The 222809-nt window shown below is 39.6% G+C and overlaps 3 protein-coding genes, 1 long non-coding RNA gene and 1 pseudogene across 8 annotated transcripts; 1 reads left to right on the top strand and 4 right to left on the bottom strand.

Annotated features, from left to right (window-relative positions):
• Positions 1-78220: 78220 nt before the first annotated feature.
• On the bottom strand, positions 78221-131141 carry Cep135 (centrosomal protein 135). Of its 3 annotated transcripts, none has more exons than XM_042678176.1 (26): positions 130993-131141; positions 126991-127147; positions 125778-125968; positions 124779-124946; positions 123669-123810; positions 120379-120463; positions 116451-116579; positions 114822-115037; positions 110779-110844; positions 109780-109918; positions 108455-108678; positions 105231-105383; positions 104261-104413; positions 100300-100377; positions 95827-95978; positions 94065-94180; positions 93837-93991; positions 93340-93395; positions 92450-92618; positions 91076-91186; positions 90179-90364; positions 87483-87692; positions 86484-86686; positions 85361-85465; positions 82701-82818; positions 78221-78586 (listed from the first exon to the last, which is right to left on the bottom strand). In XM_042678176.1, exons 2-25 carry the CDS (start codon positions 127101-127103, stop codon positions 82716-82718), a joined length of 3423 nt encoding a protein of 1140 aa, XP_042534110.1. In that variant the 5' UTR covers positions 127104-127147; positions 130993-131141; the 3' UTR covers positions 78221-78586; positions 82701-82715. The 3 variants fall into 3 exon arrangements, with proteins under 3 accessions (XP_042534110.1, XP_042534109.1, XP_042534111.1); XM_042678175.1 differs by lacking the exon at positions 130993-131141 and adding an exon at positions 130680-130816; XM_042678177.1 differs by lacking the exons at positions 78221-78586; positions 82701-82818; positions 86484-86686; positions 130993-131141 and adding an exon at positions 130680-130819 and having other exon boundaries at positions 85385-85465.
• Positions 127720-142397, top strand: LOC122106698. Its single transcript, XR_006147233.1, has 3 exons — positions 127720-127730; positions 140918-140921; positions 142309-142397. It is a non-coding gene; the product is annotated as an uncharacterized LOC122106698 (long non-coding RNA).
• Positions 142398-142400: 3 nt separating this feature from the next.
• Positions 142401-143855, bottom strand: LOC122106697 (annotated as a pseudogene). Its single transcript, XR_006147232.1, has one exon. The product of XR_006147232.1 is annotated as a tubulin alpha-1B chain-like (transcript).
• A 2639-nt stretch (positions 143856-146494) lies between these two features.
• Positions 146495-188238, bottom strand: Exoc1 (exocyst complex component 1). 2 transcript variants are annotated; one of them, XM_042678084.1, is made up of 19 exons: positions 188091-188238; positions 185295-185428; positions 184041-184171; positions 179570-179729; positions 175176-175363; positions 173295-173522; positions 172941-173073; positions 171967-172076; positions 167220-167369; positions 162423-162528; positions 158351-158395; positions 156955-157118; positions 155152-155259; positions 154104-154180; positions 153424-153652; positions 152376-152559; positions 150148-150347; positions 149100-149294; positions 146495-147126 (listed from the first exon to the last, which is right to left on the bottom strand). In XM_042678084.1, exons 2-19 carry the CDS (start codon positions 185416-185418, stop codon positions 146974-146976), a joined length of 2685 nt encoding a protein of 894 aa, XP_042534018.1. In that variant the 5' UTR covers positions 185419-185428; positions 188091-188238; the 3' UTR covers positions 146495-146973. The 2 variants fall into 2 exon arrangements, with proteins under 2 accessions (XP_042534018.1, XP_042534019.1); XM_042678085.1 differs by lacking the exon at positions 158351-158395.
• A 5435-nt stretch (positions 188239-193673) lies between these two features.
• Exoc1l (exocyst complex component 1 like) lies at positions 193674-209709 on the bottom strand. The gene is made up of 3 exons (XM_042678004.1): positions 209589-209709; positions 198223-198353; positions 193674-193940 (listed from the first exon to the last, which is right to left on the bottom strand). The coding sequence occupies exons 1-3, from the start codon at positions 209707-209709 to the stop codon at positions 193674-193676; spliced, it is 519 nt and encodes a 172-aa protein (XP_042533938.1).
• Between the last annotated feature and the right edge of the window lie 13100 nt (positions 209710-222809).

Genomic DNA, 222809 nt, shown 5'->3' with positions numbered 1-222809 from the left:
TCTGGTTTTGCCAAGAGTCTGGGAATTTCTGCCCACAGTGCTGACACTTTCCCATCACTCCTATTTCCTTCTTCCCCCAAGGGAAAGAAGCCATCTGTTTAGGGGAAAGTCAGTCAGTGCTCATGCATGACCCAGCTCTCGCAGACAGTGGTCTGGAGGTCTGCAGGCAGTGCACATCTTCAGAAGCTTGGCATGCAGCTCTCCAGCCAGCCTGCCTTCCACAGGGTAAACATGAAATTGAGGAGGAGGGGGCAGGAATGCTGGAGGCCCCAGGTTAACCTGTAACCAAGCTACATTCCTCAGTCTAGCTGGATCAGCAATAAGCTAATAATGCATATTTTTTAAGTGCTGGGGATTGAATCCTAATAATCGATTTCACTTTCTGCATCAATAGGAGTTGCTAAGGATAAGGGCTAGGATTCATTGGTGCCAGCAACATCCAGAATGCCTGACTTTTCTTAACTACGGAAATGTCTACCCTTCTAGGCTGATGGCTTACCTGCGAAGTCTTTCATAGTTCCTGAGATCCTCATTAGTCATGTTCTAATTATTGCCCCAAGTACTATTTTTTTTCAGTCATGGGGCTTGAACTCAAGACCTGGGTACTGTCCCTGAGCTTTTTCACTCAAGACTAGAGCTCTACCACTTGGAGCCACAGCACCACTTCCTGTTTTCTGGTGGTTAGTTGGAGATTAGAAACTCACTGATTTTCCTGCTGGGGCTGGCTTTGACCTTCAGTCCACAGATCTCAGCCTCCTAAGTAGCTAGAACTACAGGCATGAGCCATGGGCACCCAGCCCAACATACTGTTCTATCACTTATATAGTATTTATTTTACTTGGCATTTTAATAAATTATATATAATTCTTCCAACATCAACTGTAAACTGCTTAATGGCAGGGACTATGTTATATTTATCTTCATTTCCACAAATTTGGCTTAAGTTTCATATGCATTTAATCTGGATTGCCTTTGTCAGTGCTTGTTTACTTTTTATTATGTAATTTTTAAGTCTGGGGAAACAGTAGCTCTTGTTAACTAATAAATTTCTCACTGGCCCAAAGCTTAACACAGAATAAATGCTCTGCAAATATCTGTGGGGTTGTACTGTATTTTTAATATATCATACCCATGTTTATTAAACATTTCTTGACTGATAACTGATTGACTAATGGAGGAGAGAGAGGTGTGTCAGATAAACTTAAAGGAAGGTGCGAACTTATTCTATCCCAGAATAGTTAAAACCAGAAGGTCAACAACAGTCAATATGTATATCCTTTGAAGATAATGCCAAAACACTAGAATTGATCCTTCATACTATACATTATCTTTGGAGTTTTGATTACCTATAAATTACCAAAAAGAGTACCCAAATCAAAGGGTACATTAGGATTTGCATCATCACTAATTACTCTTGTTTCTAAAGCCATGGGTAATGAACAATAGAATTGCATATTGCAGATGTAAGGAAAGCTCGGGAATGAAATCCAGCCGGTCAGAGAGCGTTCTGAAATCAAGACTCAGCTCTGATCCCAAATTACTCAAGCTGATTCAAAACTTTGGCAAAGTAGCAGGTTATAAAATTAACCCCCCAAAATCAATGGCTTTTCTGTATGCCAACAATGAGAAAAGTGTGGCTGAAATTAGGAAAGCAACTCCATTTGTAATAGCCCCACAAAAAATAAAATACCTAGGAATTAACTTAACTAAAGAAGTGAAGGACCTCTATGATGAAAACTTTAAAATCTTGAAAAAGGAAATCAACACAGAACTTAAAAAATGGCAAAACCTCCCATGCTCCTGGATTGGAAAGATTAACATCGTGAAAATGGCAATACTTCCCAAGGCTATCTACAAATTCAACGCAATACCTATCAAAATTCCACCCTCATTCTTCAAGGAAATAGAAGAGGCAATCCAAAAATTCATATGGAACAATAAAAGACCCCGAATAGCAAAAACGCTCCTCAACGGAAAGAACACTGCTGGAGGAATATCAATACCAAATTTCAAACTCTACTATAAAGCCATAGTAATCAAAACAGCTTGGTATTGGCATAAGAACAGACCTCAGGACCAATGGAATAGAATTGAAAACCCAGAAATGAACCTACAGACCTATAGCCATCTAATCTTCGATAAGGGAGCTAAAACAATAGAATGGAAGACAGACAGCCTCTTCAGTAAATGGTGCTGGCAAAACTGGTCAACTACATGTAGAAAACTAAAGCTAGATCCTTATATATCACCCTGCACCAGAATCAACTCCAAATGGATCAAAGACCTTGAACTCAAAGCAGACACTCTGAAAACATTACAGGATGGAATAGGAGAAACCCTGGGTCTCCTTGGCTCAGGCCGAAATTTTCTGAATAGCGACCCGGAAACACAACAAATCAAAGAAAGGTTGGACAAATGGGATTGCATAAGGTTGCAGAGCTTCTGCAGGGCAAATGACATAGCTAGCAAGATCAATAGAAAGCCCACGGATTGGGAGAAGATCTTTACTAGCCATACAACGGACAAGGGTCTCATATCTAAAATATACTTGGAACTCAAAAAATTAAACCACCCAACAACAAATCCTCAAAGAAACAACTGCCCAATAAGTAAGTGGGCTAAAGACTTAAAGAGAAGCTTCTCTGAAGAAGAAAGAAGGATGGCCAATAGACACATGAAGAAATGTTCAACATCCCTAGCCATAAAAGAAATGCAAATCAAAACAACATTGAGATATCACCTCACTCCAGTTAGAACAGCAAAAATCAAGAACTCTAACAACAACAGATGCTGGAGGGGATGTGGACAGAAAGGAACCTTACTTCATTGTTGGTGGGAATGTAAACTTGTTCAACCACTTTGGAAAGCAGTATGGAGGTTCCTCAAAAGACTTCACATAGAATTCCCCTATGACCCAGCAATCCCACTTTTGGGCATTTACCCTAATGTTTACAAAAAAGACCACACTAAAGCTACCAGCACAACTATGTTTATTGCAGCATTATTTACCATAGCTAAGATATGGAACCAACCCAGATGCCCCTCAGTAGATGAATGGATCAAGAAAATGTGGTATATATACACAGTGGAATTCTATGCCTCCATCAGAAAAAACGACATTTCCCCATTTGTTAGGAAATGGAAAGGCTTGGAAAAAATTATATTAAGTGAAGTAAGCCAGGCCCAAAGAAACATAGGTCCCATGGTTTCCCTTATTTGCAATATCTAGTATAGGTATGAGTCAAGCGGAAAAAGTCAGATAATGTGATGTTAGGAAAACGAACCCTCAAATATGTATTTTAATGTTTTTGTTTCTTTCATGCATGTGTTTCTAATGAATTCATAAGATTATTTCTTTGTTGCTTTGTATGTCCCTCCCCCACAGTGTAACCCCCGCTTTCACTATATTTGATGTCAGTATAACATGTGGAGGAGACGGGGACAAACAAGTCGTTTAAGGATTCAGGTGAACCTGTTGCAACAATGAGAAGTACAAAATGTCATGTCAAAACCAGCTTTACAATGTCGGTGTGGGGGGGGGGGTATGATTGGGTGGGGGGGAGGGTGGGAAGGGAGGTGAAGGGTAAACAAAGGAGGAGGCTGCAATGCTTGGTAAGAAATGTATGCATTTTCCTGCCCATGTAATTGTAACCCCTCTGTACAGTATGTTCTCAAATAAAATAAAATAAAATTAAAAAAAAAAAAAGAATTAAAAGGAAAAAAAAAAAAAAGACTCAGCTCTGAGGGCAGAGACCTCCCTCAGCTCTGCAGTGCTGTTCCCTCTTGCAGAGTAGATCAGATAGGGGAGCTCTCTACTGTCCACAGCCAACAACAACAGAAGCCTTTCAGTCTCAGAAGTCCTTAACTTATCTTCCATAGAGCAGTAACATTACAGCATACACTAAGTTTAGATGAGCAAATTTAAATGTATTGGCTAAGTGATGAGAGTGATGGGGAGAAAAAGAAACTGAGGAACATGCCTAGTAACTCAAAGAAATAATTCCGTAAGTGACTACTAAGTTTGTCCAGTCTTACTCAGAGCCCTTTGGAAGGAAGGTATCTGCCTTCCAGAAGCCTCTAGTATGGTTGATTTACACTAAGATTATTTCAGGATAACATAAAGTGGAATACAATAAAGCATATGAGTTTATGATATAGCCAACCAGAGGAGAGAAAATGGGGTAAGGGCAATGTTCCATGAATAAACAGACATAGCATTTAAACTGGTAGAGATGAACAGGAAAGCCCAGGAAAGAGGAGAAAAGTCAAGAGTTACAATCTATTTGTAACTTGAATCCTTTCAAAGCCCAGGTTGAATCCAATTCCTCAAGTGTAGACAGTAACCCAAACCTGGACTGTAAAATTAAAACCAATAGATTCTTCAAATGGTCTCTTTTCTAGTTTTAGAAAAATGCAAGGTGTAGTGGTATACACCTATAATTCTAGCACTCAGGAGGCTGAAGAAGGATCAAGAGTTTGAGGTTAATCTGGGCTAAATAGTAATGTCCTAGGTTAAAAAAAAAAAAAAAAAAGCAAAAGAAAAGTCCCTGCAATTCTTGTGGAAGACCCTAAAAGCCAGAACCAGCATCTCACAGTGGGCTTCTACCAACAAAGCATTGACAAAGGCTGTCCTGTGACTGCTATTCCACAGTTCCTTTTCTGAGAGATGTGAGCTACTACAAGACTGGGTACCATCAGGGACTGATCAGCACAGAATGTCCATTATCAAGCTAGTTCTCAAGTGCAGTAGTTTCTAACCAATGGGCAACAAGGAGCTGTGTCAAAGATCCCAGGAAACTTATACTCACACCACATCACCTGGCCAACAAATCAATGTGCATCCCCACTTTGCAGCAGTTATGGAAAGTCAGTCTTAAAAGCCCAGGTCTGTAAAGGCAAGACTACCTGCACTGAATGTATACATCTGCTTAACAAAAAGCTCAGTCCATACAAAGTCCGAGCACTATCAATGTTGTTTTCTCAGACTGAATTCCATCAGTACTTGATGAAAATCACAAGAAAGATCTATAACTCTGCAAAACAAATCAGCAATCCTCTTAAAGAGTTTTCTAAAACAAATACAAGGCTATTAAAGAATAAATACTAGATCAAGACATTTCCAAAATATTTCTTTTCTTGTTGAACAATGAGTCAGTATAGGCAAGTTTATTTTTTAAGTTATTTTTAGTGTTTTTCTGAATATTAATATTATTACTTTGTAGCAGTACTGGGGTTTGATGTCAGGGGCTAAATGCTGTCCCTTAGGATTTTTTTTCCTCAAGAGTGGCACTCTACCACTTAAGCCACGCTCCACTTCCAGGTTTTTGGTGGTTTATTGGAGAGAAGAGTCTCATAGACTTTCCTGCCTGGGCTGGCTTTGAACCGCAACCCTCATATCTCACCCTCCTGAACAGCTAGGATTATAGATATGAGCCACCAGCACCTATTTTTCTATTTTTTAAAACAAAAATAAGGAGAATACTTTATTGAAAGGTTCCAATCCCTTTTATGGAATATCTTTATATGTTACTTCAGGCTTTATTTATCTGTAGATTTCATAAAAATCCAAATGCAAACATCTTCCTAATTACCTTTCTAGCTTATTTGTATTTTAGAACACAATTAAATGATCCAATCACTATGTCAACAGCACCAACAGTGACAGAATGAAGTCTGATGCACAAATAAATGCTAAAACATTTCACAATAAAGCGATGTGATTGCTTTACATACATTGAGAGAGAGACAGACAGACAGATACACACACAGACAGAGAGCCAGGAACTTTACTTCAAGGTGGTCCAGCCCTTCTCTCACCCTCTCAAAGAGCTCCTGAAGAGTCTAGGGAAAGCATAAATTTACATCCTTTACTATTTTATACACTCTCAATCCACATAGTATATACAGGTTAAAATTGGTGCCTGGCCCACTTACATTTTAATAGGCCTGGATCTTTCCAGAATTACTTTACTCCTTGCCTCCTCCACAACACACACACACACACACACACACACACACACACACACACACACGGAACACAGTGACAGTCCCCATTTTTTGCTCCAATTCTAGACAAATGGAGCTAGCCTGTGCTTCAATCTTCTTCCACTAAAAGAAAACACTGAAGTGAAGGAAGCATTTCCCTCCACCACCCACTGTGATACCAGGACAATGTAACAGAAGTGTCCCTTTGTACAAACAATGCCCAGAGACAGCTCCAGTAATGCTGCCCTGGAACTGACTTTTGCTCTCTGGAGCAGAACAGAGATTGAAGGAGTCTTTCCAGAATGTAGGACACAGTGGTGTGCTGACCACAGGGTCTCTGCAGAGAACCACCATAATCCCAAGAGCAGCCTAGGGCTCAGTGACATCTAAGGGAAAGGCTAAGATGACCTAGGATATGTTTTGAAAAGCCAGACACACACACACACACACACACACACACACACACACAGATAACAATTGTATGAGATGACAGGGAAACCCACAGGCAGAAACTTCTGTAGCTTCTTTCCCAAAGTGTTGACTTCTGCCTCTGCTTTTCAGAGTACTAGCCACTCCCATGTTAAATTAGAGCAGAAGAAAAGGGAAAAGAGATTTTCTAGATCAAATTTCAATGACAAAGAATTTTGCTCTTTTAACTGGAAATCTCAGGTGCTATGTTCCTAGAGACTTCCCTTACATATGAATAAATGAATGAATAAAAATACAATGAATGAATGAATGCATTTGTCTTGTCCTCTATCCACAGCTGTTTATTTCCTTACTACGTTCCAGAACTTGCTGGGGCTGGGGTGGGGGGAAGGGAAATGGGGATAAGATGACAAGAAACAAATCCATCCTATGGCTGGGGGCTGTGGGGGGAAATGGGAAGGGATGGGAAGGGGAAACAAAGGAGGAGGCAACAAGGCTTAATAAGAAATGTACTCGTTATCTTGCCCATGTAATTGTAACCCCTCTGTACAGTATTTTCACAATAAAAAGAAAGAAAGAAAGAAAGAAATCCTAGGATCTAGTATTGGTTCTAAAAACCTTTAAGTACAAAACAATGAGAAAAGAGAATCATCAGAAAGCAAATAAAGAAAGGAGAAAAAGAAGAAAAACTTTCCATTACAGAATAATGCCAACTAATTTAAATGTAGAAGAAAAATAAGGAAGCAGACTTGTGGTTCAAGTGGTAAAAGGTCAGCCTGAACGAAACACTAAGGGACAGCTGTGCCCAGGCCCTGAGTTCCAACCCCAGGATTGGCACCAAGAAAGAAAGAAAGAGAAAAAGGAAGGAAGGGAGGAAGGAAGGAAGGAAAGAAAGAAAGAAAGAAAGAAAGAAAGAAAGAAAGAAAGAAAGAAAGAAAGAAAGAAAGAAAGAAAGAAAGAAAGAAAGAAAGAAAAGAAAAAAAAGAAAGAAAGAAAGAAAGGAAGCTACAATTTAAAAAATTAGGCATGAAATAAATACCTGCTGTTTAAGTCACTCAGTCTATGCTATTTTGCAACAATAGCCAAACAGATTCATACACTCCGGCAGCAGATCCAGGTGAAAAACTTGGAACAGTGCTGTATACGTTGTGAACACTCAACACACGTTAGGTGCTAGCATTTGTGTTTATCAACCGATCACAGCAAAAGGAAAAATTCACATAAAGTAGTATATTACTTTGATGGTTCTTAAATATTTTAGTGCCGTTCCAGATTTCCTAAAATTTGCTGGCTATGGCATTTGGCCAGAGTTGTCACAGTCTGAGGAAACACGATGTTCCTTCATATTAATTAACAGAAGCAATATCAAGCTGCATCAAGAAAGCACTCCAGCTGCCCTTTTGTGAGTCAGTTTATTTGAAAATGCATCTTGTCCTCAAGCAATGATGTACCCTTGCTAATCTTCTGTGGGTGTAAGGGCACTTGTAAACAGGCCTGGGAAATGCAAATCCAATGATTTACTGGTTACTGTTCCTACGGTTGAAATTTTGAAATACAATAACATTAAGGCATAGAGACAGAGGAGCCCTTCTGCCTGTTTGCAAGGGAGGGTATAGAGGGTATAGTGAAATTATTGATGGTACTGAAAACTGGATCATGAAAATGGAAGTAGATACTAAATCTACAAACAAATGAACAGCCACCTCAGGGCCATACATAGCACATCATCAATGTCGCTTACCATACGTTGAAACATGGAGGAGAAACTCGGGTCTCTAATCACTGGCATACCTTATGAAAGCCAAGAGGAACACTACCCAACACCCTAGACCCCCAGAAGGGGACATCTCAGGTCTACAGAAAATTTTAAAACAAATAAATGGACTAAAAGCTCAGTCTACTTTTTCCTATCACCATGCAATGCTAACTCAAAATAACATCAGTAAAAAATTTCTCAAGAATTTCTTGTTGATCTAAGTTCTAATAATTACTCATACTCTCCAGTTTTAATACTGTATCTGTAAGCCTCAAATGGAAGCACAAAATTGAACACAAAAAAAATGATCCATTAGATACGCTAGCTGTGATGCATTGCTGTTCTAAAATTAATCACTTACAGTATTAAAATCCAAACCTTGATGCTCACTCTCAGAACTATAAGTGCTGAGTGGTCCTGCATACTGGCTGTGAAAATCAATAGCTGACTAATCTCTGTGCTCTTTTTTTATATCACACATGCATAGATCAAACATGGTTTTTGTTTGGGTGTGAGTGTGTGAGTGTGTGTGTGTGTGTGTATGTGTGTGTGTGTGTGTGTTCCAGTACTTCAATTTTTATGCTCTACAATTTGAGCCATGCCTCCCTATCCAGCATTTCACTGGTTAATTAGAAATAGCATCTCTTAGACTTTTCTGCTCCAGCTGGCTTTGAATTGTTTGAATTTTATTTTGAGGATTAGAGGAAAGGATGAAGCAAAAAAGTGTTCAGTACAGTACCTGGCACAGAGAAAGTGCTCAATAAAAGGAAGCTACTAGGCTGATGACAACGATGACTCCTCACAGACTTACAATAATTCTGCCTACATGCCAGGAACTGAACGAGTACTGGTTGTACTGTTGTGTGTATGTGTGTGTTTTGTTATTATCTTTAAGGAGTTGTCATTCAAAAAGCCAGTTTATGAATACAATGTGTCTTGATCAATGTGATCCTTTGATCAATTCTCATCCATCCCTCAAAGCCCACCTTTCTTAATTTTATAGGATATACATTGTTGTTGTTGTTTTATTTGTTGTTGTTATATTATTCATTTTTCCTTCTCCATTTCATTTCTCCCTTTTTCCTCGACCCCACCCCATCTCTTTCCAGTACCTACTTCCTGGTGTTCATTTAGTTAAACTTTGACTTTGCCTTTCTAAGGAGTGACAATATCTGAGTTCTCCTTTGAATATACCATATTTCAATGAATACATCTATATATACTTGCATACCACCCAATATACTTACCTATATCTGTTGTATGCTTTAAAAATCAATTTTCATCTCTCAATAGGTGGCCCATATCAATATTAATTTTCTTGACATGAGTAAAATGTAATTCACTGTATAATAAATATACACTGGCCATTTGCTCTTCACTATGCACACAGCTGTTACTATACAAAAAACCTTGATGGAGAAATTCTTGCTAAAGGATAATTGCCCTCTTGTGTTATTCTGTCATTGACATTACATCCACAGCCTGCTGCCCCTGGTCTTTTTCCTACTTTAAACATTCAAAGAATCCACAAAACCCTAAGCTCCCCAATAGTCAGCTACTGAAAGGATGAAGGCGTGTAGGCAGAATTAACAATGCGTCCTCAAAGCTCTGCTAGTTAATGGCCTATTGTTCCATTTATTAAGTTTTATTATGGTTGGCAGATGTGAATGTGTTCCTTCCCACACGTTTACAGGCACCAGGAAGTCAAAGACAGTCCTCAGGATCCAAGCTTATACTTAGCACAGGTGAGTATTCAATATATGTTCCTGAATAATTAGACGGAAAAAAGAATGGATAAAGGAATGAGTGAAAAACTCTGGGTCAGGTGGGTCAGGCTGGACATCTGGACTGTTCAGAATAAGGGGAGTGGGTCTGATGATCTCTGAGGTCCCCTTTTTGCTCACTTGATGGTTAGCCTGTGGCTGATGTATCTTATTTGAAAGGCACTGTACATGTCCCCACTACCATTTGGTGATGAGTATCTATGAGCTGAATAGAAATACATGACAGAGGACAGGCTAGGTCTTCTCAGTGCCAGCATTTAGACAATACCTATAACACAAATTGTGCCATCATAACCACTTGTAAGTGAATGCTTCTATGGTATAAATACATGGAGTGTGACCACCACTGCCACCCATCCCATTAGCCTTTTCTCTGTAAAACTGAAACTTTGCACCCACTATACAAGACCTTTGAATTTACCTTTGGCTGCCACCATGCCCCCACTTTTTGTTGGTTGTGGGGCTTGAACTCAGGGCCTAGGTATGGTCCCTGAGCATTTTATGCTCATAGCTAGTGTTCTACCACTTTGAGGTACAGATCCACTTCTGGTTTTCTGGTGGTTAACTGGACATTGGAGTCTTACGGACTTTCTTGCCTGTGCTGGCTTTGAACCACAATCTTCAGATCTCAGTCTCCTAAGATTATAGGCATGAGCCACCAGCACCAAGCTACCATGCTCTTTCTTCTTCTGTGAGCTCCACTGCTCTGAGTACCTCATGTAAAAGGAATCACACAGCATTTGTCTCCTTAGATTTTACTTGGCATAATATCCTCAAGGTTCATTTTGGAAATCCTCTAAAAAGTAAGTCACTTGGGGGGGAAAAAAAGAAGACAGTATGTCACACATTTTTAAATTGCATAAATTTACTTATAATAAAGAGGCTAGGAAAGAGAAAAGACAGGTTTGACAAACGACTTGTTGAAGAGAACTGAAATGGCTCCACAAAGCCTGCCCACGTTGGGCCTTTTATGAAATCTACCGTGCACACATCCCTTCAGCATGTCCTCCAGGCTACCTGTGGGCAGCACATAGTGGAAGAGAAGAATCAGGGTTGGGTAGCAGCTTCTGGGCAAATAAAGACGATATTTATTGTCCAGACAGGGAGACAGTAATGCCTACATGACTGGATATTAGAATTGATCTAGCCATGGCTAGCACCCAGATAAAATAGGTTCTTTTTTTCTTTTCTTTTCTTTCTTACACAGGCTCCTTTTCCCCTGTGTCCTGATGAAACTGGACCATCCATGCTACCGTCACTGAGGCAAAGAACAGCAGCCATACCCCTCTTAGAACTGGATAAAACACACACACACACACACACACACACACACACACACACACACACACACACACACACAGAGATAATCAGCGAACTCTTATAGCACAGGACTGCTAGAACTTATCACCACCTTCCACACCACTTGGAGAAGATGACTGAGCTTGTTAGTGAAAGCAATTATTCAAGAGTGCAGGCAGAGGAAGCCAAGGAATGGCAAACACCTAACACAGCCTGGCAAGGAGACAGTGGTTGATCTTTTTTGATGCTGAAAATAGGTCACTGTAGCCTGGGCAGTAACTCGGAATTCTAATGACTACAAAACCCAGTCCATGAAAGCACAGAAACCCTGCACAGAAGACTGAGCAGAAGGGACAGGAATACCAGCAGTGGTAGGTCTAAACTCAGCAGGAAATAAACCACAATAAGTGGAATCATTTGTTTCTAGTGAGACAGGAAGATCCGGAGACAGTCCTCTCTCAGGTGCACACTTCCTCTCCCCTGAAACTCACAGCATGGGCCAACAGAAAGTTGACCCAAGTTGGGCTCTTTTTGGTCTATACCTCATGACTGCAACATATGCAAAGATCATTTCTCAGTATAAATTAAGTGAGGTTGGATCGTGTGACTCTGAAGCATCCTCCAACACTATGATGCTATGAAGCAAGGAGCACTGATTTTTTTCAGTGAAGTCATTCTGTTTTATTGACAATGCCAAGCTTCTAATTCTATGAGAGCTGTGATTTAGGAGCACATATATGGCTACATTTTGCTGGTAAGACAAAGGAAACAATTACTACCTCCTGTCCAAGAGGTAAAGATGATTTGTCCAAAAGCCACCTTGTGGCTTTGACATTGTGGGATTTAGAAAATGCAGCTTTTTTTTAAAGGCAAAATGAATGGCTCCAGACTAAAATAAAGCTGTCCTTCAATTTGTATAGCTCTTTCTACAATAGTTTTGTTGAGGCGATGAGGTGGGCACACCAAAATGAATGACAGACTGTGATGGTAGGCAGAAGAGAAATCTCTGTCTTTGCAGTCTTGACCCAAATATCACCCCTTTCAAAGACCTTTCTGCGCCTTTCCTGTGCCTACTTCATGGAATGACTGCAGATCACACTCCACCTTCTTCCACAACCATGCCACTGTCTTTGCTGGAACGTACAGCTTTCATTCTGATCATAAATGATTTTACATTACATTTCCTCCACATTCTCTGCATATTTCTTAAATTGCTTATAATAAAAAGTCCTAGCAAACTCAATATTCTGCAGAACAATAGCTTTCCAAGTTTTTTTTGCAATCATGCACAGTTAAGAAAAGGTATATATATATATATATATATATATATATATATATATACATGTATATATATATATACACATATATATACACACACACACACACACATATATATATGTTTCATGTAAATATATGTATTTAAATGAAACGAGTGAAACGAGTATTATACAAAATACATGCCCTAACCAAATGAGATAAAGTTGATAGACTCTTACTAGTGATTGAACCCAGGGAACTATTCATGCTAGGAAAATGTCCACCATAAAGTTACACCTCCATCCCTACTCAATGATTTCCTATTTCTCCATACTTCACTCTTTTAATAGTAAGGAAGGACAAATGATTAGGTTGACTTTTGCACACCTCTAGTGAGTCTTACCCAACAGGTTGAAAGAGTACTCCAAAAGAGTTAATTTAAAAGATAAAATAATGAAATGTCATTTTCTGAATTTTATTTTGTACTTTGCCTATCCAACAGCCATCTGCAACCTCCTTAGTCTATGATTTTCTATTGCTGAAGAACTACTTAACTGTCTGGACTACCGTGCAGCTATGCATGGCCATGATCCATCCATCTCTGGAAAATGGAATGTAAAGAGAAGTCAGTAAGTATCTCCTAAGGAAGATTTTTTTTTAATTGACAGGGCGGGGGGGGGGGGCAGGGGAAGGGGGTCAAAACTAGAGTTTGAACTAAGGACCTTGCACTTGTATCAAGCAAGGCAAGCACTGCATTACTGGAGCCATGGCTCCAGTTATTGGGTGTTTTTTTTTTTTGGTTTGTTTTTTGTTTTTTTTTTGCCAGTCCTGGGGCTTGAACACTGGGCCTGGGTGCTGTCCCTGAGCTTTTGTGCTCAAGGCTACTGCTCTACTACTTGGGCCACAGCTCCACTTATGGCTTTTTGTGGTTAACTGGAGATACGAGTCTCACAGACTATTCTGCCCAGGCTGGCTTTGAACTGTAATCCTCAGATCTCAGCCTTATGAATAGCTAGGATTACAGGTATGAGCCACTGGTATCTGACTAGCACCAGCAATTTTTACTCTAGTTACTTTTCAGACAGGTGCTCACATTTTTTTTAAACTGGGGCTGGCCTTGGACTATGATCCTCCCACCTAGGTCTCTCATGTAGATGGGATTACAGGCATGGACCACCACACAACTTTATTAGTTGAAATGGGTATCTCTTAAACTTTTAGCCCAGGCTGGCTTTGAATTGCAGTCCTGATCTTAGTGGTGTTCATTAAACAGCCTCTCATTCTCTGAATGAGATCTGGCTATTGAGGATCAAACTATCACAGAGAAACCAAGAAAACAACATTAGCATAACTAATAATAGCCAGCCCTGAACATAGAGCTTATTACGTAGGACACAAGTTCTACACCCATAAGCTCGCTCATAAAACCTTATGGAATCTGCACCACCATGATAGGTCCTTGAATGACACATTAGCACACTTCACTAAACATGAAAGCAGAGATGGATTTGTGACCTGAAGATCGTACAGCCCAGGCTCGCTGCATCTCCATCACTTTCTGCTCAAAAATCGAAATAAGTACATGTTCTTTACCAAAGAGTCATTTGAAAGAACAACACTATGCTACAGGAAAATATCTTCTATTTTAGAGCTGAAGAATTAGACTTCTGTGGAGACAGGTGGCTTTGTTTAATTAGCTTTAATGTTCCTGCTTGGCATTCTTGCCACACCAGAGTCCTGGTGCAGTCACACCCACTGGGAACCTGCAGTTCCCCAGGCTGAGAACAAGCTGAAGTCCAGAACTTCCTGCCCAGGAATAGATGCCAGCACTAAACAGAACACATGCCAGTTCACTACTGTCCATCTTGAAAAATGTGAATTTGCCATCTACTGCTACACAAGCAAAGATAATTAATTTCTTTGGGTGGCGGATTAAGATTAATGTAGAACTATAGCTCTTCCATGCTGTTAATAATCAGGGACATGCTCACAGAAGATAGCAATGTCTCCCCTTCCCTCCTTGATAATACTGGGGTTGCTTAAGATCCAAAGGAAACTCAACAACAAAAGCAAAATGTCAAGCTAGAGATGTGGCTCCATAGTAGAGTGCTTGCCTCAGCATTCTTGAGGCCCTGGGTGGAATCCCTAACACCATATACATTTTTTAAAAAGTCAGATAAATCTTTGGATAGTGTTTAGATTTATGCTGAGGATTCCATTATTCTTAAGGATCAGTAGAACAAATGATAAGTCTTAGAAGTCAAATTTGCCTTATGCAAGTAAAAGAATCAATCAAGGGGGGAAACCCAAACTGTTTCTTACCCAACTCATGTTGGGTTCTTCAAAGCAGAAGGAAAGGAAATCACAGGATCACAGAATCACAGAAGGAAAGGCTCAGGTGAGAGCTGTGATCTGTTCCGAGGGCTGCCCCCTCTAACTTAATGCAACCTGCTTCCAGAAGAGTATTGACTCATGCTGCTGTGGCCCAAAATGTCGTGGATGTGCAGTTGATGACACAGCTGGCCGCACTTGAGGGGAGTTTAATGGCTCAATCTCAGAGCTGTTTATTAGGAAGGTATTTATCTAGCCCCCACCTCCTCACAATGTCTAATCTTCTCTCTCCCTCTCTCTCCCTCTCTCTCCCTCTCCCTCCCTCTCCCTCTCTCTCTCTCTTTCTCTCTCTCTCTCTCACTCTCTCGCTCTTTCTCTCCCCCCCTTTTTTGTTAATTCCTTTGCCATGTGCTGGGAGCCATGAGTTCCTGAAGAACACAATGCAGGGTTTGGCTACCAAGGAAATGAGCTGGTCTGATGACATTTTCTTCTCCAGAGAATCAGGCAAGTAGAGCATGGGAGAGTCTGATCATTTATTCATTCACTCATCCCACAAATATTTACCAAGTTCCAGTCATGTGTCTTGCACAATGTTAAGATGGGAAGGTGAGCCAAGCCATACACAGTCCTCAATTTCCTGGTACTTAATAAATAATCAGGAGTGTACGCTTGTGACCATCATGAGTCTTGTGAACATGAGATGAGGTGAGGCCTACTAGGGAGGGTGGGAACAAGTTCCTGGGGAAAGGACCACTGGAGCTGAGAACCCAACAATGAGCAAGGCAAGTCCTGCAGGTAGAGAAAACAGCTGAGGCCTGTTGAGGAAGCAGGGGGGTGTGGGGGGTGTTGATCAAATGGATGGCAAAAGTAAAGCTGAGTGTGGTGGCTCATGCCTGTAATCTTACCTACTTGGGAAGTAGAGGCCGAGATAATCATGGTTCACGGCCAGCTCATGGAAAACGTGCACACAACCCTATCTCAACCGAAAAGCTGGGTGTGGTGGTACACATATGCCATCTCAGCTATGCAGGAAGTGTATATGGGAGGCTTGTAGTCCAAGCCTGCAGGAGTATCAATGCAAGACCCTGTTTAAAAAACAACTAAAGCTAAAAGGGGTAAAATGCCTGCCTATCAAATACAAAGCCTTGAGTTCAAATGAAGTACTCTCTCCCTCACAGAAAGAGCAAAAGAAAACCAGGATAGTTGCAGATTAAGAAAGAGGGACAGAGAGAGGTCTGAAGAGTTAGAAAGAAGCCAGGTGTTGGTGGCTTACACCTGTAATCCTAGCTACTCCAGAGGCGGCGACCTGAGGATCACAGTTCAAAACCAGACAGGAAAGTCCAGGAGACTCTTATCTCCAATTAACCTCCTGAAAACCAGAAGGTTAGCCTTGAGTGAAAAAGATCGGGGACAGCACCCAGGTCCTGAATTCAAGCCCCATGACCAACAAAAATAAATAAATAAATTGATTAATTTAATTAAATTTAAAAAAAGAGAAGGGAGAAAAGTCAGGAGACCAAGTTAGCAGTTTCTACTTTCTGGAAACTCTAGAGGGTTATAAACAAGGAGAGGATGATTAGGGTTCAAAAAGTTGGGAACAAGCCATTTTATACAGTGACACACACAGGAAAGCAAAACTCTCCTGCTTGGTCAGTCTAGCCCTGAACCCTGAGCTAAGGAACACCAAAGATCATGCATTCAAATGGTGATCTGATTGATAGAAAGACATGAAGGAATGAGAATCAGGATGCCTGGTCTGGGTCAGTTGGGGGACCTTGAGCTAGCCCTACAGTTTTGTACCCCTTTTCTTTATTTACGACATTAGAGAGGTAGACTCTAGGATCATTATGTCTATTCTGGCTCTGAGAAGAAGAAAATAAAAAGATACACATGTAAAATACCAAGCAGCCAATAAACATGAGGGAGATGCCAATATTCATTCATAATCAGAGAAATTAAAATGCATTCAATTAGTCGAAAATCACTGCTGCCAGAGATATGCCACACCAGGAGCTCATGCTGCTAAATAGGAGTGTAAACTGGTCCAACCACCTGCTAGGAACACTTGATGGTTTCTAGAAAGACTGAAAATGGACACACTCTGAGATAGCAATTCCACCCACGAATACACACCCTGAATAGACTTTCTCACATACACATGAGGAAATACGCATAAGAATATTCATAGGAGCTTCAGGAGCAACCTAAATAAACACCAGCAAGAGAACAAAGAAGTATGTCTTGGTCAGCCCTCTGTATTCATAGGTTCCACATCTATAATTCAACCAACTGCAGATCTGTCTTTAGTCCCTAAACAAAACACTATCACAACTATATGAATAGTACTTATATTGTATAAGGTATTATAAGAAATTTAGAGATGATTGAAATTTAGAGATACATGTGACATATCTTCCCTCCCCCGCCCCAAGTCCTAGGGCTTGAACTCAGGGCCTGGGCACTGTCTCTGAGCTTCTTTGCTCAAAGCTAGCATTCTACCACTTGAGCCACTGTGCTACTCCCGGCTTTGTTGTTGTTGTTGTTTATGTGGTACTGAGGAATCAAACCCAGGGCTTCACGTATGCTACACAAGCACTCTCCCACTAAGCCACATTCCCAGCCCAACATATTTTTTATATAGCATTTAACATATGAACTATGATAGTGTACATTGTTTAGTAACACCTACTTTTAATTTTTAAATTTACTTTGTCTTTAGATAGTTGTTTCAACTAAATTCATTTACTTTTTAACTGATACATTAAAACTGCCCAAATCAATGAGTTGACGTGATGTTTAGATATGTGCAAACACTATGTAACATCAGATTGAACTTCTCACAAACCCTTTTCACTTCTTTACAGTGAAATCCTTAATTCTTTTCTTTGAGCTTCTGGAAGTATGCAGTACACAATTGATACTTCTTGTCATTCAAGTGTATAATAGCACACTGGGCCTTTACTCTCATCTAACTGTAAATCAGTAGCCACTGATCAGCCTCTATGGTTTCAATACAAGTCCAGAGATAAACATGGGGTATGCACACAGACACATGCCAAATTCAAGGTAGCAGTCACCTCCAGAAGAATGAGATCCAGGGGAGGGGCTTAACTCAACTTGATTTTAATAGCTTAAAGTAAGTGGCAACCAATTGTTACACAGTAATCAATTTTCTGTTATACTTTATGGCCTTCTATATGTGGAAAACATAACAACAACCAAACAACAAACCTAACAACAGATCAGGAAAAGAAGAAAGAAGAGGTTGCCAAAGTCCACTTTGTCAAAACAGTAGAACCCAGACAGACAGACAGAAGACAGACAGACAGAGACACAGACAGACAGACAGATAGACAGATAGATAGAGCAAGCCAGCCTTGGGACACGGGAGAACTGGGCTCTGCCTTATACCAGAAACAAGAGACCTATATTCCAATTATGGATGAAACCAGAACTAACTTTGGGGCTTTGGACTTGTAACACAGCAGAAGCTGCTGGGAGATAGCAGTACAATGCTGAAAGGATCCTTCTAGAGCTCAGCCTCAAGTGTCCCTGGTATTCCCCCTCTCCTCAGCCAGAGCTCTGGCAATGGAGACAGGGACTTAGCCTTGGTTTTCCCCATCATACTATATTTAATCCCAACTGAGGTTTTAAAACTTTTACTTGCTTAGGTATAAAACCTTCTGCTCTATTTTCTTGATCACACACAATATGCATACATTTGCTAGGGCTGCCATAGCCAAGTACAACGACCTAGGGGCTTTTTCAAAGCAAATCGCGTCCTCTGAGTGCTGAGATCGAAGCTGGCAAGTTGGTTTCTTCTGTGGTTGCTCTCCTTGGCTGGTAGAAGGCCACCTTCTCGCTGTGGCTTTTTCTTCTCTTTCTAAGGGTATCTGTAGTAGATTGGGATCCATCCTAATGACCATATGTTAATTTGATGAGTCTGTAGAGGATCTGTGTAGAGATCCTGTCTCCAAATGAAGTCACACTCTGAGGCACTGGGGGTTAGAATTTTGATGGGGATACAATTCAGCTCTTAACAGGGACAGTCTAGGTCTTCCTACCGACTTGCTTATCTATTTGTACTAATTTAAATTTGTTAGCCATGCTAACCTGTAACTGATGTGAAAATGGAAATAGGAAACTTGGGGGTAATAAGTGGGGTTTGGATAGGTGCAGGGGACAAGGATTAGTGACAAATGTATTGCCCGTTGCTGGTGGCTCAGATCTGTAATTCTAGCTACTTAGGAGGCTGAGATCTGAAGCTCCCAGTCAGAAGCTAGCCCAAGCAGAAAAGCTTGTAAGAGCCTTAATTCCAATAAAACACTAAAAGTGAAGGTATAGCTCATTTCAGAGGGCCCGCCTTGAGTGACAAAGCTACACAATAGCGCTTAGACCTTGTACCCCTACACCTCGACACACACAGATGCATTGTACTCATAAATCGACATGTTGAATTGGAACCTGTTTGTATAGCTATTTAAAAATACAAGGGTGTTGCTATTAATGTATTATGTGAAGTATTTCTTAACTTTCTTTCATTTTTTTCCTTTTTTTTCCCTCTATATACAATTGTCACTGTATTTGATTTTGGTATCCTGTGTATTGTATACATGTTTATCTGAATTAGGGAAGGGGAAGAACAAAATGATGAGACAAAGGACAAAGAGTATGAACCAATGCAACAGCAATACACACAACAGAATATGTTGGAAATGAACTTTACAATTTGAGGGAGGGTATTGAGGGGAGGGAAAGTAGGAGAAAAACATGGAGGGGGTTAACAATGTTTGACAAGAAATGTACTCACTCCCTTACATGTGTAACTGTAACCCCTCTGTACATCACCTTGACAATAAAATTAAATTAAATATATAAATAAATACTTTAAAAATAAAATAATAAATTCTGACTACTTCTTGTCACAGAATTGTCAAACTTTTGGAAGCTTAAGTGAGGGATAATTAATACATGGGGTCATTTAAAAATGGTATAAATGTTGAAATTAAATGTCTTTTGTTAAATAAAAATTAAGATTTTCTAGAATTAATCTAGTTAGAAAAATACTACGTAACTAGTTTGAAGGACTAAAATCTGGTAGCCAAAACAATACACGTATGCTTTTTCCAAACTACAATTTCAATGTTTCTTCTCCTGTAGAGACAAGGCAGCGCTGGAGAATGTCCACAGACACACACGGGCTCTGCGCCATGTCCACTTGGCCAGTCTGCCCCACTTCCAGCCTGCTGCTTAATTAATTTAGCCTGGCGAGTGACAAACTGAACTCTGTTCGCTGTCTCAAGGAAGTCTCCATGTGTGCTCTCCACACAGAGCCTCCTTTCTTCAGCCTGTAAGTGAGAAAAGAGAGCCAGGTCTCTGGGCAGAACCATCAAAGGCCACTGGGCATCATGGAAACTGGCCATTTTGGAACAGTCCAAAGGCTAAGATGCCCCAGTGTGAGTTGCAGAAAGACACTGTCCCTGAAGGCACATACTTGTCTATTTTTAACTTGAGGAAACTGTGGTTTTGGCCAAGTCAGATCTCATAGCAAAGACAGGTGAGCACACCATCAAGATCCCAAAAGAACAGATATTTATAAGGTCCCATTTCACTCTGAGACAGAGGAAAGAGAATTGCAAAAACTAATGTCAGATTCTGTTCTTAAAACAGAACTCAAGGTAGTGTGTGTGTGTGTGTGTGTGTGCGTGTGTGGTGTGCGTGTGCGCCCATGTGTGCATGCACACACGCACTCATCCTGGGGCTTGAACTCAAGAGCCTGGAATGAAGACAGGTATAGCTACTGGGCATTGTTTGTGAGATTTTATACCTCCAGGATAGAACCCTATTCTTGAGCCACAGCTCTACTTATGGCTTTTTTGGTGGTTAAAGTGGTTAATGAATGGCTTCAAACCTGGGTCCTCATATCTTAGCCTCTTGAGTGACTAGGATTATAAGCATGAGCCACTGGTGCCTAGCTGAATAAGGTAATTTTAAGATCATTACAAGTCTAGCTCATTCCAAGCCTTCTAGAGTGTGACCCTAAAGGTACCAACAAAACTCTGGGAAGACGAAGTCTCAGCTATACAGGCAGACTTTGATAATTTGGACAGAGATCCACAATGATCTAGACCTTCAAGGAAAGCTTAAGCAGGTACTCCTCTGCAATGGATGGTCACAGAAAACTACACAGGTCAGTTTTCTAATGTAATTAGCAGAGCAGGAATTCAGCAAGGAGATCATGCTGTTTACCTTGGTGAAGAATAGACACTAGAGACTGTCAAGTTTAAATGTAGGTGTCCCCTGGGAAACAAATCTTTGGCCCCTAGGAATTTCCCTGTTGATCCCTTAAGTTCTTGTTATTAGTAAGTAGAAAAAAGTAGTAACTACATGGACTATTAAAAATGAAGCATTAGTTCTTTAAATCTGTGACAACTAAAATTGTTCTTACAGAATAGCAAGGCAAACATCAGTAATGAATTTGTTGTTTTATGTAGATCACATAAGACTTATAATACTATATTTGTACCAACGTAGCATATGCAGTTAACATTAACTTCTCTGCCATCACATATGAAAATGACAAACTTCCAACATTTTATCATAGATGCAATATTTTTTTAAAAAATCAGTGCAGATTTTCAGTGCAGGTTTTCAGAAACCATCACTCTGCTGTAACAGAAAAACCTCAATCTTTCCTGTTTCCCACAGTATGCTTTAGGTGCTAGCTACTCTGACTTCAATTTCAAAGTAACTTAACTAAGTCCCTTATTTATCCTATAGTATAACAGCTGTTTAATCAATGCGTTCCAAGCACCAGAGCTTCAAACAGGAAAGTCTTAGTCTCCTGACTTCACCAAGGGGCCTTTAAAAATAATATAAAGAGCCAGCAAGAACCATCAAAACATTTATGATTTTTAAAGTAAATTTCTTTTCGAGAAAATGAGATATGCATACAAAAAGTTTGCATTTTATGATCCCTTTACAGTAATTTCAGTATTGATTTGTAAAATATTAATAACTGAGAGAGGGATAGACAAGAAAGATAACTCTTTAAAACAATGGCCAATGAAAGACCAGATCAAAAAGAAAAAAGCCACTTCTCCAAAATTACCAGTCACAGCACTCTGCCAAGAATGGCATTCTGTTCCCCTTCTATGAATTTCCAGCTAGCGATCCTTGATCTCACTAGCTCTATATGACAGTTAACCGTTGCTCACTACGATCTGGCCTGCAAATTTCTCCTCAGCTCCTCTTCTCACTTCATTCTGTTCATTTATCACTAAGCCTAGCCAAGCCCAATCCATATCTCTTATACAACTGTAACTAGAACTAGAAACACTCAACTAGACTGACTGGTCGCATCTTCTCAAGAACTAACCCCATCACACCTCAACTGGATGAGTGCCAGAGCCTCCGGCCAAGTCTCTTCTCTGTCCAGCATCACACTCCATGCAGATGGCAGAGGGCCCTTCTCAGGATGCCATGACCCCTCTCTCAGAATTCCCAGTAACTTCCCATCCCTCTAAGATAGAAAGCAAGCTCTTTGCAACAGTCAATAAGGCCTTGCTCAGGGACCTGGTCATCCAGTTCATCTGCCATTGCTACTCTTCCCTCAACTTACTGCACCCCATCTACACAGAGTCTCACCATTTATTGAACTAGCCAGGGACACCCCAAACCCAGCTCAGAGCATTTTTACATGTTACGTTCTCAGCTAGGTTCTCTGCTTCCTTATGTAGCCACATGATGCTACCTAGATTTCATCAGGTCTTTGCTGAAGTGTCTCTCAGGAGTGAGGCTACTAACAACTCCATTTATGATTGCCAGCCTCCCACTCCTTGATCATGTCTCCTCTCTGCTGCAGACGCTGACATTTCTCCATTGCAATACCAACCCAACACTTATAAAGCACATGTTCTTAGCTTGACATTATCACTTCTCCCACCACTGTGTGGGATGTTTGTTCACGGATAGAATCTTAGAGCCCAGAAGAATCCCTGGCAGAGGACAGGCAGTCAACATTTGTGGATTAGACTCAACATAGTATGATTTAAATACATACCATGCTACTACATTCCTGACAGGGATTCAGACTGTCTGCACAGGAAAGTCCTTTGGCTTTCTGCCACATTAAGGGTATCAGCATTCTCTTCCAACCAATCACTATTTAAAATGGCTGGCAGGGAAGGGGGAGTATGGAAATCACAAATGGAGTTGAGCGTCAAAAGGCCTTCAGGATTCTGGCATTCTGGCATTGTTACTTGCAGCTTATCGCTTTGGTAGAACTAGTGTATCAAAAGCATTCCGAACATAAGCCTTTTCCAGAGAAGATCTCAGATGGTGCTGGCACCAGAGTTGTTCTAGCTTCCTGAGGAAGGACTTGTCTACCACTGAGGAGAATGAAGGTGGCGCTAAGAGAGGGCAGACTCCCCAGGCCAGGCTCCATGTATGTGGGATCACATGAGCCATCCTGAGTCTCTTTATTTGTAAATGGGAATCCTTACTTTCCTCATCTAATAAGGACCTCAGAGACTTCAAGTGCAAAGAACAAATCAGAAACGCAAATTAATAGTGTGATGAACCTGCCTAGCAATTCCCAATGCAGCGGCTCCCTACATTCCCAAGTACTCATGGTGGTACCACCAACCAATAACATGTCAGGAACTGGGAAAGGAAATGAGCTATTGCTCATTACAGGTGTGCAGAACATATTTCCCAGAGCCTAGCACACAGCAGACACACTACCAAAGACACATTCCTCAGCACAACCCCACAGGGTAGTTCTCATTGAGCCCATTTGATAGATAAGGAAAACCTAGAGAACCAAATGACCTGCCCAAAGGAAAACAGACCCAGAACTGCAACAAAGCTCCTTTCAGTGCTGGTCCTAGCCAAACCATCTCAGTCTTGAGTCCAAGCGCCAGTTTCCTCTTGTCTCCACCAATGCTCTCTGACAGATATATATAACAAGCCACAGACAGCATTTTTAACTAGTCATCACATTCAAGAAGTAAAAAGAAACTGTTGTAGGCTAATTTTAAAAAGTTCTTTGAAAAAAAAACCTAGGAGAACTTATTTTAATAAGCTTACATAACCAATATATTTGAAATATTATCAATTCATTGTGCAATCAGCATATAACTGACTGGAAAATTCTGCTTTAGTTTTTAAAAAATCAGTTGCCTGGCACCAGTGGTTCACACCTATAAATCTAGCTACTCAGGAGGCTGGGATCTGAGGACTGTAGCTCAAAGCCAGCCCAGGCAAGCAATTCTGAGACTCTTATCTCCAATTAATCACCAAAATGCCAGATGTGCAGCTATGGCTCAAGTGTTAGAGTACCCAATCTGTCTTAAGCATAATAATAATAATAATAATAATAATAAGCTAAAGGACAGCACCAAGGCCCTGAGTTCAAGCCCCACTACTAAAACAACAACAACAAAAGAAGTCTTCAAAACCAGATACGTATTTCCTTACAGAGCATTTCAATTTGGACTAACCACATTAATGCTCAGTGGTTCGTGAGGCTCAAAGCCACTATGATGGAAAAGTATAGAGATATATCATAAGAGAAGTGGCTATTCCTCATGGCCCCAGCCCCACAGAGCTCTGCACCTGGTCAAGTGGTAGAGAGAAGCTTGTTCTTCTTTGCCTGGGCCAGTGTGTAGGGGCTGACAAGTCCCCTCTCAGTGACACCTTCCTTCTCCTCTCCCCACAGCTACCTTCCTTTCCCGCATCCTCCTTTATTTCCACTAACTAAATGATCTTATTCATTTGTTCCCTGGCATAGTGCCCAGCAACCAGCCACTAAAATTTAAGCAATTTTTTTTGTATCTTTCCTCCATTTCGTTCCAAAGCTTAGAAGAGTGTAGGACACAGAAAATATCCCATCCACATTAGATACACAAATAACTGATCTAGCCAAAAAGGCACAAAATCTCCTCCTCACAAAACAGGAAATGTGTTTACCATAGAGCAATGTCATAGGGAAATTCATTTCCTAGATTAACTCACCAGACTACTTAGGCCATAATGTAACCAAAACCTAGGAGGAAAGAGCAAAACATAAAAGGAGGAGCAAAAGTTCCTCAAAGGGCCCAGTATGTGATCACTCCTTTGCTTTGGTGGTACAAAAGAAAGCAATTTCATCATCTTCTTCCTACGTAGCCTGTATCGGGTATTTTATTACAGTGATGCAACATCAACTAATCCACTGTTCCATTTGCAGAGTCTCTGGGGAAACCCAGCCACTGGCCCAGATCAGCAGGTACTCAGACTTGGCTCCCGACCAAATAGCACCAATAATAACCATGTGGGTGAGGAGGTGCGAAATGATTTCTAAGAAGGGGTCTGCAAGCGGCATAACTCCACTGCATTTCATTGTGGCCTCTATGAGCCCTGCCTCTCCCTGACATTTCCCCCATCCCATGTGAGCCTAACTTTCTGCTTAAAGTTTACCTTTAAGATGAAGCCAGGTGATTAAGGGAGGCAGACAATATACTTCTCCAGGTCTATCCCCTCACTGGGAGAAGTTTTTGGAACACAGATAAACAAATAAAATTATTTTAAATGACTTTCTAAGGTGGAATCACAGAGTAAATGCAAGAGTCCTCACTAAGAACTTTTTATTCAGACTAATAACAAGTTAAAAGTCTTATCAATCCACAAGATAAAAGCCTCCAGCTTTCTAGATGGGTACCTGGAGCGTTGTAGTTGGAAACCTTGTATTTAGAATACAAAACTGAGTAGCGGCTGATACAAGCTACCCTGTCCAATGCAGCTGCCTGGACTCACCAGGGCTCCTTCCCGCAGGAAGCAAAACCTGGGCGACAATGTGACAGCAGATATTCAATCAAGAAAAGTGATAGGGCTCAGAACAAACTCTGCCAAGTGAACCCTTCGGGTAACCACAGCAGCCAGGCCACAGGGAGGGAGGAGGAGAGCCTGTGCTTCACAGGGCTAGGGAGCCAGTGTCCACAGCAATGCAAGCTCCTCTCACTTACAGAGAGACCTGGCTGAGCAGCCACGTGAAACCCGGCTTCTGGTTAGGGGCTGACCCTCATTAAGACATGGAAATCCACACTCCAACTTTAGACAACATTCAACATGTTGCATTTTTCCTGGGGACAGCAAATATTAATTCATTTACTTTTACATGTAAAATATCTCTAAGTTGTTCATGAAGTTCAGGCAGAAGGAAACGGAAATAATTCGCCAGAACCTGGTCTGTGATGTATATCTCCAAAGGAAAACCAAGTCAGGAGTCCCATTTATATGGACCTTAAAAAACACTTCCATTCATGACAGGATATAGCTTGTTTTATTATTATTACTCTTCATTTGTGTGTGCCAATGTTGGGGTTAACTCAGAGCTTTGTACTCTGGCTTAGTCTTCTTTTTCACAGATGGTGCTTTACCATATGAGCCATGCTTCCAGCTGAACATTTTACTAGGAAATTTGATATAGGCTCTCATAGAATTTTCTTCCATGGCTTCAAATCACGATTCTTAGATCTCAACCTTCTGAATAGCTAGCACCTCCCTTATTATTACCATAACTTATATTATGATGATGATTATTAGTGTTGTTGTTATTATTATTATTGCAATTTTAAAGATGAGGAAAGGCTCAAAGGCAGTAAGAAGCCTGGTACAAATTAGGTAGAAGTGGTTAGCACAATATTTTAAATCAGGTCTGAGAAGTTAAAATTCAGTTCTTTCTACTGTCTCAGAAAGTATAAGACAATTTTGACAAAAGTGAGTGTTGCTTAAGTTCATACTTATTCCAAGTTATTGTTTTGATATAGATTCATAACTAGTATGCATTATAAAGATAAAATCCAAACTCTGCTATGACAGTTGCCAAACAATATTGATTGACAATATCTGAATATCTGTTCAGCTTGTTTAAGTTCTTGCTTCTTTGTCCATAATGAAGATGGTGTAATAAATAACATCAACTATACAGGGTTGTCTTAAGGGTTCAATGGAAGGAAGGCACTGTTCAGTGAGGAATAAATAAGATTCCTTTGTCTTCAAGGAACATACAGTTCATGAGACAGACATAGATAAAAACAGGGCAGGTTCCAATGGGTCATACCTGTCATTTCATGAAAGGGGCTTAACTCTAGAAGATCAAGATTTCAAGCCATACCACCCAACAGCTGGGCACGGTGGTTGCATACCTATCATACCAGCTATGGAGCTATGCAGGAAGATCATGGTTCCACGCCAATGAGGTCAAAAATTTCGTGAGCTTGCCATCTCAACAGAGAAGGCTGAGTGTGGTGGTGCATGCCTGTCATCCTAGCAAAGGCAGGAAGCATCCATAGGAGGATCTTAGTCTACGTTGGCCAAGGAAAAGATAAGACCATATCTCAAAAGGTACCAGAAAAAAAGATCTGGAGATGTGGCTCAGGTAGTAGAGTACCTCCTGGCTGGCTCAAAGCTGAGTTCAAACCCTAGTATTACCCCCTCCAGAAAAAGTATCAACAAGGACAAAAATGAAACATGATAAGAGGAGTCAATCAGAACCGAGTCTTCAAGTATCCAAGGTGAACGCTGGCACTTTCAGAATGCATGAAGCCAGAAAGGAGAGGATGTGGCAGGAGAAGCTCTGGAAAGAACTCAGAGAGTCAGCAAGAGCAGTGGACAGAGGGAACGTGGAGAAGCCACCACAGAAGGGCAGAGAGAACCAAGCACCGCAGGGACTCGGCATCTCAAGGCATCAATGACCCTGTGCGCAACAGCCGCTCAGTGAGCAAAGGCCTGACCACCCCACCCCTGCATTTGTCAAGGATAAAATCAGCAGCATTCCTTCACAAGGAAAAAGAGAGCGTGCACTCGTGTGGTGTGTGGGGCAGGGAGGGATGGAAGGGGGCATGGGAGAGATCCGGGACTGAGCAGAGAAGCTCCTGCAAGGTGGAAAGCTGGAGCAGTGAAAGTAGGTTTCTTTTCCAAAAACACGTGACTGAGAATAAAGGGAAAGAAGCACCGTGGAATCAGCGTCATCGACTTTGACAACACGTGGTAATAATGAGGGTTAGACTACGTTGAAAACCAACTTTACAACTTGGGGGTGGGGTGGGGAGGGAGGATCTGGGGAGGTGTGGAGGGAAGGGATGGTAGGGAAAAACAGAGGAGGGGGAAACAATGCTTGATAGGAAATGTACTCATTACCTTGCTCATGTCACTGAAACCTCTCTGTACAGTATCTTAACAATAAAAACATATAAAAAATAAAAAAAAAGAAATAAGGAGAGTCAGGCTGAATCTCTGACTGCAGCAGCCAATGGCCAGAATGAAGAACAGGTGACAAGAGGGAATGTGATGTGGCTGGATGGTTCCTGCCTGCCTTGGAAATGGGTAGCAGGGGCAGCGAAGGGAGAGAACCAGGAGGGCTGAGCCTCGGCCTTGTGTGCACTGGTAGAGACAGAGAGGAAGCGGGGGGGGGGGGGGGGGGGGAGAGGCAGGAGATGCTTGGTCCATTGTGCTCAGTTCTGAGCTTTGTCCTCCAAGGAACCAAAATGTCAGCTCTACTCCATGATGAGCTGAGAACTTGAAATACACCTTTCAACTCTTGGCTAAGCATGAGGAACAGGAGTCAACATTTCAGAGAGGAAGATGGTTCTCATTGATTTTCATCTTGTCTCCTCCAGCCATTCCCCTCCTCCTAGCACTCAATTGCTGAGGTACCCCTGCTCAACACCCATGTCTTTGCTTAAGTCTCCAGGGACAGAAACAGCTGCTTCCCTTCTGGAAGTGAAAGGCTACCACATCTGTCAGCAGAGCCAGCCTTCTCTCTAACTCTGTTTGTTTCTCTGGGCAATATGTAGGCAATTAAAAAAAAAAAGATTGTGAAGTGTTATAAATACTAGGTAGTTGTGCTTGGAATGTTGAAGATAAGGATTAGAAGTGAAAGAGAAATTTTATCATGGGTAAACATATAATATAAAAAAATTTAGGGCTGGAAAGGTAGCTCAGAGGTAGAATGCTTGCCTAGCATGCATGCCTACCCTGGGCTCAATTCCTCAGTACCACATACACAGAAAAGCCAGAAGTGGCGCTATGGTTCAAGAGGTAGAGTGCTAGCCTTGAGCAAAAGAAGCTCAGGGACAGTGCCCAAGTCCTGAGTTCAAGCCCCAGGATTGGCAAAAAATTAATTAATTAATCAACTACATATCCTTACCTGATTGCCAGAATTTACTTCTTAACCTATTTTTTTCATCAGAGACTATATTAGAGTCTGACATCTAAATACTTAGTGCCAATTCCTTCTTTTCACTCATCCTCTCTTCTTTTCTATTGAAAACCATGGCCCCATCTAGCCTACAACCTACCTATTCACGGCACAGGAGTTCAAATGGTTTTGACAATTTTTAAAGGGATGTAGTAACCACGAAACCAGAATACCCAACAGACAGCATGTGTGGTTTGGGAAGCCTATAATGTATTGTTCTGGCCTGTGCTGGGGAAGCAGGGATATTTTTCAAGCCAAGCTATCCACAGGGTGCTGAGACAAGACTCCTCTTCTCTGGTGCTGAAGCCCAGTGGTTCCCCACCACTACACCGCTGAGCTGACAGGACTGTTTACAGCCAGACGCAGGAGAGAAATGACTTCCACTTGAAAGCAAAAAGGCTGTTCTTGAGGGTTTCTGTCAGAGTCACATAAATCAGTCTTAAAAATCAAACAAACCATTCTACTAATACTTTTTAAAGATTCCCAACTGAGTAATGTCAAATGGGAAGGAAATAGTTATGTGCACAGCACACCTCTCCGACTGTCTTTTTCTGTGCTCACCTGAGCCCTCAGAGGCCTCTCTGTCACCTGAAAGAGAATGTAGGCGGGAGGGGGGCAGGAACTGAGGTCCCAAAGTAGATTTTGTTCACAAATGGGAACTGTCCATCACTCTCCCATCCACCCTCACAAATCTGAAGCCAAACCTCAGAGCCACAGAGCAACACACAGCAATGTCAGCCACACTGCCAGAAGTGAAGACTGTGCCCCAAAGACATGTCCACGTGCTTTAAATGGTAATCCAGGTCAATATTTGTCAATACTTAAAACAGGCTCAGGCACAGTCATTCAGCTATCCCTTGAGTAGAATCCTCAAACTCAACCTTAAACTTCCAAAACAAATTCAAGTAAGAATAACCTTGCATTAAAAAAAAGTTCTATACTGGGTGCTGGGAATGTGGCTTAGTGGTAGAGGGCTTGCCTAGCATGCACCAAGCCCTGGGTTCAATTCCTCAGCACCACATAAACAGAAAAAAAAAGCTAGAAGTGGTGCTGTGGCTCAAGTGGTAGAGTGCTAGCCTTGAGCAAAAAGAAGCTCAGGGACAGTGCCCTGACCCTGAGGTCAAGGACTGGCAACAATCAAACAACAACAACAAAACTATACTGGCCAAGCACTGTGACCCAGGCCTGTAATACTAGTTAGTTGAGAGGAATTGTGGTTTGAGCAAGCCCAGCCAAAAAAATAAAAGTTCACAGGATTCCATCGGTACAGTGGCGCATGCTTACCATCCCAGGTACGGCAGGAAGCACAAATAAACCAAGATCCTATCTCAAAAATAACTAGTGCACAAAGAGCTGGCCGAGTGGCTCAAATGACAGATCATTTGTGTAGTTAGTGTAAGACTCTGAGTTCAAATACCAGTACTGAAAAAAAAATTCCGTAATAACTAGACCAGCCTCCATTTCTGCTCTCTACTCAGTGACAGGCACCGAGCACTTTTAACTAAGGAAGGGCAGTCTTTGTAAAGCCCAGAACATCCCAGGCCATTGATCAGACATCTCAGAGGCCCCTGGCCTCATGCTGTCTTCTCGATGGCTGGAGCTGACCTCAGCTACCAACAACATCAAGAGTAATATCACAAATACTCCAAATGGCAAGTACCTAAGACAAAAAGGATAAATGCAAGTTTAATGTTCTGTATTACTTTATTTATTTTATTTATTTTTTTTTTCCGGTCGTGGGGCCTGAACTCTGGGCCTGGGTGCTATCCCTCAGCTCTTTAGCTCAAGGTTAGCGCTCTACCACTTGAGCCACAGCGCCACTTCCGGTTTTTTTCTTTTTGCTTATGTGGTGCTGAGGAATCGAATCCAGGACCTCAGGCATGCAAAGCAAGCGCTCTACCACTGAGCCACCTTCCCAGCCATCTGTATTACTTTAGAATGTTAAAATAGATGACAGAAATACTAGGACCTAAATTAGATAACAGAATGCCATTAGGATAATGTGTTCATTGAGCAGTCTCTCTCTGTCTCATTAAGGAAGGGTGCCAGAACATTTTTTTAATGAAATGAAAGAGCCAGGTATGGTTGTGAACACCTGTAATTCCAGCACTCAGGAAGCTGAGGCAGGAAGATCAAAAGTTCAAGACTAGCTTGTGCTAAGTAGTATCTTATTTCAAAAAAAAAAGAAAAGAAGAGAGTGAGAGAGAGAGAAGGAAAGAGGAGGAAGAAATGGGCTAGAATAAAAAGGAAAGGGGCTGGGAAGGTGGCTCAGTGGTAGCTTGCCTTGCATGCATGAGGCCCTGGGTTCGATTCCTCAGCACCACATAAGCAGAAAAGCTGGAAGTGGCGCTGTGATTCACGTGGTAGAGCACTAGCCTTGAGTTGAAGAGCTGAGGGACAGCGCCCAGGCCCAAAGTACAGGCCCCACGACTGGCAAAAAAAAAAAAAAAAAAAAAAGGAAAGTCCTCAGCCCGACATAATTTCACAGCTTTGGAACTCTCCTCATTATTTGTATTATATGTGAGAGTGGAGCTTTGCTGGCTGGGAGGGGAAGGGAGGCGGAGGGAAGCAAAGGGCTTCCTCTTAGACCTGGCATGCTCTTGCTCTTCCAACAACACACATAAATATTGGTTCTTGGATTTCACTACTGAATCAACTCATTTCTAAGTTCTCGCGGATTTCGAGTAAATGTATTTTTAACCAACCACCAATTTTTAATACCACCACCAGTGCATCTAAAATGTCTGTAGATATTATTTTACACAAGTCAAACAACAACAACCCCTTAAGATGTTTCTCTTTTCCCAAGTGGGGACTATAAGACTGCAATGATCAGTCAACCTGCTGCTTAACTAGACTGTTTTCATGCAGGAAACATTTTGAGTAGAAGATACTCTCTAAACGGGGTGTCAGTGGCTCACACTTGTAATCCTCAGGAGGCTGAGATCTGAGGATTGTGAGTCAAAGCTAGCCTGGGCAGTAAAGTCTATGAGACTCTAATCTCCAATTAAGCACCATGGAAGCTGGAAGTGGAGTATGGCTCAAACACTAGAGCGCTAACCTTGAGCAAAAGAGCTCAGAGACAGCATCCAGGCCCTGAGTTCAAGCCCCAGGACCAGTGCGCGCATGCGCATACACACACACACACACACACACACACACACACACACACACACACACACACACATTGTCTCATAACAATGAGTGGAATAAAAGCAACTGTCTTACTTCTGAAAACGTTAATTACAATAAAGGGAGAAGTTGTGATCCTACATCTGCTTCTAGCATCCCTCTTTGATGGAAGATGAAGGGTCTGTGTTGGTGTTTTTACATACACCTAGTGAGCATCTATCTAGAGATTGAACACAGGGCCTTACGCTTGCTAGCCGGCCACTGTACTTCCTGAATCACACACCTAGCCTTTTTCTTGCTTTCGTTTATTTTTCAGATAGTATCTTGTGCTTTTTGTCCAATATTGTCTTAGTCCATGATCCTCCTACTCATACCTCCATTGTAACTCAGATACAGGCAGGGACCACCATGCCTGGCAAATTTTTAAGAACTTCTCCATAAACCATGTCTATTCCCACCCTCTAAACTTCTTGGCTCTTTCCCTCCCAAATTCTATCCTTTCCCTGAAGTTCCTCATCATTCACCAAGTTGCTTGATCTAGAAACCTAGAGGTCACCTTTGGTTTGTTTCCTTCACATCTTCTTCAAATCCACGCTTGTAGGGTACATAGCTCAAACACCTCCCAAATCTATCCACTTCGCCTCTTCCACACACACCCCATCCCCAAGACATCAGTATCTCTTCTCATACTTCTGCAGTGGTCTCCTCACTAGTGTGTCTACCTCTGCTTTTCCTTCCTCAAGTCCATTTTTTTTTGTCGGTTGTGGGGCTTGAACTCTGGGCTTGGGCACTGTCCTTGCACTCTTCGGCTCAATCGAACACTCTACCGCTTGAGCCACCGCACCACTTCCGGTTTTCTAGTGGTTTATTGGAGATAAGAGTCTCACGGACTTTCCTGCTTGGGCTGGCTTTGAACTGTGATTCTCATATCTCAGCCTCCTGAGTAGCTAGGATTACAGGTGTGAGCCACCAGCACCCAGCCTCAAATCCATTCTTTATACACTACCTAGAATAAAATCTAAAAACACAAACTAGGGTATTATTTTCCTTGGTTTACCTAACCGGGAGTTACCATTATAACTGCAATTAATCCAAATTTCTATTCAGATATTGACTAGTCCTAACCTGGTCCTCACCAATCTTTCTGGCTTCATCTTTTCCATTTTCCAAACCATGTTGAATTTTGGTTTCTGCCGAAAGGCCTGGCCACTGTTTGTCCAGCTGCCTGGGCTATCGGATGGCTGCATGTTGGGTTCATTTAGGTGTCAGTTTAAACATCACCTTCTATACTGACTGACAATCTCAGTATCATCTCTGCACCCTACCATGACACTCTCCATCAATGTAGAATAAGAGGGGAGGAGGAAGAAAAAGAGGAGGGGCTAAAAGGGGAAGAGAAGGAAGAGGAGGAGTGAAAGGAACAAAAGGTAATCATTCTTTTATCTGAATGTTTTATCTCAATGAGATCTTTGTATTTCTGGATGTCATGCTATACAACTTTTCAGATAATTTAAAATAAAATTATCTGGGATCCCTTCTCCACAGGACATCAGGTGGGTCTTAGACACAGTAGCTCTAAGTACAAGTACTACAAATGTTAATAGGAAAGAATTTGATAAAAAAAAATAAAAGACAGCCATGCAAAAGTTTAATTTGTTCTGAAGAAATAGATAATTGGGGAAACTAGTATATGTCTGAGTCAAGCAGAAAAGGTCAGATAAGTTGATGTTAGGGGAATGAACCCCAAGATAAGTATTTAAATGTTTTTTTCTTTCATGCAATTGTTTCTAACATATTTATAAGGTGATTTCTATGTTGCTTTGTATGTCCCTCCCCCACGGTATAACCCATGTTTTCACTGTATGTGATGTTGGTATAATTTGTGGAGGGAAAGGGAAAAAAACAAATTGTTTAACTAGGGATACAGGTGGACCCATTGCAACAATGAGATGTACAAGTCATTATGTCGAAAAACGAACTTTACAACTTTGGTGGGGGGGGGGGGGAGGATGGGGGGAGGGGGAAGTATGGGAAGGGATGGGAAGGGGAAACAAAGAGGAAGCAATAATTCTTTTTTTTTTTTTAATTTAATTTTATTTTATTTGAGAACATACTGTACAGAGGGGTTACAATTACATGGGCAGGATAATGTATACATTTCTTACCAAGCATTGCAGCCTCCTCCTTTGTTTACCCTTCACCTCCCTTCCCAGCCTCTCCCCTCCCCCCCACCCAATCCTCCTCCCCTCCCCCCCCCCCACACCGACATTGTAAAGCTCGTTTTTGACATGACATTTTGTACTTCTCATTGTTGCAACAGGTCCACCTGAATCCTTAAACGACTTGTTTGTTCCCGTCTCCTCCATATGTTATACTGACATCAAATATAGTGAAAGCGGGGGTTACACTGTGGGGGAGGGACATACAAAGCAACAAAGAAAAAATCTTATAAATGCGTTAGAAACACATGCATGAAAGAAACAAAAACATTAAAATACATATTTGAGGGTTCGTTTTCCTAACATCACATTCTCTGACTTTTTCCGCTTGACTCATACCTATACTAGATATTGCAAATAAGGGAAACCATGGGACCTATGTTTCTTTGGGCCTGGCTTAGGAAGCAATAATTCTTGATAAGAAATGTACTCATTACCTTGCCCATGTAATTGTAACTCCTCTGTACGGTATTCTCACAATAAAAAATAAAAGAACATAAGTAAGCCAGGCATGTTGCCCCATCTGTAACCTCAATGTTCAGAAGAGAGTCAGGAGGGGCACAAATTCCAGGCCAGTCTGGGCTACATAGCCAAGTCCTGTCTCTAAATAAATAAATAAAGGGGGAAAATAGATAATTGGGGAAAGAGGAGATGGATTAGGGCAATCAGATACATCTTGAGAAATATACATTTTAGGAGTGTTGTTTAAAAAACAACCACAACAACAACATTGAGATTCCATCTCACCCACGTTAGAATGGCTATAATCAAGATCTCTAATAACAGATGCTGGAGGGGATGTGGACAGAAGGGAACCCTACTGCATTGTTGGTGGGAGTGTAAACTTGTTCAACCACTTTGGAAAGCAGTATGGAGGTTCCTCAAAAGATACTACATAGAGCTCCCCTATGACCCAGCAATCCCAGTTTTGGGCATTTACCCAAATGATCACAAACAAGACCATACTAAAGCTACCAGCACAACTATGTTTATTGCAGCCTTATTTACCATAGCTAAGATATAGAACCAACCCAGATGCCCCTCAGTAGATGAAAGGATCAAGACAATATGGTATATATATATATATATATATATATATATATATATATATATATATATATATATGAGTTCTATTCCTCCATCAGAAAGTGACATCGCCCCATTTGTTAGGAAATGGAAAGACTTGGAAAAGACTATATTAAGTGAAGAAAGCCAGGCCCAAAGAAACATAGGTCCTATGGTTTCCCTTATTTGCAATAACTAGTATATGTCTGGGACAAGAAGAAAAAGTCAAAAGCTATGTGCATATGACTTAACTTCATATATGCATATGAAGTTAAGTGAAATGAACCCCAAGATAGGGACACAAGTGGTTTTTTTTCTTTCTTGCTATTGTTTCTAATGTATTTCTAAGGTACCATGTGATTTTTTTGTTGCTTTGTATGTCCCTCCCCCACAATATAACCCCTGTTTTCACTGTATTTGATATCAGTATAATTTGGGGAGGGGAAGGGAAAAAACAAAATGTTTACATAGGGATACAGGTTGACTCATTGTAACAATGAGATGTGCAAGACACTATGTTGAAAAACGAACTTTACAATTTAGAGGGGGGAGTATAGTTGTGGAGGTGGGAGGGAAGGAATGGTAGGGGAAAAACAAAGGAGGAGGCAACAATGCTTGATAAGAAATACTCATTACCTTGCTCATGTAACTGTAACCCCTCTGTACAGTATTTTCACAATAAAAAACTTGTTAAAAAAAACTGGCATTACTATTCACACCATGTTATAAACCTATCAGCCTCCATTGGTAATAAGGGTCTGGTATCTTGGTTACTAGTGACTGAACAATGGTGTCTTTGAAAGTAATACATATTTTAAATCTTGTCACCTTGACTTTGCCACTGAAGCCACCTGCTGATGAGAAGGGGATGTTTATTTTGTAACTCTATCTTCTAGAAAGCTGACCTTCCTAGGAGCTGGCAAACTCCCACCTCTTACCACAGCCATGTTCAAGGTAGGCTCCAAAAGAGCAGGGCCTCCTCGTGCGTTAGCTTATAGACAGATTATCTAGCAAACAAAAGAAAAGTTCTCAATCACTCATGTGATAGCATGTTACATATGTGCATTGAAAAAAAATTCTAAATTATGTAAACTCCTTGGGCAACAGTGACACCTGACCTTTTTGGACTTACGCTACATACACTCTTAAGTAAAAATCTGGTACAATTTAATATCTGATCACATGTCCTTGGATTTAAATCCCATAGGCTGATTTATGGACATTATATTTAGACTTGTTTATAGCATCTCTGGAGAAAAGTAGCATTTTTCTGGGCAAGAATGTACAGTCGCATTTCCAGAAGAAAGCAAATGTGATCACTTTGAGATCATTCCTTCTACTTTTCAATCATTTCTTTTCATGAGGTTGTGAAAACTAGCTTAATAGATAAAATACTCAGCTAATACTTCAAGTCATAACCTACTAAGAAGTATGATTCCTAAATTCATTTTCCCTACCCTCATGCTCCAGTTATTCAACTTATTCAACTGGCCAGATGGAAAACAACACCGCTTTCTGTCGTTAGGAGAAAGATAAACCTGTTCTTGTAGTTTACACTCTGGTTTTCATAATTTTTAAGGAAGGGAAAAGAGATTAAAAGGAAAAATAAATGAGGGGATGTCATCTGGGGTTTGAGCCATTTGAAACAATTGTTGGACTAAAAGGGAAAGAGACAAATATCCTTTGGAGGGGGAAAAAGCCACAGGGTAATGATTTTAATCTGGTGTGTTTCAAAATATTTGTAATCTTTTCTCTACAAATAAAATCAGAAAGGAGATGTGTGGACATAGATGCCTTCAGAGTTAGTGCAATTCAGGATCTGAACTGAAAGGCCATTGAGCCTCTCTCTGAAGCTGGTTTGGGAAAACCTCCAGAGCCTGTGTGTGGCACCCAGCGTGGTGCTTCTAAATAACCTCCTCTGCCCGGGCAACATATGCTGGACTCTGCAGGAAAGGAACCTTCCAGCCCCAGCCAAGTGTCTGCAGATGTCATTTCCTGAATGGCCTGACTTCACCTGCTCTGCTGTCTAGACCTCTTTGAGTCCCATTAGTGGAATCTTCCTTTGTAACTTTGGCTTGATAAATAATCCAGTCTCTCCAGCTCCTTCCCAGACACCCTTTTGTGTTGCCTCCTTGGTTGAATGCACTCCACTAATTGCATCTAGGATCCGCTCAACCAAGCTAAAAGACCTCCTTTCCCCTTTACTTTAGTCAAGGGCTGAAGCCCATCAAGCCCAGCCTGGCCTTCCAGATGATACCCAGGCAATGGAGACTTAAGGGAAAAGAAAACCTGGAATCCTCTTATCAAAAAAAGAGACCAAATAGTCTGCACGCTCTCCTATAATCCAAATAGTAATGTGGTAAATAATGCAAAACGAGAATCTGGATTGAGCCCGTTAAGGTAAATGCAAATGTAGACGATTCAAAGTAAATAAATTCAGGTTAACGTTCTGCTGCTGCAGCTGTAGACTTTTATTTCACTCCCTTGAAGTGAAGCCAATAAGGCAACAATATTAAGGAAATTCTAAACAAGAAACAAGGTACCTTATGGACAATTGCACAGCCATCAAAACCAACTACTGCTTGGAGGCAGTCCTTTTCAGAGCATCAGCTCATCCATGTTCATTGTGAGACCAGGTCACTCCACAGCTTGGTGCCTTCCTATATTTCTTTCCCAGTATCTACATGGCAAAATTACTGCTCTTCTTTCAAAGCCCAGCTTACAAAGGATGCCTTCCTTCCCAAACTACATGCTCAGCCATGTTGAGCCTTCTTAAGGTCTCTTCCCAACTCTATTGCCACCCTAACCATCAGGTTAGATAGGATTTATCTGTGTTGGTGACAATTCTCACTCAGGACAGCAAAAGCATTTCTTGTTCACCTTTATTCCCAACACCCAACATACTTAACTCCAGATTCCATGTGAAGAAAGAGAAGAAAACAATGATAATCATGGCAAACATAGAACCTGGATGCAGCTTTAAATTGATGCAATATCATGAACATTGTCCAACACACATTAATAACAACTGCTAGAGGGGAGAAAAAGTTTGTTTGCATCACAGTGGCCAATAAGAAGTTACGGAAAGTATAAAAGTATTTTGAGGAGGGTTTTACAACACAATAGGTGGCATTAAGTCATGAAATCACAAAACCAAGTGTGAGTCCAATACACACATACACTCCACACTGTCAGCATGTGAAGAGGGTCCTATAGCCTAATATAGGACCTTTTGTACTCAGAAATAAAACCATGCTCACTATGACACATCATTGGACTGATGATTCATTGGAAATAAAACTGAATTTTGATGCTAAAAAAAAAATCCAACTTTACTCAGGAGGCTGAGATCTGAGGATCATGGTTTGAAGCCCAGGCAGTAAAGGCTTTGAGACTCTTATCTCCAATAAACCACCAGAAAACCAGAAGTGACATGGTAGCTCAAGTGGTACAGCACTAAACTTGAGCAAAAGAGCTTAGGGACAGAGCTCAGAGCCCAGAGTTCAAACCCCATGACTAACCAAAAAAAAAAATCTGTGTTTAAATTACTAGCTATATGATATTATCCACCTATCAACATCCTGGCATTATGATGGAGGCGGACCATTCATGAAGAAGACCAGCCTCTCCCACATAAGGCTGCCAGTGAAGCAGGGGAAACAATCACCCTATTAGACGGATCAGGGACAGCCTCCCAGAGGAAGCCAAGTCCTCAAAAAGCTGAGAGGGTAAAAAAATAGAATGACATAGTTGGGGGAGTAAAGGAATGACATGAAGGTGGCATCTATAAATAATCTTAATATCTAACCCCCTTACACAGCCATGTTCAGGTTCCAAAGGGAAGGACAGATGCCTTTACAAATGGTATGTATTGGTAAGATCATGACATTGAAAACCAGCTTTGAAATTCTTCAACATCAGAAAGAAATAGGCCTGAAACAAAAAGAACATAGAGAAAACTATCCGAAAGCATTACTTCTGGCCTCTTCCCCTTGTTTAATCCTGTTCTCTAGGGGTGTTAGAACAAAGTACAGAACACTGGGGCATGCACAACAAATCTTCTTTCCACACAGTTCTGGGGGCTGAGAGTCTCTGGTGAGTCCTGGCAGGCTGGTTCTCTCCTTGCCTTGCAGATGGCATCTACACCCCATGTCCTCACAGTCTTCCCTCCAGTGTGTCTGCTGGTTATGTGGATGAGCTCCTTAGGCCATATTTTACCTTCATGACCTCTTTAAAGAGCCTCTCCAAGGGCACCTAATATCTGAGGGTTAAAGAGCTTCTCCAAGGGCACCTACATCTGAGGGGCTGAGTGTCAGAATTCAACATAGGGACAACTTAATAAAAAAAACAAAAGCAAAAACCACCAGGCTTTTTTCCTAATCAGCGCCCTCTCCCATGATAGTGCAGTGTCTGGGATTATAGTAAGACCTATTACAGGCAAAAATGATCATACAGAAACTCAGCAAAGAGTGCTGGGGTAAGAGGGATCTAAAAAGAAAGGAGGAAAAATGAAGATAGGAAAAAAGAGAAAGAATAAAGAGAAGGGAGAGCGTAAATGAGAGAGAAGAAGCTGGAGGGAAAAGTAATGTCAGGAGATGAAGAAAAGAGAGTAGAGGAATAGAGGATTAGGGAGAAGGGAAAAGAGAAATGAAAAATGTAAGTGACTCTGTCAGCATCCAGGCATGCATGCAGTGAGGGTTTGTGAAAAGAAATGTGAGTTTGCTTTGAACCCAAGGTCTCTGTTCACTGAGATTCTAGAGATGGAAGGTAAGTATCTTCGTACAGCATGGCCCCTCAATAGCAGCCAGTCCCTTCAGCTAATGCTCAACTAAAGACATGAGTAAGTCAAACAGCCTTATAGCTGGGTGTGGTGGTACACACTTGTAAATCCTAGCACTCAGGAGGCTGAGGCAGGAGGGTAATTTCATCTGTTTGTGGGGTGTCTTTTTCATGACTTTATAACCTACCCTAACCTATGCATGCTTGAAATGCCCTGCTTTGTAGTATGAATATTGAAAGTGGTCAACAAAACCAACTTCAACAAGACACAGTGGTACTGGCAGATAAACATACACAGTAATGGGTCAGAATTGAACACTCACATTTATGACACATTTTCAAAAACATATCCAATTAATTCAGCAGGTAAGAATCAGTCTTATCAACAAATGGCACAAAAACAACTGCATGTTCACATGAAGAATGGAGCTGAAGCCCCTCCTCACACCATAGACAGAAACCAACTCAAGATGGATCTGATGAGTAAACCTAAGAGCTAAAGCATACAGAAGAGAGAGTGGGCATAAATCGTCATGACTGTGGATTAGGCAATGGTTTCTTAATTGTGACACAAAAGCACAGAGGACAAGACAGAAGCTCTACAGACTAGACATGACAACTTAAAACTTCCATGCTTTTAAAATTCACCTTCAGCTGGGTATCTGTAATCCTAGCTCCTCAGGAGGCTGAGTCTGAGGATCAATGATTCAAAGCCAGCCCAGACAGAAAAGTCAGTGAGACTCTTATCTCCAATAAACCACCAGAAAACTGGAAGTGGCATTGTGGCTCAAGTGACAGAGCACTCACCTTGAGCTGAAGAGCTCAGGGACAGCGCCCAGGCCCAGAGTTCAAGGCCCACGACTGACAAAAAAAAAAATCATCAAAGCCAGACTGAAAGAAACATAGGTCCCATGGTTTCTCTTATTTGCAATAACTAGTATATGTCTAGGATAATCTCACCAGACAAACAGAAAAGGTCAAAAGCTATGCACATATGGCCATATAAGATAATGTTAAATGAAATAAACCCCAAGATAGGAACACAAGAAGTCTTTGTCACTGTTGTTTTTAATGTGCTATGTGATTTTTTGTTTCTTTTGAATGTTCTTCCACCATGGTGTAACCCCTGTTTTCACTGTATTTGATTCTGGTGCCTGGAATCTTATATATACATTTTTCTAATTTGGGGAGGGGAAGAGAAATAACAAAATGCTGAAACAAGGATACAGGTCGACCCATTGTAACAATGAGATATACAAGACACGATGTTGAAAACGAACTTTACAACTTGTGGGGGTGGGCAGGGTGAGGAGGAGTTGGGGAGGTGTGGAGGGAAGGGTTAGTAGGGGAAAAACAAAGGAGGGGTAACAATGCTCCATAGGAAATGTACTCATTACCTTACTCATATAACTATAACCCCTCTGTACAGTGTCTTTACAATACAAAATATATTTTTAAAATTTACCTTCAAGGAAGTGAGAAGACAATACAACGAAAGATTTGCAAATCATATATCTGCTAAGACTTGTATTTATAATATATAAAGAGCTCTTACCTTTTAAAAGTTAAGACAGTCCAACTTAAAAAGGGGCAAAGGAGTCTGATGCTGGTGGCTCATGTCTATAATCCTAGCTTCTTAGGAGGCTGAGATCTAAGGATCATGGTTAGAAACTGTACTGGTCAGGAAACTCTGTGAGACTGTTATCTCCAATTAACCACCAAAAAGCCAAAAGCGGAGCTGTGGCCCAAGTGGTAGAGCTCTAGCTTTGAGCAAAAAGCTCAGGGACAGCACCCAGGCGTACAAGTATCAGTACCAGCACATAAAGGTGTGGGGGCAAATGATCTGAATACACACTTCTCAGAGGATATACAGAGGGCTAATAAACACACCAAAAGATGCTCAATATCCAATACCATTGGCCTTCAGAGAAATGCAAATCAAAGTCACAATGACATACTGCTTCCCGCCCAGTAGAACAGTTATAAGCAAAAAGACTGATAATAACAAGTAATGTCAGGATGTGGAGAAATTGAAACTCTGGTGCTTTGTGGATAAGCACATAAAATAGTGCAGCTGCTTTGGAAAATAGCGCCTCAAGACTTTCCACAGACCCAGAAATTTCAATCTTAAGCTCTAAACTCAAGAGAGTGAAAAATATGTCCACAGGAAAACCTGTTCACAGATGTTCCCAACAGCATAAAAGTGGAAACCATCCAAGTGCACATGAAGTGGTGGAACAGATAAATATGATATGAAATATCCATTATGCTAAACCATTATTCTGCATTGAAGAGTAATGAAAACTGATACGTACTATAATATCAATGACACGTCACAGCATTATGCTAAGTGAAAGAAACTGTGCAATTTCATTCACATGAAATATTCAGAAATTCCAGATTCATGGAGACAGAAATAATTGCCCGGAGGTAGGGAAAGGGATTAATAGGAGCAATAGGTTATGGTTCTTCTGTGGGGTATAACAAAAATGTCCTGAAATTAGACAATCCTATGAACATGCAAAAGAAAAAGAAAAAATGTGCACTTTAGGCCAGAAGCTGGTGGCTCACGCCTACAATCCCAGCCACTCAGGAGGCTGAGATTTGAGGATCATAGTTCAAAGCCAGCCTGGGCAGAAAGTCTGTGAGACTTTTATCTCCAATTAACCACCAGAAAACTGAAAGTAAATATGTGGCTCAAAGTGGTAGTGTGCTATCCTTGAGCAAAAATCTCAGCGACAGCACTCAGGCCCTTAGTTCAAGACCTAGAACAGATGCCAAAAAGCCCAAATTGTGCACGTTAAATGAATGAGTTTTAGAATGTGAAGTATAACTCAAGGAAGCTGCTTGTTCAAGGAGAAAAGTATGCCAGATGGAACAGAAATGAAATTTCTTCATTACCAAATATGGAGCAACACTGACATTAAAGTGAATAAATCTCAATTTCCATAAACTGTCTCTCACTAACATTAACAACTTCAAATAAATTCCCTTCATTTTTAAAGCAATGATGGAACAGAATTGTGGGATGTTATAAAACCTAATACAAAGACCCACTCATTTACTGTTTTATGAACACCTTTATGGCATATAAGATAGAAAGCCTCACATAAAAAATAAAATATGACAGTCTAAGTATAAACAGAAGCACAGCTTATATTTCTCATACTGTGAAACTTAGCCAGAATTCAGACTTTATCTAGACCCAAATATCCCAATTCTGTAAATATAAAAAATAAATATACAGGTTGGGAATGGTGTTTCACACCTGTAATCTCAACACTGGGGAAGCAAAGGCAGAAGAATCAGGAGTTTGAAGCCAGGCCTGGCTATAGAACAAGAAATTCAATCTACACTAAGAGTAATTGTTAGCATCCCAGTATTTTAGGTAAAGAAAAATAACCTAGGTCTTCCCTTGACAAGGCAAACACAGCTTTATTTTAATTTGTTAAATTATATTTCATTGTCTTCAAGGGGTACCATTCAATGTATCAGTTTATAAGTATATCATGATCACTATTACCCTCTCTTCCCTCCCTAACCCCTCCTTCAATCTCCTAGTTTCACAGGATATATATTGAATACGATGACTGCATTTTCTAGCTCCCACTCCTGCTCTTATACGCCTGCCTAGCAAATACAAGCTTTAGAAAGGAGATCCATAAAAGAAGACAAGAGGGTGGACCATCCACTACTGTTGTCATAGAAACCAGTGCTTTTCTGCCCTTGAAACACAAAGCATCTCTCTGAAAAGTTCCCCATTATCATAGGCGCTCGCTGTAACCAGCACCTTCCTTGCCAGCATTTTCTCTTCCCTGGATCAGCAAAGGCTTGTCCTTGAGATGCTTTACTTAAGAGAATAAGGGGTTTACCAAAAATAGTAAGTTCTCCAGTTCTTAGAAGTTGTCTGAGTAAATTCAAATCATTTATGAGAAGTGTTCATCTTTAATGGCTTTTTTACAACAAAGTGATACATGACAGGAAAGGTTACACAGGCCACTGGTGAGCAGGGCTTTCCTCCAGGAGCACCCGGATAAAAAAGAGTCCTCTTCACCTGTCTGTAAGGGGACACACACACACACACACACACACACACACACACACACACACACACACAGCCCAGGGTCATTGCTGGCCTTCACACTTATCCAACATCTCCTTCTTTCATCTTTTCACACTAGTGCAGGGAGAAAAGGGGCCTGGAAGCTTCTAGCATTTTTCTCCCCATCCCTACTACAGGCAGCACCTAGAATGAGTCCTAGGAATGAAGCCAGAGAACTGTGAGGAGGAAGAGAGACAGAGTAGTACAGCCATCAAAGTCCAGCAAGAATTCACAAGTGGCGGCTGAGCTGGGAAAATGAGCAAGGACATGAAAAGAGAGAAAGAGAGAAGCAGAAGGAGCTGGAAGCAAAGCATAATGTAAGAAAGGCAAAGACCTAAGAGAGCCCAGGGATATGAGAGAGGGGACAGGACACCTGGTATGAGGCCACCCAGGAGCCCTGGGTGAGGAGACAAGGAACAGAAATGCAGTTGGAAATCAGGAAGTAGAGGACCTCGGGCTCAACCTAAGACTTATTACTGGTATTTCTTCTTCATAGCTTAAGGAAATCATTACTAAACATGCCTAACCATCTGACTCTCAATTTCATTATCTAGTAAAGGAAAGAGTTTTGATTTAAAAAATTAGTTATGAATAGTAACTAAGTTGTTTCCCATAAACAACTAAGCTTGCATTCACATCACCACATGAAGCCTCTTCTAGTTCCAATGTGTTTTGACTACTTGATTCTAAATTCTCTGATTCTAGTTCCTCCTTTGATGTGATTTTCGTATGTGTGTGCCAGAGCTTGAATTCAGGGCCTGAGCACTGTCCCTGATTTTTTTTTGCTCAAGGATAATGTTCTACCACTTGAGTCACTGCTCACTTCTGGCTTTTTGGTGGTTAATTGGAAATAAAGTGTCTCAAAGACTTTCCTGACCAGAGATGGTTTTGAGCTGCGGTACTCAGATCTCAGGCTACTGAGTAGCTTGGATTACTGGTGTGAGCCACTGACATCTAGCCTATTGTCTCTTTTGAAATAGGAGTAAAATTACTCCATCTTCTTGACCATTTATATATGGTGTATATATATATGCATGCAACGGAGGGAAGCCAGGAGGAGGATGCAGAATAAGTGGGAAAGAAAAGTGAGAGCAGGGATGGGTTAGGAGCGATGTTGTATTCATATAACGTTTTGTAGAATGGGAACTTCTTTGTTCAACTACTTGGCGATAATAATAGTAAAAATGTTAATAAAAAATAAAAAAGAATTAGGAGTAAAATAAGAACCAAAGACATCTATTATTCTGGAACTTTTCTATGTCCCAAACTGAAGAGGGTAAAGGGGCCTCCCTGTCCTTTCTTTTTTCCCTAATATAAAATGTTCCTGGGTGGAAGTCCTCTGAGGTTGTTATTAGTAAGTTTGACCTAAATCTGTTTCTGTACTTGGGTGATAAAATTTGGCCCAAGGCAGTTTCCATGCATAGAGAAGTGTACTCTATCTTGACATATAAACAATTTATAGCCCAACCTAAATGTATACATTGTAACTAAGCAACTCAGACTCAGCCAATCAAAACCGCTGAATCTCCAGCCAACCGGAGGCTAAAAGCCACCAAATTATGACCAAATAAGGCAAATTGCCCCATGCAGTTGATGAGATTGTTTCTGTATGTCACTTCCTTTTCTCTGGCTATAAATATAGCCTGCACATGTGCTAGGAAGAGATATTCTGAACCAACTTGAGTCTGGAATGCTTCCCAGTTGTAGAATCTTTTCTTATTCAAATACAGTTTGTTAAATTCTTTACAGATTTTTTTTACATGAAGAAACCAAAAAACAAACAAACAAAGTCCTTTAAAGTAGGAGGCATCTAACTCAATAATTATTCCTCTTGATGCTCACAAAGGGAGAGAGATTCAGTACTTCCTCCCAGGACTTGTACCAGAATGAGTTGACTAGTTCCTCCTTACTTGCTCAATCTCAGCACACATTGGAACCTAGGATTGGATCCATGAGCCTGGTCTAGTCTGTAGACATCTCTCCAAAGAGTTCATCCATTTCACCTTGCTTTAAATACCATCTTTATAGGAATAACTCAACTTTCTACCTCCAGCCCTGATCATGTACCAAAAACCCAAACTTGCTTATTTCTACATTTACAGGTTAATGTCTACTAATCCCCTAGGACTGCCATAACAACTGACTACAACCAGTAATTCAGAGCACAAATTTATTCCTCAGAGTTCTGGAGGCCAGAGTTCAAAACCAAGGAGCTATATTTCTTCCAAAGTTTCTAACAGAAGATCCTTCCTTGCTTCTTTCAGCTTGTAGTAGCTTCTGGCCTTCCTTGGCTTGTGGCAACATCATTCCAACCCCATCATCAGGGGCCCTCTGGCCTCTCCCTTGTGTGACTCTCTCTGTCCTCATGAGAGCACCAGCCACTGGATTTAGGACCCAAGCTAAATCCAAGATAATCTCAAGATCCTTAATTAATGACATCTGTCAAGTAATTATGTCTCTGCTTGCAAATAAAGCCATATTCTAAATCCCAGGTGGCTCTGAGTTTTGGAGGGTCACAACTCAGCCCACCACCATTTCTTGATTTCCCTTGATTTCCTCCACCCCAAATCATCTCCCCTTTAGCCTTACTTGAGTCAGGGCAAGACCTATGGTGTCATCCAAGTTTCCTCGTTCTCACACTACAGCCACCCCTAGCCAGACTGTAAGTAAATCCTACCATCTCTGTCTTAAAAGATATCCACCCTCCTCTCACTTCGGTCCAATAACCTAATTACCTGCTGTTACCCTTATTCTTAATTCTAGTGAAAATATTAGTCAGACCATGCCACTGGGATGCTGAAGACCCTTCTATAGCTTCCTAATACATCTGGAGGAGAAAAGCCAAAGTCATTCCAATGACAGAGCTCTACACAGTCAGACTGCAGTGACTTCCTGTTGCTGCTTAGTCATGGCACTTAGCCTGTGCTTGCTACTGCCTCCACTGGAAGTGCTTTTCCTCTAGATAAGCACATGGCTTCTTGTTCCCCCACTTTGCCCATTTCAGTGTCCATGCTATCCCAAGTCAGCATTGTCATCATCTACTCACCCTCAGCTGCCCTAGCCTTCCTTCTGCCCTTCTTTTCCCTAATACCTAAACTGTGGCCTTAAAAACTTCCTGTTTCCCTGTATTCATTTGTTGGTTGTCTACACACATGCACACATGCACACATGCACACACACACACACACACACACACACACACACACATACATACACATTTTCAAATGTGAATTCTGTGAGGGCAAAATGTTGTATGTTTTGTTCAGTATGGTTCCTCCAGGATTCAAAATTATCTCAAGCAATCAGTTACTACTGACTATAATACAACCATCTCATCAGAAACAAATGGGGTAAAGAACCAACCTTGTCACACAATGTGTGGTAGAACCAAGACCCATTTTCTTGCTCAGGTGATCAATCTAATCAAACACATCAGTCAGCCATTCTTTAACAGGTTAGCCTCCCATGCCAAGAAAAACTCTTTTAAGAGGAGCCCTTCTGACAAATACCCAGGTCCCAACAATGGGCACTTCGGCTATTCTGAGGCTTCTGTGGGGACAGTCTAGCTCCTTTAAGCAAAAGTCCATCCCAGAGCCCCAGTGCAGCCCTGAGGCAGGGATGCCCACCCTCTTTCAGCTTGCCCACTGCAAATACTCTGCTCTTGCTTCTGACCTTTCTCTGCTTCTGACCTTTGTCTGTGTTCACAAGCCAGGTACAGTGATGCACACATATAGTCTTTGCAACAGGAAGGCTCCCTTCAGCCCAAGAGTTCAAAACCAGACTAATCATAACAAGATACTGTTTACCAAAAAAAAGAGACACTTTTACCATTTTTTTTTTTTTTTGCTTATGTGGTGCTGAGGAATCGAACCCAGGGCCTCAGGCATGCAAGGCAAGTGCTCTACCACTGAGCCACCTTCCCAACCCCACTTTTACCATTCTTAGGTGAGCAAATGCAGTGGTGGTTTTCTGTAAATTCTATGTGCAAAATGAACTATGCCATTTGTGGGAAGGAACAGGAGGGGAAACTAGGAGAAAGCACAGGAAGGGGTGTCATTGTCCATAAAAAAGGGGGAAAGAAAGAAAGGAAGGAAGGAAGGAAGGAAGGAAGGAAGGGAGGGAGGGAGGGAGGGAGGGAGGGTAGAAGGGAGGGAGGGTAGAAGGGAGGGAGGAAGAAAGGAACTCATTATCTGACTTACAAAATGGTAACCTCTGCTATACAACACTTTAATAATAACAACAAAATTACATTTAAAAGATTTTTTCCTCTTCTAGATTGCCATTTGTACTCGCAAGATCCTATGAGAAATCAAGGCCCTGGGGCTATAAGTTAGTACAGCTCTTGACTAACAGGTGCCAGGCTGACCCAGCTTCACCAGGAGCACAGGCTATTATCTGTTCCTCGTCCCTACACCTGAGGGAAGGAAAATTCCTACTGTTCCCAACCGCGATGGGAAATCCCTTATGCAGAACCTCACATCTTTGATATAAATTTAGCAGTGCTCTGAAGAACACTTAACGAGACAAGTAAGAAGAGTACCAACTGAAGTAGCTACTAGGGGTGCTGGGGAACCACAGCCCCTGTGCTGCACTGTGCAGTACCCTAGAAGCGCCTGCAAATCTATCTGCCAAGCATTATTCACAACAGCCAAAAGGCAGAGACAACTCAAATGTCTATCAACAGATGACTGGCTAAACAAATTGTGGTATATCCATACAATGGAATATTATTCGTCCATGAAAAGCAATAAAGTTAAAATGCAGGCTACAACACGAATGAACCTTGAAAAACTTATGCTAAATGAAGTGAGTCAGACACAAAAGGACACATCTGATTCTACTAGTATGAGGTATGAGAACAAATTCTTAGGTTAGCTAGGCTAGCAGGGATGCGGAGAGGGAAAAGGATAATGGATAAAGAGATCTGATTTAGGAGGATGGAAAACTATGGAAGTGGCATGTGGTAATAGGTAGACAACATGATGATTGATGTCATTGGTTTTTGTCGGTCATAGAGCTTGAACTCGGGGCCTGGAGCTCTTCCATGTTGAGCCACACCTCAGTTTTCTGGTAGTTAATGAGAGAGAAGAGTCTCACAGACTTTCCTGCCCAGTCTATCTTTGAATCGTGATTCTCAGATCTCAGCCTCCTGAGTAGCTAGGATTACAGGCTCGAGCCACCACACCCAAAGCCATTTTTAATATGTATAAAATGCTAAATTTTATGCAACCCATATTTTGTCACAACTAACAAAAAACAAAAACAAAATATAATACTAACCGTCACTGGCCACATGTCCAGCAGTGAGGCAGACCAGCACAGAGTCTGTCATGAGGCATTGGCTTGTGCTATACCTCACAAGGTGGCAGACAATGTTCATGGGCTGGGTCTTCACCTGTCCAAGCACAAAGAAAGACAAGGGCACCTCCTGTGGCCTCACCCCACAAGCCAGGGACTACAGGAGGAAGGCAACGTGTTCCTTCCCGCACATCGAGCACATCAACAGCTTCCAGAAACCTGAATGTTCTTCTCATGGTCACAGAGTTCTCATTCTTACTTTACTCCTTACTCTTACTTTACTGTCTCCCTTCCCACAGCCCAGAAGCCACGGCTGACCTCGAGGACCCATAGTGCCCAACCTCAGACGACTTCACTCATCTGCCAGGGTGAAGACTCACGTCTGCCCCCAGTAACCAGCCTATGTCCACACTCACACTGCTAAAGGGGCATTTGGAGGCTGTGGTGGACATTTGTTGTGAAGCTGTAAAAGCCAGTTCAGTTCAAGATGAGAACAAGCAGTCGGAATGCCAGTGAGGAGGAACCATTGGGAAATGTCAAGGTGAAAGCAGGGTCTTGTGGATACACTTGAGAAAAGCAGGCAAGCGAATGGGCGGAAGAGACAAGATAGAAGAACACTTCAAGAGGGAGCAAGGTGTGGGAGCATTCTTATTACTACATAAGGATATTTAGATAAAGGAAGGGAGGTGTGAGCAGATTGCTAAAGACCCAAGTTCCTTCGGAGGGAGGAAGGAAAAAGGAGAAGAAGAAACAGAATGGTGGGTTTAGAAGAAGGCAGCTTTCTGAAAAACCAGCAAAGAAGGCTTGGATGGCTCTCGGGGAAGCACGTAGAAAGCTGGGCAGGCCACCTTGTGTCACTCATCACTAGGCAGCACTGCCCACATGTCAACAGGACAGGCATGCAAGAAAAAAAAATGCCTGTCACAGTAACAAAGCACCAGAGAAAGCCAAGCAAGTTAAGGGAAGTATGTGAATAGAGATAGGAAAAGAAGCTAGTTCCTGCTGGCTTTCTGAGAAAACCAAGAGGTCAGATCATTGACACATGAAGACTGAGTGAAATGTATGGAAATTTCTGAAATAACTGTTAAGAGAAGTAATGAGAGTGATGAACTTGGTCAAATTATGCTGTATGTATCTATGAGACCTCCTTATACTACCACTGTATTTAAAAACTGGCAAGCATCCAGGAGTAATAAAATAAGTGATTGCCATTGGTTTTGGTGTATTTTTGAGCCAGTATGATACCAGCTAGTTAAAACTAGCGCTCTGAACAGAGCTCTAGACAGTTCAAGCCCTACAACTGACAAAAATGCAGGGGGAGTAGAGCTGTGGCTCAAGTGGTAGACTCCTAGCTTTGACCAAAAAAAGCTCAGGGACCATGCCCAGGTTCTGAGTTCAAGCCCTAGGAACAGCACACCAAAAAGGGGGTAGCCTTCATAAAAGCCAAAAGGCAAGACCATCACTATGAGTAAGTGGTAGTGTTGAAAGCAAAAAGATTAGTGAGAGAAGTAAGCTACAGTCTGTGGGCTGGATGCATCAAGTTCACCGCGTGTCAACAGGTAATTATTAAGTTTTGCATTCATGGCTCAATGCCAAATCCTGATTGTCTAAATACACCATCCCTCCTCTTTAAAATATTCAGAGATGTTGGATGAAATAAGATCAGCAAAGGCAAAGGTTGGAAAGTTTTGATCTATTCAAAGAGGAAGTCAGTATTTATTTCTTATTGTAAGGATGGACAGTGGTATGAAATTTATATTGAGCTCTGGGACATATGGTAACACATTCAGAGTAACTAAGGGAAGAAGGCCAGAAAATGCTGCAAGACTCTTTGACCTGAGGCAAGGTACAGAAATGGCTCTGTTCTTTTACACTGAAATGTTATTGGGTGCAGTAAAACTGAAATACCCTTGGAGAAAATACTTGTTTCCTTATTACCTTTTTAAAGGTACTAGTGCTTTCTAACCAATCAAATACAAACATTATATTTTGGGAAACTACCTATAAATAAGGCTAGATAAAAAACAAAGTCACATAGGGGCTAGGGTATAGCTCAGTGTTGAAGTGTTTGCTTAGCATAGAAAGGACCTAGGTGCAACCACCAAATAAAAAGTTACTCTCTTCTCTCTCTCATACACGCTACATTGTTTTAATTCAGTAATCATGATATTATTCCATCAAGGCAGTTTATGACATTTCACTAACAGAAAATGAAGGTTTACCGAATCCAAGAACAACTCTTGTTTACTTAAAGAAAAAACAAAACAAACAAACAAAAACCCTACTACTGGCGGCTCTGAACAATAATAGAGCTATGCAAAGAATCCAGGCTTGGGGCGTGAGATGGAGCTAGGGCCACGGTGCATACAAACATGATGCAACTCATGACTTCGTGACTCTAATGTTATTTCTGTCGATGCTAATTGTATAGGCCACTACGCATGTAGGTATCACACAACAATCCAGTGAATTCTTCCTCATCACTTCAAGATATAAACCAGAGACAGCTTTCCATTACCTATTTGTTTGCCTTTTCAAAGGCAAGTCAGGAATCAACACTACTTCTAAACTTTTTTTTTTTTTTTGCATGTCTGGGGCTTGAACTCAGGGCATAGGTACTGCCCATAAGCACTCTACTACTTGAGCCACAGCACCACTTCTGGTTTTTCTGAGTAGTTAACTGAGGATAAGAATGTCACAGATTTTTCTGCCCGGACTGGCTTTGAACTGGGATTCTCAGATCTCAGCCTTCTGAGTAGTTAGAATTACAGGGAGGAATCACTGCTACCCAGCTATTTCTAAACTTCTTAATGACCTTCATTCACCTAGATAATTTTTTTCTGCACTTTTTGGAGCTTACAAAAGTCATAAAGATCATTTAGTTAAAAATTAATGCTTTTTATTGTGCCAGTCTTGGAACTCAAACTCATGGCCTAGGCACTGTCCCTGAGCTTTTTTGCTCAAGGCTAGCTCTCTACCACTTGCTTTTCTTTTACACATTTTCTCTTCATCTATCACTTTAGAAAGGCCAGTTCCTGAAAAATCTACACGATTAGATTTTTGCTTGCTTACTCAGATTCCCACATTACCACAAAATAGTCTTGATCAGAAGTTTTCTTTCTGTTGTCCTAAGTACAGCCTTGAGGATAGTCAAAAAGGCAATTTTCTTCATTTTGACAAAGAAAATAATAAGAATGGCACTGCAACTTCAGGTTGTGATCAAACACTGACCATTGCAATCAGAAAGGGAAACTTCTTGAGAAACTTGGATACAGTGGTTGTAAACAGATTTTATAATGACAAACACCTTGTGGATAGAATTACAGCACATAATCCTGAACCTAGAGGAAAGAACCAGAGTAAACCAAAGTAAACCAGAGCTGGTTGCTCATGGAAGCAGTAGGTAACTTTTTTGTCTCTACCATGATCTAAGGGACAAGATTCTACCCCAGGCAAATGTAAAATTAAAACAGAAGGAGACTATGACAAGGAAAAGAAGAACATCAGTATTAAATCAAAGCAAGCCAAGTAAGAAAGAAACTTGGTGGGGGGCAAGTGAGGGAAGAGGTTATTGGTAAAGTTTTGGGCAGAGAAAAGAAAATTGTTGGGTGACCCATCACAGCTCCACTCAATATCAGATGCTATGACTGCAGAAGGCCAATGTCCCCCAGGCCTCAGCATGGCCTTGCCCCACTGCTGGGGGAGAAACACTTGTAAAGTCTCCAGAGAACCTGAGTCCAGACTGGGATTCATATACTTGACTCATCTTGTCACTCCTAGGAGCTTCTTTCATGCAGAAGCAATCTTACAATCCCCTGGAAACACGTAAGCTCATGTCTACTGCTTAATTTTTATATTATTCTATTTTCGTATTCATGTATAACTAAGACATTAACAAAGGAAACATGTGGAAACTCTGAGAATGTATATATGTATATATCACATGTATCCAGAATGCATAGAGCTCTTACAACTCATTAAAAAAAATTCAGTTCAAAAGTGAGCAAACAGCTGGAAATGTGGCTTAGTGGTAGCATGCTTGCTTAGCATGCATGAAGCCCTGGGTTTAATTCCTCAGTACCACATACACAGAAAAATCCAGAAGTGGAGCTATGGCAAAAGAGGTACAACACTAGCCTTGAGCACAGAGAGACTTAAGGGACAGATCCCAGGCCTATGTTCAAGCCCTATGACCAGCAAAAAAATAAAAGCGAGCAAAGAACTTAAACATTTCTCTGAAGAAAAGAAGAAATACAATTGGCAAATAAGCACACAGGGGGAAAAAAAGATGTTCAACATCATTAAAAGTTGAGGAAATGCAAATCAAAACCACCACGAGCTGCCATTTCACAATCACTTAGGATGATTAGTAATAAAAGATAAAAAAAAATTAGCAGTATTATGAAGATGGGGAGACATCAGAATCCTGTGCCTTGCATGAGGCAATGTAAAGCAATGTGGTCACTAAGGGAAAGTTTGACAGGTACCCTTCCTCTTTTGTTTTCATCCTTCTTATGCTCTTAAAGCTCTATACAAAATAACTACATACTCCGTGGAAGACAAATGCATGCAAATACTGTGAGGAGAATTTGATTTTAACAAGATAAATTTCATTACAACAGGAACTGGTAGACATAGGCAATATGGGGATTGTAAGCAACAGCAGGTAGACCAAAGACCCAGGAAACATTTCTATGTGCCATGGAAGAGAAAAGGAGAAAAGAGTACAAATTCATTTACAAGACCCCAACTTTATAAATCATTCAGGATTTTTTATTGTTGTTGTTGCTGTTTTTGTCAGTTATGGAGGTTAAACTCAGGGCCTGGGCACTGTCCCTGAGCTTTTGTGCTTAAGACTAGAGTTCTGCTACTTTGAGCTCCACTTCTGGTTTTCTGGTGGTTAGTTGGAGATAAGAGTCTCATGGATTTTTCTGGCCAGGCTGGCTTTTAACCCAGCTCCTCAGATCTCAGCCTCCTAAGTAGCTAGGAATACAGGCAAGAGCCATGAGCATCTAGCCAAACCATCAGTTTCATTGCAACTCCTGTAGCTATCTTTAAGGATGAGAGGAATTAAATAATTCACACTGGTCTGGTGCACTGGCTGTGAAGTACCATCCATAGAAATTCAACAGCACAGCCTGGATTCCATGCCAGCAAAGGTCAGGAGTCATTATCTCCACATGACTATCGCTTCGGGTAGCCTGTTGCCGGAGATTCCTGTCACTCCAGACAGGAGGTGAAGGAAATCAATTTAAAGTTACAGGGATGATTCGCAATGAATGATAAGGACATTTCACACAACCCAATATCTCACACAGATAACAAGCTACATGTGTGCACTAGGGACTGAGCCCAGGGCCTTGCATATGCTAAGCACATACACTCTACCAAGTCCAGAACAAGCTACCCTTACACATACTCTTCTACCGCTGATTACTGCTCAGCTCTTTCACATCACCAAGGAAAACAGTTTAGAGCCAAAGACAAAAATGTTTGTGATTTTCAGTCTTTCACTTGATTTGAAAAGAAATCATTTGTAATCCAAACTCTACGACCTAAGGCAAGACCTAACTTATTCATGATTCTTTTAGAAAAAATAATTATAATGACACCTATGATTCTAATAGGCAGAACTGGTCTCCAAAGACACATTCCAATTGTAATTAAAACAGGGCTGTCCCAGAGCTCCCACTTCATTTGAATTTATATTAAAATAATGTTGATGAGCTCTCAGATCTATGGGAAAACTGCTTTGGATCCAGTGAGGGAAATGGCAGAATCTCCCACTTCTATAAGCCACTTCTATAAGGTTTCTTATGAGCAGTGTCCTGGGGAAACAGACAGAATGCAGATTACCAATCCCAGTGGTATTTTTCCATAACCCTTAAGAAACTGCTTCCTAAGATGAGACGATGCTATATGTATCAAGCTAGTTAAAAGATGGAGTGATAAATAGACTGGGCCCATCCAGAGCCACTCTAGTGGAACCACCAAACAACACTGTGAGAACTACAGCCTTCTAGAAACCCATTTAAATTGAGGTTAAAACTTGAACCCCCATAGATTTTCACTGAATTAGATTTAAGGATTTTCAATCTAGAAGATTCCAGATATCCCGTGGCTTCTTCTCTGTCATTCAAACCTCTCTTGGCCTCTCTAGAACTAGTTCCGCCTTGTTATCCATTCATTCAGCTAACTTTCCTGCGGGGCTCCTCGCTACCTGACACTATGTTACAGACCTGATAAATATGTAATTTATTGCTGTTTATTGTAAATATCTCCCACCAGAATATCATCTCCAAAAAAATCTTCTACATTGATTTTATCCCATGTTTGACACTACAACAAAAGTTATAAGCTGAAATCTACCACCGTTGTCACATTCAAGGAACTGGCCTCCTCTGACTTGTTTTCATGCTACAGCCACGGCAGCCAGCACATGGTGTGTAAGTATGTGCTTGTTCGTGTGAGATACAGCGGAGAGTTGAGCTGAGGATAGACATGAAGTCTCTCATTAAACTTCAGACCACAGGATAGATACTTCATTTCCCTACTCAAAGGTGACCAGAGACTGCCGCCTTGTTTTATTTCTCTGTACTTAGGATCAACAAGGGTTTTTTGTTTGTTTGGTGTGTGTGTGTGTGTGTGTGCATGTATGTGTATGTGTGTGTGTGTGTGTGTGTGTGTGCACTAGGACTTGAATTAATGACCTGGCGACACTGTCCAAAGGCTAGCCCTCTATCACCTAACACACAGCTCCATTTCCAGCTTTTTTTGCTGGTTAATTGGAGATAAGAGTCTCACAGGTTTTCCTGCCCAGGCTAGCTTTGAACTATGATCTCAGCCTCCTGAGTAGCTAGGATTACAGGTGTGAGCCATGGGTTCTTAACTTAATCTGAATTGTTTGTAACAAACAAAAGCATCGTAAAGTGATATGTAATGTCTACACATCTTTTCCTCTACACTGCCTCTTCTATGTGGATAAATACATGAGCTCACCTAAACTGTAAAGTCAATTGAAGAGTCCAAGCCCACTGACAAAACTGCTGTCTGCTAGTTGTCACTGGACAGCTGACAGCAAACTCACAGCTATGTAGAACTCTGCATGGGCCCAAAAGATCTGAAGCTGCATACAGTAGGAATCTATTTTATATATATATATATATATATATATATATATATATATATATATATATATATATATATATATATAATATTGGGAATCAAACCTAGGGCCTTGTACATTCTAGGCAAGTACTCTGCCACTGCCTCTGCTACCTTACAGTAGACATCTGTAAGACATTAATCAGTACAGTCCCACAGAGCTGCTTACATCTCACAGCACTACGCCTTGGTCCACCAAAGTTCCTTCACACTATCCACAATTATTTTTGTTCTAAGAAAAAAACATATTACAGTGCTCACTTGAACGAACATCCTATCTATTTAGCCCAGAGTTACAACTGCTAATGTCAATACTAGAAACTGCTTTTCTCACAACTAACTAAAAGTTACAGAGCCTCCGACCTATTCAGGAAAGCAAAACATCCTCAACAGCAACATTATGAAGAAAACAAAGCTCATCACCAAAGTGAACGTGAGACAACTAACATGACATATGAACACTCACTGAAACACACACACACACACACACACACACACACACACACACACACACACCTGACCTTACCACCAATGTGCAATGACTTGGGCAGACATCTTGCAACATACAATGGCTGCACACATCAGACGGTCCTCTAGGGGATGCAGTTCCTGTTGTCCTATTCACAATGTGAGTTACAGGCAATGGAAAACTCAGCTCAGTTATTTGACCTCTGAACTTCAGCCTTCTCACCAGACCTCACTTGGTCTAGATCATGCTGTCCAACAGCAATGCAATGACAGCCATACGTGCAATTATCCCTGGCTAACAAAGAAACAGGGAAAATCAATGATCATAGTATTTTTATTCAACCCATCATGGTCAAAAGGTTATCATTCCCATATGCAATGAATACTTAAAAATCATTAATGATATATGTTGCAGTCTTTCTCATCTCAAGCATATGAAATCTGGCATGTTGTTTAAGTGGACAGATCATGTCAGTTTGGAGTGACCTGCGGGGGACCAATGGGGTGAAATGAGACAGACAGACAGGGCTAGATGATCTCTGATATTCCTGGTAATCCTAGAAATTATTTCAATCAAACAACAGTTTTGCAAACCAAGGTTTACTTAGAGAAACTAGAAACTGTTTCCTGGGAAAGTTTCAGTAAAAAATGCTGTTTTCTTTTTTCTTTCTCTTTCTTTAACCTTGCATTTTTTTAAGTCCGTGGAACTGGATCTGTAAACCAGGAAGGGCTTTGATCTGTTCCTGTCAGGCTGCCCTGCTTTTCCCTGCCCAGGTCCCTGTGCTACAACGCTCAAGGCAGTTAAAAACACTGCAGATAATGTGTAACTCCTGAATCAATGAGACATCTGAAGACAGCGTAAAGGAGAAGACAACGCGTAACCTGAGAATTCACTGGGAACGACCAAGAAAAACATTTGCTAACTGTGTTATCGCCCGAAGATGAAGATAATGCTAGGAAACACAAATTTGCCCAGGACTGCAATGATTTCTCTAATTCCTCCAGGTCTACTGGGGGAAGACTCCTGCCCTTCCTTCCAACCGTGCTGGCTCATTAGTCCCTTTATGAACAATGATCTGCCTCCGCCAGATGGCTGGCCTGGGTTAAGAGCACAAGACAGAGCCCAGAACAAAGTAAAGCTAACTGGCCTGCCCAGGGACTGAACCTGTGACCTTGACCTCATTAATGCTAGCAACCCTAACCCATCACAGACATGCATGGACAGCTGCAGCATACATAAAGCCACTACATCTGCCACTACCATCCCCTGGAGAGAAAAACTAAAGTCATGTGAGAAATAGTAAGGACTTTGCGGAAATTCAATGTATACCCTACAAAGTGGAGTGAGGAAAGGGGTGGGGAGAGGGATGAATGGGAATATTGAAAGAGGTGACATTCATCAAAATACACCATATTCAAAACTGCATTGTTAAAGGCAATCCTCTATATACACCTCTCTCTCCCTCTCCCCCTCTCTCTCTATATACGTATATACATATATATATATACGTATATATAATATATATGTACATATATCTACGTATATATATATGTACATATATATATATATGTACGCTAATATGTACTTTTTTTTTCTTTTTGCCAATCCTGGGGCTTGAACTCAGGACCTAGGTTCTGTCCCTGAGCCTCTCTATGCTCAAGGTAGAGCTCTACCACTTGAGTCACAGGCCACTTTTGGCTTTTTCTGAGTAGTTTGTTGGAGATGAGTCTCACGGATTTTCCTGCCTGGGTTGGCTTCAAACTGTGATCCTCAGATCTCAGCCTCCTGAGTAGCTAGGATTACAGGCATGAGCCACTAGCACCCAGCAATTTTTGTTGTTTATCTATCAGTTAAAAATAGTTTAAAAATTTTTAAGTTGCAAATAAGTATATTAAAAAAAACTTTTTGAAAATGAAGGTAATTCTGAAGCCGTGATGTGGGGCGGCCTGGGATTCCGCAGCAATGTGTCCACCACCCTGCTGCCTGTCTCCTGCTTTCACCAGGATTCTACCTGTGACCCTACTAGAGCCTGAAATGGCTTTGGAAATGGTGGTTGGATCTGTGATCTTTCCTTTTTGCTTCTTCCAAGTGAGGAAACCATGGGTTAACAATTATGTACAAGAATTTCCCAGATTATTCATTGAATTTGGCTTCTCCTAGACATAAATAATAACCAAGTGTTCCGGTAACCCTGTTTCACTCCTTCCTTGTCCCCAGATCTCCCTTACCGCCAGCAGATCCCTAATCCTGGGTGGGGGAGGAGGGGTGTCAGTGAGGGCAATGGGCCAGCAGGTGGGATTATTAGTACCTTCCCCAGCCCAATATCTTCTTAACAAGCTACCCTTCTTTTCTGGTACCTTCAAATAAACCCTTTTAGCAGTTGCTACCTGATCCTAAATTCTAGTCTAACAACCTGTCTCTAGTGACCTAAGTACTTCTGATTTATCTATTTCCCAAAGTGAGGACAGGTGCAGTGGCTCACACCTGTAATCCCAACTAATCAGGAGGTAGAGATTCAGAGAATGGAGCAAGGCCCCATCACAATCAACAAGCCAGGCCTGAGGGTATGTGCCTGTCATTTCAGTTACACAGAAGGCCCAGAAGTTGAACCTTCTAAGTCAAAGGCCTCTTAGTCAAAGGCTGGTGGAGGCAAAAAATGCAAGACCCTACCTGAAGAAAAAAAAAACTAAAACAAAAAAAAAGTTAGAGGGCGCAGTTTCTGTGTCTTTTCCTCAAACACTTACTATTTCATGTAGCACAGGTTTCACAAGCAAGTTTTCCGAGATTTCCTCAAAAGCCCTAAGGCCTAGCATTGGATAAAATACAAATATATAAAAAAGGCTGCTAAAGATTTTAAAACCTGTTTGAAAATATTCATAGTTTTTATTTTCGACATAGTAAATGGCCTCATCTTTTCACACAGAGACACATAAGTCAGAATACAAAGGCCTGTAAATACAGAGGCTCTACTGACTTCTTAAATGCATCATATGACTATAATGCTGATATCAGGACTATAAAAAACATCTCTTCCATTTTCCCATTCACACAGTTCCTTCAAATAACTTTTTGCTTGTAGATGAGAAATATGTAATCTTGGACATCTCACGTGTGGAAATCACACATGGAGAACATTCATGAGCATCTACCTCAAAGCCACTACTACAACTCAATATGCAAATTAATTTACTTAATTTAATTAATTTACTTAATTTATGTCTAAGTATTTCCACATCAAGAATTAAAAGGGTAAGTCAGGGGCTGGCTGTCTCATACCTGTAATCCTAGCTACTACTCTTCTAAGGCTAAGATCTAGGGGATTGTAGTTCAAAGCCAGCCCAGGTAGAAAAATCCAGGAGACTCCATCTCCACTTAACCAGCAAAAAGCAGGCTGGAGGCATGGATTATGTAGCATAGCACCAGCCAAGCAAGCAAATCTAACAAATGTGAGGTTCTGACTTTCAATCACTGTACCGCCAAAAAAAAATAAAAGGGGCGCTAAGTGGAATGGTAACTAAGTTTTCAAACTGACTGAACATACAAATTACGGTGATGGTGACCATACAATAGTTCTAACACTTCACAGTGTTTAATCCATTAAGGGCAAAAAGACAAAAGAAATAAATTAATAAGCAAAAATCAAATCACTACAGTAATATACAAATCTATTAACTGAACTGCTTTCTTTGGGGGGAGGTTTATTATGTTCTGTTTTTGAGATAGGGTCTTATTATATAGCATAGTCTAGCCTCAAACTTACCCACAATCCTCCTGCCTCAGCCTCTTGTGTGCTGAGATTACAGGCATATGCTGCTATTCCTCCAACTTGCAAAAATCATTTTCTGAGGGCAAATGGGCCTGGGCACTGTCCCTCAGCTCTTCAGCTCAATGTTAGTGCTCTACCACTTGAGCCACAGCACCACTTCCAACTTTTTCTGCTTATATGGTGCTGAGGAATCGAACCCAGGGCCTCATGCATGCAAGGCAAGCACTCTACCACTGAGCCACCTTCCCAGCCCCTGATCTTAAAATTATATGCTTTGGAAATGACTAACCTTTGCTCAGCAAATTAACTGTTTAAATAATTTGGCTAAGGGTTGAAAGCCCCCTACATGCAGAAATATGGAAAGCTACAACACAAAAGCAAACTGAAATACCTTTAAGTACCCGAGTGCAAATGAGATGCAACAAGAATTTGAATAACAGATGTGTAGGAAAAGTAGTGAAATTCTCCCTTTCATTGTCCATTAAATTATCTGTGCATACTAAGTAATGCGATAAAAATATGCTTACTTAAAGGCTATTTCATTCTTTCAAATAATATTTTTAAGAGAATAGAATCCCAGAAAATACGAAACAATACTGCAGCCATAGCAAACACCTGTAAAGAACTGGCCTGTGAATATATAGAGGTTTCATTGGTGGTAATAGCTTATGAGTACTTGTACAATTAGTGCTTTTACTGCCTTGGAATTTTGGGATCAATCAATATACTATAACGTGCTCTCTGCAGTTCTTACATCTTCATTTTGTACCTTAATAATTTGTGACATCCATTCATTATGAAGTCTTCTTAGAGCTACACAGCTGTTTTGTGTCTCTTTTAAAGAAGTATTAAACCTTTTAGTGCACCAATAAAATGTCCAATTAATTGAATCTTTCACAAAAACCTGAGAAGCCACTCCAAAATATTTATATCAAATGACCAGCCAGTCAGGCACTGGTGGTTCACATCTATAATCTTAGCTACTCAGGAGGCAGAGATCTGAGGATCACAGTTCAAAGCCAGCCGAGGCAGGAAAGTCTGTGAGACTCTTATCTCCAATTAATCACCAAAAAAGCCAGAAGTAGAGCTGTGGCACAAGTGGTACAGCACTAGCCTTGAACGAAATGATGAAGCTCAGGGATAGTACCCAGGCCCTGAGTTCAAGCCTCAGGATCAACACACACACACACACACACACACACACACACACACCACAACACACACACACACACACACACACACACACACCACAAGACCAGCCAAAGAAGACTGAATTACTGGTCTCCTATGTATACTGCTTTACAAGGTTGAAAAATTAACTTCCTTTAAAAGGAAACTATAAGCCAGGCACTGGTGACTCATGCCTGTAATCTTAGCTTCTCTTGAGGCTGAGATCTAAGGATCAGGGTTCAAAGCTAGCAAGGCAAGAAAGTCTGTGAGACTTTAGCCACCAGAAAACAAGAAGTGGCACTTTGGCTCAAAGTGGTAGGGTGCTAGCCTTGAAAAAAGCTCAGAGAGCTCTCAGGTCCTGAGTTCAAGCCCTGCAACCAACAACAACAACAACAACAAAGAAACTACAAAAAGTTGTACCATGATGAGTAAATTCTCAATGTTGCCATTTCAAGTTGTGTTAAAGGAGGGTGAAATATCTTTTAGCAGACACAGTGAGAGGACTGTGTCTTATAGAACTATTTGAATCCCTGAAATCATCCCTTGGTAACATTAGGAACTCACCTCTGTTGAGTCTTAGTTTCAATTATCAGTTGAAATGAATTATTTCTTGGTGGAAACACAAGACCCTATGCCTGGCTGTTGTAAGAACTAAATTGGATAGCAGGTGTACAGGGAATGCTTAGCATGAGAACTTAGCCATATCAAATAAGCACTAAATGATCACTACATGTTTAAGTGGTTTTTAATTTCTTTTGCAGTGATGAGATCAAACCCAGCCTCCTAGATGATAGGCTAGAGCTCTACCACTAAGCCATGACATTTTAGGCTAGAGATTTAACATCAGATTCTTTTGAGTGTACATCTCCTGATAATCTTGTAGATGAGGGCTTTTCAAACTAGCAGTTTTGATCCAAGAAACAGAATGGGAGGTCACCATGTGCCTCTAAAGGGGGATTTTACAAATAAGATAGAATAAAAATATAAGACTGCGCTGACCTTAAGAAATCTAAGTATTATTTTATAATGCTTAGTGGTGGCAAACACCTATAAATCCCAAGACTCAGGAGGCTGAGGCAAGAGGATGGAGGGTTCAAGGCCAGCGTGGGCAACATAGGGAGTTTGCCGCCAGCCTGAGCTATATGGTAAGACTTTGTCTGTAAATACTAAGAGCAGAGGATGTTCCTCAGTGACATGTTTGCTTATATATATACATATGTATACATCCATATATAGTTTATATCTGTATATGCACACATATTTACAATGTGTCTGTTTCCAAAACAGCATTGTAAACTGCATCTCTTACTCTTACTGTGCCCCCTCCAATTTAAAGCCACACTTTTATCTAATAATAATGAAAATAAAACTCAATTGATACTGATACTCATATTATTCCATTTGATTTTCACAACATTCCTTAGAAACAGAGTGCAGTGACTCACACCTGTAATCCCAGATACTGAGGTGGCCAAAATCAGAATTGTAGTTTGAAGCTAGCCTGGGCAAAAAGTTAACGAGATCTCACTGAGTATGTTGGTATGTGCTTGTTTTACCAGCTGTATGGAAAGCATAAATAGAAGGATTGAAGGCCAGGCTAGCCAGAGATAAATTCAAGACCCAACTGGAACATCACAAGCCAGGATACGGTAAAGACACTAGCACATCCATGGTCATTACTGCACTACTCATAATAGCCAAGTTATGGAAACAGCCCAGATGTCCTACAATAGATGAGTGGATCCAAAAAATGTGGTACTTACACACAATGGAATAGTATATCTCTCAGCTAAGCTGAGAGAGACAAATGGCACGTGTTTTCTCTCATAAACAGAAGACAGATCTAATACACACTGGAACGTGGTAAATTATACAGGACTCCAGGCAGTCACACACAGTGAGACCTAAGGATACTCTTAGGGGGCAATAATATAGGCACAATGCCTATGTGCATCTGATCCTATAAAATAATATTTATCCAAACAAACTCAAGGAAATGGAAATGAGAAGTATTTTTCTTTGTTGTTGTTTTTCCTTTTGTGCCTCATTTTTTTCCTTTATCTGTCTTTGGGAGGTTAATGGGGGCACAGAAATAAAGGGATAAAGGGTGAACAAATGCAGCAGTGATACTCACTAGACACTATGTTGAAAATGAACTATACAACTTATGGGCAGGGATGGGAGAGAAAAACTGGGAGAGAGTGAGGGAATGAGTGACAGTGTCCAAAGAGAAATGTACTTATTATCGGACTTATGACATTGTGACTAACCCCTCTTTCATCACCTTTATAATAACAATAAAAAAGCTAAAAAAAATTTTTTTAAAGAACCTACTGGTAAAAGAACAAAAGCAAAGAAATTTCAGGGTATGGCTCAAGGAGTAGAGCTCCAGCCTAGTAAGCATAAAGCCCTGAGCTCAAGTCCCAGTATCATAAAAAAAAAAAAAAAAAAAGAATCATAAAGGGAAGACCCATTACCTCTTCATTGTACAGATGAAGAAACTTGTAAGCACAAAAGGAGGGACATGTGAAAAGCCACACTCAGACTCAGTCTCCTGCATCTAGAACCTGCACACTTACCCACAGCAGTAAGGACTGGGTGGTAAGATGCACTTTGTCCTTATTTAAAGGTTATCCAAAAGCTCAACTTTTGAGGTCTAATCTGAGTGGCATTGTCTGGGGTGCGGCACCAGCTTCTGCCCGCCCCCTCCGCATGGTCATTTGGTGGCATGGAGTTAGCAAGCCATTTAATCCCTGTGAGTCTGCATTTCCCCTCACCTACAAAGCAGGGATGATAATATCTACCCTGCTTCCCTGGGCTGTTGGGACGAAGTATAAACACACCTAACAAGTGAACTGTTCTTTTGTTCTCTTCAGTTACAGGAGAAACACATGAGAACCACCCAGGAGGCCCCCACTTCTAGGAAGCACATGGAAGGGGGGGGTTGTCTTGGCTTTCATGCACTGCAGGGGAAATGCTTTTCCAAAGCACCTGTCCCCAGAAAGCCTCCAGTAAACATTGGTTAAACTAAAGGAAGTAAGACAGTTTCACCTTTTGCACTTTTGTTCATTTTGATTTGATTTTCATTAGTTCATTCTTTCAAGTATGCTATTTACTGAGCACCTACTATGGGCCAGGTTAGAAATACAAACTATTTTTTTAATGGGCCACAAGACTATGCCCTGAAGCTATTTCCACTAATTGCTCTGAAATTGTGCAAGGAATCAATGTAAAAATACAGCTTCCACCTCTAGCGATAACAGTAACATTGTCAGCATGTTTTATAGCTGATGGAGAACTCTCCAATAGCTTTTCTCATACCAATGCCCTAAGTGTGTCAAGTGGGTGTTCCTTCAGTGTTCCATATCTACCGCTATGTCTTGAGATTGAAAGTTTCTCATCTTGTTAGAGGAGTCTGAGCAGAAGTCTTTGACTAGAAAACATTGTAAGTAATTCATAGTATCAAGTGATCTAATAGTGTAACAGTTAACTGCGTATTTTAGAATTAATCCATACTACAATCACATAACCTCTAGGAGGTTCGTCATCAAAATGTTTACGAAATTGTTTTACTTCCAGATAATCTGGTCTTGATTATGCCAAAGTAGGTAGGATTCTGTTCTCAAAGAATAAAGGCCATGGAGAAGATGCCTTCCTTTCGCCGACTTCTTCAAAATTATTCAAAACTGATGGTTCCGTTCAGGTTCCCCTGTCACACACAATACCACATAACTGTTGGCCATTTTATGTATCATTCAACTACTGCAGGCAGTTTGTCCAGGGTATTGTCGATTTAACGGACAACTTAATGAATTCAAGGTATTTGCTAAGATTCTCCCACTAAATTCCCTTATTCTTTGTATTCGAACCACTCCCTCACCACCTCCCCTACACACACACACACACACACACACACACACACACCCCTAAACCACACACACACACACACACACACACACACACACACACACACACACACACACACACACACCCCTAAACCAGATCAGTTTCCAGGCCATTATTCATAGAGCCATATTAAAATTTCACAACACATGGTGGTAGTTTCTAGGTTTCCTTCCTCCCTTCCCCTACACCTAAGCAATGTGTCTCTAAATACGTAGTCTCCCTGTCAAAGCACAATTCAGAAAATGATTCTGATGCTGCTATTTCGAAAACATCGAGCACAAATTTTAAACATCTGCTCGTCTGACTGATAACCGTTTTCTTAAAGGCGACCCCACCCACCTCCACCTCCACCCCCGCCCCACCCCCCACCGGTCCTCGGGGTTGAGAGGTCGGATCTCCCCACCTGGGAGCCGGCCCAGCCTGGGCGGCAGCGGTATCGGGGACACCCGCCTCGGTCGGCCTGGGGGGCGATCAGCGGAAATGGCCCACCCTGGCCGCGCGCTCCCCGGCTCAGCCCTCGCCCACGGAGGGGAAAACCTTTGTCTCCCCTCGGCCACCGAACGGGTGGCTCATCAGAATTGGGGCAGCAAGAGTTTGTGCGCGACGGTTTGCGGAGGTTAAACAAAGCGATGCGGCTGCGGGCAGCAGGGCTGAGCCGTCGGCGTCCCGGCTGGGATGGCGAGGACTGGCCCCGCGCGGGGACGCCCGGGATGGGACGCCGGGGCGCGGGAAGGGGCGCGGGGACCGCTAGGTCCCACGCTCTCGGCAAGTTCCCGGGGCGCAGCCCGGAGGCAGGTTCCCCGGCGGGGACCCCAGGCGCGCTCGCCGCGCAGCGCGCAGGTTCCTCGGGCAGGGTCCGCGCCCCGCACGGGGACGACGCCCCAAGTTCGAGGCCGGTTACCCCGAACGTGCACTCGGGGGTCAAGATCGAGAGTCCCGGGGTGCCACGGGCCCGGCCCGGAGGGAGCGCGCGCGGTGGGGAGTCGCCGGGCCGGGGTCCCCATTGTCTCCATCTGGTTAGCGGCGGGAGGAGAAGGCGCTCACCTGCGGTCCCCCGGACGCCCGGGCTGGCGGAGCGAAGGCCGGCGACCCGAGCGAGCTGGCGAGAGGGCGGGCGGCACCCGCGGAGCCTCCCCGGCGGCGGCAGCAGCGGCAGCAGCGGCAGCGGCACCCGGCAGCGCTCCCGCCTCTCAGGCGCCCGCGGCCTCCATTGCTCTCCCCGCAGTCGCCACCGCGCGGCACTGCGCACCCGGCCCCGCGCGGCGTGGTCACATGCTCCGCCACCGCCGCCGCCGGCCTCGGACCCGCGCCGCCGCCCCGCCCGCCGCCGCCCGCGGCCCCCGCCGCCACCCCGCGCCCCGCCGCCGCTCTGCGCCCTGAGGATGCCCCGGGAAAGCGCGCGCGGGCCGGACTCGTGGGGGGCTGGGAGTGGGGGCGCTGTCCGAGGTCTCGTGGGCGCACCGCGGCGCACCTGGCCTGAGGGACAAGGACACCAGGGCCCACCCCATGCGATGCCAGGACAGGCCCCTCGTGCGGAAGTCAGAATCTAAAGCAAGCCACCCGATCTTCAGCGGAAGGACTGTCACCCCGCGTGGTCCCCACAGGCAGAATGGATCTGGGGCCTGGGAGAATGACCCGAGCGCAAAGTTACTCAGTACAGCAGGAGAAAGGCTGGAAATGGCGTTGTGGACTCCCCGAACGTCTGAACTGAACGTCCAGAACGGAATTAAATATTGACCTTGATGTTTGAAGGAAAATAGCCCTTTGTGGGTGAACCACACTGACTTTCCTCCGAGTGTGTGTGTGTGTGTGTGTGTGTGTGTGTGTGTGTGTGTGTGTGTGTGTGTGTGTGTGCCAGAACTGGGAATCAAGGCTAGGCTAGCACTCTACCACTTAATCCACAGCGCCACTTCCCCAGCTTTTTGCTGGTTAATTGAAGATAAGAGTCTCATGGACTTTCCAGCCCAGGCTGGCTTTGAGTTGCACAGATCTCAACCTCCTGAGTAGCTAGGATTACAGGCCTGAGTCACCAGGACCCAGCAGTTTCCGAACATTTTGCAATGATTATTTCCATGAACTACTTACTAGAGATCACCTCTAGTGCCTTGGCGTTTTGTTTTGTTTTGTTTAAACCAATGTAAAGATGTTTAAGGTAATTCTGTACCGTTATTAAATAGGACACTGAAAAACACAAATCTCTGACAAAAGATACAGAATCGGAAAAGCTTTGCTTCCACATGGAAGAAAATGTCACACGGGTGGCACTTGGGAGGAGATGCATTGAACCTACTACATAGTGCCTGATCCACCTATTAAGGTAGGGGGCTTTCTTTCTTTCTTTCTTTCTTTCTTTCTTTCTTTCTTTCTTTCTTTCTTTCTTTCTTTCTTTCTTTCTTTCTTTCTTTCTTTCTTTCTTTCTTCCTTCCTTCCTTCCTTCCTTTCTTCCTTTCTTTCTTTCCTCTTTTCTTTTTTTTTTGCCAAGAGTCATTTAGACATTTATAACATCAGTAGGAGGGAAAGAGCATACAAAATTATCAATAGAAGCCAAGGGAAACTCATAAGAGGCACATATTTGTCTCATGTAACCAAATTACATCCAGGGCCTCATGGAGCCCTGGTCTCTGCAAGTTTAATTAGTACATTTAGTTAAGTATCAGCACAAAGTACAGTAGTGTATTTTTGTGACTATAAGTGTCATTTGTAGTTCTGTGCTTACATATCCTAAACCATGCGTGCTTTAATCCAAATAAGAATAAGGAAGTTTTAGAAGAGTTGAGCAAGTTCCTATGATCTGATTTAGTAACACAAGATGTTTTTGCTCAGTTGCCAGTCTTCATGCTTGTACCTCCCACATAGCTGAGATTACAGGTGTAACCCAGTGCACCTTGGCCAGCATCACACTTAAGAAACAGCCTATTGACAGCCAAGTAGGCTGAGATCCTGGATTGGTTTGAAGCCATCCTGGACAGGAAAGTCCATGAAACTCCCCCCCCCTTTTTTCCTGATAAAAATACATTTATTCAAAACCTGTGTTAATAAGCTATTTTTGAGCAGTGATGACAAAGAAGAATATGTAACTGTATTTTTTTTTTTTTTTTGGTCAGTCATGGGGCCTCAACTCTGGGTCTGGGCGCTGTCCCTCAGCTCTTCAGCTCAAGGCTAGCGCTCTGCCACTTGAGCCACAGTGCCACTTCTGGCTTTTTCTGCTTATGTGGTGCTGAGGTATTGAACCCAGGGCCTCATGCATGCAAGGCAAGCACTCTTCCACTCAGCCACCTTCCCAGCCCACATAGTTATTTTTTTTTAAATCTCTATTTTTTAAAATTTTTGTTATTGTAAAGGTGATGTACAGAGAGGTTATAGTTGCATAAGTCAGGTAAAGAGTACATTACCTCTTCCCTCATTTTCTCCCAGTTTTTCCCTCCCACTCCCTCCAAAACAAGTTGCAAAGGTCATTTTCAACATGGCATCTAGTGAGTATCATGACTGCATTTGTTCACTCTTCATCCCATCAAAAGGACAAAAAGTAAAATAACAAAAAATGTCTTGTTTCCATTTCTTGGAGTTCATTTCCATAAACATCATTTTATATGATCACATTCATATAGCTATTGAGCTTTTGTGGTCCTCTCCTAAGAATATCCTCTTCTTGTCTCATTGTGTGAATATTTGGAGTCCCATATAATTTAGCATATCCAAGTGTATTTTTTGTCTCTAGTCATTCAGTATGTTTACTTATAGATTTATAGGCACATTCTAGTTACAACATGAAGGAAACCATGCAACCTATGTTTCTTTGGGTCTGGCTTATTTTGCTTAATATAATTTTTCCAAGTATTTCCATTTACTTATGAATGGTACAATATCATTCTTTCTGATAGATGAATATAATTCCATTGTGTATAATACATTTTCTTGATCTATTAGTCCACTGAGGGGCATCTGGGCTGATTACATATATTGGCTATGGTAGACAATACAGCAATGAATATGACTGTCCTATTAGATAAATGCCAAGGAGTAGAGTTGCTGGGTTGTAGAGTAACTCTACATTTAGTCAAAAGACTTTCTAGAATGCAACACCAGAGTGCTTGAACATGTTTACATTCCCACAAAAGTGTAGTTCCCTTTTGGCCACATGGCCACCAGCATCTGTTATTGGAAGTTTTCTTGATAATGGCCATTCTAACTGGGGTGAGGCAGAATCTCAATGTTGTTTTGCTTTGCGTTCCTTTTATGGCCAGACATGTTGAACATTTCTTCATATGTCCACTGGCCATTCTTAATTCTTCTGAGAAATCTCTCTTAAGTCTTTAGCTCATTTATTAATGTGGTTGTTGTATCTTTGAGTGATTTAATTATTTGAGCTCTAAGTATATTTTAGCTATGAAACCCTTGTCTGATGCATAACTAGTAACCATCTTCTTCCACTTTATGGGCTTTCTATTTATCTTGCTAGCTTATCCTTTGCCACACAGAAACTCTTCAGTTTGATGCAATCTGATCTATCCAGTCTTTGTTTAATTTGTTGTGATTCTGGATCTTAGAATATTTCAACTCATGCCTAGGACCCCTAGTGTTTCCCCTACCCCTTCCTGTACTATTTTCATAGTATCTGGCCTTACATTGAAGTCTTTGATCCATTTGGAATTTATTCTGGTGCAGGGTGATATACAAGGATCTAGCTTCAGTTTTCTGCATGTGTATAGCCAATTCTGCTGGCACCATTTGTGTTTTTTGCTCCCTTATCAAATATTAGGTGGATATTGGGTCTGTGGGTTTATTTCTGGGTCTTCTGTTCCCTTGATCCTATGAGACTCTCATCTCCAATTAACTACTAAAAATCTAGAAGTAGTGCTGCTGTAGTTCAAATGGTAGAGTGTAGCCTTGAGCAACAAAAACTAAGGGACAGCAACCAGTCACTGACTTCAAGGCTCAGGACAGGCATGTGCATATGCACACATGCATACACACAATAGCCTATTAACTTTCATTGAGACAGATTTATTTTTGAGACAAGAACTTACAATTCTGTCTCAGCCTCCCAAGTGCTGGAATTACTGGTTGAAGCTCCCATAGCTGACCAGCTGACCAGCAAGTTTTTTTAAGGACTCCAGTAAAACACAAAAGAAAGATAAAGAACACCTGGGAAATTTTACAGCATTTAATTATTTAACTGCTGCATGAGGTGTTGTTTAAAGTATGTGGTAAATTTAAATACCAGTAGTTTCTAGTCATGAGTGGGGAACATTTTTGGTTGGACATCCAGTGGTGATAGGTGCTACTAGTGGGTAGAAACGAGATGACACAAGACATATCACAGTACTCAGGTCAGCCTCAAACACCAAGAACGATCTCTCCAGCCCCAAACATTAGTATCAAAGTTGAGAAACTCAGTTAGATCAAGAGCTTCCAAAGTTCCTGATTCTATAATTCAGCATATGCCTGCAACTCATCCCTCCCTCATCCCTTGTGTCTTCACTTAAGAGACTTAAACAATTGAGAAAAGGAGCAAGACAAAAAAGATAAAGAGGAAGCCAGATGCCAGTAGCTCAAGCCTGTAAACCTAGCTACTCAAGAGGCTACTCAGGAGACTCACATCCAAAGGTGGGTCAAAAAGGGCTGGAGACATGGCTCAAATAGTAGAGCACCAGCCAAGCAAGCAAAATGAGCAAATGTGAGACTCTGAGTTCAAGCTCGCTAATGTTGAGAGAAGTCTTTTAATGATCTCTTGGAACTTCTTCAGAACTTTTGATTTCTGTACCTCATTGACCTCAAAGTTTGAACACTGACTGAAGTGTATCAGCATTGTAAACATTTCCATTAGTCAGCAGCAGCTCTCAGGATGATGTGGAAATCTGGAACTCCTGTGGTTTCTGTAGCACGAGTGTTCTATTCCAAGCATGGGCCAAGGTCCCTTCACTTGGAGTATTTCTTCATGTCTGTAAAATGGGGATAATTGCTCTTTTTTTTTTTTTAACACATCTTACTTGTAAATTGTGAAGTTATGATTGCACCTGAAGATAAAGTGGGTTGGGGTACAGCTCGGTTAGTGTTAGAGTACATGTGTAAACAACCAAATATTGGATGATATTTTTTTATTGTAGATGAAATTGAAGGTTAAAAAATGCCCAATTTAAGAAGGGGTGAGAAATGATTTGTAAAAGAAATAGAAGCTGGGAGCTAATGGCTCAGGCCTGTAATCCTACATAGGAGGTTGAGATTGGAGGATTGTGGCTCAAAACCAGCCAAGGCAAGAAAGTCCATGAGACTCTCATCTCCAATTAACTACCAGAAAACCAGAAGTGGAGCTGTGGTTTAAAATGGTAGAGTGCTAGCCTTGATCAAAGAGTTCAGAGACAGTACCCAGGTCCTGAGTTCAAGCCTCATGACTGAAAAAAAAAGATAACAAAGAGAAAAGAAAAAGAAATTGAAAAGATAGCAAGATGTTTTTCTTTAAAAAAAATAGACACTTGGACAGGTGACTTTGAGTCAGTTCCAACAAAGTTAAAAGGAGTCAGCAATTTCCACGTAATGCAACATACTCCAAAACACAGGAAAAGAGAAACTGAGCAACTCCTAATAATCCAGGCTACCATGACAACCAACATCATTGCTGCTTCTACACAGAAGGCAGCTATGGGCCAGAGCCACTGATAAGCATAAGCAACATGACTAAAGCCAACACCAGTAATGCATTACAAACATAATTCAAGTGATGGACAGTGGTGGTGCTTTTATAACATCACTTAATGCCACTGAATTATGCACTAAAAATGTTTCCAAGGTAAATTTTATATATACTTTGGCATAATAAAAAAAGGTACAAGTGTTGGGAGACAATGATCCTCACATCTCTTGGTTCTGCATGTTTCTTCTCCATCTTGAACCCCAAAGAATTTTCCCAGGGAAAAGCTGAAAGTAGAGATAAACCAGTGGGAGAAAGGCATGACATTGATCAAGATGCATTGTACTCACAAATGCACATGCTGAATTGAAACCCCTTTGTACAACTACTTAAAGATAATAATAATAATAATAATAATAAAGAATTTGGCATGAGGGCCTCTTCCCTCTGACTTCAGCTTTTTATCATGAGATGAAATCCCGTAGCAAATTAGAAGCTGGAGGAGTCTCAGGGCCTCTGTTGGCGGTGTTTCCATTCATCCACCAGCAACATCAAGAAGACTGCTGTCTAAAGGACTTTCTTGAGATTGTGTGGGCAGATTCATAGCAACCCAAGAACTCAAGCCATCAAAACAAAGGCTCAGCTCCCTATTGTGTCTTTTTGGTAGTGAAGACAGAAGGTGCCTCCTTTGGGCCTTCTGATTGGTCCTTTCTATCCACAAACCCACAAATCAGCAGTTCTTGGAGCAGGGCCCAAACCAATAGCAATGAATACTTTCTTTGTTCCCTAGACACTATATTACAGCTTGGCAGATCATCATGTCTGCCTGAGTCAAGCAGAGGCTTAGAACCCTTATCTAGGTTCTAGAAAAAGTCTCCTGTGAGCATGGCTGCTCCGGAATCACTTTGCTCCACAAACATGGGCTCTACCTTGCACGTGTTACACACACAGAGACTGGCAATCTTCCAATACAGCTGATTCAGATTTATTGGTTTCTCCTGACTTTTGGGCACCGTGCCCTGGCCAATAATACTTTTTAATACAAATCATCACTTGACAGAACTGAGATTTTTATATGCTTAAGAATATTTTTATTACACCTCCAGATTTGAAGGAGGGCGTGGCTAGCTATAAAACAAGATTCAAAATTCTTCTCAGGATTCTGAAAATGTTGTGTTGCTTTAGTTTCCAGGGTAGCTCTTGAGAGAAGCCTGTCTGTTAGATTCTTGTTCCTTTTTAGGCCATCTGCTTTCTCTCTGGGAACCTTTTTTTTTTTTTAATATAATTTCCCTCATCTTTGGTATTTACATTTTCATTATGTCTAAATGTGGCTTTTTCCTACTCTCCTACTTGGCTTTCTCTGAGCCCTTTTATTTTTATTTATTTTGGTACTTGGGATGAATCCAAGGCCTTTAATATGTCAAACACGCACTCGTCTACCACTATGCTAGTCTCTGAATGCGTGTGTGTGTGTGTGTGTGTGTGTGTGTTTTCTTGGTCTCACATTAGGAAAGTACTCCACCAGTGAGCAACATTCCAAGTTCCCTCTAAGATTGTTAATACACACTAGAATTATGATTGCCTCCATTTTTCTTATTTTCTGCTGTCTTTTCTAATACTCCTTACCTCTCTCTGGCCTTTTGCTAGTTAAGCGGAGATAAGGATCTCCTTGAATTGTCTGCCTCAGCTGGCTTTGACCCAAGATCCTGAGCTCTCAGCCTGCTGGGTAGTTAGAATTATAGCTATGAACAACCAGCACCCATTTTAGTAGTTCTCTTTTATGGGTTCCTTACTGCCAGGATGCTGGCATTCCTACTCTGACCTTCCATGGTGCTTTTCTCCTTTTGTGATGCCTTCTTAGGTCTTCAATCTTATTTCCACCCATAATAGACAGCTTTTTTTTTTTTTAAATCACTACTGTAACCAAATACATGAGAGAAACAATCCTGAGTTCAAACACCAGTACCATCACCACCAAAAAAAAAGGGGGAGGGGAAGTAAAGCTGGGCATGACAGAGCATCTCTCTAAACCCTAGAACTCAGGAGGTTGAGGTAGGATGAGTTAATGGCCTGCATAGGACACTGAAAGCCAGCCTAGGCTACACAATAAGACCTCATCTCAAAAACAACCTAGAATAAAACAAAAACAAGCAAAAAGTTTGGAAGTTATTTCACCACAATGTGGAAGTACTTAATATTAGTGTGTGCCTAAATATGGTAAAAGTGATCAACTCTGTTTTAAAATTAAAAAAAAACAAACAAACAAACCCTCATCACCTTCTAAACAGCAGCAATGACAATCAGAAAATAGAAAAGTTTGAAAATATAATAAAAGAGACTGAAAAGCAGCTAGGCTAAAATTTTTTTGTCTGTCAGCCATGGGGTTTGATTTCAGGGCCTGGGTGCTGGCCCTGAGCTTCTTTTGCTCAAAGCTAGTTAGTTCTACTGCTTTTCTGGTAGTTTATTGGAGATAAGAGTATCATGGGGTCCGGCGTTGGATTATAGGCTCATGCCTATAATCCTAGCTACACAGGAAGCTGAGATCTGAGGATCGAGGTTCAAAGCCAGCCAGAGCAGGAAAGTCCATGAGACTCCTATCTCCAAATAACCACCAGAAAACCAGAAGTGGTGCTGTGGCTCAAGTGGTAGAGCTGCTAGCCTTGAGCTGAAGAGCTCAGAGACAGCATCCAGGCCCACAGTTCAAGGCCCACAACAACAACAATAACAAAAATCTCATGGACTTTCGTCCCTGGGCTGGCTTCTAAACAGATCCTCAGATCTCAGCCTCCTGAGTAGCTAAGATTTCAGGTGTGAACCACCAGTGCCTAGCCAAAAAAAAAAAAATTGAAACTTGAAAGGATCAAAAAGTCAATCTATCAAATGCTGCTGAGAGCAAGCACCAGTGGAAGGAAGACTGATTATAAGCCCTTGAACTTTCTTCTGACACAAATGGCTCACCCCAGTAATGGGAGTTCAGTCAAGAGTGGAGTAGGTCGGAGCTCTGGGAGGGGTGGTGATGTCAGTGTAGAGAAGGAAGTTTTGCTCAAGTACAAAAGTGGGAAGGTTTTATTGGCATGGGAGATTAAAAATCCATGGTAAGTATGCAAGTGGGAAAACTCAACAGCAAAAATTACTCAAGAATGTGCAGCTGACTACAGGCATCTTTTCCAAGGGACAGACACTGGCCATAACTAGATGAAATGACTAGGAGGGTGGTAATTCATGTTCTAACATAAACAAAGCAATTATGTGGGTACAGGTAGGTGTTATTAATGAATATGTTGATACTCTTGTGATTTCCACTTTCTCAGTGATAAAAGTCTGAGAGGAGGGAGGATAAAGATTTCAATAGAGATCCATTGCTGGGAGAGCTGAGTGGAGACTGAGAAGGAAACTGTCAAGGACCGTCACATGGTGGTAAGGGGCAGGCCCATGAGTGTAAAGTGGATGTTTCTCCAGCCACTTCCAGATGTTCAGGGACAGATGCGCAGTTCAGATATAGATGCTGCAGTAGTTGGAGATAAACAAGATTCAAATTTTCAGTTTATATGGACAGAGAAATTTAGGTTACGTACCAGGACCTATCTGTCTGTCTATGGCAAATAAAGAAGCCAGACAAGGTGGCCAAAACCTGTAATCCTAACTACTTCAGAGATGATCAAGAGATCATGGTTCAAGACCAGCTTGGGCATTTTGTTGATAGTTTGTCAATAAAAACTCTGAACTCATTTCTTAAATCTGTAACTAACTGAATATAAAGGGGTCAGTTAACAAAAAGTGTCTGGAACATAAATGCAGCGACTTCCCAAAAATTGATTTGAATAAATTTTATTAGAATTTAGTTATTTTATTAGCATTTGTTAGAATTTAGAATTAAGAATGCAAATATAAAATCACAGAAAACATATGTAAGAAAGAAAATAAGTTGACTAGCATGTTTATTGACAAATTTGTCAAACTCCATAATTTAAAATTACTTACAACAAAATTTAAAATACCCCACCCAACTTTCAGTACTTTAAGTTAAAACTAATTTGAAATTGTAGTGTCATGGTTATGAAAAGAATAATTATGGAAAGTTTATGTTTCTGATTATAGTAAATATTAAAAGTGATACAATTAACAACATGTTTTGCTCTTGCTTTGGGGGATGGGTGGAACAAATACACAAATTTATTAAAACATTTTCCATACTATACTACAAAGCCCCAGTTTTCTTGTATTTTGCTAGAATATGTAAATTCACTCAGAAAATAGAGAAGGGATAAGTAAAATCAGAGATGGTAGAAAAGCAAGCTACTCTGTACCCAAAGCCATGCTGAGTGCTGGCAGAGGGCATGGGACACAGCACCTTATACACAACAGCACCTCCCTCCCCCAAGCACACACACACCCCAACCACACCTCATTATACACAGAAACACATTGTATCGCACACAGGTGTGGTCCTTCCCTTTCCCAGTGTGCCTGTACAATCACAGCATCCACTGGACTCAACTGGGCTTTCTGCACATATGTGTCATTTAAACACCACTAGTTTTTCTACCTGACATTCTGTTGTGTACTTCTGCTCATTGATTAATATATGTATACACTGAGATCCTTTAAAATTACAACCTGGAAAGTCAGTTGTGAGAGGCTGATTTCAATGTATATGACCTGTTGTGTCAGCATTTACACATCACCCTAAAAGACTGGTCAGTTACAATACATAGGTTAGAAGCAAAAAGGAGGTATCACTGAATGTACACCAAAATGTTAACATGTTTTACTCTATTTATTCCATATACCCTTAAGTCTTAACACACTGAAGAATTTACTGGAAAAAATGCCCCAAATTTGTGTTCTGTTGTTTTGCAAAACTGAATATAGCTTTTAGCTTGGTTATAAATTTGTATTCTACGAGTGTGTCAGCCAAAATACTATAATGCATATAATATGTAAATGTATCTTTCCCACCATTTATTCTATTAGTAATTACACATGGTAATTATTTTATCAAGACTTCTGCTATTGAGCCTAGACATGAACATATTTTTCCGGTGATGGTAGAGCAGATCTGTGATGAACACTGCATTTTTGCAAGAAACACGCGTGAGACTCACCCTCAAAGTGATCCTTCTTCATGACTACACTGAGGTGTGGGGATAAACAGGGTGGCTCACGCCTGTAATCCTAGCTACTCACTCAGGGGGTTGAGATCTGAGGATCTCAGTTCAAAGCCAGACCAGGCAGACAAGAAAGTACCTGAGACTTTTTATCTCCATTTATTAACCACCAGAAAACCAGAAGTGGCGCTGTGGCCCAAAGTGGTAGAGTGCTAGTCTTGAACAAAAGAGCTCAGGGACAATACCCAGGCCCCAAGTTCAAGCTCCAGAACTGAGAAAATTAAATAAATAAATAAAATAAAAAATCAAAGCACACTCAAAACCAGGACTATACGAACATTTCCATGCATGTATTATGTCTTATTAAGAAACATTACTAAAGCGTAATGTGAACACTACATTATATTAATTCACAGTATAAGTACATTTTAAAGAGTAATTAAGTCAGGAATAATACAAAAATAGACCTTGCATCACTTAAGCACTATTAATATATGTATTTTTGTCATACATATGAAAATATACAGAGTTCTTTTCAACCAAATTTCTTACATAAATATTCACTGATTTAAATAAAAGTTGACAGAGGTAGAATTTGTGTCAATGTTCATGATTTGCAGGAACAAGTACTTCATATATTTCATTACTGTTGTGTTCTTTTAAAAAATCCCCACAGGGTCTCTTGAAAACCATTATTCTGAAAAGTAGAAAAAGGAAAGATGGATTAAGAAAAAAAAATGATAAACAAGGTTACATGACATAGTCATAACAAACAAATTAAATTCTGTTCTAAATTGTAGTCTCTAGTAAAACAAATATTATGCTCTAAACCCAGTTCTACCACTTGAGAAAGGGACTGTGTTATAGTTTAAAGGCTTAATTTGGGTTTCCATATTCATGTTTTTCTCAGTGAGCAGGTATGGTAACACAATATAAGTACATATTCCACGTGTGCCTCTGATTCCTGGCGCACATGCCTCAGAATCTCCTGGTTGGTAAGTGCCTTTGTATGCTAACAGATGACTAGCGGCGGGGGCCCTTAGCTTTAGGGTGGGACTGGTCCACCAGAGATCAATGCCTGAGCAGTGGGGAGGGGAGAGGGGGTGACCACTAATGACTTCACGAAACTTCCATAAAAACTCCAAAGAGATGCATTTGGGTTGCTCCAGGCAGCAGGACAGTTGGAAGTGAGAGGCCTCGGCAGGTGCAGAGGGTGTGGGAGGAATCCCGAGGGCATGGAGGCTCTGCGCACCTCCTCCACTGGTGTCCTTCCCCTGGCCGCTCATCTGGATCTTTGTAATAATGGATACAATATAAAGTGCTTGCCTGAATTGGAGTCACTTTAGCAAATGAATGATACCTGAGGCAGGGCAGGGCTTGTGGGCAGCTGGACTTAGAGCAAGTGAGAAGCAGAGGTCACTACCTGGGCTTCCAACGGGCATCTGAAGTGGGTGGAGCCCCTTACCTGTAGGACCTGACGTTATCTCCCTTTAAGAATCTAACTATAAGATATCTAACTGGTGTGTGATGGAGAATCTGGTGTTAGAAGTGTGCAGAGGGCGTGGGAGAGGGAGAAAAACTACTTAGGTTCTTTTCAAGTATTGCATATTGGATATAACAGTGAAAAAATAGAACAAAAATTAGATCTTTCTTATGTATGTGCATATGTGTATACACCACTGCCCCCCGCCCCTCCCTCCCCCACAACCCATATGGGACTCACACCAAGGCCTCAGCTTGCTAGGTACTTACTCTATCCCTAGCTAGCCCTGCTATCCTTTAGTTATTTTTTAGATATGATTTTGTGTGTTTCCATCCAGGCCTGGAGATCCTCCTACCCATACCTCTTGCGTACCGTGTCAGCTTATCTGTTGAGATGGGATCTCACTAAGTTTTTGCCTGCATTGGCTTCACCTCCATCCTCCAGACATCCACCTTCCAAGCAGCTGGGATTATAGGCTTAAGTGCCTGGCGATATTTATTTTTAACTATTGAGCCAGTAATCTGAGAAACTATTCCACAAACAAGCCATTTGTTTCTAAATGCTTTTGGGAGGAAATCTTTTTAAAAGTTTTAGTGACACTATTAAGAAAATACAAATGAAAATGGCTTACTACTTAACAATCTCACATTAGGATATGAGGAAAATTCATGATTCCAAAATTAAAAATTACGTATTTGTTTCGAATCCCCATGTAGTGGGATGGTGACAGCTTTAAAATGGTAAATATCAAGTAGGACAGGCGGTAGAGAACCAGAGCCCTTGCTCAGTGCTGATGGGAATACAAACCAGGGCATCCCAAAAGTGAACTGAGTGACCCAGGACCTGGCAGGTATAGTCCACGGTGAATACCGACGGACCCAAAACAAGGACTAGGACCCAGTGTACACCAATGCTCACAGCGCCAACATTTATAGCAGACACATGGTGGAAACAACTGATGAGAAAGATTTTTTTTTTTAATGTAGACTATCCCACAACACTGTTCTAAGCAAAACAAGCCACACACAAAAGGGCAAATGTGTGATACCATTTACAGGAAACCCTAGACTCAGCAAATGCAATGCTACAGAGAAGAGGTTAGCTGGAGGAGAGGAAGGTGTGGGGAGACAGGAGTAGAGAACTATAGTTTCATGTGTGTGTAATGTTGAGGTGATGAAAAGGTTTTAGAAACAGTCCTGACAGCTCACAGCCCCAAGAAGCATCAGGATCACTGAGTGGTACACTTCAAAAGCAACTAACGTGACCAAGTTTGTATTACATATACACATACATGCAATTAGAAGGCTTATTTATCACAGACTTAGAGACTGAAGTTCTTTTACACCTATAAACACTTTAATAGATAAGATGTATATATATGCATGAATGTGGAGGCTTATGATTTTTGATTTGATTTGCAGCTGCTTGGTACAAACTCAAACTCAGCAGAAGCCCTACCGTTGTGCTACAACTCCAGCTCTGGTATTGGTGGCTCTTAAATGTAGTCTGGGGACCCCTGGCACCCTACCCGCCCAAGATTTTTTACAGAGTTTACAAGGTGAAGCCAGCTTTCATAAAATCAAGAAATTATCTGCCTTTCCACTCTTGTTTTCTCACAGATTTCAGTTGAGTTTTCCAGAGGCTACACGGATGCTGTTAAGAGCCAAGAAATAAGAATTTTAGATATGCAGGCCACAAGGTCGGTTACAATTACTTGACCCTGTGCAAAAATCCACTTCAGAAGGTGTGCAAACTGTAGCTCTACTCCAGGAAAGCTTAAGTTATAAAAAGAGCCAATGGGGTGGGCTTGGACCACGGACTATAACTGGTCAACCCCCCGCCTAAACTGCATCTGTGAATCAAGTGTGAAACAATGTCATCACACTATGTTAAGGCTTCATGACAAGAGGGTCAGCCATCTAACCACACTCGAAATAACTCAGCAGCTCAGAAGTGAGGGCACAGGGGTTGCAGAGCATGGAAGTAGTCCTCAAAGTGAAAAAGGAAAAGAAAAGTTTTAAACAAACCTGTAAGGCAAAAGCATAACAATCAGGAAGCACTTAAACATAGGTCTTATAAACAAGGGACAGCAGTGTGTTCAAGCCCATAAGGAGTATTCATAATGAGGTTCTGAGTCATTGAGGAAATGTGCGTTACCCTTTATGCTCAGTATTTTGAGGAAAAGAGGCAAAGAAATGCATTAATCTAAAGAAAGACTGACTCAACAACAGTTTCTGTCAGTGTGTCTGCAGTTCTCAGAGTTCTGGTTAACTTCTTTCCATTCTTTTTGATCTCCAGTGACTAAGCACATTCTTTTGACTCCTCCTTGGTCAAATACACCCTCTTTGAGACTACTTGGGCAAACAGTTTTGCTTATCAACTTAAACATATGTAGATTCAGTGCCTATGTCAGTGACAGCAATTCATTCCTAAGTCTACACTCAGAGCACTCCTTGTAATAGCCCACATGCCTGTCCATAGTACGGTAACTAAATGGATTTGCTTTGTTTGCATTTGTATTCCATTATGCAGCAACAAGACTAAATCACCTGAAGTCCACACAATATGGATGTATTTCCTAAATGTATGGTAGAGGAAGAGAAGCTAGAAATATACAATTGATCTCATATGCACATTTATTTGCTTTAGTCAAGGCTTTGTGCTGGGTTAAAATGTCCAAAACAAAGCAAAAAATAAAAAATCTGTGCTTTCCACAGTGAGGACAGCTTCTTTGAGAGCAGGGCTTATTATTACAATGGAGGCAAATGGAGGTAATGTTTTGCTTCTTGATCTGGTATACATTAGGGAGCTATGTTCAGCATGAAAGTCCATTAACTATGCATCTATTTTTGCCACTTTTTTGTAAATATAATTTACATGAGGGATGAGTACGTAGCTCAGTAGCAGTGTCCAAGGCTTTGGACCCCAGCACTGCCAAAAAAAGAAGAGACTATAATTTACTTTACAAAATCTGCTCTGTGTTCAATATTATTACATTACTTTCTAAAATAATGGGGTTTGTGTATGCGTGTGTGTGCCGGTAATGAGACTTGAACTCCAAGCCTTGTGCTCTCAACTGGCTTTATTTATTTACTCACAGCTCTCCACCAACTTGTGCTACATTTCCACTTCCTTTCTTGCTTTTTGTTTTTTAACTGGTTAATTGGAGATAAGAGTCTTAAAGGATTTCTCCACCCAGGATGGCTCCAAACTGTGATCCTCAGATCTCAGCCTCCTGAGTAGCTAGGATTATAGGAATGAACCACCAGCCCCTGTCTTTACTACGTTATTTTCTGAATTAGTTTTGCCTCTCCTTAGTGTTACTTACATTCATTTCTGGTTACTATACATCTACATGTTCAGCAGTCTGTAAAGGAGACTTCAGAGTGGAACTGAGGGGCGGTGTAGGAAGGCCATGGCGACGCATCTCTTGGATTGCTCGTTCTCTGTTGGTAAAAATCAAATGAGAGATTAAATGTAACTACCATGGAAAATCCAAGAGCAATATAGGACTGTTGGTATTATGTCAATTAAGTAATGCCTGCTAAATTAATCAATATTTCTACTAAATGTGTTTTTATTTAAAAAAGCACAAAGAGTAAATCAAAAGCACAAAACTATTTGAGACATGGTCTTGTTATTGTGTACCCAGGCTTATCTTGAACTCATGAGCACAAGCAATCCTCCTACCTCAGCCTCCCAAGTATCTGGAACTACAAGCACATACCACACCCTGGTCCAGCCTTAGTACTTTTACTAAATACAAAGCCTACGTGTTATAGGATTCTTAAGTAGTGGGAAGAGATTTCAGTTATAAAAATATACATTTCGGGGCTGGGAAGGCGGCTCAGTGGTAGAGTGATTGCCTTGCATGCATGAGGCCCTGGGTTCGATTCCTCAGCACCACATAAGCAAAAAGAAAAAAGCCAGAAGTGGCGCTGTAGCTCAAGTGGTAGAGTGCTAACTGTAACCCCTCGGTACAGCATTACAATAAAATAAAACTCAAAAAAGAATATACATTGTAAGAGACTACTCAAGGTAATTATGTTATAATCATGTTGGAACACTAGGATATCATTAAAAGAGTAATTTAGAAGCAAAATATGATCATAACATATTTCAGTAAAAAAAAAAAAGTTTACCAGGTTGACAAATTTCAGCCTCGAATACAGATGACAGGAGCATGCCACTGCTCCTAGCTAAGAACAAGAGGAGGATCAACTTTTCTGCCTAGATAGCCTTGAATCAAGTTCCTCCCACATTTAGCCTTCCATGTAGCTAAGATTACAGGTGTGAGCCACCAGTCCGCTATGATAGCTAAGTCTTTTTGCTACCTCTTCCCCTTGTTCACAAGCACCATTTTGTCTCTTGAGAATGGAGGGATGATGGCAATGCCATATGAGAATACAAAACTTGGCTAGATGTTAAGGAGCAAGAAAGACATCGTTTTTTGGGGGGACAAGGACAACAAAAAGGGAGGACTCAAAGGTGAGGAGGTCTTTAATTCTGGCTATGCAAATCTTGGCTCAGGATCCTCGATGAAGAGAATTTATCATTAACAAATAGAAATCATTATATATGTATAGTCTGGCACATTCAGAAAACAACTTCTAAATTAGAAGAAATTAACATCACTGCTGCAACCTAAAGTTTTCTATTTCTTTGAAATCAAAAACACAGCAAATTCCTTCTATTCTGCAAATAGTCCCTTACTTAAAAGGTTTTTTTTTTATATAAATGGATGAGAATGTGAGAACTAAAAATCTGACCTAACAGGTAATTTTACCACTATTTGAGAATGATACAGTATTTGAGGATAGATACAGTATTAATTAGAGAGTGATGAAATTACAATGTAGACTTTGATTTTAATTCTTTTTTACTCTTATTATCACCAAGTAGTTGAATAATGGGGTTTCAGTTCGATGTGTGGTTTTAATTTTTTTTTTTTGGCAGCTTGTGGGGCTTGAACTCTGGGCTTGGGCGGTGTCCCTGTGCTCTTCAGCTCAAGGCGAGTGCTCTACCGCTTGAGCCACAACGCACTTCTGGTTTTCTAGTAGTTTATTGGAGATAAGAGACTCACGGACTTTCCTGCCCAGGCTGGCTTTGAACCACAATCCTCAGATCTCAGCCTCCTGAGTAGCTAGGATTACAGGCGTAAGCCACTGGCATCTGGCTCTGGTTTTAATTTTTTTTTTTGTTTTGTTTTTGGGTCCGGTTGTGGGGCCTGAACTCTGCGCCTGGGCACTGTCCCTCAGCTCTTCAGCTCAAGGCTAGCACTCTACCACTTGAGCCACAGCGCCACTTCCGGCTTTTTTCTTTTTGCTTATGTGGTGCTGAGGAATCGAACCCAGGGCCTCAGGCATGCAAGGCCAGCACTCTACCACTGAGCTACCATCCCAGCCCTCTGGTTTTAATTTTTAAAGCAGGTCTCATCTCTTCTATTTGGGGATTAAATTTTTCAACACAAAGCAAATGACTTGAAATATAAGCATGAAAGCAAATATAGAGGTGGACAGAACTGGACACATGTGCCTGGACTGCCATTTATGACCTTCAGCTTCCTATAATATACTATAGCAGGAGACTGTTTGCAAGATTAATGGGACAGATACCTGGTGCTTGGTACATATTTTGTAATCACTACTACAACAATAATCATCATCACCTTTATGATTATTTGTATTTCAGCTTCCAACTTGGACCAAATTTTGGAGGTCCCTTGTAGACATTGTTCTTAATTATCTGTCAAAACCCACTGAAATGATGCCCTAATTTTATACAGTGGAACATTATATTTATGCAATACTTTGATTTCATTTATTTATTTAGGCACATTATCTTCCACAATATTTTTTGAAAGAATTACCAAAGATACTTAATTCCCAAATGAATGCTAAAAGAAAGCTTGACATTTGTAAGCCCTATTAATCCTTCCCAGAATAGGACAGAGAACATAAGAAAACACTGCTAAAATATTTTTCTTACCGTTCATATCTTTCATTTGAAATCTGCCTTTTCAGAGTATCATAATCTGTTTGCAATTGTGCCATTTTAGCTCGAAGCATGGTGTTTTCTCGGAGCTGACTAGTTCTTAAAAACAAATTTAAAAATCACAGTAATAATTAAAACATGTTCTATATCACAGAGTCAAGTGCAAATACAAATAGAGGTGATACTTAAGGACAGAAAAAGAAGATATCAAATAGAGTGCTCTAAACTTCTGGGGAATGAGTCCATCAGGAAGTTTTCTTTCTAGTTTACCTGGGTTACTATTTATGCTGAGGCTTTATGTGCCAGGAGTGGTATCAGGGTTAGGGATACAAATATGAACAACATATGAATTGTAACACCAAGATGGAGCATATTTTCATTAGCTCTTCTTTCATTTGTTTTTAACAATTGTTTTTTAACTTCCTTTATGTATTTATTAATTTTTTTCAGTAATAAGGATTGAACCCAAGGCCTATCTATCTCATGGTAGGCAAATGCTCTACCACTTGAGCCATGGCCCCTAGCCTTTTCATGTTTTTTTGTTTGTTTTTTTGTTTGTTTTTTTGAGATACAATCCTGATACCTTTACCTGGGCTGGCCTTGAACTTGAGATCCTCTTGCTGGAGATTCCCAAGTTGCTAAGATTACAAGGGAATACTACCATGTACAGCTTGAAAAGCTCATTCTTCCACTTCTACCATCTACTCTACGTTTCCAACCCACTTCCATATACATGCCCCCCCAAACTCTCTCCATTATGAAATAACACCACCATCATCTCCCCAAAGGCAGCGATACACTTTTGAAGGTCAAATCTTAGCCTTTCTCAGCCTTTTTCCTCATCTGCATCATAAGATACAGGTAACTCTTCCACTCTCAAATGTGGGCAATCCCTAACATGCACTCCATGACACCATCTCAATGGCAAAGGTAGACGTCTACAGCTCCAAACACCAGGACTCTCCTAAGCTATTCCTCCACGTTTCCAATAGTGGCAGATATAGAAGTCAGATACTTTGATTTTATACGAATCTTTATAACCACAAACGTCCTCCCCCAAACTGAAAATACACTTTGACATGTACTTTCCTCATATCAGTTGACTTATAACACTTACAATTTGCTTTCTGAAAGGGTTAACTTCTCCTTAAGCAGCTGAATTTCTGTATCCTTCTCATGGACACTTAAATGCGAATGAAATTCTTTATCTCTGTTTGTAGCCAACAATGATTCAAGGTTTTTAATTGTAAGTCTCTCACTTGATAGTTGTTTTTTTAACAGCTCTGATTCTGATTTTACATTTTCTAATTCTACCATAGTCTACAGGAAAAACAAAGATTAATTCAGTAGAGTTTTAGGCTTAATCTGGAAAATTATTACTCTGACAACAGAGCTCTGCAGAGCCATTTAGCCATTGACTGCTTCATTCTGGGTATTGGCTAAAGATTTCAAGCCATTTCTTGATAAGAAAAACATTTCATTAAAAAATATGAAGTAACTCCTACGGAGCCTTACTTGGCTATAAGATATACTCTAATTCTCTAATAGTTTTTACTTGTGCTACTTTGTCAAAAGAGGGTCACCAACAAAAAATCTTAAACTGCAGAACCGGGAAATTCTCTGGTCCACTAAACACACTATCTGATGACTGAGCCAAGCCAATACCATACCTACTCAGTGCCTGAAAACATACTACTAGAAGAGTGAAAACTGAAAAATACCATGTCTGAAAATATATACTAGCTTGTTTGAAGTAAGCTTCAATCTGGGAGTGAGAAGTTGTAGTGAAGAAGCTTGCTTAATTAAGTTAATACTTTAAGATTTTCATCAGGAAGAACATTCCACTGAGTAAGCACTGAACAATCTTTCCTTCCATCTTATCTTTAAACAGAGAAAGGATGTATGGTGTATACTCCAAATCAATCATCTTTTCAAGACTCATCTAATCCAAAATAGAAAACACCTAATTTCATTGCCACATCAGACAGGCAAAGAATCTGTTGTCAAAGTAACTACTCAAAAGGGACGATATAAACTGGAAGGTGCGTGGAACAGTGAAACACATAGGGAAGGCTCAATGGAACAACGTGCCAAGATAATTTCTCATTATCCTTACCCTCTCCAACTCAAGGTTTTTGGTGTTCAGTTGCTGTGTCATGACATCCTTGCCTGAATCAAGCTTAATGCAAAGTTCTCTAAGTGACGACAAATCATTCAGTATTGTTGTTTTCTCGTTTTCTTGCTGTCTCAGTTCCTCTTCTAATCTAGACATGGCCTTTGCCATTGATGAGATCTGAGATTCATAAGCATGATGTGCATTTAAGTGCTGAAAAAAAACATCAAAATAAGTTAAAAATTTAAAGTATTCAATAATTTTAAGGGCTGTGCAACCATTATTTCACTGTAGAAAAGAATGAAAGTCAATTTTTGCACATTTTCTAACACTCAGGAAGTAGCTTGCTACTTAAAATGACTACTGAATGTACAAGTGATACACGATTAATCATGGTAACTAAAGTAGCTCATATATATGAGATATATATATATATATATATATATATATATCTCATATATATGAGCTACTTTAGTTACCATGATTTATATATATATATCTCATATATATGAGATGCAAAAGTGAAAGATGCAAAAAAGTGAAAATTGTGTCTCAGTGGTTTGAATATAAGGAATCCTTGAAGCTATATAAAAATTTTTCCTTTTATAATTTCTCTTTATTGTAATGATGTCTTTTCTATGAGAAACACATTAGCCAATTATCTCAATTAAAATTCTAAATTTTCAAAACTGGGGTTCATTTTTAAATTAAAAACATGAAGTCATATTAAAGTCTATTCTAATAACATATAACTTTATATGATTTCAGTAACTTTGAAACAGCAAAATTTAAAATATTAATAAAAAATTTTTCCTAGAAGAATCCACATTTCAAATTTCTCACAATTATAAAATTTGAGTGAAAATTTTAAACTTATTAAATTGTACTTCTACAGTTTGAGAAGAACTCTACACTTACAAAGATATTATTTTAGATGGACATTGGTGGCTTATGCCTGTAAACCCAGATAGTCTGGACACTGAGATGTGAGGATCTGGTTCAAAGCCAGCCTGGGCAGGAAAGTCCATGAGACTCTTATCTCCAATTAAACACCAGAAAACTGAAGTGTTGTTGTGTCTCAAAGTGGAGAGAGCCACGGGCTGGGAAGTTAGCTCAACACTAGAGTGCTTGCCTCGCATGCATGAAGCTGTGGGTTGGATTCCTCAGCACCACATGAGCAGAAAAAGCTGGAAGTGGCACTGTGGCTCAAGTGGTAGAGCTGAAGAGCTGAAGAGCTGAGGGACAGCGCCCAGGCCCAGAATTCATGCCCACAACAGGCAAAAAAAAAAAAGTGGAGAGAGCTAGCCTTGAGCAAAAGAGCTGAGGAACAGCACTCAGGCCAAGTTCAATACCCATGATGACCAAAACAGAAAAATAAAAATGATTATTTTAACAGACTTCAAATATAATAAACAAAATTAAGTTCATATATCACATAAGAATGTGAACAATTAAAAAAGGCATGGCTTCTGAGGAACTCTTGATGGTTAAGAAGCATTTCCAGCTGTTAGTTTTCTAACCAAGAAAAAAATTATACAGATAGTATGTTTTCTAACATTTAGTAAAGCATTTATCTCTAGACTATGTAAAGAACTCCTATAACAACAAAAACCTGATTTTAAAATGGAAAATAATTTGAGTAGACATTTCTCCAAAGAAGACTTAATAAGCAAAATATGTTCAACAATACCAATCATTATGAAAAGAAAAGCCAAAACTCCAGTGAAATATTACTTCACTTCTATTAGGAAAGGAAAGGAGGAGGGAAAGAAGAAAGGGAGGGAAGAAGGAAGGATCTGAACAGGTACTTGCATAGCCCTATGTATTCATAGTAACATTATTTTCAATAGTCAAAAGGTGGCTATTTAAACAAACTAAATGCTTGTCAAAAGATAAATGGATAAACGAAATGTAGTATATACTTATAATGGACTACTACTAAGCTTTAAGAAGGAATGAAACATGCCAAAATATGGATGAATCTTGAGGTAAAATGAATCTTAAGGCTAAGTGGAAAAAGCCAGCCACTAAAGGACAAATAGGAGGGACACTTATAGGAGGAACACAGAGGAGTCAAATTCAGCAGAAAGCAAGTGGAATTGTGGTCGCTAGGAGCTGAAGCTAGGGAAGAACAGGGAGTAGAGTTTAATATGCAGAAGTTTAGCTGGGATAGATGGAAACTCCTGGAGACAGCAGTGATTACTCACACCACTCTGAATGCATTTAATGCCACAGGATTGTACACTTGAAAACAGTTAAAATGGTTACCTATCCTTAACTACAGTAAAAATACAGTAACAGGGCTTCAAAACGGATGACAAAGCACTGCCACTGAACATGACTTATGAAGGCTTACATATAAGCTGGGAATTGGTGGCTCATACCTATAATCAGAAGACTAAAATGTGGAGGACTATCATTTGAAGCCAGCCCAGGCAGAAAACACTCCATTTTCCAATCTGCCAGAAAAACGTGGGCTGGAGGAATGGCTCACGTTATAGAATACCAGCCGTGAGAAAGAAATCAGCAAGAGCATTGGGTCCGACATCCAGCATGAGCACGGACGCACACGTGCACACAAGTGCATGTGCACTCATACACACATACACCCCACAATATGCTTGCATATATATACACACACTTACTTCAGTAAAATATCTTTAAATGCTCTTTGGGTTACCAAATGAATAAAGCCTCACCTCCTGTATTTCTTTCTCTAGGAGCTCCACCCGTTCTCGAAGATGTCTCCTCTCTGTGTCAATAGAAAGGAGCTCCAGGCGCACGGAGCTGCTTTCTCCTTCAGCCTGATGGGCTTTCACCTCCCAGTCCTCAGCACGGCTATGGAGCATCTGAAATCTGTTTAGCAAATCTTGATTTTCTTTTTCCTAGGTTAACATAATTCAGTAATTTCAGAATTAATAACTATTAGTGGAACATTAATGTTAAAACACACACACACACATACTAGGAAATCTGTCAGTGGATATCTGTCACAGTAACTACACTAAGGTCTCTGGGGAAACATGTAGCTAATGGACAATATCTCTACTCTCAAATATTTAATATCTAATAGTGGAGGCAAAATAAACAAACATGAGAACGATAATAACAAGTTTAACAGGCCAGTGTTAGCTGGGTACTGGTATAGCAGCCAATTAATTCAAGGAAGTGCTGTCTAAGCTGGGCACTGGTGGTTCACACCTGTAATCTTAGCTACTCAGGAGGCCAACCTGGACAGGAAAATCTGTGAGATGGACTAGGAATGTGGCTTAGTGTTTGCCTAGCATGCATGAAGCCCTGGGTTGGATTCCTCAGTACCACATAAACAGAAAAAGCTGGAAGTGGCGTGGTGTCTCAGGTGGTAGAATGCTAACCTTGAGGAAAGAAGTTTAGGGACAGTGCCCAGGCCCTGAGTTCAAGCCCCAGAACTGGCAAAAAAAAAAAAAAGGCTGTAAGACTCTTATCTACTATCAATCACACCAAAAAGATGGAAGTGACTTGGTGCTCAGGTGGTAGAGCACCAGCTTTAAGCAAAAAAGCTGAGACAGTACCCAGATCTAAGTCAGCCTTAAATGCAAGTTCAACAGTGTTGTCACCTTCGAGGCCATTAAGCTCTCCCATCGCGACACCTCAGTTATGTAGTTATGAACTCTACTCTTCATTTCTTCTTTCTCTTGCACCGCTGCTTCCAATTCCAATGAGATTTCCTGCAGTTAGAAGTTGCAGACAAACCAGACACAGTGAGCACAGTATCCAAGGAAGTTTTCTTAAATTCAAGTGGCTCCTTTGGAACTGGGGAATAAGAGGGAAAGGGAAAAGAAAAACTCCCAAAATACTATTTTCATACAGTTTTTCTGGTCTGCGCTTGACTTTTTCACCAAACTTGACCATACCTCTCGTGAAATAATCCTGACCATGTATCTCACTTCTATACTAAAAGCTTAGTTATGGTTATGGCTAGGGGTTGACTTCTTTTGTTAATCTTTTATTTTTTTCCCAAAATTCACATATCAGCAATATGCTTTACAATAATACTACAAACTTTTTTTTAAGAGCCTCATGGATATTCATGGCCTCAGATCCTCAGATATCAGCCTCCTAAGTAACGAGGATTACAGGCATGAGCCACCAGCACCTGGCTGTCTAGTATAGTAGGATATACCACTATTATTAGGTCTCTATTATTATGTCTCAAAGTTACATTAAAAAGTACTTAAACAGGAAAAGCACTTAGTTTTCCTTACATAATTCTATAATAAATCAGCATAAATGATGCCTTTCAATAGTTGGCATTCTAAAATATTCACTAATTTAATTCCAGGTTTATCTCTAAGCCAATGGAAGCTAGCACTAATGATTAAAATTGATCAGGAATCTTTTTTGTTGTTGTTGGACATGGGGGTTGAACTCAGGGCCTGGATACTGTCCCAGAGCTTTTATTACTCAAGGCTAGCGCTCTACCACTTGGAGCCATAGTGCTACTTCTGGTTTTCTGGTGGTTATTTGGAAGTAAGAGTCTCACGGATTTCCTGCATAGGCTGGCTTCAAACTATGATACTCAGATCTCAGCCTCCTGAGTGGCTAGGATTACAGGTATGAGCCACTGGCACCCAGCAGGAATCTTGAATACACAGACCATTGCTCTGGGGCAATGCTGAGGCCTCAATATCACAATATTGTGATAATGACCTCTGCTTGGTGGAGTTCTGAGCTCTCAGTTTTAGGTCTTTTGCAACAAAAATCAAAATGGTGGGATCACAGTTGTGCCTAGTAGACAATCTGTAACAGAACATTCTAGACTACAAGGCTTTAGCAGTATGACAAACACAACAGAACATTCTAGACTACAAGGCTTTAGCAGTATGACAAACAGTTCTTCTTAAAGAATAATTTTTTTGTTTATATCATTACATTTAGAAGAAAATACTTAGATTTTATAAACTTTAAGTTTATGCACATGGTGTTCGTACCTGGTTCTCTCTTGCCACTGTAGCCAGATCATCTTGTAATCTTCTGTTTTCCTTAAAAGCCACCTCTCTCGATTTCCCCACTTCATCCAGTTCTTTCTGAACTGTATCAAGCTGGCGTCGGAGGCAGCATATCTCCCGGTCTCGATTACCCAATGTTTCCTTTAGCTGGCTTTTAAATGAATAATGTGGTAATAATAAAGAGAGCTTTTTGAAAATCTGTCATTTGTTTAACAAAAATACTTGTATCCTGAATTAAGTATAGTAAGAGTACAAGAATTATAACTGCTCCATTTAGATCCTGATTAATTAGGGAAATCAGCCATTGCAGATCTGTATCAATCAGCATATGTAAATGAAAAACATATTATTCCAAAAGCTAAGTAGACCCTTACGAGTAAAGCATAATATGTTCAACTGGTAAATATTTGTTAAATATTTATATCCCCACTATTAAGATGTGAAGGAATACAGAATATACAATTAGTGACCTGTTTTTAATAAAGCAGCTTATGGTCTCTCTGGAAAGACTAGATATAACACTTAAAATTTTGTGACAGTACTGAAGATAGGATTAGGTGCAGAATAAAATCCCAAATTGCTTTTTCACAGCCATCTGAGTTTTAAGATCTGAACAGGATAATTATATTCAAAATAAACAGCAAGTACAAGCTTAAGAGAAAAGCTACTGAGTAATCAGTATCAAGTAATCAGATAGAGATGATGGAAGAGGAGTTAAAAAGAACATTATTTTTAAGGAGAATGAGAAAAATGTTGCTGCTGGGAAAAAAATGGGGAAATATTCCTATTACTAGATAGTTTCCAAATAGATAAAGCTGTATTCATTGAGTATTTCCTTAAAAAAAATAGATGCCATCTCATTAATTACTTACTTCATAGATAATTCATATTCTGAGATAGTTTTCTTCATCTGAGCAATAACTTTTTCCTATGGAAATATAAAACATTCTAAGCCATTCAAACAGAAATATCTTTAGCTAAATTTGTATGATCTATCATATTTACACAGTGGTTAAGTATAATAGTTCAATTACATAAAATTTGCATGAAGAGAACTTTAAGTGAAATGGGTTCTCCTATCCCATTCATTTGTTTCCCATATCAGCATATTTTCACCCTTCCTGAGAACTTCAGTGATTTATTTATAGCTTGTTTTAATGAGATCTCATAAAATCATAAAATGAGACCTTATAAAATTCTAGAAACAGATTAAGATCCCATTTTGAAAATTCAAATGATGAGGATAAAAAGAAATGTAAACATGTCACACAGTCCTGCTCTTAGGAACTCTAACAACTTCATATTGGAAATGAGGGATAAAATTATTTTCTGTCCACATGCTAGAAAATAGTAGCGAACAATCACAAACCTTATTAGCTAGGTTTTCTTGAAAGTTCGCAATCTTTTCAGTCTTCTCATCTACTGTCTCCTGGAGAATGTCTTTCTCTTTATCAATAACACCAATGGTCTTCTTCATGACATGAACTTCCTCATTCTGGGATGTCATCTGCAGGGTTAGGTTATCTATACATGAAGAGAAATGCTTGTTAGATAGAGTAAACTAGGATTAGCCAAGGTGAGACTTAGGAACACTTACCTATTTTTTCCTCTAGTATTTTAATTTTCTCTTGGGCGGATTCGAGTTCACTTCTTTTTATGGAGAGTCGGTGCTGATACTCATCAATTGACCGCTGTAGCTGCTCATTGACTATCCTAGAGAATCAGTGGACAAAAACAAATGGTATTCTTTATCTCTCATAGTAATGATTTCTCAAATGAGAGGTCTTAAAATATTTTCATTTCTTATTTAAGATTCTTTTATTTTAAATCTCTTCCAGTATAATCAATGTCATTATATTACATAATATTTCTTGCTGTTCACCATTCTTCTCCAAAATGGTTCCATCTTCCTAAAAATAATATAGTATAAAAATCAAAAATTAATTGTATACTCTTAGGAGCTCCTTGGTAGTTTTAAGTTCTTCTCAGTTTCCTAGCTGCAATCCCTTTCCCAGTGTCTTAACCAAGAATCCAATATTCTAAGGTTACAATCTAGACTATTGCTTCTTTGTCCTCACATCAGCTAAACCCTTGGATTTTATGTAAGACCTCTCTTCATTTTCTAAGTTCACTTCCAATGTTTCAGTTCTGACCTTTGGTCTCTATCGTTTGCCTAAAAGACTTCTAGTCCAAGTTCCACATTGCTAGCAATTAGCTTTCTAAAAGTGATGTTTACACTCATGTCCCTCTTATTTCCCCTGGGTTAAAAAAAGTATGTTTCTGGGCTGGAGGTATGGCTTAAGCAGCAGAGTGTCAGCTAAGCAAGCAAGCAAGCAAGCAAGCGAGTTCCAACCTCACCAACTCAAAAGCAACACAACATTTTCTAGCTGGCTAAAAGTGTTTCATGTCTATAATCTTAGCTATTCAGGAGACTGAGACCTCTGAGATCTCTGTAGAAAAGTTAGCCAGACTCTATCACCAATTCACTAGGCAAAGACTGGGTTGGGGGGATGACTCAAGCATCAGCATAAGCAAAGAAGCCACATGAGAACATAAGGTCTGAAGTTCAAGTCCTGGTACTGGTGCCCACACATACACATGTTTCTAAATCAGAAAGAGTTACAAAGAAAAAAAAAAAAAAAAGGAAATCAAGAAGATACAGGTAGCAAGAGTCTGAAATTTTCAATAATCCTATACTATAAAGCACAAGTAATTTGGAGTATTTTTTTTGTTCTGTTTGTTTTTGTGCCAGTCTTGGGGCTTGAACTCAAGGCCTGGACATTATCCCTGAGCTACTGTACTCAAGGCTTATCCCTGAGCTTTTGTACTCAAGGCCACTGCTCTACCACTTGAGCTACAACTCCACTTTCTGCTTTTTTGGTGGTTAACTGGAGATAAGAGTCTAATAAACTTTCCTTCCCAGGCTGGCTTCCAACTGCAATCCTCAGATCTCAGCCTCTTGAGTAGCAAGGATTATAGATGTGAGTCACCAGTGCCTGGCTTGTTTTCACTGATTTATTTATTTTTAACATGAGGAAAAAAATACCTATAATTGGATTGTGTAATAATTACTTTTGACATAAAATGAAAATTTTGGCAAATTTACAAAGTAAATATAATCTATGATTACAAAGGAAATGAAGTTTCTGTTAATGGGGTTTTAAAAAGGTGAAGGTACCAAACATGCCTATAATTATACTGATTGGTGAAAGTTTGGGGGGAAAAAAAAAACACCTAATTAGATTTCCTTAGCAAAAGAGAACCCTGGAGAACATGCTTTTCAGAAGCTCTTGGCTGATTCTGCTCCAAGGCTTGAAGCCTGTCCCTGATGTGAAATACTACAAGTTTCAATGACTTACCTAAGGGAATTCATCTCTGTTTTCTGATGAGATGAGTCACCGGCCACATGGTTAAGTTTTTGAGCTTGAAGATTTGATTTGTTCTCTAATGAGTCTATTGTTTCTTTCATTATTAACATTTTAGTTTGTAATTCATATTTCTCATCTTCAAGCTATAATTTAAATGAAAAAATAATAGGCATATATGTTAACATCTAATTTCATCTTTCATAGGCATACTAATATTCTGGAAGAAAATTAAGGAAATAACTTAGATTTGCAAAAAATTAAAAGATGTCAGGATGGGAATATGTTCCTTTCTTCTATTACTGAAATGAAAGAGAGGAGAATAAATCTATAACAACAATGAAAGAAAGGAGACCATAGTAAAGAACAAAAGTGGAGGAATCTCTGAAGAAAAAACATAAGTAGAAAAGAATTGAAGAAGAACCAAAGCAGAAAACATATTAACCCAAACATAAAATGAGTGTGATTCATGGGAGGAAATGAAAATTCTCCTGAAGGACATAAAATATAATTCTTCTGAAGGGCATATACTATAATTAAACTTAATGCCCCACAGGTTCAGCTGTGGTAGGTGTGGTCTCCAGGCAATAGTGCTGTGGGAGGAGGTGACACTTCAGGAGCCTAGGCAGAGGAAGTGAGTCTGCAGGACCTCTGAAGGAAGTATCTTGTCACCTGTTCCTTTCTTTCATTCCCTGTGTTCTCTGTCATGAGGGGAGCATTCTGCTCCATCAGCAAACCCTCTCAGCTCACCCTCTCTGCCTCACCTCAGGTCCAAAGCAATGGAGCCAGACAACTAGGGTCGAAAACCTCTGAAATTGAGAGTCAAAATAAGCCTTTTCTCCTTTACGTTGTTTTTCTCAGGTTACTGTCACACTGACAATAGGCTGACTAATACAAGGCTACATTATTCTGCAAGAAGTGTTTGTTTACATTCTCAGGAGCCACATAAATCTATGTGCAAATATTTTTTTTTTTGGTCAGTTGTAGGGCTTGAACTGTGGGCTTGAGCGCTGTCCCTGTGTTCTTCAGCTCAAGGAGAGCACTATAACGCTTGAGCCACAGCACCACTTCCAGTTTTCTTGTGGTTTATTGGAGATAAGATTCTCATGGACTTTCCTGTCCCATGGTGGCTTTGAACCATGATCCTCAGATCTCAGCCTCCTGAGTAGTTAGGATTACACCAGCTTGTGCTAGTACTTTTTACAGGTTGCCAATTTCTGGTGATCTGATGTGTGTGGAAAATGATTTTACTGTGGTTTAACTTTGTATTACTGAGGTAGAACATCTTTTTGTTGTTGTTCATCTTCTGGTCCTAGGGCTAGAACTCAGGGCCTAGGCACTGTCTCTGAGCTTTTATACTCAAGGCTACTGCTATACCACTTGAGCCACAGCTCCAGTTGTAGCTTTTGGGTGGTTAACTGGAGATAAGAATCTTACAAACTTTCCTGTCTGGGCTGGCTTCAAGTTGTGATCCTCAGATCTCAGCCTACTGAGTAGCTAGGATTATAGGCATGAGCCACTGGTGCCCAGTAGAGTAAAACATCTTTTTTTTTTTCTTGCTGGTTGTGGGTCTGAACTCTGGGCCTGAGCACTGTCCCTCAGCTCTTCAGCTCAAGGCTAGCGCCCTACCACTTGAGCCACAGCGCCACTTCCAGCTTTTTCTGCTTATGTGGTGCTGAGGAATCGAACCCAGGGCCTCATGCATGCAAGGCAAGTACTCTACCACCTAGCTACCTTCCCAGCCGTAAAACATCTTTTTAGATTTATTAGTTATTGTAATTTCCTCCACCATGAAATGTTGTGTTTAGCCACACCTCTTGAACTTTTTTGAGATGTAGGTAGAGGTGAGAGGGTGTTAAATGTATAGCAAGTTCTTTTCCCACTAATGGTTTGTCTTTTCAATGCATCATAATTAGATTAATAGAGGTATCTTTATTATGGGTCCTATTTATCTATTTCCTTTCACAAATCAACTCATTCATGTTCTGGCACTAGTCACATGGTCTTAGACATATTTCCTTTGGCCTCAGTTTACTTTCTGAGAAAAGGATAATGTTAGTATTACTCTACATAGTTGTTATGAAAATTAAATAATACATATAAAATGTTGAGACAGGGGCTGGGAAGGTGGCTCAGTGGTAGAGTGCTTGCCTTGCATGCCTGAGGCCCTGAGTTCGATTCCCCAGCACCACATAAGCAAAAAGAAAAAAGCCGGAAGTGGTGCTGTGGCTCAAGTGGTAGAGCACTAGCCTTGAGCTGAAGAGCTGAGGGACAGCGCCCAGGCCCAGAGTTCAGGCCCTACAACTGGACCCCCCCCCAAAAAAAAAACGTTGAGACAAGGGCCTGACATACAGTAAATACTATATAAATACTTCTCTTATTAATTCTTCAAGATTATGATGTCTCAAGATTTTCTCCTGCATTTCTTTACAAAATGTAATATGCTTTGAAAAATGGTATTTATAATGTAGCAAATTGGGCTTAGTGGTAGAGTGCTTGCCTAACATGCATGAAGCCCTGGGATCAATTCCTCAGTACCACATAAACAGAAAAGGCTGAAGTGGAGCTGCGGCTCAAGTGATAGAGCCTTGAGCACAAAATGGCTCAGGGATAGAGTCCAGGCCCTGAGTTCAAACCTAGGACCAGAAAAAAAAATGCAGTATGTTTTGAACATTCATGAAATAAATCTTGAAATGATGTGGAGGTATGATATATTTGAGGGAAGAGAAAACTTTTTCCTCTTTCAATGTAAATAGCCACCTGTCCCAGAAGCCATTAGTTGGTAACCACTCTTTTTCTGAGTTCTCTGGTGTGTTGGGATTCTGTGTTTACCCTCAAGGGATTCTTATAGGCCCAATCCAATCCTTTTCTTTCTTTTCTTTTCTCCCTTCCTTCCTTCCTTCTTTCCTTCCTTCCTTTCTTCCTTCCCTTCCTCGCTCCCTCCCTTCCTCCCTCCCTTCCTTCCTTCCTTCTCTTTTTGCCAGTCCAGGGGCATGAACTCAGAACCTGAGCACTGTCCCTAAACTTTCTTTTTGCTCACGGCTAGCACTCTTACCTCTTGAGCCACAGCACCACTTCTGGCTTTTTCTGTTTATGAGGTACTGAGAAATCGAACCCAGGGCTTCATGCATGCTAGGCAAGCACTCTACCACTAAGTCACATTCCTAGCCTTCCACTCCTATCTTAATTACAACGACTCTACAGCCTTCATACCTGGTAGGGCAAACCTACCATCATGGTCTTTAAAATGTTGGATTCTTTTGTTTCCATGTGTATTTTAGAAGCTATTGACAATTTCCATAACATATACACACACACACTACTTGAGATTTTAGCTGGAACTATACCAACTCCACAGAGCAACTTGGGGAGAATTTATATTGCTTTAAATAACATATGTCAAGTTTTTCATATACATTCCTTCACTTATATAGTCCTTTTTTCAATAAGGCTGAACAATCTTTTCTATAAAGGGCCTAGAAATTTATCCATAGGCATATTGTATTTCTCACTATTAAAAAGCATGTATTTTTATTTATCTTTATATTTTTTGATGCTTCTGGAACTCAGTATACATTCTCAAAGCATGTATGTTCATAGTATCTAGATTTGGCTAAGTGGGTTCTATGCGATGTACTTAGTCTTGTGATGGATGCATCTGTATTGAGAGCATATACATGTTATCATTCCCTAATCTATATATTGTAACATTATGTACATAGCACTGATTTTGCATAAGGTATCATAAGTGATCTAAATGTGATTTAAAAGTAAATGGGAAGTTACCAGGCATTGTTGCCTCATACCTGTTATTCTAGTTACTTAGGAGGTTAAGATTTACGGACTGTGGTTCAAAGCTAGGCCCAGGCAAGATCTAAATTAACCATCAAAAAGCCAAAGTAAAGCTGTGACTCAAGTGGCAGAGTGACAGCCTTGAGGGTAAAAGCTAAGGGAGATTACTCTGACTCTGAGTTCAAGCCCCAGTACTGACACAAAAAAATGCATATGGGAAGATATGCATAGGATATGCAAATACTATTTGTTTTATATAAGGGACTTGAGCCCCTGAGAGGACACTTCCTATTTTATGCTGTGTTATGTAATTATTTTTACAAGACCAAAACCACAATAATCATCAATAGCAACTGAGCCCTTCAATATGCACTTTTCTAAGTTCTTTACTTGTATTACTAATCCATTTAATTTTCACAAAACGACTGAAAAGCAATAGCCCTAATACTTTATAAATAAGGGAACTGAGGCACAGAAAGGTCAGGCAGTTTTCCTATAGGTTCAGCAGACAGAAGTGGACTGGAACCCATTTCAGCCTTTGGCACACACAGTACCAACTGTGTAGCTGTGTAGCAGCTTTGCCAGCAATATTATGTTACATAGTCCACCCGGAGTTTATCAGCCACAGCCATTCATAAAAACACAATGTGTCCCAAAACTAGTTTAACAAATTACCTGATGATTAACATGTGTCAAATGTTCAACAGTCTTCTCTAATTCTGCTTTTCCAAAAACATTCATTTCTTGGATGTTCTGAAAGAGAATTTTGTAGAAAATTGCTCGTTTATATCTGATAATAAAACAAAGTGACCAAAGTAAGTAAGAAAGTCTATAGGGCTATGTTTTCTTTTCATAAACCATAGATCTGTTTTAGAAAGATCATTATTTTAAAAAAATTGCTTCTGGATTTAGGAAAGCACAACAGGCTATCATCTACAATCTCTACCTCCAGGTGTGTCTATAAAAGACATGGCATGGCAGATTCATTTATAAAGACTTACACACAAATCGTTTAAATAGGGATACAGGTGGACCCATTGCAACAATGAGATGTACAAGTCTTTATGTCGAAAATGAACTTTACAACTTTAGTGCGGGGGTAAGGGAGGGTAGGGGGTGGGGGGGAAGGATGGGAAGGGATGGGAAGGGGAAACAAAGGAAGAGGCTACAATGCTTGATAAGAAATGTACTCATTATCTTGCCCATCTAATTGTAACCTCTCTGTACAGTATTTTCACAATTAAAAAAAAAGACTTACACATTTTAATCCATATTAGCACAAGTATAAAAAAACCAAAAGCTTAGCAGAGTAAGTAAGGACTGTTGCCCCATAAGAGATCTAAGAAAAACAGGGCACAAAAAGGCATCTAGGGCTAGCATTTATTTGCCATCTGATATTTAAGCTGAATTTAAAGATGAATAAGAATGCACTAGAGAAGGGAATTAGGAGAAGTGAATGAATGAATCTTTCAATTGTTTACAGAGAAGACAAAAGGCAAGAAAAAGGCCAGTAAGGTTGGAATTTTATGAAAAACAGGAGTAAGGAACAGCAAAGGTGAGTTTAGGGAAAAAGACACTAGACCTAGAAGTAGGCAAGGAGCAATCACTACAGTGTTTGTAAAACAGTTTGTGGATTTTAATTAAATAGAAAGTGACACAGACATTTCTGAAAGATAATTCTGAGTGTTAAATAGGGATAAAAATGAAGTCTAACAATGCAGATGAAAACTTAATAAGTAGGCTGGAAGGTGGCTCAGTGGTAGAGCGCTTGCCTTGCATGTCTGAGGCCCTGGGTTCGATTCCTCAGCACCACATAAGCAAAAAGAAAAAAGCTGGAAATGGTGCTGTGGCTCAAGTGGTAGAGTGCTTGCCTTGAGCTGAAGAGCTGAGGGACAGCGCCCAGGCCCAGAATTCAGGCCCCACGACAGGACCCCCCCCCAAAAAAATTAATAACCAGAACAGGCTGGGAGCAGACACAAAGAAGGAAGTACAGAGTAGAAGAAAGTAACAAGTACACAGGAGTCAGACTCCTTGTAACGCACAATGGGGGAGGCTAGGCAAATTACTTAAAGATCACTGTAATTCAGAGACATCATCTGTAAGCAGCACCAATGAGAAAAGACTTTTATAATTTCCAAGACAGAGCACGTACAGAAGGCACTTGGGACAGATCCTCCCCCATGGTTAAAGCTTACTTTTGTTCAATATTGGAAATGAAGTAGCACTGCTGGAATCCAGTTAATATTTAGAAGACAGGAGCTTTCAGGGACACTTTAGCCCTAACACCTAGACTTGACAACTGGGTTAGGAGCAGAGTAGCTTTCTCACTAGGAGACTGAGGGATTCAGTTGTTAAGTAAAAGTTCATTGAAAACTCATAAAATCCTGTCTTCCACAACCCAAAAGGATTCTAGTAGTTTGAATGTTACTCGTCCCAAGTTTTCAGTACTACTGTTTAAATATTTAAAGAGCTATTTTTACATTTTTGGTCACTTCAACACACATGGAAAAGAAAAATGAGTAGCCTGTGCTAAAAGTTACCATATTACACACAAGTTTTGTGTTTGGTCTTTTTTTTTTTTTTCTTTTTTGCCAGTCCTGAGTCTGGAACTCAGAGTCTGGGCACTGTCCCTGAGCTTCTTTTGCTCAAGGCTAGCACTCTACCACTTAAGCCACAGTGCCACTTCTGTGTATAAGGTACTGAGGAATCGAATCCAGGGCTTCATGCATGTAAGGCAAGCACTCTACCACCAAGCCACATTCCCAGACCTCGTGTTGGTCATTTTAACACTGAATTTTATAGGAAAAAACTTTTTGGAAGGCATTTTATCAAAGATTCCAATTGAAAACATTTGCAAACTGCATTATGGGGGGTCAAATTTGTAACATAAAGACTACCATTAAAATGCCTATTTTTTCCCCTAAGTTTAGCTGTTACTTTCAAAGCATTAATTTTATAACATAAACTGCATGGAAAGAACAGATTTCATAATAATAATACTCATAATGTGCTGAACATTGTTAAGTACTTCACAAATACTAACATATTTATTTGGGGGGAGATTACAAAAGGAATTTTAAAATACTTCCTGTAGATATGACTCTAAAACACAAGCAACTAAGGAAACAGGATAAATTGGACTTCAAAGACCCACAGAAGCATCTGCAAGGCAGTACTGACAAGGAAGGGGCTGTTTCAAAAATATATGAAAACACTTTCAGTCAATAATAATGAGGAAAACTACCTAATGTTAAAATGGCAAAAAATCTCAACAGATTTTTTTTTTTTAAATGATCAAATTAAATTAAACTGGCCAATAGGCACCTGAAAAGATGCTTAACATCATTAAGCACTGAGGAAATGCAAATCAAAACCATAATGAAAGAGTATAATAAAAATGGCAGGTAAGAGTAGCACTGAAGTGGATGTAGAGAAGCTAGAGCCCTTCTTCACGATAGTGGGGGTGTAACATGGTAAGCCAACTCTGGAAAATAGTTTGGCCTTGGTGATTATGGAAATTCAGCAGATGACCTAGAGAGCTACCGTATAAGCAGGATATGCCCAAGAAACATGAACACATGACCACGCTAAAAACTTACAAACAAATGTTCAAGGATTGTTTGTAGATGAACCTCAAAGTACATGCTAATGCCAGATATAAAAATATGACATATTTCAACTGGGGATATAGTTCACTCCATGGTAGATTGCTTGCTTTATATGTTCAAAGGCCTATTGCTCAATTCCTGGCACTGTAACACAACAAAACAAAACCCACATATTCAATGATTCAATATATACGAAATGCCCAGAATAGACAAATCCAGAGACAGAAAGTATGTCACAGGTTGCCTGTGTCTGAGGAGACCCATGAGGAAAGAAACTGACAGTAAATGGATACAAAGTTTCCTAGTGTGTCCAAAGTTGACTGTGGTAAAGATTGTACATTATGAATATACTAAAAACCACTGAATTATACTTTTTTTAAATGGGTCAACTGTATGGCATTCTTTTATTTATTTTTTTAAAAAGTGTCATTCTTCACATGAAAAACTTCCCTTTGAGTTCAGGGGTCAACAAATATTTTCTGTAAAAAACCAGACAGCACATATTGTAGAATGAATGTCTCTACTGCATGTCTTAACTGGCACACACACACAAAAAAACTACAGGCTGTAAACATATTCCAGTAACACTTTCTCACAATGAAATAGTCTTCTCTTGTTTTTGTTTTTTTTTTTTTGCTTTTAATTTTTTTGTTTTATTTTGTTTTTTGAAAGCAATGTAGAAAGTGAAAGCACTCTTAGCTACAGGCTGAGCCTAATAGGGCAAGCTGGGTCTGCCAGCTTGGGCCACTTGCCCATACCATGTAGATGTGCATCATTAGCAGTGTCATAGGAAAATACACGTTAATATGTGAATTGTATTAATTTTTTTTTTGTCAGTCCTGGGGCTTGAACCCAGGGCCTGGGCTCTGTCCCTGAGCCTCTCAAGGCTTGTATTCTACCATTTGAGCCACAGTGCCACTTCCGGCTTTTTCTGTTGATGTGGTATTGGGGAATCGAACCCAGGGGCTTCATGCATGCTAGGCAAATACTCTATCACTAAGCAACATTCCCAGCCCCGGACTACTTACTTTTAACTTTTCTTTTAAGGCTTCCCTTTCTGACATAAGTCTTCTTAAGTCAGACATTGCAAGTTCCTTTTCCTTTTCCATAAGACTAACGAGATTACTAGGGACTGTGGTTTGGGAGGATTCTTGTCTTAATGTAGATAGTTCTTCTTGAGCCTTAGAGAATTAAAGACATAAATAAACACTTTGAATGCATCCACTATTTTGAAAAGATAAACTAAATACATGCTATTTCCACTGTCTTCCCAAATTCCAACAAAGTAATGGGGAAAGGATTCAAATCAAATGATAAAACCAAAAAGGATATTTGAAAGATGTAGTAACTACAAAATGCTGGAGACTAGACAGACAAACAGAAATTAGCTAGGCAGACCCAAGAGAGCTGAAATTTAAGTACTGTCAAGAAACTCCAAAAGTGGATTAATTTGTATGCCAAACCCTAAAATAAGCAAAAATTTCACCTCCTGTCAAAACAGCAAGAAGACTGACAGGACAAAATCTGATGACAGACACCAGGCTTTGCTTAGACTCACTTTGCCCTTAGGACAAGTGAGGCATGGGAAAGGGGCCATATTATATTGATTTCCTCTTCCATAGCAGAGCCTTTTTCACTAGTGTTTACACCTTTAATAGCCAATAGTCCAAACAGCAAGTGAGCTACCTAAGTTTATTCTGGCATTCAGACATATGGTACATATCTAAATCCCAGAATAAATTAGGCTCAGAGTGAGGCCTGTTCAGGTAGTTTTGATCTGTCACATGCACAAGCTAGAAGGGAGAATAGATGTAAAAAAGTGAAATATGTGCTTTGAGAACAAGATGAGAATATACTACTAATTAAAATTCTAATTATGAAGGAATATCACAAGGTCCATATGTTAAAAGAACTTTGATGAATACATATTGGCTTCACCATGGTTAACCGGTTCTATCATTTAGAAAACAGTTGGGTTAATTATAATACATTTCTTACTTCAGTATATAAGGTACTCAGTTTATCTCTTTCTGCTGTCAATAATTTAACATTGGACTGTATATCTTCCATGTATTTTTCAAATCTTTCTAGCATACGCTGAAGTTCATCTCTTTCTTTTGTGATCACATGAATTTCTGAATTGTAATCATCCTGAAACATAATTGAAAGACAGAAGTTACCATTTGTTATAATTATCACCACATGGTTGTCACAAAGATGCCAGTGATGAGGATGACTGAGCAAGGCTAATAGACAAAAGGCACAGAATTCTTTTAATGTAATAAAGGAAAACATTTTTAACAGAAAAAAATCTATCGGAGTAAATGATAACACTGGCAGTACTGAGGGGAATTCTCTGGGGACCCAGCTGTCAACATTCAATCAGGTCCTATCAGATCCTTCCACAGCTCTCCTGGACCTGATAAGCCCCACCAGAAACAGCAGTAACGCCCAGGAACTTGCAACACATACAAATTTGGGGCTTATTCCAGACTTAGAAACTTAAGACGGTAGGGTTCCTTAACTTTGTTTTTTAAGGCTTAAAAGTGATTTTGAGTCCTGGAAATTTTTAAGCACCATTACTTTAAATCCTCTCCAGGGAAGGGATCAGGTGGGTATCCGTGTATTTGTTCACCCAGTGCAAGTAACTCTAACAGTGTCACTTATTTTTCAGTGATCAATAAGACTGAATATTAAGATCAATTTTCCAACCAGGCCTAACCCCAACCATCCTCAAATGACACCTATACAAGGTCTATTTTTACAATCAGATCAATGCAAATACTTCTACCAAGTAGTATAAGCTTATCAGTGAGTCAATGTACCACCTTAACATACCTTGCTTTCAATATTTCTAAAACAAGAATATACCTACTATTCCAGTTCAATTCAAAAGTTCCAGTGTTAACTGTGAAAAATAAAGATGGCACATTTATAGCATTTTATTGTTAAAGTACTAAATGTAGGCATCTCAAATTGGGATTATCTGATAATTCAGTACAGACATGAAATTATAAAATGAGATCCATAACCCAATGATATCTAAATTTTAAAAATTACAGAAAGGAAGTGATCTGTACAGATTCTAGAAAAGGACTCAATGAATAAAGATTTAAGTCTATTTTCATTACTGTTTAGAACTCAGTTCAATGTCACTTTCCATAATGAATTCCTCTAGATTCTCCAGTTAATTTATATCTTTTATGGACTAATTTCAAGCTTTCATATCTATTCTACTCTTCATTAACATTTATTATAAATGAGATTAAATTAAGGGTTGCAGAAATAGCTCAGTGGTAGTATGTGCAAAAACAAACATGAGTTTGTTTTTAATGTATGTCTACTAAAATTTAAGTTCCATGAGGGACATAGTAGATATCCAGGCTTTTTCACTACACATTCAGTTCCCAATATGGCACCTAGGAAAGCATACATTCCTGAACATGTGTTGGCTGAACTCATCTCTAAATGTATCTTGCATGTAGGTAAGAATACATTAGTATTAATATATAATAATTAACTCCTTTTCATCACTCCTTACTACACAGTCACACAAGATCAGGAACTTGTCTGTCTTCCATGCCTCCTCATTCATACCCACTTTACTCATGTATTACCCATTACTTTGGTTTATTTTGGGGGCTTTAAAATATTCCAATACAGTCCAATTTCTGAATTCTAGAAAAGGGGTGGTCTGTGCCACTAAACAACATTTCAAGAAAATAAGCAAATTGAAGGGGGAAAGGTATCTCATTGTACTAATACCTTATCATTACCACTCCCATTTGTCCTTTAATTATGAATCTGTTCAAAGCAACTGAATCAAATATTCAGGCTAACAGCTTTGAAGCCAGGCATGGTAGTGTTCACTGATAACAGCCGCACAAGGGACACTAAGATAGGAAGATCATGAGTTTGAGGCCAGTTAGCTACACAATGAGTTTGAGGACAACCTGAGCTACATAGTGATACTATAGTTAGGATTGTAGGTGTGAGCCACCACACCCAGCTTGCTAGCTTTCATCTTTTTTTTTTTTTTTTTTGAGATAGGATCTTGTTTTATTGGCCAGTCTGGCTTTAAACTTTTCATCCATCTGACTTAACTTCCCAAGTAGCTGAAACTATAGGCTATGATTACCACCATGTCAAGCTTTCAAAGTGAACACTTTTAAACTGTCAACTTGCAAATGTATAGAGTGGACACATGTGTTCAGAACTCACTTCCAATTTCTAGCCATTTCCCACAGCAAAGAAGATGCTCAATCGACAAAATGTAATGCTCCATCCTGATTGGTCCAACCAACGCTGCAAACAAATGAAGCCTGCCCGCTATGTGGTCAAAGAGACTCTGCTACCAGGAGGAACAGAGGTGATCCAGGAAGTAAATCATTAGAGAGAAGAGTCCATAAGCAGAGTCCCTGGGCTCTAGTTCCTAAGCCGATGCTTTGCACTTTTCTCCATGACACAGCTAATCCACCTTTCCTTAATCTAGCAATCAGCATTTCTACCTTGTTAAGGGGTCATTTTCCTACTTAATCCATGAAACAGCATTTCTACCTTGTGGAAAAGGAGGAGAAGAGAGGAATGTCATTTCCCTACTTAATGCCAGTGCCTACAGAATAGGTTGCAGCAGAAAACAAAGATCAAAATAATGACTTTTAAAAAGCAAACGTGAAGTTGGGCATCAGTATAATCCTAGCTACTCAGGAGGCTGAGATCAGAGGATCATGGTTCAAAGCCAGCATGGGCAGAAAGGTCCATGAAACTTTTATTTTTGTTTGTTTAGTCGCCATTGTGCCTCGACTCTTGGCCTAGGCACTGTCCCTCAGCTCTTCAGCTTAAGACTAGTGCTCTACCACTTGAGCCAGAGGGCCACTTCCAACTTTTTCTGCTTATGTGGTGCTGAAGAATTGAATCCAGGGCCTCATGCATGCAAGACAAGCACTCTACCACTGAGCCACATTCCCAGCCCCCATGAGACTCATCTTCAGTTAACCACTCAGAAAACCAGAAGTGGCACTGTGGCTCAAGTGGTAGAGTGCTTGCCTTGAGCTAAGAGCTCATGGACAGCGGCCAGGCCCAGAGTTCAAACCCCACAATCGACCAAAAAAAAAAAAAAAAAAAAAACAAAGTGAATAAAGTTATATGTAATATAATAATAAAACAGAAGTTTCATAACAGTATTCTCCACCTTACTGATTACTCTTTTACAGAGGTATTACCTTTTCTAATGTTTTAAGTATTGGAAGTTTTTCACGTGCACAATAATTCATAGAGGAAGATCTTCGTTGTATTATATGTTGGAGTCGTTCTAGTTCTCTTTTATAATAATCTCGTTCTTCTTCTATACCTTTCAGAAATGTATCTAAACGAGAGGGTGACTTGTCTCGACGTTTTATTCCATGTTCCAGCCTCATCCTCTCAACTTCCAGAGTAAGTTTTCTTTCTGCAAATTAAAGTGTAATGTCAATTTCTTTTTAAAATGAAAGCAACAAGAAATCGTGAATTATTTTGTGTATCACTCACAAGTGTCAAGGAGATAAATATTAAAAGAGGAAAATGGAAAAAAGTGAAACATTAAAAGTTTAAATAAAAATCCACTGAGTCAAATCCCCCTGTTTTTTTTTTCTAATCACAGGGTATTATCTAGTACCTTCAAAATAAAGCAATACATTTCCACATGGTACTTTCTAGATATCTGAAAACGCAGTGAAACACAAATACATTTGCAAACAAACAGGACATGAGCAAATCAAACACTAAGCTTGAATTTCATGCATATACAAAGAGATCAAAACAAGTCTTTTTCAAGTAAGTACAATGATCAGTTTTTCATTTTTTATTTGGCTTACACGGATCTCAAAGTTCTGGGCTCAAGCAATCTTCCTGCCTCAGTGTTTAAAGTGGCTGGGACTACAAGCCCATACCATTGTACCCTGCTCACAGTTACTAGTTTTACCACAGAAATTAACTCTTCATAAATGAAAGTACCTGAATACTGGCAATTTCTTATTGTTCTTATAGTATGACCTAATTTAGATAATACTTGTTAAAACTGTGAGGCACTGAATATTTTCATGATATATTCTGATTTGTTACCATCTCTTCTTCCATTTATTCAGCAGATACACAGTGAGCATTTACCATATGCAGCTGTCAAATTCATGAGTTGACATTCATTCCAAGAAACAATGAAGGAATGCTCTTTGGTTTTCATTCTATTACCAGTCTGTCTCAAAAAAATAGATACTGTAAAATGTTCAAGCAGGGTTTCTTGGACTAACCAATCAAACATATTACAATACTGAAAGTTCCTAGAGATGAGGGGTTTCTCCCCTATCTACAATGCCTAATGTGGATTCTGGTTCATGTCAAGCTCTCTACAAACATCTATTAAATGAATGTAGATGATCTACTAAGAAAAATAATAAACTACAGGTTGAAACAAAACCCCTTTGTATAACAACTTAAATAATCAAAAATAAAAAGGAATATATTAAGAACAAATCTCAATTACTTTTCAAGTTGCTAACATTGTATATCTTACCTGTACTTGTAAAACTTTCCAACTTTTTGTTAAGTCTTTGCTTTTCTTGTTCAAGCTGATAAACAACAGTTTCCAGGTCTGATTTCAGAAGGAGTTCATCACTCAGTCTTTCCTTTTCTTTATGGCATGCATTTAATTCCTATAAGTTTTTAATACTATAAACACAATTTCTAATAACATTGTAAAACATTATAGCACTTGAAAGTTTAAATAGATGTTTATAAGCACTTAGAGAACTGCAATCCACACATATGTATTCATAAACACACTTTTAATTATTCATGCATACAGTTTCAATTAAAGTCAATTAACAATGGTAGCTAAAAGCAGCACCAGAGAACTTAAAGATTAACAATGCTTCTTTGTGGATGGAAGAACTGTTACATTATATTTTTCTACTTGATTCTAAATGAATATGTACTTATGCATGAAAAATTATAAAAGCTTATGTTTAAAAGGTGGGGAGTAGTTAGTGCCCAGCATTTCCACTATGGTTAAGTACTTAATAAATATTAACTACTAATACTATCATTAATTGTATTAATACAAACAACAAAGCACTAGAAGATAAAAGAAAGACCAGAAAGTAGTAACAGAGGCATTAATGTCAGCCCCCACTACTGAAACTTGGTCACAGGCCTGAGACCAGCATAATGAGTCATTCAACATTTATACATACAACATTTGCATACATACAAATAGTGAGCACCATGCTGAATGAAAGAAGTTCAGTACATTTGGACTACCATATGGAATAGTTACAATATAGTATCTACAGCATCTAAAGTAGATGCTGGTTGTCAGGGAGTGAGTGCTAAAGAGTAAAAGTCTTATTGTTACGGGGCAAAAATGCTTTGATTAAACAATAGTGACAGTTGCATAAAACAGACAACACTTGAATGAGTGAATATTGTATGTAAATTATATCTCAATTTAAAATATATGTTCAGTAAAGCATTTCCCACTTAAAATGCTGGCAATTTAGTATGACTAACTTACCAGTTTAAGTTCTGCCATTGTTTCTTCAAGATTCCGCATTTCACTGAGGTTTCTTTTAATCTCTTTCTAGGAATAAAAAGCCTATTAGGTAAAGATCTAAAGGCCTATGAATATCTATCATTAAGGCAGAGCACAGTAAGACTGAGTAATTTTTCAAGTAGTTCACATTCCCCTCACTAGTAGGACTTGAAGCCTTAGCCCTAGTAGTCTCAATGAAGAGGAAGCAGAGTTGAGGTTCTCTTTATTCTTTTGGTATCCTCAATGCTTACAGAACATATATATAATATCTGAAAGGGCCACTTCAAAATGTTTTTTACCTACTGTGTACTTGTAGGACTTTCCTTGGGCCTTAATTTTTTAGAGTGTCTTATGGTACTATTATATCCTAATCTTCCCCACTTGCTTTTACCAACTTGGATCCCCTATACTGCAACCCAGAGGTCAAGAGGCCATTAAAATATTATGACTCAATAGTAGTCTTTTGTTAGCCAAGTTGTCATTTCTGAGACTTGTAGACAGGCCATGAGAAGCCATGTTAAGTACCTAGTGTACAGAGCACAGAGGATGCAGAAGGAGGAACAAAAAAGGGATGAGACAAAGAGTATCAGTGAACTAAAACCACAAAAGCAGAATCAAAGCTCCATGAATTACATCTTCCTAAGACTATTGGCTTTCCAAGGTCTCTTGAGATTCTGTATGAATTTTAGGATTTTATCTATTTCTGAAAAACCTGTTACTAGGATTTTGATAACAGACTGCTGAATCTGTAGATGATTTTGGATAATTTAGTAATGGTTAAGTATTCCAACTTATGAATACAGTATGTCTTTGTATTTATCTGTATCTTCATTAACTTTTAGCAATGTTTCATAGTTTTTTACCATGTTGGTAAGGTACTTAATCTCATTTTTAGATTTTTTGCTTATAGAATTGCACCTAATTTTTGTATTTTATCAAATGTAACTTTATTAAATCCATTAATTCGATTTTCTTCTCCTGGTACTAGGGCTTGGACTCAAAGGCCTCATGACTGCCTAGCCAGCTCTACCACTTGAGCTACTCCTCCAGCTCTACATTTTGTTGATTAATTGGACACGTAGTCTTTTTTTTGCTGGTCATGGAGCTTCAACTCAGGGCTGGGGCCCTGTCCCTAAGCCTTTGTGCTCAAGGCTGTGCTCTACCATTTGAGCCACAGCGCCACTTTTGGCTTTTTCTAAGTAGTTTATTGGAGATAAGAATCTCATGAAATTTTCTGCCCAGTCTAGCTTTGAACTGTGATCCTCAGATCTCAGCCTCCTGAGTAGTTAGGATTGCAGGTATGAGCCACCAGCACTTGGCTGGAAATGTCATCTTAACAGACTTTTATGCCAGGGCTGGCTTCAAACTGAGATCCTCCAGGTCCAAGCCTCCTAAGTAACTATGTTTTCAGGTGTGAGTACTAGTGCCTGGTTTAATTCTATTATTTGGTGTGGAATTTTTAGGGCTCATGACACCTGAAGTCACATCCTGTGTATAGAGGTAAGTTTACTTTCAGTTACAATCTGCATGCTTTTCCTTTTTCTTTTTCTTTTTTTTTTTTTTTTGGGTGTCTGGTCATGGGCCTGAACTCTGGGCCTGGGCGCTGTCTCTCAGCTCTTCAGCTCAAGGCTAGCGCTCTACCACTTGAGCCACAACACCACATCCGGCTTTGTTTTTGCTAATGTGGTGCTGGGGAATCGAACTCAGGGCCTCAGTCATGCAAGGCAAGCGCTCTACTACTGAGCCACTTTCCCAGCCCCGCTTTTTCTTTTTCTTGTCTAACTGCTCTTGGTAGGATTTTCAGCACTATAGTTTTTGTTGGGGTTTTTTTTTGGATAAGCTCTGGTAATATAGACCAAGAATGATATCAAGCTCATGAGATGCCTGTATTGGCCTCTCAAATGCTAGGATTATGGGCATCTATTACTTTGCCATTAATGAGCCAAGCTCAGTGTTAAAGTGATGAGAGTATGTCTCCTATACTTGTTCCTGGCTTTAGAGGAAGGACTTTTTGTTTTTCAACACTGAGTTGCTGTGGGCTTTTTATTAGTGGTGTTCTATTCCACTGATTAGTGATATGACAATGTATAAATTCAACTCGGGCTAGGGGCAGTGGCTCACATCTATAATTCCAACTACTCAAGAGGCAGAGATCATGAGAATCACAGTCCAAGGCCAGCTGAGGCAAACAACAATGATAAAAAACAAACACACAAAAATCCATGAGAATCTATGTAAAAATAACAAACAAAAAGAAAATAATTATTATAAAGAAGGAAAGGAGGGAGAGAGAAGGGAAGAAGGGATGAAGAAGGAAGGCCTTCCTTAGGAAGGAGGGAGCAAGGGAAGGAAGGAAAGAAGGGAGGGAGGGAGGGAGGGTCTGTCAGTTTCTCCTGGCTTTCCAAGTACTATCTGAAACTATGGTATGAATAGTTTCTTTTCCTTTGTATTTTGGTGGTGCTAGTGACCAAACAAAGGGTAGGGTGTCACTCATACTACACAGGTGCTTTGTCACTGAGCTACATGCCCAGCCCTTGCACAATTTTAAGGAATCAAAATCTAAATTTTTAGTTTATATATAGAGTGCTTCTTAAAAGTGATTCACCCAGCCAGGCGTCAGTGGCTCATGTCTGCAATCCTAGCTACTCAGGAGGCTGAGATCTGAGAATCACACTTCAAAGCCAGCCCAGGCAGGAAAGTCCATGAGACTTTTATCTCCAATAAACCGGTAGCACTGTGGCTCAAGTGGTAGAGCGCTAGCCTTGAACTGAAGAGCTCAGGGACAGCGCCCAGGCCCAGAGTTCAAGTCCCAAGACTGACCAAAAAAAAAAAAAAGTGATTCTCCTAAGAACTTGCTTATGATCTGGATATAATGTGAGTCTCAACTCCTATTCTTCCACTACAGCCACCTTTCTCACACTGCTTGGAAGAAAGGCTTACATCTCATAACATAGCAGCATACCGGTTCAAGATTTAAAAATTTATGGCACACCAGATAAAGATATCTGAAATGTTGGAGCTTGCTGAAGGCTGTAAAAGATACTACTTTCTCTCATTAAGTTTTGCTAAAAAATGTAGTTCTACAAAACTGTTTAGTTTTTAAATATTTATCAACATTTCTGGTATATCTGTCCCACTGATAACTAATAATTACTCTGTTCAGAGAAAAAAACACTTAATTTTGTTGGCATAAGAAATTTCTAAAACCAAAAAGTTTTAATGCATGTACTGTTTAATCTAGACTGGTACAGTGATATTAAAAAGACATTCAGGTATAAAATGGTAAAATAGGATAAAACTTTGTGAATATTCCAAGGAGAAAAGGTCATTTAGATTTTACTGGCTACATTTAAAAGAAAAATGAGATAGTTTCATTTAGGACTGAGTATTATGGTACATTGGAAATTTTACTGCTTGCACCTATTTAAACTAAACGATGAAAAATGTGAGCTACTAACTTCAAAGTTAGCAAAGACATACAATTTTAAAAACACCTTTAGGTGTGCTTGAGCAAAAAAGTCAGAGGATAAACTTCAGAGGCTCTCTCAGAAGGCAAAGATATAGACAGAAATCTCAAAGAAAATCAAGATGGGTTAGAAATTTATCAAAGGGCTAGGAAGGTGGCTCAGTGGTAGAGTGCTTGCCATGTATTTATGAGGCCCTAGGTTTGATTCCTCAGCACCACATGAGCAAAAAAAGCCAAAGTGGTGCTGTGGCTCAAGTGGTGGAGCGCTAGCCTTGAACTGAAAAGCTCAGGGACAGAGCCCAAGCCCAGAGTTCAGGCTCCACGACCAACCAAATAAAAAAGAAATTTCTCATATGTACTATAGAAAAACATTTAAACAACTAGAAAAAAAATGCAATCATTTACAAGGTAGAAAAAAACTTAAGAACTAAACTAACAAAAGCAAAAAATGAAAACACCAGATAAAGATACCTCTATCCTGAATAGGAAGTCAGAAGGGCTCAAAGCTCACTGCCACCCAGCAGTTAGTGAACCTTCCCACAACCAAACATGGCATTACCTTTGCTTCCCCAAGCTCTTTATTAGCAGACTCCAACACTTCTTCTTTATGTCTTTCCAATTGCTGCGCTAACTGGTCTATTTCACTTAATTCTTGGCAGAGTTTTTCATTTCTGTTACTTAAACTAACAACTTCGCTTGTCACTGTTTCCTTGGTTTCCAAAAGCTCTTGAATGTGCTTCTCCAACTCTTTATTAGCTTGCTGAAGAAAGTCAACCTAAATTAAATTTTCAAGTCATGAAGTATATGAACTGGAAAATTATCCTAAATACTGAGCCTTCCAACTAATAGTTTTTAAAACTACATTTTAAAAGATACAAAAATTACAACAGCTACTTTATATTTTTACACTGCAATACTGATTTTGAGAAACTGACAATGAGTTATTTAATCCAACTATGTATCTATTAGCTTTGGTTTTCTAGCACAGAAGGAAAAAATAACTAAGAAATTTGCATTAACTTTTTACCCAGAGATCTAAAATTATCAGCAGAATTATCACAATGATATGTTAAATGGTGCTGTCCAATTGAATAGCCACTCACATCTAGATGTACCTACTAAGCGCTTGAACTATGGAAGGTTCAATCTCAGATGTGCTATAAATGTAAAATGTATACAGGATTACATTATTACAATTAATCCCACTTTTTTTTTACTTTGTAAAATCTGGAAACTAGTAAATTTCATATTTAGCTCACATTGCAATTCTATTGGATAGCACTCTCCTAGAGCTACTGCTGATATTTCTTACTACTAAATACAGCAATGTGTTTTACATTATGGAACTCTCTTGCTCCCCCTATCCCCTACCAAATGCAGGTTTTACTAGTGATGCTGAGAATCAAACTCAAGGCCTTGTGCACGCAAGGCAAGTACTCTACCACTGAATTATACCATATATATACACACATATGTGTATACTATATATAAACATATATACAATAGTATAAAAGAAATATATGTATACTTATATATTTGTTAATATTTATATATTTACATGTTGTTTTTATACTATAAAAATGCATAGCTAATTTTTTTTTTTTTTTGGTCATTCGTGGGCCAGAACTCTGGGCTTGGGCACTGTCCCTCGGCTCTTCAGCTCAAGGCTAACACCCTACCACTTGAGCCACAGAGCCACTTCCAACTTTTTTCTGCTTATGTGGTGCTGAGGAATCGAACCCAGGGCCTCATGCATGCAAGGCAAGCGCTCTACCACTGAGCCACCTTCCCAGTCCTACTAAAAAAATTTTTAAATAAAGTAAGCCAAAAAGAAGGATATATCCCATCATCATACAAAGACAACCATCATACAAAGACAAGCTTTGTTAATACATTTTGGAATTTCTCTTTCAGTAAGTTTTCTTACCAAGTACATTTTCACATTTAAAAAAAAGCAAATTGAAGATCACAATATGTCCATATTTTATTCTCTTCTTTTGAATTTTAAACTCTATGACGTGTCATAATTCTTGATTCATTGAATATCCTTTAAGAACAATGTTTTTCAATAGCTGTGCTCTATTTCTAGACACTTTGTCTCTATCAAATAAATAATAGCTTAGTGGGCAATCTTGTCCCATGTACAAATCTATAGACCATTATCAACAATTATTCTAAGAGATTTTACCTGAACGTTCAGATGAGCAATTAGCTTTTCGTTGGTTTTATTTTTGGTCTTCAGAGACAGGATATCAGGGGACCGCCCACCATCCAGAGCAACTGACAGGCGCTCTATCTCTCGTTCTCTCAGCTCAATCTGGAGATACAAAATGGGGCAATCAGTTTCTAAGATCTGGAACGAGCAAGATCTTGGAATGTACTTTTTTATTATCTCCCAGAGTCTGTGCAAAAATTAACATTCACATTTTCCCACAGATAGAATGCATATATGCAGAACAAAATAAGTAGCACAGAAAATGCCAACTGGATTGTCACAGTTTTCATAGTAAATATTTTCACTGAATTGATTCCAACTTAATTTTACAATAATTGTTTTCTAGTTTAATTTTTAATTAAATAGGTTCTAATGAAAAATTATACCACAAATTATACCAACATCAAATACAGTGAAAGCAGGGGTCATACTGTGGGGGAGGGACATACAAAGCAACAAAGAAATCATCTTATAAATCTTATAAATGTGTTAGAAACAACAGCAAGAAAGAAAAAAATTTGAATCCTATCTTGGGGTTCATTTCGCCTAACATCAACTTATTTGACCTTTTCTGCTTGTCTCAGACATATACTAGCTATTGCAAATAAGGGAAACCATGGGACCTATGTTTCTTTGGGCCTGGCTTACTTCACTTAACATTTTTTCCAAGTCTTTCCATTTCCTAACAAATGGGGCAATGCCATTCTTTCTGATGGAGGCATAGAATCCCATTGTGTATGTATACCACATTTTCTTGATCCATTCGTCTACTGAGGGGCATCTGGGTTGGTTCCATATCTTAGCTATGGTAAATAATGCTGCAATAAACATAGTTGTGCTGGTAGCTTTAGTATGGTCTTGTTTGTGATCATTTGGGTAAATGCCCAAAAGTGGGATTTCTGGGTCATATGTGGAGTCTTTTGATGAACCTCCATACTGCTTTCCAAAGTGGTTGAACAAGTTTACACTCCCACCAACAATGCAGTAAGGTTCCCTTCTGTTCACATTCCCTCCAGCATCTTTGGGCCCAGAGGGGGGAGGGGAGAAGGTTGGGAAGGGAAACAAAGGAGGAGACAACAATGCTTGATAAGAAATGTACTCATTACCTTGCCCATGTAATTGTAACCCCTCTGTATGGTATTTTCACAATAAAAAAAATTTTAAATTTAAAAAATTTCCCTCTCCTACGATTAGGCAATTTTCTAATACAAAAAGCAAGTTGCTAGCAAACAAATACATTCAAATACCAAACCTGAGTCTGAGCGACTTCAGCGCCTGCTGAAGAGAATGAGTAAATGCAAAACACTAAGGAAACCGAGTTGTACTCAACCGCAACATTAAAAATAAAAAGCCGGAGCAGATTTAATTACTGATTATTCAGAAAGCAGTTAATCAAAAAGATCACTATTAACCATAAATTGGTATTACTAAGTCACATGCAAGAATTTGGAATGAAAAACATACTTGCAGGCTTTTTCTTTTCCAAAATAAATAAGTAAATACACATTTTAAAAGAAAAAGGAAATGAAGATCAAACATTCACCAATTATTGTGCATAGAACTGGTGTAGAATGACTAAAGCATTGACTATAACTTTCAGGAAGATTCACCTTCATAGAAAAAGCTCAAGTAAGCAAACCAAAAATTTGCTGGTTTCATGGCAGAACAAAGGAAACAGTACATGGCATCAAAGTAGTTAAGGGAATGAAGTGGCTTACTTATTCTGTATGGTATGTTTGTGCCTGTGGAAAGCAGCATAGGCCTTATCAAATACATCCAAAAAGGATATAAACCACACTAGGTAGTAACACAAAACGTAACACAATGTAGTACTTTTGAGGTAGTAGAAATGGCTCACTATGATTAGATTGTAATAAAAGGCAACTTGTGGGTGATTACACATGTGTGAAGAATTAGGTCTTAATAGCAAGAATAATCCTCTACCCATTAAATTTTAAGCCTGAGTACATATAAGAACTGCTTTGTAGTAGCAGTACTGGGGTTTGAACTCAGGGATACTATGCTCTAGGCAGGTGCTCTACTGCTTGAGACACGTCTCTGACCCTTTTTGCTCTGGTTCTTTTTTGAGAAGAGTCTCATTTCTGCCTGGGTCAGCCTGGACTGCAATACACATACTCACACCTCAAGCTAGCACTGACAGATGTGTGCCACCACGCGCAGCTTTTTCTGATGAGATAGTGTGTCACGAACTTTTTGCCTGGGAAGGTCTCAAACCATAATCCCTCCAGTCTCTACCTCCCAAGAACCTTGGATTATACGTGTGTGCCACTGGAACCTGACTTTAAAGTTGTTTTTTTAAAGATTAAGAAGTTGAGCCATGGTAAATCCTGAGAAGGTATGCTAAGTCTGGAAATGAGCTTGAAAACAGCAAAAGTTACAGTAGTGTTTTTGTTATTGTGTTTGTCACTGTCTTATTATTATTGTTGAGACCCCCACCCTCACAATGTGAAATACATGCTGAAGAAAACAAAATAAACTCAGCAAAAAGAAGAGCAGTGATATCTGACAAAGGGCAGAGTGAGCTCAAGTAGACGGATAGCCACAGTTTGTTGGAAGTTTTGGTCATGGGGACCAACATTACAGACATTGCAGAGGATGGCAAAGGCTGGCTGGGGTATGTTCATAAAGTACTTAGAAAAATGTCACAGAAGTGTGAATAGGAACGGGAAAATAACATCCAACTCAAATATGTTTGATATTTTTAAGCATCTCTTTGTAATGCTTGCTTGACATGATTTCCTTTCTGCCAAAGTACTTTACAGAGTTATACCAACACATAGTTACAGCACTATAGAATATGCAGCTATGAGCAGAACGGGAGGAACATGTCACCCAGGTTAAGCTTCAGGAAGCACACTGAGAAAGCAAGCTTGCAATTTAACTAAGACATCAGCAGAAAGCACAAAAGGACAAGAGCTCACTATGCCTGATTTAACTCTGCCTTCAATAATCCCTTGCTGCTTCATAAAACCGATTGTGCAAAATACACACCAAAATACAAACACTCAAAAGAGTAATTTTCAGACATGTATGTTCAAACGACAAACACATACAATTATAAAACAGCATACTTAAGTGAGAAAAGCCAAACTCAAAAAAATACGTTTTCATTCATATGTAGAATCTAGACATATAAAATATTAACATGACAGGAGACTGTCAGGAGGAAGAGGAAGGAATGGGGGGAAGAAGAAGAATAGAGGATAGAGGGGAATATTCTGGAAGTTCATTTTTTTGTGTGTGTGCCAGATCTGGGGCTTGAACTCAAGACCTGGGCACTGTCCCTTAGATCTTTTGTTCAAGGCTAACACTTTACCACTTGAATTCTACTTCCAGCTTTTGGTAGTTTATTGGAGATAAGAATCTCATGGACTTTCTTGTCTGTAGTGTCTTCAAATCACAATTCTCAGATCTCAGCCTCCTGAATAGCTAAGATTACAGGTATAAGCCACCAGTGCCTGGGCTCTAGGAGTACATTTTTATAACACACACACACACACACACACACACACACACACACACACACACACACACACACACACACACACACACACACCCTAAGAATCAAATCAAAACAAAAAACAGTACACATCAATAAAATCCCTCCTCAGATGGAAAGAACAGTGTGTTTATTAAATTTTATTTGGGGATATAGATGTGTCACCTAAAAGAAAACTAAAACTACACAAAAAAATGCTATTCGCCTCAATGAATAATGAAGGGAGCCCAGTGCTGTCAGGCCATTCAAGGCATTAATTCTACCAAAAAACTGATAAAGATAAAAGCTGCATAAAAACTCAGTGATATCAGGTACAAGACAATTGTAGTTATGACCACAGAATCCTTACAGCTATAGGGATATGCAGTAATGATGACCTACCTGCTTGCCGTAGTCTTTCACTCCGCTTTCCATCACTGCTAGCTTGTTCTGTAGCTGCTGGACCTCCTGCTGAAGTTCCTGAATCCTGAAACACATTTGTAATGAATGATATGAAAGTAGATGGTTGTTTGACAAATTCCACACTTCCTGCTTCTTAATGAGTGATGAAGTGCCGTGCCAGAGTCCCAAAGCCGCAACATTAATAGACTTATGTCATGTTGGAGAGAGAACTGCATGAGAACAGGTAGAAATCTCAGTGGTAAATAACTTGAAACTTGGGCACATTATGCAATGTACCCAATGTACCAATGCACTCATCACACTACTCTGTATGTGTGTATGTGTGTGTGTGTGTGTGTGTGTGTGTGTGTATCCATGCACAAGCGTGGATACCAGTCTTAGGGCTTGAACTCAAGTCTTGGGCACTGTCCTAAGCTTTTTTGCTCAAGCTTAGCATTCTACCACTTGAGCCACAGCTCTACTTCTGGATTTTTGGTGGTTAATTAAGTAAAGGAGTCTCATAGACTTTCCTGCCAAAGCTGACTTCAAACCATACTTCTTAGATCTCAGCCTCCTGAGTATCTAGGACTATAGTGAAGCACCATTGCCAAGCTCTCTATTCTATTTTGATACTTAGAACAACTCTTTGAGGTCCTACTACCAATTCTTAGGTCCAAAAAGTTGAAGGTCTAGTTCAAACTTCAGAGCATCACAATGTGAAATAAGGGACTAAAGCAAGTTTTCTAAGTCTAATTAGCTTTGGATTATTTAATAAACTACTATGCAATCCTTGAAAGAAAATATTAAGAGAACAATTTTCCAAGTGACTAAGGTAAAAACACCAACTTGTTCTATAACCTGTAAATTTTAAAAGAACATATTTTGTGCAAACTATCTGAATTCTACAAGTACTCAAATGGATTTGTAATATCTCAATAGGTTCTTACAGGAAAGATAAAGACTTAAAGGCAGACCTGGTTTTATTTTGGTTTGTGAATTTTGAAATTTCTCATTAATATGCATTGGTAACACAAGGGTTCATTTTGATGATCCATAGATACAGTGTACTCTCCACAAATTCCTACCTCTATTAAACAAGACAGTCAAAAGGAACTAATGTCAGCCAGGTCTGTGGCTCAAGCCTATAATCCCAGCACTTGAGAGACTGTCAACATGAGACTTATGGCTCAGGAAAATTATGATTCAAGACTAGCCTAGGTAAAAAACCTTGTGAGACCTCTTCTCAACCCATAGCTGGGCACAGTGGCATGCACATGTCATCCCAAACGACATGGAGGCTGAGACTGGGAGGATCGTGGAGTCAGGACAGCACAAGCAGAAAAATCTAGAAGACTGTCTTCTCAGAAGGGAAGCTGGATGAATGTCTGTGATCTTAGTGATGACAGGAAGGCTTAAAGTCAGTGGATCACTGCCCAGGTATGTGCCTGGGTAAAAGTGAGACCCTATCCTAAAGAAGCCGGTAAGAAACAGGGCTGGAGGCATGGCTCAGTGGTGTCACACCAGCCTAGCAAGTGTGAGGCTCTGAGGACTGCCAAAAAATGAATTAATTGATTAACAAGACAAAACAAAACAAAAAACAGGCTGCCAACTCTGCAGCCCAAATCAATTTTTAAATAATACTAACATTTTACCTAAGGGATCCCAGGCTGTAACATTTTTTAAAACTGGCAGTACTGGAGTTTAAACTCAGGGCTACACACTTGCTAGACAAGCACTCTACCGCTTGAGCCACATTCCCAGCCCTTGTTGCGTTAGTTTATTTTCCAGGTAGGGTCTTACTTAGGCTTTTATCCTGGATATTCTAGAACTATTATATGCCTGCCTCCATTTCCTGAGTAGTTTGGATTACAGGTGTATTCTAACATGCCCAACTAGATGTTGAGTCAGGGGTCTCATTAACAGTTTTGTCTAGATGGCCTTGAATCACTATCCTACTATCCCTGCCTCCCAAGTAGCTGGGATTATAATAAGAATGTAACACTATATTGTCTGACTGTTAGTTTATAACTTTAACAGAAGAGCAAGGCACAAAATACTGCATGCCTAAGTAAGTATGTACATTTTGGTACATATACTGACTAAGCAAAATTAGTGAAGAAATCATCAGTTCTTCAACCAATTTTTTTTAAGATTATACTAAGATAATTAAATGCAAAGAATTCCTCCATATTTTCTGCACCATCTACAAAGCACTATGTGCAATATTCCCTCAATGGATCCAGGGTGAGTGCTTCCCATAGATGCCCTTGTTTTGGTAGTACTTACTCGTTTGTTTTGCTGAACCTCTTATAATTTTCTTACTGGCATCTCATGTATTTCTCGTTCATCTCTACCACTGACTACAGACTTCTAAAGAACAGCAATACCATCTTATTCCTCCCTCTTCATATCTCAGAACACGTGCACAGTGCCTTGCCCAAGAGGTCTAATGAATTTTTAATTAAGTAGAATTTATATCTGATTCCAGTTTAAGGAAATATAAATACAGAGTTAGAGAAATCATGAGAGAAGACTTTCAAATCCACTTATACATCTATTCATGTCCAACTGGCATTTGAAATAAATCTGAAGAGATGCCTAAAAAAGATGAAACTAAATGTCTAAGCAATGCTCCTGAAATAGGTTCTTGATGTCACTAAACTACTTTAAAGCAAAAATTTCACATACATAACCCATTTGAAATCAAAGTTTCACAGCAATATTCCACAGAATTCAGAAGGCAATATTTGAGTACCTGTACACAAATTTTGTGCTAGGAACAAAGGGCACAACGGTTACCAAGACAAAAGCATTCCTTACCAAGAGATTTACAGCAACCAATGGTCAACTAAACCAGTATGATTATAGCTGGGTGCTATGGCTCATGCCTGTATTCTGAAGTACTAAGGTGGTGGAGATCATAGGATCATGGGTTCAAGATCAGCTTGGGTAAAAAAGTAAGACTTCATTTCAATAAATAGTGGCACACACCTGTGGTCCTAGTCACACAGGTGGCCACAGGTAGGAAAATTTTAGTCTGAGATCAACTAGGTGCAAAAATTTAAAACCTCACTGAAAAATAGCCAAAGCAAAAACAATTGGAGGTGTGGTTCAAATAGTAGAATCCTGCCTAACAAGTGCTGAGTTCAAACCACAGAACCACCACAACCACCACCACAAAACAAAACAAAAAAACACATTATTTTTATTTTGATGCTAAGGACCGAACTCAGCATGCTGAGCATTGATTACCCTGGGTTACAACCCCAGTTGTAAATGATTTAACGTACCTGTTATCAGCCACTTCCAGAAGGTCTGCAATGTAAGGGTCATCAGGCTGAGGAACTGGGTAAGAACTGATTTCAGAGGGGGGGACTGGCTCATCAATTTGCATCCGCTGGCGCCTGAAAGCAATGCTTCTTTTCTTGCCACCTTAAAAAAAAAAAATCAGGAGAAATAAAACAAATTTGACTTTCTGAATTTGGCTTATTTGACTTAACAAAATCACATTTTCATTATCCACTCATTTGGTCATGACTATAAAATGTTTATGTGCCTTCATTTGTGACATATGACTCAGATTTAATCTGACACTCTACTATACTATACAGACATTAGGTTTTAGTAAGACTAAAAGCTGAGTGTGTCTTGTAGTTCACTATTATGAGCTCAAGACATTATTACTAACAAAAAACTGGCAAAGTATACATCCTCATTAAACAATGTCAAAGAGCCAGATAACTGAAAATTGAAACAGCAAAACCAAACTAAATAGATGTCACCTGTAACGTAAGTATGCTATAACCTCAAATAGTAAGGAATATTTTCTTAATTATGTTTAAAACTAGCAGGACTTAACTTTTTCTAATGGATAGAATGATCAAACTTGTCCTGGTCTAAAATGCATAGATAAATTATCTTTTTTTTTTTTGCTTGAACTCAGGCCTAGATGCTGTCACTGAGCTGCTTTATGCTAAAGGCTAGCGCTATACCACTTGAGCCAAAGCTCTACTTCTGGTTTTTTGATAATATATTGGCAATAAGAGTCTCATGGACTTTCCTGCTCGGGCTGGCTTTGAACTGTGGTCCTGAGATCTCAGCCTCCTGAGTAGCTAGGATTACAGGCATGAACCACTGGCACCTGGCAACAGTTTATCATTTTTTAGCATCTGGCCAAGATTTGAGTTGTACATTAAAAGTTAACAGGTCTGGGCTGGGAATGTGGCTCAAGTGGTAGGATGCTAGCCTTAAGCAAAAGAAGCTCAGGTTCAGTACCCAGACTCTGAGTTCAAGTCCCAGGACTAGCAAAAACAAGAAAAGAAAACAGTTCCTCAGGAATAAATAACCCACCATTTTGTCTTTATTATAATCCTAACAAATTTAAGAATGAATAGACTTACCTGGAGTTTGTACTACAGCATGCAAATTCTTTTCTTGAAGTTGTTGAATTTTTTCATTCTTAGCTTTACTCTCTTTCTCCAAAAGTCTGAGTTTATGAACATATTGGTTATTTAGAAATTTCAGATCAGCTGTTTCATGTGTACTCTTCTTCAATGCTGTTTTCAATTCTTACGATGAAAAAGAGTCAAAGACTAAAGATCAAGAAATCTATGAAGTTCTTCCCTTTCACAAAATACAAAAGGTCAAATCAAGAAAGGCTCCACCTGATTCTTCTTATGCATGCTTTGTCTCAAGCCCATTATTCTACCATTATTAACAAAACTGCAAATATCTCACTAAACACAAAGGGGAAATACTGTTTTATATTGCTATAGTGCTTAATATATAATATGGCTTTTGATCCAGTAAACTGGATCATGAATTCATGCCAGGCATAAAGTACAAATTTACAGTAAGATAACCAAGGACTGGAGGTGTGGCTAAAGTGGTAGAGTACCAACCAGGAGCAAGCAAGCTGAGCAAGAGTCTGAGACTTTGAGTTCAAACCCTGATACTGGCAAATAATAATAATAATAGTAATAATAATTTTTTAAAGAATAATCATATAACTATCTTAGGCCTGGTATCTTTGAAATCATCCTATACTATCTACTTCCTAGGTCAGAAACTTGGTTAAACGTGGCTTTCCTTTACTTTACCACTTTCATTTTCAATGAAAAACAAAAGCTATTTTAAGAACTTTTCCTCATTGCTAACATTCTAGCAATTTTAACTCTAAATTTTAATCCACATATATTGAGGTCTGACCTAGCTATAGAATGCATATTTATTTATTAATATCAGCAATTCCTTATCTCTACTTCCATTCACATCTGGTGGTATTCAGGGAGCTATCGTTTTTTATAATCAGCAATTTCAAAATTAGACTTTAGCCTTATCTACATGCAAAGCCAAAAAAGCAAAGATGTTGTACATACAAATTACCGACTTTCCTTTACCTCTAATGTTTTGTTCTGAGCACTCTCTCAGTCTCATTAGCTCCAGGTATAATTCATTATTTTCCTTACTCAATCTTGCATTTTCAAGCTTATAGGGCTCCAAGACAAAATCAAAATTTGCACTTTCTTTTTCAGCTTTCACAGAAGATAGTTTTAATTGTCTAAGGCTTTCTGTAGTATGAACTAAATCACTGAAATTAAAAAATAGAAAATATAAATACAAGAAAACATTCCATTAATTATTTTAGTAAACTTAAAACATACTTCCAAATACATTTCTAACCTTAAAATATATCTTAAGTGATACCAAATTTTCAGGCTCTTTCAAAGTATCAGGTCCCCTAAAATTTCTCAAAACAAGATCGCTCTGAAGTACATACACATTGAATCACTCAGAATCGCCTGCCTACACATGCTCCAGGCTAAGCAAGTAAGACTCACACAAGTAAGGATGTAAGGATCTTAGGATCTAAGGATCTAAGAATGTAGGCTAGAAGGACATTTATTCAGTACATACTTAGTGAAGATGAAGCAAAAGGAAGCCAAGTAAAAACTTGAGACCTACAGCTCAAGCCCAGCATTGCACCAAGAAAGAAGGAAAGAAAGGAGGGAGGGAAGAGTCAGGCTGGGAGTCCAACTCAGTGGTAGAGAATTAACCTGAGGGTTCAATCTCCAGCTCTTCTTTTTTTTTTGGGGGGGGGGTCCGGTCGTGGGGCCTGAACTTTGGGCCTGGGCGCTGTCCCTCAGCTCTTCAGCTCAAGGCTAGCCCTCTACCACTTGAGCCACAGCGCCACTTCTGGCTTTTTTCTTTTTGCTTATGTGGTGCTGAGGAATCGAACCCAGGGCCTCATGCATGCAAGGCAAGCGCTCTACCACTGAGACACCTTCCCAGCCCCTCCAGCTCTTCTTAACAACAAAAAAAGGAAAAGTATTTCTCGACTGTATCAGCACTTCCTCAGCTCTAGTTCCATTCACAGAGAAACCCTCCTAAATGTCTGCTCAGAAAAGCAGTGTGAACAGTGAGTGAGCCCTGCAGGAAGGGCTGGGAGAGCAGGACTGGAAGAAAAACAGATAAGGACCCTGTCACTTAAATGACTTAATAACTCAAAGGACTTAAATGTCTACCCACTTCTTTACCGAAGAAGGAAGTGCAACCACAAACTACACCAATGGACTGGATTAGCTATATTTAGGTCTGTATTTCTCACTTTACCTGAAAATTCTCTCTACCAAAGGCAAACACTCCACTGTCAGAGTCTGTCGGTATCCCAGCTGATCTAATCTTCTTCTGACGTTAATAAACTTCCTCTCTGCAGCTGTGGTCATCTCGCCTTCCAGAACCAGGTCTATTCACTTCAAAATTTAAAGTCCTAAAAAAGAAGAATGAAACACGGTTATTAGAGCTGCTATTGGTGTTTCTCAATAACCTAACATTATTTTCATATGAAACAATTATTTTCGTTCCTTTTTAAGATAAATTAATTAACTGCTTATAAAGCTAACATTTATGATCTGTGATGCTGTACTATAAAGTACATATCTCTTCCTAAATCTTAAATATAAAGTTAAACCAATAAAGATTGTAGAAGAAAACAAAAAATTCCCAGAGGTAAATAGATAATTCTTTTTAACTGTTTCAGATTTTTAAATTAGCATACAGAGGGGAATTTCACGGTTACATCTCTGCATATGTATAGTATATTACAATCAGTCTTGCCTCCTCGTACACTCCTTCCCCAGCCCGAAATAATTTCAACAGTTTTCCTTGTTTTATTTTCATAGTTGCATACAATCTATTTTGACCAAACTTAGAACTCTTTTGATAGCATTAAACATAAAAGAAAAATTACTTGTAAACTGTCATCAAAATTAAAAATATCTCCTCAAACTACTCCATCACAAAAATAAAAAAGGCAAGGGATAGACGCGTGGCTGAGAACACCAGCTTAGCAAGTGCAAGGCCCTGACCTCAAACCTCAGTACTTCCCTTCCTTCAAGAAAGAAAATGAATGGGGCTAGGAAGTTGGCTCAGTGGTAGAGCGCTTGCCTTGCATGCCTGAGGCCCTGCGTTCGATTCCTCAGCACCACATAAGCAAAAAGAAAGAAGCCAGAAGTGGCGCTGTGGCTCAAGTGGTAGAGCGCTAGCCTTGAGCTGAAGAGCTGAGGGACAGCGCTCAGGCCCAGAGTTCAGGCCCCACAACCGGGCCAAAAAAAAAAGAAAATGAAAGAGGGCCAGAAAGTACTCACAATATCTGAGGAAGGATTTATGTATAAAATATAAAAGGAAGCCTTGTGCTGGTGGCTCACACCTGTAATCCTAGCTATTCAAGAGGCTGATATCTGAGGATCAGAGTTAAAAGCCAGCTCAGGTAGAACAGTGTGTGAGAGACACTTATCTCCAATTAACTACCAAAATGCCAGAAGTGGAGCTGTGGTTCAAGAGCTAGAGTGCTAGCTTTGAGCAAAAGAAGCTCAGGGACAGCACCTAGGCCCTGAGTTCAAGCCCCAGGACCAGCATTAATTAAATTAATTAATTAAATGGAACATATAACTGAATAATAAATAAATGGTTAAGCTAAAACTAAAATTTAGTTGTGTTAAAAGACCTGAACAGGTTAGGGGCCAGTGGCTCACATCCATTTTCCTACCTACCCAGGAGGCTGAGCTAGGATTATGGCAGTTCCAGCCCAGCCCAGCCCAAGCAGAAAAAAATCCCAAAGATTCTATCTCAAATGCCAGCAAAATGCCAGACTGGAGAGTGGTTCAAGTGTTAGAGCACCAGCTCTAAGCAAAAAAGCCAAGTGAAAGCACAAGGCCCTAAGATCAAGGCTCCAATACACACACACACACACACACACACACACACACACACACACACACACACACACACGAACAAGTACCTTGCAAAAGATTATTTTGGAGGAATAATTTATGAAAATATGCTCAACATTAGTCACCAGGGAAATACCAATTCAAACCACAATGAGGGATACTTTTGCCCATACTAGAATGGCTATAATTAAAAAAACTGACCACACTCCATTTTAGCAAAGATTAAGAGCAAATGAAATGCTCACACATTGGGGGACAGGATGGTAAAAATCAGCAGGGGAAAAGCTAGGCTAATAACACCATCATTTTATGTCTAGGCATTTATACTAGAAAATGAAAGCAAACATTCACAAAAAGATGACAGAATATTCACAGCAAATTTATTCAAAATGAGCCCAAACTGGAAACATCCTAAAAACACATGAACAGCGAAAGGATAAGCAAACTCATATTGATAAAATGCACTATTACTCAGGGATAAAAGGGAAGGAACTACTGATACGTATTAGCAAACGTGCATGAATCTCAAAAGTATTATTTGAGCAGAAGAGGCCAGACACTGCACAGGCAGCATATTGCTTCACCACTATAACCTCGGTTGCTTGGGAGGCAGAGAGCCTCCCAAAACTTAATCTTAGCAAAACTTAATCTCCACAAACAAATCAGGCATAGTGGATTGATTATTCCTGTAATCCCAATGAAGTGGGAGGCACAGGAGGAAGGATCATGGTCTGAGGCCACTCCTGGACAAAAATGTGAGTCTCCAAGCTGGGTGCTGGTGGCTCACACTTGTGATCTTAGCTACTTAGGAGGCTCAACTGCTAGCCTTGAGAGAAAAAACTAAATGGACAGTGCCTGGGTTCTGAGTTCAAGCTCCAGGACAGGAAAGAAAAGAAAAGAAAGTTGATCATGTTTCTAAAGTCTTAAACAGAAAGCAAAACGCAAAATGTTTATTTCTAAGACATACCTGTCTTCCTCAAATAATGCAAATATTAAAACTAAAATTGACCATTGGTGAGAAAACATTTTCAGACTAATCTCAATTGCTAACCTGGCTAACAAAGGTCTAATAATACAAGAATACTGCCAGGAGCTGTTGGCTCACGTCTGTAATCCTAGCTCTCTGGAGACTAGATCTGAAGATTGTGGTTCCCAGTCAGCGGGGGCAGGAAAGTCCGTAAGACTCTCCAATTAACCACACACACACACAAAAGCGGGATGTGGAGCTGCGGCTCAAGTGTCAGAGCACACTAGCCTTGAGCCAAACAGCTCAGGGGCAGCACCCAGGCCCTGAGTGCAGGCCCTAGGACTGGTGCGCGCGCGCGCACACACCAAGTTGTTATGAGAAGTTCATTTCTTTAGAAACTTTGCCCTTTTCCCATAAACCAGCTCATCCTCGGGCTCCTATTTCTGCACCAACTACCGACGGTTTGGCAACCCTGTTGTTCTCCACGGCTGATCGCACGGGAGTGCCTGTGAATAAGTCACACAAGTCCGATCCTTACAAGCGCCCTGTGGGGGTGAAGGACCACGGCTATCGCCCTTCCTAAAACACCACGAAGGCTGCCCAGTGGCGCGGCACCGGGTCTCCCGGGTCCGGTCCAGCCCTGCCCGGCCCGGGGCCACTTGTCAATCAGCGCCTGTTCCTGGTACTCCTTTCCCAAACCTCCCTCTGGGTCCTGCCTGGGCCTTTCCAGCGAGGGAGGCTTCACCTTCCAGGAATAAGAGCGATTTGCGAGATGGGGGGGGGGGGGGGGGCTGAGGAAAACCTACCTGACAGACCCGGGCTGGGGGGGGGTCACCCACCAACTCTTCCTGCCGGGGCGTGGGGGGAGGGGGCAGGGATGGAGAGGGAAAGCGACAAAAAACGGAACCCAGGAGCATCAACACGAATCCAAGCCAAGGCCGAGGCCCCCCCCCCCAGGCGCGGGTGGCTCACGCCTGTCATCCCAGCTACCCAGAAGGCTGAGATCTGAGGATCGCGGGTTCGAAGCCATCCTGGGCAGGAAATACTCAGTCTGGGACCCCCTCCCTCGCCCTTCCCCGTCCCATCGGACCCATCCACGTCACCTCGGAGGGTCTGAACTCTGGCACCGCTCATCTCCGCTGCCCTCTCCGCAGTGGGCACCAGGGCGGGGAGCCGAACCCCGGCCAGTCCTCGGGTCCCCGGGTCTCCCCGGGTCTCCCGGGCCTGAGCGGGGAAGGGTCGCGGGGTTTGTACGCGGCGCACTTGAACTTTAAATCAACCCCTGCGTCCGGGGCGCGCGCGCGGCTTCCGGGGGGGGGGGGTCCGGGGTCCCCGCGCCCTTCCGCGGCCCCCCCCCCAGCACCCCGCAGCGTCCCGGAAGACCAGGCCCAGGCGCCGCCCCCAGGCCGGACTCACCCGCAGCCCCGGCCGCCGCTTCGCCCCCCGCACTCGCCGCCCTCCGGCTCCCCGAGCTCCCGGTTACCCGCCCCGAACTACGGCAGTTTGAAAATGGCGCGGAGAGACCGGCAGGGCTCACCCCGAGGAGGCGCCGCGGTTGCCCCGGTAACGGGAGCGGCGGACGGCGATGGCGGCGCTGGGCCGCGGTGCCCGGAAACGATGGAGCCCCGGACGGAGCGAGAGCTGGGCGCCCCTGGTGGCCGGAGGCCGCAGCGCGCAGCCGCGAACCGGCCCCGGGTGCCCGAGTGGAGGCGTCCTGGAATCCGCAGGTGCTGAGCACCTCGTCTGGTCTCCGGGCTAATTAGGCTTCGCGGGCACTGGTGAATGGTCCGCCGGCTTCTCTGACTGCCATCCAATGCAATTCACGATCGACCCCCAACTGGCTCCCCTTCTGGTACCTGTGGACTCGACACCCATCGTCGTACTTGGGTTTGGAGCCAGAGCCTGGAACTCAGGGGCCTGTTCGTTATTCCTTGAGCCACACCTCCAGTCTGCATTTTGGCTGGTTACTTTGGAGATACTTTTCTGCCCGGGGTTAACCTGACATCGTTATCCGTCAAATCTTTAGCATTGCAGGCGTGAACCACCAGCACCCGGCTCATTATACTCAGCTATGGTTTTTGTTTTCGTCGGTCATGGGACTTGAACTCTGGGCCTGGGCGCTGTCCCTCAGCTTTTCAGCTCAAGGCGAGCGCTCTACCACTTGAACCACAGTGCCACTTCCGTTTTTCTGGTGTTTTATTGGAGATAGAGTTTTACAGCTTTTCCTGCCCGGGCTGGCTTTGAACCGTGATCTCAGATCTCAGCCTTCTGAGTAGCTGGGATTACAGGCATGAGCCACCGGCACCCGGCTCAACTGTTTTTGTAGCATCTACCACAATAAACATTTGTGGGTTCAATTGAATCAAAACTGCTCACAGCTAGAAAACACATAATCAGGTCCTAAAGGTCTATTTTTCACCTAAAATCTTTCTGGATGGCCAGAGTGTATGATCAGAGAGGAGCTGATGGTTTTCTGCTGCCTCTTTTTACCTTTTCAATTAGGCTTTAGCTCTGCAAATGGAGTTTCTGATGTGTCTCATGTAACTGTGCTGTGGTGGTACATAACTTTGTACCCATTCACATACATCCATTTTGTGTGCCTTGTCTGTTTTTATACAGTTTCTAAGAAGCAATGAATTGAGTTCTGTAGATGGCTTTTGTATAATGTCATGGATATGTACAATTAAGCAGATTTGTGGAGTGGGGGGGGGGGGTAAGGGGGGCAGATGTCTTTTGAAAAGAGGTAGCCACTAAGAAATAAGTATAGCTGGTCCTGGTGGCTCATGCCTGTACTCAGGATGGCAATTTGAGGCCAGCCTGGGTTAAAAAAAAAAAAGTCCTCCAGACTCTAAAATAACCAGCAAAAAACAGGACTGGAGGCATGGCTCAACTGGTAGAGTATCAGCTGAGCAAGGCTGATCAAATCTCAGTACTGCAAAAAAGGAAGGAAGGAAAGAATATACTGTGAACTAACAGCTAGAGTAGGAAGAATAAAAGAGATGTCCACATCTTAATCTGTGGAACTCTGTGAACATGTTATATGGCCAGAGGAACTTGGACTGTTTAGTGAATATTAAAGACTTTAAGACACAAAAATTGTCCCGGACTATGTAGGAGCCCTAATATGTTTACAAGAATCCTTAGAAGCTGAGGAACAGGAGAAAGACTGATTTGCTGACCTGAAAATAGAAGGGCCAATGCGTTGGGAGACCCTTAGTTACAGGTCAGCCATGGTTAGCTGAACTGCATCGCTACAACTATGAGAATTAAGGCCATTTTGTTGAATTTATGCCAATAGGGATGCATGCTCTAAAACTCAATTCTATATTGTTATGGGTTGAGTCTTCTTCAGAATTCACATTTTGGGTTTCTAATTCCCAGTGTCTAAAATATAGCTTTATTTGAAAATGGGGTCACTGCAGATTTATTTAGTTAACATGAGGTCATACTGAAGTAGTTTGGTGCCATAATCCAATATGACTGCCGTCCTTACAAAATGAACATCATGTAAAGAAAAGAAATCCAGTACAGAGGGAAGATGGTCTGAATAAGCCAGACTGAGTTAGGGATGCTGAGATTTGAAAACAAAAGTTCAAATCCAAGAGATGAAAAGATATCAAAATGAGCTAAAAATTAACATTATTGATATGGAATTTGAAGTCTCTCACCCCACCTTCTCAAATTAGAATTTTTTAGAAGCTAACCTGTATTTTAATCTTGCATTGACTATTTCTAGATATGCGTATCCTGAATAAATATTTCAAGAAAAGCATCTGATGGAGTTCATTCTTGGGCTGAAAGGAGATCCATTTACAAGAGAATAAATATCTCCTAATGATGGGTTTTTATGCTCTAAGATCTAGAAGAAGTATCTGGCAGCTGCTCATGGTCAATTGAGGAGACTGGGTGTTTGGCAATCTCCAATTAATTAGTTCCAAAACATAAGATACAATGAAAGGAGGACTATGAAGGCTGCAAAATTAAACATTGTAAATAAAGGGAGCACATCTTTTTTCCCTTAGCTCGCCCCAATTCCCAAGGAGGTGGGAAAAGTGATAGACACCATTACTCTGCCCTCACTCCAAATGAGCAACGTACACAACACTTAGAGATTCTTTTTAATTGAGACAATGGCAATTACAGTTACAAGAAGCAGGTACCCATGCCATACAAAAACCCTTGGTAAGATCACCTCAGATTTGCTGTCTCCATGCTTTGCTGTATTAGAATTTTCCAACAGCAAAATGAGGGTGCCAGGCAAAAAAATGCTTATTTGAAGGGAACTTAAACTTCTCCTATAACTATTCCTTGAGTCTTACAAATATAAATATTACACAAAGGACTTGGTGCCTTCCTGTGCCCACATCAGGTATATGCTCGGCTTCCTGTTAAATAAAGTTCTATTGACTTGCCACCTAACTAGACTAGTCCTTATATTCTTTATTCTGACAATGTCACAAATTTAGCCAGTATGGGGGTTATGAATACGGCACCCTGTATCACAAGCTTGGCATCCCTGGTTGAGGTTCATGCCCTCTAGGAACCTTTCTGGGTTTGAACCATCCTGGTTCCCATAACATGAGAGCACAGGGAAAATGCCATATATAAGGAATGCCAGAGGCCTTCAAGCAGCCCACTAGACAGTAGCAGAGACAAACTGTCTTATTACAGGCCTCACAAGAACCAATACTATCAGTGTCTTGACTTCAGATTTCTAGCTTCTAGAACTGTAATACAGTTCAATGCTTATTGGTTAAGACATGTGCCCCAACCCTTCACAGACACCGAGACTGGAGACAAAGTATTAATGAAGACTAGAAATGGAATTGAGATTTGGGGTACCAGGGCACATACAGCCTTTCACCAGCTTCAGATCCCAAGGTTCTATCCACCAAGTTTTTTTTTTTTTTTTTGCATTTTGTATAGGGAAGTCTGTGCAGAAAGTATTGTCAACAGGTAACAATATTTTGTATACAAGTGGTAGATGAATTCCTCATTTTGGAAACTAGAGTTAAAACAGTAAAGAGCTTATCATTTAAGTCTGCTGCCAGGCTCCCAAGCAGTTTAGGGTCAAATTAGCTCTCACCCAGGATAGATCTAAATTCATGTTAAACCAGAACTGATTGACCTCTCCATGGATCCCTGGGCATTCTCTGCTGGAAGAAGAACGGCCTTCCAGATTCCCAATCCTTTTGGGTCTCTAAGCTTGGCTTTTTGAGTTCTCACATTCATTTTGGTTCTACTTCATTAAGTAGTCCCATCAAACCAACATACATGTTGAAATTCCAGTTGATGAAATAGAATAAACATCACATGAATTTAGAAAAATTTAGAAAAAGAACTGGGCTCACACCTGTAATCCTAGCTCCCCAGGAGGCTGAGATCTGAGGATCATGGTTCAAAGCCAGACTGGACAGATAGGTCCATGAGATTCTTATCTCCAGTTAATCACAGAAAAGGCTGGATGTGGCTCTGTGGTTCCAGTGGTAGAGCACCAGCCTTGACCAAAAAAGGAGCTCAGGGACAATGTGCAAGCCCAGAGTTTGAGCCCCAGGACTAGCAAAAGAAAGAAAAGAAAGAAAGAAAGAAAGAAAAGAAAGAAAGAAAGAAAGAAAAAGAAGGAGGGAGGGAGGAAGGAAGGAAGGAAGGAAGAAAGGAAGGAAGGAAGGAAGGAAGGAAGGAAGGAAGGAAGGAAGGGAGAGAATCCTGCAAAAACTAGACTAACTTCAAGATGCATTTGGCTGCAAGTGTAAGAATGCCTAATACTTGGTTAAGTCACAAAGGCATTTCACGGTACCACTTGACAAAATACCTGGCAGGAGTGAGTGTTGGTTTGGTTTGTGGTTCAGTGGTGCCATCTAGGACCTGGGCATTTACATCTTTCTCTCCTCAGTGGGTGGCCCTCACTATACTCAGACCTTTTGGGTCATGGTCACAAGATGGTTGTAAGAGCAGAAAAAGAACCTGGCTAGGCAATCAGGGCAATGGCGCCCTCCTGTAGAGGTTCTGCACCCCTCATCATGGCCTTGAGCAACCCCATATTTGGGCTCCTGGGCATCACATCACCATGGCCTTGACCAGTCCCATATGCCAGCTCCTGGGTATCATATTGTGGCAATTGCCTTGGGAACACTTGTATATGAACAAAGACTGATCCGATCCCAGAGACAGATATATGCCAGAATGACCACCCAGACAGAAGGGCTAAACAAGAATGGAGCTCATGCAGGCTGTGTGAAGCTTCTGATTGGGTCTGGGAATTGATATGGTCCAATAATCCCGAGAGTCATGTCGTTGTCTTAGAGGAACCTTATTAACAACTGCAAATGCACTTACACAGTGCTTTCCTTTGGGAGCCAGAGCTAGAGCCAGAGCTCTGCTTAACTTTCTTTTTTTTCCCGGTGGTCCTGGGTCTTGAACTCTGGGTCTGGGTGCTGTCCATAAGCTCCTTTTGCTCAAGGCTAGCACTGAACCTCTTGAGTCACAATGCCACTTCTGGTTTTTAATTAATTGGAAATAAGAATGTCACAGGGACTTTCCTGGCCTGGCTGGCTTGGAACCACGCTCCTCAGATCTCAGCCTCTTGAGTAGCTAGGATGACAGGCATGAGCCACCAATGCCTGGCTTCTGCTTATCTTTTTCTTCAATAAATACTTACCATTTTACTTCTCTGTTTCCATGGATTCATTCTTCCATACCATAGAGTAAAAGGATCTGATCCAGGTATACCGTGTTTCAGTAGTAGTTGTCAAAAACCTAAAACAAGAAGTGAGAAAAGGAGCTGGAGACTGCCTGAGCAGGACAAAAAAAAATGCCTCCAGTTCTTCCCCCATAAAGAAAGATGTCTCCTAGCCTCTGGCTGGCCATGGTTGGGCACCTAGCCCATGTCCATCCTACAGCTGTCACTGGCTAAGAAGCCAGAATCAGTTATTACTCGCTCCCAATACCAAGGTAGAGCAAGGACTTTAGAAAGAACTAATTTCATTCAAGATAGAGGTACCATGGGAGGGGTTAAAGGAGACCACTTGGTGCATATTCTCTGACTGGAGGAGAGAGCCCTGATTTGGAGATAACCTTCCTGAGTTTGTTGCGGGTGAAATGTATCTTTGCATGTCACAGCAGAGATCTCTGTGAGGGAGATATCAAGAGCATCCTGTAGCATTGGTTGAAGTGGTTTTGCCCTCCTCAGAGAGGAATCCTAGTTTCTATAAATTTTACCACCAGAATTGTTTCCAATAATTTTACAAGCCTCCTACAGTCTTTTTGCAAGTCCTTGCCACTTAAATGGTCTAGAGGGCTTGTTATCCGCAACGAAATCCTAAGAGGCTCCAGTCCTATAGAGGGAGGTCCCCAGGGAAGACAACCTCCACAAATAGGGTTCCCCTCCGCCCAGAGTTGAGATGCACCGCTCCAAAGGCTGAGAATCAGTGTAGATGAATGGGGGCCTATAGGCATTTCCTCTTAGGACGTGAAGGACAAGGGAGAGACCCTTAGGGAGGAGAGGGTTTCCAAGGAACCCAGAAGACAGAAAGACAAAAGTCAAGTTGAAACATCTGGCAGCCCCAGAGAGCAGTCTCTCTGTCATGGTTATGTAAGGTCTCTCTTGCCGCTTCTCTCCATCAGCAATTGGAGGACAGGGAGAGGCTATGAGTAAAGCAAAGGTATACTTCCCTTACTCCTAGGTCTTGAACTCAGGGCCTGGGTGCTGATATTGAGCTTTTTGTGCTCAAGGCTAGCGCTTTACCACTTTGAGCCACAGTGCTATTTCCAGTTTTCTGGTTAGAGATAAGAGTCTCCTGGACTTTGATGCATGGGCTGGCTTTGAGTTGTGATCCTCAGATCTGAGCCTCCAGAGTGGCTAGGATTGCAGGTGTGAGCCACTGATGCCCGTTTTCTCCCACTACACCACGAGCTCTCCCAAGTAAGTAATCTTATCTCTGTAATCCCACAGGCCATCAATACAAGTTCAGTGAATAAATGGTTAATGAGTGATTCAATATAATTAACTAATGGTGATTTAGGGAAAATGTACGATTGGAAAAACTTAAGATGCATAGGGATTTGTTGAAACTTTCTTGATCACATTATATCTGATCAAAATGATCAAAGATGAAATGATGAGGATTTATTTACAGTTTTCTTTTTTTTCCTTTCTTTCCTGTTAGTTATGGGGCTTGAACTCTGGACCTGGGCTATGCTCCTCAGCAAAAGGCGAGTGCTCTACCACTTGAGCCACAGCGCCACTTCCAGTATTCTGGTGGTTCATTGAAGACAAGAGTCTCATGGACTTTCCTGCCTGGGTTGGCTTTGAACTAAGATCCTCAGATCTCAGCCTCCTGAGTAGCTGGGATTATAGGTATGCACCACCAGTGCCTGGCTCTATAGTTTTCTTTTAAATGCTTCCTGTTTAAGCACTTCCTGTACGAAGGATTGCATGCCTAATAATAGAAAGAAGTGATTAGATTGTGACAGAACATTTCATCAGGGCTCTGGGGTTTTTATATGATGGATGCTATAGCTATAATAGCCAAAGATTTCATGGCTTATTTTGATGTCTCATAAAGTGTAGTCAATATGGCCTTGGCTATCTAATGTGCCAGAGGAAAGTAGAAAGCACTAGTGATTGATCAGTTGGATTTGTCAATGTCAAATGGTGGTAATATGATTCTGCTTTAAAGACAAAGCCTTGACATTCTGAAAAGAATGGGCATGAGATAAGTCAATTTTTTTTTGGGGGGGGGGGTCCGGTCATGGGGCCTGAATTCTGGGCCTGGGTGCTGTCCCTCAGCTCTTCAGCTCAAGGCTAGCGCTCTGCTACTTGAGCCACAGTGCCACTTCTGGCTTTTTTCTTTTTGCTTATGTGGTGCTGAGGAATTGAACCCAGGGCCTCAGGCACGCAAGGCAAGCCCTCTACCACTGAGATCCTTCCCAGCCCTGATATGTCAATTTCTTGAATAGATTTTGGCATATGAATAAGCAGCAGGATCAGATTATATTTGTTTTCTAGCATTGGTGAACAGTAGTCATCCCTGGGTCATTTTGGAAGATTGTACACTCACTTCATGGAGGGATGGTTGAGGATGGAAGCCCTTCTTTGCTTTGTCTCAAGTTGGCAGGTAATCACCACCTTTGACTGGTGACATGACCATGAGGCACACTTGAAGTCAGGCAGCCTGGGTTTGAATTGTGGCTCCAGGGCTTTGTGGCAGTGTACCCACAAAATCATTTAGGCCTCTTCCATAGGTGTGTGGGGAAAAGTCAATTGCAGAAATGGACATGTGCTTGGCACATGACACTCAACTATTCATTTAGATATAAAAAGTCTGTTTGTAACCAGCACATGTCTGGTACCCAAAGGAGCAAGCTCCACTTCCTGTTTTGTAGAAGTCATCTCAATCCCCACCCATCTCCTCCTCCATCATAGTATCAGACAAGTAGTAGGGATGTATGCTGATGCTGCAGTGTATAGCAGTGTATAGCAGTGTTGAAGCTGAAAATTTAGTGGTAGTGCTGTGACTCTTGCCTGTCCAGCTCTTCCACTAATTTTGTAAGCACATCATGCTCATAAATTCTTTCTAAAATACCTAGAATACTTTTCATTACCTTCATTGAACCTGGGGTCCTGGGAGTTTGAATTTAGAATCTCACTCTTGCTCAGCTCTCTACTCTTTCTCTTCCTTCCTCTCCCCACTCTCAACTTTCTCTTGGAATTTAGTCACCATGTTATAACAAAGCCAAAACTAATCTTAAAGAGACTATCCTTGGTGAAGAGTACTGAAGCCCCTCAACAGAGCCAGCATCAATTAGTCAAGACAAGATTCACAGAGACTTCAGATGACTCCAGCCCCCACCCTCAGTTCCACCCACGAAGATCATGCAATAAGGATAAGCCTTCTCTGCTGGACTTGAATTCTGACCCAGGAATGGACAAAATGTTTCTCCCTGGCACATCAACAGTAACTGGGATCAGAAGGTTTAAATAAAGATGTTAGATCTGTTCCCATTTTAAAGTATCATTCTGTGTCCTGCAAGAAAATGGATCAGAGCTCAGTGGTAATACATTTGTCTAGTACTTAAAAGCTCTAGGTTTAGTCTCTGGTATCCTAAGAAAACAAAGCAAAACAACAGAAAGTTTATTTTTTTGGTCCTGGATACTATCCTTGAGCTTTTTTGCTCAAGGGTAGTAGTTTTCCACTTTCAGCCACAGCGCCACTTCTGTTTTTCTGGTGATTAATTGGAGATGAGTCTCACAGATTTTTCTGTTGGGCCTGGCTTTGAACTGTGATCCTTAGATCTCAGCCTCCTGGGTAGCTAGCACTCTAGGCATGAGTCACTGGCTTCCGGCTAATAGAAACTTTTTGTCTGAGAATGGATTACATAGAGAAGGAGAAATGACCTTTACCAAGACTCCCTAATATCTCCTGCTATAGTCAATCATGCCATCTCAAACACGCTTCTACCAATCACCTGTAAAATGAGCAATCCTTATCAGCCTTCACCTCCTTCAAGGAGCTTTGGATTTTAAGGGTATTATTTTCCCTCTCCAGCTGGCTTAAGAAACTCTGAAAGACTGAAATTGTTGCCTTCTTAGTCATGCTTGGCCGCTGATAAAAGGAAAGGAGTTTTATGCATCAGGAAAGGCATTAAATTATTGAAAGTATATTTCTTAGTCCTTACTATGCCAGTCCATGTGTATGACAGTCATGCCTACCTCACAGAGTCTCTACAGGCTAAGAACAATAGCTAGTTATTAGAGGTTGTGGGGAATTCATATAAAGAACTTCACGAGACTATTCTGGCAGAAGTATGGGAGGGTGGGGTGAGGTGGGATAGCATGAAGTGTGGATGCCATTCTGGTGGATCTAATGACATCACACCATTCCATCCATTCACTCTGGGGACAGTTGAGTTTGCATTGTCTGCTATTGCCAAGAAATACATGACTGATTTATGTCTGTTTAAAATCAAGTATATGTTAGCATTGTGCATTTTATCAACTTTATCATATATTTAAGGTACTTATGGATAGTGTCTTTTGGTGTGATGTTTGGAAGGATTTTAGCTTCAACTATACTCAGAACAATTCCGCTCAAGACTCTGGTCCCCAGTAGAGAGGCAGAGTTTGTCTGGTTTGGCTAATTAAGTCATGTTTCCAGTCTTAGTAGAGTGGGTCCTGGAATGGATATTCCCATCAAGATCCAGAATGATCCACAAGACACATTTCAACTCATTTCTGCAGTAATTCAATTCCTTTCATCCTCCCTCGTGAGGACCAATAATACTTTTCATACAGAAACAGAAACTACACATACACATCAACTAAAAGCACATAAAAGGTAAGAGACGTTGAGAAAGAAGCAGAAAAAAAGACTAGTTCTTAAGGGACGCTCTGGAGACAGGCAGGCAAAATCAAGTATCATTCACTATACTTATTAACTCTCTCACCTAGCTTCTACTTAGGGCCGTCATTTTTGTGATTTGGTTTAGGGTTTGGTCAATCTCACAACCAATTACTCCTCCAAAGAAAAAAATATGGATATGAAATTTTATGAGCATGAATTAGAAGTACAATTGTGGCTGTAGTTAATATTAAGTCACTTTGGTTTGTTGTAAATTCTAAGGAAAGTTATCATAAATAGGTTTTACTACATCTTAAGACTAATCACATAAAATGTTAGAGCCTACAAGCCTTTTCTTTTTTCTTTTCAATTTTTTTTATTGTGATTAAGTGATTATATAATTTCCCAAATTTCACAGTATTGTGGGATAATGATGCTCAGTTAAAGTCACAAACACATTCTAACTTTCCTGGAGCAAATTGTCTATCACGGTCTGTAACATTTATGAGTTCTATGGGCTTTGCAATACAGTTATTTCTTCCACATTGGGTGATATGTACATTTGTTTTGCATAGCATCAGCTGTTCCCTCTTTCCCACTTGTTCCCTCTTTCCCATCGCTGCCATTGACTTGCTTAGTTCATTTTGGTCAATGTCCAGTGCAGCTGATGGGTTCTGTTGTTATACGTTTTTCCCTGATTCCCTCTAGTTCTGTGTCGTCTTCCTGGTTCCCCTCCGGGGTACACATATATACCATACATGTGATCAGCAGCATGGGGTTATTTAGTAGTGATTTGACCAGATGAGTGGAAGTCCTTTGTTTCTTAAGTCCTGTTAATTTTGTCGTATCACCTAACATTTTGGGTTTAACATCCACTTATCAGGGAGAGCATGTACCGTTTGTCTCTTTGCTCTTGGCTTATCTCGCTCAACATGATTTCTTCTAGCTCCATCCATTTCCCTGCAAATGCCATTATTTTGTCATTTCTAATGGCTGCATAATATTCCATTGTGTATAGATACCACAATTTTTGGATCCATTCATCTGTGGTGGGACATCTGGGTTGTTTCCATATCCTGGCTATTGTGAACATGGAAGTGCATATGTCCTTGTATATTGGTTCCTGTTGTTTAGGATAGATGCCTAGAAGTGGTATGACTGGGTCATAAGGGAGGTCAATATTTAGCTTTCTGAGGACCCTCCAGACTGCTTTCCAAAGTATAAGTATACATTCCCACCAGCAGTATAATAGGGTTCCTCTTTCTCTGCATCCCCTCCAGCATTCCTACAAGCCTTCTTTTTTTAAAAATTTCTTAAAGCCTTTACTTTTGAGACATAATGGATTAAAACCTTTCACACATGGAAAAAGACAGACATGATCACAGTTGAACAGAATCTAGTCAGAAACATTTTAGTGACTGCCAGCTAATGGTGGAGCTGAAGTTCTGGGAGCATGACATGCTACAGGGTCACAGGAATGAGTGATTAGTACTCCTCTCCTTCTTCCTCACCCTCTCCTTCAACAGAATCCACACCAACCTCCTCATAATCCTTCTCTAGGGCAGCCATGTCCTCATGGGCCTCAGAAAACTCTCCTTCCTCCATCTCCTCACCCACATACCAGTGGACAAAGGCACGCTTGGCATACATCAGGTCAAACTTGTGGTCCAGGCCAGCCCAGGCCTCAGCAATGGCTGTGGTGTTGCTCAGCATGCACACAGTGCGCTGCACCTTGGCCAGGTCTCCACCAGGAACCACAGTGGGAGGCTGGTAATTGATGCCAACCTTGAAACCAGTGGGACACCAATCCACAAACTGGATGGTACGCTTGGTCTTGATGGTGGCGATGGCAGCATTAACATCTTTGGGAACCACATCACCATGGTACAACAGGCAGCAGGCCATGTATTTACCATGGCGAGGGTCACATTTCACCATCTGGTTGGCTGGCTCTAAGCAAGCATTGGTGATCTCTGCCACAGAAAGCTGTTCATGGTAGGCTTTTTCAGCAGAGATGACAGGGGCATATGTGGCTAAGGGGAAGTGAATGCGGGGATAGGGCACCAGAATTCTGTCTGGAATTCTGTCAGGTCAACATTCAGGGCCCCATCAAACCTCAGGGAAGCTGTGATGGAAGACACAATCTGGCTAATAAGGCGGTTCAGGTTAGTGTAGGTTGGGCGCTCAATATTGAGGTTTCTACGACAGATGTCATAGATGGCCTCATTGTCCACCATGAAGGCACAATCAGAATGCTCCAGGGTGGTGTGGGTGCTGAGGATAGAGTTGTAGGGCTCAACTACAGCTGTGGACACCTGGGGGGCGGGGTAAATGGAGAACTCCAGCTTGGACTTCTTGCCATAGTCCACAGAGAGACGCTCCATCAGCAGGGAAGTGAAGCCAGAGCCAGTTCCCCCACCAAAGCTGTGGAAGACCAGGAAGCCCTGAAGACCTGTGCACTGGTCAGCCAGCTTTCTGATCCAGTCCAAGACGAGGTCAATGATCTCCTTGCCAATGGTGTAGTGCCCACGGGCATAGTTATTGGCAGCATCTTCCTTGACTGTGATGAGCTGCTCAGGGTGGAAAAGTTGACGGTAGGTGCCAGTTCGAACTTCATCAATGACTATGGGTTCCAGGTCTACAAGCACTGCCCTGGGCACATGCTTGCCAGTGCCTGTCTCACTGAAGAAGGTGTTGAAGAAGTCATCTACCCCAATGGTCTTGTCACTTGGCATCTGGCCATCAGGCTGGATGCTGTGTTCCAGGCAGTAGAGCTCCCAGAAGGCATCGTCAATCTGGACACCAGCCTGGCCAACGTGGATGGAGATACACTCACGCATGATGACTGTGGATTTGATGGCAAAGGCGACAGGAGCAGGAGCAGGCACCCCGAGTCCCGGTTACCGTCCCCGACAAGCTAAGAGTCGAGGTAAGTAACGCACTCCCTACAAGCCTTCTTATAGAAGCATTAGATGTTTTGAATGAAATGTGAACTTGTTCCATAACTTTAAATTTTTTTTAGAAAGTTCTTTTTTTCCCTCTCAGTGCTATACTATTTACGGGTCAATGCTGACCTCGAAGTAGTTGTAGAGTGATCAATATTGGCTTAGTTTCAGTTTGGCAAATTCTAGTGATAAACTAGAAAGAACTTTTGGTTCATCCAGGGATCCAAATCTCTTAAAACATAGCAAATGCCAGATACGTTAAAATTCTCATAGAATTTCTTCCACACTTCTCAAAGCTTTCTAGACCTATTAAAACATTTATAAAACCCAAAAAGATAATGATTGTGCTTTCTAAAATGTTAATCACTTGCCTAAGGTTTTCCAGTAAATAAGCACAAAGTTTGGAGAAGATATTCTTATACTCTAGCACACAAAGTTAAAATAACCCCCCTAAAAATTTAAATAACTGCACTTTTCCTTTACTATTTTGATTTTTACTATTTTTAATAATGTACTCATGTCATTTGAGGATCTACATTTTTTAAATATCTCTCCATATACTTTTTTTGTCTGTTCTCACTGGACACAAGTAACCAGGCAAACTAACAGTTTTCTCTTCAGAATGCTCACAAAGACACTTGTCAATTAACCCAGTCAGATTTTTAGTCTTTTTCTGGTATATCTTCTATGCTCTACTTAACTCTAAAATGCTAATGGCAGATGATTATAAAACTAACCTTGCTGGTGCACTTAATGCAAAACAATAACTTGTTATATTCTTTGTGTGTATGTGTGCTAATCCTGGGGACTGAACTTAGGACCTGGCACTGACCCTGAGTTTTTGTGCTCAAGGATAGTGCTCTACCACATGAACCACAGCTCCACTTCCTGCTTTTTGTGGTTAATTAGAGATGAGAGCCTTGTGAACTTTTCTGCCTGGGCTGGCTTTGAACTGCAATTCTCAGATCTCAGCCTCCTATAGAATAGTTAGGATCACAGGCATGAGCCACCAGAGCCTGGCATTACTATTCTTGAGAAGCAATATTAGTTCTACAAAACCATGAACAAAAAAAAAGTACTGCTCTTCTAATTCACAATGATGTCTGCCGCTCCATTTCCACCTTCTGATTTTAATTCCAAGTGGCTGGAGCCAGCCTAGTAATGATTGAATATGCTTGTTCATTTATAATACTCTAGGAAAAAAGTGATCATATGGTATGATATATGAATTATCTAAAGTATAAGCTGTGAGTAATAAGATTTAACTATGCTTGGGGAAATCCTGAGGTAGTATTTAATCATCAAATGCAAAACTAAATATTCAGAAAATGTAGCCACCCTTCCTTTTGTTCATCCCTTGGAACAGGAGAAAGCTCTTGGTACAGAGCAATGTAATAATGATGGTTATCATGGAATGAAAACAGTGTCAGGCACTGTGTTAATTTTTGCATGTTATTTTATTTAGTTTTCATGATAGTTATAAGGTAGGCAAGCCTGTTTCTGTAGAAGAGGGAACAAAGCTTAGAGAGGTATGGACTAGTATTGGGTAAGGCTGGTCTCAAACCTAGGGCTGTCCGATTGCAAAGCACATCCTCTTTTCTACTGTGCCATCTATTTGGAGAAATGAATTGATGAGTGGAAGAATGAGTGAAGATTAAACTGTAAATAGGAAAAGGAGCTATGTGCAGACCATAGAATAATGACAGCGGCTTAGGCAATGAAGACACTGGGTCATCTCATAAACATGAAGGCTAGGCTGGGCAGACTTTGGTGTTAATCAAATCCTACATTTTTGCTTTGCCAGCCCAGTCTCCTAGTCTTTCCTAGTCTTTTCCTAATCAGAGCTTCCAGAGCTCTAACTAGTACTATCATTATATCCCAAGAAGAAAGAAAAGAGGAGGGCAAAAGGCCTTGTATAAACTGTACTTTTATCAGGCTGATACATTTTTTCTACGATTTCTTGGCAGCTCTTATGCATTTCACTGACTCACACAGATGCACACTCCTAAACCAAACACAGGCAAAGGGAGAACTAGATTGTGAAGGATGGCTCAGATCAGTGCAATCCTGGATGCCTTTAGAAGCATCTCAGAGGGGCCAAGTACATCTTAGCTACTTTGGAGGAGCTTAGGGATTCAATGTAAGTATTTGTGAGTACAAAATCTTTTATTAGATAAATACTTAGTATCTTTGATGTTATTATTTTCTTATTGTCATTGTTTTTTTCTTGTCTTATTACCTTTTTTTTTATTATACTTTTAAGTGTTTTGTGCTTTCAAATTTGCTAGCTAGGTACTGGGCGCTCACGCCTGTTATCCTAGCTACTCAGGAGGCTGAGATCTGACGATTGCAGTTTGAAACTAACTTGGGCAGGAAAATCCGTGAGACTCTTATCACCAATTAACCACAAAAAAACTAGAAGTGGAGCTATGGCTCAAGTGGTAGAGCACTAGGCTTGAGCACAAAAGCTCAACAAAAAAGCCCAGACCCTGAGTTAAAGCCCAGGTTGGGCACACCCACAGGAAAAAAAAAACTGCACATTAATTTTGTATACTGATTCTGTATTTGCTTTTGTATAGGAGGAAATAGCACATAAAAACCTACAAAATGTCATCAAGTACCAACTTTTTTGAAAATGCTTTTATTTCAGATTCACTACAGGGTAAGTCACATAATACTCAAAAATCAAAGTTCATAACTGCTCTGCACACCTGTTAGATAAAACATTCTGTACAGTAGTTTAGTAGGTCCATGATTTCCCAAGCAACAGGTAAATAGTGAATGCCAAAGGTCCCAGTGCATTACACTTTGGAAAACCACATTCAAACAGACACGAGGCAATCCAGGGAAATCTCCTGTTCCCTCACTTGAAAGTGCTAACGGCATTTTATAATGACATAAATGCTTTAAGTTAGCACACAACCTATGAGGCAAATAAGGCTGCTACACAGGTAGGTACTTTTACACTTAAATGTTTCCATTATAGTACCACCTATTTAATTGCCATTTTTTAATAGAGAAAAATTAGAAAAGTCTATGTTCTCAAAGCAGTTGCCTGATTTTTGTATGCAGTGAGAAAGCTTACTCATTCATCTTTTCTTCTTTCATGATGTTTAGTGTGACTGAGCAATGCTGGAACAATAATCCAAAATGTCCTGAATAGTAAATTCCATTGTAACACCAGACCCAGGGTAACAGCGAGCTATCAAACCTTCAAAGTGCTTGTACTGGCGTATAAATTCATCTTGCATGGAGTGCCAAACCACCTATTATTAAAAAGAAAATAAAAGCCACTGAACTGAATGGAAAGAATTCTTAATCAAGTATGTTCAATTAATGACAAGACATAGGCGAAAAATCTAGTATAGTGTGGGAGTTAAGAAATGCATACCAGAGCCATAATTCTAGGCCTTCTACTTAATTCTGAAGGTCTATTTAATACATCACTGCTTAGCCATTCATCCCAAGTTCTTCAACTATAAACCAAGCTATTAAGAATACTTTCTCTTCCTATTTTCTTTTTTTTTGTCGGTCCTGGGGCTTGAATTCTGGGCCTGGGCCGCTCTTCAGCTCAAGGCAAGCTCTCTACCATTTGAGCCACAGCAACACTTCTGTTTTCTGAGTAGATTATTAGAGATAAGAATCTCACAGAGTTTCTGCCCAGGATGGCTTTGAATTTCAATCCTCAGATTTCAGCCTCCAGAGTAGCTAGGATTACAGGCATGAGCCACTGACGCCCAGCCTCTCCTCCTATTTCCTTATGAGGGTTAAATGAGTGAATATATGCGAACTGTTTAGGACAGTGTTTGACATGTGTAAGCATTCACTATGTTTTAGCTAGTACTATACATTTATACATACTCCAATATCAACAATAGATAAGACAAACACATAATGTATGGAACTAACCAGTTATTACATGATATCCAAATTAATGCTTCAATTCCAGTATAGCTGGTTTTAATTTTCCTTCATCTATAATTAATGATGCAAAACACTGCTTAATACTGTGGAGGACACCAAGTGAGCCAGACTCACACCCTGAATCACATACTTTATAACCTAACAGTACAGACTAATATATAGACAAATATGAAGACCAAATTTGGTACACACATTGACATGACAGCTCACATTTATTGAAGCAGAATCTATCAGCACAGTGCAAAGTGTTGTATGCATGTATTTAAATTCATGAAGACAGGGTGATAGTGAGCACTCCTATAATCCTTTCTTGGCAGGTAAACAAATGCCCTCTTTAGGACTTTCTCTTGTTTCTTCTCTGCACAAATCCTAAGTTCTTGTCAATTTAAGACTAACCAATATTCCCTAAACAGTATTATATCTTTTGCTTTTCAGTTTTTAGCTAATGTTATTTCTTCTGCCTGGAAGCCTCTAGCTTGCCTTTGCTTATTAAAATATTATGAATTTCAGAAGTTAACACAAGTTTCATGTCCCTTATGAAGCCTTCTATAATGTTGACATAGGAATTATTCTCATTCACCTTTGGGTTTTTCATCACAGTTTATAACAAACAGTGGTATAATTCAGCGTTTAACTATGGTCTCATTATCTTTGTCCAATCACTCCAGCTCTCTAAGCTTTGGCCTTCTTATGTATAAAATGGCAATGACAAGTAGCAACAGAGCCCATGAGAGGCAGTCTTTCTACTCTGAGATGTGAAGTGCCTTGCCTTAAATCATGCAGCTCTTGGCAGATCTAAATTTGAATCTACTTCTAACTCTAGTCCCCATACTCAGAAGCACTTCACCCTGCAACTTAATGCCTCACTCAATAAAATGCACATAAAATAAGCAGGAGAATGCCAACAATGATGAAAATATTATTGCTTACTTATTCACAACTCTTTTTTTCCCTTTTTTTGGTAGGGCTTGACCTCTGGGCCTCAGCGCTGTCCCTCAGCTCTTCAGCTCAAGGCTAGCACTCTACCTCTTGAGCCACAACACCTCTTCCAGTTTTTTAGCAATTTATTGGAGATAAAGAGTTTCACAGCCTTTCCTGCCCAGGCTGGCTTCGAACCATGATCCTCAGATCTCAGCTTCCTGAGTAGCTAGGATTACAGACGTGAGCTGCCAGTGCCTGGCCTCACAACTCTTTAATTTGGTCTTTGTTGATTTCCTCTACACAAAAATGAAAAAGTGGGTAACATTTGTAGAGGACTATTTTGAAGAAAAGTGTTATATCTTCCAGATAGGAAGGTGAAAAGATCAAGGCTCACCTGAAGTAAGTTCTCTTCTTCACACAAATGCTTGTCAACCTTCTTGTACAGGTTATCCAGACCTTTCTTCACCTCCTTCCCAGGATATTCTTTAATGACTTTACGAAGTTCTTGTTTGTTAAATGCAAGCTGGTAGCTCACCTCCTCCTCTCTTATTCCCTGTGCTACTCGAGCTTCAACGCCTTCAAAGAAATGCTTCAAGGACATAAAAAGAAGTAACAGCTAAAAACTACCTTGTCACTTAAATTATTTAAAAACTAGGATTACAGAATAGCATATATTCTCTGGATAAAAACCAAATAATGTATAAAAGTATAAAGTAGTAAGCACCTATTATGTTATCAATGATGATCAGTTAATTCTAATCTTTTAATGTGCATACATAAATGAAATTGCAATTTCATGTTACATTTTTATTTATTTTTTGTTTTGTAATTTTCTAGTGCTGAGAATTAAAAACAGGTCTAGTACACGCTAATCCTCCTGAACAGCTAGGATTACAGGAGTGAACCACTGTGACCAGCTATATCAGTATTTGTAAGAATTAAAAGAGGCCAGGCACCAGTGCTCATCCCTGTCATCCTAGCTACTCAGGAGACTGAAAAATGAAGTTCAAAGCCAGTCAGACTGGAAAATCCACCAGACTCTTATCACTAATTAACCACAAGAAAAAAAAAACCTAAGTGGAACTGTGACTGAAGTGGTAGAGCTCCAGCCTTGAGCAAAAAACTAAGGGACAGCACCTAGGCCACGAGCCAAAGCCCAAGTAGCAGTACAACAACAATAACAACAACGGCAGTAGCAGCAACAAAAATAAAATAAAGTAAGTAAAAGAAATAAATTACATAGACTATCTGCCAGTATCTGGCAACTGGAAGCTATAAGACCTGAGTTCCTCCTGCCTCAACCCCCTGTGTAAGTACATCAGCAAATTTAAGATAAATGTGTATGCTACTCACAAGCAAACAGTGCATGCAGGGTAAAAGCTAGGGCAAACAGTGCATGCAGGGTAAAAGCTAGGAACTATATATAATGAAAATATACTTACATTTAGTTTTTCAAGAGGTTGTCCTAAAGAGTAAATGACATAAGACTGAAGGTGATCAGTGTATTTTTGCTTAGCTTCCTTTTTTTCAGCTTCTAGACAGGAGATTTTCAAACGAGAAAGAGTTGCAAAAATATGGTGAAAGTTTTCCATCATAACCACATCCCTGGGGGTCTTCTGGCTTTCATTTGCAACTTTCTCGACTAAAATCAAAGCAGAGAATAAGAACATCTCTGTGTGAGTATGACTACAGTTTTAACCATGTGATTAGTTTTTTTTTTTTCATTTGTAAGGTTAAGAATTAAGCACATTTCTGAATAAAACACCATATTGCAAGGTCTTCATAGCCACCTTATTAAGAATTCATCCTAGCCAGGCACTGGTGGCTCAGGGCTGTAATACTAGCTACTTAGAAGGCTGAGATCTCAGGACTGCAATTCAAAGCCAGCCCAGGCAGGAAAGTCTGTGAGACTCTTATCTCCAATAAACCACCAGAAAACTGGAAGTGGTGCTGTGGCTCAAGTAGTAGAGTTTTAGCCTTGAGCTGAAGAGCTGAAGGACAGCACCCAGGCCCAGAGTTCAAGCACCATGACCGACAAAAAAGGAATTCATCCTGACCTAGTACTATACACACCCACCCACACACACTCTGCCTTCTCAAATCAGCAAGAAAATAATGTTATGATAACCACTGATTCTTCTGAATACATTACATTTAGATTCCCATTTTACATCTTTCCACAAAATCTAAATTTTTCAAGTACTTAAAATGTAAAAAAAAAACCAAAAACCATGAACACTAAAGAAAACACAGCTGATTTCAAACAGCAATGCGACACTGTGACTTACAAAGAATGGTCTCAAGTGAGAAGAGAAAGATGAAAAGATGTGACTTAAAATGTGCAAACTACATAGCAAGACACCAAAGACGGGGTTAAAAAGTGCAAATAAAATAATGAGATAATCTATAGCCTGGCAAGGAATAAAGACTGGCACAGAGTAGTAATATATAGCATTGGTACAGCACACATAGCAAGGAAAACTTCACCAGCTGCTCAGAGCATTAAACCACTAGAAGCCTTCTGTACTGGAATTTGGCAAAAACTATGAAATACAAGGAATTTTTTTTTGATCTAGTAATTTCATTTCCAGTAATTTATTCTAAGGTAATTAGTGTACTAAGTTGTATTATACTAAGATAAATTATATATTATGATATATTAACTAAGTATACTGAAACATATTAACTGGAAACTAATACATACTATTTTAATGATACATGGAATACTATGTTGTCATTAAATGCTTCTGGTTATATTACCTAATAAGAAAAGTCAATTGGATTACAGAGTCCAGAAGCTTCCAAAACTGTATCTACAAGGTATGACAAAAATTTTAGTTTAAAGAAACACATACATACAATACACACACACACACACACACACACACACACACACATTTATGAGAAAGAGACATTGAAAAGTCTGAAAACATGCAAATTAAAATCAGATAAAGTAAAGCTACTTTATTTTTTTGGTGCTGGTCCTGGAGCTTGAACTCAAGAGCCTGGGCTGTCTCTAAGCTTTTGTGCTCAAGGATAGTGCTTTACCAGTTGAGCCACAGCTCCCTGTGAGTTTTCTTATGGTTAATTGGAGATAGACTTTCCTATCCAGGCTAATTTCAAACCACAATCCTGAGATCTCATCCTCCTGGGTAGCCTAGGTGTACAGGTGTATGCCATCAGCTTTTCTTTAAGTTTTAAAAGGAAAAAGAAAGAAAAAAAAATCATGAAATCTGTCCATCATTTCTCTAGGCTTATTTCCTCTTTGAATTACAGTATTATACAACTTGTGTCTATCCTGAGACAGATAAGAAAACTGAGGCCTGAGAAGTAAATCTACTTGTAAGGACCATGCAGATCACTGCCCATTGTCTTCAGAAGACCACTGTTAACATGCAACCTGGGAGTTCATTTCTTGCATGAAGACTAAAATATGAGTGGTCGCTGATAAATATGAATAGGTTGTATGTACCTCTTATTTTTCAAATCTAAAAAAATCTTTGATATCTGAAAACCCCAAAAAGACTATGTGGAAAATAAGGAACATATATCAGCTCTCCAGTTCTGAGTTATAAAAAGCCATCGGCCTCTCAGTTTCCCAAATTCTGAGAATACAGGTGTGCATCACACTTGGTTTACAAAAATTCTTTAGAATGTAACAGAAGCTTACCATTAACAAATACTCCTCTGATAAGTTTGGTATATGCTTTATCCAGATCTCCACGACGCTCAGCATTTTTAAAGATTGATTCTGCGAGTCCAGCAAATTCCTCAAATTCAGCAACAAATGGTAGAATTCCTACTTTACTCTTCTTTGAGATCTTAACTTCTTCCATTTGCCTTATTTGGTTACTCTAAAGTTAGGCAGAAAACATGGGAGAACCAGCCAAGTAATTTAGAAAATACATGAATGCATCATGGAAGCAGGATATGCATACCGGGAACATTTCTGATGCTTCCTTACAATTTGAACTATTGAAAATGAACCAAAACAGGGTAACTAAGAAAGATAAATCCTATTAATTAAAAACCAAACCAAATAGAAACTCAAACATTTTTCTACTGGTTTACTTAAGAAAATAAAATCAAGGGAAAAAGAAATCAAACTTTTTTTTTTTTTTTGCCAGTCCTGGGGCTTGAACTCAGGGCCTGGCACTGTCCCTGAGCTTCTTTTGCTTAAGGCTAACACTCTACCATTTGAGCCACAGCACCACTTCTGGCTTTTTCTATGTATTTGGTACTGAGGAATCGAACCCAGGGCTTCATGCAGGCTAGGCCACATTCCAGCCCTCAAACTTTTTAAAAAACAAGATATAATCAAGGATTATGAACTTCAAGTCTATAATAACTACAAATGATGCTTATGTATATCATTTATGAAAGACAAGGACAAGGTGAATGAATACCCATTTTGAGCAGATAGCAGAGCTTATGGGATCTTGGTTGGTGGCCATGTGGGTAAGTTTGAGAACACTGGCCATTCTCAATTCTTATCAGTCTAAACATTAGGGCCTGGGCACTGCCCCTTAGCATTTTCTCAAGGCTGGTACTCTACAACTTGAGCTATAGCTCCACTTCCAGCTTTTTGTGGTTAATTGGAGATAAGAGCCCAATGGACAGATTTTCTGGCTTAAATGGCTTAGAACTGGGATCCTCAGAACACCAGCACCTGGCTTATAATTCTTAAGTTATTATTACTTTTTAAAAAAATAACTTACAATGCATTTGTCAAAGTTCCTTTTGACAGTCACCAGAACATTTCCCAATGTAGTACTTAGAAAAGAAGCAGGGTCCACATTTTGTGCAGTCCACACATGATGACTCATTTTGACTAGCATGTAAAGGGAATTAAAGCTATCAATCTTGTCTCCTAAAGCAATTAGGTTGTTCAGTTCTGGTTCAATGCAACGAAATATTTTAGTCATCATTTGGCGAATCATATCTTTCCTGTTCAGGAAACATATAAAATATAGAAAGTCAGAATTCAGATGAAGGCACCTTTAATCCACTATCTGATTAAAATTTAATATTTCAATTAAAATGTCAAACTATGATGAACTAATTGTTATTCTATAGCAGTTTTCAATATAAAATATTTTATTGAAGTTAAATTTCACTACTCAAATTAGCTTTATGTCATTTGTAAAGCTGATCCTGAAATGTGCTTTATTGATTTCTAAAAAATATAGTATAATTCAAAGGCTACTTCTTGCCAGCCAACACCAGAACTGACTGGATCATCTGTATTACTGAAGACTTGAAGAGCCATACAACAGGACCAGTAGAATGTTCTTAGTAAGACAATAGGCATACATGCCCATACTGGGTGCTCTCAGGTTACTGAAAATCATCTAGACTCTTCAGCTTGAAGTTTATTTCCGAGGTTAATAGTACATACTCAGATGAAGCAGACAGAGATGTGCCAGAATTAGATTGTCGTGATACTGTTCCTCCATCCATGTCCTCTGCTTCAGTCTGCAAAAAATTATTCAAGTGCTTTATATAATAAAAGATCAACAACTTGACTAATTTATATAGCAAAAGCCTGCTCAGTCTTAAAATGCCCAGGAGAAAATATATTATAAAAAAAGTTTTTTTAAATAGCAGTACTACCAATAAAACTATGTAACTTAGAATGCTCTTTAAGAATATTCAAGAAATTGTTCTTAGATTTCATCTGAGAATTATCATGGGGTTAGAACTTGTGTTTACGTGTGTACATATGAGGTATGAGGAGGGGCCACAAAATGTGTGGCTCAAGTGGTAGAGTACTAGCCTTGAACAAAAAAGCTCAGGTGCAGTACCCAGCTCCTGAGTTCAAGCCCAGAGGCCCGCACCAAATTAAAAAAAAAAAAAAAGCTGTCAAAAATTCTTACATAAGTCAGCAAGTAAGCAAATTTATCGCCTAGGTAATCAACAATGAACTCTCAACCATCTCACTCATTTTATAACTTCTTTATATATATATATATATATATATATATATACACACATATATATATATAAACTTTATATATATATATATAACTTCTTTATATATATATAAAAGTTATCTGAGATATAATCTTTTGAGATAATTTAAAAAAATCACTCTATTGTATTATATTGTGGTTTTAAGTTTTCCAAAGTATTTTACAAAAAAAAATCTTTTATTTCATTCTCTTACATTATTGTCACCTGAACAGCATGCTTTATTATGAAAGCATTATTGTTTTATCCAAGAAGAAAGCTGAAGATCAAATAATAGTTTTAAAGTCTCTTAAGTAGTTACAAAGTCATAAAACAGATTCAGACTCAGATCTAAGACCTTACTTGCAGTATGACCAAAAAAATTAAAAATTTTTCATCACAAATGCTTTCTTTTTCTGTTTACATATTGAAATTGTAATCACATATTAATTAGGTTACAGAGCATAACTAGGAGGCAAAAGAAATGACAGTCATACCATTGTTCCAGGCATACTTGGATGTTGCTGCAGTTTGAAAAATTTACTTATGAAGTCCTGTTCTGCTAGACACAGGGGCTCCAGTTCACTCAGTACCTGTTCAAAGATCTAAAGAAAACCAAAATGATTCTATAATTAAAGAACTGCACCAAATGATTAAAATAGTACTCCACATGTTGTAGGAACCATAGAGCTGTAATATCAATAATCTGTATCTATGAGTTTGTAATCCCAACAGAATCCCAAAGAAAAACTCAAGATTGTGTGTATGTGTGTGTGCTGGTCCTGGGGCTTGAAGTCAGGGTTTAGGTGCTGTCCCTGAGCTTTATTGTTCAAGAGTAGTGCTCTATTACTTGTGCCGAGGCTCCATTTTTTGGCTTTTTGGAGGTTAATTGGAGATAGGAGTCTTATGGACTTTCTTCCACAAGCTGTCTTTGAACCATGATCCTCATATCTCAGCCTCCTGTGAGTAGCTAGGATTACAGGCGTAAGCCACCAGTGCCTGGTTCAAGATTGGCAGGATAATGTTATACTACCAAAGACCAGACAATATTCCGTAATGAATACTCACAACTTATTTGAGGCTGTGCAGCCAACAGTTAGGCTGCTATTCTTTTTTTTTGGGTCTGGTCCTGGGGCCTGAACTCTGGGCCTGGGCGCTGTCCCTCAGCTCTTCAGCTCAAGGCTAGCGCTCTACCACTTGAGCCACAGCGCCACTTCCAGCTTTTTTTCTTTTTGCTTATGTGGTGCTGGGGAATTGAACCCAGGGCCTCAGGCATGCAAGGCAAGCGCTCTACCACTGAGCCACCTTCCCAGCCCCCCGGCCTTTTTTTTTTTTTGCCAGTCCTGGGACTTGAAATTAGGGCCTGGGCACTATGCCTGAGCTTCATTTGCTCAAGGCTGGCACTCTACCACTTGAGCCATAGTGCCAATTTCAGCTTTTTCTGTTTATTTGGTACTGAGGAATCGAACCCTGGAGTTAATGTATGCTAAGCAAGCTCTCTACTACTAAGCTACCTTCCCAGCCCTGTTATTCTTCTTTATTTTGAAGTTATTCAAACAATTTAGAAGTAATACAAGCACTTTATAATTTGTAAGACATAAACTCTAATAAAACTTTAATTAATTAATTGGTAATTCACACATTAGTTGCCATTTGACTATTTTTAATGTTTTTTGCCTTTTTGTTTTTTGGTCTGTCGTGGGGCTTGAATTCTGGGCCTGGGTGCTGTCCCTGAACTCTTCAGCTCAAGGAGAGTGCTCTACCACTTGAGCCACAGTGCCACTTCCGGTTTTCTGGTGGTTAATTGGAGATAAGAGTCTCACCGAGCCGGGCGCTGGTGGCTCACGCCTGTAATCCTAGCTACTCAGGAGGCTGAGATCTGAGGATCGCGGTTCAAAGCCAGCCCGGACAGGAGAGACCGTGAGACTCCTATCTCCAATAAACCACCACAAAACCGGAAGTGGCGCTGTAGCTCAAGTGGTAGAGCGCTCGCCTTGAGCTGAAGAGCTGAGGGACAGCGCCCAGGCCCAGAGTTCAAGCCCAACGACCGACAAAAAAAAAAAAAAAAAAAGAGTCTCACCGACTTTCCTGCCTGGGCTGACTTCTCACCTTGATCCTCAGATCTCAGCCTCCTTAGTAGCTAGGATTACAGGTATGAGCCACCGGCGCCTGGCATATTTTTAATGTTTTAAAGAGGAAACAACAGCCTAAAGTTTAGAGTTTAACACTCTTAAAGTAAGCACCAACAGCCACTGAAAAGAAAACTAATGTTAATGTTCAAGAACTACTCATTATTTTACCTTATCAAATTTTGTTCTGTCAGCAACATCAAGATCAGAGGTTGACATATTTCCCATATCCAACAGGGAAGATGACTGGGATCTGCGATTCCCTGAACTCTGAACACTGAGTTTATTTAGACTAGATGTAGATCCAGTGAGTTTCCCAGAACTTCCATGGAGACCTAAGAAATAATAAGTCTTTGAAAGTTGGGATCTTTTTGAATGTAAGATCAATGAATGAAGTATCAATCAGGGCTATCTTCTTGGTTCGTCAGAATGTTAGTTGATGGACAAGTCCATCACATAGTACAGGTTGCACTGTGTCATAATCTTTCATTAAGATTCAAGTACTATTCCAGAGTATACTGTAAAAAGAAGCAAGACCATACAGATTCTTGAATGGGACTGAAAGGATCTTAAAGATCACATAGTTTATCCTCTGCCATGACTCATCCTAGTCCCATTCTAAAAACAAACTTGTCTGGTGCTATCTCTAGACTAAAGTAGATGAGGGTTTTTTCCCCCATTCAAAAGACAGAAATATGGATAAAACTGAGTACTATTTTAGCTAGCACACTAGCATGACTATTTAATATTTCTGAAGAAAACTGCCCAATTCCAAAATTATTAATTTCCACCTTTGGTCAATATATTAGGTTAACTCTTATCATTCTATCCTAAAAAAATAGTCAATCACATATGATTCAACTTAATATGCTCCTGAAACTGGAAATTCTGCTTTTCTAAGCAAGTAAACTGATTAACTGCAGTTCTTTAAAAACTAAGAGGAAAAGAAAATCCTGAAAACTTGTTACATTTAAATTACAACTAAAATGTAAATACATCTCTTACTAGCCACACTAAGATCCATTTACTTTTAGGTAGAATTTAGGTATCCATCATAGCCATAAAGCAAAATAAGAACATATGGCTGGACGATAGCACACATATATCAAAGAATTAAAAGATTTAATTTTTTAGAAGAGAGTATTTTGATTCAGAATTAAATATAAACAATGAAAGTATTTAAAAATATTATTCTTGAATATTTCTCGGTCAAACTGTGCTACTTGCTATGAAGGGACAAGTCAAGACAAACTTGGGCTTCCTTATGTAAAATACAACCATACCTATAAGAATATTTATATACATAGCCTGGAAAGAGAAACATAATGGTTAAGGCTTTTCATAAATTTTAGACACAAAGTTCTACTCAATGTTTCATTTTAGCTACATTACTTATTTTTTCAATGTAGCCAGACCACTACCATCATGCTGGCTTTCTCTCTCCAACACCTGGCAATTCAGTGCAATTGATATTCCTGGAATTAATGTTTTCAAGGCAAATAACTAATTGCTACACACTAAACAAACATGCATTGAGAATACCTACTGGTACACTAAGCATACTCACTCTCTGTTTCCTGTTTGACAGCACTTTCTTTTCGAGGCAGTGTAGCTGTGATGGATTAGGTTGCAAGCATCAAAGACAAAGACAAGTTAATAAACTGCAATTCGCACAAACCATGCACAAGAGGAAGTTAAAGCTCTAGTTTAAAAGACACATGCAAAGAACCATGAGCATCAAGTAACAAGAGGCGTAAACACATATTTAGTTGGTCAGCTACTGTTTTGAAAGATTATGAGAAAAAATTTTGGTTGTCTTTTAATGAACTTTTTTTACTCAAATATTCAGGGAAAAATGTATCTGTAACCCCCTAAACACATACTTTTAAGTAATTTCTTTTTTTTGGAAGCTGGCATACTTAAATTAAATAGAATGATTTTGCAAGCTTCTGTTTCTTGAGAAAATGTAGCTCAATAATTTAATAAAGTGGAAACTTATTAAAATAAGTTGGTAGATTTAGGTATAAACAATTCTATAATCTCTTAAAACTGAAAAGAATTTCTAGTGTGCTTAATAATTTTATACTATATATAATAAAAATTATCTAAGTAGGATTTTAAGACAATTTTTAAATGCAAACCAAATACCAAGCTGGATTATTTAGTAACTTGCTGAATACCTAGAAAGGTGTATATCACAGAGCTAACAATAGAAGATGTTTGTATGGAAGGTAAAGTTGAAGAACAGATAACAGGGGAATCAGAACTCTCTTAGGTCATTAGCTACCTAGTTTATTCTAAAACTTTAAATACTTATGGATCAATTTTAGAGCTTATCTTGTAAAACATTCAAAACTCAAAAGTAGAAGTTAATGCAAAAGGCAAAGACATCACAGAATGAAACTAAAGCAGTATAACTGAAATACACCTTAAAAACAGACAGTGTCAACTGACACTATCTTTTCAACACTTTCAAGGCAAAAGTCCAAGTATAAGCTCCCAAATCGTCACACTATTGTCACTCTATTTTCCTACCCGTGGCTACCTGAGGCTCAAGGGAATAGGAAACAAGAAGCCTGGATGTTCAAGTGGCCAACAGGGATTAGAGTATATTAGCTGACTATGGCTTTATATGTCATTTTGCTTTGCTCACCAGTTTCAGAGTGGAGCCTACTTTAGAACACAATTTCCTATATTTTATAGCCAACCATGAATGTAGTTACTAGGAGTGGCTGTTGGTTAAAATTTGGAACTCATAAAAACAGCATGGTTTTTTTTTATCAGTAAGTGACAATAGATATGTATGATAATTTGAAGTACCATTAAAGAATCCACAGTAGGGGCAAGGTCTCTGTTCAGTGCTGCATTTCCACTATCAAGTATAGTGCTTGTTATATAGTAGATGATAAATCGTTGTTTACTAAATTACTCATTCAACCAGCTCTGAATTTAGCTTTGTATTCAACCACTTTCAGAATCAACATAGGGGAGAAACAATGATTAAATGATTATTACCTGCCAATTTGAAGGTTTCAAAATATTAAACAGAAGGGTAATTCTTATGTAATGTATATGGGAGTAAAATCTCCAATCTTAAAACTTCTTCTCTCCCCTACATTGACATATATCCCTGCCATACTTCAGGCAAAAGTAGAAGCTACTCATTTGTCACACTATTGAGTCAAGAAAAGAAGAAAATGGATAATCCATGGCAACTCCTTTGTACAACTGTTTAAAAATAAAAGAATCATAATTACTAAATTGTTTGCCAACTCTCTAAATAGAACATAAAGAAAAACACACCAAAACAATATTTTATGCCTTTGAATAAAGGCTATTATTAGGGGCTGGGAAGGTGGCTCAGTGGTAGAGCGCTTGCCTTGCATGCCTGAGGCCCTGGGTTTGATTCCTCAGAAAAAAAGCCGAAGTGGCGCTGTGGCTCAAGTGGTAGCGTGCTAGCCTTGAGCTGAAGAGCTGAGGGACAGCGCCCAGGCCCAGAGTTCAGGCCCACGACTGGACCCCCCCTAAAAAAAGGCTATTATTAAAAAGCTATTAATCAAAATGGAAAATGATCTCTATAAAGACCTTGCCACAAAGCATGATACTTCCCTGGCATCTTTAACTTTATTTTGAATAAGATGACTTTAAAAGAGCTGAATGAACTAAGTATTGTTCAAAGAGAGTTATTTATCTACATGACTGTAGTACATGCCTTCTGTTAGATAAATCAAATCTCACACGAAACATTCAATTCTTCTCAGACTGTTTCTTGTATGCATGTGATCCAGAATATTTAAAGAAAGTTGAATTTCATTTATAATTAGTTAATTGTGGCTCACTGAAATGTTCTCTTTCCAAATTTTCACATTTCTATTTTAATTATAATTTCTATTAAAAATTCATTTATACAAAATTTGAGTCATTGAAAAATACATTGAGAAAAATTTACATTCTACTAGATTCAGAACTTCTTAAGTCATCTATATTTAACTTGAAATTTATACTGCCAATGCAACTAACAAGTCGGATATTTGAAGATGGACCAAACTACATTTTATCCTCTGAAGTTCTAGTTTCTCTTGTATTTGGTGGCAAAATAATTTTCTACACCTCAGTTGTTATAAATTACTTTCCTCTTCTTTGTTATTTAATAGACATATACAATATAGGAATTTTGTTGTAACATTTAAAAATTATAAAAGTCCTTTCTAAATGTGTTTTATGCAAATTTAATATCTATATGGTCCTGGGTTTTGAGTGCAGGGCCTTATAAAGCTACTACTTGAGTCACATTTCTATCTTAAATTAAAAATATTTTTAAGCGAGGTAATTTAAGAACATCTCAAGGGCAAGAAAAGAAAAACTTTAGGTTTTAATGCAATGATAACACTAAGATATGATTATACTTCATTTAAGTTGTATTTTAATTATTTTATTTAACAATGTGATCTGACTTGTTTTCATAAACTGAAAAGAAGAGAGATCTCAATATAACATGGTTCACTAACAAGTGATGACAAATATACTTAATGAAAACATTAAACATGTAACTGAATTAATAATATGCTCTTTGTTCAAAAAAGGCATAACATATCCACAGTGAAACATTAACAAGGATATAACCACAATGCTGTTTAAGAACAATTAACCTTTAGGATGAGTTAGCATTTGTTTCCAAAAGCCTTCTGTCCCAAGATTACCAAAGTATAGCATACTTACAGACAAACTCAAAGCCATTTCAAATGTCTGGACTAGTTTAATTAATACATTGGTATTGGAGTTTTAAAAAACACTGAATTGCAGAATAATTACCTAGTAAAGAAAAGAATGGAAATATGTTCTAGCAATTTTCAATCCTCTTTTCTGATTACTGCAGTTGCTTAGGACATAGGCTCTTTCAACAAGCAAATGCTCAACTCATTATTCTAAAGGGGCGTTACATAGACACACTGAGGAATACACAATGCAGCCCTTTAAGGCCAGGTTTGGACGCCACCCAGGGAACTCCAGAGATGGGACATGCAAGAGCAGAACATAGCCTCGGCACATCGCCTGCCTTAATTTTTACTGGCTATTCTTTCAAAGAATGTTTTTATCCAATAAAAATATTTAGAAGCAGCATGAAAACCACATTGCTATATAAAAATAAGGTACCAGTGAAGGAGAAATTTTGGTAGTATTTTTAAATAGCTTATTGACAGGGGAGAAAAATAACTTTATATTTTAAAATTCAAAATAGCCAGTGAGAAGAAGCCAGGAATTACTTTCATCTCTCTATAGAGAACAATGACTTGCTCCCAACTGTTAAAAAAGGTGTTTTAGGGAATTGGAAACTGAATTCTCAACATGGGTCACTTATCTAACACTTTGTCTACAAGAAAGCATTTCATTTTCTTACTAATTGTCTTCCCTATACATTCATATATTTTAATTATAGAAGCAATATACAATTACTGCAGAATTTCAATTAGTAATATATTTACAGATATACTTTCTTTCTTTGAAATATTGATAAACCAGACTTTTTGATTTCCTCTTTCATTAGTCCTATTGTGTCTTCTACCTTGTTGTGAGAATTATTTGTAATAAATAAATCTACTCTTAATAGGAAAACAGTGAATCAAAATGCCTAAGCTTACCAAACTTCTTGCTTTCTTTAGTTGTGCCAGTCATCTTGATCTTCGCAACTTCAAAGAAATCTTTGATTTCTCTTTCATATAGTCGGGATAAATAATCCATGTAATTCTTAAAATGAGCATAATATATACTTATTAATAAAACATAAACAATAACTTCCATTTATAAAATATCCCTTCACATTTTTTGCACTTGGTGTAAATTTTCTATTTTGTGGTCCAAATTTTTCATTTCCTACAATATGAAAAGTAGGGAATTTTCTATCTTAAAAAAAACAATGGACAGCAATGGCTCAAGTCTGTAATCCTAGCTACCTGGGAGGCTGAGATCTGAGGACTAATGTTCAAAGCCAGCCCAGGCAGGAAAGTCCTTGAGACTCGTATCTCCAATTAACCATGAAAACCAGAAGTGGTGCTTGTTGCTCTCAAAGTAGTAGAGCACTAAAAAGTCCTGGGACAGTGCAAGCCCCCAAACCACCACCACCAACAACAAAAAACTGAACAGAAGCTTTGTCCTGGTGGCTCATATCTGTAATCCTAGCTACTTAAGAGGCTATAATCAGGAAGATCATAGTTCAAAGCCAGCACTTATACACATATGTACATGCTCGCTCTCTCTCGCTCTCTCTCTCTCTCTCTCTCACACACACACAGACTCCATCTCAACCAATAGTTAGGCATCGTGGAGTATGTCTTGTCTTTTCAGTTACTTTGGGAGGGTGCAAGTGGGAGGATCACAGTTCAAGGCTAGCCTTAGGCAGAAAACCATAAGCCTCCATCTCAATAGAAGAAGCTGTCTGGTGGCACTAGTCCATCAACCCAGCCACAAAATGAAACGTGCCTAGATAAAGGTGCAGGTTAAACGCAAGACCCTATCTCAAAATAACCAGTGCAAAAAATGATTGGAGATATGGCTACCTGTCTAGCAAGTGTGAGACACTGAGTTCAAATCCTAGTACCACAGAAACACCCAAAAATTGAATACGCATGGTAATATTAAGAATTTACAAAAATATCAAGTCAAATATAATCACACTTACGCATTTACTTTCATGTATCACCAAAATAATCATATTTCTATATCTATTGCTGAATGCCATTATTTAGTAAGCCAATTCCTCAACAAAGAGCACTGAAGTGGTTCATTGTTTTGCAGTTACAGATAAGCTAAATACATTCTTCATCTCTAACAAATTGTTTTCATGGGATGACTGCTCAAGGGTGAAATTACAGAGCCAAAGAGTATGGGGATCTTTATTATATTCCTTCATACTACGTGTTGCTTAGCAGTAATAATGGAAATGGAGAATATTTAGTTGCAGTAAACCTTTGTAAGACAGGAATGTTGACCCAAATGGGTTATTTTCAGTCAGAATTTAATAAACCTCAGTCTTCATACTTGCTTTCCTAAAACAGATTCGACTAGTTGAACTTCAATGAAAACATGTTTTATTAAACATACAAACTCATTTAAAAAAAATCACATCTGCTTATCACTATGCACAAAAATCCCACAGGAGACCATGTCTTTTTCCAAGTTCCAAGTTAAATGTACTTACTGAGTTTGAGTTTTAATGTCTACAGCAAAAAATAAAATAAAAAATTGTCCCTTGCTATTTCTTCTATTATGAAATCTAAACTTCACCTTCCTTTGCCATCTTAAACTGATAAATATAGCTTCAAGTAATGGTTACTGTATATATCCAATTGAGTGCAAACAGCTATTAGAATTAAGGCAATATTTCTTAGTAAAGAATCATTGGTTTGTTACCGTCTTTCGTTTCTTTTTTCCTTCTTCCTTTTTAAATAAACTTGTTTTTGACAATACTTAAGCAACCAAATGAGATTATGAAAAAACAAATACATAATCTAGCAAAAGCTCAAACCACAAGTAATATTCTTGGGAAATAAGTTAATTTCATTAAAAAAGCTCATTAATACTGCCACTCAAAAATACTCTCTGAGCAGAGAATAATTGCAAAAATCATTACTAGGTTGGCTGGAGTCTTGCCTTTTTACTTTAAGTTACACTCATGAATACTGCATTATGTATAAAGACAGAGTAATAGTACTCACTGAGAACATAATTAGGCAAAAAGCTTATTGATTACTTATTTGAATATTCACTAGGGGACAAAGTACTTGTCACAAAACTCTTAGGGAGATATAAGTTATGTTGAATTATTCAAAGTGTTAAACCCTTCCTAAAACTTCAAAAGGCAAAGAATTCCAGAATTGTAAATGTTTTTCCTTAAAATATCTCCAAGTCAGAATTCTGTTGAATGAAAACAAAACAATTATAACACAACACTAGGGTTGAATAACACTTACTAAGCTAATTCTAAGAAAGAAAAAATAATTTCATCTAGCTACATAAGATATATATAAACACCTCAGGAGATTAAATTCTTTTTGAAAAGCATGTCTAAACTACAGTTTTAAAGTACTTTGCATTTTCACCAGGTTTTATGTACCCTTTCTTATATCAGTTTAGAAGTAAAGGAGTCAGATTTTACTCTAAATGGGCAAAGCTGCACTCAAGAGAAAATAAAAAATAAGACTGATATATAAAAGAATGTCTCACTACTTTAATGTATTGATCCCAGGACATTCATAGAAATATACAATCTGCCTCTTTCTTAGTAACATACTTCTTCTAAGTCCTTCTCATAAACAGAATATACAATACTAAGTATTCCTTTTTTTTTTGGTCGGTTGTGGGGCTCTCTGGGCCTGGGCACTGTCCCTCAGCTCTTCAGTGTAAGGCCAGTGCTCTACCACTTGAGCCACAGTGCCATTTCCGGTTTTTGAATGGTTTATTGGAGATAAGAGTCTCACAGACTTTTCTGCCTGGGCTGGCTTTGAACCTCGATCCTCAGATCTCAGCCTCCTGAGTAGCTAGGATTACAGGCGTGAGCCACCGGGTGCCTGGCAAAGCTTTTAATCAACAACTTCAACAGTCTCACTACACAAAAGAAAACCTATCATTCTCTCCAACTCCAAAATATCTTTTAGAGTTATCATTGTCCATATAATTCTGATTAGACTACTAGAACAGCTTGAAATTTTTATTTTTAAACTCTTAAGTCCACAAAATTGTAAAGATAAAAATCAAAATGTTTTTCAGAATTTTAATGAAGCTGTTTTTTCAGCCAGGCCTATCGAGAGAATAATTACCCATTTGGGTATTTGAATTAGATAGGTGGCAATTTTTGGCCACAAAATCCTAAAAAGCAAACATTTTAAATGTTTCTCAGAATTTTAATGAAGCTGTTCTTTCAGCCAGGATTAATTAGATCATTATTTGTAATTTGTATATTTGAGCTAGATAGGTGGCAATTTTTAGCTCTATTTCTTTTTTTAAAAGGACACTGATGTTCGTTCAACTTCCAAACTACAGATTACTGTATAAATGTCAGAAAAGTACTGTGCCTATGGTTTCCTGCTGCAATGGTTTCCTGCTGCAATGGCGATTATCAAAGCTAAGTCAGACCATGTCATTCTACCACCCCACTCTCATTGTCATGCACGGAAAGCCAGGATTCCCAGCGATCTGCCTAGCCCCTCTCAGGCTTCGCTCAAATCCCTTCACAGTGTCCCCCTATGTTGGCCCCCTTAGGCACCCTCAGCCCAGTGAGCTACAAAAAAACTTGCAAGAGCGCTAAGAGAGCTCTTTATCAGAGCTCTCATTGCTCACCCCTCATTTACATATAAATCTGTGCTCAAGTGCCACCTTCTCTAAAACTCTTCAAAGGTGGAATTTGCTAACTTGTTAAGCTGCAGATACCTGGCATAAAAGTGCAATGCTTGCTTAAGAACACTTTGTTGGGCTGGGAATGTAGCTTAGTGGTAGAGTGCTTGCCTAGCATGCATGAAGCCCTGGGTTCGGTTCCTCAGTACCATATAAACAAAAAAGGCCGAAAGTGGCACTGTGGCTCAAGTGGTAAAGCGCTAGCCTTGAGCACGGAGAGGCTCAGCAACAGTGCCTAGGTCCTGAGTTCAAGCCCCAGGACTGGCAAAAAAAAAAGACCACTTTGTTCTTTCCTTTCTTTCTTTCTTTTTTTTTTTATTGGTCATGGGGCTTGAACTCTGGGCCTGGGCGCTGTCCCTCAGCTCTTCAGCTCAATGCTAGCACTCTACCACTTGAGCCACAGTGCCACTTCCAGTTTTCTGAGTTGTTTATTGGAGATAAGAATGCCCAGGCTGGCTCTGGACCTCAATTCTCAGATCTCAGCCTCCTGAGTAGCTAGACTACAGGTATAAGCCACCGGTACCGGGCTTGTCTGTTTTTGAAAAAGACAAACAACAACAACAACAAAACAGGAAAGACTACAAATTCCTAGAAGACACATACCTCCTACAATTAATACCCATGTAAATACAATAAACATTATCCCTGATTAATGGGCCCTTAAAAATCCTATTATTTTCTGATTGGCTAAAAATGTACATCCCTATTTCAAGCTGTGTGTCTGTTGAACTCAGGGCCTGGGTACTGTCCCTGAGCTTTGTGCTCAAGGCTAGCACTGTACCACTTGTGAGACAGCTCCACTTCTGGCACTGTGCTCAAGACTAACACTGAACTATTTGAGCACAACTCCACTTCCAGCTTTTTGGTGATTAAATGGAGATAAGAGGCTTACTAGTATTCCTGCCTTGGCTGGCTTTGAATTGTAATCCTCAGATTTCTGTTTCCTGAGTATCCAGGATAATAGGCATGAGCCACTAATGCCTGGCAACAACCTTTTAATTCTAAATGGGTATGCTCTATTCAGGGAATAAGTGACATTAAATCCGTACCTTTGTTAGTCCCTCATATTTTCCATAATCTGTACTCTTTAGCCACTCCATCAACTTGGCATACCGGAGCAAGTCTCTATGAAATGGATGATGATTGGGTAAAGTGAGTTCAACAGAGTGCTGAGCAAGAGTTGAACTCTGATCATGACCCTAGAGTAAAACAAGTAAATAAATGATTAATAGTGCAAAGAAACATTATTACATTAGAAAATTCTAAACAACTGTCAGATGTGGCCAAGCTAAACTAATAAAACCCAGAAAAATAAAGCAGTACTTACCTTTCTACTTATGATATCCTGTATCAAGTGAACACCACTGCTATAAAAATAATCATAGTCATGCAGGAATGGCACTGTATTAAATCTACTCATTCCACCTTTTAAGGAGTTGAGAATAACACCATAGTATTGTATAATTTGTTAAGCAAGTAAACTATACCAACTGCATCAAAGACTCTAGATAGGGAAGTCATTCAATAACAGATAAAAACGTAAAAGAAAGAATTTTAGACTTGGAAGGACTATAAATGACTATATCCTGGGGCTTCCAGGGTAATCCCTAGTAACATTCGTTAAGGTAATTTGCTAGATAAGTGACACAAGTCTGTTTTTAAACTTGGACAAGACTTTTATGTAAATTAAGTTAAAAACCAGCCTTAGTCCAACCATGTATCTTGATACTTGCTTTGAAAAATACAAATTATATAATCTGTTTCTGAAAAAAAAAAAAAAAGAAACTAAATCTCTAGGGATTATGTGATTTGCTCAGGTCACGTAGGAAGAAAGCTAGAATTGAATCCTTGGTCAATAGTCTCATTTCTGTTGTCTTTTATAAACAAGTCAAACAAAAGCCCTTAAAGCCTTTAAACTAGACTCAAAAACTGCAAGTGCTAATAAATATATCTATCTATCTATCACTTGATAATCTTCCTGACTCTTTGAACTATCTAGGTCTCCTCTGCTACTTATCAACATTTGTCATGGAACTTGAAGCTGGTATTCAAGAAACGAAGAGGTGAAAGCTTAGAAGAGCAGATGGTGAGATTAATTTAAAGTGATTTTTATCCAATCTGCTTTGCCTAGACAGTCAAAAGGTTATTTGTTGGCAACTATATTAAAGGAACAAACCTGTTAATTTTGGAGTCTAGTTAATTAATTTCCTGGCAAAGTTATATAAAGTGATTATAAATGTGTAAATACTAGTTGATATGCAATAGTTTAGTAACTACTCTGAACTTGAAAGGCTTAAATTTGTTTAAGAGATTTCTGTCATCTGAAACACAACTAGTGAAGTTAGTGATGCACATGCAAAATAAAAACTTACTGGTATGCCTTTTTATTTTAAGAAGAGAGTCTTTTAAATAGAATTTTCAGAAAGAAAAAATCCTAACCTAGAAGAATGAGTTTGCTAGTGACATGGCCAAGTACCTTTAAGTAAGGTGGAAGCATAAAATGTTAAGACATTCCAGCTGGGAAGATAGCTCAGTGTTAAGAGTGCTTGCTTTGTATGCATGAGGCCCTGGGTTCGATTCCTCAGCACCACATAAGCAGAAAAAGCCAGAAGTGGTGCTGTGGCTCAAATGGTAGAGTGCTAGCCTTGAACTGAAGAGTTGAGGGACAGTGCCCAGGCCCAGAGTTCAGGCCCCACAACTGGCAAAAAAAAAAAAAAAAAGACATTCCAACCACTAAAACCACCCTCATTACTGAGTCCTTTATTATAATTTTTAAGTCAGCTTGTGGGAAAATTGCTCCAATTCAAAAAGAAAATAAAGTGGAGCTGTGGCTTAAAGTGGTAGAGTACTAGCCTTGAGCAAAAGAGCTCAGGGACAGCACCCAGACCCTGAGTTCAAGCCCTATGACCGACAAAATAAAGGAAGGAAGGAAGTTAAGAAGTATCTAACATACAGAATTAAACATAAAGAGGATAAGATCAAAGTTCAGTACCTGCATGTATACAAATATCATAATGAAACCCCTAACTTCATATAATTAATATATACCAATAAAAAGTTGAAAAAAGGAGATCGTGAAAGCAGATGACAGTTTTCATATAATGAAAATTTAGTGACTGAGAAAGAGATATAAGATCATGACATATTAATCAAATCTTCCTGGCTAGTCTCTCAACAAGGAATAGAAATCTCCATGTTCTTTTCTTAGGTGATTTGATACACAAAATCTCTCTCTCTCTCTCCCTCTCTCTCTCTCTCTTTCACACACACACACACACACACACACACACACACACTTGGAAATCCTCTTCAGACTTCTGCAGCATATCACAAATTGGAACATTCGGGTTTTAAACATGCATCACTCACGTGGAACAGTACGTATTAAACTTAGAAATTGGAAGCATTCAGTTAAAGCCAATTAGTTGAGAAGACACAGAAGCAAAACAGCAATTGCATGTCAAGGAAGAGTTAAGGATACAAAAAGGACTGCTGCTTATTAACTAGCATTTCTGACACCATCTCCTAATGTTAACAGCAGTTAAAAACTAAAGGATCATGTAGAAACAGAAGTTACTAAGGAAACATGTAAGAAAAATGTGAGTTAGTTCTCGCTGAACTGTCAGTCATGGGGCATGAACTCTGGGTCTGGCCACTGTCTCTGAGCTCTTCAGTTCAAGGTGAGCGCTCTACCACTTGAGCCACAGCACCACTTCCAGTTTTCTGGTGGTTAATTGGAGATAAGAATCTCATACTTTCCTGTATGAGCTGGTTTTGAACTGTGATCCGAAGCTAGTACTATAGGCATGAGCCACTGGTGCCTGGCCCTGTGACTGACTTTAAAATGTGCTTTCCTTTTTTTTTTTTTTTAAATCTATTTTTATTGTAAGGATGATGTACAGAGAGGGTTTTTTTCATTTTGTTTTGTTTTTTCCAGTCCTAGGGCTTGAAATCAGGGTCTGGGCACTGTTCCTGAGCTTCTTTTGCTCTACCACTTGAACCAAAGTGCCACTTCCCTTTTTCTGTGTATGTACTGAGGAATCGAACCCAGGGTCTCATGCATGCTAGGCAAGTACTCTACCACTGAGCCACATTCTCAGCCCTACAGTACATTTCTTTTTGAGCAGTATCACCTTTTTCCTCATTTTCTCCCAGGTTTTTCTCTCCAGCCACTGCCCTCTCACACATTGTGTAGCTTATTTTCAACATAGGGTCTAGTGAGTATCACTGCTGATTTAGTTCACCCTCTGTCATGCTTCTGGTCGGAGGTGGTCTGCTGTGATCCCCTTCCCATGCTCAGTTAGGTGGTGCTCCCTTCTGCTCTCACAGCTCTTCTCACTTCTACCCTTTCTGAGAACATCTGTCTTCCTACCCTACTTTGTGAGCTACAGGAGGGCAGGATCAGACTCTCACTATCCTCAGTCAATGTCTGGTTTACATTTTGACTGCCTGATAAATAATCACTACAGGAATGAAGAAGAAATTGAGTAAAGGAAAGAATAAAAAAGAGAAAGGCAAGCAGAATGAGATTAAAATGCCTCTTCTGGCCAAACAGGACATTTAAAGACTGTTACTGTTCACTGTTAATGTGAAGCTTAATCAGAAAGTTAATTAGTAAGCTGTAAAGATTCTGCTGCTAAGTTGAGCAAACTTTACAGAGGGGGGAAAAAATCAGAGAAGCTTATGCCAAATCTGATGTACTCACAGGAACCGAAAGAAAGTAGGACCTGTTATAGAGTTGAAGGAGGGCCTGAGTAAACTAATTGGAAATAAAATATATAAAGACAATTGTTTTAGAATATTGCAAAGTGAAAACCAGGCAAGAATCCAATGTTTTCAGACAACATTATTGATAAATAAAGATTTTTCTTTTGTTTCCCACTCAATAGCCCAAATATAATAAGAGGAATTAAAGAGACACAAACATCAGAAACATAATTGTTTACAGTAGGTATTAAAATGCCATTAAAATGGCCTTTTATTAAAATCACTCTAAGGTACTTGTGGGTGTGTGTGTGAATGCTGGCACAGGGGCTTGAACTCAGGGCCTGGGCTTAGCTTTTTTGTTCCTTAGCTTTTTTGTTCATGGATGGTGCTCTACCACTTGAGCCACAGCTCTCTACTTCCAACTTTTTGGTGGTTAATTAGTGATGTCTCATGGACCTTCCTGCCCAGGCTGACTTTGAAACATGATCTCAGATCTCAGCCTGAGTGGCCAGGATTACAGGTATTAGCCACCTTCATCTAGCTTCTAAGGTACTCTTAAAGTTACTAATATATCATTATCATATTCTTAATTATAACATCTCTTTCCATCCAAATATAATGTCAAATTGTACATGTGAAGATTATCAATGTGCTGCTAGTCATAATCCTGAAAGTATATTAAATAGGCACATAGTAGAGACTACGAAATATTTAAAATATTCAGTCTAGTCCTGTTTCTCACATCAAAATACTGAAAAATAAAACAAGACCAACAGTCAACATATACCAAGTTTAGACTTTTATATGAATGTCTAAATGGTATATGCAATCAATAATTATATTTATAGCTATTTTATTTCTAGAATCAGATGGTTTCAGCTCAAAGGAACTAGACTCTTGGCAGCTGAAGACCATAGGACCTCAATGGTTAAATATGCATGTATTTAAAAATCCTAAAACCAAATAAATGTTTGAAAGAATATATTCCAATCCTAGTTGTCACATTACATTTTTATGGGAATTTAAGGTTAATGTAATATACAAATAAGTTACAGAAACATGCCAGTTTTAATAATAAATTAAAATTACCTGCTGAACAAAAACATTGTTGAGGTGACTGGCCAGTCTCCGAGCAAAATGCTCTCGCAAATCACTGAAACGCTGCTGCTGCTGCTTGACTGCCAGCAGTTTGTCATGGCCTGAAAGCAGAATAACATTCCTTGACAGATTTAATAAGGGAAAAGAAGATGCCTTCAATGTTTAACATTTTCTTCCCTGCTTTCAGTGTTTACAATTTTCTTCCCTGCTCCATTTCCCTTCCTAAACTCAGTGTTTTGTGCATGCTAGGTAAGCACACTAAAATACTGAGCTACACCTGCACTCCTAAAGAATACATTCTAACATTCTAACCATGAGTTTATTCATCTGCTTTATAAAATGTAAGCAGGAGGAAAACCAGACTACAATAGTGGCTTTGCTTCAGCATAATATGGCAATTGTAGGAAACGTGGATTCTAGGACCCTAGCCCAGACTCACTGAGTCTGGGGATGGGGTTTGGTCATTTGTTTTTAACAATGTACACTAAGATTTAGAATCTCAGCCTATACATACATACTTTTTGGCCTAACCAAAGAATTGACTTTGTGCTAGATTTTACTAAAGGTAATGGTGAGAGCTACCTGGGTTGATACATACCTGCAAACTCAGCAATCATAAAGCTGAGGTGAGAGAACTGAAAGTCTGGGGTTGCCTGGGCTACATACCAAGTTTATATACCAGGCAAACCTGTGGTATGTAATAGAACCTTGTCTTTAAACAAACAAAACATCATCTTGAAGTTAGCTAGAATCATTGGTGGTCAATCAAAAGGAACTGAAAAAATTCTTATAGATATGTGTTGGGAAATAGGTATATGTTGGGAAATAAGTGAGACTTGTTTGCATAGCTAATAATGTAATCCTAATCCACTTGGCCCATGTTGTTTCTTTTAAAAGATTTTTACATCAAGTTACAGTCCTACTCTTAAATCTTGGTTAGGTATTATCAATTCCAAAGAACATACCTGGCCGGAGAGCGACATTCATGCACTGCAGAAGAGCATCAGCAGCATTGGTGCAGGCTTCAATGCCTCGGGAAGAGGCAAGATCTCCTTCCTGAAGGGCCTTTATATGACCTTTGGCCAAGTCCATGTGGTTCTGGAATACAAACCACTTTCACATAGAACTTTTGGAAATATATAGGCTAGATGTTGCTCAATTGTATCACTAGAGCTTTGGAATTATTTGTTCTTATAAGGAAATTAGAAAATGTTAGAAATAAATTTTATATACTGTTAGAAAATGTTACAGTTAAATTTTATATACTGTCCCTAATATTTTTATTTTTGCTTTTATTAGTAATTTATAAAAATACTTACCACAAGGAACTCTATCTCGGACAAGAGTTTCACATTATTAGTGTTACTAAGGTGAATTAGATGGTTGCTTTCAGAGATCTGATCCATTTGTTCTTTCACACTTTGGAGCATTTCTTCATAACTGCTGAGCTTCAATTCAATCTGATCTACCTCCTTTAGGGCCTCATCCAGCAATTTCATCAAGGTGTTTACTTGTTTTTCAGAGGCCATGATTGACTGAATGTTGGCCTATATAGTCAAAGACAAAAATAAAATTTCACATTGTTTCAATGTGTAAAAGAAACATAAAGATATGTTGACAAAATCTGTTTTAAAATGTAGTAAAAATGGATACACACCTACATCTACTTTAGTTTATTACTTTGTGTTTCACATTTTGCACAGTGTTTCAAGGGGGCATACTCCTTCTACATAAAAGTTAGGGACCATACCTCAGTATTCTGTTTGTCCACAGACTGTGTAAGTAGCTATATCATCAAAAGGACATGGTCTCATTTCTGTATATTTAGGGGCATGAGACCATGTCATCTCTAACACTTCTTCTGCCTGGTAGTCTGTTACTTAACATTTATAGGAAATTGTAAATAAAAGCATAATCTTTTATATAGTTTTTAGCTGAGAGAATAGCAGTACAATACCAGTCGATGAAGGATAATATGTAGAAATAATTTATAACTAAAGTGTGACTGGAACTAATAGGCTTAGGAAGACCACATGCAAAAGGCAGCTTCTATCATCTTTATTCTTCATTTTCATCTATGATTTTTTTTCCCCATGAAAAGCAGTTATGAACTGCCATTCTCTGATTACTGTTTTCTAAATGTTCTATGTATTGATTTTAAATTCTCTGAAAAAAGAAGCTGCCAAATCTCATATTGAGCTGCAAAGTAATGTGATGACTTAGAATATATATGCAATATTAATTAGAATAGAGAATATAAATTGCCAAGCCAGGTTAAGGAGAGTAACATAGGTATGATGAAAAATCTGGACAAGGAGTTAAGAATATCATTCTGGTTTGATGCTGTGATTTCACAGATGATGTTTTCTATACCGTTCTCTGTTGGAATGCTGATATCTCTTTAGTAACAGAACTGGGTTTGGATCTTCCCAGGACATTTTCTACCTTAACACCTTGAAATCTCTTCTGAGCTATGTTTGCAATGAGTAATACAAGCCTACAAGCCTATGTGCTTGCATCACTCATACACTCCGTCTGGATCTGGTAAGACTCCAGAACTTTGGAACCTTTCATGTATAAACGCACGAGGTCTTTCCTTGGGAGTTATAGAAGTCCATCTTTTCCTAAAAACAGAACAAAAATTCCAACTGGTTTGTTTTAAACTATTCTCACATAAGTGCCCTTGTACATTTAGCTTAGACTCAGAAACTATTAATATAAATTAAAAGGCTCTACATTATTTTAGTAGCCACATCCAAGGTTGTTTCTAACTGGCTGCTTTTACTACACTTACTCTGTTCCCTTTTGGTACATCATTTACTGATGTCAACCTCATTTCTCTCATCCAAATTTGTACTTTCTTTGTATTTTACTCTATTTTCAGATAGGTCTTAATGACTAAGGGAAATCAACCCCAAAGATGGTGGTCTCTGCTTGGCTACCTTTTCTCTTCTGTCATTTCATATCAAGGGTATTTTAAATGCTAGAAAGTAGCCAACTGCTTTCACTAGCCTAATGGGAATGGCTTTATCTCTTGAACAAGAAGGGTGAAGGATGGAAGGCAGCTGTTAATGTGCTTATACATAAGAGGGTAACTGTCACACTAGAAGGCCAAAGTGCCAACGCAGCAAAATATGAACATTACCAGCCTTGAGAATTTGCTACACATCACATACTCACACATGACAAGGAAGTCTTACCCCATCTAGCACCTGCAACTCCCGGGACAACTTTTCTGCAAAGGCTTCTGCATTAGAGATTGCATATTCACAGCCCTCCATCATTATCTCAATATCCTGCTCTTCTCTGGCATTTAACTCTTGGTACTCGTCCACTGATTCTTCATCCCCACCTGTCACACTCTGATTCTCTCCACTTGGAACAGATTCTTAAAGAATGTAAAATTCAAAATAAAATAGTCAAGAAGTGGGAAGGATTATAATATAGTAATCACAAGCTAGGTAAGATCAGTTATAAGCAGGGGTCACATTTAGTGGCTGAAAAATAGGAAGTATGATTCAAAACATTAAAAAGAATACCCTCAAATTTTATTTTTATAAAGAGCCACATATGTTAATGAAAAGCATGCAATCTAATACACTGATTTATATAAAGTAGACTTTAGTCACAATTTCTCCAAACAAGCTAAAATACAGAAACAAAAACACAAGGAAATGAACCTAATCTTTTTTTCCTACCTGAGGAGGCAGTTGCTCTAACAAAGTAATGACTATGAATTCAGAACACTTGGAAGAAATTTGCTTTCCTTCTTTCTCCAGGTAACATTTTTTCTTTCATTATTTTGTTCTTTTCATCTCTGTTATGCCTTTTTCTTTCAAGTAACTTTTAATTGAAATGACAAATGTAGCTATCATACATAATTTATTCTGAGATTAAAGATGAACTAAAGTGTAAAACTTGAATTTAAAATTAAAACATTAATTGAACTTGAACACTGAATTTCACATGCATAGATAAAATAGCTAGCGATGAGCTAGGAAGTTTTCCTATTAAATCTAATCTGAGAAAAACAATGTGAAGTTTGAAATTACAAAAACATTAAGTGGTCTTCATGCTGTGTTCACAGTAAATGACCAAGTAACTCTTGAGACACATGTCTCAGTTCATTCTTTTGAAATAATATACTAACATGTGGGCACATCTTATAAGGAGGTATGAAAGTAAAATGAAAGAAATAATGTTTAACCCCTAAGAGGATATTTTACAACTATAAACAAAGTTAACAATTTTCTAGAATGGGATATGATTTAAACAAAAAAACTAGATGCTTTAGGTATTTATTATTTTATATGAATATTTATATTTAATGCAACTTGAAATACATTCATTTGTCCCAGAACAAAAGCTGGCTAATTCAAAGTAATAAAGGATTTACTCTGAAGGAGGATAATATATTAGGTAGGTAGAGATACGAAAAAAAAAAAATGGAGAGGATTAAAAATTTTGGTTGCAATTACATATAAATTCCAGTATGTAAATCTGTCCTATGTAAATCTGTCTTCTTTAAGACTATTTTGTTTGGTTATGGAAATGGTAAACTGTTGAATGTGTCCGATTATTATTGGCCACTAGAGGGCAGAGACTTCCCTAACCATTCTGTGCAGCTTCTTACATAATAAACATGCCAAATAAACATATATTTTAAGTGATCATAACTGCTTTATAGAAGAATTTTATCACCCTTCAAACAACCCTCCTGAAGCCAATAATACATACTACATGAATTTTATTACTATATAGATTTTGTAATAAATTTATCCTTGTATGCAACTTCATAAAATATACAACCAATGGTACATAACAATGGCAAGTAATAAAAACATGGAATAGAATAAGAAGAAAAGGTGTTACGCACCTTCTGTAACTTTAGGCAGTTCTGGAGAGTAAAAAGGTTTGAAAAAAGCAGAGGAAAGTAAGCAAAGAATATTAGCTGGGTAGAACAGTACACAGGTTTAAAACTTTTAAATACTACCCGTTTTTCATTTGAACATCATGTTAGAGTAAGTTTCCAGAGACAACATCAAAATCAACTACAAAGGGGAAAGATTCATAAGAAGTCAGGTTTCCAGCGTTCATTTTTTAAATTCATTTTCTAATAGCGATTAAAAGTATATTTATTTTTCTATTTTCTCTTAGTCTTTCAAGAAACAGTACTGACTAGTCCTTGAAGTAGGAAACAAGATCATTTCCTGGTGATTATTTTTAGGTTAATTGTGACTCATGCATTTAGTGCAGTTATTTTCACTCAAGGCCCAAGGCTTTACCCAGACACTCCCTTACAAAGAATTAGTCACAAAACACTGTGGGGAAGGACCAAGATTGAGGCAAACAAACATTATGAGAGCAGTTGAAGCAAGCACTGAAGGATTCCAAAGACTGTTTAATAAAGGTTTGGCTGCAAGTAAAAGAATGAAAAAGTAAAAAATTACCAGTTACTACCAGAGACAGCATTAACAATTAGAACAATTGTAACTTACATGGATGATTATTTAGCTCTCCAAAGGAGATAGTAATTATTATTTTTTTTAATATCATCCAAAACCTAGACACATTTATTTTTCTTAAAAAAGTGAGTAAATAAATTTTTTAAAAGGGAGTAAATAGCTATGACTTCAAAGACTATTAAAACAAATCTTTAGACATTAATAAAGCTATTCCCTGAACATTAAACCAAAACAATTGCTATTGATCTACAGAAAGTGATTTTCAAAATGAGATCCTTAAGGATGTTCTAAGGATTCTTTAAACTGATCTCAATTAATGTTTATAAACATGAAAAATTGTTTACATTTGTACTTTATGCCCTAAAAATTAAATACATTAAAAAAATTAGGTATCACGCTCAAAGCAGCAATATTCTTCTCGTTTTTATTTAGTAATACTAAATAAATACTAGGTCAGGTAGAATATGTATTTTTCTATCTAGTTGTCCTAATGGTTTGAAGTACACACTGGGCAAGAAATAACATCTTAGAAATACATGAATACTTGAAAACAAGACAGCAAGGTTGTCAATGAATTACTGACTCACAAGAATGTTCTTCTCTGAAAATGGCAAAAAACAAATAAATAAAAAGGCATTTGAAGCAAATTAATCCACAATTAAAGGCAGAAAAAAAATCACTATAAATGAGCTGGGCACCGGTGGCTCACGCCTGTAATTCTAGCTACTCAGGAGGCTGAGATCTGAGGATCACCGTGAGAAGCCAGCCCAGGCAGGAAAGTCCCTGAGACTCTTATCTCCAATAAACCACTAGAAAACCGGAAGTGGCACTGTGGCTCAAGTGGTAAAGAGCTCACTTTGAGCTGAAGAGGTGAGGGACAGTGCCCAAGCCCAGACTGATCAAAAAATTTCCCAATTAAGTTCATGTCTAAGAATTTTATGTTGGTAATAGCAAACATCTGAGTATTATACAACTGGCACTTTTCTCATCACATTATATACTGAGATGTTTAGTCCACAGCTTATGACATAGACACTATTATATCTGGTTCTGACACAAGAGAAGATGAAACACAGCAAGTAACTATTTGAGGTAATAATTTTGGTAAAGCCAAAAATATGAACCCAGGTAGTCTGACTCCAGAGTTGTGTTTTTAAGTTACTCACAATCTGCATAAAAATATTGCTCTAAGAGGAAGTGGCGCTGTAGCTCAAGTGGTAGAGCGCTCGCCTTGAGTTGAAGAGCTGAGGGACAACGCCCAGGCCCAGAGTTCAAGCCCCACGACCGACAAAAAAAAAAAAAAAAAACTATATAGAGCACTCAGAACCTCGGCGATTTAAAACGGGCTGGGAAGGTGGCTCAGTGGCAGAGCGCTTGCCTTGCAACGCATGAGGCCCTGGGTTCGATTCCTTAGCACCACATAAGAAAAAAGCCGGAAGTGGCGCTGTGGCTCAAGTGGTAGAGCGCTAGCCTTGAGCTGAAGAGCTGAGGGACAGTGCCCAGGCCCAGAGTTCAGGCCCCACAACCGGACCCCAAAAAAAAAAAAAAAATATTGCTCTAAGGATAGTCATCCCAGGACTGTTTAAAAGAAGAAAGACTGAAAACTTCATTTAACTAAATGAATTATGGCATATATATATATATATATATATATATATATATATATATATGAATGAATTACAAATTATGGTATATTGTTAAATGAATCATGGTATGTATACACACACAATGGGATACTGTGATGCTTTAAAAATAATGTTGGGGTAAATATACAACAATATGAAAAATGTTCATGATATATGAAAGAGAATGTTAGAAAACAACATAAACAAAAAAAAAAAAAAACAACATAAACTTCCTATTCTCAAAATCTATTTAAATATGCACAGAAAAAAAAGCCTAAAGCACCAAAATGTGATCAGTATTTATTTCTCTGGGGTAGGTTTATAGGTGGGTTTATTTTATGTAATGTTATCAGTATTCTATAATGAATAACATCATTTCTGCAATACAAAATTCCTTTATGATGTACAGTAATTCAATATTCTACTTACATTGAGTAATGCCAAATTATATATTCATTTAAAAGATACACTTGATTTTACATATACCTTTCTATTTAATTTTACCTTCCAAAAGTTGTGAGCTGACATTGACGAAATCGATTTTCTTCCGGAGATATCGCTGATTCAGTTTCCAAATACAGGAGATAAATGCATTCTTTTCAGCAGTGCTGCTGGCAACCCACTTATACACTTTTTCAAAATGTAAATCAAATTCAGGATTTTCCTACATACAAACAAAGATACCGTTTTGATCACATTATTATTAGTGCAAAATCTTTATTAAAGACAGCTGCCTGTGGATCTTGCCTGTAATCCTAGCTATTCAGAAGGCTGAGATCTGGGGCTGGGAAGGTGGCTCAGTGGTAGAGCGCTTGCCTTGCATGCCTGAGGCCCTGGGTTCGATTCCTCAGCACCACATAAGCAGAAAAGAAAAGCCGGAAGTGGGGCTGTGGCTCAAGTGGTAGAGCGCTAGCCTTGAGCTGAAGAGCTGAGGGACAGAGCTCAGGCCCAGAGTTCAGGCCCCACGACCGGACCCCCCCCCCCCCAAAAAAAAAAAAAACAAAACAGAAGGCTGAGATCTGAGGATTGCAGTTCAAAGCTACCCTCGGCAGGAAAGTCCATGAGACACTTATATCCAGTTAACTACCAAAAGGCTGGAAGTGGAGGTGTGGCTCAAGTGGTAGAGAGCAGGCCTTGAGCAAAAAAGTTCAGGGACAGTGCCCAAGCCCTGAGTTCAAGCCCTTGTACCAATACACATGTAAGTAAATTTTTATTTTAAAAAAGAAAGAATTGGAGCCATTCTTTGAAGAGGGTATCACTAAAAATAAGCTCAAGGGAAGGCTTTAGAGAACATTGCTTATAGCAAAAACTGTCATTCAAAAGAAGCTGAATGAAAAACATGTAGTCGAGGTCATTTTCTTCCTATGCCTGTGAGTGGAATGTCAGTTGCATACTTGGGACTTTGTGGCTCAGCTTCGCCATTAACAGGGTAACAATGGCCTCTAGTCTATATATTTGACAGTACTGGAATTTGGACAATGCCTTGCACTACCAAGGTATAGTCTCTAGTTTTCTTTTCTTTCTTTCTTTTTAAAAATTTCTTTTCTTGGAGCCGGTCCTGAGGTTTGAACTCAAGCCTTTTTGCTCAGGATGTTTTGGTAGTTAATTAAGAGATAAGGGTCTCATGGACTTTCTTGCTGGGGCTAGCTTTGATTCATGATCCTCAGGTCTCAGCCTCTTGAGAAGCTAAGATTACAGACATTAGCCACTGGACCTTCATTTTGATGAGAGCCTAATTTTTTTTTTTAAATTGCCTATTAAGTTTGATACTGTATTTTCTTTGGTAAGGTATTATGCACAAATGATAAGGATATATGTTCTAATTATAATATATGGAAAAATGACAATGTTTATCTGAATGTACTTTTCAAAAACAAATGAAGTAAAAAGCAGAGACAGAATAATTACTACAGTGGTCTCAAAAGATAAAAATGTCATGGGGCTTCAGGTTATTTCAAGAGACAAAGAAATTGAAAGTCTGAGAGATTTGCACCATGCTTTCTACATGTCTCTTAAGTCAAACAAGAGCAACTCTAGGCTAGTATTTGTTAACTACACAACTGCTTGAGAATTATGTTAAAACAGAAAACATATGAATGTATATTTTCCTTCACTTTCAAAGAACTAAAAAATAGGTCTGAATGCTCTGTAGAGTTGAAAGATAATAACGTATTTCATTCATTTGAAGCATTATTTAAACAGACCTTAAAGATCAGAGAAGAAATTACTTGGTACTTTTACTTCAAAGAGTTGGGATATTTAGGGATCAGGAGTTGACCTTTGGTACAATAGCAATGGTATAACACTCTATTAATTAGTTTTGCTTAGAGCTTAATAAGCAGAATTTAAGTGTCAATGCCTCTCCCCCACCTGAAAAAAAATCAACATTTACAATAAGAAGGTAATCAGCTCATCACTTATAAAACTATCTAAGGGTATTGGCACTAACATGAAACTTGATGGGAAATGATCTCTTCCCTGGGAATACTTCCCATAATGCCATAAAAGAGGCTGAGTGCTCCAGTGGCAACATTCACACAAATCAATGTGTGATACTAAATGGCTAATGTTAGACTATGTATAAAAATTTCATATTTTATGTCCGTATATAGTATACACACACCAAGGTGGTTATATAAAATGAAAAAAAAAAATCCATTAAGTAAGTCAGCAAATAGGCGTCAGCTTTGAGAAAGCATTCAAATAAGCATTCAGCAATGGTAGTGAATTATGCAAGTCAACAGGGTCATGAAGTGAAAACTAGGGAAGAGAAAAATAGTTTTAAAATCAAATGCATTTCTAAGAAGTCCTTAATGTATCTTCTCTTAAACAGAAATCTACTAAAAACTCTCTACTCTTCATTGCTACCCATAGTAACAAATTACCTACTGAAGGTTTTTGAAAAAAAGAAATCTAACTTTCTTCCCAAACATGTTCTCCTTCACATCATCTCCCTCCCTTCTTCCTTCCTGTTTCTCTTTCTACCTGTCAAACTATTTGCATATTTTTCTAAAAACTGGTTGCTCCTCAGGTATTAAAGCAAGGGCCAAGTTTATCTAAAATTATGCTTTCCCTCCCTCCCTCCTTTCTTCCTTCCCTCCCTCCCTCCCTCCCTCCCATTTTTTTCTAGTCCTAGGGTTTAAATTCAGGGTCTGAGAGCAGTCGGTGAGCTTTTTTGCTAAATGCACTCTACCACTTGAGCCACAGCTCCACTTCCAGCTTTTTGGCAGTTAATTGGAGATAACAGTGTCATAGACATTTTTCCTGGGTTGGCTTTGAACCTTGATCCTCAGATCTCAGTCTTCTGAGTAGTTAGGAGTACAGGTATAAGCCTGCACCTGGCATACCTGAAATTCTTGAAGAAAAGGCATCTACATTTTGAAGAAATCTGAATGGTGCAGATAGGCAGAGCTTGCCTAAAACTGTTTTGCCTTTTCACCATTGTTCAGCATTTTGATCTTCAAAGGTTTATACCAAAGTAAGAGTAAAACCAAGAAATCTTACTAGATTGTTTCACAAATACTGTTTTTACTTCGTTGTGCCTTTTTATTTGTTTGTATTGATTCTGGGAAATGAACTCAAGCCCCAGGTCCTGCCCCTTAGCTTTTTAACTCAAGGCCATTTGAGCCATACGTCTACTTTGGGCATTTTCCTGGTTTATTGGAGATTCTTTGTTAAAATGTTTTATTTATTATTCCTGGAGATTCTTATCTCCAATAAAGTGTAACAAACTTTTCTTCCCAGGCTGGTTAACTGTAACCCACAGATATCAGCCTCCAGAATAACTAGGATTACAGCCATGAGCCATGAGTGTTCAGCCTTCTTTGTGGCTTTTTAATAAACATATGGGACTTAGCGAGTTAAGGTACACCTTACTCATTAGTGTAAGTCTGGCTATTAGTCCCATCAACAGTATGAGTGGATGTGGTACAAAAAATTCCCTAGTGTTCTGGAGGTGCCTTTAGGCTGCAGAGAAAGATAGGGCAGGGCTACAGATAACTGAATCAGAGGAGCTCCGCTTGATTTCTTTAAAACAGGATATTACTGCTAAAAGCCTTGAACTGCCAGAACTATAGACAAGTCTTTTTTTTCTTTTGGTTGTTTGTGGGGCTTGAACTCTGGGCCTGGGCGCTGTCCCTGAGCTCTTCAGCTCAAGGCTAGTGCTCTACCACTTGAGCCATAGCTCCACTTCCAATTTTCTGGTGGTTATCTGGAGATAAGTGTCTCACAGACTTTCTTGCCTGGGCTGGCTTTGAACCATGATGCTCAGATGTCAGCCTCCTGAGTAGCTAGGATTATAGGCGTGAGTCGCAGAGCCCAGCATAGGCAAGTCTTTAAAGGTAATTATCATAATATTTAAAATCTTTGCCATTTAAGTGTGATATCCTTATTTACATCTTTATTATCCTGATTATTTAATTCTTCAAAATAAGTATGTAGCCCACTATCACTTCCTTTATTTGAAGCTCACTATCCAGCCATGGCCTAAAAAGTCTAGCTGGGCTGCTTCAGCTGAGGAAGCAATGATACATAAGGACTCTCTATGCAAGACTCAGTTTGGTTATGTAATATATGAGTTGAACCAGGTTTTACCAAAACAATATAAATTAAAAAAGAACTTACATGAGATACCACTTTAAAACGCATACTAATTTAGAGAATTTGTATTACTTAGTCTAAATACAGCTAAGTATATAGTCAAAGTCATTTTGCTCTAATTTTTATAGCTTGTGAACAAATATAATTGTAGTATTTAAATAAAAAGAATGAAAACAAATATATATATATATATATATGCTTATTTTTAGTAGTCTGAGTAATTGGGGTTATGAAGTAGAAAGCAGAATTATATTTTAGACGGGAAGACTGGCAGTCACAAAGCAACAGGTTCACAACATTTCAAAATACCTAATATTGTGTTAATAAAATGAAAGACACTTTCTGAAAATAGGTTGAAGAACAAAGAAAAACATACTTTGATAGCATCTTTGGCATCTACCACAGCAAGATCTCGAAGGGCCCAAGCAATCTGCCTTTTATAAAAATCTCCCTTGTCAGATTTCTTGACTTTGACCACCTTCACTTGAACTGGTCGTTCAGTTGTCACTGTTGAGCAAACACACATTTTCATAAAAAAAAAAATATATATATGTGTGTGTGTGTGTGTACATATATACATACATATATATGTATTATGTAAAATCAGTCACTTATTTTTCATTCACTCATTGCAAATATATCTTCCAACTGCCTGGTGCTGTACTGTTTCATAACAACTGGACAGTAAAATTCACAGAATCCTACAAAAAGCATTTGAATCAGACTAGACTCTCAGCAATTCTACATTTTAGTTTTACCCTAAAAACATTCTGGCTTATGGATAGGATATAAGACAAGTATGTTCTTAGAAATTCTGTCAGAACAGCAAAACCTAGGAAAGACTAATGTTCATGCTTGGGAGAATTGGTATGTGAATTATGGGACATTCATATGGTCAAATATACCATAGCAGTCAATAAGAAAGAATTAATAGCTCTATGAAAATCATGACTAAGAACATAAAACTGAATGGAAAAAAATATATGCAGTATATATGCAGTATAATTCAATTTATGTAAAGTTCAACAACATGCAAAAATAGACAACATGTTCCTTGGAATAGGGTAATGGGATAAAGAAAAGCAAAGGGTGGGAGAGGGAAAGGGGGAAAAAAATGAAGGAGGGGGATAACAAGTTTGACAAGAAATGTATTCACTACCTTACTTATGTAACTAACCTCTCTGTACATCACCTTGACAATAAAAATAAAATACATTATACAGTTAAGAAAAAAAGAAAAGACATACTAATTAAAATTTAGGATATCAGATACTTTGTAATAGCAGATGAAGGGGAAGGGGATCAAGAAAAGGCACACAGTATACTTCAAGGGAATGGAACAGTTTTATGAAACCAAGTGGTATATGCAAGTGCTGCTCTATCATCAATCTTTACATCTTAGTTGTATGCCATAGAAATATTTTGTAACAACTCACTATTCAGTAAAACAAAAACTTAAGTAGATCCAACAAATTTTTCAATAGTAGACAAATAGTAGCCTAAGCTGGTCTTGAGCTTGCTACATAGATGTGTTTCACCAGGTCTGGCTAGGAATATTTTTGAAAGAAAGGAAATGTCTCCTAAGGAATAAAAGAATGCCAAACAAATATTTTTTCTTCTAAATACCAACCTGTAGCACATAAAAAGCAGTTCTTTTTCTTTTTTCCTGCTTTGCACACATTGACTATGCTCAGCAGGCGTTCATCATTTGGTGTAAAAATATCTCTCTGTAAAGCATGCTTGATTGCTGTCATCTTTTCTCGGCTGTAAAAATTCAGAATACAGATGCTCATTCTCAAAGTCATTCCACTTTACATTTACTGTCCTTTTTCTGATTCATAAACTGTAATTTTTGGTTAAGATACATGGGAAAATGATTTAATATATTAATATACCCACATCATAAAATATAAAGCTGTAAATTTGGAAATAAAATTAAAGGATTTTAGAATCTTTGGAAATCCTAACCATTCTTTCTCCCACACAGATTTAAGAAAAAAATTAAACCCATGCTCAATCTTTAAATATAATTTCCTATACATTTTCTACATAGAGAACACGTACAACTCAACAAAAAGACAAATAATCCAATTAAAAACTGAATAAAAGCTATGAATAGGCATTTTCTGGATGAACAAAGAGTCAATGAGTCACAGAAAGATGTTCAAACTCATTAATCACTAAGGAAATGTAAATAAAAACCACAGTGAGATACTTATTGCTTTATACTTGCTAGAATGACTAAAATCAAGAGGACACACAATAACAAGTGTTGAAGATTTGGAGAAAAGGCGGCACACATGTGTCTGAGAGACTATCTTCAGGGAAGTAAGATGGACAAAGTGGTATTTTCCCTGTGACCTGAGCCACTACAGGAAGCCTAAAGTCTGTGGATTCCTATCCAGGTGCACCTGAGGAAGGAAGCAATACCCATCCTAAAAATAACCAGTGAAAGTATGGCTAAAAGTGTGGCTTAAGTTGTAGAGCCACCAGCCTAGCAAAATTAAGCCCCGAAGTTCAAGCCAAAAAAAAAAAGTAGTTCTTTGTAGGATTGTACCTTATCTTTTGTTTTTCTAGACCTTAGCAAAAGGCATATAGTTAGTATTTAATAAATGTCTAAATGAACTAACAGTATAGCAATAACATAACAGGTATAGTACTATCAAGATTCCCCCTTTCCAACTCTCAGATCTGTAGCAAATACATAGGTTCCCTCCACCATTGCCAACATGAAACTTGTTATATTCTAAAATTTCTTCCTATATATATAATTTAATTTTTCTTTATTTCTATTGTCAACACATTAACTAAAGTGTCTATCAATTTTGTGATAGCATCTGATTATCTTTACAAGTTTCTACAATCCTGTAAAAACAACCAAAAGAACCTCTCACGTTTTCTTACTGTTCCCAAATACAAACTTCCCACTCAAAGTACTCTGATGATTTCAGGCTTCAAATTTTTGCTTCCACACTATTCTATGCAGGAAATATATCCTCTCTATCCAAATCCTAATTACATCCCACAGTTTATATGAAATTGACTCAATAAAGACCTTAATCCAAATTGGTTTTGCATCTAAATTCCTACAGCACTTACTGAACAATCAAGAACTTGCTATCTAATTGAGATCATAAGCTTCTGAATCTCCAGAGCCATCTTAAAAAGGGTGTGGAATCGAAGCAAAGTAATGCTCTTCCATAGTTTTGAGTTCTTTGTCAGTACTTAACAATTACTTCTTGAAGTAATCTGAACTGAACAAAAAAAAACCCTATCAAATAAATAAGTGGTGACATTGGAATTGAAACCTCTTTGTACAACTCAAATATAGTAATAACCATCATCATCATCAAACTGATCAACTGAACGAGTAATGGTGGACAATGTTTACCATCCATATAGTCCCTCTGGATAAAATGATTGGGTGCATGGTTAGGTGATAAAACAGACAGGACTAGGTAGATCTCATAAAGGAGCTAGGCAATGAAAAGCATTAAAGTGACCATTTGTCCATTTAGCAAATATTCATGTCTACTCAGTCCCTGGCGCTGCTCTGGGTTCTAGTGGTGAACATGACAGACATGTTGGTGAAGGCAGGTGACCCATGCTTTCGGGGTATGTTCGCTCTATGGGTAATTCCCGTCTTTATGACATTTTCCAGTACATAAATCAGAAGTGGTTCCTCTGAAATTATTTTCCAGGGCAAAGAAGCCATCGTTCCGGAGGCGGCTGGCCAGTCATCGCCTTACTCTATAAAGGTTCGTGTTTCTTTACACTCAAGTCAGGCCCTCACCCTGCGTGACAAATAGCTGGTTCGTGTGCTTGTGTGGGGTTAGGCCCGGATGGCGGGAGTACCCGCTGCCATTAAAAAAAAAAAAAAAAAAAAAAGAACTGCACGGGGACGGCATGTGGCAGGAGACCGAGAGGGGAAGGCCCGTCAGGTGCTCACCTAGCCCAGGCCCAACAGTGTACGGGCATGCTATGGGGCACAGACGGGATCTGGATCCAATGGGCGGAACCCTGCAGGACAGAGGCTGTCCTCGCAGAGGTCTGGACCGCGAGGGAGGGAGAAGGCTCCCTCCCACAGGGCTTGGCCTCTCGTGCAGACAGGTGGGCGGGGACCGTGGGGGCACCGAGGCCTGGCCGCCACCGCGGCGGAGGTTGGGGAGGACGCACCTCGAGAGCGGGAGGGCGGGAGGGCGGGACCCCGGGGGACTGCACCAAGGGAGGGGGGAGGGAAGGGCTCCTCGTGGGCCTGGCCACCACGGGGGGCGGGGCCCCACGGGAGCGGGGGCAGGGACGCCGTGGGCCGGATCCCCACGGGCGCGGGGCTCCCCGCGACGCGGACCCGGGAGCCACCTCAGAGCCGGGCGCCCGCCGAGCCGCTCCACACCCCGCCGCCGGACAGCCGTGGCCGAAAGCTTACCGCGAGGCCGGACCGAGCCCGGCTGTACCGAGGCGGGTCCTCCAAGACCGAGGCCAGAGGGGACTGTGGCACTACTAGGGTGAGCCCCTCAATGAAGGCAGCGGACGGGAAGCGGCCGTTCCTCCTCCACTTCCCGTATCCGGACATGTGACAACCCCCGCGCCGGAAGTTGGCCCTCCAGAGAAGGACGTAGAGGTGGAGAAGATTAAAAGGAGCGACCAATAAACGCCGCGGGAGCGTGACCCCGCCCCAGGTGGGCGTGGCCACACCAGAGGGGCGTGGCGCCTAGTCAGCTGAGGCCGATTGGAATGTGGGGATTGGAAGCCCTTCGCTGATAACTTTCTCTAGAAGCCTTCCCTCGATATTCATGGCAATTCATTTAAGGAGTGCATAAAACGATTTTTATTTACACATGCAAAACTCTGTTGACGCTAAGTCCTTACGATTAAAGCTTGGAGACATGAAGTAAGTTAAATCAGAATCTCTGGGGGTGGGATCAGAGGGCAGTGTTTTTTTTTTTTTTAAATATCTTCCCAGATAATTCCTAATATACTCCATGGCAATTCTGACTTCACACTCTATTTCACTTTCACGGGCTAGCTGGTTCAGCATCACCTGAGGGCTGTTTAGACAAGGCTGCCTCTCTTCACAGCACCTGAATCAGAATCTGCATCTTAACGAGAGGATGCTTATATATTTAAACTTGAGAGCCAAATATGATGCTAGTGGTGCTGGTTGCTAGACAAATGTTTCACTTAGTCCACATTCCTGACACTTGTTTTATGCCAGACACTGATTCCAGGCACAAAGTTGATTCAAACTTTAATCCAAGCCTGAAGGAGTTCACAGTGTGTGTGATAGCACTGGGCTGGGAAAATCCAAAAGAGGGAGGAGCTCACTTTATCGGCCAATGGAGGATTCGCTGAGAAAGAGACAAACAAGTTGTTACAGTGTCTTTCATGCTTTATCTGAAGATAAAACTTGGTGGAAAACAACAAAAAATAGAGAGGAATTGTTTGTTACTGAGATTATTGGGCACTAGTCAAGGCTAATTGGAATATTAATTATTCACTTTCTTTGAGTTCCTTTTAAGAACTTGAGCTAATCTTATCCTTTCACAGACTCTTTTGATCATTCCTATTTTGTCCCAGAATTCTTACCCTAGATACTTTTTATAGACAATTGTGTGTGCTTTTTTCATCCTATTATCCTTTATTTGTCTGTACATTACAGTCTTCATTAAAGTTGGGAAATTAATTGCATTTCAGAAGTCTAGACTTCTTTCCTGAGCTCCAGATTTGTGTCTCTGCTCCTGTGCCTCTGACATTTCCATTCCATTCTGATGAATTAATTGCAGGCATCTCAATCTTACGTCCAGAAATTTCATTCTCATTCCTCTTCTCCCCTCCTGGATTTTCTTTCAGTGTAATGTATCTCGAATAATTTATTTGGAGATTTGATCCAAGTGAGGAAAAACAACAAGGAAATAGGGAGCAAAAATGAAACATGGAAGAAGAATGGACATTTAAGAAGGAGTTATTGAATTGATCACCCCACGTTTAAATATTTTCTAAATCCCTTAGGGCTTCCTAAGGAGCTTTGGGAGATCAGTCTTAGAACTGCCTGCTGCAAGCAAGACTGGAAGAAACATTTATATGTTAGCAACTGTTTTCCTTTCATCAAAGATAGGAGGTTACCTAATCAACACTCCCAAATTGCACAATTATGAACACCAGGTTTACACTCACACTCACAGATATACTAAGGCAAGAATTGAGGGGAGAGTTTTTATGTTGTACTTGGTCAAATCTTGTCAAACTCTTCTCAGAACAGTGCTGCAGCAGTGGTTGAAATAAGAGTCATTTAAAGGGATTTGACGTGTTAACATACAGCATGCAGAAGCACAGAGGTGTCTGCTGCAACCCATTCCTTCCATGCATCACTCTGACCTTCTCATGCCCTTCATTCAGTTCAGTCCTTCACACAGGTTGCTTCAAGGTGATGGGCAGCCACAATCTCTGTAAGCAATTAATATGAGAGTTAGTGAAATAAGCTTTAGCTCCTGAGGTACACCTGTGTTAACTCTTTCCTCCACCACTCATTCTAATTTCCTTCTTTCTTGGCCAGAACATCAGCTGATTTAAATTTTTTCTACAGTTAGGTAACCAGAACCTTCAATTTAGACTGCTCTAATTGCCTGTTGAACAGGGAACAGACCTCCTGGATAAACCCCAGTGAATTCCTTTGATTCAGACATATTCCTATGTATAGCTATTGTGTAGCAACAATCTCAGATCCTTTTGCTAATAACAGTTGACTCCCACAAGCATCACAGCTCCTTTCTTTGCCATGAGAAGCCCAAAGTAACTAAATAACAGTGATAGTTTCAAGTTCAGTAAACTCTATGTATCCTTGGGGAAGCACCCCCTACTCAACCCTTAGGAAACAACTGTTGCAATCTAAAGTTCTAAATTCCAAAGGCAGGAATTACAAATTTTAAAAGTGGATTATTTGGAGTGATAAGATGGACCTATCCTGTTCTCATTCCTGGGTTCCTAAGCCTTGAATTGTTGGGAACACAATTGGTTCAGTGTATTTGTCACATCCTCTAGGAAAACACCCTCAGTCCCAAGAGGGCACAGAGGCCAAGTCTGTAACAGGCCATTTCACCAGTTTATAAGGCTAGCTGCATTTGAGTGATGAGAGTGGCCATTGAGGGATTAGTGAAATCAATGGATTTCATGGTTGTGAAATTTGTATTTTAGGTATTTTATGCCACTTTGTGGGTGGTGGGTAGGAAGGAGAAGCTGTAAATTTTGGTTATTGTCAAGCAAGAACACTGAAATTTAGTTAGGTGCTGGTGGCTCATACTTGTAATCTTAGCTACTCAGGAAGGTGAGATCTTAGACTCATTATTTGAAGCCAGCTGGGAAGGAAAAGTCCTTGAAGGCTCTATTTCTAGTTAACCAGATTGGTGTGTGTGTGTGTGGAGGAGGGAGTCCCAAGTAGTAGAGTGCCAGCTGTGGGCAAAGAAAACTCAAGTGATAACTCAAGATCCTGAATTCAGGCCAAGGTACACACACACACACACACACACACACACACACACACACACACACACACACACACACACACACACACACACACACACACGAATACTATAATTCAGCCAGGCATGATGGCTCAAGCCTTCTATTCTAGCCACTGGAGAAATCCAGTGATTGCAGTTCAAAGATGGCAAATAAATAAATAAAATTAAAAAAAAAAACAAGAACAAAAAAGTTTGAAAGACTCTGTCTCAACCAATTGCTGGACACGGTGGCCCAAGTAGTCATCCCAGCATCGCAATGAATCACAAAAAGGAGGATCACAGTCTATGCCAGCAGTACCCAAAAAGGGGCTATTAGAGTAAACCAAGTGGTAATGCACTTTCCTAGCAAATGAATGTCCCAAGTTCAAATTCTAGAACTATCATAATGAACATTAAAAACTACTATAGCCAGGCTCATGCTTATAATCCTAGCTACTCAGGGGGCTGAGATCTAAGAATTGCAGTTCAAAGTTGGCCCAGGTAGGAAAGTCCATGAGACTCTTATCTCCAGCTAACCACCAGAAAACTGGAAGTGGTGCTGTGGCTCAAAGTGGTAGAACAAGCACTATTCTTGAGCAAAAGAAGTCAGAGACAGTGCCCAGTCCCTGAATTCAAGTCCCATGACTGACAGAAAAAAAAAATACTATAATTCTGGTGATTGTGGATATTGGCAGACTCACTATAAACAAGAAAGGCAAATCTCGGGTCTTGTAAATATTTCCATTTCAGGGTACTTCTTCCTCTCTATAAAGTGGCCAATAAGTTGTGCTTCTCCAAGCTCTGCTGACTGGAAAGATTCCTTAATGGAGTATTCTTCCCTAGTCCATTCTATGTGCAATCCAATGTTACTTACCCAGCAATATGACATTGCCAACCCATGTGTGAGCCAGTCCCAAGTGTTTTCTTCTGTACTTTGTATGGCCATAGGAGTGAGTTGAGGAAGAGATGTCCATGCTGTAAAAGTAAGTGCTGGTGGAGTCTGAGTTACCCTTCTATGTGATTTACTTGTCTTCTAGGCCTGCTCAGGCTTGAACTTATGCACTGACACACTTCAATAGATTGTTTCTGAGCCTATGCCTTGCTGGAACTGATCATATACAGCTCATAATCAATATCTCTGCCTTTCCCAATGGAGAACTGTTCTCTTCCTTAGAAGGCACAGCCTTGCAGAGCAGTAGGGGCCACGTACTAGAAATCTGATACAGCATTCTTATCCATCAAGAGTTGTTCAAGCATCTTTAGGTCTTCTGGAACAAACGGACTGATAGTAGGGCAACTGGCATGCCTACCCTTCTGGACAACATATGTAAGGGATGGGGATTTAATAATTTCACATTCTTCCAACATCCTTCCTTCTGGGAATACCGTCTAGTGGGGGTTCTTGACTCTCACATAATAAATCTATTCCAATATTCCTGCATACCTCAGCCTTCTGGTTCCCAGTACTTATTCTAGATTGTTCTGGCACCTTCATCCCCATTTAGCACATAATTATGTCCAGTTTTTAAGAAGACACTAAAGCTGTGTTTTAGGACTTCTTCCACCTGTCCTTGCCAAAATAGAAAACCATAGCTTGACTCCATGCCTATATTTGCCCTTGTCCAGCCTTTTAATCTATTCCTTTGGCCTAACACTTGTAAGTATTTATTCTTACAATACTTCCTTTTTTTCTTATTAGTACACATGACAGTCATTTTTGCAATTTCTTTTGAGTTAGTTTAGCCTACTGCTACTCAATAGGGTGATTGTTTTTACTCCCAGGAGAACATTAGTAAAGTGTGGAGACACTTCAGCTGTCATTACTGAAAGGGTTCTGATGGTATCGATACTGTTAAACAACCAGTAACACACACCCAGGTCCTCCACAACAAAGAATCTGTAGTCCAAAATGCCAGATATGCTAAAGGTGAGAACCACTGATCTAGTTCTCTCTAGAGCAGAGACGGCAATTCCCCACATCAGCTGTGCTATGATCCTGGGGTTGAGGTTAGAGGGACGGAGTGTAATAGGGAGGAATTGTGATGAAAACAAAGTCACATTAAGATGCATTTCCTTTGACATATTCTTTCAGCATTTCCACTCCAGGAAAGCTGCTTTCCACTACCAAGAGGAAAGAGACAGTTGGGAACAGAGGATGAAAACAATCTGGAGTCTTAAAAGCCATATAATTGACCCTATTCTAAATTTCAAGTCTTCTTATCCATGAACCCAGGATGGCTTTCCTTATCTCTAGTTTCTCAAAAAAAGTACTTCCTTACACTTTTTAGAAGTATCCAAGTTGAGTCAACACCATGCAACGTTACAATAAAATTCAAGGGCAAAAAAGTTCCAAATGAATGATTGCGTTAAAACACATTTCATTATAATTCACAAAGCATCATTTTATTTCCATCTAAATGATAGCCACTGATAAAAAGACAAAAAGTTGACTCTCAAGATTTATTTGAGGAAACATCTTCTGGAGCATTGATGAAAGAATGCACGATACATCTTTAAAGTGGCAGGGGACAAAGGGACAGACACACAAGATTGAAAGCATAAAAGCATATTCTCATGAGAACCAAGCAATCCTTGTTATTGGAGGACCAAATGGAATCATCATTAATGTAAGTAGAATCAAAATTCACTATCTGTAAGTCCTTCTTGAGATATGCATGATTCAGCTTATTTACAGTTCGAGCAAATGCGTACTTAGAAGCACAACTATATGCTTCCAAGCAGTACACTTTCTTGAAGTGCAGGTCAAAAAATGGATTGTCCTAGAAGAGAAGGAGAAACGTGATTTAATTAGCATCCATGAAAGTCATTTCCTGGATTCTCTCATATTATCTTGGGTATATTGATTATAAATTATCAGTATCAAACATAGCTCTTTAGAAGGAATCATGTTGAGCGAGGTAAGCCAAGAACGAAGAGACAAACGGTACATGGTCTCCCTCATAAGTGGATGCTAAATCCAAAAGGTTAGGTGATACGACAAAACTAACAGGACTTAAGAAACAAAGAACTCCCGCTCATCTGGTTGAACCACTACTAAATATCCTCATGCTGCTGATCACAAATATGGTATATAACATGTGAACACTGTTATATATTACAGACTGTGGTAGACAATTTGCTCCAGGGAAGTTAGAATGAACTTGTGACTTTGAAATTATGTAATCATTTAATCACAATCAAAAAAAAAAAAAAAAAGAACCTCGGGGAAGGGAGGGAGGGAGGGGATGGTAGGGGGAAAACAATGGAGGGGGTAACAATGTTCAAGAGGAAGTGTACTCATAACCTCACTCATGTAACTGTAACCCTCTGTATAGTAGCTTTACAATAAAAAAAAAAAAATTAAAAAAAAAAAAAAAAAAAAAAAAACATAGCTCTGAAAACTACAGATTAACTTTCCAAACTACTAGATCCAAGTATAATTGCCACTAAGAAATTAACAATATACTAAAAAAGAGAAAAAAATAACAATATAAAAGAGCTTTGTTTAAATTAATTTTTTTAAATTAGTGGTTTTAGTTTATAGCTATTTGAAATGAACAAAATTTCTGGCTTTGTAAATAACTTTTTAAAAAGCACACACATGTCCTCAAAACAATTTTATGCATTGAAATTCTCTTCCCCTTCAATTCAGATGCTCTGAGCATCCTTCTTTATCTCAATTGTCAATTTTCTGGAGTTTTTTCATACCTTTTCCTACTGTGCCTGCCCTTTTCCTTTATTTTTAGTTTTAAAAGATGTGTCCATAGCTAGATTTCAGTGTGCTCACCTTTTTTTTTTGCGGTTGGTTGTGAAGCTTGAACTTAGGACCTCAGTGCTGTTGCTGAGCTTTTTCTTTTTTTAAAAAAAGTCATTGTTATTGTTAAGGTGTTGTACAGAAAAGATACCATTTCTAAATTTTTATTTATTTATTTTAAATTACTACTTTATTATCATTAACTAGTTTTAAAAAGGGGTCACTATTCATCAAATCAGTGTGTAAGTCCATATTTGCGAAGCATCTGTGTCTTCAATTATAAAAATAAAACATGTTACATACATAACGTGTATGGCTATCAAAGTGGATTTGAGAGGATGGGTAGGGATGGCAGAAGACAATAAACCCATTTACAAACTTCTAGGTTTCTCTCTGCCTTTGCTAGGAGAATGAGTCTTTGTGCTATTTCAGAAGTAAAGGGGGAAAGTACAGCATGACTAGTAAGATTTTTTTGTTATTAGCATATAACATGTAAATTTCATATACAAGCAACTTGGCTTTTGCAATTTCTCTTTCAAATAAAATTCTCGGGAGGCAGGGAAAATATCAGATGATCATTTGATTCTTAAAGAAAAGAATGAATGCAAAATTTGTAACATCCAGAGTAACTATTATAAAAGTGCTGGTCTGGGCCAGGCACTGGTGGCTCATGCCTGCAATCTTAGCTTCACAGGAGGCTGAGATCTGAGGATCATGGTCCGAAGCCAGCTGGAGCAGAAAAGTCTCCATGAGACTCTTATCTCCAATTAACTGCTCAAATCCCTCCCCCCCCAACAAAAACAAAAACAAACCCCAAACCCAACCAAAACAACAACAACAGAAAAAAACCCCAACAGAAGTGTTGCTGTGCTCAAAGTGGTGGATTAGCCTTGAGCAAAAAGAGCTCAGAGACAGTGCCCAGGCCCTAACTTCAAGCCCCATGACCACCACAACTACCAACAAAAAAGTGATGGTCTGTTTCATATGTCATGCATATACACTATACACATACACAAACAAGTGCGTGTGTTTGTACTAACGTTCAATGATATGATAGATATGTCAAATGGCATACTATTTAGGGAAGCTTTTTAAAGCACTTATTTGAATAATGAACAATTGTGTTCTGAAGTATTCTTCTGGAAACATATTTTGTATTGACCATATATACTAATATGTATGTAATAATATGTTTAACCCATTCCTAAGTGTCTAACTTTGGGGAAAATAAATTGTCAGAAAAATGTTAGAAACAAAGTAATGCCATCTACCATTCTCTGATCAAGATGCCCTGAATATGCATCAAGTTTTAAATACAGAATTCCTAGATGATAGATTATAAAAGAAAGTATATACTAATTTTATTAAAGGGAAAATTAAGATTAGATGATTAACCAGGTGAGATGCACTCCTAAAATGCTTCCACTTGGAAGACTGAGGCAGGATGATTCAAAGTTCAAGAAGACTTTGTTTCAATAAAACAACCAAACAGAAACAAAACAGAACAAAACAAGTTCCAGGCTAGCTTTGACTACCTAACATGACCCTTTCTTGAAAAAAAAGAAAAAAAAGGTTAAGTGATGATCAATCAAGGCAGAATTAAGCATTTGAGGTGAATTCTTCATTGTGCCCTCAGAGTCTAGTAAGGCCTGGAATATTATGCATCCTTAATAAATAGCTGAATGAATAAACGAATAGAGTAGTTTCTGGGGGCAAAATAATCTAAAGAGGACAAATTAATGAATTTCTTATTATAGTCTGGCTCTGCCACTGAATAGCTAGGTGACGTTGAGCAAGTCAACTAGACTTTTTAAGTCTCTTTACCCTCTTGCAAAATAGTACCAATATTAGAATCTTATTCATGGAATTTTATGAGGGTGTTTGAATTTTCAAATGAGAGGAGCTTAACTTGGTTCCTGACACCTTGTATGAATTTACTAAGTGTGGGGAATGATAGCTATCGATTCCTTAGAGCACTTGGCCCTACCTGCTTTGTCATTGCATTATTGACTTGGTAAAGCTTTAAATGTTGTATTTATTTATTTATTTGTTTGTTTGTCTGTTTATTTTTGTCGGTCATGGGGCTTGAACTCTGGGCCTGGGCACTGTCCCTCAGCTCTTCAGCTCAAGGCCAGCACTCTATATCTTGAGCCACAGTGCCACTTCCAGTTTTCTAGTGGTTTATTGGAGATCAGAGTCTCACAGACTTTTCTGTCCAAGCTGGCTTTGAACTGTGATCCTCAGATCTCAGCCTCCTGAGTAGCTAGGATTACAGGCATGAGCCACAGGCGCCCGGCTGTGTTTATTAAATTTCTATCAGACTACAGTGATAGCAACCCCCCAAATATTCGAAGAGTTGATGTGTTGAAATAATAGGTCAAATTAATGTTAGTTATTAGAATAAAGAATAAATGAATTTCATTTCTAATGAATTCAATGATAACATCACAAATATTTAGTGAGTGTGTAATATCTATCAGGCAGAAGTCAATGAAATGATTAAAAAAAACATGGTCCTAATGTTTGAGGAGCTTCCAATCTAAAGGGGAGATAGGGTGACCCAACCACTGTAGTTTGTAGGGTTATGGCTAAAATACATTGACATCCAGGACAAAAGAATATATGGGATGGGGAATCATAAGGACTTTACCCAATGTGAAATCTGGTTTGGGGGTATAAGATGAGGGTGTTGGGAAGTCCCAGCCTTGAGAATTTATCCTTAACTAAGCATTGTTGACATACAAAATTCAAAGGAGGAGTGATGAACTCTCCATCAACGGAAGAACTGAAGAACAAAACTGGGAAACCCACTAGTTAAGGAGTCGAGTGGGGAGATTTGAATACCCATGCTTCTGTCCTTTTAGCTCTAAGATTGTAGGATGCCCAAGTAATTCAACCCTTCTGGAAGATAAAGTGGGCTTGCCAACAGAGGCTTTGAACCCCATAATTCACAGAGGAAATTGAGAGAGAAAGACAGAGAGGCAGAGAGAAGCAGGAAAACATCCTACGTTTGGAAAAATGACATTTAATATTTCAGGATTGACTGGCAGATTATATTTTAGCCTATTAAGAGGAACTTGGGAAAGATGCTTTTCAATTTAATAGACAAAATTCCAATTCAAACCTCATAAAAGCAGAACAACAAAAAGCCAGTAGATCATCGCAGGAAATTAATCCATACCATGTAAGAACAATATGATGTCAACTTCACACTCAGTATATGCAAAGAAGACGTAAAGCAGGATATTGGATATAAAGATCTCCAGCACATTGATTCTACATCTCCCTTATAAAGGGTCAACACTTACCGTGTCTGCCTCTTTCCCATCAATCATCTGCAGATCATTCAAAGACCACTTTTTTGTTACTTCATATTTTTCATCTAAACCTATTCTGTAGTGTTTCACCATAATTATTTTTACTTCTTCACTTTTGGTCACTGTAGAACAGAAAAGAAGTATTTCATTTATAAAAACCTCTTAAGAGAGAACAACTTAGTTCACTTGCACTGTGCAGTGTTTATGTAATTTGTTTAAAGAATGACTTTGAATCCAAATTATAGCTGTACCCCAAATTTGAGCCCTAGTGTATCGCATCTCCAAATTTGTTCAATATTATTTTTATTTTTCTGCTACAATGGTGTTTGTACTGCCACAGTGATGGCTGTTCAATAGAGCACTGAGAGATGTGATTTGAACTCCGAGTGGATGGAGAAGAGTCAACCTGGAGCCTAGCATATAGTCAAAAATCAAAGTATTTACTAAGACAGGTGCTGGTGGCTCATGCCTGTAATCCTATCTGTTCAGGAGGCTGAGATCTGAGGATTTTGATTTGCAGGAAAGTCTGTGAGACTCTTATCTCCACTAAACTACCAAAAAATCCAGAAGTAGAGCTCTGATTTAAGCGGTAGAACGTTAGCTTTGAGCGAAAGAAACTCAGGGACAGTGCCCAGGTCCTGAGTTTATGCGCCAGGACCAGCACACACCCGAAAGTGATTTACCAGAACAAGTTGTGATTTCAACTTATGACAGTTTAAGAATGTAAGGGGAAAAAAAACCAAAGCATTTTGCTCACATCCCAGAACTGAAGGGCAGCTAAACAGGACTGTGGAACTCTGATTCCTTCATCTAAACAGGGATGTAAAGGTATCTGCACACCGCTACTATTGCCCCATTTGGTGGTATTTCAATTCTCTCAAATGTGTCTCTCAAATTCTAGCATTTAACACAAGTGGCCAGCACAGAAGGTTTTAGTTCTTGGAAAGATGTGGGGTGAATCTTTGCTTATTTATGTGAACAAAATGAGGGAAGTAATTTATTTCTGAAGCCATTTGTCTTTGGTCTCACACAGATATCAGAAGAACCAACATCTGAGCATAGAGGTTCTACAATAGAAACTATCAATCACTGGGTTAAGAGAAGAATATGTACTGAGTATTTTCTATTTGATTACTAGATTATAGATGCCACAGGAAAGATAGATCAGGATATGGTCCCTGCCTTCTAGAGATTGATGGTCTTGTTAAGGAGATCAATTCTACCTCATGATCACATATACTAGTATATTTTAAAACAGATGGGAATAGATGGTTTAAATTTTCTTTCAGGATGGATAATGTCACCAGGCATGGTGGCTCATGGCCAAAATCACAGCTATACAGTAGGTAGAGATAAGAAGGAATACAGTGGGCTGGGAAGGTGGCTCAGTGGTAAAGCACTTGCCTTGCATGCCTGAGGCCCTGGGTTCGATTCCTCAGCACCACATAAGCAAAAAAGAAAAAAAAGCCAGAAGTGGCACTGTGGCTCAAGTGGTAGAGTGCTAGCCTTGAGCTGAAGAGCTGAGGGACAGCGCCCAGGCCCAGAGCTCAGGCCCCACGACTGGACCAAAAAAAAAAAAAAGAAGGAATACAGTTTGAGATCAACCTGGGCAAAAAAATTAGCGAGACTCCATGTCAACAAATAAATGGGGCATGGTAGCACACACCTGTCATCCCAGTTATGCAGGAGGTTATATTAAGATGAACACAGTCTAACATGGGCCCTGGGCGAAAACTCAAGGTACTATCTGAAAAGTTACTTAAATGAAAAAGGGCTACAGGAATAAAAATAGAATAATTAAACCCACTAAAAACTGTTAACAGTTTGTGCAGTTAATCTAGGCTAATAAACAAGGGACTGAGCCATGGCTCAGCTGGCCTAGCCAGAAGGAGGCTCTCAGTTCAAACCCTAGTACTGAAAATAAAGTAAAAAAAAAAAAAGTTGGAATAAATTGTAGCTTCTAAGAGTTAGATTGGAATTTATTTGAGGGAAAGTTGTTTTTGTTTTGTTAGCTGTGGGGCTTGAACTCAGGGCCTGGGCATGGAACCTGAGCTCTTTTGCTCAAGGCTAACTCTCTACCACTTTGAGCCACAGCTCTACTTCCAGTTTTTTTGGAGATTAATTGGAGATAGAGTCTCACAGACTTTCTTGACCACACTGGCTTTGAACCTTGGTCCCCAGATCTCAGCCTCCTGAGTAGCTAGGATTACAGGCATGAGCCACCAGTGCCCGGCAAGGGAAAGATTTCTTTTGGTTCTGGGAAGCACCGGTTTGCTGTGTTGGAAACTGAATCCCCAATGCCGTGACGTTGAGAGGTGGGTCCTATAATCCTGTAAGAGACAATGAGGTCACAGCTCTACCTTCATGCACATGGGTGACTGCAGTCATCACAGAAGTGGACAGCCACTGTGGGAACGGATTCGGATTAAAGAATGAGTCTGTCTACCTTTCCATTCCCCTCCAAGCCCTCTCAGCCATGGGATAACACAGCAAGTAGCCCTTCCAAACCTTGGACTTCCCAGCCTTCGGAACTGTAAGAAACAAACCTCTGGCCTTTATAAATTACCCAGTCTCGTGTCTTCTATTACAGCAGCGTGGAACAAGACCCATGTCCTTCCGATTCCGTAGCTACTACACAACGCAACACAACACAGTCCTAGTGGCAGGTAAGGGCAGTGCAGCAGACCTCCTCTGTGGAAAGGCAGAGGAGACAGCACCGGGAAGCCTCAACACCAGAGCGGATGGGACTAGGATCAGGAGAGTAATGGGGTTACAGAGAGGCTTGGGGACATGCTCTGAAAGGCTCTGGATCTGAAGGCCCCTTCTTCGGGCTGGGGAGGCTGGCCTGGATATTTTTGGCTCCAGAATCTGGGATCCATTTGGACTGTGACGCTCCTCTGAAGGTGCAGGTGACTCCGAAATCAAGGAGACCATCTGAGCTCAGACTTGCTGATCAAGCTGGGCTTGGGGCCCTCTGGAGAAGTGAGTCAGAGCTGGCCGACAAGTCTAAGACTTGTCGAGTCAAGCGTTCTGTGGACATTCGTACAACACAATATCCATTTTATAGGGGCCTTCCTCTTGGAGCTGGGGACTAATAAAATACTACCCCATTAAAAAGGAGTGATGTGTAAGATCCATTACAGAAGAAAAGAAAGAACTGGGAACTCGGAAGGGTACAGCGTGATTTGTCTGGATTGTGCATTGGCTTCCTGGGTTAGGTAAGAGTTAAAAAATAAAATAAAAGAGATAAGAAGACGGGAGGCCAAATGCTATGCCTTAGGTCACGTGGTCCAGAGGTTTGGGAGGGGAGGGATGACACCTTTTGAGGATGGAGGGACTGAGGGTTGTGTTTGGAGAGGACCTCAGTAGATCTTAGCCTGGAGGTCAGTGGATGGCTGCGATCCCTCCTGATTGGGTGCAGCGTGAATGGTCTCTTCTTGTATATTTCTCTAACCCTAAAATGGGTCCCTCTTCCTGGGTCTAGAGGCCAGCTTTGGGAAGAGGTGAGGACTAGAAAAGAAGCTGTTAGGCAGAGGTGTGGAAGTGTAGGGGTAACTGAGCTCATCACACTTGCAAAGGATAAGTTATTGGCAGTGGTTCCTTCCAGCAAGAGGCAGTTGGGTCCATGCAGACCAAAGCTCTACCTTAGAACCAAAGGATTCTGCTCTTGTTCAGCTGGAGATCTCGCTGGAAGAGGGATAAGGAGAGGTAGAGAAATAACTGGCGACTGTATGAAAATATAGGCTACCTTATTTACATGTTATGAGAACCAGCTGATTGACTGGAGAGTTTCTTACTCAATTCATTAAGTCCATAAATATTTGAATGCTCTTTCTGTACCAAGTACAATGCTAGGAATTGAAATAATTTGTTCTCATCAGACGTTATTCCTGTTCTCACTGAGAGGGAGTGATGGGTGGCAAGAGAAAGAAAGCATGCTCGAATAAGGCATGGACAGGGAAAGGGAGGAGCAGAAAGGATGGATGGCTTCAGCTGACTGAGCAGCAGGAAGTGCTCCCTGAGGGAGGACTCAGTTGTAAAAGGCAGTGGAACTCAGGAGCATGAAGGTAAAGAGAGTTCTAGGACAACAAATAAGAAATACGCATCACTTGTGAGTCACTGCAAGAACTTGGTATTATTGACATACAATGCCGGGGAAGACAGGTGGTGGGAAGCAAGTTAGACAGGAGGTTAGTCCCTCTTGTCTGGAATAGCAAGCTAAGGAGTTCATATGCTGTTTTGAAAGCTGAGAGCTGAACAAAGAGAAGTGTCACTGAAGAATTTTAAGCAAATGGACAGGGTGTGATTTAAATTGTAGATAATAAATTGGAAGTTCCATAAAGAATGGTTTGTTTTGTAATTAATTAATTTTTGTCTGTCATGGGGCTTCAACTCTGGGTCTGGGTGCTGTCCCTGAGCTCTTCAGCTCAAGGTGAGTGCTTTACCACTTGAGCCACAGCACCACTTCCAGTTTTCTGGTGGTTCATTAGAGATAAGAGTTTCACTGACTTTCCTTTCCTGGGCTGGCTTTGAACCACGATCCTCAGATCTCAGCTCCCTGAGAAGCTAGGATTACAGACAGGCGCCACCAGCACCCAGCACATGAAGAATAGTTTGAAGGCCTGGGTGGGGGCTGGGGGGAGAAGGGGGGGGATGTTCCCACCCATTGACTTCCTTACATTAATAATCATTGTTCCACCAGCACCACCCTAAGAAAATACAAGACCCTGCTTTCAAAGCTTGCCTTTGATGAAATTCAGAGTGAGAACAGTCTTCTTAATCTGCCAGAATAGCCTCTTCTAGAGCCAGGGAGGCTCCAAGAATTCTCTTTAGCTGGGAGCCAAAGAAATCTGCTCAGTCTGGATTTGACCCAATCCCTAATTCCCACACTTGAGCTTTGCAGCCAGCTGAAATTAAACGGCCACCTCCACATTAACACAGCAGCACAACGCGTTCAGACAGAAGTGTGTTTATCCAGTGAAAATGTGAGAGAAAGGACTGCTCTAACATTCGTGACGCAATTATGGTGTAGGGAGAAATATCCTTGGACCTAGGGAACTTCAAAGTGAGCTCGCTTCAGTTTCAATACTTCACCCAGCACTTTCAGAGGTCTACTCTTAACTTCCTAACAATCATTTATTTTTGGTTTTAATTTTTAAATAACCATTGCCATTAATAAGTAACTGTTACTTTGGAAAAAATAGGAAGCATTATTCATGAGACTAAATGGAAAGAGAATAGGCCAATTTATTCACTGTAATTTGGCAGAATAGAGGGAAACCAGTAGCTCACAAGTTGCATGGGAATGCACCAAATAAATAGATAACTTATTTTATAACCTCTTGCCATGTAATGGTTTTCATCATTTAAATGAGCTAATAGGGGAGAAAAGTTGCTCTAAGATACCAAAGAAAGACAACTCCACAAAATGGAACAATATATTCATGATCAGTGATTTCACTGAAAGTAATTATATAAATATATAATATTTTCTAGAAATACTATGTAAGCAAATAATATTTTGCTAGAAGTATTTGTATGAAGTCAATTTGAGGGCTATCCTGGGGATCTTTAAAATATTAAAATGATTTCTGGGAAGCTGTGGCTCACTCCTGTAATCCAAGATCTCAGGAGACTGAGATCTAAGGATCATGATTCCAAGCCACCCTGGGCAGGAACATCCATGAGACTCTTACCTCCAAATAATCACCTGAAAAGCCAGAAGTGGAGGTGTGAGTCAAGTGGTAGAGCAGCAGTCTTGAGCAGAAAAAGCTAAGGTATAGCTCCCAGGCTGTGACTTCAAGCCCCCAGTACTGGCACCCTTGTGAGTGTGTGCCACACACACACACACACACACACACACACACACACACACACACACACACGATTGGCTATAAGAAAGTTAAGGTGTGTGTTACTACAGAATAGGAAGATGGAAGAGAAAGAAGGGATATGGGGGGAGCACAAGGGCCACAGTAATAGAGGCCCATATAAAGGCTGCCTTATGAACTCCAATCTAGCACATTCTCAGAGCAATATAGCAGGGTGATGGGCACAAAGATATTGAGGCTAAAAGCCTTCATTTATCACTCACTAACAGGTAATCTTGGGCAAGTTCTTTAACCACTATAAGCCTGGACTTTGTCATCTATAAGAGAAATAAAATACTATGAGTCGAGTACTTAAAGTGGGTTGCTGCTTAGAAACAATGTGGCAAATGGAAAGAAAACTCAGGTTTTGGGTTTTTACTACCTGCAACCTTGGGCTAATCACCTAACCTCTTCTGGCCAGGTTCTCTTCATCTGCAATATGGGAATGCTACCTAATTTACAATGCTGTCATGAAGATAAATAACGCATAGAAATGGTGTCCGGTGGACTCATGCCTGACAGTAGGTATGCGTGACAACTTTTATTTAATTATCTGGAGTATCGTTCTCATAATGAAAATTTCCAGTATCTTTGCATCTTCAAAGATCTGATATAAAGTTCCAGTTCACTCTATAAAAGATATAGTTTGGACATTAGAATAATTGGCAGATGAATTTTATCTCCACACTTGTATCTCCAAAGTAGTGAATTAGTCATTTGGAAAATGTGTCTCGTGAGAAAATACCAGATGACATTGTGGGTCGTTGACTTTAGAGACAATACTAATATACACGTCACTAGCCCAGACAAAGAAGTCACAACAAATGCAAAGCAATTCATGAATCCAAATAGAAAGCTTCATCATTTCTGTATTACAGTCTCTAACTGTAATTATCCAGATTTGGTGGGAGAGGGTGTTAGCATATTCTATTTACATTTCTCCATGAAGGTACTTGGCACTATTCCACAACTGTACTTTGTATATGGGTGTGGGTATACATGAGAAGGGGGGGCTGGAGGGAGAGAGGGAGGCAGATGGAGAAGGAGAGAGAGATAGAGAAGGAGAGGGAGAGGGAGAAACAGAGAGAAGCACAGAGAAACAGATAGAAAGACAGACACACAGAAAGAGAAGTGAAAAATACAGAAAGATGTTTTTCTACTTTTAAAAGATAAAAAGCAGGAATTTAAAAATATTTCACAAATGATTTCAATATCAAATGTTTACTACTCATTTTACAATCCTGACTGTAATCAGTTGTATAATAATTATTATGATATGTGTATTTGATTTTTAGTAAAATGTACTTTCTATACATCACTTCTATATTCTTTCTTAATCTTTTCAAGTGGAGAATAAAAGTTTAGTCAGATTAGAATTTTTTCAGGTGTGTTCTGCTTTTTTGAGCTCAGGTTCCTAGGTTGTTGTCAACCTAACAGTATTTATACTTGTTAAAGGAAGTATTATAGAAAGGCTATAGAAGGGCAGTATCCATCATTATGAGTAAATCTGCAATGTGACAAATAAAAATGAATTCACCTATCAATCTCTGCTCTATTTTCAGAATGTATACATGGCCATTCAAGTATCTGTCTTTATTCTTATTATTTTAAATGTACCATGTGATTTTATTTTATTTTATTTTATTGTTGTTTCCTTTGTATGTTCTTTCCCTATGGCCTATCCCCTGTTGTCACTGTACTTGATTTTGGCATCTTGTATATACATATGTCTAATCTGGGAGGGGAAGAGGAATAATGAAACACTGAAACAAGGACACAGGATGACCCACTGCAACAAGGATACCCACAGGACAGTATATAGGAAATGAACTTTACAATTTTGGGTGGGGAGGAGTTGTGGGGGTAGGGGAGCGAAAGGATAGTGGGAAAACAACAAGGGAAGGGGTAACAATGATCGACAAGTAATGTACTCATCTCCTTACTCATGTAACTGTAACCCTCTCTACAGGATCTTTACAATTAAATAAATAAATAAATATCTGTTGTCCATCCAATTGTGAACACTTAAAATATCATTCCTCATTTTTACTTGTACAAAACACTGTGAATTAGAAGGATAATTTAATCTTAATTTAGTGTTGAAAGAGTAAATTCTCTCCAGATAATACTACTGCCCACTGAAATGAACACTTTGAAAAAATTCTTTAGTTTTATGCTTTCTGTTGTTAACATCCTGTTGTTAAGATTCTAATACAAATTTCATAACATTGGTTCTGAATGAAGTCTTGTTTTGTGATTGCTGTCTTATTTTATACTGGTAGTGTGAGCGATTTGACAAAATTTGTGAGATCATTTGGTTCACAAAGAAAAAGTTCTGTTCTCTCTATAAAACTAAAATGAGTAGAAACAAAAAAAACTAAAATGGGTAGAAACTTATGCATGCTATTTATATAAGTGGCATTTATTTTCAAATTTATATCTGTGAATGCAAATGTTCTCTAAAATAATAAATAAAATAATTAAAATAATTTAAGTGTGACTATCCATATAACTTAAAATATTTATATTACAGCATATATATGAAGTAAATACAGTTGTATATATATATATATATATATATCTTATTTTCACTATAAGTGTGTATTTATGTCCAAGACCTACACATATTTCAACATAGATCTTTACAGTTAATATATTTTTCAGTATATTTTGAAAGTTTAACACTGTCTTTTATTGGTTTATAATTTGTCATGTTTCCTATAATTTATTCTGTTGGCTCTTTTCACAATGTGGCTTGAAGATAGAAATGTTTTTATTATCAGATGTGTCAACACTGAGGCCATGGAGTTAATTATCTACCAGTTTTACAACTGACAGACAGATAAAGAAAGGTCAGATTTGATAACCAGACATGATTCCTGGGATTCTAGGGTCTGTTCCCCCATGTTCAGTTACTTCTCAGTTCTGACTAATGCTTCAATGTGCTATTTTAAGTCCTTCAGAAATTCTTGAATTCATTTGCACAAGTGTGATCTCTTCTTAGTACCTAACCATAAAAGAGCTTCCCCATCAGCAAATGCTGCATCTAAGTACCAGTGATAGTGGTTGTAGACCAGGATAAGCTGGTCCCAGGGTGAAACAGCCAAGCAAACCCTCAGGGGAAAGTGACAGCTCTCAGGAAATCCACTACATACAGCCCAGGTCACTACAGAACTACAAAGAGGGACACTGAGTTTATGGCTCCTAGTTTTGATAGTCTGATTTTGATACATGTCAGTCCTCAGGTTTTGAGATTCCTGTAAAAGCCAGGTCAGATAAGCAGAGTTTAACAACTTTTAAACATATCTTCTTGAGTTTGAAAAACACATGATAGAATGCATGATTACTTCTGCAAGTTTGGAACTGCTGCGTTGCAAGGTACAAAGAGAAAAATCCTAACTATGCAACTCTACTCCTTGAAGATGAACAGAACTCCACATTTGGAATAACTTGCCTTAACAACTTCTCTATACCTGTTTGATTCACCTCAATGGGAATTTTTTTGAGTGGAGTGTCTTCAAAGACTATCAAAGTTTGTTGCATATCATTTAAACCACTGTTCTGTCAAAATGTTGGGTCAAGTGCTCTCAGATGATATAAAGGAGAGCCATGGAAAGGTTGTGAACTGATATGATGTACCATGTTAACTTTTATCTGAAATATCACAGTAATTCTGAGTAGACCTTGTTCATTCCTTGTACATGTCAAATCAATGAATTTTTTCCAAATGTTGAGTTCTAGGAGCTTAGTTAATTGTATAATTCTAGGAGTTTAATGATATAATTCTAATTTAGTAAATTATGTAATATCAGAGGGGAGGAACTAAAGGTGTATTTGGTAAATTAGGCATAAATTACATGTTATATAAATATGCATAAATTATACAAATTAGACATAAGTTAGTGTGATTATTTTATGTTGATAACTCTTTACAAATACTTCCTGCTGCTATACAACAATAATTTCACTTGATTGGGAAGAACCACAATAGGTACATAATTATTATATTCTCTCCAATAAAGCAAGTGAAAATAATTTCTGACAGTGATTTGATTAGGATACAAAATAAATTTTTACTTAAATTGGCTTAATTTATCTTTTTCATAACTAAATGTCTTTTGGGGCGGGGTCAGTTGTGGGGCTTGAACTGTGGGCCTGAGTGCTGTCCTTGAGCTCTTTAGGTCAAGGTGCGTGCTCTACCACTTGAGCCACAGTGCCACTTCTGGTTTTCTGGTGGTTAATTGGAGATAAGAGTCTCATGTACTTTCCTTGCCTGGGCTGGCTTTGAACCACGATCCTCATATCTCAGCCTCCTGTGTAGCTAGGATTACAAGTAGGCATGAGCCACCGGTGCCCTGCTTAATGTCTTACTTTTTCTGAGCTGAATTTTTGTTTGCATTTGTTGCTATGACAAGTACTTGTACTTTGTATGTAGAGCAAAATAAAAGTAAAATGCTAACGTGTTAGATAAATATTACCACTCTTATTATTGGGTTAATACTACTGTTTGTTAGAAATGGTAGACTTTAAAAAGAACACCCTTTCTTTGAAGCTGTTCTATTTCCCTCATAGTATTCCCTCTTGAGAGCTTTAGGAAGGCCTTCTTCAACAATTACCAGAAACGGAATTATAACAAGTTCTTGTCTGAGAATACTCATGTTCCTTGAGAAGGCAAGTCTACCATGGACACTGAAAGTTCCCCAGCTCTTTCCTCCTAACCATCTGAAGTCAATGAAGAGGCACAGGCAAGGAGAAGGATGCATATTAAATTCAATCCTTGCCAAAACATTTCTATCTAAGTTTAGCACAAAAATCACAGGGGTGGAAAATCACAATTAAGTGCAAAAGCCTACACACGTCCAATTTTTGTGAATTTTAAAAACCTGAGGGAAAAATATTTATTTTACTAAATACAAATACTCTTGAGCTCTAAGTACTTTATACAACATCCCTTTGTCCTTAAAGTTCAATCTTCATGAACTAATTTCTACCATTGAAGTCCTGTTTTTTTATATAAGGGAAAAAACTTAAAAAAAAATCTGTCTTCAGAAAACTACTAGGAAGTCTGCACAAGTCTGGGGGAGGGAGGGGAAGAGGCAAAAACCTAAAAGGCTTTCTTTCTGTCCTAGAAGGAAGAAGAAAAACACTCGTGATCTAGAATGGTTGAAAACAAGGCAGTTCTCCAATGTATTTAAAAATACTGGAGAAGTTTCTGTTGATTTTTTAAAAGTTCTTATATAAAAATAAAACACATGCCATGTGAAAACAGAAGATCAGAAGCAAAATAAAAATTCAGCCAGGAAGAGTACATATCCAGTTTCATTTCTGAACAGCTAGAGTATCATAATACATTTTTTTTTCTTTTTCTAAATTCCTCAATTTGATCACAAGAAGATGCGGTGCTGTGCAGGAAAATAAATACAAGGGAAACCCCCCCCCCCACCTCCCATCCAAGTATGTAAGTAATTAATTGAACGAGCAGATTACCTGATACACAGAGGTAATACCTGTCCTGGACCGAGAACTCTATCTCAATAAACTCGTAGAGATGCTGAGAGAGTGGCTTAAACAGTTTCTTCTCCAAGTCCTCCTTTACCAATGATGACATTTCCTCCAGATCCACTTGGCCAAATATTTTGGCTCAAGATCTCACTTTCTCTCCTTCTGTTGCTTGGTTATCTTGTTTAGGTTTGTGAGCTTCCCCAATCTTCACAAAATAAAATTTCTCCTTGGTAGCCAAGATCCAGGTTACAGAGAGCACCTGATGGTCAGTCCCTAACTGCCGTAATTGCTCTGTAGCAAGCAAGCAAGCAAGCAGCTACAGCAGCAGCAGCAGCGACACTGGCCCCTGCGCCAGTCTTCAGCACCCAGCCCAGAGCAGGTTGCTGGAGCAATCCTGTGGCGTGTTGAGGAGGGAGCACATTTGAGAACACAGATCTACTTGTGGAGTCCCCCTGGTTCTAGCAGCCTTTCCCTTCACAGGAACGCTCTGGAGAGAAAGACCACTACTTCAGCTTGATGCCATTATATAAATCAGCTGTCTGGCTCTATTGATTGGGATCATCTTCCATTAAGAACTTTGCTCTCATCAGCAAGAGAAACAGGCATCCGTGCTTGCGTCTAACACTTCCAACAAGTCCCTCTTTCTCTTTTCTTTCCCCTCCTGCAGTATCTTCCCAGCTTGGCTTCTGTAAATAACTGCCCCAATGCCTGGGTCTAAATTATTTTTGAACTGGGTATTTATGGGCATATTTACTATTGGTATCTTTAAGTAGTTGTAAACAAAGGAATTTCAATTCGACCCATCAGTTTTTAAGTACAATGCATCTTGATCCATATCACCCCCTTTGATCATTCTCCCCCATCTCTTCCAGGCACATATACCTCTCAATTTATCTAGTTCTGAAATGAAAATTTTAGTGGTCCCATTTTAATTCACTAACAGATAAAATATACTAGATACCTACTGGATGAAGCATTATGTTTGTTTTTTGGAAGGGTGCATTTCCTATCTTCAAGAATTTAGGATCTAATAGAGATGAGCATATTAGATAATGATCATAAATATGTAAGAGTGAGAGCATGGCACAAAAAGAAATTGAACTACAGATTAGAAAAAGTATCTTCCTGAAAGTCTGATGAAGCATGGTGGGAGAGATCTAGAGCGAGAAGATTGAGAGAAAAGTCCTAAGGTGGAGGAAGGGGAGAAGACTGAAAAGAACACTGGGTATAAAGTTCAGCGTTAATACAATCCACTTCGAGAGTGTTTGACTGAGTCTTGCCTTTGAATACTCTGAATTTGGGTGTGGCCACTGTGATGATATTAAGTAGTGGAACTTGGCTGGTGCTTGTCACTCACATTTGTAATCCTAGATATGCAGGAGGCTGAGACCTGAGAATGGTGATGCAAAGCCAGGCCAAGCCGACAAATCAAGACAGTCTAACCTCCAATTAACCAGGGGGAAAAAAGACTAGGAAGTGGAGGTGTGGCTGAAGTGGTAGAGGGTAAGCCTTGAATGCAAAAGCTAAGCAAAGAGTGAGAGGTCCTGAGTTCTAGCCTCAGCACTAGCACACACCTATAAAGGAAGTAGGAGTTTAAGACTTTAAGAAGTGACTAGTTCAGTGAGGGTTCTCCCTTATTCATCATATTTAGGCCCTTATAAGAGAGGCTTTAGGCAGCCTAAGGCAGACCTGTTCCTCCCCTTCTTCCTCATGAAGACACAATGTCTCTCCCTTGAGTATGCAGTCTGTAGCAGATCCTCAAACCTATAAAAGTGTCTCAGATTTTCCAGCTTTGAGAACGAATAACTTTCTGTTCCCTTAAATGACTGAGTCTGTGGTATTTTGTTCTAGCAGCACAGACATGATGTTTGAGAGAACAAGAATAAGTCCTACTGCACTGGACTTGTAGGATATGTGAATGTTATAAAGAAGGCTAGGAAGAGAGCCTGGGGCCCAATCCTGAAGGGTCTTAAACGCCAGGTGAATTCTTTGGACTTTATAGAACTAGAGTGTTAATGAAGATGTGGGAGCCATTCAGTCAGTCGCTCCTTTAATGGTATTTCTCAGCGATTATGTGCAATGGCTCATTTCTGAGAACTGTGGAAGTGGTGGTGGAAATTTAGGCCAATGCCTAAATGGGGGTAGATGGAAGATAAAGTAGTATAGGGGTGGTGGAATATGTGGGTGCATGAAACAGCACGTGATAGATACAGAAGGGAATCCCATAGTGTCTGAAGCCTTCAGGCAGATGGTGCCAAGGTGACCTCAAGGTTTACAGACAAGAGTCTTAAGACCTTTTTTTGTTTTCTGATCTACTATACTGGCCTTTTGTCTTCAGGTTGCTGGGATTCAGCTCCAAACATGGAAAGAAAAAGGATTTGAACTCAAGGGCTTTGAGCTTGCTAGATTTGCTTGCTTGGCTGGCCTTCTACCTCCTGAGCTACACTTCCATTCTAACTTTTTGCTGGCTATTTTGGAGATGGAGTCTCATGGACATTTCTGCCTGGATGGCTTTGACCACAATCCTCCAGACCTCAAGTCTCCTGAGTAGTTAGGACTATAGGTATGAGCCATTAGTACCTTTCTCACACGGGTGAGAAGTGGCTCTTGTTGATTTTTGTATACTTTTTTTTATTCAGGAAGTGAAAGGTTGTGTTCTCTGCGACACTGAAAGTTCTATGAGGGAAAACTTGCTAGCTAGCCAAGGTGTGAAGTTTATAGAACCAGACATATAACAGGTATTCTTGCATTTATTTATTTGCAAGTATTTACTAAAGAACAAAGAAGGGAACAAAACAGTAATGAATGACTAAAACTTTCTCTGCATATGATTTTGCAGTGGTGAAGTGGACATCTGTTATTCTTACCAATCACTTACCCTCTACCCATACCTACTCTTTCTCATTGCCATAAAGATAACACCTTCCACCGTGAGGCTCAAAAAATGCTCTACTGGAATGAAATAGTGCAATACTCTCTGAAGTTCTTAAGAAAACGATGTCCATGTTATTTCAGTATGGTCTTCAGTAATGTTGAGATTTCAAGTTTGGGAACAAACATGATCACTTCTAAATTCCAAGAATGAAATGTTCACCAACAGTGTGCAGAAACAATATGTCATTGCGTTGAGTACTGTTAGCTCTTTTCTGCTCCAAGCTGGCACTCTACCCCTGGAGCCACACCTTTTCCACATTATGTTGTGTATTCTTCCATATCAATTTAGTTGACTCATAGGGAAAAGAGAAAAGCACGTTAGAAGATAAAAACTTCTCTCTAGATACAGAGTAATTACTGTGCTTTATCAGAGCTGTTTTTAATGATGTTGTTCATGAATGTTTTCTTTCCAGATGATGATTGAGAAGCTAATAGAAAAAATTATGCCAGGCTAAGAAAGAGAAAGAGCTCTCTTAAAGTTCAAATTAACTCTCGGGAAACCTAGTATTTAATACTGCTCTGTAAGAGAAAAGCATTTATGTATCACCTGTGCCTATACTTTATCTCTAAATGATTTACAATACCTTAAGCAAGACAAATGCTATGTGAATAGTTGCCACACAGAATTGTTTAGTGGATAGTTACAAGGGGGAAAAAAGTCTGTGTAAGTTGAGTGCAGATGCAATGGGAAGGTATTTTCCATCTATGGTTGGTTTAGACTCATCAATGCAAAATCCACAAATCTGAAGGGTGAACTGTATGCTCTTGCTTCTGCTTCTTTTCCTCTGGTAATGGGTTTACCACATGGTCTCATAACTCTGACTTTTGGAAGAGTTGTTAGAAAAAGCAGTCTTGTGTCTGAAGGGGAAAGAAAGCAAGTCTTTCTTCTGTGACATTTCTTTGTGAGGGTCTCTTTAACTCCCACTAAGACCTTGAATTTCTGTTTAGAAATTTACACAATGTGTAATTCTGTTTATACAATGTATCATGGGAGCAAGGCCTTAGCAAGGTCTCATCAATGCCTGGTTACTTATTGGAAAAAGTCTCCTCTGATTTGTATAACTCTTGCTTGGGATGTTTTGAAGTGATTTTATAAACAGGGGCAGTCAGTTTCCTTTTAAAAGGGGAAAAAGCCCTAAGAGTATCATGAAAAAAATATTCTTTTAACAAAATACATACACAAAACAATTTTCAGAAAGAGCTTGTCTTTTTTATATTTAAAATTTGTATATAATGTACTTTAATCAAATCTACCCCCTTTACACTACTCTTTCTTTCTCTCTAGGATTCATAGAATTTTATTTTTTTAAATTTTTTTGATTGTTTCATATATATTTTATTGTAAAAATACTGTACAGAGGTCTGTACAGTTACATGAGTAGGGTAATGAGTACATTTCCTATTGAGTATTGTTACCTTCTCCTTTGTTTTCTCCCTACCATCCCTTCCCTCCTCACCTCCTCAATCCTCCCTCCTCCCCTCCCCCCCCCCCAAATTGTAAAGTTCTTTTTCAACATAGTGTCTTGTACATCTTGTTGTTACAATAGGTCAGCCTGTATCCTTATTTAAGCATTTTGTTATATCCCTTCCCCTCCCCAAATTACAAAAATGTATATACAAGATGCAGGACACTAGAATCAAATACAGTGAAAACAGGGGTTATACCATGGGAGCAGAACATATAAGGGAAACAAAAAAATCATATAATATATTTTAAATACGTTAAAAACAATATCAAGAAAGAAAAAAACCACTTGTATACCTATCTTGGGGTTCATTTCACTTAACATCATCTTATCTGGTCATATATACATAGCTTTTGACCTTTTCTGCATGTCCTAGACATGTACTAGTTATTGCAAATAAGGGAAACCATGGTACTTACGTTTCTTTGAGCCTGTCTTACTTCACTTAATATAATTTTTCCCAAGTCTTTCCATTTCCTAACAAATGGGGTGATGTCATTCTTTCTGCTGGAGGCATAGAATTCCAATCTCTCTCTCTCTCTCTCTATCTCTCTATCTCTCTATCTCTCTATCTATCTATCTATCTATCTATCTATCTATCTCTCACATTTTCTTAATCCATTCATCTACTGAGGGGTGTTGGGTTGGTTCCATATCTTAGCTATAGTGAATAATGTTGCAATAAACATGGTTGTGCTGGTAGCTTTGGTATGACCTTGTTTGTGATTGTTTGGTTAAATGCCCAAAAGTGGGATTGATGGGTCATAGGGGAGAAAAGCTTGTCTTTTTATGTAATTGTGAAAATATTTTTTTAAAAAGCTATAAAGAAAAAGCTTGTTGTATAGAGTAACACTAAGAGTAAAGGCTCTTAGTAACCTTACTAATGAAAGGTTCATTATTTCTATATAATGGATTTTTTGTGTTAAAATATTTATAAAAGTTAGTTTTTAAAATTTATTTTGAGAACATTTTATTGGTTTCTATTAACTATAAAAATAATGAATTTCATTGTGACATTTTCATACTTACCTACATAGAACATACAATCATATTTACCCCCTTTATTTGGATAGATGTTTTTAATTTTTCTTTTGAGGTTAAGATATTCACATTAGTTAGTGGGATGAAAGTCGTATTCCTTGATATCCAGCTAATAACAACCCGTTTCTAATTATTGCTATAACAACCAATACTTCCCTTGGACATAGTGATTACTTCAGGACTGTCTCTCTCATCCAAGCAGGTTATACCTAATTTATTGCCTCTTAACTTCAAATCTAGTCTTTTTTGTCTTGGAGTTGAAGCCCATAAACTTTTCACCTTTGCCTGCTAGTAGAATGTTAAACTGCATCAACAGAGAGCAGTGGAGTGATCATGCTAGGTTATAGCATCAGGAAGCTACTTCCTTTCTAGGTTCTGATTCCATGATGTTGTTGTTATTTTATTATTATTATTATTATTGTAGTGGTAGTAGTAGTAATATTGTGGAGGGAGCCTGGCGTCGTACAGAGAAGATCCATCTATATCTTCACAGCACTTTCTTTGGTCAAAAAACCAAATAAGTTAACTTTTGGAAAGCTCTTAGAATAGTGTCCAACAAATAGCTAGCACTGTATGACTACAGCTATGGTTGTGAATTGATTATTATGATTTGGATATCAAGCGTTGTGACTTTCATTGTATCAATACCAGTTTGCTCCGCTGTCCCCCTCTAGCAATGGTGGCTGCTTTCACATGCCAGATACAACCTGTCTGCTCCCTCCCAGGATGGCAGCTACCTCTATAATGACTGGCTGTGTCCCGCAGGGTGAATGGGGCTCCTTTGCTCTTCAGTTCCTGTTCACTGTGCCTATTTCCTCTGGGCTGGGAGAGACATTTATATTGTTGCTTGTTATTTATGTTTTATGTCACTTTTATTTAGACAAGAAATTTTAAGAGGTGGGATTAATTTTCAGTAAACTACAGTGTAGTTCACTAAACTATATTGTACTGTTCTAGTTAGATATTATGTGTGTTAAAGTTTCCTTGCTCAAATAACCAGTAAGGTCTCTGCACTGCATCCTGACTGATATAAAGGTCTCAAACTTTTCTTTTGGTAGATTCTGGAGTGAGGGAAGACAATCTTTCTCTTCTTACTGCAACGAAGGCTAAAAGTGTAAGGTAAGCTGGAGCTGCTTGAAGCCATTGTCCCCAGTGACAGAGAGGCTATTTTCAGCTTAAAAAGGTAAAAAAGGAAAGGGAGAGAAGATGAGGTCATATACACAAAAAGCGAATGAGATGGGAGACAGATGAAGATGGATAGAATTCTGATGACATCATTTTGATCCAAAGGCAATACTTCAACCATATAAACCAATACATTGTCTAGTTTTCCTAGCAAGTTCAAGTTGAATTTGGCTCTCTTGGAAGTTTAAGAATATTACTTTTTGATATAAAATAGTTTTTGCTACAAAAGGAATAACCATTCATTCATTTTTTGTTTCTAATAGAACCTTACATATTTTTTAAAAGATCACAACTTCATTTACAATCTACCAAAGACAGGCTCTCAGACTATTGACACCCCTTTTTCATTAAAGCACGTTCGGCTGGAGCACTGAAGGTCCACTTCAGTGGTACCATCTTATACAGAGGAATAGAAAGGGCCTCCTTGAGGAAGTAACTATCCAGCAGATAATGGAAGGATGCATTAGAATGGTACCTCTTGAAGAGTAGAACCACATTTTACACATCATTGTATTCTCACCTTCCTAGCATAGTGCCTGGTAGGGGCTGTTCCATGAACTCTTTGCTATATGCAGAAGAAGTACTGGATTATAAACTCCCCTTAGCCAAGCATGGTTGTCTACTTTCCTAGCATTAGGAAAGCTGAAATAGCAGGATTCATAGTTCTAAGCCAGCCTGGGCTAATCAAGAGGACCTTGCCTCATGAAAACTAACATAAATAAAAACAAGAACCCTTCTCTCGGGAACTGTACTTTACTTATCTTTATATATCCCACCATACCACCTACCAGATCTTCCCTATAGATGATCAAGAAAGAATTAGTGTACTGAATCAGCCTGTAATGTAGGCAGGAGAAGCCATATTAATTATCCCACTTAACAGATAAAGCAAATGAAGCTGAGTAAAGTTGATACTTTTCTAGAGGCCATCAATTTAGAGTAGAATCTAGGTCCTCTTTGCAGGGGGTGGGGGGTCTAGTCGTGGGGCCTGAATTCTGGGCCTGGGCGCTGTCCCTCAGCTCTTCAGCTCAAGGCTAGCACTCTACCACTTGAGCCACAGCACCACTTCCAGCTTTTTTCTTTTTGCTTATGTGGTGCTGAGGAATCGAACCCAGGGCCTCAGGCATGCAAGGCAAGTGCTCTACCACTGAGCCACCTTCCCAGCCCGGTGCTTTTTTTTCTTTTTTCTTTTTTAACTTTTGCCAGATTTTCCCCCATTTTCCATTACAAGGTAGGTAAAGACATATTGAGAAGTGTCTCACTTGGCCAAATCTTGCTCTCCATTTTTTCCTTCTGTATCTAGATCTGTATCTGTTATGATATATAATAAAATATGCATATGCATATATTATATATGTGTTTTTGAAACCCTCTCAATTTCCATAAGATTAGAAATGTTTGACAACAGATACTTGGATGTGTCTCCAGTATTGATTTAATAAAAGGTGACTATCATCACTGCAAGATATGAAGAATTGAAGAGTGCAAGGAATTTAGCATTCTTTCCTTGAGAATGACACATCGTAAACCGATCTGAATCTCTTTGTTTGCCCAGAATTTTTACTGCTTGGATGGATGCCACATACACCTCCCTGCTCCCAACCCTGGCAATCTCTCATGAGCTATTGATAAATTATTTAACTCTGATGCAAACCTAAGCGCCAGGATTGTCCATAAGATGGTATGTATATTCAACAGAGTCCAATCAAGAGGCAGAAAGCACAAGTTACTGGGAACACTGAAGTGAAGAATAGTTGATTAGATACAAAGACGCTTTGATTGAAAAGGAGAAGGAACTATTAATGGGCAAAGCAAAGCCCACCCTCTCTCTTACTGGGGAAACCAAGGAAAGAGCTGGTTTTGAGAAGGGAAGCCGGTGTTTCTGAGTCCACTCGAGGTCACCTGGGTTCTTGGCTCTGGGGAGGGCCCTTCGGCCAGCTGTGCATGCTCTTGATAAGATGTACAGAGGTGATCTCCAAACACTGAGGAAGCTTCAAACTGGATTTCATGGCTGTCATGGGAAGGAGCCTCCTTTATCAGTGTGCTACCCTGGGTACCACTTACTGCAGCACAAAGCTCACGAGGCAGTCAGGCTCTTCTTCCTCACTACGCCTTGCAAATCTCCAGAGAGCTTCCCATTGGCAAAGTGGAAACAGGTTTGGAGTCCTAGTCTCAGCCCCACAATGCCAGGTATAGTAGAATAGACTTGAAGATGAGAGGACATAGCTTAAGACTGCAGGGGAAGGTTTTGTCCTGTCCCGTATACCAGTGTCATAATACTTGGGGGATCCCATTCTGGAGTCAGCTTAACTGAATTTATATCCTGGCTTTGCCCCTTTCAAACGGAGTGGCCTGGAATGAGTTACTGAATCTCTCTCCATGTGCTTTCTTATCTGTTTCCTTAGCTATAAAATGTAGATGATTTTATTACATACCTTATCAGCTGTGATGAGCATGAAATAAATTACCCTGACCAGTCAGGCCCTGGACATCCGCAGCTACATGCTGCTGGCTCAGCTTCTGGGGCTGCCAGCTGCTTTCCTGAGCCTTGATCCCCATCAGTTAAAGCTTTTCCCTCCTCCAGAGATGGAGTGAGTAGCTCACATCTATCCAAGAGCACTGATTGCCTAGGTAGGGTTAGTACCCTAACCCTATCCATATTGGTTGCTTTATCATGTGAGGCTCTTCTTGCCTAGCCTCATCAAGTATCCACCAAGAGCTGAAGTATTAAATGGCTTTATACACTTGGTGGAAACATAGAGGCCTATGGTGAGCCCCAGTCACCCACTGCCTCTTCTGCATGGCTTTTGGATCCACCTCCCCTTTGCCAGGACACTCAGGGAAGGATGCTCACCCACACAATTGCCAGCTGAGTTTGTGGAAGGATGTTTCTCATTTGTGAGTTCTCTTCCTCCAAAACCCACTGACTGCCACAGTTCCTAGAAAAGAATTGAGGAGGAAACAGAGCCTGAGGTAAAGGGCTTATGGTACTGCTTCATTGAGGAGTGTAGCCGCAAGGCAGGGAGAGGGGACACGAGAGAGGGAGGCACTTCTGTACTAGATCTGACTTCAAAAGAACACAGCCACCATTTTAGTCATAAGGAGATCTCTCAGTAGGCTATGTGGAATCGCTGTGTCTCTACACAGTCCTTTGTGGGAACTGATAATGTGAGTCCTTCCTGCAGGAAGGTCAACATTTGCCCAATGACCCTAGGGGCAGCAGTTGGGAGATCTGTACCCATGTTGGATAGCACAGAGCTTGCAAAGTTGGATCTGATATTGAAGCTGCTACAGCTGCTAGGGGCTGTGGGACAGACGGGATACAGTGGAGATCATGTAGCTTCTGGCCTTCCTCCTTGCAAGGAAGAGACCTTGAGCAATGAGGGGAGGGGAGATAATGGCGGCAGCATCCAGAGATTTCACTGAGCGAGTGGTTCAGAGATAATTTGGGGAAGTACATAGGTTAGATCTGCTATGCCTAGCAATAAGCTATAATAAATTAGCAATACTTTTATAGCAATAAGCTATAAATTATTTTGGGGGAAAAGTGAAAGGAATTGGGGACATGGGAAGTTCTAGAAGGACATATGTGAAATATTGATTTATAGAGCAGGGAAATCAGAGGTCTCTGTGAAGGCATATGGAGGAGGCATCTCTATCCCAAGAGGCAGCAGACCTGGTCCCCCCCAGTGCCCTGGGTTGGCTTTGCTGTGGATGGTCTCAGACTAGTCCTTCTAGCTCTTGGAGCTTCTGTGTTCCTTAAGAAGTGGGAGGGGAGCAAAACAAACTTTCTAGTGCTAACTTTTATGCTGAGAGACACAATTTCCACAAGTAATGCACATGTAGAGTATTTTTTTAATTTTGCTATATAAAAACAGCAGGGATTATTATCAGGAACACTCCCAGAAAGAAATTTACATTTACCATCACCTATGTACAGAGCTAAATTGCCCTAGGAAGTCAGTCAACCCAAATTCTTCTAGACACACATCACATGTCAACTCATCAACACTTGTTTTTGGGCTTTAGCAAAGCACATACTTGGGACTCCCAACACACTTCAGTCCCAATTGCAGGAACTGAGACAGCATGGCCTTGGATACGCTCACTGGATCTTCTTCCTTATTGTCAATGTAGTAATAGTACCTAGTTGCAGGGGCTGCTGTGAGCATTGCACATAAAATGTTACATATAAACATACAGTCAATATGTATTAGTATTTTCTTTATTGGGTCTTTCCTTCTTTCCTTCCTTCCTTCCATCCTTCTTTCTTTCCTCCCTCTCTTTCTTTCTACCTTTTATTAGCTACAAGGTGGGGGGAGATTTCATCGTGACATTTCCATGCATGCATACACTGTATTCCAATCAATCTCTCTCATGGACCTCTAAGACCAATTGTAGCTTTATCATTTAGCATGCTAATTCATTATATTAGTGTGAGTGCTTCTCAGAATGGTATACAGTCCTGTACACACAAAGTCTTCTACTGCCTTGTCCTTTAAATTTTATTTAAAGTTCTAAGATTGATGACTAAGCACTACTCTGGGAAAAATTACTTTGTCACAGTGTTGGATGATATCTTGATGTTAGGCCCTGATAGTTCTTTTAAAAAAGTACTTTCTAGATGCCCATTAGTATGTGTTCAACTGATAACTCATGGGGCATGGTGGAAGTCACTGGTACAGAGGGTTTCATTCTAAGTCTGAAGCATGGTAAATTATATATTATTGCTTAGACTGTTTGCTTTTTGTAATGATATCACGTTTCTAATGGAAAATGTTTACATTAAAATTAATATTAGATGGGTGATGAGTTGAAATGGAAATGCTCTCTCTTGCCATCAAGGTGGCCATGGGTAGGTTTTTGGACTCGGTTAGTACAAGATCCTCCACATAAAAAATAAAGGAGGTTGTCTTATTTATCAACCACAAAGTCGCTCTAACCATTTAAAGAGCAACACTGAATGCAGGAACCCAAATTCCTATTCAACCTGAACTATAAGACCGTAAAGAAACTCAGGAAAATCACCTTATTCCAAATGTATGTTTTGATTAGTAAAGAAAATGTCATTCAGCAGTATTAGGCTACATGGAAAAAATCTGCACTCATATTGGGCATTTAATAAAACATGAAGAAAAGTAATTTAAGAAGACTTGAAGACTTGAAATAGGTCTCCAAAAAAAGTTTATTTTAGGACATACACAAAAGATGCTATTATGGGGTCCTGTATTTGTACTTGAAAGGATCCTGAATTCTCAGTGAAAACATGCCAGACTTTTCAGGGCCTCAATATGCTACTTCCTGTTCTGAATTTTCTTGGCCTCTCCATGATTTGAGGGGCTTAAAAATTATCTGTGAATTAAGGGCGATAAATTATCTCAAAAATTTTTTAGTGTTACTAGTTTTATAGTGTGGTTGAGATTTTATGGGCACACAGTTTTACAAAGCTTCTTTGAAAAATGGCAGCCTTACTCACGACATTTTCTCATCCTTAGAGAAAATACTTCCAACTTGGAGTTACTTCTTTTAGTATTTACCTCTGTTTGTTTGTTTATTTATGCTTGCCAATCCTAGGGCTTGAACTCATGGCCTGAGTACTTTCCTGAGCTTTTTTGCTCAAGGTTCATGCTCTACCATTTGAGCTACAGTTCCAGTTACAGCTTTTTTGGTGCACAATTGGAGATAAGTATTTCATGGACGTTCCTGCCTGCCCAGGCTAGCTTTGAACTGCAATCCTCAGATCTCATCCTCCTGAGAAGATCAGATTACAAGTGTGAGCCACTGGCACCCAGCTTACCTCAGTATCTTTTAATGCATGCCTAATTGGTGTTTTTTCTTATGGCAAAATGTATATTTTTAAGCATACAATTCAGTGGAATTAAGCATGTTCACATTGTTGTGTGATCATTACCACATCCTTCTCAACTTTCATCATACCAACTGAATCTCTGGACTCACTGAACAAAAATTCTCCATTATTCCCAACTTTCAATCTTTAGAGGCCTCCATTTTCCTTTCTGTCCCTCTTTATTTAACTACTTTAAATATTTTATAGAAGTGGATTAGATATTTGTCTTTTTTGTGTGACTGTGGGGATTGGACTCTGGGTCTGGGTGCTGTTCCTCAGCTCTTCAGCTCAAGTCTAGTGCTCTACTACTATAGCCACAGTACCACTTCTGGTTTTCTGGTGGTTTATTGGAGATAAGAGCCTCAGGGACTTTCCTGTCCAGGCTGTCTTTGAACCATGATCCTCAGATCTCAGCCTCCTGAGTAGCTAGGATTACAGGCCTGAGCCACCAGCACCCGGCTAGATCTTTGTCTTTTTATGGCTGGCTTATTTCATTAAGCACAATGTCTGAAAGGTTCACCCATGTTGTAGCATGTAGAATTCCTTTCTCTTTCTTTCTTTCTTTCTTTCTTTCTTTCTTTCTTTCTTTCTTTCTTTCTTTCTTTCTTTCTTTCTTTCTTTCTTCCTTTCTTTCTTCCTTCCTTCCTTCCTTTCTTTCTTTCTTTCTTTCTCTTTCTTTCTTTCTTTCTTTCTTTCTTTCTTTCTTTCTTTCTTTCTTTCTTTCTTTCTTTC

This window comes from Dipodomys spectabilis, unplaced genomic scaffold (genome assembly GCF_019054845.1).
Source record: "Dipodomys spectabilis isolate Male_0828 unplaced genomic scaffold, ASM1905484v1 ptg000043l, whole genome shotgun sequence".
NCBI classification, from domain to species: Eukaryota; Metazoa; Chordata; class Mammalia; order Rodentia; family Heteromyidae; genus Dipodomys; species Dipodomys spectabilis.
The sequence above is the reverse complement of the archived record's forward strand: the minus strand, read 5'-3'. Positions and strand labels throughout refer to the sequence as shown.

What these genes read in the sequence shown, in the direction of transcription:
- Exoc1 (XM_042678084.1), bottom strand. Translation starts at nt 185,418, where the DNA reads ATGACAGCAATCAAGCATGCTTTACAGAGAGATATTTTTACACCAAAT. An exon ending in AGTTGCAGGTGCTAGATGGG is followed by an intron (nt 173,523 to 175,175) that starts GTAAGACTTCCT and finishes TTGACTATATAG; the next exon opens with GCCAACATTCAGTCAATCAT. An exon ending in AACCTCTTGAAAAACTAAAT is followed by an intron (nt 149,295 to 150,147) that starts GTAAGTATATTT and finishes ATGTCCTTGAAG; the next exon opens with CATTTCTTTGAAGGCGTTGA.
- Exoc1l (XM_042678004.1), bottom strand. Translation starts at nt 209,709, where the DNA reads ATGTCATCATTGGTAAAGGAGGACTTGGAGAAGAAACTGTTTAAGCCA. An exon ending in GTATTACCTCTGTGTATCAG is followed by an intron (nt 198,354 to 209,588) that starts GTAATCTGCTCG and finishes TCTGTTCTACAG; the next exon opens with TGACCAAAAGTGAAGAAGTA. An exon ending in ATGGGAAAGAGGCAGACACG is followed by an intron (nt 193,941 to 198,222) that starts GTAAGTGTTGAC and finishes CTTCTCTTCTAG; the next exon opens with GACAATCCATTTTTTGACCT.
- Cep135 (XM_042678176.1), bottom strand. Translation starts at nt 127,103, where the DNA reads ATGACCACAGCTGCAGAGAGGAAGTTTATTAACGTCAGAAGAAGATTA. An exon ending in CTGGAAGTGGCTGATAACAG is followed by an intron (nt 120,464 to 123,668) that starts GTACGTTAAATC and finishes AATGTGTTTCAG; the next exon opens with GATTCAGGAACTTCAGCAGG. An exon ending in TGAGTACCTTATATACTGAA is followed by an intron (nt 104,414 to 105,230) that starts GTAAGAAATGTA and finishes TAATTCTCTAAG; the next exon opens with GCTCAAGAAGAACTATCTAC.